The 288,358-nt window shown below is 41.3% G+C and overlaps 6 protein-coding genes and 1 non-coding gene across 10 annotated transcripts; all 7 read right to left on the bottom strand.

Annotated features, from left to right (window-relative positions):
• Nucleotides 1-93,083: 93,083 nt before the first annotated feature.
• snx29 (sorting nexin 29) lies at nucleotides 93,084-234,424 on the bottom strand. 2 transcript variants are annotated; one of them, XM_026179079.1, is made up of 22 exons: nucleotides 233,982-234,424; nucleotides 232,897-232,961; nucleotides 230,183-230,235; nucleotides 228,561-228,685; nucleotides 227,712-227,892; nucleotides 227,535-227,605; nucleotides 225,628-225,885; nucleotides 223,725-224,121; nucleotides 222,027-222,139; nucleotides 221,557-221,656; nucleotides 221,332-221,414; nucleotides 216,447-216,510; nucleotides 214,860-214,988; nucleotides 201,984-202,069; nucleotides 159,234-159,340; nucleotides 138,466-138,582; nucleotides 137,126-137,152; nucleotides 136,711-136,766; nucleotides 136,350-136,431; nucleotides 117,498-117,638; nucleotides 103,466-103,605; nucleotides 93,084-96,913 (listed from the first exon to the last, which is right to left on the bottom strand). In XM_026179079.1, the coding sequence occupies exons 1-22, from the start codon at nucleotides 233,986-233,988 to the stop codon at nucleotides 96,787-96,789; spliced, it is 2,529 nt and encodes an 842-aa protein (XP_026034864.1). In that variant the 5' UTR covers nucleotides 233,989-234,424; the 3' UTR covers nucleotides 93,084-96,786. The 2 variants fall into 2 exon arrangements, with proteins under 2 accessions (XP_026034864.1, XP_026034865.1); XM_026179080.1 differs by lacking the exon at nucleotides 137,126-137,152.
• Nucleotides 234,425-238,665: 4,241 nt separating this feature from the next.
• On the bottom strand, nucleotides 238,666-239,938 carry LOC113027884 (transmembrane protein 238-like). The gene has a single exon (XM_026177704.1). It carries the CDS (start codon nucleotides 239,830-239,832, stop codon nucleotides 239,338-239,340), a length of 495 nt encoding a protein of 164 aa, XP_026033489.1. The 5' UTR covers nucleotides 239,833-239,938; the 3' UTR covers nucleotides 238,666-239,337.
• A 2,681-nt stretch (nucleotides 239,939-242,619) lies between these two features.
• rsl1d1 (ribosomal L1 domain containing 1) lies at nucleotides 242,620-248,752 on the bottom strand. 2 transcript variants are annotated; one of them, XM_026177131.1, is made up of 10 exons: nucleotides 248,661-248,752; nucleotides 248,066-248,150; nucleotides 247,693-247,832; nucleotides 247,422-247,560; nucleotides 246,884-247,032; nucleotides 245,549-245,650; nucleotides 245,119-245,212; nucleotides 243,398-243,523; nucleotides 243,125-243,298; nucleotides 242,620-243,020 (listed from the first exon to the last, which is right to left on the bottom strand). In XM_026177131.1, the coding sequence occupies exons 2-10, from the start codon at nucleotides 248,096-248,098 to the stop codon at nucleotides 242,892-242,894; spliced, it is 1,086 nt and encodes a 361-aa protein (XP_026032916.1). In that variant the 5' UTR covers nucleotides 248,099-248,150; nucleotides 248,661-248,752; the 3' UTR covers nucleotides 242,620-242,891. The 2 variants fall into 2 exon arrangements, with proteins under 2 accessions (XP_026032916.1, XP_026032915.1); XM_026177130.1 differs by having other exon boundaries at nucleotides 242,620-243,023; nucleotides 248,661-248,743.
• On the bottom strand, nucleotides 245,332-245,459 carry LOC113028634 (small nucleolar RNA SNORA55). The gene has a single exon (XR_003273257.1). It is a non-coding gene; the product is annotated as a small nucleolar RNA SNORA55 (small nucleolar RNA).
• A 637-nt stretch (nucleotides 248,753-249,389) lies between the features above and the next one.
• Nucleotides 249,390-260,238, bottom strand: gspt1 (G1 to S phase transition 1). Of its 2 annotated transcripts, XM_026177128.1 has the most exons (14): nucleotides 259,815-260,238; nucleotides 259,511-259,555; nucleotides 257,920-258,192; nucleotides 257,806-257,839; nucleotides 257,522-257,599; nucleotides 257,246-257,426; nucleotides 256,973-257,127; nucleotides 256,591-256,731; nucleotides 253,708-253,801; nucleotides 252,204-252,284; nucleotides 251,885-252,058; nucleotides 250,496-250,585; nucleotides 250,232-250,400; nucleotides 249,390-250,138 (listed from the first exon to the last, which is right to left on the bottom strand). In XM_026177128.1, exons 1-14 carry the CDS (start codon nucleotides 260,008-260,010, stop codon nucleotides 250,086-250,088), a joined length of 1,764 nt encoding a protein of 587 aa, XP_026032913.1. In that variant the 5' UTR covers nucleotides 260,011-260,238; the 3' UTR covers nucleotides 249,390-250,085. The 2 variants fall into 2 exon arrangements, with proteins under 2 accessions (XP_026032913.1, XP_026032914.1); XM_026177129.1 differs by lacking the exon at nucleotides 259,511-259,555.
• Nucleotides 260,239-260,325: 87 nt separating this feature from the next.
• Nucleotides 260,326-265,810, bottom strand: dmc1 (DNA meiotic recombinase 1). Its single transcript, XM_026177132.1, has 13 exons — nucleotides 265,334-265,810; nucleotides 265,006-265,050; nucleotides 264,766-264,912; nucleotides 264,565-264,647; nucleotides 263,107-263,159; nucleotides 262,959-263,000; nucleotides 262,422-262,494; nucleotides 262,220-262,311; nucleotides 262,073-262,146; nucleotides 261,818-261,932; nucleotides 261,022-261,082; nucleotides 260,801-260,917; nucleotides 260,326-260,627 (listed from the first exon to the last, which is right to left on the bottom strand). Exons 1-13 carry the CDS (start codon nucleotides 265,388-265,390, stop codon nucleotides 260,558-260,560), a joined length of 1,029 nt encoding a protein of 342 aa, XP_026032917.1. The 5' UTR covers nucleotides 265,391-265,810; the 3' UTR covers nucleotides 260,326-260,557.
• A 371-nt stretch (nucleotides 265,811-266,181) lies between these two features.
• tomm22 (translocase of outer mitochondrial membrane 22 homolog (yeast)) lies at nucleotides 266,182-268,516 on the bottom strand. Its single transcript, XM_026177625.1, has 4 exons — nucleotides 268,233-268,516; nucleotides 267,791-267,909; nucleotides 267,287-267,404; nucleotides 266,182-267,179 (listed from the first exon to the last, which is right to left on the bottom strand). Exons 1-4 carry the CDS (start codon nucleotides 268,320-268,322, stop codon nucleotides 267,105-267,107), a joined length of 402 nt encoding a protein of 133 aa, XP_026033410.1. The 5' UTR covers nucleotides 268,323-268,516; the 3' UTR covers nucleotides 266,182-267,104.
• Between the last annotated feature and the right edge of the window lie 19,842 nt (nucleotides 268,517-288,358).

Raw genomic sequence — 288,358 nt, forward strand, 5'->3', positions numbered from 1 at the left:
ACCTTCTCGAATTCTGCTCAGCAGAGCGGAGCTGTACAATGAGAGCGCTCTGTGTGTTTAAAGCCATCTGGCACTGATCTCTGCTTCAGCCTTTAGGGGCATCGTCACTGTCGTCATCGTTGTTTTTTGGTAGTTGTTCTTGTTTGTTGTTAGCTGCTGCTACTGTGCTTAATTAAGATTGTGCTTATCAATAATGTCAGTAATAGTAGAGTAAAACTTTTCCCCGAGTGCGATCTGCTTTGAGGGCAATAGTCCAGCACACACACACACACAAACACACACATACATACATATATATATATACCACACCAGGCAAGACCCCAGGTGCAGGCTGTGTAAAGATGCCCCAGAGACAATCCAGCACATAACAGCAGGGTGCAAGATGCTAGCAGGCAAGGCATACATGGAACGCCATAACCAAGTGGCCGGCATAGTGTACAGGAACATCTGTGCCGAGTATAACCTGGAAGTCCCGAGGTCAAAATGGGAGATGCCCCCAAGGGTGGTAGAGAATGACCGAGCTAAGATCCTGTGGGACTTCCAGATACAGACGGACAAAATGGTGGTGGCTAACCAACCGGACATAGTGGTGGTAGACAAACAGAAGAAGACGGCCGTAGTGATCGATGTAGCGGTTCCGAATGACAGCAATATCAGGAAGAAGGAACACGAGAAGCTGGAGAAATACCAAGGGCTCAGAGAAGAGCTCGAGGGGATGTGGAGGGTGAAGGTAACGGTGGTCCCCGTGGTAATCGGAGCACTAGGTGCGGTGACTCCCAAGCTAGGCGAGTGGCTCCAGCAGATCCCGGGAACAACATCGGAGATCTCTGTCCAGAAGAGCGCAGTCCTGGGAACAGCTAAGATACTGCGCAGGACCCTCAAGCTCCCAGGCCTCTGGTAGAGGACCCGAGCTTGAAGGATAAACTGCCCGCAGGGGCGTGCTGGGTGTTTTTTTTTTTTTTATAATAATAATAATAATAATAATAATGGATACTTTATTGATCCCCATGGGGAAATTACTTGTTTTTCTCTGCATTTGACCCATTCACCCATTTTATATAGGCTTCCACTGAGAGGCCAGTTAAGGACAGACAAAAATGGACCCTAAGTGCATTTCAATAAATTGCTGCACCTATTTTTTATTTTCATAGCAAAATATCAAGAACTGAGTGATGAAATGGTGGGAGACCTTTGCATGGTGCTACATGACCCACTGGTAATATCAGTTTGTGTGTCATTTGCATTACAATATGGTTTTTATTCCAAACATGACAGAAATTTGTCAAAATAATGAATGTCTGCTGGCATCAGAAAAAGCACATTAAAAGATTTGGGTAATAGCAATAGTGTTCCCTTTATCAAGAAGAAATATCTATATGATTGTTTTCCTTTTGGAACTTTCCTGCTCAATCTTCCACAGCGCTGTACATCAATTATATAGTAAAAAGAGCACTCGGCTTTTTAGAAATCGTATATGTTATTCTCATGGCCCAAGGGGGCAAAAATCAGCATCTGTGAAAATGAGCCATTCCCTTCCAATGCTTCAGACCAGGAGGAGTCACACTCTAATCTGTGAAGAGAAAGCGATGTACAGCCTGGAGGGATACGTCTGACAGTGATGCTGGGACTCACTTTGTCGTCTTTTACGCTGTTTGTTTGAACTTTCAGATCCGACGGAGCTTCATTTCGTAACATGGTAATGGTGTCAGTTAGAAATTGGAAATCCTGCCTCATAGTCAAAATCATTCTTCCTTCTTTTTGGACTTTTTTTCCACCATCAGTTACTCCTCCATTCTGCCAGTTCAGGTTTTATCTCACATTTCAAATTAAAAGCCATTAAAAACAAAATAAAGAAAATATAATAACATAAAGAAAATAACATTCTTCCGTAAATTACTGTACATATTTATACATGTAAATAAACAAAAAGTACTTTTTGTTAAACTTGTCTTGAGTAATAGTTCCCCAGGTTTTTTGAAGAAATTTCAAAGTTCTTCTTTGCTTTTTCACGCATTTTCAGTCCAGTCTTTGTACCGGACCATTTTCAGAGGAATGTTTTTGTTTGTTAAGCCACAAAACACTGACCTATAAATCATTCAAGCATAAAAAGCACCTAATTCAAAGAGTGAAACAGTGCTGTGTCTACACACAACAGCAATTGGACCTTTAGGCACTTTGTAAGAAGCAGCACGTCACAAAAACATACAGTTCATTCTCATTTTTTTTAGTTGAAACAAGAAAATATACTAAACATTGCACATTTTACAGTATAAAATATCATTTTTTGCGTTCACCAAGGAGATTATCAACAAGCTCAGGAGAAGAGTGGATGCCAAGAAGCTCTTCTTAAGGAAGGGAAAAGGTGAGAAGACACTGAGGTGTAGAAAATTACATAAGAATTGTGTAATTTAGCCCAATTCATTGGGGCTAAAGGAAAGAAGCACCATTACGCTTGATGTTAGTGAACATGGTGAGGGTAATGTGTACATCTGCGAAGGCACCATCAGTGCTAAACAGCAATTCTATAGGTTTGGGAGCACCATGTTCTCCCATTCAGACAATCTTTGTTCAGCAAAGTTTATACTCACTTGAAGATAGTGCCAAAAACAACATTCTGAAAACAGCAGCATGACTTTGTACCAAAAGAGTTGAGTTGCTAAATTGGTCTGCCTGCAGTCCAGACCTGTCACCCACTGAAAGCACTGGGCCCATTTGGAAACTTGAAATTTTCACAAAGGAAGCCTCTGTTGTTGAACTGCAGAGGAGCTGAAATCCTATATCAAGCAAGAATAGAAAAACATGTCACTCTCAAAATTGTAGCAATTGGTCCCCTCTGTTTCCAAACACACACACACACACACACACACACACACACACACACACACACACACACACACACACACACACACACACACACACACACAGTGTCGTTAAAAGAAGAGCTGATGCAACCGAGTGAAAAAACACAACCCCGTCCCAAACTTTGCGAAACATGTCGCCGGCGTCTCATTTAGAATAAACTTCCTTGCAGTTTCCACACTGGATGCGTTGTACACTGTTTTATATTAACATTTTACCCATCATCCTAACTTTTTGGAAACAGTGGTGACCCTATAGAAAGAAAGAAAAGAAGATCAGCATCTTAGAGTGCATTTATTATAGAGTGCTCTTGTATTACAGATGAGGGGGCATCTTGGCAAATAGAGGGGAAAAAAGAGGCGAGGAAAATGTTGAAGAGGAAGATGTTATGAAAGAAAATATTATGACAGAAATGGGGGATTAAAGAATCCACAGAGAGAAAGCGTTGCATGAGGAGGGGTGAAGAAAAAGGAGACAATGAAGAAATGTCTAATTGAATGCGCATAAATTAACACAAAAAAATCACACACTCACGCCCTACATCACTGAAACAGCTGACGCATGCCCTCTGGCACACTTTCGCCAAATCGCATTTTGTGGCACTCGTGAATCATGACTTCACATGTCACAAAAATCCTTCCCAACCTTTTACCCTCAGCTCTGATTTCTATTTTTTGTGCTCTATCCCAAAGATTCACACGACCAGAAGAAACATCTGCAGTCTGAAACACTCCTGCTCCATTTTTTCAGAGTGAATTTAAAGCTGAACCAGAGCAGCTTAACTAACTTTTTAACTACCTTCAGCTCATTTTTGTATGCAAAAGGCAGTAATATGGGACTATCCTCTACACAAAAGTTCAGTGACTCATCTGGACTGACCTGCCAGGATCCTATCGAGACTCATTCTCTGTCTGTCTCTGTGTTATGATCGCACAGTAGTCAAAGACACAGACAGAGGCAAAGTGGGCTCTGGGCTCTCAGGGATAAACGCACTATACGCTAAGCTGGGCTCTTCTCTATGCTCTTTAGAAGAGGTATAACGTGGAGAAGTAGAATAGATAAGTTCTCTTTTTTATACCTTTCTTTGTCAGACTCTCCCTCTCATTTACAACAGCAGGACGCTTGACTGAAGTGCAGTTACATTATGAGAGAATGTATTGCTCTCCACTGCACATCTAGCTTTGTGAGAACCAGATGATTAGTCATTTTTCTTCATGCGTGGTGTAATATGACATGCTATGTCACTGTTCTCATATCGCCCAAAATGTTCAGGCTGAATATAGAGCACTGCTAGCTATAGCAGTTTAATTACATGATTTACATAATCCACAAAGATAATAATAATCCACATAAAGGCCGTTTCTCAAATTAGAAGACCATGTTTAAGGTATTTATGAATATCTACATATAAATGGCAGAGATAGTAATCCAAGGCTGGACTGGGACAAAAAATCGGCCCGGGCATTTTGACTAGAGACCGGCCCACCAGGATAAAGATTGAAAATGTGACGTCATTCAGGGATAAAACCGCAAAGGATTCTGGGAACTTGTGGCAAGAGGTACTAGCGCACGCAGGCTTTCAATTGAACTCAGTTACACAGCGATAAAAAGAAACCCAAAAAATGGCAAGAAGCTGTTGTATTATTAACTGCAATAGCCGGTCGCATGACAGCCACGGGAAGCCGACGGGTAAAGAGATCGTTTTTTTTTTTATCAGATTACGTCGTTGAAGTGAAATTTTTTAAGCCATGTTTCCGAAGTAAGAGCCGACGGATGGTCTGGATATACCAAATATAACGTCTCAGAACCCTCCAGCTCACAGGTTAGTCTGCTCCAAGCATTCCCACAAAGGTCAGAGTTTTGTAGTAGTTAATATGTCATTTTTCTTAACATAATTGGTGATATAGGTTACAAGTCTGGCGCTGAACAGAAATTGTCGCGCTATGCTCCTTTGTTTATTGTGCATAAATAGTGAATTGTCCTGACACAATATTGCGTTTCGCTTCTGTTATTATGGTACACTGACAAAACCATATACTTTTATTCACAGGATAAAACAGTTGTTTTGTATCACTAATTGTCCATTGCGATTACCAGTGTTGGGGAGTAACGGAATACATGTACCGCCGTTACGTATTTAGAATACAAAATATGAGTAACTGTATTCCGTTACAGTTACCGTTTAAAAAGGTGGTATTCAGAATACAGTTACTTTGTTGAAATAAATGGATTACACTGCGGTACTTTCCTGTTTCATATTGTCGCGGGTCAGGACTGTTTGGATTTTGTTTGACAGCTACGTTCTGTAGTTCCAGGCGGCAGCGTTACGGTTGCCATGGTTACAGCTCGCTCTCTCTCTCTTTCTGCGACTGTGTGTTTCCTGGGTGAGAGAGCGCCTTTTCGTTGTTGTTGTTGTGCTAAGCTAACAGGCAGAATGCTACAAGCATAGCTCTAAAGAATGTAGCATCATGGGCAGTATAGTCCGTGTTGCAGGGAGAATGGACTGCCATACACGTTATGGGTCTGTGAGCGCCAGGAGGGAGAAAAAGGCGAGTGGAAAGGTACGAGCTGTCGTCGAGGAAAAACGGGAGCTGGAAGCATGTAAATATAATAATAACCACTGCAGCCAAGAAGAGTGCCTGACGAGCCCAGTTGTAAGTAAGCTATTAAGACTCGACTGTACACCGTGTTCGTGTTTTCCTCCGAAAACAATAAGTTCCGTTGGAGCAGCCTTTCAACGCCTCTCTCTGTCTCTCGCAAGAAAAATTGACCCACACAACAAAGTAAAGCTATTTTTCGGCTATGAGCCGACAGGGACCCCGCCGTATTAGTCAGAGGTCCCTTTACTACAGTTCGGAGTCGCGGACCTTCAGTAATAGTAATAAATCACACAGCAATAGTACATTCACGTTGTTGTAAAAAGCATGATAATATATTAAGTAATCCAAAGTATTCAGAATACGTTACTGTCATTGAGTAACGTAACGGAATACGTTACAGAATACATTTTGGGGCATGTATTCTGTATTCTGTAACGGAATACATTTTAAAAGTAACCTTCCCAACACTGGCGATTACAATATACAATTTTATTGTCACTGCTACATTTCTGTAATGCTACTGTAACCGGTTTCTGCTTCATCCCGCTGCAACAGTTCGGCCCAAACAGACTCCTCGACTCTGCGTTGTGTAGTGTTTTTAAAAAGACAAGGAGTCTCTGATCGATCGTTGCCACTTTATTTCCTGAATGGAAACAACGGTGTATTATCAGTGCACAGGCTCGCCATACACCACTCCGCACAGCACACTCTCGTATGGCTACGGCAGACTGGCAGCGATTACTGCAGCAATATTACAATTTCTAATATACAATAAAATAACAGCAACAACAAATGATGTACCTGAATGGAAACAACGGTGTATTATCAGTGCACAGGCTCGCCACACACCACTCCGCACAGCACACTACGGCAGAACATCTCATTAGCATTCCGCTTTAGCATACAGTTTCACACATTAATAAACAAATGAAAAGTACATAAAACTGGTGTTGGACATGTGTCCACTAAGCACTTATTACACTCGGTGCTCGTCAGCTAATCAAACATGTTTTATGTGTCTGTACTACTTAGCTATATTGTGTGCGGAACAATACAACTCACCTCTCGTATGGCTACGGCAGACTGGCAGCGATTACTGCAGCCAGCCACACCGAGAGGGGGGGGGGGGCTGTTTCCCCATTACACTGATATTTGTGGCAAGTGGAATAATACCACATAAACACTGTTACACTACCAGAAATTATTTCCACTACTAATTAATTACCGTTGAGCTCAAAGGTTATATTAATAAACTGTTAATGAATGTGTATTTATGAAGACAATTTGTGAGACTGGTAAACTTATGATATGTACAATAGTCTTTCGTTCTACACGGTGCATTTCAAGGTCCTGTACCCATCCGTCGGTAAACTGTACCTGGGCTTGTTGCAGTGACCTGAAGTTACTAAACTTCATGAGTGTATGCACTCACTCCAAGAAGCGTATAATTATAAATCTGAGCGTGGTGAAAGTTGGGCAGCACGCTGACGTCTTTTGTCCACTCTTTCACTCCTTTGATTTTTTCCTCGTATCTTTTCTTTGTCTTTTCGTCGAGTCTGTCTTTGTACGGACCGGCATTGTTCTCCTTTTGTTTTGTACATTCCTTTTTTGTGCGGCAAAGAAAAAAAAAGAAGGTATTGGAACCGGAGAATGAACGTTTTGCGGTGCTGCAAATGTTTGCATTTGATGCGGTACTTGGATTGTTTTGCCACGAGTTCCCGGCATGCAATGCGCGAAAATCACGTGATTGTTGGGAGGGTGCATCCAGCCTCCTCGGCTGTAATTGGTCCAGCCCAGAGTCGATCATGACCAATTGGCCAATCCAACACCTTTCATTATATATACCCTTCCTAAAAAAAACAAAACAAAACAATAAAAACAAAAAATCGCCAGCGGCCCACCGGGCAAATGCCCGGTATGCCCGATGGCCAGTCCAGCTATGTAGTAATCTGATTACTTTGTTTTAAAGTAACGAGTAAAGATAGGGATTACTATTGCAAAAAAGTAATTCGATTACTGTTACTATCCCGTAAGCACGCTGCGTTACTGCGTTACTAAACTGTGATTTTGTTTGTGAAAGTGTCTCATGACACATGCGACATCCGTGGAAGCAACAGACGTGTGCAGATCAACAGTGGATAATATGGAGTGCGGGAAATTGCTTTGAGTTTGATTCCGTATAAAGTAACAAAAAATTAGCGTCCGCTGTTCACTCTGCGTGGGAAGAAAACTTCTTTCTACAGCGAAAAATTTAACTTCAAATCTGAGCAAGCACCTAGCAAGCCGCCACGGGAATGTGAGATTCACAGAGAAACCCCACCACTGCACCCCCGCCTGACATGACCGCTGCAGCACCGGGTAAACCTCCACCGGCCCCACTCCTGCTAAACAGGTGAAAATAGATTTAAGAGCGAGTAATCTGTAATTAGTAACTAATTACTTTTTTCAAGTAACTTGACCAACACTGGTAACACAAGCAAGAAAAACACAAGCATGCTGGTACGGGGCTCTAGACTGACTCAGTACCTGATGATCACACTGTGTGCTCCAACAAAAGCTAACTACCTTAGTAGGTCAACTGATGAGTTTACAGTGGGTGAAGATACATACACACACACACACAGTAGGGAGCAATGTATTACGCATCCCTATATCATCCTTCCAGAGTTTTTATCAATTGCGCTTTGGAAAGCAGAAAAAGAGCTCCATGGGAAGTCTTTGCACTTTCTGCCATGTTCACTTGTTGTGTGGGACCTAAATGAATTTGTTGGTTTTGGGAAAAGTAATATACGCCCGTCTTACAGCCCGTCTTAGGGACCCAGACATGACATGAAAAAAAGGCATCCACTTCTCCAAGTCCCAAGCAGCCATGGAAACAGTGTGTCTGTTATAGACCAATGCCACATTTATTATTCAGCAAAACGACAAACACAGGAGTATGAAATTCTCAGGGTGAGGATTAAGAGTAATGAGCCTGCAGGTTGAAAACTTCGAACTTAAACTTTATTTATCATTTTAATTTGTCACAGCATAAAAAGAGAAATAAGACCGGAGCAAAGGCAAGAACCATGAACGACCCAGCAGAAGTTATTTAGGGACAGAAACATTAATAAATGGAAAGGATAGAACAAAAATTAGTAAAATTTAGACTCATCAAAATAAACTGCATGTAAAGGATGGACATGGCTACCAATTCAATTCAATTCAATTCAATTTTATTTATATAGCGCCAAATCACAACATAAGTCGCCTCAAGGTGCTTCATAGATACAGAGAAAAACCCAACAATCATATGACCCCCTATGAGCAAGCACTTTGGCAACAGTGGGAAGGAAAAACTCCCTTTTAACAGGAAGAAACCTGTTAAAAGTCACACACTGACATCATTATGTTGGTTCTTTGGAGCCAGGAATGATCATATTTTTCACTTCTTAACCAGTGTTAACTTTAACTGCATCTAAAGAGTGTAGAAGTGCTTTGCACAGACAAATATAACAGCAAATGAGTACAAATGTGTAAAGTGGTTGGGTTCAGTGGTTCATATTAGCAGAAGGGAAGTCAATTAAAGCAACCGTTATCTTAATAAGGTTTAAAGTGTGACACAAACCCGAAATGGAGACAGTTGAGCTTCAAAGTAAAAGCTGCACCTTTTGAAACATGCTCACTACAGTTTCACTACAGGTCACGGACGGTTGGCAACTCAATATTTTACACCCAAGCACTGCAACCTGCTAGCAACTATAGTGAGATTTCTTTTGGTTTAGCATCCGCTTTGGTCAGGGAATGCATTTTTCCTCTACTGGTGGTTGCCGTGAGTTACTAAGGGGTTTGTAAGCCTGTGTGCCTGAGGCCGGAGAGATGCCAGCTATTCCAAAGATGGCAGTAATTGTCATTTTAATACTTACTTGTTTATTAATTGTTATATTTCAATAAAAATAGGCTAAAAGGGCTTGATTTGGCGAAAAAAAAAAGTTTAAACTGCTTGCTGGAGAGTGACTTTTTGAACACATTAGCTATATATTTCCCCTTGTAATGCCTATATCATGGACTAACCAGGCAAAAACTCACTTGGTGTGTATAACATGCAGCCACTTTTGCCCTGCTGTAGCATTTATAAGTCTATAAGTAAACATATGTCCTTTTTCATGATATTGCTGTTTTCCTATTTTTTTATTTTTAAGTTTATTTAATTAACTGTCATACAGATTTCTATAAACAGGACTGTTATGAACAGAATTGCCAGACGACCACCATTACCCCAGCCCTCCCAGCTCTTTTAAAATTAGCTTTAGAGCTATCACATTATGTGTTTTTGGTAGGTTCTCTGTTTGTGTGTCCAAATTGGAATAAAAAAACAAAATAGATGGCAACAACAGCCACGGCGGAATCATTCCCGACGATGAGATTACCGAAGGAGACGAGAACAAGCTGCCTCCGGAGGTCAAGTAGATTCCCAGGGGTAGAAGTGACTGGAACAGACAGATGTCCTTACGAGGATAGAGCTAACAGGAAAGAGACAGAGGGAGAAAGAGATAGTAATGCACCTGGACAACAGATGGTTCATCAGCAGGTCTCGCTTTGTCCTCACTGACAGGAAATGGATTGCTGAAGGCCAGACTGTTACCTAATTACTACAGGGCTACACGCACACAAACAGAAAACAAGCACTGAGAGACTTACAGTCACATAAACTCACACACATCTGCACACACACATCTGCACACACACATCTGCACACACACATCTGCACACACACACACACACACACACACAACTATATATGAGTCATACTATACACAAAGCAGCAAAAATACACACATGGCCACTCTCATGCTTTTATATGTCAGGGCACAGTGGAAAAGTACAGAAGGTTCAATGGACAGAATTGTCCAATTAGGACAACAAGTAACTTTAGCAAAACTTAGACTGAGTGTCTTAAAACAGTGTCTTCATAGGTCTTCAGCAGAGGCCAAACACAGGTTCTATTCTGTCCCCTGCATGCGTGGTTCTGGTACACGAAGTGACAGATAGCTAAACATATGCCGTAAGCACTGAAAGCGTTGAATGATGAGTCAGGTGTGAAAGTAAAGTTGAGGGCTGTTTACTTGTTTGTCTTCATCAACGTACAACTTACAGTGATTTCCCAGAACTTGTGAAACTACAAAAAATACAAAAAGAAATATGCTCAATAAAGAATTATGCATTGGCGAACAGATCTAGGCATTTATATAGGGGCAGGGATAGCTCAGTAGGTAAAGTGGTCACCCCATGATCGGAAGGTCGGCGGTTCGAATCCACTTAACGGCTACCCTGAGGTACCCCTGAGCAAGGTACCATCCCTACACACTGCTCCCCGGGCGCCTGCTTAGTGGGCTGCCCACTGCTTCACTGAGTGAATGGGTCAAATGCAGAGAAAAACAAGTAATTTCCCCATGGGGATCAATAAATTATTATTATTATTATTATATATACATCTCTCCAAATATGCATAAAATCAATAAAATATACAACACTCACTACTTATAAAGATGAAACACAATTCAAACTTACAAACAAAGCTTCTCCATGGCATAACACAGGTGGATGCTTAAAGGTCAGTGGATGGATGAGGAAGAGATAAGACCAGAGGCGGGCAAGAGCCCAGCAAATATTGTTTTTATATTGCATGCTGAATATGGTGATTTGAATTATCATGGTATCCTCTCAGCAGATGCACATTCTGCCTATAAACTGTGACTGTTTATCTCCAAAGTTATCATTTATTAAAGTGAGATTATCTGATCTTTAGATCAATTAAGATTATCTCTAGAACTCATTGATTAAAAGTTGAGTCCTAGAAAAGCAGCTGTTTGAATAATTTTACAGCGTGGAGAGTCAGAAATGTTATGCTCCTTCACAACCACATCGTGGTTTGGTCATGTCATGAATAACCACAATAACTGAGGTTAACTGAACAGAGACACACATCGAAATATATATATGTGTTGTATATATTTGTTGTAATGGTTAATGTAGAATTTGATATGCAAGATTTAATTGTGCTAAAAAGTGAAAACACAGGAGAACAGATGGGAAAGAGACACACACAAAAAGAGGAAAGTGAAATTAAAGAGTAAGACTGTGCTTAAGATCAAGGGAAGAGAATAGAAGAGAAGATGCTCAACAAGCTGCCACACTGTTTTATCACTTATTAAAAAACACAAATAAACAGTAAACAGAAAACAAAAAACCCGACATGGAATCCATTATCCTTCATTTAGCGTTCAAATGAAACGTTCTCTGTTTGACCTTTCAAAGAACAAAAGAAAACACACTAAAGTGGAGTTTAATGACACGCAACAGGTATCCTTGGTTGAAAAGCTGTAGTAGTGACTTGACTCATTTTGCCCTTTCGGCAGTGAGTCTTTAAACCAAATCAGCCTTCATTTAGAGCGGAGGAAGGAGGTTCGATGACACACTGCTGCCTCCAGCTGAGTGTTTCCACTGTGTCGCTGCTTCCTTGGCCAGCAGTCTCTGTAATGTGGCAGCAGCTTTTCTCAGCTTACACTCCTGGATTGCATGGTGACGCAGCCCGTTATAGCGTGTCAGCAACATCTCTCACTGAGAAAGTCTAACACAGTTTTCCATCAAATACCAGAATGCACATGCAAAAACCACCAGTAAAAAGCTGCAGGCCTTTCAGCTTGCCCAGCTCCAGTCATTGTTAACTAGAGATGGAGACGCCCTCAAAATAGAGAGAGCTGCCGTCTCTTGTGAAATTAAAACAAGCGCTGCTTTAGGTGGCAATAACCGACTGCGGCCACAAGATGAAAGTAATATAAAGGCTGGATGTGCACATCAAGTGACAGCAAGGAGCTTTATGACACTGAGGTGAAAGGAGAGATAGCTTTACTTATGTATGTTTTAATTTCTGTCTATTTTTAGATTTAATAAGGCAAGTACTGCTTGCGTATTACTTATCTTCTTTTAGGTTTTAAGATTTTGGTAAATGGACTTATTCTTATAATCACTTCTAAACCCTATTTGTGCTCTTATGGCACTTTACACAGCATGTCTCATACTACTTTTTATACAAGCACAGCTAAGTGCTTTCTATCTAACATTCACGAAATGTTGCATAAAGTGCAAAATATTCCTAAGCCTAACCTGCATGTCACAAGTATTGTGAGAATGGAGAATTTGTTTTTCCCGACGGGAGCAGGCAACATTCAAATGTACAAAAGCCTTAGCTATTTGGATAATGACAAATTTTGTACTTTTCCCTCTGTAGAGAATCACAGTATAATTAATTCAAGCTATTGAGCTCTGAATGAACTGCAGGTTGTCAACTTTAATTCAAGGGCTTAATGAAAGTTGTGCATTAAACATTTTTATACATATCCTTCCATTTTCACACGATGAAAAGTAATTGGAAAAATTACTGGCTAGCATTTTCATGATAAAGTGAGGACTTCAGTTCAATTCAATTTTATTTATACAGCACAAAGCTTTGAAGACCTAATTCAATTCAACTTGCATTTGATAGCTTTTTACTAAAATTGTCAATATGAGCAGTAAAGATATGCTGATGCAAGTGAAGGGGGCCATTATTAGACTGATAAACTAAAATAAGCCCATTATTGAATCACTAATTTTGCACAGTCATAAAAAGAAGTAAAGTCTAGCTAAAGTAGACAATTCTTTTTTGGTTAGGAAAAAGTGCGTCCAGACCACGCTCAGGGAGGCAGACATCTCACTGTCAAAGTCAACAATGAGGACAAATGAAACTAACATGAGATTGTACCTGAATCGCGCGAAGATCGGAAGAAAAACAGAAATAGCTCATAATCTATAACAGTATGCCACATTATGGGTCAAACATGGCAGAGGTAGTGTTATGGTTTGGGCATGTATATGGCTGATAGCTGAATCAGGCCACTCGTGTTTACTGATTATGTAACAAGTGACAGAAGCAGCAAGATGAAATAGAAGCGACACTATACTACTATATATTATACGATGCTCAAATTCTGTCAAATGCTGCAAAACCGATCAGACAGTCCTTCACAGTGCAAATGAATAAGGACCCAAAGCAAGTCAAGAGTTTCTCAAATGAATAGAAATGGCACATTCTTCAATAGCCAAGGCAATCACGTGATCTTGATCAATAGAGCATGTTTTCCTATTACAAAATACAATGCAGAAAGACTGAAAAACAAGCTGCAACTGAAGATTCTGCAGTAAAGGCCTGGCAGATCATCAGGCAGATCATCAGTATTTAGTGATGTCCATGAGTTCTAGACTTCAGGCAGTTATTGACTGCAAAAGGATTTGTCCAATTAATTTGGAGCCTCTAAAATGTGGGGGGTTGTGTATAAAAATGTCTGTAATTCTTGAACAGTTAATGCAAAATGTTAGTGCCATTGTCTTTTATACCAAGAGATAGTGTTATAGAATTTAACTGTCAAATAAATCAAAAAGTGTTTATTTGGTTTGCTGCTGATATACATACGAGAAGATGCAGTTAAACACAGAGTGCATACATATGATGAATAAATATAAAAGCCTGAAGCTTAAATATAAAAGATCACAGGAAGAGCACACCTGTCTGATAGTCATAGCTGTGACTGTGTGCATGTATTATATATATCATTTTTTTTAAACAGACACAAACACACACACACAGGCTACTTTTTATGCAATATTATTCATAGTTTTTAGTCATGGGGCTGGCACAGAGAACTGGAGAGTAAATACATCATTGGAACATACTGGGGACTTCACAGAACTGCAGCACAGGCCTGTCAATTTCCCATCTGTTTGCAAACTATGAATATTTAGACAAACACACACAAAAAGACTGAACTTCCTGCCATGGTTCAACCTCAGCAATGCTTTACATGCATTTTGTGAACAACCCCTCCCCTGAAAGTGCCACCAGGATGAAAGGTACAGCTAGGTTTATGTATTATGAGCTTAATTAATTCTGGTGTAGGAGAGGTGAGGTGTTAGCTAAATAGCTAATCCATTGATTGCTAGTTTTAGGGGGATCAGTTTAAATGATCAGGCACCAATAACATGAATTGCCCCTGAGAACAGAGAGGTGTATGGATTTGGGCATGATGGAATGTTATTACTACCCAGGAATGCATCTTCATTTTAAAGTAAGTGTAAAACGTTCCTTTTTGATAAAGCTAGTCGGAGGTTACCATGAACCATCGCTTAGTTATGCTCCTACATGCACAGACTGCTGTTGGACTTCCTGTGATACACTGTGCACTCCATCTCACCTCTTCACTCCTAACATGTAAAAACCACTGCAGCACGTCATTATATTTTCATGTTCTCTCTTACTTACACTGTTTCGTGTCTCCCTATGCTCTCATTTGCTGCCCCCCCCCTCCCCCCCCCCCCCCCCCGCCCCCCAACTCTGCTTCTGCTGGAGGTTACTTCCTGTTAAACAGGTGTTTTTCCTTCCTACTGTTGTTTTCTCCAGAATACTGTAGGATCACCTACAGTTCACTCTATACTTTAAAGCACCTTGAGGCGACTGCACTGAACATACCTGGTAAACAAAAAACAAAAAACAACCTGGTAGCAGAAGAAAGCTGTGTTTCATCCTCTATGGCAGGTTTTACTGTAATAAGATGACACTTCATAAAAGCTTTGAATGAAACAGTCTAGTCACTGATCAATCAGTTAGGAATTTAAAACACTACTCTGCAGCACTAATGGAAGCCAAGAACTTGATAGGATGCATTACATTTGCTGAGATTAGTTCTAATGGCTGTTTTTAAAAAAAGAAAGAAATAAAAAGCTGAAGATAAAAAATTATTAGCACACAGCAGAAGTGATTATGGGATATTTGCACAATGTAGAGGAGAAAAAAATTAAAGGGTAATTTTTAAAATATGCAGTGTTTTTGCACTTTTTCCCCTTAATGCATTTATCAGTGTTATGCTTTTTTTGCCGGATTAGTATAGTCAGACTAATAACCATAATACATTATTTTTAGCTAAAAAAAATAACAAAAAAATTATAATTGTAAATGAGTGCTTTTTCATAATGCCAGTTTCAAATGTGTGAGTGCCACTCAGCAGGTGTATTTTGCCTCCTTGGCATCCCTTTTACAGACGTACAACGGTCACATTAGGAGGCTGTGACATAGAAAGGTGAGGTCACTTGGACCTTTCCGTTTTACGCTTTTTCTCAGAGGTTGCTGGAGACATCTCGTTTTTCATTCTGACGGACAGAGTTGTTAGAAATTGTGTTGTGATGTCATTTTACTAGTCATTTTTTTATTTTAATGATAATGGTATGCGTGTAATGCCTTCCATCTTCAAAAACATCTTGATCACAATAACTAACAGAAAAGAGAATACATTTATAAGGAAAAGAGGAGAAAACAATGGTCGGTTTATAGTTGTGCGAAAACACTTCAAGCTGAGAAGTCATTCAAAGTCACTAAAAGTCTCCTACAGGGCAACTTTACAATCCTGCAAGCAAAGAGGAAATCCAGAAGTAGGAGCTCCTTCTGCATGAGGGAACAGCTACACCTATGGCCCTGTGTAATGTGTAATTAAAAGAGACCCTAACCCTTATCTGGCCGACACTGCTGGCACTATTCTTAAAGGTATGGCATGCGATTTTTTTTTTTCTTTTAATGGTACAGCAGCTAAACCGTCATGTTATCTGTCATAATGCCACAGAAGTTTACATCCATTCTTCATGGGCATTAATGTCACTGTAATTTGGGACTTTAAATCGTTTCTTTGAACTGTTCTTTTTCCAAGTTGGAATGATTGCACAACAAAAGTCTTTAAGTGGAAATATTATCTGAATTTCAGGAGTGGGACCACACTTCATTCACGCCCCTTCTGGCCTCAGGATATATATGGTCCCTTCACCAATACCTGCTGTTCTCATTTTCACGCCCCACCCTTCTCCCTCCCCTTTTCCTTCTTTCTTCTCTTCTTCCTTTCCTTCACTTCTCGTTAGTACATGGGGATATACCCGGCCCGGGAGCCACTGCCAGTCCCCTTCGAGGCCTTCTCCAAACCGCAGCACCGGTACACAGTCCCTCATCCATCATTGCTCATCGTAACTGAGCCTGTGGTCCCAGCTGGTGAAAGACTTTAAAAAACACAAGTTTGAATTTATTTTGAGTTTTCTCTAATCCACACAGTCAACAAATATATATATGTTGGTCTCTTCCACAGTTTGCCTTTTTCCCCATCTCCATCCCCTCACCCCCAATCGGTCATTGCAGAGGGCTGCCACTCCCTGAGCCTGGTCGGGCAGGAGGTTTCTTCCTGTTAAAAGGGAGTTTTTCCTTTCCACTGTCACTATGTGCTTGCTCACATGGGTTTGCTGCATTTTGGCATTTTCTCTGTATTATTATAGCATCTTTACCTTACAGTATACAGCACCTTGAGGTGACTGTTGTTGTGGTGCTATATAAATATTATTGAATTGAACTGAATGTCAATAAATTCTGTATGATGAGGCATGCAGACCTTGAGCTGTGAAATCAGAGGCTTAAAAGTTGCAGAGAGAAGAGTAGTCAAATATCCAGCCAGAATTATGTCAGAAACTTGCCGATGGCTAACAAAAGAGTCTGGTTGCGCTGCAACAAGCTGAGGGCCATTTAAGCAAATATTAATGGGTGTGTGTGTGTGTATACTTTTGAAAGAAAATCCAAAGTAAATGCAAAGTTCTGCACCCAGTTCTTCGTTTTTAAAGTCATTAAAAATGTATGTTATATGATAATCCACTCTGGAAAAAGAACAACTCACAGAAATCTTTAAAAGCCCAAAATTACAAAGACATTTATCTCCATCATGAGTGTATGTACATTTTTGATCACAGCTGTATTTATGGACACAGGATTTTTCTATCAATATTGAAATAACTGTCAAAATACTCAGGTAAAGTGGTGAACAAGCTGGTGAATTGTCTTTAGGTGTTAGGTAATGGAGTAAATGTTTGGGGAAAATATGTTCCTTAATCAAATTTAACCCGGCACATTCAAAACTTATGAATTGTGAGTGAAAGACCCATCTCGCTATTGCTGTACCCAGCACTAAGACGCGTCTTAGACAAAACAAAGTTTAGAAAAATTGTGAAACTTTAAGTAGGCTGACATTTGAGCCCTTATACATCAGGTATTTAAATCATTTCTATAATTTGAGCTTATTTAAAGAGGATGTTGTTTTCTAACTTAGGAACAAAGCACATTACATATGCGAGTATACTTGTGATAAGTGAACTGGGCTGTGTAAAATCTTTCACATTTTTCATCATTGTACCCAGCCTGTCACAATAACAGCGAGGATAAGAACTAATCTGTCAAGATGATACCGAGAGACATCCTTTCAATAGTCCTGATATGAAGCAAAGACAACGGGGGAAAAAAGTCCATTGACACTCAGACAAAAGACTTGAAACAATTGTACACTGACACTCATAAACGTGATCAGCTGCCATTGCACTGATGCCAGATTTTGTCCTGGTAAATGTATAAAGTCCCATTGCCTGCCAGGCTGCCAAAACACAATCCCATTAGCATGACATCTCTAAAGTGCATTTTACTCATTGGCACAATACATCCTAAATGTCAAGTCTCCTGTTAGTGTTGTAATAAGCCCCTCAGTTGCCAACTGGCTGCTGCGCCTCGCAAGCGGCGCTCAGTTTCAGCACCAGCTGTGCAGCATTAGCATTTGCAGCAATATCTGTGTTCCACCAGCAGGAGTTTAGCAAGCAATTATGGGCCCATGAGGAGGAAGGTGACATGGAGCCACTTGTGTCATGGTCCTGGGCCATGTTGGCCCAGTGTTCTTAGTTTTCTTGTATGTTTGTATTTTGTTCCTTATTTAGGCCATGTTTTCTGAGTTGCCCTGTTGTGTTGTTCCCTAAGTGTTTTCCCTTCATGGCTTTTACCCCCTGTGTGCCCCTTTGTGTATCTGTGAGCCCTTGTCTCTCCTTATGTTTTATTCCATGTTTCCCCTGCCCATTATGTCCAAGTTCTCCCCGTGCTCTCTCTCCCCCCCCCTGTGTGCCCTGTGTATTTATGAGCCCTCGTCTCCCTTTGTGGTTGTTTCATGTTTCCCCAGCCCGTTATGTCTGTGTTTTCCCCGTGCTCTCTCTCCTCCTGTCTGAACCTCTGTGCACTTCCTGTTTACTTTGTGACTCTCACGCCCGTACATGTCATGTTCAGTTTACCCCGCCCTGTCTCGTTATGATTATCAGTGTCACCTGTGTTCCCCGTGTGTTCCCACTTTCCTCGTTAACCCTCTGTGTATTTCTGTCTGCGTCTCCCTCTGTTCGGCGTGACGTCGTCCCTCATGCTGTGTGTGGATCTCCCTGTGAGTTCTTAGTTTATGGTTTCCCAGTTTAGTCTAGTTTGTATGTTTGTTCTACCAGCAAATAAAGCTGTGTTTTGAGTTCACCTCCCCGAGTCTGTGAGTCCTGCATTTTGGGTCCAACTCCTGCCTGCCGCACAGCGATTTGTGACAGTACGACGTCACCACAACATGGACCCAGCAGACTTACCCGGGGAGAGCGATCTGATACGTGTCCAACGCCTAGTCGAGTGGATAACCCACACTTCCAATACAAGGGCAAAGATTGTGGGGATAAATGCTATCGAAGCAATCCTCAAAGGAAATTCTCATCTCCGCCAGGTCAGAGGATGTTTGGACTTATTGGCCAATTTGAATGAAGCCCGGGAGGCGGCGCGAACTCGGGAAATATCAGACTTGGCCCAGCAGCAACAGACAACAGCCACCCTGGAGCAGCCGCGTCAGTTTCACCGGCCGGATGTGGTTTTTCCCGGCCCTTTGGAGCCATCTGCGGGGAAGAAACGTCGATCACGCCGCGGGCGCGCCACCCCACAGCCGGACGTTCGGACTTTTACATCGCCGGCTGTGGTGAATAAGGACTCTTTTTCTGTGTCGAACCGTGGGACTATTCGTTCAGGGGTTGTGTTTTGTGCTACGGATGGTAATGTGAACAGTTTATTAGCTGCCCAGCCTCCTGAAGCTCTCTTAGCTGCCCAGCCTCCTGAAGCTCTCTTAGCTGCCCAGCTACAAGCTGCGTCTCCTGTGTCCCCGCTAGCACAGTCATTAACTCCACCACAAGCTCCATTTTCACCTCTACCATCGCTTCAGTCATCAGTTCGGTCTGCCACTCAGTCGCCCTTAGCTCCATCATCCACACTACCACCTGTTTATCTTCCACCACAACCGTCACTACACCCAGCCATTCAGGCTGCTACTCAGTCAGTCATTCAACCCATAGCCCTGCCATTAAGGCACTCTGTAGCCGAGCCATTAGCCGCCCGACCCGCAGCCACTTCAGCCACTCCTCCACCCGTCACACCTCCACTACAACCATCACTGCAGTCTCTAGCGCAGTCTCCTGCAGCTCTGCTTTCCCCAGTGCAGTCTCCAGTGTCCCCAGTGCAGTCTCCAGTGTCCCCAGTGCAGTCTCCAGTGTCCCCAGTGCAGCCTCCTTTAGCACAGTCACCCACTCAACCACCAGCACCACAACCGTCACCACCTCTAGTTCATTCCCCTGTGAAGTCATTAACTCCACCACCTACTCCACTCTCACCACCACCGTTACTACAGACATCAGTTCAGTCCCCTGTGCAGTCGTTTACTTCTCCACCGTTAGCAGCTCAGGTCCCCGTGTGTCCAGCAGCTCAGGTCCCCGTGTGTCCAGCAGCTCAGGTCCCCGTGTGTCCAGCAGCTCAGGTCCCCGTGTGTCCAGCAGCTCAGGTCCCCGTGTGTCCAGCAGCTCAGGTCCCCGTGTGTCCAGCAGCTCAGCTCGCACCTGAACCTTTGGCCCAGTTCCCCGTAGCAGTGCAGTTTTCTAGCCAGCTTAACATTGAGCCCGGGGTCCCAATTCTCTCTGGCTCTACATCGGCTCCTGCTGGAAGCTCGGATGAGCTCATCCAGCACTCCGCGGCTCCCGTGTCGCCATCTACCTCGTCCGCTGGGGGTTCCAGTGAGCCCAGCCAGCACCTCCTCGTCTCCGCTGGAGGGTCCGAGGGGCCCGTTCAGCCACCTGTCTCCGCTGGAGGGTCCGAGGGGTCCGTTCAGCCTGCTGTCTCCGCTGGAGGGTCCGAGGGGCCCGTTCAGCCTCCTGTCTCCGCTGGAGGGTCCGAGGGGCCCGTCCAGCCTCACGCCTCGTCAGCTGGAGGGTCCGAGGGGCCCGTCCAGCCTCCTGTCTCCGCTGGAGGGTCCGAGGGGCCCGTTCAGCCTCCTGTCTCCGCTGGAGGGTCCGAGGGGCCCGTTCAGCCTCACGCCGCATCAGCTGGAGGGCCCGAGGAGCCTGTCCAGCTGCCACCTGCGACCGCCTCGTCGTCGCCTGGTCCGGCTGCATCCGCCTGTGCTTCTGCTACGCCTGGTCCAGCCTCTGCCTGTGCTTCTGTTACGCCTGGTCCAGCCTCTGCCTGTGCTTCTGTTACGCCTGGTCCAGCCTCTGCCTGTGCTTCTGTTACGCCTGGTCCAGCCTCTGCCTGTGCTTCTGCTACGCCTGGGCCAGCCTCTGCCTGTGCTTCTGCTACGCCTGGGCCAGCCTCTGCCTGTGCTTCTGCTACGCCTGGGCCAGCCTCTGCCTGTGCTTCTGCTACGCCTGGTCCGGTCTCAGCCTCTGCTTCTGGTCCAGCTTTGGCTTCTGCTTCTGCTCCGCCTGGCCCAGCTTCGGCTTCAGCCTGTGCTCCCCCTGGTCCAGCCTCAGCCTCTGCAGCTCCGCCTGGTCCAGCCTCGGCCTCTGCAGCTCCGCCTGGTCCAGCCTCGGCCTCTGCAGCTCCGCCTGGTCCAGCCTCAGCCTCTGCAACCTCGTCTGGTCCGGCCTCCGAGTCTTCGTCCTCGTCTGGTCCGGCCTCCGAGTCTTCGTCCTCGTCTGGTCCGGCCTCAGCCTGTGCTTCGCCTGGTCCGGCCCCCGCATCGCCACCGTCTGGTCCTGCCTCGTCTGGTCCTGCCTCGTCTGGTCCTGCCTCGTCTGGTCCTGCCTCGTCTGGTCCTGTGCCCACCAGGCCATGGCCAGCACGCCTGAGACTGGAGGGCCGCCGCTGCCTTCCGCGCGGTCGGCCCCCTGAACTGCTCCGTCGTCTCCTTCGCCGCCGCGCTGCCTTCCGCGCGGTCGGCCCCCTGAACTGCTCCGTCGTCGTCCCCCCCTTCGCCATCGCCGCTGCCTTCCGCACGGCCGGCCTCCGGACCAGCTCTGTCACCTGTGCCACCCACCTGGTCGGCCCCCCGACCGTGTGACCCGTGAACTCTTGTGCCTGTGGGCTCTGGGTCGGCCCCCTGAACCTTATTTGGACTATAGTCATGTGCTCCTGTGTTTTCTGTTGTTTGTTTTTGTTTCCCGTTCTGGTCCCTCCGTCCTGGTCCCCCGCCTCCCGCCCTGGGTGGGTTGTTTTCTGTTTTTGTTTTTTCGGTTTTGGGCTGTCGGGAGCCAGCCCTTGAGGGGGGGGTACTGTCATGGTCCTGGGCCATGTTGGCCCAGTGTTCTTAGTTTTCTTGTATGTTTGTATTTTGTTCCTTATTTAGGCCATGTTTTCTGAGTTGCCCTGTTGTGTTGTTCCCTAAGTGTTTTCCCTTCATGGCTTTTACCCCCTGTGTGCCCCTCTGTGTATCTGTGAGCCCTTGTCTCTCCTTATGTTTTATTCCATGTTTCCCCTGCCCATTATGTCCAAGTTCTCCCCGTGCTCTCTCTCCCCCCCCCCCCCCCCCCCCCCCCGTGTGCCCTGTGTATTTATGAGCCCTCGTCTCCCTTTGTGGTTGTTTCATGTTTCCCCAGCCCGTTATGTCTGTGTTTTCCCCGTGCTCTCTCTCCTCCTGTCTGAACCTCTGTGCACTTCCTGTTTACTTTGTGACTCTCACGCCCGTACATGTCATGTTCAGTTCACCCCGCCCTGTCTCGTTATGATTATCAGTGTCACCTGTGTTCCCCGTGTGTTCCCACTTTCCTCGTTAACCCTCTGTGTATTTCTGTCTGCGTCTCCCTCTGTTCGGCGTGACGTCGTCCCTCATGCTGTGTGTGGATCTCCCTGTGTCTCCCTGTGAGTTCTTAGTTTATGGTTTCCCAGTTTAGTCTAGTTTGTATGTTTGTTCTACCAGCAAATAAAGCTGTGTTTTGAGTTCACCTCCCCGAGTCTGAGTCCTGCATTTTGGGTCCAACTCCTGCCTGCCGCACAGCGATTCATGACAACTTGTCTCTCCACCATCGTGGTGGATTTTTATCCAAAAGTCAAACAAGTTCTTTGAGAGTCAGCCATCAGACCAAACAATTTCAGCCTCACTATTAATGTTAAACACTATCACAAGTAGTGTCCTACTTGTTTTAGTAAAAAAGTCTTTTAGTTTGTGTAACTTTTTTTAAACTATTACCAGGTTACCATGTTGCTAAAACTGCTTTAACATACCAAGGCATGAGCTCTGTAAGAACATCCCTTGTATTATCTGGCATCGACACACTAGCAACTGTAAGTTCTGTAAGCATCCCAGATCAGACTAGTTCCAGCACATGGCCCAAATAACTACTGACCCTGTCACTGATCAGTAATTTGTCTGTTCTTGGAGTACGGTAGGTGCTCACCAATTCTGACTGGGGGACTCTATAACCATTACTAAAATGGTGCAAAGTAGTCACGGCCAGGTCAGTGGGTCACTCAGATTGTTGCACATGCCTGTTTTTTTTCCACACTCAACATACTAACTTATATCTCTTACCATGTAATATACACTCACTTTTGTTAGGTGTATATCTGTCCATTAATCCAAGTATGTAATCTGACAGTCACGTAGGAGAAAGCTTTTAGGTGTGAACACATGGTCAAGACAATTTGGCCTGTCTGAGTACATCTGTAACTGCTGATCTACTTGGATTTTCCCATGCAACCATCTCTAGGGTTTACAGAGAATGGGCTGAAAAAGAGAAAATGCCCAGTGCCTCATCAATACTAGGGCCTAGACTGCTTTAAACTGTTAGGAAGGAAACAGTAATAAAACAACTACTTGTTATTTACAAGGTATGCAGAAGACCATCACTGAGCGTTGAACACTGAAGCTGATGGGCTACAACAGCAGAAGAGCACACTGTGTGCTTCTTCTGTCAGCCCAGAACAGAAAACTGAGGATACAGTTTTCACAGATTAACCAGAAATGGACAACAGAGGATTGAAAAACCATTGTCCAGTGTAATGAGTCTTAATTTCAGCTGCAGCATTTGTAAGATAGAATCAGAATTTGACACAATGCAAATGCACGGCTCTGTCTTGTATCAGCGCTGTGTAATGGTGTGGGGATATTATCTTGTCACACTTTGGTCCCTTGTTACCAGTTAAGGATCATTTAAACACCATAGCTTATATGAGTATAGTTTCCGACCATGTCCATCCCTTTATCTTCTGTTGGCTGCTTTCAGCACAAACTGGTTTCTTGAACATTACAGTGAGTTCACTGTACTCACATGGCCTTCACAGTCAGCAGATCTCAATCCAACAAAGCACCTTTGGGATTTGGTGGAATGTGAAAGTCGCAACCAAGCAATTCTGCAGCAACTGTGTGATACTATCATGTCAATATGGACCAAAATCTCTTAGTGGAAGCTGCAATCTGATGAATTTAAAAAGCTGTGAAGGTTAAATTTCATTTTGGAGAAGACGACAGACTTAACGAAGCAAAATCTGTGGAGCAGAGAGTCTGGTGAGCAAAGATTACGTTTTTACTCCGCATGGAGTCTCATGACACACCACAGTTTAGGTTGCATGTGCCGAATGTTTTCTCTCAATTTGTTACAACCTGAGCCTGAATTCATTATTTACAATCCAAGACTGTTAAAAAGAAAGAAGAGTAGCATCTTTCTAGTCATGCTCATCACCCCATTTGCTATTTTCAGTCCTCTACCAAAAACTGCTCTTACTGAAGGTCTTAGCTGGAGAGCCAGCATTTATTACAGGAGATGAAATGATATTAAAGCTAGGTCAGTTAGGTCAAACATCAGTTTCTGAAATGAAGAAGGCAATGAAGCTGGTGTTTGAGGTTCATGGTTAGATCACAGAGAGACAGGCCACCTGTCAAAACAGGACTTCCAAGAAGCCTTTAAATAAATACAAATAATTAAAATGCAACACAAAGTGTGGATTGGCTGTGCTTAAAGAAAGTATGGTTTTGATTTTTGTCAGCCATGATACCTCATATGTATCAAAAATGTAAAACAAAACTTTAAAGTTAACCCTTAACCCTTTAGTCTATTGAAACTTTTTAACATTTTTATTAAATTTGAATTTTTTTATAATTACTTAATAATTCAATTTTAGCTTTGAGTTTTAATTTGTATCATATTTGCTACATTTGTTTCCACATTTATTGCCTAAAAATGTATTTTGCCATTTTTTTTAAGGTCTTCAGGGCAGACTTTAAGATTTCTACATCAGCACAATAATGCAGAAGTCTCAAAAACTCACATAAACTGGTGTATCAAATATGATGCACTAGATATTAAGGGATTAATAACTTGTCACGGTGCTTTTGTTATTCCTTTAAGTTCCTGCAGTTTCTAAGAACATTTGTCTTCTACCGTTTTAGTTTGATGGAACAAACCTCGATGTTATCAAAGATGATAAAGGTCTTCTCTAATCATTACAGCCCAGTTAATGTTACATTTAAGGCTTTAAGTGCTGTAGCGAAGCAAAACACTGCAGCTTAACAACCACAAAAGCTCCGAGTTGGCCCTGATAAGCTGCATCAACATTTAAGCGATTTCCAACCGATGGATAGCCTCTTTCTGACCGTGGTCAGTACAAGCCGCCTGGAGTGGACCGGAAAGAGGTGCACTTCCAACAACAGCCTGGAGGAAAGCCAAGCGTTGCCACGGTGACAGAGCTGTGAAGAAAATCTCTTTGTATTGTTACCAAGGCAACAACTGTGGATAGGTGGGGAGGAAGAGAAGGATAGATGGTTGGCAAAAAAAAAAATCGTGGGGGGGAGTCAGGGAGGGAAGAGAGAGAAAGAAGGGAGGAAAGGGAGTCACTGGGCAGAAGAGGGAATGTAAAAATAACAGGAAGGAGGTGAAAGAAAAGGTGAAGCATGATGAGCTGTTGTCTGAGGGAAGAAGGCATGAGCTCACCCTTTATTGTTCCTCCATCTCTCCCTTGTTTGGGCAGGATGATTCTCGACTGCGTGGGAGAATTTACAGTTTGCTGTAACCTCATCCCAAACAAAGTTACTCAGCAGATTCTTTTGAGTCAGATGGATGCAGCAACGCTGCTTTGAGACGGAAGCTCAGATAGGACACAATGAGTCAATGGTTCCTTTACCTGGAGGCACGTTTAGCACCTCTCCGCTATGGCTGCCTTTTCTCACTATTGCACGCCGCTTCTTCCTCCTTTCCATCTCCTCTTGCTCTCTTTGTCTCTCCGTTTTCCACACAGCAGAGAATTGAGTCCAAGATTTTTTACATTTCTTTTTGCTGCGACTTCAAAACATTTTATTGGAGTCATTTTGATAACTTTTGAACTGTGTTGCTCCAGGGTTTCACTAATTCCCACTGTGTTTGAATAGATTGCATAAATCTAGCAGGGGGAAAAATAACAGTGCTTCTTCTCAGCATTTCTCAATTCAGCATGCATGTGTGAATGGGTGTGAGGCACAAAATAAATTAATAAATGGAAAAAAAAACAGTCTTTTAAGGGGCTCCATTGCAGCTTTAGCTGCACCATAATAAATATGATGAAGAATGTAATAATTTTACATTGTTGCGAGGCCAGAACAGTCCTCAGTCGACAGAAAGACTTGATAGGGAGAGGATGAATGACTTTATTCCGCTATGCTTCCAGATACATTTGAGTTATGTATGCAGATTTATGCAACCCTCCCTCTTTGAGGCTGCTCGTCACTCAAAGGTAACTGGAAATCGCCCCAATTCTGCACTTCGTATGCAGAGCCTCGCATTATAATGTGCATGAGGGAGCGATTAGAGGCAAATTGAATCAAATCAAACCCCCTGAAATTGCACAGATATTGAAAAGATCCGAAAGGAAAGGTGTGCGTTATCCAAACAGCAACTTCTGCATCTCATCTTTACTGATGGACTGAAGACAATCAGTGATTTGGCAGAATAGAGGACCTCTGCTTGTCGGCCCCTTTTATAAATCTGCTGGTACAAATTCAAACATCCATCGCTTTGTCCACACGAAACGTGTCCTTTTTCCCCCCCACAAAACAATCAGGCCACTGGAGTGACAGAAGCACAGCGGGAAAGCAGAGGAAAAGCTGCCTCGGCTCTATAATTGACATTCAAGGTAAGAAGTCGGAATATTCAAATGTGAGTAAGCTCTGTTATCTCACTTGGGAGTCGGCAGAGATTAGGGGATAGGTGAACGAGCGGCGCCCGGGAGGTATCACACTGCTTAAACTCCTCGTATGCAAACACACAAATTTGCACGAGTGCACTCATGCGTGCTCTATCACAAACATGCACACGCGCAACACCAGACTGGCAGTCCACCACACTCCTACAGAGACGTTTCTCTAACACACACACCTGCACTCAATCACAATAGAAACTTAAATGAACACACACTTTATCTCTGTATTCTTATTACACATAGGCTGGTGAGTGAAGGCTATTAGCTCAGCAGAGTCTTTCCTGCTGTCTGTTTGGGCTCAACTACAAAAGAAGGATTGCTGTTTCAAATCGATACCGCTGTGGCTGGATGCTGGCTTTTATAAAGAGAAAAGTTTGTATTACCTCTCAGCTAATATCCCATTCTAACAGACTCTTCCTGCTCTCGCTCTTGTGTGTTGACTTACTTAAGTAAATACATAGTTATTATCCGCACAAATCAGACTCAAAGCTACTTTCAGCCGCTCCCTTCTTCCCAAGGGGTCGACACAGCGGGTAACCCCATGTGTTTGATTTGGTTACCGTATGTTTTTCCATCTTCATTTCCTCAAAAACAAGCATTCTTTTGCCAAAATGACCCTGCTGTGGAGAGCACAAACTGAAAGCGCCTCTCATCGCCCCTCTCAAACGCTCACGCACGTGCAGAGGCTGCTTGAGGCCCATCTTCTCTGCAGGCCATGAAACTGATCCGCAGGCCATCCCAGCTTTTGAGATGCTCACACAGTTCCACCGAGGCTTACTGGGAAGACAATGAAAGCACAAATAATCATGCAATCGTGCAACACACACACTCACACACACACACACACACACACACACACAGTGTAAACACCTCAGACCTCCTACTACCAATGCACTACAGGAATATATGGTTTATTCCTTCACATTGTTTTTGCTTTTCAGCTGTTTGAATACAGGAAAAAATTTGCACAAATGAAAACACATATTATATATTAATGCAAAGGTGAGACAAGGAATGTAGCGCTACATGATGAAAGCATGCTAATTTGCATTCTGCTGGTTGTGTAGTTCTTCAGCGTATGCCAGGAGCCTTAATCGTGTGGTGCAGTATGTGTGCATAGCTGGTTTCTGCTTCAGCTTCTCCCCATAATATGCAAAAATAAGGCGTAAGGGAAAAGCTGTGTGAAGAAAATAAAGGTGTTATATAGTAAGTAATTTCAGCTTCTCAGTTAGGTTTACAAACACACACTGAAGGACTGATGAAAAGATTGGGTTCTCAAATTTTTATTAACTAAGTCCCAATTTGGGCCAGCAAATATAAAGTAAATGTGGTTTATCATTGTTTATAAAGTGTCTGTGCAGAGAATCATTATTTATTCTTTCATGAGTTCTGTGATGCTTGTCAGGGCCGGGGTAAGTTGGGTTACTCTTCGGTTTTGGTTTCTTTCAGTGAATCTAAGTTGCAGGTGGACGTGGATTCCTTATGGTCCTGTTCTTTTTGCACCTCCTGTGAATCAAAACGGGTAGCCGTCAGATCATCTTGACTTCTGTAGCAGTAACAGGGCTCATTGAGCTAGCAACCAATATTCCTGCTTCTTTGCTCCTTACCTTCTTTGTCCATCTGCCTTCCAGTTTTTACCTCTGTGTGCTTGGATTCCGTTCCGTCACCTGTTCGCTGCTCCCAGGTGATCTGCACTGCCTCAAAGGTTAATGGCTAAAGAGAAGAAATCACCTGGAAGACTTACCTGCACGACCACTCATTTAAAACCCGCTCTCCACCAGACATACCCCCTACTTTGCCTTTGCCTTCCTCGCTACCAAATAAACCGATCTGCTCCTTTCCATAAACACCATGTGATTCCACCTGGACTGCAGCAAATCCTCTCTCTCTCCTCCCTCTGCAGAGAACCTATTGTTGGTCCCATTACAGTGAACTCAAGCTCCTCTTTACAGTCGCCTTTGCACTATTATCTCCAACCATACCAAACATGACCCTCCTCTATTATAATATGACATTAACTGTGCACGATACTGGAGTGTTTTTGCAGGCAGTTTTTTTAAAACATGATGCCAATGTGTAAAACTTAAATGTTCTGTGTTGAAGTCTTGACAGTTTTCTTGTAGTCTGATTTCCTGCCCAAAAAAAGAACTTACACTGACACTAGGGGAAACAGCAGTTTGAGATGGTGGTGTGACCAAAATTATTGAAACAAATTTGCAATCTTGTTGTCTTTGAAATGGTTACATAGATGACAGAGACCAGATTTGCGATCACTCGCAGTGGTTGGTGTCTTCAAAGAGACTTTGGTGCATCAAGACAGCAATTACAGCAATCAGGTGGAGCTGGTTTGTGATATCACAGTGATTAACTGTGATAAACTGGTATAAAAGCAACTCTTTTGCCACCTAGATACAAGGAAATTCACACTGAACACAAACCCACATTACCTACTTACATTCAGGAACAACCAAAACCTGCAGGATGGCAATCAAACTGCAAAATTACAGAGGTGCTCGGCATGATTAAGCTTAATCATGTGTGTTGAGTGCCAAACCATAATCATAAAAACATAATATTCACATTTAATTTTAGTTTAGATGTGAATATTATGTATGAGCGAGTGGTGAGTTGTTGGGTTTTTTTTTAATGTTTTAATATACCCACCAAAATTGGATATGGTTAAATTATTTCTTATTCCAAGTTAAGCAACAGTTTAAGGAAGAAGTATTAACTTGGAGAGAGGTGCTACTGTAGTCTCTAAGTATCTGTCTTCAAGTACTTCTACTGAATTCAGTTGGGAGGCAAAATGAAGCAAACAAACCAAGCAACGAGGTATGAAGTGTCCGGAGTTTTGATTCTTGTTAAAAAGGTGAGAGGACTGAAGCACCCACGAGTTACCAATTAGAGTTTAAAAAAATTACTTCCTGCCACGACAGCAGTGACAACAACTTGTGCACCACAATAACAGGGAAAAAAGTAAAAACAGCAATAATAACATGAAACACACCGATGACATTCCACATCGAGTCTGACAGAAATATTTCTCAGGTCTGGCTCGCTATGAAGAAGTCCGACTGTGACTTCATTGTTGGCCTGTTTTAATGAGGTTTGCTGGTATCGGGGTAGAAAGTGCAGGTAGATCCAAAGATAATGAAGGCCCTGTAGTTAGCTTTAATTCAAATGAAACCTTAAATGAAAGGTCTGTGCTCGCGGTGCGGCGGGGAGGAGAGAAATTACAAATGACAAGAGTCACAACAAACAGGGTTAGATGACATTTTTGTGGAGCGGCTCATTTTGAAAACTGTGCTTCGAGCTATTTAACACAGTCTGCCTGCTTTTCATCACTGCCATCACAGCAAATTTTAATCTTGGAGCAAAGAATTCAAACAAATCCTCCTGAGTGTCTGGAGTTTAAAAGCACACCTTTCATCATTCTCACTCAGATATTACTCATGAAGTAGTCAGTTGCTCTCTGTGTCCTCACTTTCTCACTAAGTTGGTAATTTACTGTCAGTTTTTGCTGGATTGTGAGTCTACACAGACATACGATGTGCGACTATATTAAGGCCGTGCTGTGGACACCGCTGGTTTCCGTTTTGTCTATCAGGACACTCTACAGATTCATAGTCGAAAACAGTAGGGCTGTGCGTGAAGCCTGTGCTCTGCCCATGTTGCTATTGTGCGTTTGATTTGAGAGTGAAGGCCATTACACATTTTCCAGTTTTTCATATGCAAATACATTTGCCACAGTGTCTATCAGCTCTCTGAAATAGTGGTCAAAGTGAGCTTTGTGCAGACTGTAATCAGCTGACCTGTGCCGTTCCTGCTGCTGCTCTGAAGTTTACTGCTCTCTGTAGATTTAGAGTAGAGTAGAGCAGAGTTAGCATATCTCAGTTTGTTTTGCAGCACATTTCACAATATGAAAAAACATAACTCCACATCTTATGCAGAGCCAGTATCAGATATCAAATGTCACTGAGGAGTACCTACCGTCTCTTCTTTCTCTCCTTTCTTGTCTTTTTGTACATCTCTTTTTCCATCTCTGCGAAGAAGTTATCTCTCATTCCTTTCTCTCCCAGCTGGGCCTCCAGCTTGCAACAAACTGCACACAAATACTTTGTGCGTTTGCTGATATTTGTTGAGCTGATAGAAATGTTCCATTTGAAATAAGCTGCCGCTTAAAAAACGTTTTATGCTGAAGTACCAACACAGACACGTGTAACACAGATCGTTCTGGCTCACTTTTACCCCGGAGCGCACTGCTATAAATGATTTGTGTATTTTTGGGCCAAAGACCCAAAATACTGGGTCAACTCAAAATCTTCAGTTTAATTTGTATTCATGATTCTTTCCGTTGCATTATGAAGACATTTTAAGTTCAAATTTATACAGATTAGTTGGTTTAGTTCTTTTTATGTGTCTGAATTTATTTGGATTTCTGCTTCATGTCTTCTTGTCTTTGTCACATCTCTGCGTCTCCTCAGTCTGTCTCATTGCCATGTCTGTTTCTCCCCCGGACCCGGTGTCAAGCCCGTATGTCTTAGTCTGCATCTCAGTGTGTTTCCTGTTTTATTTTGACAGCCTCTCGTCCCTGTTCATTTTCACTTCCCCCACCTCATTATGTTTATTCATTCCAGCTGTGTTCCCAGGTGTTTCTACTTTCCCCAATCACCCTTGTGTATATTTATTCCCTCAGTTCCCCTTTATCAGGTTGTCTGTTCTTCTTGTCTCACGTCACAGGTGTTCATGTTCTATATCCATAGTGTTTGGTAGTGATGGCCAAATGAAGCTTTCCGAAGCACTGAAGCTTGTATTGAAAAACGGTTCATTACTCGAAGCTTTTCAACACAGTCCTCTCCGGTGACATCTGGTGGTGAAAATTTTGAAGAGCAGCTTGAATCTGCAAAATAAAACGGACTGCTCAATTATCACTGCTCACTCAAGAGTGGAGTTCTCTCTGATATTGGGCCACCGTTCCGTTGCTTTGAACATGTAATTGGTTTTGTTTTCTCGATTGGGGGGCTGAAAAAAATGTAATGCGTATTTGCGTAATACATTTTGATCAATAAACTTTCCCTATTTAAACATGCACTATGGTGTGGCCTTTCTTTGCTCATAACTCCTTGATGTTGGTAAATACAATAAGTGAGCAATATATATAATATACATATGAGAATGCACAGCACATTATGGAGTATGCCCCTGCTGTGAAGTCCTGCCTCCATCTACTTGTCGTTTAATCACTGGACAGCTGGACAGGTTCATACAAAATATTAGATGAGGCCAATTGTCCTATACATATTTTTGACCTAGGGGTGGGATTGATTGTGAACTGGAAAGGGAAAATGCTTAGGGAGCTGAGTACGGCTGCATCGTCACTGATTTGTAGAATCATTTTTGATTCGATACAGGATCCGATTCAATTTGATTGGAATCTGGAAAGTTTTGCCTCAGTCAGAAATATTACAATTCTGATCATTTAACAGTATATATCCATAATTTCGTATCTATTAAAAGAAAGCTGACACATGTGAGACTTAATTAGAGATGTAAACAGAGAGTTATGAAACCTGCAGCTGCAGAAGCCAGCGGGGAAAAAAAGAGGCAAACACAGCGCGGACCCGACGACGCACCAAAATCTGACTCTGACGCGTCGGGTCCGCGCTCTGTGTTCACGTTTGTATGCAGAATCCGTAAACCTGCTCCCAGTTACTGTTTTAGCTGCATGGTGTTTGACGACATGTTGTGAGGTTTAACCTGAGATGCTGGCGTTTCAGGCATAATAACGTTAATTTACAAATCGACACGGGATTGTAATGAATCAATATCACTTTATTCAATTTAGCATGGATTGTAATCAGAAAGGCGATAATCAAAACCCACCCCTAATCAAGAACTTGCAAAGTAAAAACATGCTCTATGTCAGGTAGCCCTTTTGTTATTTACAGTTAACAAGAGGATTAGTGTTACTGTGCGCTGGCTGAGTCTGTTTCTTTTCTTAGAAATAGTTTCTCCTGCCCTGGAGAAAATCCACTTGCATGGAACAGAAGAGGCTGTGGAGTGCAGGAACTACACTGCAAGCTGGTAGATATGCAGGTATTCCTGGGTCCTGCAGACTATCACCTAAAAACAATAAACAAAATGATTTTCTAAACTGTAGCAATGTCATGTACGTATAGTGCCAAATACATTTTTGTAGTCTTCATTAGCTTTAATTCACATGGAAGTGTTCCTAAAGTCATATGCTGTAATGATATTTACATTATGAAAACATGATTTTGGACATTTCAAGTTTTTCACTTCGGCAGATAAAATGAATTGAGCAAAATCAACTCAAAATATTCCCACACGCCAGAACGTCCTCTCTTCCTCGCTGGCTCCATATCTGTCAGTGGAATGATCACCTCTTCGCTCTCTGTCACCATCAACACACTCCACGAATCCCGTGGATGATTCACTTCCTTATATCCGTTTGAATCAGGTACCGAAGCAGTTACGTGCGTAATGAAGCTTCGGACGTCACTGGTCACGTGACTTTTGCCAAACGAAGCAAGCCTCGACACAGTGCTTCTGAACCAGTGTGTTGTTTTTTTCGACACACGCTCCGGAGCGTCAGCTTCAAGCGGGCCATCACTACTTCTGCCTTTTATTTTTGTGCTCACTTCTGGGTCCTCACCACAAAATTAGATTAGATAGAACTTTATTAATCCCTCGGGTGGGTTCCTCTGGGAAATTCGATTTCCAAAAAAGCACAGCACCGACAGAAGTTACAGAGTTATACACACACACATATATATAAATACAGAGACAATATAAATAAAATATACGAAGGGGATAAATAGAATAAATAGGAATAAAAATAAAAATACAAGTGAAAAAATACACCACTACTATTCTGCAATGCACTTTGGTGTTATTACAGCATCTCGTGCACCTCCCAGTTTTTTGTAACTTGGATCATTTGCATGAGGATTCCGTTATTGTACAGAGAGTACTACATCACCTGGAAAAAACGAGGCGAAACATGATCACTTTGTTTCTGTTTGGACTTCGTCTATTCCCTTTCTAGTGCTGAAGAATTTATGAGTAGCCTGCAGCCAGTCAAGCACTCCGCACGCAGGATCACAAAAAGCCCAAAACAAAATGCCTCTGAATGAAACTGGATATCCTTACAGCAAACCAGATCAAGAAAACCTCTACTGTAGTTGTGAGTGATGACAAAATATCAGTATTGGTGTGTTCAATCTGCCCCACATTACATAAACAATTAAGATTTGTCTGAAACAGGCAAGCCTCATTAAATCCTTTTCAACATGGAGGGTGGCATCAGTGCATATGAAACACGAGCTCTCAGATTCATCTGATTCCAAGGCCGGAGGACGACTACAACATCCGAATATCTGCCTTCTGAAGCTTTAACAGCACATGTTTTAGGGAACAGTTTATTTAAACATTCAAGAGATACAGCACATCACAGGAGCTTTACTCCCCTTGCTCCCAGACTACACCAAGTTTCATGAAATTCTCTTCTTGGCAGAGGAACAATCAAAAATCCATGAAAATATACACGCCTCGGAAGAAGAACTAAGCTCAGCCAAAAGCTGATTTTTTATTTATTTTATTTTTTATCTTTTTTTGGATTTAATGAATTCCCATACAGCCAGGTTAAATATTTCAATGGAGCTAAGCATGACTGACCTCACTCTTTGCACTTAATGAGCGGTGTTCTTAACAAGCACCTTAACTCCAACCCGCTTAAATCTGCTTGTTATAAAAAAGCAGAACAATAATAATGGATTAAAATCATTAACATCTTGGTGCAAAGGCAGGATTAAAGTCAGCAAAGAGAGAACTAAGGAGATAGCTGGGAAGCGTGACTTGACAGACAGTGAGTGTCAACAGTTCATTACATAAACTGACACTAATTAGCAATGGGGAGCAGCTGTGTGGGCACAGCACAAAGTCAGGTGACAGGTGAGAGCAGCAAACCAATCAGTGGGGACTTGTGGACAGGTGGAGAAATTCCAGCGACAGGAGACAGGTAGAAAAAAATGACACACAGGAGTTGAGGGGGTGAGTATTAAACCATGACCACTGGGTCTGCATTTTATTCCACTCTGTTCTCGATAATCCAAAAAATGGAGATCCAATTTTTCCATAGAGCCTAAAAACTCGTCTTTTTTGCACTTATTTACTGCATATGTCTAGAATGCATTCCTATCTCTTCCCAACAAGCTTAAATTTGCAGGGAAGAGGCTGCTGTTTGGTGCAGGCTGAGCTCAAATAAGCGAATCCCAAACATGCTCTCGTTGACTCAACTCACTTATCTGCTTATGGATTTTATCAGCTATTAACTCGTTTTTATTCACTATGTCACAAAAACACACAGAGATAAACACAGACACACACACACACACACACTCGGGGTCCCTAACTGCTCGTCCGTCCTGTTCCGGGCACGGTGCCAGAGCTCGCAGATGGCATTAGTGGAAGATGAAGTGCCCGTCTCTGCAGCCAGTGAAATGTGAATGCCAGTTAGTACCCTAACTGCAATGTGATCAGCCTCACTGAGTGTCAAAGACTTGTTGACAGAAAACAAAAGGAGCTACAGGTATTCTGCAAATATTTCAACAGTGAATGTCAGACTTTGTATGGATTGTGCAGAGGATGTGAGGTGTGTCTCCTAGGTTTGTTGTTGTGACGATACTTTTTCAGCGGCGCTTTTTTTTTTTTTTATTTTTTTTTTTACCCCTTTTCAGTTCACATGTAAATTTCTGGCAGGAGAGCCAGATACTTGCACAGGGTTTCAATGAATATTATTACACATACAGTTGAAATTAATTTGCCATATTTGCAAACATGTCTCGTTAAATCACTTCAGTGCTTCAAAAGGTTAAATTGCTGCATTTATTATCCATTTAATCCATTGCCTTACAGATACAGGACCAAAAGCATTTATATGGTACTCTCACTCCATACAACAGGTCACATATCACAACAGACCCTTTGACACCGGTCTAATCAATAACACTACTGTATTACTGCACACAGTTTAAGTCAGTCACAAGCAATGTTGGTCAAGTTACTTGAAAAAAGTAATTAGTTACTAATTATTGTTTACTTCTCCAAAAAGTCACTCCAAGTCCCGTTACTTTACTGATTGCTTATTTTCAAAAGTAATTAGTTACTTAATTACTTTTCAAAAACATGACACAACCTGAAAAAAGCAACAGACCTTTCAGCCCAGTTCTATCCGGTCGTTCAGTCTGACGTCACTAGCCGTGTCTGGGCCTAATCCCCGCTGCAGGTCCATATATCAAACGATCACTATGGCATTACTGAGAGTTGAAAAACTGTCTAAAGTCTTTCATCTTTAATAAAATGATCAGCGTTCTGCTCTACCAGGTGTAACAATTGAGTTTAACATCCAGGCATCCATGAAAACGGAATTTATGACATTTAACGGAGTTAGAAGTTAGCAGGAAGTTAGCTCACTAGCTTCTATCTAAATACAATATAGCATGTCCTGACTGCGGGGTTTTGGAAACAAATTAAAATGTACAGCTCTGCTATCACTTCCAGCATAAATGAAGACAGAAAACTAAACAGCAGTGACGTTTGTAGAGTTACTGAAGTTTGGCTAGCTGGTATATAATGATGTGTTACGTGACCGCTAGCGACACAGCTATATTAGCATAATATAAACAAGCTAACTTTTTTTCCACTCGATAAAAGTTAACGTGAGTGTTCTCGGTGGTCAGGTACAAATGTAATCGCATGGCAGGATGCTGTAAAAGAACCAAACTTCAGCCAGGAGGACAACTGAGATAATCCATCCACAATACGAGGTTAGTCATTCATATACTGCTGCATGGGCTGGGCTGTAGCTACATCCTAAGGTTTTAAAAACTGATCTTAAATAAATGATTAGCGGTAATAAAAGCCGAGGGAGGCCAACAGTGTTTTCGTGTTTACGCTCACTCTTTCAAATAGATGCAAGTAAAACACAGCAAAAAATAGATAAAATCAAAGATTAAGCGACACATAGTCCTGTCGCTCTTAAATCTATTGTCACCTGTTTAGCAGAAGTGGGGCAGGTGGAGGTTTGCCCGGTGCTGCAGTGGTCATGTCAGTGGAGGGATCCACTATGTTGGGGGTTCAGTGGCGGGGTTTCTCTGTGAATTGTGGCTTGTAAGTGGTTGCTCAGATTTGGAAAGTAACAGTAATCCAATTACTTTTTTGCAATAGTAATCCCTAACATTACTTGTTACTTAAAAAAAGTAATCAGATTCTCTGGTCATGAGAGAACATTAACTTTTAGGAATGGCTTTTAACCACCTTCATCGTGAGATGCAGTCAGCAGAAATCCTCCTCACTGTAATGAGTATTTATAATTTACTGAATTTCATGTCATTGACTGCACTGCAGTCATTTATCATCATGCATTACTTCACATCACTCGTGTGTGTGTGCGCGTGTGTGTATGAGTGCCATTACCTAGCCATCCATACGTCCGGTGTACTTTAAACTTGGGAGGTGCATCACAGGGGACCCAATTAAAAGGCACTGCTGAATTTGAGGTATTTCATATAAGGGCCTCATTATATGTCTGTGTGGGTTCTCAGTCATCCAGGTCACTGTAGATGAAAGCCACTGGACTTATTTTAGATTAGGTTAGTTTTAAAGATCTAAAAACAGATGGAGAGTTCCCGATATTTGATGTAGGTGTGAATGTTTTGTGTCTTACACGTGACCCTTTACTACTCACACTGAGTCAAAGACTATTAAGACACACTGGCATTTTAGTGCTATGTTCCAAATATCTTGGATAACTTGGATATCACATCTGAGTTGGCATGATCCAGAGAAAGTGAGGAAAAACAGGATTTGTCTCTTGAACATTTGAGTTTTAAGCGCGGTAGAGCCATTCCGGTATCTGAGTCAAAATGGAGCAATCCCTGTTTTGGGTTTTTCTCATTGCTCTGTCCATGACGTCTTTAATGAGTCACAAATACACAACAGTACAGAGGCAGTACAGATTAAAGGTTTACACCGTGTCAGTAGTGTTTACGTTCAGTGCCGCCATTGTGGTTTGGTAACTCGGGCTCTTATAGTCCCTATAAACAGGTCTGACTCACAACAATAGTGTCTGCCTGCATCAGTAACACTGCACTAGCACATGACACGGAGCCAGAAAGTCCACAGAGGCAACAATTATTCAGTAATATCTGCACAGTAAGCAATCAATATGGCCATTATCTTTTCCTTCAATACAAATCCATTTGACCATTAAAACATGTTATCAGGCAGATGTGAGGCACCTATGTTTATCTTGCAGAAGTAACTATATCTTATCTTATTTACTGTTTCTAATGCCACAGGCTTATGCAGTGTCAGTGGTAAATTACTGAAGGGGGCTCGCAGAGATAAGAGTGCACCCAACAAGAATAATGATGCTGCTCCAGCTAGCAAAGATGGCCTTCTCCAATTATTTTGAAGCTAATAATAACAACAGTGATAATAAGGCTGTGCATTAAAAAAAAAAAAAATCCAGACATAATAGTACACAGAAAATGCTTCCAATGAACTCTGGCACTGGGTGCACTGACAAAAATCATTAGTAGGATGTGTCTCTTATTTCATTTTTTTTTTCAATGATATGCAATGGTCAAAACATTGGGTTGTCTGATACAGCACTTCATTTTTTTTAAAATTTCATTTCACTTTATGTGCTTGACGAATGCGAGGCCAGCATTAGGAACATGCACACTTGTGATTGTTGTACATTTTCACAGTCGTGTGAAAAGTGAGTCAAGGCAATTGGGAAATGACTGTGACTGCCAGGCACAACCACTAATCAGTGCAAGGCGGTCCTACTTGCAGATGAGAAGTGGGCTGTTTGTGGTTCCAGAGCAATGCGATTGGCTACTTCTCTTTTATTCCTTCTATCTCTGCTGGTTAATGCCTGATTATGAGTGACTGCGTGGGCGAATTTACAGTTTGCTGAAACCACGTCTCTCTCCCCCCCCCCCCAAAAAAAAAGTTGCTCAGCAGAATAACGAATCGAAAACATAGACCAGCAGTGCATCTTTGAGGCAGAAGCTCAAAAAAATAAAAATACAGTCTGAGTGTGTGCTTTTCTCTCTCTCGCTCTGATTCAGCATATGTCTCCAGGTTGGCTGACAGATTATGTGAGATATTTATGATGAAGTGTACTTTTTTTTTTTTCCCCCTCTGAGATGACTGTGTCTTCACACTGTCAGAGATCTTCTAATAAATCCACTCATTCTAGAAGGTCACTGATTGCTAATTACAATGGCCTCATACAAGAACTGATCCCTTCACATTACAGCAGAGCATGAGTCTCTTCCACTTCTGCTCCAAAACACACACACACACACATGTTGCTATGGCAACACACACTCACACCTGGATAGTTTCAGTTGTTCAGCAGCTTGGCAAAAACCTTCCAGATGGGAATGGAATAATACACTAATAAGGCAGGAAGGCCATGGAGCCATGTGGCCAACACACACAAATACACAGATTCCACTGGTCCAAACACCAGAAAAGTGAACTTCTGATTAGATTGGTGGTACCTATTTTTAACCTATTTCCCGATTCCTTCGTCTCAAAGTTGTAGGTGTTCAAGAGAAAAACCTGAACCTTGCGGATTTATTTAAAAAGAAATGTATAGTCTCTCTTTCTGTTCTCCTATATTTCTCTCCTATGTTGGAATTTTTATTGATCTCTCACAGCACTCTTAGGCTTTGAAGGTGATGGGTCACAAGAACGCTGGCAGATAAGACGGCTTTCACTTTTCGAGGAAATTGAGCTAAAATTACTTGTTTGAACTTTGTACCGAGTGCACTTCTTCTACTGCTCAGCTCTCCTGCCGACTCCACACAGTAATGGCTGAATACAGAGGTCACCCACCCAACATCAAATCTATCTGCCATAATGGTCTCTCAGGTAACCTCCTCACCACCTTCACATAAAGGACTTTGGTTAAACCAAAGAGCGGCAATCTATTTTCTAGAGCCTACTGGTTTAAAAGTACAGCAAGTAAATTTTTTAAGGTTATTTAACAGAAAAAAGGAATGTTATACTCATAAATATGCATTGATTAGTTTATATAACTTAGAATTAATCTATCAAGAATATACAAGAGCTAGCGCTGGTTTGCAGAAGCTAACATGTTGCCCTTAATCCAGAGGCATCGATGTTCCATCTAATCTCTAACACACAAAAGCATACATAAACATACTTCCCTATATTATCATAATCATCCACAGATTACAAGGTAGCAAAACAACAAGTTAATTGTTATAAGCTAACATTAAACCAGCTAATGTCAGACTGGAGTGTCCTAAAAATCACACTTTTGATAAACTGTTTGATTACATTGTCACAATGAATGACAGTTTATTCCCCAAGTGTTCAACAATGTAAGATCTATTTGAGAGAAAGTTTTACTAACATTGACAAACATCAGCTAACACGTTAACAGCAGCTAGCAAATTAACATTAGCTAATAGTGGCAAAAACAGCAGTGCTGCTTTCAAACAGAAAAACTCAAGATATCCTCAACAACTCCCATCAGCATTACTGTCATTGGACAGAAGTGAGCTTCACTGACTCATCAATGACTATCGGACTCCTTTTACAAAGTTATACATACTCCTCGACAGTAAATAGCTGTGCACACATATTGGCAGCTAGGTAAACAGTCGACTGACAGGCTAAACCTAGCCAACGATGTCTGTCCTACACCAGTGACCGTATCTAGTAGTGCTTTTGATATCGATCTGATACCAAGTAAATACAGTCATCAAATCAAGCCTGTCTTAAACCAGAGACAATGGAAGTCCAGTGTGAAGTTCCCACAGTCTGTGATTCTAGGTGCCACAGCCTCTGCTGGTGTTGGTGGTGGTGGTTGGGCCACTGTGTTTTATTACATCCAAAGTTGAAAAGGTTTTCAAGCACTTCGTGCTTTCTTCTGCTGGCAACCTTTTATGGAGATGCAAATTTCCTTTACCAGCAGGATTTAGCACCACGGTGCTAATCCAAGTGAGAATCCATGGCTTATTGTCAAGAGGAAAATGTGAAACAACAAATACAGACAAGCTAAAAATCCAAGACCATTAAAGCAATCTGTGCTTCAATAACACATCAACAGTGCCAGAAGCTTATTATCTACATGCTACCCCACAGTGATGCTGTAATTTGTTGTAAACTTTTTAGAAGTCAGATATTGTAAATCATTTTTTCATTAGGAATTCTAGTAATTTGAAATGTGCACATGGCTGATTTTCATGAGCTGTAAGTCATAATCATCAGAATTAAAACAAAAACAGACTTGAAATATTTCACTTCAAACAGGATGAATACAAAATACATAAAAGATAAATGACCAGAATACAAAAGTTAACCTTCGTTATATTAAATTCCAAAACGGAAACTTTTTCACAATATTACAATCGTTTGAGATCCTCTGGTATAGTCCTTTTATAAACCTAACAAAAGCAAGCAGATATCAATGTATGAATTAATAATTTAACCCTAAAATGAACTTATTATCCACTCTGAAGCGTTAAGCGTAAATTCAGCTGTCCTGCACTGAAGAAGGGCACTGAAGTTTGGTGCATACTGCATTGCTTGGCAGATGGGAGCAGAGGGAACAGGATGGATGGCTGGATGACTCAACTCCCTGACGTCATCACTGCTTGGTAGATGTTCGATCGCTCGGCGGGTTCTCGGCGCATATATTCACATGCTGGAAGAATATCCCAAACTCTTACTAGACTAACTGGACTCACAATCGAAGCAGTTTTATGACTTTTCTTTAAGAACCAGTGGCAACATCTGGTTTAGAGGCTGGTTTTAAAATCTTTAACATGTACAAGCATCCAAGGTTTACATTCTGATTGGAAGCAATATTAAGACGTGTCCATGTGTAATCTAGTCCACTCGGAATGATGAATTTTTAATGGGATCTTGCTGTCAAAATAAAGGTAAAGCCAAAATATGCCTTTCTTTGTACAGGCAAAATTGTCAAGTCAGGTTAGTCGATTCTATTTTTGAAAAACTGGGTCTTCATAAGGGTTTCTATATTTTACACATATCTATCTGTTTTTAATTAAAGTTTTTCTGGATTTCTCCTAGAGTGCATTCTGAAAAAAAGCAGGTAAACACCCTTGATGAGTCATTAGTCTGGCGCAAGGCCCACAGACAAACCAACACACTCATTCTTAGTGGTGATTAAATTTTTGACATTCACCTGAGTGCAGGGTTTGGGATATGCAGAGACTGATTAATGCAAGTACAGTGGAAGTTTCCAATAAAGCTTTGCTGTGTTTTTTGTTTCTTTTCATTCTTCAAATGCAGTTTAGTTTCACACGTATAGGCTAACCAAATCTGTCTACATGTGTTTGGATTCTCATGACTTCCCTCGTCAGCACAACTGCAACACAATCAACACTTAACACAGAATGCTATCAATATAACGGAGTCAGGCGCAGAATATTACTACACAAGCTTTCACACTTTTCATTCAAATGCCATAAGGACTGGATTTAGTGGAAGTAATTAGTGGCAATATTCCAGCGACGCGCACACACACACAAAAACATACAAACACGCACATGCACTGTCCTAGAAAAGTAAGTCTTTAAAAGCATTGTGTCTGTTCTTCAGTGACATATTAACTCTTTATTTTTCCAGAGGACGGATTTGTGAATTACAACCAATAATGCTTTGATCGATGGGAGAAAAAATAACGGCCCCATTTTCCATCCGACAGAAAAGCAGCAGCATATGTCAGTGTCATGGCATGTTTCGTAATTCCACGGCTCTGAAAATAGGGAGGAGAAAACATTTGTTTTGTGTTGTCTTAGAGGTGTGTGGAGTCACCGGTAGAAAATAAGTCTGGTGCAAGAAGTATCAATTTATTAAACAGGAATATGGAGCAAACCTTTGCTAGATATGCACACACACACACAATTTATTCGCACATTTCTGTAATATTGTATCTCCTCCAAGAGGTATTCTTTAATTATAATGTAACAGGATGCGTAAATATGAAAAAATAAAACCTTTTCATGTCTTATAAATCCTCTTGGCAAACGTATTCACTCACCCATCAGTTGTTTAATTTCATTGCTATTAAATATTCCACCATCAAATGTTAAACCAAAGCATTATAACAAAGTGGAAGTGATTGGGAATGACAGCAATTCAACCATGAAGTGATTGGCCGTGTAAAATTACAGAGCGGGGTCATACTCCCAACTTTGTAGGAACAGTTTGGGGATGGCCCCTTCCTGTTCCAGCATGACTGCACCAGTGCACAAAGCAAAGTCCATAAAGACATGGATGAGCAAGTTTGGTGTGGAAGTACCTGACTGGCCTGCACAGTGTCCTGACCTCAACTCAATAGTACACCTCTGGGATGAATTAGAGTGGAGACTGTGAGCCAGGCCTTTGGTCCAACAGCGGTGTCTGACCTCAAAAATGTGCAGTTTTCTAAACCGTGTGGAAAGCCTTCCCAAACAAGTTGAAGCTGTTATAGCTGCAAAGGATGTGCTGATGTGAAACTTTTTTCTTTTTTAACCTCTTAAGCCCCAACGCCCCCTGATACGGGGGGCAAAAGGCAGGAGATCAGGTAGGCTTGGGGCTTAAGAGGTTAATATATAATGTATGTATGCACCTATGACCTCAGCATCAACTGAAACTTTTGTTCCAGTAAATACAATACATAGATGGACAGTCAAAACATTTGCCTACTAGCTTTGTGGAGCGTTTCATCACATCTTCAACATGAGCTTGAATCTGCAAAGGGTCCATTCGTTGCCTGTGTCAAAGACATCTTGCCCCACTGTGGCCCTAAGGGCTGCAGACTCATGACACTGACATCACACATCATGAAGACCCTGGAGAAATACAACCAGCTCCATCTCATGGTCAAGCCACAGATGGACACCCTTGGAGCTGAGGACAACATTCGCTTCAGCACCATCAGACCAGCTGTCCTGGTTAATAAACTGAAAGCAATTAAGGTGGCTGTGTCACTAGTGACTTGGATAGTTAACTATCTGCCTAGCAGACGATACTGCGTGCGCCTGTAGCACTGCACATCGGATCAATATCACCACAGTCCTGCAAGGTGCCATCCTGTGTCCCCCTCTCCTTGCCCTGCACAGAGATCAGGCACCTTAAGGAGTTTTCTGATGACCCAGCTACACTGTTCGAGGAAGACCAGAACACCAGTGATCCCCCCCCCCCCCCCCCCCCCCTTCGTTCCATCGATGCGGTCTGTATTAAAGTAGTGAATGACTACAAATACACTGACAACAATCTGCAATTCACTAAAAACAAAATGCCTTCAACAAGAGGTTAAAGCCATCTCTGTTATAGCTGCTGAGGTCTTTGAAAATATGCTCAGACATCAGCAGACTCAGGAAAAACAAAAACTACAAGGCCAATTGCATTGTGGGTGTGGAGCTTGACTCTCTTGAGTCTCTATCATGTGCTTGAGTTACAGCAGCACATTGAGTAATTCATTCCACCAACATGCACCATAGAAAACCACAGGAAATCACTCCTACTTGTGACACCTGGATTATTTTCACTGCCATTATCTTGTAGCTGTACATAATATTTGGGGTATTTATTTGAACATACTGCGATTTATGTTTTTCTATATTTCAGAATAAATACTCTGTAAAGAATGTAATTAGGATACTCTGTTTATGACTCTGATTCAAAGCAAAAACAATATTTATTTTATGACTTATTGCGATCAAAGGGCCAACTGTCTAATTTTGCTTCACCAGCAGCTGCTTCTCTTGCACTGGTTTTTAGAAAACAAGACCACCGTGGCCCCAAGTAAGGAACAGACAGTTAGCCTATTAGCTTGACTGCTCAGTAAGCCACAGTATGCTGGAGCACAGCTTCTGATATTGTAGCAAGGGCAGAGATGCCAGTGGAATATGAGGTGGCAGAAGATGAATATGGATGATACTCGAACAGCTGCACACAGTGGAAATGTTATTGGCATGTGCTGCTTAGTGTGCCAAAAAATGCTGTGAATAGAAACCACGATGTGGCTCATTGTGCCAGTTGGAACACTGACTGTGCGCAGGATGGAGATTTTTGTTGTTGTTGTTGTTCTTAACCCTCCTTTTTAGTTAATATGTCTAATAAGACAGCTTCTCCTGACTGAGCCGACTGCGCTTGACTGACGTCTCCCTGAACCATATTCTAGTTTGCATATTACCAATCAAAATAGAACAAGTTGTACTTTTCAATATACTGAGCACCGTGACATCAAGTAATTTCGAGGGTACGATCGTGCACCTTCAACCGATGCAGAAGCTTAATTAGCCGGAATAACTGAAAACACTTGAGCGGGTGTGAAGGATCCACACAAGTGTTATTAAAGTTGGGAGCTCAACGGCGTGCGTACGAGAAGCTGTTTATGGAAACAAATGTTTTGGGGTCACAACTGAAGCTTCATGTATCCTCCCTCTGAAGTTCCTGACTTCTATCTGCAGGATTTTATTGGTCCGACATCATGATTGGCTGATTAAGTATTTTCATTAACATAGGCATGTGCACACATTTCTACATGCTAGTTTAAAAAGGACGATTGTTTAATCTTCTCTTAAATCAATTTGGAGATGTGTTGCATCTGGAAACATTATTCTTTTTACAGCTTAATTTATTTGCTGTCTAATATATATATATATATATATATATATATATATATATTATATATTTGGGGTGCAACGATACACAAAATTCACGGTTCGGTTCGATACTTTGGTGTCACGGTTCGATATTTTTTCGATACAAAAAAATGTTCATGCCTTTTTAATTTGTCATTTATTAAAATTATAAATATATATTTTGACTCAAAAGTACAGTTTTTAAATTTAACCCTAACCCTTGTGCGTGTTTTTTATTTTGACAGCGAATGCGCACCTGCGGACCACTTATGTGCAGCCCTGGTTATTTAGCTCGTCATATTGCAGCCACAGAAATTCTTTTGTCCATGAAACCATAAAGCTGCACTTTCTTTTTGCCTTATAGTCTGATTTGTCATAACTTCTCCGTTTTGTGGTAAGCTTTTCTTTGGCTGTCACTTCTTCACCCCGACCTGTCTTATTTGGCTCAGCAGAACTGAAATGCTTTTACACACTCACTCACATAAGCTCAGCGATTCTCTGCGCGATCAACCTCTCACATGTTTAAGCTGCGGGAGATTTCACTTGTCATGTTTGCATAGTAAGCTAATGATTAATAAGACGATGTCAGAGGAATTGGTGCACAAATTATCATCACTCACAGATCAGTGCTGTCGCTCTCTATACACAGTTCGCACGATTGCAAAGTGAAAGCAAAAAACAAGCGCAAATTCAAACGCGACTTCAATATGTCACATATTGACAGTGGCTCACCGATGCCAATGACATAATTACCCAGCTACATTTCTGAAAGAATGCAAAAGCATTGACATATATTTTTCCTACAACAGCCCGACGGGCAGGGAAGAGATAGATTTTGGTAGCCCGACTGAAAAAATCGCTAGCCCCGGGATGTCGGGCTAGCGATATTACAAGCCCTGTATCTGATTGAGGAATCACTCATCTTTGGAAAAGAGAGTTTATTACAGAGAAATGGCTCTTTCCAAAATAAAAGCTATACTATCCGCTTCTTCTGGGCTATATTCTCAGCAGCATAAGGAGAATCATGTGCTAACAGCTGTCTAAATGACTCGGCTAAAGTTAGTAGCATGCTTGTTGTTTTTGTCTTTGCACTAGGATGATGTCGGCGTAAACGTGCAGTCATATTCGTTGTGTTCCCACTAGTGCTTTCAGGTTAATCTCGTTGAAATGACCTTAACGCCACAACACGGCAAATCTCCGTTAACGAGCTACCGCCGATCGCTCAGTGCATGGGGCTAGACAGCCAACACGTTAACGAGCTAACTGCGCTAACACACTAGTTCACACCAATGTAATTGAGCATTGCATGGCACATCCAACATACTGTTTTACTTTAGTCCATGACTCGCTTACCTTCAGGGTCATACGTCACATGAAAACCAAAATAATTCCAAACGCCAGATCTGAATGAGGTTCAATTTGCCTGTTGCAAGGAGAGCTTAACTTCTGTCTCGCTAGCTTGCCCTGCGCTCTTCCTTCTGACTATGCTGTCTGTGTTGAGCGCTCAGTGGATCTGCGCTGGACAGTGCAGCCTAGGCGGAGTAGTCGAACGCAGATTCACTGAGCGCTCAACACAGACAGCATCTTCAGAAGGAAAATTGATAAAATAAATTACAAATGTTGTATTGTTCGATACATATGCGTACCGAACCGAAAGCACTGTATCGAACGGTTCAATATCGATACGAATATCGTTGCACCCCTAATATATATATATATATATATATATATATATATATATATATATATATATATATATATATATATATATATATATATATATATATATATATATATATATATATATATATATGTATATATATATATATATATATATATATATATAATTAATTACAGTCTACTTATTAAAGTTTACTTTTTTGTTAATTCTTTTATCAGGACCTTGGCCCCTTGCGTATCCATGGTAGATCCGGTTACAGCGTTTGATGAAGTTTTCAAATAAATTTGAGCTCACATCAAAGAGATTCTGTAAATGTTGGAAATTATTCCTTGACACCGAGCGCATGATTACTCCAACAAGTGGCTCTCATTCACTGTCACACACTATCAGAGGTGCTCCTGATCAGTTTTTCCACGTTGTAGCTCTTTGATAGTACAGATGTGAAGTGAGAAAGGTGGTTTTCATAAACCAGTGCAGGGCGAACACACGGCTGAATGATGATGAGTCGCAATGTGACGAGGCTGACACGAGTGACTTCAAAGCCACCGGAGGGGAATCTACATTAACTTCCTTACAGCATTTCTGCATACGGCTGGCTGTGCACTGTGCAGGCGGGGCCGCGCAAGAATTGGCACGCGCACGGGCGACACATGCTCATACCCACGGAAAGCAAGAAACGGGCAAACAAACAGATACACAAGCGCACAAACACCCATCAATCTCCTTCCTTTCACCGCCGTGTCCCGTCTCTCCAGCTTGGCTTTTCCCCGCTCCATTCTTGCTTTCACATACAAACACACAGCCACTCAGGTGAGGTAATTGAATGTGACAGCAAATCCTGAGAGGGTTGTTGGCGGGTTATCAGGTTAACCTGTGAAATATAACCCACCTGACACCAGCGGGATGGCTCTGACACCTACAGCAGAAATGGTTGAACCATTCCAGCAGAGACTCCAGGGTAAACACGGTGGGTTCCTTTTCTTCAGCAGATGTATTTTCACTTGGCCCGAGTTCACCGTAACCTCCGAGTAATAAAATTAACATAACCAAGTCCATCTTTGCCATAAAATGCTTAAAAATGGAATCCACACTAAGGCCAGCACACAGACCGGAGTACAGCACCAGGAAAATTACATTCAAGCTTTAAACAGAAAAACAGATATTTAGTTAAGACTTCAATAGCCAATAGTTCTGACACTGCATTCTGGCAAAAGCAGGCCCTTCTTCCTCTGCACCAACTGTTTACCTGCATGCAGCCAAAGCCTGCTCAAACATGACTGGTCAACAGAAGTCAGATTAGAAGCAAGATCCCAACAGATGCTAGAAAGCTTTGAGTACCATTAGTCTTGTGGCTTGCCTGGAGATACCTTTTGACACTCAGGCTCTCCATCAAAGGTCCACACTGTGTCACAACAGTTTCATAATCATCATCTCGTCAGGAGTAGGAGTGAATTAGGTTACTGGTATGCTCTGCGCCTGTTGCTCTATAGCTCTAATTAACAGGTCTTTAGTTGAGTACTCCCATGTCAAATGCTGCAGTCTATTAGAGGGCTTTGCCATGTAAGATAGGCTTACGTGGCAAAGTTGTATTCTCTCCACTCAAATCTTACACCAGATTAAAGGAAGCACATGCGTAGCCTGCTGGAGGTCATTTTGGAAGGCTCTGGCAGTCTTTTCCTGTTGCTCTTCACAAAAAGGAGCAGATACCGGTCCTGCTGCTGGGTTAATGCCCTTTCACGGCTCTGTCAGCTCTCCTTGTGCAATGGCCTGTCTCCCATGATCTCCTCCATGTTCTTGAGCCTGTGCTGGAAGACACAGTAAAACAAAGAGCATGTATTGGATGTGCCATCCTGGAAGAGCTGGACTACCCGTGCAACCAGAATGTTCTGCAAGTGCTGCTTCATGCTAATAACAGCAACTAGAATAGAAAAAATCTGAACTAGAGAAACATCAGTCACCTGGGATCAGGAGAGAACAATGGTGCGTGGCGACCACCTGCTAAACCGTTCCCTTTTTTAGGGGTTGTCTTGTTGTTGCCTCTCCAGTACATGTGCACATAAAAGATTTTCATACTAACCTCATTCAACAGGTGGATGCTTCTTTATGTTTTCCAGAGAAGTAAAAATTCAGCAAATTTATTTCTCCTTTTTTTTCCTGTGGTAAAATCTCTTGAGGAAGGCTTACGTCATTTATGCATCTTTCCAAGTTTGTTCCCGACATAATCAGAGACCCGTGAGTGGGAGCGATTCCAATCAATGATCAAGGCCGCATAATCAACTAGTTGCAGCAGAGCACATGTGTCTGGTGGCCACAAAATCAACCAAGATGTGGGAAAACATTAATCAAAATTCAGGAAGGAAGTGTAGGTCATGTGCGTGGAATAGCATGAGAAGTGTGAGAAGCGGCCTTGATTTTATTTGCATACACATATTAAGGCCTTAGAGACTGAGGGTTCTGCACAGCATTCATGCTGTTCTATTACTGCATTCTTCTCAACAGATATTGCGTTGGGAATCTGCCGGAGCTCCTCTCCCACTTTGCTCCTTTAATCTCTTGCATGCTTTTAACTTCACCTTTCACATCTAAATGTGATTTTGAGTATGGTTCAATCACAAGTTATTAATAATCTCTGGCTCTCTTCCACAGCATGTTTTTTTTGTCCCGTCTTCCTCCCCTCACTCCAAATAAGATGCGGCAGATGGCTGCTCCTCCCTGAGCCTGGTTCTGCCAGAGGTTTCTTCCTGTTAAAAAGGAGTTTTTCCTTCTCACTGTCGCCAAATCATCTGATTGTTGGGGTTTTCTCTGTTTTTTTTTTCTGTAATATTCTTGAGTCTTTTCTTGAAAATAATAAATCTCATTGAGACTACTGTACATGTGATTTGATGCTACATAAATAAAACTGAATAGAATTGTTGTTTTTTTACTCTGAATTTTATCGGAATTTAGAATTTTGTCTAAATTTGTAATGTAAAGATTTGAAAATTTGATGGGATTTGATCTCACTGTAAAAAAATTTTTTTTACATTTTATGTGTACTAGGTAATAAACTTGGTGTGTTTATTTATTTCTTTTCTTTTATTCTGAAACAGAAGAAATGCCGTTTCCTCCTCTAAGCACAATACTCCGGTCTCATGCATATTAAATCCTTTTTGTGATGTTCAGTGCACTTCGATAGTAAGCACATACAGATGTTGCAGACAATATTGCTCAACGTCAGCATTTAAATCCCTCTTGTATCTGCTGTATGTCTCCTCCATTGGGGAGAGGATGTAGGTAGAAAGGGATTAGGGGCTTTATGCCTGAATTTACAGTGTCAGAAACATAAAGAAATGCTTTGTGAGAAGGGATGTGGTGAAATCTCAATTGTGATTCTTGCTTGGCAGCAGAACAATGTAACAGTTTACATAGAGTTGCAGTTGTCCTTAACTGATGCAGGAGTGTGGTGATGTCTCCTGCCATAGACAGCCATCGCGAGTCAGAGACCTGCCACAGTGTTATTGACAGCTCGAGATTCAAAAAACACCCATAACCAGTCAGTCAGCAATTGTCATTTCAACTTTTAAAATCTATGCGCAAGTCTGCTGCTGTTTAACTGATACCAACAAAGCTCACGCATGATGAAATGCAGCGCAATCGCCAGGAAGGTGGTGCGTTCTTGCTATCAGTCACTTCTTCGACACAATGAAAGCGTTTTAACTCTTAGGGCCACAAACATCAGTCAGTGGTCTTCAGTTGCTCACTGCGACTTTGATCTGCAACGATAAAGGTGACTTTGAGGCTATCTGCACGCAATCGTCGCTTGATAACACAACGATGACTGACAGTGTAATGACAGATGACGATCAGGAGAAGGAAAAGATGGAGGGTTGAAAGAGATAACTTTGCTGCTGATCAAAGCGCTACTCATGTGAGGGATAGAAAAGTAAGAAAACGGCCAACCCCCATAGCCCTACTTTTCTACCATTCAACCCACGTGCTGTTTTGTATTCACTGTTGGAGCCAAGTTTCCGTTCTGCCCCACATTCCCTTTGCCCGTATATCATGCAGGAGGATAAGTGAGTGTTTGATCGGGATTATATGATCATGCTGATGGTGCTCATTACAAAGACAGTGAATCCTGGACTCTGAGTTCGAGAGAGAAGTCTAAACATGTTCATTAAACCACACTAGGGATAGGGATATTGATCAGTCGCTTAGTCTGTACATTATTTCGGCCCTGACTGAAATATTTAAACAGAAACTGTATTCAGATTTTATTCATGTTCTCTACAAAGAGTCAATGTTAATCACATCTTAGTAAATGGCCTGCATTTGTATAGCGCTTTTCTAGTCCATAGGACCCCAAAGCACTTTACACTACATTCAGTCATTCACCCATTCACACACTCATTCACACACTGGCAATGGCAAGCTACATTGTAGCCACAGCTGCCCTGGGGCGCACTGACAGAGGCGAGGCTGCCGGACACTGGCGCCACCAGGCCCTCTGACCACCACCAGTAGGCAAACATGGGGTTAGTATCTTGCCCAAGGATATTTGACATGCAGCCAGGATGCAGCCTGGGATCGAACCACCGACCTTCTGATTAGTGGCTGACCTGCTCTGCCACCTGAGCTACAGTCACACTAGAGTAAAGCTAGGACAGCAATCTCCCTACTACTAGGAAAAAGTAGTGGTTGACTGATAAATGTATAGAGCCATCCATCCATTTTCTTCGCCTTATCCGGGGCCAGGTCGCAGCGACAGCAGCCCAAGCAGAGAAGCCCAGACCTCCCTCTCCCCAGCTTATCCGGGGGAACACCAAGGCGTTCCCAGGCCAGCCAAGAGATATAATCTCTCCAGCGTGTCCTGGGTCTGCCCCGGGGCCTCCTCCCAGTGGGACATGCCTCACCCAGGAGGCACCCAGGGGACATCTTTGTCAGATGCCCGAACCACCTCAACTGGCTCCTTTCGATGTGGAGGAGCAGCGGCTCTACTCTGAGCCCCTCCCGAATGGCTGAACTTCTCACCCTATCTCTATGGGAGAGGCCAGCCACCCTTCGGAGGAAGCCAATTTCTGCCTCTTGTATTCGCGATCTCGTCTTTTGGTCACTACCCACAGCTCGTGACCATAGGTGAGGGTAGGGGCGTAGGTCGACTGGTAAATTGAGAGCTTCACTTTTACACTCAGCTCTCTCTTCACCACAACAGACCGGCACAGCGTCTGCATCACTGCTGCCACTGCACCAATCCGTCTGTCAATCTCCCGCTCCCTTCTCCCATCACTTGTGAACAAGACCCCGAGATACTTAAGCTCCTCCACTTGGGGCAGGGTCTCGTCCCTGACATGGAGTGGGCACTCCACCCTTTTCCAGCTGAGGACCATGGCCTCAGATTTGGAGGTGCTGACTCTCATTCCCACAGCTTCACACTAGGCTGCGAACCGTTCCAAGGCGAGTTGGAGGTCATCACCTGATGAAGCCAACAGAACCACATCATCTGCAAAAAGCAGAGATGAGATCCTGAGACCACCAAAGTGAAAGCCTTCTGCCACTTGGGTACGCCTAGAAATTCTGTCCATAAAATTTATGAACAGAATCGGCGACAAAGGGCAGCCCTGGCGAAGCCCATCACCCACCAGGAGCAAGCCAGACTTATTGCCGGCTATGCGGACCAAGCTCTTGCAACCGTTTAAGTTTAAGACTGAATGGCCCGTAGCAATGGGCCAGACACCCCATACTCCCAGAGCACTCCCTACAGGACCCCCCGAGGTACACGGTCGAATGCCTTCTCCAAGTCCACAAAACACATGTAGACTGGTTGGGCAAACTCCCATGCATATCCTCCTTGAGTATCCTCGAGAGGATAAAGAGCTGGTCCAGTGTTCCACGATCAGGACGAAAACTGTATAACCATATAAATGTATAGAATTTCTTTGAATTTGACAACTAATTGCAGTTAGTTGCAGACTAACTACCTGGTAGGTAGCAACCAATCACTCAGATTGATGAAGGTTTACAAACTGCTATCTAACTCATTAACGCAGACAGGTTGCCAACATATTGCAATCAGTACGAGTCAGTTGGTTGCCATATGGTTGTAGTGTTTATATTGCAGTTAAATCTCTGTCATGCAGCAACTACGTCACTATTTATGAGGAATTTATGGTTCATATCTATAAAGTTCTGGCAGGATTCAGAATACAAGAAGTTAATGTGAATTTCTGTGTACCGACATGGCAATAGATTAGCAGTTATGAAGATTTTCAACAGTTAATTGTCACTGTAGGAGCCTTAGATGCAGTTTGTGGAGTTTATATGATTAACATAATTTGGATTAATAATTCAAACTAAGTTATGGCTCACTTGCTTAGATATTGGAAGTAATACAGATTGACATATTAAGAATAATGGAATATGTTTGTAGCTTGATTTCTTATGCTTAAAACCTTTATTTTGATAGTCTGGTAGAGACAGGAAGTTAGGTGAGAGGAGAGTGGAGCCACGGTTCTTTAAGCTCTCAATCTCTCTGCATCCATTTGAACTGAACTTTGTAAGCCTTTGATAATTCTGGATTCAGTTACAAATGTGCAAAACAGGCATACTGTGAGTTAATATTTAAAAACTATATCAAGGACTCCTGTCAATTTTTGGATAAAGAAAAAAGGGGCTGGTGGAGCGACATTCACTGGAGAGCTACAGTCACAATGTCAAAACCAAATTTGGTTATTGTTCTTTAATCCTGCCCTGTCAGAGTTGTTGTGAGCTATGAGGTCATCATGGTGGTCCTGAACTTGGTACTGCAATATGAGCAAAGAAAGATACAATAGTACACAAAACACAACGGTTGTTGAATAAAACACAAGAGAATTAGGGGGGGGGAAAGTCTCACGAAGCACATCTGAAGTGTTTTTTGAGAGATGTTAATATGACGGAAAAGCTGTGGAAGTGACATGTTAAGGATCACAATGCGATATACTTAAAAAAGCGGAGGATTTTTCCATGTTGTGAGGGAGGAAACAATGCAACGTATTGTATGTTTTAATCGCATTACTCAAATAATACTGTAGATACATGTTTTCTATTAGCCTATCACTGTTGGCTCGTTGCTAACTTTACTGTGTGTGTGTGTGTGTGTGTGTGTGTGTGTGTGTGTGTGTGTGTGTGTGTGTGTGTGTGTGTGTGTGTGTGTGTGTGTGTGTGTGTATTAGAAACTGTGGAATCACCAAGGGAACGCACCATGAACACTAAGCAGTTTAAATCCACGAATATAGAGAAAATGATTGCACAATATGAGTCAGCTGAACCGGTTTATAGAACATGGCCAGATCAGCAGCTCAGTTTAAAGTTAAAGTAATTAATTTGTTTCTCTTCTGTTTTTTAGCATTGAATAAAGTATCTGGTGATCTATATGTTTTTTATGCTTTGTTGATGCAAGCAGGTTATTTTTTATGTTATATATTCTAAGGCAAATACGCTCAAACGCCACCAAATTTGCACTTTGCCAACTTAACCCCATTCAATCGCAAACTAATTAACAGACAGACTCGGCCTTATTGCCATTATATTGACATATTGATGCACCAGGGTCACTTTGAAGATGGCAACTGACTGCGAGTGGTTGCACACCTGATCCCCCGTCTTCAAAGCAACCATTTCAAAGGCAAAAAGATAACAAGTTCATTGCACACAGTCGCATTATTTTGCTCGTGTTGTAATCTGTTACCAAGTGTGACTGCAACATAGGTGATAGCGTACAGGCTGCCAGTCCTGCTTTTAACTTTGCACTAGTATTAGCATGATGTCAACCTTAGTAGACAGATTCAGCATTTGGTCACCACGTCAATACTCTCACCTAACAGTGGTTACACATAATATATTCTACATGTACCCCCCGTCATGGCCGCGATAGCCATGAGTTAGAGGAGTGGACCCAAAACAGATACGGGAGAGAAAACGAAGTATAACAAAAAGCGAGCCGTTTATTAAGGCTGATATCAACAAAAGAAAACAAGGCAAGGCAAACTGGGGAAAAACTGAACTAAAACCTAAACATGAAAACTATGATATGGACCGTTGGACTTGAAGTAGCACGACACAAGACAACACAAGCGACACGACACTGAACAGAGGGAGACAGAGTGGAAACACCTGGGGAAACACAGCAGACGCAAATGAACATGACAGGGGAAGCAAAAGTAAACACAGTGAACATGGAACACAAGACCTTCAAAATAAAACAGGAAACATGGAGAGACATACCCCGGGACGCACAAGCTTGACACAAGAAGGAGCAAGAGAGGGAGAGGGAAACTGAACGACAGGGGACATGAGAAAGAAGGAACGAGACATGACGGGCAGAGGAAACATACATGGATACACGCAGACATGAAATGCATGACAGATTGGGGAGACACGGAACACAAGGAGAGACACATGGGAACAGATAAGGGAAACTTACACAGAGAACAGACAAACACTCATGAGTAAAGAGACATGGATGATAGCATTGACTAGACTAAGCCCTAACTGAAAATAACACAAGAACTTAACTTTATTCCAATCTATCATAAGAAATCAAAAGTACAAAATAAACTCAAAATGCTGGGTCACAGACCCGGCCCCCTGACACCCCCTTCCTAATGTAGTACCTTTGGGCATAAATTTAAGGCGCTGTATTGTGCCTTAAATTTATGTTTTTTAAATCAACTCAGGTGTACATTACTGCCTTGTATGTGTAGAATTTTGCTGTAATTTTTTCCCCCGCAAAAGAAGTCAGTTCAAGCATTGACAGTTTACTTAGTCTAATCTCTCAGCAAAATCAGTGGTGGGCAGGTATGCTTGAATAGGCAGCAATTTAAGTGTGTGTGTGCATGTGCGTGTGTGTGTTTGTTTGTTTGTTCCTTTGCAATTAATATTCTGGTTTCCAAATGTTGCTGTGAATCCTTTCATAATTGTGCATTTTTGTTAAATAAAAAGTGGTTATGACCTCTGAATTATAACCAAAAGCTCAGCTGGATCTGGTCTTGCTGATCAGGCTATACTTAAATCCCTCTTCACAAATGAATGTGAGCGTTGTGACACTATGATATTTCCTCCAGTTCCTCACAGGAGCTCGTGTCTGATAGTCATTGATGTGAGCTCCAAAGAACAGACTGCAAACTTTGTACTGGAATGAATTCTCTGAATTTATTTCGGGCTCCTTTTTCTGTGCATAAAGGAATTGGGTATTTGAGAGTGGATCACAGGTGTTTGAGAGATAGATATGGCTCTTTAACACAATTCCGTACTTCCGTACTTTGCGTACACATACATTAATGTGTAGCCAAGGGCAGCTGGCTCCATTCCTATTCAACAAGCTATTGGTGGCTTTGAAGAGCCATGTGGATTTTGCATATGCATATGTAAACATGCACTCACAATGCAATGCTGATTAAATTTTATCTGCATTAACAGTGGCTTACAGATACTGCGTGGAGCTCCAGAGTTTGTAGTTCTGTGTAAATATACTCACATCGCCTTCATTTATTTGAAACTGCAGGTCTATTGTTTGTCGTAGATACTGCAATTTGCCTAAAATCTGACAGACTTTGTTAGCTTTTGTGTTGTGTTTTTCTGCGCCCACATGGGATTTTGCATATCTGTGTCCTTTTTCTTTAGCACATTTGTGATTTTGGGATGTTTTGCTGTGAAGCTCCTTGCCTGCTAAGATGCACTGATTACATCTATATAATATAAGGCTACAATATACTATAAAATGGATCATTTTTATTATACTAAGTGTTATTTTATTCCTCTTTCAAGCAAGTAGTTTCATACAAAGCGTTCAGCTCCATAACTAATTATAAAGACATTATGTCGTCCTTCTACCCCTGGGGCTAGTGTACTGAATATGATCCTGATCAAAGTCCACCAAGTATCTTGTAGCTTGATTTTCCAGAAAAAAACAAGATTTCTGATAACATAGTATTCATGTGATTGTTGCAGAATTAGGTTTATACCCTGTGGGATGCTCACATGAGAGCAACTGCTTCCACATTACTGTACATAACAGACAACTATAGAGGAGCACAGCAGCCTGCGTGGATGCCAGCTTCTTTGTTTTGGCTTTGATGTCCATGTGAGGCAGTACTCCCGCAGGACATGCTGCGCTCACTCCAGTGTGGATTGGCATTTCTGGCAGTAATATACACAGAATTATTATTTTGATTTCCACAGAGGCAAAGGGAAAATGGAAATATCCATGTGTCTATATAAGGTGGACAGACTTTATGTTTGTTTGTACTTGCATAAAAGAACGTGTGAGTATAGGTTCAAAGTAGAAGCAATAGACTCAGCAGAGAGCCTTTATGAGCCATAGAGTGCAGAGACACACTCCAGGGAATGTACAGATGGAGTATTTCTCTGTCCTCTGGGATTGACACACATGTAACATGTGCACTACACTGTCTAATACGGAATTTGTTGTGGAAAGATTCAAAAGGCTGTTCTGAGGTGCTTCATAAAAAGTAAGTTGACGAGTAAGACTTGGAAAATCATCAGTAAATTATTCATCCACCAAGAAAGTCTAAAGAAGTCAGACAATAATCAATAATCAATCCTACTCTGGGTTTAAACCAGCGTCTTGCTTTTTTTTTCATTCACACTTAACCTCTTTCTCTTGGTTAGTTAGTAAGTTGAAAATTTCAACTTACTAACTCAAAATTTTGAGAAAATAAGTTAAAATTTTGAGTTAACACTGCCAATCGCAAAGCTAAATGACACCATGTCTTTGTTATCCAGAAACAAATCGCACAGACACACTGAAAATCAGGTAGCAAAAGCAGCAGTGAGCTACCAATGTATAGTAAACATGAACAAACTGCATACAGTCGTTGTAAAATGAAAGTACATCCTCTTACATATCAGGACAGAATAAAACATTAGCTAGTCCATCCCATGTCTTAAAATTAAGTCAATACATTACAACCACAGATAAACAAATACATATTTATTAAATAAAAAATGAGCCCCACTGCAGAAGCATTGCTTCGGTTCATTGAGGTTTGCAAGTATTTATTCATGAACAGCTCTCCTAAAGTCTCTCTGGACTTTGACTCGGACATCTCAGCATCTGGATTCTTTTGTTTTTCAGCCACTCTGCTGTAGATCTCGTACTATGTTGAGATCACGGCCCTATTTTAATGACCCAGGTTTTAGCTGCCAGGCAGATACCCTCACAATTGACTCGAGAATAGTTTGGTACGCAGAGGAGTTCACAGTTGACTTGGTGACTGCAGGGTGCCTAAGTCTTGTGGCTGCAAAATAAGCCCAAATAATCACCCTTCCACCAACCAAATTGTTTTTCTTCTTGCGGTTTGCTCAGATGCAATGCTGCAAACCTAAGCTGTGCTGTTCTTATAAGAGTGAAGAAGCTTTCTCCTGGCAACGCTTCCAGACAAGCCATACAGGTCTGTTTCTAATTGTACGTTTAACATCCTAACTGAGGCCTGAGCTGGAGATCTGAATTCCAGGCATTTGTTTGCCTAAGTTAAAATTATTATTTAATTATGATTTATCATTTCCATATTGTTTCCCCCAACATTTTTTAAAATGTTTTTAAAATTTTGCTGAAGTTACATTACCATCGTTGTTCAACCAATTTTCCTAAAAGTTCAAGGTGGCAGTGTAATCGCTGCCTGAATTACTTTAATAAAACATTAAGCAACAGCTGGGATGTGCTGTGATAATAAAAAAGCACAGCTCTGCTTTGTATCCTATGCTAAAAATAGCTTAATGTACGGTATGTCAAATGTTGAATCTGCACACAAAGAAAAATGGCAGTCTATGTCAAAGTCTGAATTTCCACTTCCTAGCATACAACAAGATCAGAAAGAGTATAAAGCATAATACCAGAGTTCTGGCTGCATTTCAAAAAACTTCTATGAAGTGTTGGAACATGAAGCCTAAAGGCAGGGAGTTATCTCGTTGGGTGGAAATAAAGGAAGCACTTGTTCTGCTTTGCTCAGTGATGAGACCTGTCACAGTGATGTATTGCTCTATAAGGAGTGAATTGGTGATGCTGGAAAGGATTACTTTTGTGATGATGCATTGGATAAGGTTCAGGATAGAAAGCCAGAGCGTCTTAAATGATTCAAAGCGGCACTAAGCATAGCACTAGTCCAAGTCAGCTTTATCACAGTTATCATTAAAGTTAGGTGGGTGCTGTGTTGGTCTTCTAGGCGAGGCTGGACTAGGCCATTGGCTTTGAGGACCAAACTAGTTAATTTAAAGTGTGTTATAGACTTCTGCTGTTTCAGTAACACTGCCCCAAAAACCCGACTGTGCACAATAATATGCTACTTTAATAATAGAGTACCACTGTGCCTTTATATCGCATATAAAACGGTTGTTAAAGAAAGAAAGTTATTAAAGAAATACCAAACATTAAAAGAAAATTCAGTTTACAGCATTCAGGTTCCTTTTTGGCATTTTTCATCAAGAGTTTTGCGAGATGTGTAAGGCATGCTGAGAATTAATCCATATTATTTTGTTGAAAAGAGTTGGGAAATTCATCAGCAACCAAAGTCAAATTAATTATACAGACTAAGACTTTTGCAAAACAAAAAAGACGTATAACCTCTGAAAATATTCACTGGTAAATGAAACGGCAGCTGCTGTAATATGTAATCACACAGCGAAAACACACAAGGAGCTTCAAGTATAATCTAATTAGTATGGGCAGAAGATCTCAACACTTAATTAATCTGCGGTCAATTGCATATTGTATTACAAGTATTTGTTTTGATCAGCGTATAAATAATGAAAGGGACCAGATCATAAAGCCCCCAAACGTGTTGAAAATAATGTTCATTTTGTAGAGCCGCCAACGCTGATCTTTAAGGTATTGAAAAGCAATCACTTCACTGAAAGAGTGTGGAGATCTGTCATGCTTTATAAAGAAAAAAGGTATTATAACAGAAAAGTCATTATTCCAGTTTTTTTAATAGAAATTCAATTCAGTTCACTCATTTATATAGTGCCAAATCACAACAACAGCAGTCGCCTCAAGGCGCTTTACACTACAGACCCAACAATAATGCAGAGAGAGCCCCAACAATGGCATGTTCCCTGTGTGCAAGCACTGTAGGAAGAAAGAAACCTGCAAAACCAGGCTTGGGTTTGGATACAGAACAAGAAAGCTGTTAGAAAGTAGGATCAGATGACTGATAAGTTACCGAATGCTCAGGGAGATCGGGCATTTGCCTCTGCTACATTAAATGTATACCTATAAAAACTATATAAATAAATAAAAAAAATCAGAGATTCTTTTGTGTTTGGCTCATTAAGCAAAGAGAAAGTGAAAAATTAGCATTATGAATAAGTTTATACATAATTCAATTTGCATTAGGACCTTCTGTGCACAGTGGATTGGAGCAGAGTCAATTTATTGCAGTCCTGCACCATCACTGATTATGCCATCATGGACCGAAACCTCTAACCAGCTATCATCTCCCAACAAGATACAGACACCCTCTGGATCCAAATTCTTATTCTGTTTGGGTGTTCCCTTGAGCAGTAGTCTAAAAAGGCCAGGAGTTATTTCCATTTTTATTGTGCTGCTTCAGTCCCCCGATGAATAAATCAAAGGCGTAGCTAATAGCCTTCTACAGATTCCTTAATAAATCTCTGCTTTAATGCGGATCATTAAGTACTCGCTTGCGTGCGAGGTGGCTCAAAATGCCACAAGTACTTTGTTTTCATTTGCTAAACAGTCATTTCAAACACCTTTCAAAGTCCTTCCTTTCTCTCTTTGACGTTTTTTGCCATGCCTTTACTTCATGGAGGCAGTCTTGGGGCCTTAATCGTGGTACTCTCCCTGATTAAAATCAGTGTACTAAGCCAATTAGCATGCCCACAGGTGGGCAATTAGGAAAGTGAATGTGCAGCACAGAGCTGAAGTGGGTCAGCCAAGGCTACAGGTTGGGGACACGTGCTCCTTTGATTGTGAACACTGCACCAACACCAGCCACAACGTCTGTGCAGCACTCATTAACAGCGGTGCTAAAAATGGCAATTGTTTTCTCTGCTACATGCTATCAAAGAAGCCTTACTTTTACGATTGTCCAGCCACTTTATCAGTCCCATCAGATTTGGCCGTTACCTTGACTACACGATGGCAACATCTGTATCACTGAAATGGATCCTAGCATTAAGTCCTTCACACACCACTGGGAGCACACAGACCTGGCTTGGAAACACTTCAGTTTAGTCCAGGAACAAAGGCCTGGATGGTTGGTCCGTTTGGCTGGCTGTAGAAGGCTGCTCTGATGTAGTACATCTCAAATGAGATGCTGGACTGTTGCATTGCGCAAACAGGAGAGAATAGGTCTGTGATTGGTGACAGAGATGGCAGTTGGAGGTCCTAAATTCTCTGTTTGAGTGTAATATGCTATCCTCTGCTTTGCTCCTCTTTACCCATTTGCTCTCCTTTCGTTCCACCCTGTCCTATCAGAATCATTTTCATTTTCAATCACACTAACACACACACAAACACACACCCTCTGTGCGTATGGGATGATTGTTATGGCACATCTGTTTGAGCAGTAGGGAGAGGACAGCAGTCAGGCTAATGCTTAATGCTATTCTATTGGTCCAGATACCCAGCTTGTGGCTTGGCTGAGAGAAAATAAACCCATCGCACAAACCCTTAACAGCCTCTTCCTCTTCTGCTGCTGCCGCCTTCTCCTCCAATACTGGAGGAGAAAAAAAAAGTTTGAATCCACAGCCTTAACTTCCCTTTTAAATAATTCAAACACTGGACCACAAAAGTTTTTGGAGACAGAAGCTCCTGCCAAGATTTTCTCTCCAAAGTCTCCTGCCGGGAGTCGTTGCGCAGCCTCAGGTATGCACAAAGATGATTCTCAGGAGAAACAGGTTGGAGAAGGGAAGTAAAACTACAGCCACAAACAAGCATCTGCGCTATTCAAAGAAGTGCTCTCCAGAGAACATTAATGTAAACTTAAACTCACGTCCACGTGGTTCAGTATATTAACTTCAACCCGAATCGTCGCTTCTCAGGCGACCGCCAATTTGCTGCGTTTTGACGAGTGCTTCCTCTGATGTGTTCGGTATGATTTAATCAAGCAGAATCCAATTTCCATTCAGCTTCAAAGTGATTACTTTCTCTGCCAGTAAAGTTGGGAAAGAAAAGAAAAAGGTGATTTAAAAAAAATTTAGCTGTCGCATTAAGGGTGATTGTATCAGCATACCAAAGGAAACCGACGTTATCCTTTCACCAGCAACGCTTGGCACAGCAGACCTGACAGTGTTCATTTGTCTCTATAAAAATCACAGTAGCATGTTTAGATTAAGTCCTCACACATCACAGTTAATTTGAACAGCTGCCTCAGAGCCATATCAGCTCCATGAGTGGACAAACAGCCCTCACTGCTGCAAATAACCGTCACCAGGATGACACTGGAAAATTGGCTGCGCTGTGGAACGGACCTCACACAGGCAGCCCACGGATGTTTGCACACAGTGGTGGTTCAAACCTCAGTGGGTTTTTGAATGCTCTCATAGAAAAAAAAAGAAATGACCCAAACTACAACAGATAACTGGCATATGTTCACCTTTTTTAAAGATGCAACAACATGCTCAAGCAGTGCTGCAATGCTTTAGTATCCCAATTTTTAATTTACACTGTTTGCTGTCCCATAAAGGCACAAATGGTAACCACCACAACCTACAATCTGTTCCCATAGAGAGACAGATGTAGGGAGTGGGTCAGATCTACCTCAGATCCATATTTTGCTCAGAAACTTACACATGACTGTGGCGACCATATTTTATATACAGTCATGTTAAAAAGACTGTTTTGCTGCAAAAAAACTCATGAATCCTTGGGTGTACTGTGCATAGAATCCTTTGCTTTGGTTTTCACCAGGCTGTAGAGTGGAGAAGCGGTCCCCAACCCCCGGGCCACGGACCAGTACACCAGTACCGTGAGTTGAGACTCGGGTGTGAAATTTATGGTTTTCGGGCCTTTAATCGTTAACTCTGTCTTTTCCTGTGTTGTAGTTGTGTGTCTTATTTTGAAAGAAATATTTTACGTGTTACCATAGCGACCAGAGAGCATTAACGGGCAGAGAGGAGGATGTCACTCTCAATGTTGTTGACGCATTTCAGGAGGACGCTGCTAATAAAGTTACACAATTACAGAGTGAATTCGGGTTTATTATTATATTTACAAAATACCAGTTTTTGTCTTGGTCGTATCATTTATTTTGTTGTATTTATCCGCGACGCCTTAAAGGCCAGTCTGAGAAAATATTGTCGGACATTAAACTGGTCCGTGGGGCAGAAAAGGTTGGGGACCGCTGGGTTATGGGCTTGTTATTGCTTTATGAATTTAGTGTCTCGTGTCTGTTTGGTCTCTATGTTCATCTGTGATCTGTTTGGGTGTCTTTGTCTCAGTCTCAGTATTAGTTATGTTTCCTGTTTTATTGTTATAGCCTCTTGTCTCATGTGCATTATGTTGAGTTTGACTTCCCTTGTCTCATTAGTCATGATTTACTTCCTGTGTTTCCCATGTGTCTCATCTTCCCCCAATCACCCTCCTGTGTATATGTTGTCCCAGTCTTCCCTGTTGTTTTGGTCAGAGTGTACTCTTTAGTTCCCTGTCTTTGGTCTCTAGTGGTTCCTTCCCCAGGGTTAGTTTAGTGCCTATAGTGCAAATGTTTTCATCAGCTGTAGAGTCTATATCTCTTCCAGTTTCTCCCAGATATTCAAACTGGATCAAAACCTTGAGTAAATCTATTGAAGGAGTGTGTCTCAAACTTAAAACACAGTGTTGTAAGTCACCCACCAGCATCCCACCTTTTTATTACTCCGCTTACTTCTCAGCAGTTTCCCTTTCAGACAAATATTTCATAGTTACAACTGGCTTTGGGAACTACTGACCAAGTTTTGACATTCATAAGAGGTGACCAGGGAGCAGGCATTTGGAGGAGCCTTAAATGAGATGACACCATTTTCAATCTAATCACAAATGCCCAACAGAGTATCTGCTTTCCGTGTCCACTAAGTACATCGCGGCTAATTCAATTCTGTCGATCATCACGGTTGACAGCCCCGTGCTTCTGCCTCGCACCACCACGGGTTGCACACAATCAATGAGGGGAAGGATGAAGGAGAAGCGGTCTTCACAGCCACCTGCTCAGAAGAGGATCCTCTATCATCATCTGTCTCCTAGAAAATGTGTTTATACCACTAATTTGCTTTGGCAAATACATTAATGAGTAAACATTAGAGCTCCCTGCCTGAGGCACTGCTTTTCTCAAATTCTGGTAATATTCTTACACTCTGACACCAGAATAAGGCCACAGCAGGCAACTTTGATTACTCGTTGCTCGTAAACTCAGCGCAACATTAACATTCAATCAGAGTCCAAACTGGTTTACACTCCACCAAGACTTGATGGAAATACTTCATTAGATCTATTAAAGCCTTAGATATGTTTTTAGTTTGACAAAAAGAAAAAAACAGGTCATCTTTTGCTCCTTTATATTCTATATATAGCATATTTGTTACTGCCTTTCGGCATAGTAAACACTTTGTGTGAAATAATGCTAAAATTTCATCATAAACATACAAAGTACAGTTTAGCCTGGATGGTCCATTTAGTGACCGAATGCTTTCACAAGCAAGCAGCAGATAAAGTTAAATGTAAACTGTAAAGCAGAAACACTTAAAAAACACTTAAAAAAATTCAAGTGGACCTGATTCAACATGAGCTTTTATCAACTTGTGCTGACTTCAGTCAGATTTCACTAAGATGGAGACACAAGTTCTGACAACTTGGATTTTTTGTTTAACCTTGTGAGGTCACAGGCGCTGTTGTGTTACAGAGTAGTGAAAGCATGCTAGTTGTTCACACAGCAAGTAAACTGGAAGTGCGTCTGGGGCGGTGTGTGGCTTGTGGCTCGGCTGCAGGGGAGGCTGAGACACACCGGAGCTCCATCGGCCAATTACGCCTCCCCGCTTGCCACGCGGACGGCCCCCTGATCCAACTCATTCCTGCCACTGGTCCATGGGCTGGGGACGCAGGTGGTCGTGGCCAATTTCCCCCTCCCCCCATGGGGGTGGGGGTGGAGGGGGGTTGGCTAGGTCGGACAGCTCCCCGACCTAGGTTGGGCGATGGGGTACGTGGTGGGGTGTGGCTCCATCAGCCAATTACGTCTCAAATAAAAACCAAATAAAAACATCAAGCGAACTGTGTGGTTGGTGCCATCATTCGTGTGTCACAACATAATAATATGGAGTTTTATTTTGTTTATTTTTGCTGTGATGCAGGTATGATCAAGGGATCAGGCCTGTCATAAAAAGGGTGCTCCCCTGGGATTTTGTTGTGTTTGTTATTTCTTTCTTCTAAAGAAATACGGCCCAATAATTGAGGTGTTAACATGTGTACTGAAAGCTAAAGTGTGTGTGTGTGTGCATATGCAAGTTAAAACTTGTGGACTGGTTCTTATATAGCGCTTTTCTACTCTTCTGAGCACTCAAAGCGCTTTACACAACTTGTGCATTCACCCATTCACACCCATTCGCACCCATTCGCACAAGCACATTTTTCCTAGGTGCTTTCTAACTGACATTCACACACATTCATACTCCGATGAATGCATCGGAGAACAATTTCGGGTTAGTATCTTGCCCAAGGATATTTGGCATGCAGACTAGGGGAAGCCAGGAATCGAACCACCAACCTTCCGATCAGTAGATGACCTGCTCTACCACCTGAGCTACAGCCACCCATTGGGGGCTCGTCCGGGATGACAAGGATTTCTGAGGTACACAGACGACTACGGAAGTTTCCCTTGTATATGCACTCAAGTTTTACCAGCAATCAGTTTGATGCTCAGGCAAATGCAAAAGCTCATGCACATCGCACCCCCGCCACAAGGTGGCGCACACGCATGATGCCGTTAACTGCAAGGCTTCCTCAAGGGAAACTTCCGTAGTCGTCTGTGTAACTCAGAAATCCTTGTCATGCAGCTTTGTGCAACTTCAAATTTGTTGGACTGACAAGCTTTTACTTGCTGCCAGTGACAAATATTTATTTATTGAACGTTTTACTGAGACTAACAAATACTAGTTGTCATTTTTACAGTGCAGACCTGATGACACAATAGTTTGAAAAGCAACAGATTGCCACAGTGCAATTCATCCTAAGAGAAACATTAAACTTTGAATTTCATTCATCTGGTAATTTTTCATTTTCCTCCTACTACATGCTCGTTCTGCTATGGCTGTTTATTACCCACTTGCTTCTTGGATCCATTAGTCTTTTTCTCTTCCACCATCTTTCCCAAATTCTGATCACCACTTACCCTGCTGCTTCTAATTCCTCCCACTTCTGTCTTCTCTCGGTTTCTTATCCCTCAGTCGTTTGCTCCCAGCCCTCCCAAAACAACCTCCAATCCCTCTGTGCTGCCTTCCATCTTCTCTCTCCCCTGCGTTTTCCCACACTGGCTGTTAGAAATGGCAGCAGGTTACATCAGACCTGAGCCAAGTTGTGCTGTTCCAGAATCTGCTATGCCTGGCCAACTGTTCTGCTCTGTTTGGCACACCTGACTGGGCTGGGATCTTTACAACAACCCCACCTTGAAATCCCCATCACGGTCATTCTGCTTCTCCTCCTCCATCTCACAACAATTAAACTGCGAGCCAGTCACTGAGCCCATTCTCAACTGCCATTAGCCTAATTGTCGCACTGCCTGCCTTGTTTTTTACTTACCTGAATGCCAAATAGTAGGGTTCAGTCCAACACCCCCATTGCACTTGGCTAAGGGAAAACTCACTGCTGGGCCAATACATCTTACTTATTCTCAACTCTGATTTTCCATCAGGGCTTTAGCACAAAAAGTCCCATATCTCTCCGTCCATTAACTGATGATTCTCAGCTAAACTGGACAGAACAGCTTTAATGTGAGCACCTCAAAATGTGTAGCAATTACAGCACTCTGATTCTGCTAATTGTAATTTTTTCAAGAACATCCAGTTTTTGCTTGATGCATCTTTGACTTTACATTATTTGTCCACTGCTTTTATCATAAGGCCAGCATGAACGTCTGGACCAAGTTATGCAACAATCTGTCAAATAGTTGATAAGGCATATTTAAAATACATATATAAATAAACAGCTTCATTCCCACTAACATGAATTTCCTAGTCCTGAATTATTTGAGATGTTTTTGTTCCAAACAAAACATTGAAAATAGCTTAAAATATATAATTATTGCAATAATACTTGTCGACAGTAATATGGTAATAAGGTACCTGCAAACATTTTAGCACTTAAAGTAAGTGCAAATGATTTTTTGCTTTTTTTAGTAACCTTATGAATACTTTGTCTTCATGAAGTTAAAAACATTGGTATAGCCTACCTGTTCCGAGCATCTTGGAGAACTTGACACAGTTCCTCTGAGGATTTTACATTTTACGGTTAAATATTCCTTTTTGCTTTCTGTCATATCTCCCTTAGCATATGATGCTCTGGAATATTCTTTAAGAAAGTGAAATAATGCCATCTCAGCACCATCCATCCACATGTCAAGATAACATAAATCTAACTATTATGTTCATAGAGGCCAAGATGGTAAATGAGCCGGTTCTAATATAGCGCTATTCTACTCTATTCCAACACTCAAAGCACTTTATACAACACTCCTCATCCACCCAGTTACACACATTCGTACTGTTTTTTACAGTTAAGTGCTGTCTATCTAACATTCACACCCATTTACTGAAGTGTGTCTGATGGATGCATCTCAGACCAACTTCGGGTTCATTATCTTGCCCAAGGATACTTCGGCATGCAGAACCACTAACCCTCTCATTAGTAGATGACCTGCTCTACCTCCTGAGCCCCAGCCTCCCCATCAAGGGTCAATCCCCATAAAACTTTGAAACAGAGATAAACGTATGTGTATAAAAAAACATCTTCAACCCGTCAGTTCAAAGAGAACTAATGGCAAAACTTTTAATAAACAAAAAATGATATTTTCACTTCTATCTCTACATTTTGTGTTTACTTAGTCACTCTAACAAGTTGGCTATTCAGTTTTGTTTTGTTTGTTTTTTTAACTAGACTTCTACATTAAGCTGTAACCTGTAACCAAAACTTTAGCCTCCCAATTTAGTCAACTGTGAACTATAGATGCACCACGCTAAGCTAGCTTATGCTAGCATTAGCTGAAAACTTCCCTCCACTTTGTACTAGCAGCACAGCATTCTTTGCTTTAGCCATTTCAACCATTTTCTCAATGATTTGGAGACAGAGAGAAGACATGTAAGCACAGGAGGAACATGCTAACACCACACAGTAAAGCCCTAGCCTGCTAGTGGATGTAAACAAAATTTTCCTTAGGATTTCTTTTTTCATTGATCCCTTTTATTATTTTTCACTGATGTCAGGAAAAAGTTAATGATATACCATGAACCATAAACAGAGCATCTCCTGTCATTTCTTTATTCTGTCTGGTAAAATACTGTTTAAACTTTTTTAATTCTTTTTTAAATCTTGGTCTGCAGATTGAATTTGACACCACTGAGATCTTTACCAGGTGTTGTGTGATCGATAAGAACCTAAACATATAAAGTGCATATAACTTTTCCATAGTATTCTATCATATAGTGGCTGCAACAAAAATATTTGCCTAACACATTACTCTGTATGCTAAGATAATGCATTGTTATTCAGTATTGCGTTAGTCAATGGTATAATTACATAATCTATTTTAAAAAAAATCATGTAAATTACACCATTATATTTGACATTAAGCAGCAGTGTTGGTCAAGTTACTTGGAAAAAGTAATCAGTAACTAATTACTGATTACTTCCCCAAAAAAGTAATCCCATTACTTTACTGATTACTTATTTTCGAAAGTAATTAATTTCTTAGTTACTTTTTAAAAACACGATTTACAACCTGAATAGGTGATAAAGTGATAGATCTTTCAGCCCAATTCTACATTATCTGCATAATCCATCATACAAAATGTAATCAAATGGAAAAGTGTCTTTTTAAAACTTGTTTTTATTAGTTTTAATCCTTTAACTTTATGCATCAAGCAAACATTAAATTATATGCAACATTCACTGACTGGAAGAAATTAGTTTAACATTTAAATCTATTTTCTGCACATTCCAGCACATAAAATAAAATATTTTTTTGTGTTTACACTCAGTCTTTCAAATAGATGCAAGTGAAACACAGCAGAAAATAAATAAAATAAAAGACTCAGTGGTCCTGTTGCTCTATTTTCACCTGTAAAGCAGGAGTGGCGTAGGCGGAGGTTTGCCCTGGGTCAGGTGTGCCGCAGCGGTCACTGGAAGAATCCGCGAGTTTGTCTGTGAATTTCCCATTACGTGGTAGCGCACTGTCGGTACTTGCTCGGAAGTTTAGGGGTTTTTTCGCTGTAAAAAGAAGTTTTCTTCCCACGCAATGAACAGCGGACGCTAATGTCTGTGAAGGTTCTCAGTCATCCAGGTCATCGTAGTCAAAGGAGCTTGCAAAGAAAAGCGTCTGGACTTCTTTAAGTTGCTTGAAGACGTTTCACCTCTCATCCGAGAAGCTTCTTCAGTTCTAAGGTCAAATGGTGGAGAGTCCCAGATATAAACCTAGTGGGAGAAACCCCCCACAGAGGGACAAAAGGACCCCCTGATGATCCTCTAATCGCCTGAGCCAAGGTGGGAAACTGGGCGTGGGTCCCAATCAGCCAGAGTTTCGGGTGTGTTCCCAGTTTCCCACCTTGGCTCAGGCAATTAGAGGATCATCAGGGGGTCCTTTTGTCCCTCTGTGGGGGGTCACTCCCACTAGGCTTATATCTGGGACTCTCCACCATTTGACCTTAGAACTGAAGAAGCTTCTCGGATGAGAGGTGAAACGTCTTCAAGCAACTTAAAGAAGTCCAGACGCTTTTCTTTGCAAGCTCCTTTGACAGCGGACGCTAATGTTTTTGTCACTTTTTATGGAATCAAACTCAAAGTAAGGTCAGTACTTCCACGCTTTAAACACTGCACGCTCATACTCTCTCCGCACTCGATATATTATCCATTGTTGATCTGCACACAGCTGTTGCCACGAACGTCGCACTCGCTTATGTCATGAGACATTCTTAGCAACGCAGTAACGCAGCGTGCTTACGGGAAGTAACGGTAATCTAATTACTGTTTTTGCAATAATAATAATGGATTGGATTTATACAGCGCTTTTCTAGGCACCCAAAGCGCTTTACAATACCACTATTCATTCACTCTCACATTCATACACTGGTGGAGGCAAGCTACGGTTGTAGCCACAGCTGCCCTGGGGCAGACTGACAGAAGCGAGGCTGCCATATCGCGCCATCGGCCCCTCTGGCCAACACCAGTAGGCAAGTAGGGTAAAGTGTCTTGCCCAAGGACACAACGACCAGGACAGAGAGCCCAATGATCGAACCGGCGACCTTCCGGTTGCAGATGCGATTCCCAATCCCCTGAGCCACGGTCGCCCCAATAGTAATCCCTTACTTTAATCATTACTTGAAAAAAGTAATCGGATTACATCTCTGTTAAGCAGTGTGGTTTTACTTAGCACTCTATTACACATTTAACATTTGCAGCACATAATGAGAAACATTGTTAGCTGCAATTACAACATGATCATTAGCTACATTAGCTGTTACATTCTATCTGCTGCCGTAATGCACAAGGGATTAGTGTTTTTGCATTTTGTTTTTATGTGTGTGGCGATTCGACTTTAATGTCAGGACTCAAGGGCATCACAGGAAAGGAGAAGCATGGGAGGAGACAGTGGGAGGGCTGGCTTTGACAGGTGGAAGGATGACAACGCTATCTACCTGTATATGAGCCTCTCTACGCTTTGATACACGGCAGACGACTGATTTTCCAACAGACAGATGTTATCATCAACAGGAGATACAGGTGACAAATGACTGTCTGGGAGACGGGACGCGGGTGTGGGTGGAGGGGTAAGATGAAGTGGCACGTCTAGGATGTATAGGCAAGTGAAGCTGAGGTGAAGTGGGAGAAGTTTCAAGGAGAAGGGAGAAGGGTTATGCACATTAGCAGACAGTCCAATAAGTGGCTCAACACCTGGAGGAATACATGTGCACATTTGGTGACAGGTAACTTGAAATAGAGTCAAAAATGACAGAAGCCACAGAGGGAGGATGGGGAAGAGAGTCAGCGGGATATGCCATGCTCGGTAAACTGTGATAACTGGCTGGATGAGAGAGATGTTGTTAGGCAGAGCAGAGCTGCTGCTGTATTGATCAATGCAAATTAAAAAAAACAAAACAAAAAAGAAAATGACATGGGGAAGACAAGAAAATAACAGTACATTCACGAGGCAGAGCAGCCATTTGCAGCAGTTTCAGATGTCATTGATAGTCAGCCAGCGTCTCTCGTCTGCACATGCTGACTGGAGACGTGTGGTAATATTCCAGTTATCCTGAAAAGAAACCACAAACCTGCTGCACTCTTTTACCCTGCGCTGCTGTCCTCTGAAGCATGAGACGCAGCTCAGTGCTTGTGAGCATCACAAAATGCAACAAGTCGAGCTGGACACACACACACGCACACACGCAAAAGCCCTTGTTGCTATGGAAACAAGGCCCTCAAAAGGGGCAAAGAGTTTTGGAGGATGCAAAAAAAAATACCCACCGAGGTTCTGACTTGCAGAAAAACAGCAATGTTAGAAACGGGGAAAAAATGTTAGCACTTACGGCATCAGCCGGTTATGATAACGTGTGTTTGATTTATCTGTAAGGTTAGGACGGCTGCTCTGTGGCATTTTTTCCTCAGTGATTATTAGCTTTTCGGCTCTTTCAGCGCACTGAATATGGTTTGGAACGCAGCACGGCAGCAGCCCACTTTGTGTTTCGTTTTTCTCTTCTGGCATTTGACTCGACAAAAGACATTAAAATAGATGTCTTATCCTCCTATGTTCACGTCCTGTCACATAAGCACAGAGGGAGATGTGTTCGCACGAACGCGCACACCGAGGAGAGACATGTAACTTATTCCAGGATTTCAGACAGACCATTGTTATTTAGAGAGCTCCCACCATCAGCCACACCACCCACACGCACACACACACACACACACACACACACACACACACACACTCCAGTCATACCCCTCCCACACTGCCGCCCATCATCCTACCTACATCACCACGCACAGAGACACACACAAAATCAATGCATCCTCCAAATATTTCACTCTTGGCAGCGTGGCCAATCCTTCAAAGCAGCATTTAGACATGAAATTCAGAAATTGGGACAAATTTTCAGTTAGTAGCTCTTTAAGAAATATCAACAAAAAACCCGACAACTTTACAATAACCAGGGGAAAATCCTCACACACAGACACACACCAGCCAGACTACCCCTGTTCACCCATCCGGCAGCCAAACAAATTAGCGAAGGAGGCTTAACCCCTGTTAAAAGAAAGGGCATCGCCAGGAAATTGGAATGCAAAACTTGATTAGAGACCCCGCGAGTGCCACGCACAGATGCATGTCACCGATATGCTACATCGCCCCACACGTGTTTAGGGCCCGTAATTAACACACACCACCGATGCTCGTCTGTGACAATGGACATGGGCCAGGGTGAGCAGATTAATTTTTACCCATCAGTGCATGAATATGCAATTGTAATCAAAGCTCTCTAATTACTCTCTTTTGGTCCCGAAGCCTCCGGAAAGGACGGAAAGGCTGCGAAACTCAAGAGTTCAGTCCATGTCTGAAGAGCTGAAATGTTATTAATGTTCTGTTCAGCTGTGTAGGAAGCCAAACAAAAATCTGTTGCTGTTCCGCCCACAAAAATTATTCTCAATTCTACCTCCCCCCCAAAAAAACAACAAAATAAAAGTTCACAATCCTCGTTTACCAGAAAGTGCACAATCAAGCTCTCCATTTTTTTATGTAATGGTTTTGTCAAAATTTTTGTTAACTGCATCTTAACATATACCCTGTTTCCACATTTAGCCCTTTTTCAGGTCATTATGCCCTATTTTGTCAATCTGCAGTCTATTGTATCCATCCCCGCGTCTCTCCAGCCACGTCAGAGTACATAAATGCCAGCAAGCAATGAGGAAGCAGGAGTGTTTCTAAACCCGAACAGACAGATAGATTTGGGCTGTTTATTCAATCCATTCGTCTTTGGATTGGCATTAATGAAAGAGCTATTAGACTGAGAACACATTAGGCTCTGTGTGTGTGTGTGTGTGTGTGTGTGTGTGTGTGTGTGTGTGTGTGTGTGTGTGTGTGTGTGTGTGTGTGTGTGTGTGTGTGTGTGTGTGTGTGTGTGTGTGTGTGTGCGCGCGCAAGCACGCAAGTCCACAAAGAGAGAGAACATGAGATGGTATCGGCCACTAAAGGCCAATAGTCTTTAAAAAAGGAGTATTAGTCCTTATTACTGTTGAGCTTTTCTTTCAGCAGTTCTCCAGGTGCTATTAGTGTAACATATCACATTAATGCTTCCTTACACACTCGGTGTGACTCATCTTCGCAGATGGGCAAAGGATGTGAAGATGGGTCAGGTCTGTTTGCAGACCTGCGCTAATTACAGTCTTTAAATGTTGTAGTATGAGCTGTTTACTCCAGTAAAATGAGCCGGGCGAGGCCAGCTGTTTTCCTGTCACTTTAGATGAACCACGCTGCACTGCTGCTTCATTCCCCGTTGACATTTAAGAACAGATGAACCGAGCTTCCCTCTTAAGAAATAGGCTCCTCTATTACCTCCACCTGACACAGCGAGTCTGCCCGTCCCTGTCTCTGTCTGCTCCTCACACCACTGCAGTAGCAAACTCAATAAACAAACCACTTGTTCCTGTTCTAATCACTATCCATCTTCCTGAAAAAATAGAGTGTGACTTCAGTGATTGTCTCCAGCTGTTTTGGTGTCTTCTTTCCCCCCCAAAACCTAATTCACTTTAGACTTGATGATATGCTTGGTAAATTGGAGTCTGAATTAGGAATGGAAAGAGTGCCGGGTCAGGTAAAACGTATCAGTGATTGCAAAGAAACAAGCACTGTGTTATCTAAAACGGCTCCCATTAGGGCTCGAATGCAACATTCTCAACAACTTTTGTTCAGAATGTGATTGCGCAACAGGCAACCTGTCTCCAAACAATTGCAGTCCAACTTGGACTGATTGCATTCACCCTCAGACAGCCTGGTGAAGGTTTGAGTCTCTTTGCAATTGGGGACACGACTCAACTGGTTGCCAACTTGTTGCCATTTTGTTTCTATTCCTATGTCAAAGCAAGGTTGCTGAGCACTTGTGCCAGCTTAATTGCTATTCTTTAGCAACTATGTCACTCTTTGTGGAGGAATTTCTGAAGTTCTTATTTTTTATGCTTTTTGCTGATTTATCACAGTAAATCAGTCTCACAAAAAGAGTGGATGTATTTGCCAACTTGACCCCATTCAATCATAAACCGATAGCAGACTGTCTCACTACTATTTCTCACTGTTCTCATGCACTAAAGTCACTTTGACGACTTGGACTGACTGTGAGTGATTGCAGGCATGACCCCATCTTCAAAGTAACACTTTCAAAGGCAAGAAGACTGCAAGTTCATTGCACACTGTTGGCACAATTTTCGCCCTGCTGGAGTCTCTAACAACTGTTAGCCCTAGTTTGACTGTAGTATTAGAGATAGGGTGAAGACCTTAGTCATTCACGAGAGGCTTAGAGTAGAACCTCTACTCCTCCACGTTGAAAGGAACCTGTTATGGTCCTTTAGGGATTGAAGTTGGATGACTCTAAGGTGAGGTGCTCTGGGCATGTCCTTCTGGATAGAGGCTCTTTGGCAGACCCAGGACTCACCGGACACCCAAAGAAGAACTGGAGGAGGTGGTGAGGGTAGAGGGAGATTTGTGTATTTGTGTTTAAACCAGGGGTGGGCAACTCAAGGCCTCGAGGGCCGGTGTCCTGCAGGTTTTAGATGTGTCCTTGATCCAACACAGCATATTTAAATGGCTAAATGACCTCCTCAACATGTCTTGAAGTTCTTCAGAGACCTGGTATGAACTAATCATTTGATTCAGGTGTGTTGACCCAGGATGAGATCTAAAACCTGCAGGACGCCGGCCCTTGAGGCCTGGAGTTTTCCACCCCTGGTTTAAACTGCTGCCCCATGACCTGGACCTGGATAAAAAATAAAATAAAATGGATGGACAGTAGGAAGAATTCACTGTCACACTGGTTTTGTAATGAAGGTTACTCCAACATTAAGTCTTTCTTTTTGTGCTGGGCAGCTTTGGTTTCGAAGAAAACTGCTTACTACACCAACTGGACTTGGAAGTTAATGTCCTGGCTGCAAACAGATAACAGCAGGGACTGCTGACATCCTGTCTGTGAGGTGAGACCTTTACCAAACCAAAAGTATGGCTGAATAGAAAGTTTCAACCAGGCAAAAGCACACTGAGAATTGAAATGCCTGAATGCCTTTATAGGCAAATGCGTGTCCTCATAAAACTTCAACAACTCACCAGGCTGTCTGCTAACTGACTTTCTGTGGTATGTCATTGTCAGACTTAATGTGCAAAGCAGTGTCTCATGTCTTACAAAATTAGGCCTTAATGAGTATCTCCAGCCCCCGAAAAAGGTTGCAAAATCCTCCGAAAACTTTCTCCCCTCTAAAACTGCAGACACGCGGACGCCCTCGCTGACAGTACATGAGCATTTGATGAGCTCTATTGTCAAGGCGCTACATGATTTTACAGTGTCTCGCGCTTCCCTTTTGGCAAGCTCTCTTCACCCATCTATTACTGCATGTAACATCATGGACAAGCTGCTTTTCCTCCCCCTCCCTCCCTCCACTCCCCTTTTCTCCAAAAATGCCTCATCAAGGTCTGAGTCAATGTGAGCCTGTGAGAAATTAAATTCCCCTAATTAGGCCAGCAGATTTGCCTACTTTATCCTTCTGCCTCCCAAACCTCCCCTCATCGAGACAAATCTTTAATTAATCGCCGCATGCTGCTGTTGACTATACTTCAGAGGCCGGGCCTCAGTGAATAGTGAAGCTTCACTCTAGAAATAGGATTCTAAAAAAGGCTATTATAATCAGAGCTCTTCTAGTATATATGTGCATATTCTCTCAAGGGTTGTTCAGTGTTTACATCAAAGGAAAACTGATAGATGGCGTAACTGGTGATATATATATACATATATGTGTGTATGTGAATTTAGCAAAGGCTTGTGCATGTTATATAAACCGTGCCTCCCTGTTCGCGTCCCATCGGCCGTGATGGACTTTTGAGTATCTCTGGAAACACTGCATGTGGACAAGATGGCTTAATTGCAACAAGAGGGCATAAGATGGGGGGATTTCTGCAGATTTCTTCAGCTAATTAAGGATCAAAGTTGCTGGTCCAGACGACTTCAGAAGTTCAGATTGCTAACAACTATGTCATCAGTGCTTCATACTGCTGCTTCAGATCTGCAAATAGGAAAATAAAATCATTTTCTTAGAGGAAATCTGAGTAAGTGAGTGAGAATTTCTGCTAGTTCAGTTCATGAATACTTCTGCTGGTTTCTGTAGGGTTTTGCCTAAATGTGAGTCATGCAACATACAACAAGTAACCAGTGGTGAGAAGAAAATAGTCCAAAATAAGACACACACTGAAATCTCCTGGCTCAGAAACCTCCAAGTGCAGAAGTTGCCACTCTAACCATTATGACCAATATGGCCAATAAATTTGCCAAATAAGATCTTTGTGAGACCAGAACAGCAGTGTTTGATGCCAGGAGATGAAAATGCATTGTCAGCATCCAGAGTCGTGTTCACTTCATTAAAGACAACATTAGATTTCTAAAAATGTTTATATGTTTAACACACACAAGCAAGAGTGTAAATAGTTTTAATAGTTTTTGCGGGTTGGTTCACGGGTTGGTGGTTGCTCTTTTAATTGTATTGTAACGATGGTTAAATGTTATTTTACAGTGACAGGTTGGTTATCTCTGCACGCTGTTGTTATTTCTTTAAGATACATGTTTGTTTGTGCTGCAGGAAAAAGGGAGTTAATGTGTGCAGGAAGGGGAGGGGGGTCCTTGTTGTTGTGTGACTGTATGGGGCTGAAGTGAGGTGTTGTACGAGATCAAAACGTCTGGTTCTTGAGAACGTTACGGTATTAATAGCACTCTCTAATCCTGCCACGGTGTCTTGGGCACCAAAATAATTTCTTAGCGGTATCAGTTCTTGACTTCTTTTGTAGATTTTCTTTCAATGTTATTTCTAAACTTCTAAAACATGACCGATCAATCAAGCATAAAGAAAGTTAAACACAGGAACTGCTAAAACAAAACAATGCTAATGTGCAAACTTGCTGAACAAGAGTCTCGACTGAAATCCAGTCCAAGACGTGTCATTTTATTACTGCTTTCTGTAATCTGTACCTGGGAAATGTCAGAGCAGGTGTCAGAGTGCTCTAAATGTGCTGCTTTAAAAATAATTTTTTAAAAACCTTTAACTCCTGTAGAGAATTTAAGAAGATACTAGTCCCACTGATCAGCCAAAGAACCATGAAAAAACCTGTGTGACTTTGATTTACAAGCAAATACAACAAACCAATTCCTATCTTGTCTCTGTCCTGCGTAGCATTTGTTTATAGATGGTGACTATGTAGATATAGTAGGTGTAATGCATAAGAAAAACCAATATCCCATACCCCACCCCATACATCCTCACACACACAACCACATAGAGTCACCTGCTGTTTACCCGGGCACTGCTCCCGTCCCACTAAACCTCAGTTAGAGAGCAATAGAAAATTCATCTCAAACTCTCAGCTAGTCCAAAGCAATCAGTGAGATGGGATTCAGCTAGCTGCTGGCTTTACATATTCAATCTGTCTCTATCCTCTTTAGATAAACATGGCTTGCCAGGGTCTCCAGCTGCAGTCGCAATGTGGCTTCACTGTAATGAGTCGAGGACAGCTGACAGCGATGAGGAAACGGAGACCGTTTCGACTCGTGCACTGATAGAACCGTGTGTAGCTGTAGGTGACTGCTGGACTACACGGGGGGAAATATGTAGGTATACATGCCTGAGCAACTGAAAAATCTGTGTACAGTCAAAGTATGTGAGTGTAATCCATCTTGGAGAGGGCCCATGCATACCCATTTATGTGGAAAAGAGGCACATTTCACCTTTAACCTCCAAACACAAACAGACAAACACAGAGAAGCCTGAAGTTTCGCTTGCAGCTGCCGCATCTCTCAGAGGTTAATGCATTTCCTATGAGTGCAGGGGAAAGACTAAGAAAACACATTGTGTAGATGCATCCTTGTAACAGAAACACACACACATGCGCGCTTCAGATGCATGGAAATAGATTTTCCCAGGGGCCGTCTGGGCGTTTCGTGCTGCTCGACCGTAGTGTTTCTGCAGCTAACTGTTCATTCACGTGTGTCGTGCAGGGATCACAGCAGCACTCTGAAGCCGGAGTCTTTGTGAAGTTCTCAAACAAAATGCGAAACAGTGCCACTTCCCTCTCCCTGCTCATGTGAAAGTCAGTAGCTGTCCATAGTTATTACTGCAGCAACCAATCAGCATCCTTGGAGGTTTGCTGGACATCACAAATCTGATCTAGCATACCGTTAATAAACACAAACAGCACATCTGTTTGATCCAAGTGTTTTTGAGGTCAAAGTCAGTCATTTGCTTGGATATAAACTGGGTTTTCTCATTTTGTCTTAATATCTTCAAACAGAGGGCGAAATTTAATGAACATCAGCGTTTCCATGGTGATGCGCAAAGGAATAAAAAAGCCCTGGTTGCCATGGGGTTTGAGGCGTATATTGAGTTAAAAGCTCCCTAAATACACTGTCAACACACTCAGCAGTCTCCCGGGACATAACAGGGAGGATCCCTCCCTCTCTTTCTCTCTCTCTCTCTCTCACACACACACACACACGCACACACACACACACACGCACACGCACACACACACACACACACACACACACACACGCTGGCTGACTGACAGAGACACAGAGTGAAGACACTTAAATGCATGGGCACGTCAATCACCAGGGGGACAGACAACAGAACAAATATAATTATTGATTTCCATATAATTATCGGTTTGTTTTAAAGTTGCTCCTTACTTCTTCAGTTCACAGTTGCATGTTATGGTGAAGAGAAAAGTGGGGAAAAGTGTGCCTGTTCTGTAACCTTTATTTAATTGGACAGGAGAATAAATTGCTCCTAACAAATGGCGAACGAAGAGTTTAATTTGCTAAAACAAATGTGAAAAAATTCAAATAAAAATGTGGTTCTCTTTATCTTCTTTCTAAATGAAAGTATCTCTGTTTTTTTTCTATTCTGCGGCTGTTGTGTACTCTTTAACATGCAGGACAGGGAATGAGATATGAAAAAACAATTAAATCCTTCAGTTTATTTCATTTGTATAAATCTAATTCATTTTCATATATATATTTAATTGAACTTTTTATTTTATTTTCTGAGTCGCAGTAGAAACATTTCAATTTTAATTTTGACTATATCCTCTCAGCAGAACTCACTCTTCATGCTGCCAAATGCTTGCAGACATCACTTCTTGCCCTTTTTTTAACTGTAAACTGTAGCTATACTGTCCTAACTTACACATTATAACATATGTATTTGTGGTGTTTCTGATTTCTTGCTCAGGAACATTCATACCAATGTCCAGCTGGAGGTCATTTTGTAGCTCATCCCTCTTTGTCAAAGGAGCTTGCAAAGAAAAGCATCTGGACTTCTTTAAGTTACTTGAAGACGTTTCACCTCTCATCCGAGAAGCTTCTTCAGTTCTAAGGTCAAATGGTGGAGAGTCCCAGATATAAACCTAGTGGGAGTATCCCCCCACAGAGGGACAAAAGGACCCCCTGATGATCCTCTAATCGCCTGAGCCAAGGTATGAAACTCATTGTGCTCATTGTGAAACCTGGCCCCACCTTATCATGCGAATTCCTGAGGTCAGATGGCCCAGGATGTGAGTGGGCGTTAAGGCGTCTGGGGAGGGAACTCAAAACTGGATTATAGATGATCAAAGATGGTCGCTCACAGTGGACATAGACGGCTTCTTTCACTCCTCTTTCAAACCATCTGTCCTCTCTGTCCAAAATGTGAACATTGGCATCCTCGAAAGAGTGTCCTTTATCCTTAAGATGCAGATGGACAGCTGAGTCTTGTCCTGTGGAGGTGGCTCTTCTGTGTTTATCACAGAGGACCATCAGGGGGTCCTTTTGTCCCTCTGTGGGGGGTTACTCCCACTAGGTTTATATCTGGGACTCTCCACCATTTGACCTTAGAACTGAAGAAGCTTCTCGGATGAGAGGTGAAACGTCTTCAAGTAACTTAAAGAAGTCCAGACGCTTTTCTTTGCAAGCTCCTTTGACTACGATGACCTGGATGACTGAGAACCTTCACAAACTCATCCCTCTTTGCACAAAGGAGCAGATACTGGTCCTGCTGATGGGTCAAGGACCTTTTACGGCCCTGTCCAGCTGTCTTAGAGTAACTGCCTGGCTCCTGACATCTCCTCCATGTTCTTGAGGCAGTGCTGGGAGACACAGCAAACCTTCTGGCAATGATACGCGTTGATGTGCCCCCCTGGAGGAGCTGAACTACCTGTGCAACCTCTGTAGGGTCCAAGTATCACCTAATGCTTCCAGCAGTGACACTGACCTTAGCCAAGAGCAAAAACCTACTGAAAAAGCAGTTAGAAGAGACAAGAAGGTGCATGTGGAACCACCAAAAATGGGGAAAAAACATTATTATTTGTCTATTCACAAGAGAAGAAAAAACATGAGTATTTGACTTGTATTTGATAGCTTGATTTATTTCATCCCATTTTTCCAGTATTGTTAGTATTCCAGACTTTATCTGAGGATTTAACATTTTCGACCTACTTCTTAGGTAGATAGATGTAAGTTTGCTTAAGACGCTCCACCTGTGACTTTCTGAGCAAACACCTCACAGATATTTCATAAAGACCAGGTCAACGGTCCTCCATAATCCTCTTGATTTCTTATTCATTTGTCTTATATCGTTAACATGCTGGTCTGTGGCTCAGGTGGTAGAGCAGGCTGTCTAGTTAGTTGCAGGGTTTGCTGCCGGTGTCTGACCCTTCCTTTCTATAATCTGAGGTATCCTTGTGCAAGTATTAGTGGAAAGTTTAAATCCCTTGGGCAACTGTTCGGGTAAAATGAAAGTATTTATTGCCAGTAAGTGCCTGATATCTTTGTTTTCGTGATGTTTTCTGATGGGCGAAAAGAAAAAGGAGATATTCTTGTTTTTGCCTTGACCTTGTCTTTGAGAGGTACATTTGGGAACTGAAGCAAACCCGAAATAATTTCAGTAATGCACATTATTCCTGCAGTAAATATACTGCACAACACAGGGGACTATCCAGCCTATCCACTTTACCACGTTGCTCTTGTTGACACATCCGCCCACGGCCACTAAGCAACCCAAATATGAATTGTCTCCGACCAGCTGCTTCTTTATCTGCTCTCAAATCCCATGCACCATGTTGGAGCAGAGACGTCCTCTTCCCGCTGTAGGTGGAGCGGTGGCTGTCTTCCAGATCAGACAGAGAGATGACACCCTCTGCCCTGGGCCACATGTAATTACTCCCACAACAGAAATCACAAGTGGGCAGAACAGAGGCTGCCAGAGATTTGTCTTCTCGCTCCTGACTGGCCCACAGTTTTGTCTTTTTCCTGATATCGTCTCTCTAACTTTCTCTCCTATTTTTGTGTCACCCACGCACAAACGTTAATAATAAACAGTAACAACTTCACCTAAATGTCCACCGAGTCCAAAGCGTACACACAACCCGGACACAGTCAAGCGGATTGCCAGATACTAACAACAGCAGCACCGCTGGGAGTGCTGAAGGTTATGGTTCATGGAGAGATTTATGTCTAGGCAAACAGTCCCAGAACAGAAGTGTGCTCTCTGGTGTCACCGCTGGAGCTACTGTACTTCCAGAAAAGCATCACTGTTTGTTTCTGGGAGTCAATACAGATCGCTTAAAAGTTGCTGAGATTTCTAACTTTCTCTATAATCTAGATTTGAATAAACCTTGTTTGAGACGCTCCCAATCCCCCCTCTGGATTTCCACTTGCATTTCAGCTGCTTAACAAAGGAGGATGAGAAATCACTGCCAGCGTGGGATTTTTAAAAAAAAAGTTTCTTGCAAACAGAAAGAAAAGAAAGTGCTCTGGGATATCTACTTTCACTGCTATAATGTGGATGTATTCATGGGTGCTAGATGTATAGTTGCCAGTCTGCATGGAGATGCCACCTGTTCTGCAAAAGCAGCCACAAACTCGCTAAAAATGGAAGCGAACAGCTAATCACCGGCCGTGAAAGACCTGTGAAAATGAGGCGAGCGGGCTGACCGACCCGTGATGGTGTAATTGTTGCACTTCTCCGAAATAGCAGCAGTCGCCACTGTTGCTGAGAAATGAAGATAATTAGCGCACAAACAACAGAAGGGAGGCGAACGGAGTTAGGTGTGCACATGAGCAAACAGTGGCATCTTCCTTTGCAGTAACACTCGCGCGCACATAGACGCACTTACTTCCAGCAAAGCACCGACACTTAGAGGCATGTGAGGGAAGCCTTACGTAGGCGAGGAGGGAATCTACAGTACCGACAGTGTGATATTTCACAGTTTATCGTGTCGTCCTTCATGGCACTAAATCACAAGGATTCCACCTGTGACTCAGCAGTAAATAAAATTCTGCCATCAGAGGATAAATTGTCACTTTCTTGAGCTGAAGAAATTCTCAGTACATAACTCTAATATTAATAACACACTTAGCATTCATTGTGAGTTGATGGGGGGCTACATGGAGCAGATGCTGGCTGCTTTCAAGATGTTTCTAACCTTGAAGTGTATTGGCTACAACTGCTCCATACTTTTTTCATCTGACGGACTCCCACAACCCTGTTCGACAGACTCAAAAATCCCTTTCTACTCAAAACCTTTTATGTATGAAGCTGTTCAAATAAATTCTGATTTCTTCTCTGGACAAAAGCAGATTTGCTCTTGTACATTTGACATGTTTTCTGTGGTCTATTGTGAGTAAAATGTGGGTTTATGAGATTTCCAAATCATTGCATTTATTTTTATTTGGATTTTACACAACAACCCAACTTCTGGAATTGGGTTTGTACACACATGTTACGTTAGCTGGTCTGAATCTGTTTCTGTTGTATTAGAGGAGGTCATCTTTCCATGAAGCCCCCGTGATGCTTGTAGCTGAATGAACGTCAAACCGACATCAATGATGTTTGTTCAAGGTATGTCTTTAGTGTTGCTTAGCCGTTGTTGTTAGAGCTTCAAGTAACAGAGGAGAGTTGGGTTTTTTACTACTTTTTCTACCAAAATGAAACAAAATAAAAATGTTTCTTGATGATAAGTTCACGAAAACTCCAACTACTTCAAGGGAAATAGAATTTGAAATAAATTACTTAAGTGTGTTTTGTTTTGTTTAGAGAGGCTGAGGTGTACAAAGAAAAAATGTTCTAAGGATGTCTGTTCATATCTGTGCAAAAAACTGGACAAATGTATTCCCTCATTCTTTCTTTGCAGTAATCTGATCTATTATCTGTTCCTCATTTTGTAAGAGACTACATGGAAACATCAACATCCGTCTGTGGTTCTGTTTTTGCTATTGTACCGCAGCGACGAGGGAGATGATGTAGGTGTTTCAACCGTATGTATGCATACACAGAGAACAGAATGATTTAAGATTTGATTGTACTTTGGGAACATTATGCTGGCCGTGTGTTTCACCTATGCGTCTCAGCACTGGACTTTTATAGGATCTGCCAGTCTGTGACTGAGTTGCTGTGGCTTTTGAATGCTTCCACTTTGCAGTAATACCATTTACAGTTGATCCTGGAAAATCAAAAAGCAAAGAAATTCCACAAATGGACTTGTTGCAGTTCAATGCCCAAATTCAGCGAGCTCCTTAGAGCGACTCATTCGTTCACAAATGTTTGTAAAGGCACAGCGAATGGCTAGGTACTTGAGTTTTAAATACCTGTGTCAGTGGAGTAAAAACATGACTTTACACTATAGGATTCAAAGATTAGGAGGTATCAGCTTTCGTCAGTGTAGTGTTTCTAGAGTGCCTCTTGATCAGTTCAGTTGTGTAGAAACCTATAAGTCCTTTAAAAACCTTCTAGAGTTAGAAGCAGTTGGTGAGAAACTGGGAAACCTTTTGATTTTCTAAAAAATCTACATTATTATCTTATTCCCTCCCCTAAAAACATTTGACTTTGAATTAATTGTATTTTGAAAGTAATCTTTGGGTTAACTTTGGGTTCCAAGCATGCAAAACTTGCCTTTTTACATCAGCCTTGAAAAGGCTAAAAAGGCGAGGACTTTCCTGAATGCTGTCAAACCATGTTATTTTTCACCACTGAAGGCCATCCTGTCACTTTCTATTCATATGCAGCGCTGTAACGGCAACACCATTATGAATTCATAAGAAGCACCTGCTTGGCAGTCAAATATATTCCTTTCTGTCACCTGTGTGTCTGTTTACTGGTTACAAGACCTCACAAGATGGGATCAACCTTCATGTTTCCCACTGTGGACAGCCTCATCGCTCTTGCTTTTCTCGCTCTCGCGCTCTCTCATCACATGAGGGACCCTCTTGTCTCTGTGAAGAACAAATGAGGCTGACCTTGTCTGAAGCACATGAGATGGATCCAGTGTGGTGCATTTGCCAACTGCGACTTTGAATTCCATCTCCTCCATGTGCTCCATTTCTGTTTCTGAAGAGGATGGTAGGTGGCTAGCTTCACTCTGTCCACTCCTTTTAATCTTTGCCTCATTCATGGGATCTCTACTTTCTTCGGATCGTTCCACCTACTGTCCTCTTCTCAGTTCATTTCTTGTTACCTCCTGGTCCTGATTGGTCCTTAACCTCTTCTCACTCTCTTCCACTGCTCGCATCTTTCCCCCCCCCCTTCATCCTGTGAGCAACACATTTTCTCCTCTCTCTGTGTCCTTCCAACTTTGGCTCTTTTTTTTTGTCTGTGTGCAAAGAAAAGACATCTCAGAAGCAATGACAGGGGTCATAGTCCAGGGTCAGCAATTTCTACATGGAGCTAACGACTGAAACTGTCAAGCAGCCAGAATCTTGGCTAAAGTAAGACAAAGAAGAAAGTAAGTGAAAGGAGGAATTTAAAGGTAAGAGAGAAAAAGTAAATGTAACTTATGTATACCTGTATGTGCAGTCATGCTGCAAAAAGGTGATTAAAGCCAGTCTTCTTCATCTTTTTCCTCCTCCACTAGTACATCCACCCCTTTCTTCCATTAAGGGCCATCAGTTCTAACTGTGAACACCACTTCCTGTGATTAAGTGTCCAATTAAAGCCCCATTTTAGTCCTACGCCTTTTTTTGGCTCATTGTATGAAAGCAGATTTGAAATCATGTCTGAATGATACTCCAATATGAAGAAAAGCCCAAGTAATCACTGACTGACTTCACCTGACTCAGATGTATTTAGGACATTCACGTGTTCTAATGTAATTTTACCTGCTGGGCAGAGCTGATTGTTCCTGTGTGCGCCAGTATGTTTATTTGGAAATTAGTACCACGTAAGTGCTTCTAATTTTGCAACACTCTGCCCAAATCAAAGACTGTGCAAAAGGTGGTTTGGCCTCTGGATCTGAGAGGTTGTAAAAGTGCTTCAAACCTCCTTTCTGCCTGATAACCAGCAGCAGGCAACTCTTCTGAATGAAAATGGAAGTCTGATTGTGTCTATGACAGGATGAGGTGAATTCTTAATAAGAAAGGACACATTGTACTAGCTCAGAAGGACCAAAAGGCCCCAAAGACCACAGATAACAACTCAAGTGCATGACCACAGAATTATTTTTATGGTTAAGACATAATTTCACAACATCTAACCACGTCACAGTATTCAGGAGGCTGGTGCATCACTGTCAAGGTCAACAATTAAGAGACACATTCAAAGGTGCAATATGACACGGTGGACTGATATTGCCTGTATATTAACTCTACTCTATATTTGCTATAGGAAATGGGCACTAGTGTGGGAGTGGTTTTATGTGTCTCACAACTGCTGTAAGCCAGGTTGGGTTAACTGAAGACAGGTTTGCTTACATTCACAGTCTCGTCTACTTGTAGCCCTCACTGCAAACGCTGTATGTGGGACTGTTTCTGTCTCTCTCTGCAGGTATGTCATGTGGTTTTCATTAAAAATATTTATAATGAACAACTTGTTGCTCTGACGTATACAATGAAGATACATTTGAAGGTGAGCATCATCTCTTTGTGCAGGCCAGGGCGTATTATATGCTGCAGCCTAAAGGCAGATTTGGCTTACTGAGGCTGGGATGATTGCCAGCCTACTACTTACATGGTGGTGGCTGTTTGGTCTTGGGTCTTGGAGGACAACTGCTGTTTCCTGTCGAAGTTGTCAGCATGTGAAGTGTAACTAATTTGTGGAATAGCTGGCCGTGACCCTGGACTATGTGTTTTTTCCCCCTTTACATGTGGGACACCGGGCTGTTATAGATTATATTTTAGAATCTTATCGGTTGTGGTCTTTTGCCCACAGCTGAGGCTGTCGGTCAGACCTAGACTCTGTGTGTGTTACAGCAAACCACCAGCTACACTCAAGCACAACAAGGCCAGATCAGGCTTTTCTGTAAAACATGTCGAAGAGCCAGCGCTGCTCTGTAATTAAAAAAAGATTGAAACAGAGGAAAGCAAGATTAACTTGTACCAGAATGAAGAGAGAAGTATAGAGCAGGAGAGAAATGGCTCACAGTCAAATGCATATCATTGGTCAGAAGTGTTTATTAATGATATGATTGCAAGGGGTTTTCATTGGAGTATTAAAAACAAACCTTTATATTGTCTAAGGAGCTTAGAAAAAAAAGCATCTGGACTTCTTTAAGTTGCTTGAAGACGTTTCACCTCTCATCCAAGAAGCTTCTTCAGTTCAATGCAAAAGGGGTTTAACAAAAACCCCTTTAATTAATGCTGAAAGTCGGCACTTAAAAAAAAACAAACTGATTGCTAAAACTTAAAATTCACTGTGATGGCGTACAGAGGCAAAACTACAGAAACTTTGTCCAGTAGATTAGAGCCCTACTGTAGCTAAGTGAACATTTTCCTGACAAGTCTGGTGTTTTGCCAAGTTTCCAGTCATCTCCAATAAAACATGAAGTTTATTTTGTAATTTAAGATCCCACTGAGATTAAATTAGACAACAAAGGGTATGCTTGAGGGCCCGGATCCTGTGTGATTGGCAAGTCCAGTATTTTTTTCACTTTAGGCGAGCATGAGCTCCGAGTCTGACCTGGATAGTTTATCTTACTTTTGATGAAATGTTTGGTAGATTTTTCTAGGGTCAAGCTGTTAACCTTTGTGGGTTCAATCATGCCTTTCCATGTTCACATGAGTTTTCTTTTGCAGTGACACTGACAGAACGTGTTTCTATCAGTGACCAAAGCACTGATAGAAAGCACATTTTTCTGCCTCACCAGGACCATGAGTGTGGCAGCCCACTGTAATCTTTGATGTAGTTTCAAACACACAGTTTATGTTGGCATAATTTAAAAAAAAAATACCTTTCATTACCGGCTTGAGTATACCACTTGACCTTAGCTATCCATAGCATGAAGTAGAAGACTAGAGAGGAGCTCAGATTTTATTTTTTGTACTTTACACCCAGCTGTGATCTGTGCACACACACTTTTTGCAGTAGCGGTATGAGGTTGTCTCCTTTAAAGCTTTCAAGAGCTGACCTTGAAGTCCACAAGTGTGAATATAACCTGTGTGGTGGCCAGTTATGAAATGACTGTGTCTGCCTCTCCAGTGGAGTCGCCACCTGCCAGGTGTTTCTGTGCCCTCCACACAATAAATGCCAAGAATGACTCCAGCGTACGAATCCCTGCGAGAGTAAGGAATGAGGGGTCGTCTCTTTTTATTCTGAAAAATCAAACAGTGATGTTAGTAATATTTGTAAATGTATTTTAGGGTAAAAGTATACACATACAAATAATTAAATTAATTTGCATTTGTTTACTGAAGTGAGCTGTTATTTCTATGCAGCAGAGGTCAGTTATGCTGTTGAATGCAGCACATCATCAAATGCGGTTTGCTAGCTGTTATATGCTCTTAAAAGCTGTGGGAAGTTGGGCAAAAAAAGACAGGCAGGGGACAAAGACATGGATGTTAGGTTAATTAGTGACTGTAAATTGTAGGTGTAAATGTGAGTGTGAATGAAGTGTTGTCTGTTCGCCCTAAGATAAATTGGCAACCTGTGCAAGGTGTACCCCGCCTCTCACCCCGTTGATACCTGGGATTGCCTCCGACACAACCATAGCTCTGAATGGGATAAGTGAAAGGAAGTGGATTCATCGGTGCTTTTGGAAATCTGTTTTTTCCTATTTCCGTTGTGTTTTGTGTGCTTTTGCAGCGTTTTCCTTATTGCTGGTGTTTCCTTATGGTAAGTTGCAGTCCGTTTGGCCTCTCAGGGCCACCGTACATTCTCTTTCAAAGCGTCTGCAGAGACTAAATGCTAGCACCAAGCTAGTACTGTAGCAAAGAACCTAGGACCCTGAATGATGTTAAAGCTGAGTGCGTGCTGACCTGAGATAATTAGTCAGGCTTGTATTATTGCAGCTTCCATTTCCCACCATACTCGCCATGTACTCTATGATACAATGCAGTGTGTGTTTGGTGGTGGGTACAGCAGTGTAACAGCATTTTTGCCCTCCAGGGCTTCACACCAGTCGCATAACAAAACTATGAAGTAGTGCGAGACATTAAAATGTCCTCCATTGCTTAACATTGCAGTCTATTTAGAGAAATCAGCATTATTTCCACCTCTGAGTTGGAACAAGTTCTCAGACACCTTCAGAAGTCCTTGCCAGCGCTAGCAGCTGCATCGTTAGCGCAACGCAGGTCCCTCTCACCTCCCACTTCCTCCCCTGCTGCAGTTTAAGCACTTCGAGGTGTTCTGATCAAGCTTCTGGGCTGATTAAAAGAGTGCCATGGACTATTGTGGAAAGCCTGCGATAGCTTTGAGAGGCAGGTAAAGCACAGTTCAGGACCTGATTGCATTGTGAGGAGGAGGCAGGTTGCAGTTAAAGGAAAACTCAAATGAAGACAAAAACAAAGGAGGGCCTCGTGAGAGCTGTTGGTTTTCTGCAGTAGGAGCTGAATCCCAACCTGAAGCTGTGAAAATAAATGAGAAATTGTAAGACAATCCATGCTGCTTGTGTACTTTAAGCATTACCATGAAATTAACATACCATGCCGCATGCATATTTGATTCTTTTTTCTTATCTGGCCCCCAACATGATGAGAATCTGCACATCAGTTATGTAATTAACGCTGCTGCATGTTCCCTTCATACCGGAGACGTTTATAAACAGCTTAGGGATAAAGCACACAGTTTATTTCCCATGTTCCCAGAACTGATAGCATATTAATTAACATAATCCATTACAGCTTAACTTGGGATTTCATTTAGATAAGATACAACAGAAATGTATCCTCTGATCAGAGCCTTAAGTGATCGAACCCCCTGCTCCCTCCTTATAACTACAGGTTATGTGAACTTTGATGTAACAGGCAGGAGTCTGCACTCAATGCAGAATAAATTGAAAAAGATGAAAGGAGGGGGTGAAGAAAAGCCTGAAACAATCAATTTTCCAAGACACTATTTGAAGATTCAGCGACAGACGGCAGCAGGAAGAGTTGAGAGGAAAATCCTCCGAAGGGCTGGTTCACTCTGTCTCTCCTGCCTCATCGCCGAGTAGGTAATAAATAGAGGCGGCGAGTGACTGGCTGAGTAAATACAATGTGCCAAGCAGGCTCAGTCTCTGAAGGAACAAGGTATGGCAATGGAGAGAGAAAGGATGAGATTGGAAGTGGTGGAGGGCTTGAAGAGACAGGAAGGGATGGGAAGCAGTGTGAGAAGGATAAAGGTAGTCTTAGGGTTTGAGAGGCTAGAGAAGAGCAGGATAAAATCAGCTGCCTATAGGTGGAAAATGGAAGAATGGAAGAAGACATGGAGAGTGAAGATGAGGTGGGGATTGGAGAGCACTGTTAGAAATGAACATCCTCTGAGAGAGGGTGAGGGGCTGAAGGAGGGCAGGATGAACCTGAAGAAAATCAACAATGAAGGAAAAAAGGAGGCAGAAAAAGGTATTAAGGTAAAAGGTAAGAAAATAAAAAGACAAAGGTGAGAGAGGGAGCAGAGAGGAGAAGAAAAGACTCAGAGAGAAAGAAGAGAATGAGAGAGCAAAATTTGAGAAGGTGCTGTTCATTGGCAGTGCAGAGGAGGGGCATGGCCCACCTGCAGGGATACAGTGAACATTTAATTTAGCTTCTGCCAGCTGAAGAACAGCAAGACTGTGAACACACACACAAAAAAATGCTCACGCTCAGATGCAGGTCGTGCTTTCTGACAAATAATCAAAACCTCCAAACACTGAGAAACAGAAACAGCCAAGCTGAATCACAGGCTGCAGGGAACTGAAAACAGTAATAATTGCCACTTATTAACTCGTGCTAATTGAAAGGGCTTATTCTGGTTTTGGCATAATAGAAAATTCTCTGCAATCCTAACAAGCACAGGTAGGGATAAATAAATACAGTGGAGAGGGATGCTAAGTAAAATGCAAAATAACTATGGTGAAGGGTAGAGGTGAGGCTGTTCCATGTCGTTATAAGTAACATGCAATCCGATGCCACGTGTGTCTTGTAAAGAGAGCAGTTCTGCTTATACAGGGATCTTGTTCAAAGCAGGGTCTCTGTCTCCTTGATTCTTCTCACAAATGTAATAGCTGTGTAATTACACGCTGTCCCGTAAAATGATCCCACGAGGATCTCTGTGTCTTCAAGGAAAGGCTGGAGAGGCAAAGAAAAAGTGGACGGGGGATGAAAAGGTGAAACATGGTACATTTCTTTATGAAATTTAAAAAAAAAAACCCAGGAAAAATGCTAAATTTGCAAATAAACATACTAAATATCTCCCAAAAAGACTTTTGGGAGAACAATGTCGTGCCATTCTCTCATTTCATGATGTAACAGATGTTTTCAACCAGTAAAAGGTCTGCACTGCAGGCAAGTTTGGAGTCTTTGACTATGAAGCCGCACTGATACACTGAAAAAGATGTCATCTGGATAGGAACATGTGTCATCCTAAAACATGTACATACCTTCCAGCACTGATTGTACCTTTCAAGATGTGCAGACTGCCAATTCCATAGATAATGATGCATCTCATCAGAGATGCAGGCTTTTGTTTTACGCGCTTATAACAAGCCGAATGACACGTCTCCTGTTTTTTTTGTCCGATCACGTCACAGATTTTTACTTTGAACCAAATCTAATTTAAAAAGAAGGAGATGGAGAAGTTGGCAGTGTTTGTACATATGTGGCATTTTCATTGCATGACAGAGCTTTAACCTACGTTTGTGGCGAGCTGTGTTCACAGACTGATTTCTGAAACCGTTTCTGAGCCCATGCAGTGAATCATGCCTGATTTTAAGGCAGTGCTGCCTGAGGCCCCAAAGATCACAGGCGTCCAATACTGATTTTCGTGTACTATAGATGATGAGATATTCAAAGTCTGAGACAATCTGCGTATCTAAGATGCTCTTTTTATACCCAACCATATAACTGACTAATATGACAGTTGAACTAATTCGTTGCACAATTTTTCTCCAGCTGTTTCCTTTTAGTACCACATACTTTCTAGCTTCTTTTTTCTGCCTGATCCTAACATCCCAAAGGGGTTCAGTCTGGTTAAGGTGAAGACTGTGCAGGCCAGTCAAGTTCTCCCGCACAGGACTTGCTCATCCGTGTCTTTATGGACCTTGCTTCGTGCACGGTGCACAGTCATGTTTGAACAGAAAGGGGCCATCCCCAAACTGTTCCCACAAAGTTTGGAGCATTAAATTGTCTTGGTATGGCATGACTCGAATGGCATCCTGGTACCATGCTGGAATTCATTGAGCTTCTAAGAGCGATCCATTCTTTCACAAGTGTTTGTTAAAGGTGTTTGCAAGCCTAGGTGCTTGATTTTCACATGTAGCTGTGAAAGTGAATACATTTGGTAATATAGTGTATATGTAAAACACAGGAACATCCCAATCGTTCAGGTTTGCACCACTTAGGTTTTTTTAATCTCATAAAAGCCAAAGCCAAGCCCGGCAATTTTATTCCATTAAAACAATAGAAATGTTAGAGAACATGTCTCGTGCTCAACGCTCGGTGTTCTTGACTTACATGCAGCCAAATAATGTTTAAGCAGCCATCCACATCCTAAACGGGCTTGTAACCAATTTTCCGGTCAATGGACGACAAGCATTTTGTACACCCTTGCTGTTCTTTTTTTAAATTTTCCCTCTATTCCAATTGAGCACAGCAAACCCAGAAACAGGGAACTGTGTTTCCCAAAAGCTCAGAGAATGCTTAGTGAGGCAGTGAAGGTTAAGTATTCATTAAACCAAGAGGAAAACAGATGCAGCGAAAATCAAATCCACAGCATCCATCCATGTATGCATACGGTTCACAGAGAGAATGTGATGGGAGGACTGATGAGTTCATCTCGCAATATAAACACATCTACGCTTTACTACACACCTAATCTGTATTTAAATTGCACGCACACACCATCTGCATGCGTGCATAAATGCACTCTGACATGACTTCGCATTCTGAGCTTATTATGCAACAAATGTAGTGGCCGATTTGCTTTCATCCGTGAACGCGAGCGACAATGTTAACAATGACAGTAAGTGACACAGAAGTGTTGGTAGCGTAGATGCGATACTCTTTATTGTTCAGTCCCTCTTTGCTGTGACAGTGATGGATAAGGCCAGGCCGCCGACAAAAGGCAAGGACAGAAAAGTACATAAGAACAAACGAGGCATACTACAAAGAGAACAGTTTGGCTGCAACTCAATAAGCCAATTTCACTTTCTTTGCTTGTCATCACTCTTGTTACCAGCCTCAAGGTGCAGCAAGCAATTACGGGGGAAGGAGATGGACTCATTTGAAAGAATACTGATGTACTGAAAACTCTACCCAAAAAGAAGGGAAGCTCCACCACTGAGCATTTTAAGACTACCTGAAATACGTAAAGAAGTGTGTGATGTGCAGCAGTGGTCACAGAGTTTCAGTTTTAAAATAAGCCCTGTGGAGTATTGAGTGCTTTTTCTCCAAAATAAAAGAATTGCAAAGCTTTTTTTTTATGTTTTAAATATACTGCATTGTTTACATCAACAGGAGATCGGGAGCCTTGGTCAAAATAGAAACAGCGTGTATATGGATGCTTCATAGTGCTATAAAAACCCCAAAGCGTATCAATCAGCTGCTTTAAGGGTTTCTTAAGTCTTAAATCACAAAAGCTTTTTGTTATTAGCGGGAGCTGCACAAATCTGATAAATTAGCTCCTTGTTTCTGTCTTTTAGGTTATATTAGCCACTAACAGCTAAATGCACCCTAAACTTCAACTGCAGCTGTGTGAGCTGTTTGATTAATGTGGACACCATCCAGTCTAAAGCTCAGTGATGGCGGCTTTCTGATTGATGCTGCATACAGTTGCTGTACAGGACACTACCACATATATCGTATGAATATTTGTGCTGAAAAGTTAAATGATTCCCACCTTCACTGTAAAACTGATGAATGAACAGCTGCTTTTTTATTACTACAATGAACACACGACATGTTTGCTAGCAGTACAGATTACACACAATCATGATCTGTGGGCTTATTTTCTATAAGGCAGTTCTGCACCTGCAGTGTTTTATTGTATCACAGTCATATAAAAGGAATGATAATAACTATCTCAGGGATTAAAAACCTGTATGTATTGATGAAAGTCGTGTGACAGTTTCCTGCCACGACTGGAGTGTTTAGCAGCGGCTCGATACTAGTGAGGGTCGTTTTTTGTGTGTTTTAGAATATCAACTTAATTAAAAACACACGAGGCTTATTCTGTTAACCTCCCATCAACAATAGTCAGGAGTGTTTACCACTTTTGCGAGCCGCCCCCTTTGATACAAGTTTCCCAAAGCCCTTCTAACACAATCACTCATTTGAACGTAGTCCGACTACTCTTGCGTAATCTATGCATATGCATGAGCTCCTGCTTTACACCACACTTGATGCTTGGCAGCACTTTGCTTGCACTCTAACAAGCAGCTTTTCTTCAAGTGTTTAGTCATTTTTAAAACATTCATTTGCAACATAACACCGCATGAAAATCTTGCTAAGACACATTAGCAAAACAATCATTAAATATTGAATTGCAGTTCAGTCAGTCGACCTTTGATAATCACCCATATTTATGTAATGAATAGGAGGGTAAACCTCCAAAACACAGCTATTTCACAATCGTGTTTCCCCCCTCCCAAAAACAAACCAGTTTAAAATATAATTAAAAAGAGTGCAATGATATGCAAATAATTTAAAGACCCATATTTATTTGAAAATGGATGCAAGGACAACATATCCAATGTTATAACTGGTCATTTTTCTAGATATTTTTGAAAACGTGTCTGTTTTAAATATGATGTCTCTTGTCCCAAAGACACAATGTTTTCCACTAACTTGCATAATTTTAGAACTGAGGACACCAGCTGCTGTAGTTCTAAAAGTGAAATATTTTATTAATCTTACTTTTTAAAAAAATAAGATTTCTAATGTTTCACAGTTTAGAGCCTCCTTTGTCATATCTTTTGTTTTCGTTTAGTAATAGGTCTGCACTGCAGGTTGGTCAGATTAACAGCCGTGCTGTTGTGACAAAATGCATTGTCTTGGAGAAATAATGGGTCAGCATTAATGGTGCTTTATAAATGTGCAAGATGTGCCTCAGTGCTTCCTGTGTACCATTTTCAATATCATGAAATCATTTGCAGATGATCGCGTTCTGTTTATTAGCATTTTACAGAAAAGTCAACTTTTTCGGTAAAAGAGTTATTTGGTAAATTTTAGTGGTATTTTGTTATTTTACCATTTTCTAATCTTAAAATATGTACGACACGAATTGATATTACACAAGGACAAATGTACTGGCCCATCTCATTACATCTATAGGAGCTGCTCTATCATGGGAACCGATGCCATGAAGCTCCTGGTGCACAGTTTCTAAGCTGATGTTAACACCTGCAGATATTGAGTCACTTTTATGCACTGTGTGCCTCAGCACTCGGCAACACTGCTTTGTTACTACACATAGTCTGCAACTTTGTGGCTCGAGTTGCCGTTCTCCTAATGCTTCCTCTTCTAAGTGATACCTCTCACAGTTGGTTGCGTTTGTAAAATTTGCAAAGGTGGAGCACACTGCTAGGTTCTTGATTTTATAGACCTGTGGCAATGGGACTGAAAACCCCTGAATTCGAAAATAAAGAGGTGTGGGCCAATATTTATGTCAATATTATGTTTGCATTTACTCATAAAATGTGGCTGCTTTTATTCTAAGTCACAATCGTGGTTATCCCAAACCTTATAACCGTGCATCAAACTAAGATCACTGGTTATGTGATCATGTATTTTTGAGAGGACATACGAATTTACACTCATTTACAGCAATTCATTCATTTAGCAAGGGGCTATTCAAAAACTATGAAGGAAAGGAAAAAGGAAAGACTTTTTTTTTTTCATTTTTAAGAAAAACTGACTCCCCAGACTTTTTCACAGTCTCTTAGATATTTTAGTTTACCAGTGGTGTTTAAACCAAATCCTTTACCGTGATTATTAAATTGGATTTCTAACTTCTTTTGATAATTACTGCACCCATGGTAACATTAAGTTATGTTACACATATCACAGATTTTCTATAAAAGTCATATAATATATCAGAAGCAGGAAGAAGGAATGCCCGTTGCCTGGTGGTCCACGCCACTGATGGTGAATCAGTGTTGTCCATAAATGTAATGGCACTAAAATGCTGAGACATAAGCAGAGAAAAAAAATCATTTCCAACCAAAGACTTTAATCCCCCCCTTTGACCTCCTTCACATGCAAACCCGTTCCCTACCAACCCAGAGCAGGAATGCAGCTACAAATACTGTAGGCACTGTGACCATGAAATACTTTCACTACAAAACTTAAGAAAAACAACATGTCCCCATCATCCCAGTGTGTTTGAGAAAATAGAGAGGATTCCAAGCTAGTCCATGTGCAGCTTATAGAGTCTTACAAAGAGTCTTGGCAGAGAGTCTTTCAGTCTCTCAGTGAGGTAAAAGACACTATTTGATTGGGTCCATCAATAGGCAGTTTCAGGGGAGCAATTCATCCCTTACTTAGCCAGGCAACACAAAGAAATCTTTTGATATTCTCCTGGAATTGCCTGCAGTGAAGGTTTAGGTGACCCAGGCGTTTTATCTGTAACGCCTTTAGTGTCCTTCAGATGCTCCAAATGTCCTTTCACACATTTGAGCCTGTGGTTCACAGTCCAGAGGCACTGCAACATCGTCCCCAGATCTGAGTTCGAAGGCCCTCGGGTTAAAGGTCACCACTCTGAGGTTCAGGTCTGGCTTCCTGGGTGTTCCTGCGGCCCAGTCTGGGAAAACGTGACGAAGTTTTCGACCGTGGCGTCTTGGCTCCGCCATCGTTGGCTTGGGGTGTGTCTCTAGATAAGAGAGAACAGCAGGAAGGAGAAGAAAGACACGTGGAGTTTAAACGAACATCTGCTGAAGTTTATTACCAAGTTTATTATTCAAACACACCACTGATGCTGCGTCTGGTGGAATAAATGCATCATTTCCCTTCTGCCACAGAACCTCTCCCCTTTGAAAACCAGCTAATAGATACATTTCCATTTTGCTTCTCTAATTGACTGTTTGTTTCCCTTTAGTTACTATTACTACATCTGCCAAGATTCTCTCTTGGATGGCTCATTTGCAGTTTACAAAGGATTCATTATTCAAAATTTGGAGCAATTTTTGAAACATGAGGTCATTGCTTTTAGACAGAGGGTGACAAGAACAGACTTCTCATTTCTAATTAGTGTGGTTTTTTTCTGTGACTAACTGATTAATTCAGGAATACCTGTAAGTACCACTACATGGACTATACACATGATAGTCACATGGGAATAAAATTAAAGAATTGTTTTTCCAATTCAATGCAATTTTATTTATATTGCGCCAAATCACATCAGTCGCCTCAAGGCATTTTGTATTGTAAGGTAAAGACAGTGAAATAATAGCAAGAAAACCCCAACAACTAGCCCCGCCCCCCATAAGCAAACACTTGGCGACAGTGGGAAGAACAAACTCCCTTTTAACAGGAAGCCAGCTTTTGTGTTGTAAAGCCACAGAGTCCTGTCATTAGTTGTGTAATTATAAGAAACGTGAGATCGAGTTCTAAAAGCCTCTTTTTCTTGGCTTACATATTTGCTTGGATTCCTAATCAAATCCTAAAACAAGACAAAATCCTTTAAACTGGATTACATAAACTTTTATAATATAAATTTATATAAACTTCTGCTACAGTGTGAAAAATGTTGCAGTATGTAAAGAAATCCATGGCTTGAGCTTTTGCAATGATTGTATAATCACTGTTAGTTTCACCCTTTTTTAATTTCAACCTGATGACATTGAACGAGAGCCACTTGTCTAACAAAGGAAATCAAAGGCAGGAGACCGAACACATCGAGTCGAATGCTTTCTCTGTGCACCTGTGTTCTCCTGCTCAGATTTGATTCCTTTCAGAAACAACCAGCAGCGACTGCAGCAAATTAATCATTATTTCTCAAATACAGCATATAAGCCAGTCACCTCTCACTGCTGCTGGTGACAAAACTGTGACCATTAAGTGTAAATAAAAAATGGACAGTCAAAAAAAGTCAGCCATATTTTTTTGACACCTTTAGAAGCTAAAATTCAGCATCTCGGCTGCTTCACAACAAGCAAAAGGTGGATCAGACTGAGAAATCAGGGACACTGTATGCTCATATATACTTGGTCAATTGCAAAGTGGCCTCAACCTAAAGTAGACCCTTGTTTATTGTCAGTTTTGGCCTAAATGGGACCACTATTTATACAATATTTTTGATTAAATACCACATGACACTAACTTTAGGGCTTGAACTCATATCAGAAGAGTGTTTACTGATGTCTTTTTTGCAGTATCCTGCTGCACTTGGTTTCACCTTTGTTACCTGAATGCGCCATCTTTCTCATACACTCTGTGGCAGTGACTCTGTAATAGAAGCAGTGGGTTCAACTGTTCAAGTAGCAATAAGGAAGAGAGCATCTCCTTCTTGATGTCCAATTGGCCCAAATTAATGATGCGCCACAGCTGCTGGAGGTATGATTAAGATTAGCGGGGACATCTGAGCTATTCAATGTCAGGGACTTTCATTTCCACTCGAACAATACGGGCTAAAAATAAACACACTTGTGGCATGGTGAATGGGTGGAAGGCAGCAGGGGCAAAAAAGCTTCATGGTGGCGGATCCCAAAAACTCTGTCATGTTAAAACAGATGTATACATAGAAGGAACAGTCACAGCACAGCCCTGCAAGCATACGTTTGCATTCAAAAATGCAGTATATAAATGCATGACTCACAAGTGTCTGTGTCATAATCATCAAGATCAGAGAGCTTTGGGCTACAGCGAACTGCCTCAGATCAATTAATATATGGTGAATATTTTTTCCCCCCTCTGGCATAACGTACATTTAGCAGTGGCTCAAGTACCACTTATTCCCAGACCTCCACTGCACCAGGCAGACTCAATCAAACACAGTCACACTATTTGAATTTGACAACGATTGGGAAAAAAACTGATATGATGGGGAGTTTTATCAGCAAAAATCATACTAAATTGAGTGCAGCATGCAGAGTTGAAACTGCAAGCCACCTCATTTATTCATAGCAAACTGTGTAAAATAGCAAAATGTGTCAAATTAATTAGGCCTATAGATTTTTTTTCCTGCCTCTCAGCATGTGTTTGTCCTCCATTTGGACACGATATTGATTTGTGCAGGATAATAACTTTCCCAGGCACTGTTGGAATATTAAAAACTTGAATGAAGAGAAATCTAATTAGAGTAAACAGGAGCACAAATACAAGCACGCAACTAAATGACTGCCTAACCCAAAGGTAGGTTATAATAAACAGTACAGTTTGAATAATTATCAATTCTCGGCCATACACACGCAAACAATGCACCACCGCAGTAAAAGGTTGTATACTTATTCTGAGGTCAAACTGCCTGAAACTCCTCAGCAGTGAGATAAAGGTCTACAAAACTCTTTTTTCCCCCTGATGCAGCAGGTCAGTAAGGCGAGAGCCCAGATTGAGTACCGTGTTCTGAGTAAACTGCAAAAGTGGTGAGGTTGAGCTGCATACTAAGTGGTGGCGAATCTAGGAAGAGGTGTTACCTCGTCACTGTTCCAGACAAGTGAGGAAAATTGCAGCATGCAAGACCGGAGAGAGTGTGGAGAGAGACGAAGATCTGCGGCCAGATAAGTGTTGGCCACCAAACAAAGTGTGTGCCTTATTTCTTAAAAAAACACAACAACAAAAAACACACTGCTGTAACTGAAATGGTAAATGAACTGCTTTTCTATGGTGCTTTTCAAGTCACAAAGCATTTTACACTACAATCAATGATTCACACACACACACACAAGAAAAAAAAAAAAATCACAGCTAGGTCTGCCCATGTTCGCCTCATCATCAACAATGAAGGACAGAATCACCGACCTTCTGACTGCTGAACTAGGTGTCTATCACAGTGAAGCTGGTCATTGTTAATAAAACAAGGGTACATCCACGCTAGCAACTTTATAATCCTGCTATCAATTAAGCAAACGTACAGGACATTTATTGGCTCTTCTGAAGTAAGTTTTCATTTGAAAAATGATCTTAAAAACCAAATCAATCAGTAAAAACTCCCATAAAATTGTGCACTTGAAAAATAGACTAAACTGTTTATAAAGCATCTTCTGTTTGCTTTTCTAAACCTTAACTTTAGCATTTTTGCTACCACCATGTTGGTTCATTGGAGCCAGAAGTCTCCAAACTTGAATAAGGTGCCTAAATGCCAAGTTATCAACTGATGCTAGAAAATTCTGTTAAAATGCTCCAAAAAAGCTAAAGAAGTCACTTGAATTAGCTTAGCTTAGAGCAGTGCTTCCCAACCACTGTGCAGCGACATATAGGTGTGCCATGAGAAATGATCAGGTGTGCCGTGGAAGATTATCTGGTTCCACCTGATTGGTACTCTCAGCGATTGGCTGAGTAATGGGCAGAACAATTACATTCTCTTCCACTAGAAGGCAGTACAGCTACCTGCTCTAATTAAGTGAGTTGCCAACTGCCAGTAAAACAAAAGAAGAGGCAGGGCATAATAGCGATAGCTAAATATTTAAAAAGAAAAAATCTGACCTGTGTCCTGGAGACAAACCGAGCTAATTCTGCTATACCTGGTGCACAGGGAAAAATGATCAATGTGCTTTTTGTGATATTTTTGTTTGGTGGTGTGCCGTGTGATTTTTCTAATGTGAAAAATGTACCGCGGCTCCCTTAGGTTGGGAAACGCTGGTTTAGACCTATCAGCTACAGCTAGTCAATCAAAGTGGCCACTGGACTCCCTTTAAGCATCAACTAAATCCTAAATGGGTGAGTTAGAAACTAAACCCATTTTCTGGTTTTATTTAGTGAAGACAATCTTTTTAATGTGTTAGATTTATGCATTTTAACATGGGAATCTCTGGAAACGGACTCACTTTTCCTTTTTTTCCCAATTTCTTCCTACACTTCAACTCCTCATAAACAAAGTTTCAAGTAATATCAAAAAGCACAAAGCGTTTACTTTTAGAGCCTGCCTCATGTAACCACTCGAGGAACACTGCATGTTAATTTAAGTGTGTTGTGCAGTGAAAAAAACAAACAAAAAAACACTGAAGATCACAGAAGATACAGCATACTGACATCAGATAGGATTTAGTTACACAAACTCTTTGTACTCTTTGTTTCGCATTAGAGACGTTTGAGCCTCTGGAAATAAAGACACCGTCCACTGTCACTTTAAAATCTCATCCTGTAACAGACTGCTGTGATCAAATAGATAAGCGTCAGTGCTTATGTCAAAATAATGCTAAGTAACGGGAACACTTCCAGCTCTCCGACACTTCGGACAAACCACAGGAGGAATAGTAGTGTTATAGCTGTTTAATGACTCAGCGATGGTAAACTTATTTTTGAAGTTTGTGACAAACAACCACGAATTTTCAGGTGTTGACGTCACTGCTTCAGCAGCAAAAAGCTGTCATATCAATTCTGGCTTTGATTGATGCATCTCTCTCATAGCGATCTTTGAGCCACTGAATTTTGTGTCTTTTTTCAATGCACTGCAAGATTTGTCATCTTGCATTTGTGGATCTTCAGTCTTAGTGTTTGCCATTGTATCTGCCAAATCAGCAACCATACCTGCTGGCATCTTGTAACCCCAGACAAATATTGGCTGTGCACAGTTAACAGAGGGGGCGGGGAAACAGCTATTAACAAAGTGAGCTGAAAAACTCATGTGCACAAATGCACTGAGTATCTGAAACTGTGAAGTAAACAATCGAGAGCTACTTTTGAGGTGAAGGTCACAGTTTATGTTAATGTTTCTCTCTGACACTGTGGTCAGATAATAGAGTGATGCATGGTTTCTTTAAAGGCCGAGCGCTACTCAACCTTGCGCCTCCTCCACCTCCAACCCCTCCCTCTTCCTCCATCAACAGGTTCATGACCACATTATTCAGGTGCTCATTCCTCACCACAGAGGTTAGACATCATGAAAACACCAAAGGCAACATTATCAAGGGCTGTTGAGATGCACGGCCCCTTACAAACCCACAGGAGTCGGTATTATTGTGGTACAGTATGCTGATCTGAGTTGATGAAGTGTCATCTACGATTTCACTGAGTCGTGTGTAAAGACTTCAGCGTCACTACAAATTACAACAAGAAGACAACAGCTATTCAGCAACTGACATATTTAGAGGCTCTCTGCTACATGCTACACGTCTGCTTGCACACCGACTACAAAGCTTAGTTGTGCGATGGTGTCACTACGGTTACACTACAAACCAGAGTTTTTTTACTTGTAGTTTTAATTGAAAACCAGCACAAATGAGCTTGTCAGCACATTTGTTTTCCCTTTCTGCTCTAATACTTTGTTGTCTAAAAACCACACACAGAAAATATAAAATCTCAAGGACATGCTTTAAATGGGTACACACTGAGATGTACATCAGACACCAAATGACAAGGAAGGACTGCAGAAAGACTGCAGAGTTATACCACACACACAGACACACACAGACTCACTCCTGAGGTGAAAACAATATCATCCACGCTGGAAAAAATGTAGTCGTTTCATTTTGAAAGATGACGCCGATGTCTCGGGAGAAGAAACAGCATTCCACTCGGATGGCGCGACAGGTCAGACATGCTGGCTGATCGCAGTAAGTGGAAACTGATGTGAATATTGACAGGAAACGACTGGAACATCTCATTTTGAAATGTAGCCTGGGCGGTAGGTGGGCATCTGAGGCATGAGTGTGTGTGAGAGTGTGTGTGTGAGTGTGAGAGAGAGAGAAAGAGGGAGAACATACTGTGTATTTTCCATGTGTGAATATGAGTGTTAAAGTCAGGGAAAGTTTGTTTTCCAGAGACTTCCAGGATTCTGTCTGCTCGCTTGTATCCTGTGCAAACTCTTCACACAACACTAGTGACAGTTAACGCTTCCTACAAAATGTTGTATATTACAATGATATAATAAACAGAGACAAATGCCAGGAAGCTGTTATTTTTTTCTTTTTAGATGTTGTGTATGCAAACAGTGGTTAAACAAAACCTTTAAATAGGTAACCATGGGGACTATATTTGAGCTTCCTGTAGACAAAAAGCTAACACCTGCATTTGATGATAGATGTTATATAAAGGAAACTAGAAAATTATTTACATTACTCCCACTCAAATTAGTTGAGAGTTTCTTAGAAATTTCTGGCAAGATTTCTCTCGGAAGTTTCTATAAGACGACGCCAACCTTTAACAGACACGATCTGAACATGTGCTAGAAGCTGTTACCTGAATCTGTTGCACCTACGCACACAACTGCATGTCATATATTTAAGCTAATATTCTGTTTTTCAGGAGCTTATGTGTGACCACTTACTGACAGAAAGGCAGCAGCGACAGCAGCGTCTCTTTGGTGGGGCTGGCTGTGAACTCTGGCAGCGTCTGGATCAGTTTGTTCATCACCGTGCGAAGGTAGCCCTGCAGCTGCTTCCTTCTTTCCTCCACAAACTTGGCATCCTGAGACAGGTGAAGAAGAGTTAGTCTGAAATAGACACTGAGGTTAAAGCTGCACCTGAATACATACATCATGGACTGCGTGTGACAGGATAATATTTCCTCATAGCACCGAAACCACACATGACTCTGCCTTAGAATTCATTTTCTTTTGGACTTCTGACCTGCTGATTTGGGTTCACTTTAACTGCTATTATCAGTATAGCACAATCCCACTGCAAATACAGCAAATTTTATTGGAGGATTTAGCCAAGTGCCAATGAAGGTGGACGTTTTCAATGTTAGGTTTACTGCTGTTCAGCTAATAGTTAGCAAGTGCTTGAAGACTAGCTGGCATCTGACATGAAAACTACATGTGACTGTGGAAACCTGCTAACAACCACAGAAACTCCTCTTCGTGACCAATTTCATCTAGTGACTCGCAGCAATCACTTGCTATCCAGTGGTTGCTCGTGGCCAGTGATTGGTCTTTAGGCTCGTGAAAACTGAGGCGTAAAGTAATTTAAAAAATAAATAAAGGAAAAAAAGCGCGTGTACGCCATTAGAAGAAATCAACGTCAACATTTGGAAAGGTCAAAGAGGACCTTTTTGTAGAAACAATTGCAAATACTGTATACATTTACACATTTACATTTTTCTTTCTTAACTGTATTGGTGACAGGAAGTATGTACATTTTTGCACATGTGTAAAATGACATAGATCATGTTGTGACAAGCTGACCGGGACCGTGGAAAGGTAAGGAGTTGCAAATTGTGACTTAAAGACATGTAACTGACGTGCCAGATTCAGATCCTTTGCAGGTATCCTCTGTGATGAATGGCTTTCAGTTTTTCTAGCATCCATACAAACCAAAAGCACCCTGCTGACTCTCTGCCAGCGGCCAGGCTGTCCAATCCTTTCCAATCTGCTCTGACAAGAGATATTGCATAATCCAAAAAATAAAAAGCATTTTTTAGGATTACCACATTTATTATTTGTGTTGATTTTGTCGTTTCATTTCTGATGTTGATAAAGCGCAGTGTTCTGAGCATTCAGACCCGCTTCTACTGTGCGACTCTGAAGGCAGAGGCACAGAGCCACATGGCCAATGTGAGCATGGCTAATCGGCATCCAGCAAGGCTCAGAACAAAGCCTGGGCAATGCTCCGTGTTACTCTCTGGTGTTTTGGGACTGGAACAAACAGCCATTGAAGGAGGCCAATATTTCCCTTTTTTTTTCCCCAACTACTGCTTCTCTTTTGATCTCAAATCCCAAAACGCATGTGATTTAATTGTTATGGCTTGAAATGCACATGTGGTTCTTTTGAACAAGAAGAATGAATACCAAGGCTGAATATGCAACCATGGGAAAACAACGCTTTATTTTAAGAAGATACAGCATGTGATAACACATCCAAAGAACAACTCACAATTAAAGTGAGAGCACAGGAGTGATACGGTCTTTCTTTTTTAAAAACATCTGGAATGCTTGGTGAGTTTTCTCAAAACTCATTTTCCAAGGAGCAGCCACATTCACACTTCATTCCTATCAATGCTTAAGAAATAACTATGGCAAATGCTTATAAATAAAGACAAAGCAAACACCAGGAGTCTTCCAGCAGTTTTTTTAAGATAGGAAACCGTCTGTATACCTGCGACACGATGCCTTACAGACAAATTGTGACTCAAGATTTGTTCCTTTCATGGGAACAAATCCACACCTCACTGACAACTATATCACTTCTAGTTTGTTAAACAGTGGCACTGATGCTGATAGGACAGCGCAGAGCAGACAGAAAAGTGGGAGACGGTGAGAGAAAGACTCGTAGGTAAGTATTCATGTGCTGTTCCCAACTAAAAATGAACCCGCCTAAAATCTCACATTTGAGTTGCAAGTCCTACATTTCAAAATTGATTAATTTAGATGGATAGCAAAAGGAAAAGAATTCATTTATTTTCCCATCCCAAAGTCAAATTAAATCAGTTTAACCCACAATACACACTTTCAGTCGGATCTTACACGCGACGCACGGCAGTGCTCCGATTACATCAAGTAGCACAGGACGTGGAAGCTAAAACACTGAATCCTCACCGGTTTTGCCAAAATGTTATCATACATTAATTTGAATTCTTCCTATTAAATATGAGAATATATTATATGATTTAATACTGAAAAACTGAACAAACTCAGTTTGGATTTTGTGTTTGAACATGAGAGGCACTCTCAAACCTTTAAAATGTACTTTAATTATTTTTAGATTATTCTTTTATCCTATCCTTCATGTACTTTATTTGAAATTGTTCAATAATGCAATGACTGGATTTTTCAATTATTGCTATTGTGAACTACAGAAAAATGAACTGAGCTGAGCCCAGTTATCTCTTGTTTGCGTGTGCAACCTCGGAAAAGCTCATTTTAATAATAATAATAATAATAATAATAATAATAATAATTGCATTTATATAGCGCTTTTCAGGACCCCTCAAAGCGCTTACAATTCTACTATTCATTCACACACACATTCACACACTGGTGGAGGCAGCTACGGTTGTAGCCACAGCTGCCCTGGGGCAGACTGACAGAAGCGAGGCTGCCATATCGCGCCATCGGCCCCTCTGGACATCACCAGTAGGCGTTAGGTGAAGTGTCTCGCCCAAAGACACAACGACCGAGACTGTCCGAGCCGGGGCTCGAACCGGCAACCTTCCGGTTACAAGACGAACTGCCAACTCTTTGAGCCACGATCGCCCTTAAATGGGGCCCACAGAAACTCACCTCTCTGTCAGCATAAAGAAGTTCACCTACATATTTAATCCCTCAGATTTTTCAAGATTTTTCTACTCACAAAGAAATCCTGTTGTAGCACAGAAAGAAATTGATCAGCAACTCCTTGGGCTTAATTTCTCAGAAATAATAAATGAGTAAAATTACAGGAAAAGTTCTGGCAGCGTTTTTGCTATGTCACAGAAAATGTCCTTTTTTTCCTGTAGTCCCATAGAAAAAACAAAAACAGGAACAGAAACTTTCCTGTCATTTGATTGTTTATCTATTTCGTTGTTGGCTTGGTGTTGTATGATTGACCATGAGGGATCAAAAGTTGCAAAAAATTACAATACAATAAAAAAATTTACAATTAAAAAATACAGTAGGAACTATAAAGTCCTTCAAAGCCATGAAGTGGACCAAATTACGGTGTTTGCCAGGATGATTCTGGCCCTTGGGCCTCGTGTTTGACAGTCCTGTGGTAAAATATGTTTAGAATGAAGATGTTAAAGGTTGGATAACAACAACTAGTTATTATTATTTCAATCATTAATCATTACTAAAATCTCTACATTTCTACCAGTAGTCTTTTTAGCCTTGAGTCACAGCAGAATGGCAACAGTAATAATAACCAAGCTAAGCTGAACTTTGAATAGTACACTATTATTGCATATTTCATACAGGCAGCAAATACTAAAGGACCTCTTTAGGTCTAGCACTGCTCGGCTTAAAACAATTTAAAGAAAATCATCAGCACTTTTCTCTGTGCTGAGTTAGTAACTGTATAAATCACTGCAATAAACACTGTAAATGTGGTGACAAGAAACATCCTCTGTGGGAGGATATGAGCTGCGTTCGGTGCAGCATTTTCAAATTTTTCCAGTCTGAACCTACAAAAGTTAGGTAGATGATATGCAGGGCAACAGCTAGAGAGAACTTTAAAAAAAAGTTCATTGTAGCCCCAAATAGAAGATAAGTATGTAAGTTCAGCAGAGTGGGAGTGGATAACTAAACTCAGCTGCATGCTGGGTAAAGCAGACGGGGGTAAGAGCGGGTAAATCTGATGTGTCAGATTAGGCTGTGCATGCCAGCACGGGTTTCATGCTATGTCGACACAACAAGGGACACCCTGCCTGCTTTCACGGATGTCAGAGCAGTAATAACACTAATGGACATCATGACAGACTCATCCTCTTGTGGAAAAACAGAAGTTTAAAGAGAGGCCAGGTGCTGTGTCTTGTTTGCAGAGATGAACAAGAGGGCAGAGCAGAAACTACTGTGGCATACTGATGCTGGTACAAGGCAGATGCTGTCCTCTTAAATCTGTCCTCTTACCTCCTGCTATCATAACACTGCTCTTTACTTGCTCCCCCACACTACTACACTCGTGTGATATCACAAGGACATATAAACATAAAGGTGATGTTTTATGAGCATCTCAGTGCTAAGCTTTATACTGTGTGTCACACAGACTGTTCAATCAAGATGGAAAAAAGAAGAAGCAGCAAGACCGACTGTTTAGTAAAGTCAAAACTAAGATTTTGCATTTTTGTATGTTATAGAACATCTGTTCACTAGATATTATGAAGCACGTTGGATTGGTACATCTAGAATAAAAGACTGATTAGAAGCAAGTCGTGCATCTTGGCATTGCCTTCATTTTAAATTCCTTATTTACATAAAAGGGGAGACAGCAACAATTTTCATTTCTATGGTCCGAAGGACTCGCATTCATGAAATCAAAAGACAGATCTGATTTTTAAAAATGATTTTACATTTTGATGTCGCCCAAAATGAGATTCTTCAAAGCCCACAAGTTATAGTACAACTGCTACAACACAAACACTGCAAAACATTACAGCTTCATTAACTGCTCAGTGCAGAGCGCCGACACATCGACATCTGTGGCTCGTTCCACCACAGCACTAAACTAATGCCATGCTAATTCACATGAATAAGTTAACCAAGTGAAACAATAACTACACCTTCATATATCATTTCTGTGATAAAGAGCAGAGATGCCTTGTAAACTTCAACTGTGTATAAGTCAGTGTGACACTACGGCTGGCCCATATATTTCCTGTTTGGGCTGTTAGCTGGTTCTTTGAGGGCAAAACCAGGACAACCCTCATCTTCTTACTCCTGTAGTTAGCCACATATTACAAAGCAAACTTTTCCCATCTGACTGCTCCCGCCACTGATGATGTAGCTGATATAAGAACTGACAAAGACTTAGAGTGAGTGATCTGCGATCTTAAAACATTTAGTTAGATTAGCTAAAGTGTAAGTGCAGTAACGACCCTGTTTCTGTCCTTTTCATGGTCAACATTAAACCCTTGTTTCTTCTCTGCTGTGGTAGTTAACTCAAGCAATGTCCATTAATAAGTCTCTAAAGTCATTTGTTGCAGGAGAAATTGGGGTTGTGTCAGAAAATGCAATGCAAATGCAAATTCCCACTACTGAGCCATAACGACTCAACAACATGGTCTTAAAGTGCAATCTAGATACATGACATTATAATAGCAGCACTAGCTAACATTTAACTGTCACTTTCCCTAGATGTAATCCTTGTTGTTTATTTGATTCTTAGTGTTATTTATGGTTTATTTTGATTTTCATTCATTGCTGAGCCTTTAGCTCTTCTCAACTCGTAGATCTAGTTCATGTTTTACATTTGTGGAGTCCCTTCTGTGGTTCCACCTTCTGTTACGTTCATGCATGTTCTATGGATCCTTGTTCCAGTGTGGTTGTTATTCGTCTGCTGCTTTGCTTTGCTTTGCTAGGCCTTCCACTCTTGTGTTTTGCATTTACTTCTACTGCCTCATTGACTTCACCTGCAGGATTATACACCCCTGATTAGCCTTCTGTGTATTGTCCGTCTCTGCTTTTCTTTGTCATCTGTAATCCTACCCTGTCTGTTTCCCTCTGTCTTATCAAGTGGATGTTGTTGCCCTGCAATTCAGTTTACTGGATCTTTTGTTATTGGAACTCTGCATTCTGCATCCTCTCGCTGGACATCTACGCCGATCTGCCCCGATCGGGGATTATGAAATGGTCGTGTAATGACAGACGGAAAAGCTGAATATATAGCACACATATGTACACACAGCACAGCTAAATGTCACCTCCCAGAGAGACAGATAAGCAGGAGACAGGAGCTGCCAATGGAACAGAAGTGTAAAGTAGTCACATATGCGTCAGGGTCTCCACAAGTACTCTGTAAATTTGCTGCCAGCTTTTCGGTATTCAAGTCTGGAGGAGGGAAGGAAAAAAACTCTAAATAGATAGTCGGAACGACGGAATGTTGCCTGGCAACAGAAAAACTCATTTAGAAGTGAAAAGTAACTACACCCTACGGTATCAAACATTCTTACCCCCCTGAGATAAAATCAATGCCTTTGACCAAGACTTCGATCCTGCTTGAGAATCTCGAATTACTGTGTTTACAATGAAATAAATTCCTGCTGTGGTTTTTTCCCCCCTTTTAAAGAGAGAAAGGGCAGATTTAAGGACTTTATATGATAGAAGCCTCAGGCAATGCCGTTTTTTTCTCCCAGCAATTCGCATAGTTATTAGAAGCAACATTTAAACACAGTGCTTTGAAAGCATCTGGCACTTGGTGTCTATCAGGTATTTCCTGGAAAAGAAGGTTTTTCAGCACTACCTACTCAGGTGAAACAAAAAAAATTATCATAATGAGCTACCCTTAGTCATCACATTAAAGAAGAACATCAACCTGGGCTCTGATTTAGCCTGCAGTCCACTTGAATTAAGAGAAAGGACAGCAGTGGTACATGCTGGCAACAAAACAAGGTCAAAATGTTCCACAAAGTCAGCCCACACTGGACCACAGTGGGGCTGAAGAGGCTTCTCTCTTGATGCCTTGTTTAAACACTCTCAAAACTACGGGTCCGGATCATGAATAAAACATCGCATGCAATTCAAGAATGCCCATGCAAGACCTTCACAACGTCTCCTTTGTCATAATTAAAAGCATATAACATGCATATTGCATAATATGCGAGCACAACATACTAAGACTTGTTAATAATTCACTGTGTAGTTTCTGATTAATTAATCAGGCCGGCCTCGGCACTCTACTCACTTTTTGTCACCGTATGCATAGATGGGCCAACCGCCACCAAGGGCCATGCTACTTTCAGGAAACCTAAACAAACGTTGAATGATTGTGATCACTGTTCACACCCTTGAATTCACATCAGACTGTTTTAGCATTTTGTGCATTTTAATGTATCACACTGCTATAAATGAGTAAAGCTCATGACCTGGCTAATATCTGCTGCAGATTTGAGGTATGATCACCAAACCCAGCATGACCCATAACTTCACAGCTGTATCTTAAAGATGTAGTTTTTATACATAAGCAAGGAGCTGAATACATTTGGCATCAACAGAGGTCATGGACAATATAAAGAGACCGCTTGCATGGTTTTAGTTGCAGGAGGAACACAGGATACTTAAAAATCACTTAAACCATTTGATGCCAGAGAAACACCACATCTCCCACCTACCCCATGCTGTAGGTGATTCAGTGCCATTAATCAGCAGCACACATGAAATCTGTGTACTCTGGTTCAAAGTTTCAGCTCTGTTGCACTTCTAATCATGCACAACAGTGGCTTCAGAGTACACTCCTTCACCTTTGAGTACACAGTGAATATAATCAAAAATTAAGCTTTTAAGGAGCTCTTAAGTTACACTTTAGAGATACTCTTAAAGCTTTTAATTGCCTTTCTAATAACCAGTGTAGTGCTGTGTGCATATCTTGACAGACTGTAGGATTAAAAGTGACTACCCACCTCTACTGCTCTCTTAGTACTTTGATAATGCTCAATGACCACAGGGGAACTATCCTACTATTAATGCCAGGGTACGCTTGAAACAAGCTACCCTGACAATTATCAGACCTGTTTTCTGACCTCATCTGCAGGAAAAGTTTTCATAGCTCTTCAAAGGGTGCAAACTTTAGGATAACTTTTCCTCAAAGGCATTCATGGGCTCGTGCTCATTTACGCTTCCAGAAATAACAGGCAAAGCATGTTGGTTTACTCGTTTCAGAAAATTCCCAAAACTGTGAAGGTGCTGAACCTCAGAAGTAAATCAGTTTACAGTTTATATCCTATAAAAGTACATATTTTGAACCTTCCTATGGAAAATATTTGTGAATTCCCTGCTGTAGAGAAACTATTTCCCCCCTGGACTGTTTGAGCCCTGAAAAACAAACCAAAAAGAAAAAAAGATTTGGGGGTCTGATAATAATGTCTCTTTGATGTCATCACTCTGCCTCCTCTGTGCCTCAACATTAGCAGAAGGGAGGAGGAAGCTGACAGACATGAACAGGGAACACTTAGGCTGTAAGCGTGGGCTGGTCCCTGACAAATCAGCTGTTTAAAGGCTGTCATAAGCAGAGAGCGTGCATGTGTGTTACATCTTCTGTTTTACTTAGTTAAACAGCTGGACAGTCTCACCTAAAGCATATGCAGATGCAAGAGTGGGCGGTGGGGGTGTCGCATTAGCTCAATAACAGGACTGAAGAGACACAGAATGAAAACAAAGACTGATCAGGTCCAAACTAGCACTGACTTTGGGTGTTGACACTAAAGGTGAAGATACCATGAACAATATTAAAATCTCTAATGTTTGCCATAATCAATGATCTCTTGAAGACACCAAAAAACCTACTGCATTAGGTTTGCCTACTTTAACAGACTTTGAGTCAGAGTTATGCAACTTAAATGTAACAAGACTCCAGGATGTAATTACAGTCTTTATTTTGTTTATTCCTGGCCTCATCAATCCTGCGTTTCCTTGGGACCTTGTTAGAACAAAGACGCAAAGGTAGGACTTACATGTAAAAGCTTTAGAGTAATTAATTTAGTGAAGTAAGAGACATTCATCAAGTAACCTTCTGTTATTCACTGTACAGTGAATCTTTAAAGTGATTATGTCAGAGAGTAATGACCCACCTGCAGCCTGACATTGGACAGGAAAAAGCCAGTGATCACATTTAAATGAGACAAAAAAAAACAACAAAAAACCACATGATTTATGTGAGGCAGATGAAAGTTACATAAGTGGTCCAATCAGGGTGCTAGTTTAACTGCCCAAAAACCCAGGCACATACTTGCACATGCAGGGTTAGCTGTTACATGATAGAAGTATGTATCAAAAACTCGTCCATAAGTTTCCCTGCAAACATAAATCCATAGCGTAGCTGATGTTCTTTGACAACTTCAGAAACGTGTCTCTCTGAAATGTCAGTCACGTGTGTGCATTTATGTGCGCTCTTGTTAACAGGCATGAAACAGAGAGTAGGAGCCATGTAATACAGTTAGTAAGGGGTGTGTATTCACCCAGTTCCTCTGTTACCTGATATTCACTGACAGCCGCTGTGTTTCATCCCTAACACAGCGAACCACAGCAGAGCGCATATTCACGGTGCAGATAAAGCGCTTTTGAAGGTCTTTCTCCTTCTCCCTCCCTTGCAACACACCAAGTACCCTATTCCTAACATTAACATTTCTCCATCATTAGCTGGATATAATGGTGTGAGGCTCTGTGTGTGTATGTATCAAAGTCCGCTTTGGATTTGCAAAGTGCGTCTGTGATGGTGGAACCCTTGAATGAGACTAAAAGCACAACAGACAATAGGAAAAACAGATGGACTGGCAGCGTTTGTGAATGCGCGTTTCAATCAAGTCCTGGCATTGTAAACAGACAGGAGACAAATTAAAGGACAAACTACAATACGCTGTCTTAGAGTAAGGTGCCTCCACGCGCATCCAAAACAGCTTTAATACACCTTGACATTGATTTTTCAGGCCTCTGGGGCTTGTCTGGAGGGCAAAGCATCTGTCTGCTAAATGCAAGGTGGTCTATTCAGTGCCCTATGGATAGGAGCACTGTTATGCTAGAATATATCATTCCCATCAGAATAGAAATGTTTCATTAGAGTATTAAAGTTCTAAACGTGAACTATAAAGGCCAAAATGCCCCCATCAGCATAAAGGACCAAGGATCTCCTCACTGTAGGAATGAAGTTCAGGTTTTTTTCTTCCATGCATGTGGCTTAGGACATTTAATCCCTCCATAGCCAATTGTTCTGGGAAAACAACTGTTTTTTAATAAAGTAAAACTACATATTCTGATAGCATTGAGTTAGGGTAATCACCAATAATGACACATGACTCAGAGGGGTAAATTATTATATGTCATCCCCAAGAAATGACACTGCAAAACATTTACATAATCTTTACATTTCAGCTAGATTTACAGCTTCCTTTAAGCCAGATGCTCTGACCACAGGACAGACAGCTACTTCACCTCACACCATATTAGGAGATTAAGCCCAATGTTTCTGCTAGCTAGCTGGATACTGATACATTTTATATGTACACATATTAAGCTCTTATCTATTAATTTGTTCTTTTTTTCATTAACCATAAATAAATACGGTTTAAATGCTGATTAATGCTACACATGTACCTATGAGGGGGTTAGACATAAGGCACATGACTTTTTATAGTAAGTCATGTGCCTTATGACAACTCCATGTAGAAAACTGTGCTACAGCTAAGCAAGCACATGATTGTACAGTCACACCAATCTCTGTTCAATATATGATTCATTTTATGATATATTTAACTTCAACTAGAACAAAATGTATCCAGAAGAAACATCTTTTTTCAGCTTACAGTATATTTTCTTATTTCAATTTGGAACTATTCAATCCAGGGTGTGAGTTTGAGTAAACGCGCTGATATACTCCATTCCTGTTTTCAAAAGCAGCCCTGCTCTGTACTTCACCTGAGGTCATCACTGATACAAAAACTACAAAGTACTCCCAGGGAGCCAGAAACAAACGCTCACTGGACTGAAATAACAGGGAAACTCAACACGGCAGGCCTGCTGCTTACTGATACAACCAGGTACACAGGAACAAATACACAATAAATACACAACTAAATGCCATATACAAACTACATGCACTTACTTTCGCACACATTTTGTTGTTTCTCTGCTTTGCTTGTACACAGAGACACAAACACTAACAACCACTTAAACAAGAAGAAAAGTCAGTCATTCACCACCATCTTTCTCTTCTTCCGCACTAAAACCACCAAAGTCCTCTTCTCCAGTGTCGGATACAAACAGGCTCATGATGGCTTCGTCATCCACTCTTCTTCTCTCCTTCGTTGTCACTTTCAAAACCAAAGAAATCCTCATTGTCAGAGTCGAACACCCTCAGAAGGGCCGTGGCGGTGTCCTCCTCTCCATCATGCAGCAGTCCAGCCCTTCAAAATCCGTTGGTGATCGTGGATGTTTTCACACTTTTCCACGCTGTCAGAATCCACCGGTGGAGTTGGGCATAACTTGCAAGTTTATCGCCGCTCATCATCCACGACTCCCGCTGAACGCGTAGCGCTACTTTGAAGTTTGTTTTTCGCGCTACTTCGTACGGCACTACGTTGCCTGGCGGACGGACATGTGACTAACATACCACTCTTGAACCCCGATCCTTCCGCCAGGCAACGTAGTGCCGTACAACAGCGGAACACACATATTTATCATATTTTGAAGCGGTTCATCCCTCCGCCTGCTGCTGCATTTGATTTTAGTCAAGACCAAAGACTTTGAACTCTGTTTCCTCTCCCAACCTTTGTGCCTGGAACACCGGATTTTAGCATAAATGGTCAAATCAAATGAAATTTACAGACATAACAGAGGTCAAACAAAATGTAACTAATATGAAACAACTACATTTAATGCAAGCAAAAGGTCAAAGACTTTCAGATTTTGAATAAAAACAGAATATTATATATGCAAATCATTTAAACTGCATATCTGATTCAAAATAATCCAACGGCAACATAGAAAATGCTGGATTTGTGACTAAATAAAGGCTCATTTTAAATCAACAATGCCAGAAAACACTTTTTTTTTTTTTAAAACTGGGCTGGGCACATGGTAATACGGGAATGAAGCCGTCTTGCATTCGTTGTTTTGCTTCATAATACACTTCTTTTAATGGGTAAGAAGTCTGGACTGCAGCCAGGCCAGTTTAGCACCTGCACTCTTTCACTGCTGTTGGAACACATTTAGAAACTAGGTTTGGCATTTCCTAAAAAATTCTGCCTAGATATGCAGTATATGTTGCTCCAAAAACTTCGGTGTTCATAAAATCTTCACACATATGAGAGTTACCGCACCGAGTCCAGTAACACCCTCCCTGGCGTTTGTGTGCCGATACCAACTGAGCCATTTCCTCTTTAGCCTAAAGGACTATGCTTTCACAATTTCTAGAAGTATTTTAACATTAGCGCGGTAACAGAGTGAGAAAGATCTGCTCTGACACAACTTTTTGGTTGCTGGTGTCAAATTCAAAATAATAAAATGGGGATAAAATCCAAGCATTGGAGTTCTGTAGTGTGTGAACCACTAATTCGTCTCTATGTCGATTCACAGTTGTTGAAAGAGAAACAAAAGCATTTCTACTCATGTGCTGCTTCCAATTAAATATAGGTAATAAACAATATGTAAGTCATTGCATTCTGTTTTTCTTGACATCTACCATCCGAACTTTTTTGGAAGCATGTGTTTCTCTTCGAGAAGAAAGTGGTGTCCCTGCTTTAAAACGTGCTCAGAGTGTAACAAAGCCTGGACTACTTTTTCTGTCATGATGGGCGACTTTCAGGAGATGGTAAAAACCAATAATTCACACAGACTGCACTGTAATGGGCTTTCAAAGAGCTTTCCAGAACACAATGACACCAACTGTCAAGGCCTTTGATAGACACGTGCACTTCCACATGATACCACATCACAATGTGAGACAGACACACACACACTGATGGCCTCCTGCTTTTTCTTACATATGCAGTGCCTGCAAACACAGCGTTCGGTCCGCTTTCTATCCATGAAAGTGCGCCGTCTTTGAAGGTGGGAAGTCACACCGCATCGTTTTGGCTGTGGCAGCACTAAATCCAACCAGCCACAGAATTGAGGTCAGAGCCAAATTATCCCCCAAAGGTTGTAGGCAGACAGTGGAGAACAGGATGAAGAAGAGTAAGGGAATAGTGCGATGAGGAGAAAGGTGGGGGCTCTCCAACCAGACAGAAGGGACACAAGCTTTGAGAACCCAGGCAAGCAGATGAAACCGGTAAAAGAGGAGGAGTGATAAACTGATGTGGTTGTTAAGGTTGCCTTTTTCCCCTCTACAGAGCTTACCATCTTAAAAGGCTCCAATCAGTTTTTACAGTCTGATATAAAATTTTATGAACATTATGCAAGGAAAGACCTCTTTTATGGGGTTTAATGCACAATATATTGAAATATATTTCAGTAGGAGTGCTTCCTATAATCAAATGAATTCGTTTGGGATTTTATTTGGATTCTCTGAAACAAAAAATACACATTTGTTTAAGAGGCCAAGAACACACTGCCTGTATTTCTTAACAGCAGCCGATCCACATCATACTGTATCATACTGCACTGACCACATCACACTTGTCTGTCACCTTTTCATATGACAGACAAACACAGTTTTCTGGATTTATAGTAAATATGCACTTTAATTGTTTATGATAAACAGCTGTTATTATTTGTACAGTTTTTATTGTCTTCTTCATTTTGGTTTAAGAATATTTTGGAGAGAGAAATGTCATGCTTCTGATATTTTTATATGCTTACACTTTAGCTCAGTTCAATTCACAAATTTTGAAGATTCATATTGACAGACATGTTTAGAGTTCAGTTTTTCTGGTTTGTTTTTTTTGCTTGCGATTCATTTGTTGCACGTTTCTCTGTGATTCTGCTGTGATGTGTTTCTGTAACAGGTTGTGTTGGGTTCTTCTGCGGCTCTGCTGTAATTGATTTTTTTGGTTGTTGCTTGGTATTATTTGTGTGTCTGTTTGCAGGATTATTGAAAAAGTTATGGACAGATGTGAACAACAGTTTTATCAGAGGCAACTTAGCAATGATTAACAATGTGAAACTGGACATTTCAGCTACCAAACAGCTTAGCAGGGACACACAATTCATCATTGCTGAAGTGGGTAAGTGAGAGACAGAGCGAGGGTTGAGGTGGCTGACAGTGAGACAAAGACACACATTAGATTTACTATCAGCTCACCTTGTTCCCTATGGCTTTCTTGGGTGGGAAGTTGAAGGTGTCCACCTGAGGAAACTGTGATCTCAGATGATTGTGGAGCTCCCTGAATTCGGTGTAACGCCTGTACACATTCCACTCATTGTCCAGGATGCGGATATACACCTGAAGACATGCAGACACATCACCATGGTTGTCATCAGTATCAACACAAAGATAAGTTAGATTAGCATGTCCTGATTTTCAAAAGTTCGATATACAGTTTAGGACCTCCATCTATAATTAAATCTAATTTCAGTTACAACACTATAATATGTAACCTAATTTCGATATTCTTGAAAATGTCAAACACACCAACGACCCGCTGTTATGCAACAGCCATTCTGCAGTTCACATATTGGTCATCAGGCTCTTGACGGTGCTTTACAATAACCCTTGTAAATGTGTATTTTCACTTACATATTGCAGCACATAACAGAAAGAGTCTATAGACGTAGCTGTGCAGTCACCATTTCTATGCGCCATTAGCTGCTTTATTCAGACTCACGAGAGATAGAGGGAGCAGAAAGAAAAGAAAAGATGAGCCTATTACAAGAAAGAGGGGGAGTCGGCTTCCATTTTCACAGCAGAAAACGACTGCACAGAGACAAAAGAGAGAGCAGAACAGCTTTTGAAAATTCAATTTTAAAGTGGCCTACCACAAAAAATACAGCTTTGATTCAAGTATATGAAAACAGAAACTGATTTAAAAATCCACCAAATGAACTTCAGCATAGCCCCCCCACTGCCAAGCAAATCAACAAACGCCCAAACTGTGGTTCAATAATGAACCGCGTCCCTTTCAAACCCACATAATACTGAATGTGTCCATAATGGAAATCACGCTTTTATGTATAAAAGCTGTGATAGAGTACGTTAAAATGATAATGAACACTGAGGCAACCTTAAAAATGGAGAAACCCCGAGTAGAAACATCCACGCTGCAATGCTGTGCAAAAGTCTTGAGCCACCTCACATTTTCAAGTATTCTTCATATTTTCCTAGGAAAACTGGAAATGGGTTCAGTTTGTCATTGAAACGTGGAAAAACATACACAGAAGTAACAGCTTATCATGCAAAAACAGAGTTTGAATAATTTGAACACATTTATTTCTTTAACTAGTCTTCAGGAAGAGTTCTCCAGACTTCTTGGAGGACATTCAAAGCTACTTTGGATGTTGGCTGCCTTGTGTTCTGTTCTGTTGCGATGACTGTAGAAATGGAAACAAATTGTATCGTTGCAAGATGCTGCTAGTAACAAAAGACTAAAGATATCATTTAAAACTGTTTGTCTGTCACGTCTAGACAACACTGAATTATCCTTTGAGTTAGGTGCTATTTTTATGCTTAAATGATTTATAGGTCAGTGTTAAGTGGCTTAACTCTGAAAGACCTTCAGAAAATCAGGAGAACTACTGTTCATGACCACCACAGACTCCTTCAGAGCAGATATAAAGAAACGAAAACATTTTACAGAGTACTATACATTGATGGTTATCTTTAATGTAAACTTTGTATTTACATAACTCAGCTTACTAACTCTAGGTCTGTGATTAGCAGACTGATTTACAGCTACAGGAAATCTTTCTACATTTTGTTCATGTCGGCTTCAAAGGTGGTTTGACAGACAAAGGAGGGAGCAGATAATGACAGAATTTTTTTACTTTGAGGCAACATTTGCTTTACACCACTGAACTTTTGTCAGCATGGATGCTACCGTGCAGTCTAGACTACATAACAAACATAAGAAAATGTGGCACTTTTGACAGCCATTAAGAGCAAACCAGCAGCTGAAGCTCTCCAGAATGTTTCATGGTGAATATCTCAGCAACAGTAATAGGCAGGTCTAGACAGGGTTAAAGTTATAAAGGTAAACTTTAACTAAAACCGCATGATTGTTTAAAAATAGCATTTAATTCATTACAAAAGATATAAATGATAAATATCACACTATGACTCCATCTCCTTCACTTTGTTAATTGATTTCATCTACAGCACAATCACTGACTAGTGTGATAATATGCTTACAAAAAATATGAATTTAATACATTGTATCCCCAATAAAAACTAGTTGGTCAAGGTTCTGTTTAAGCAGCTTGTTGTGTGGACAGCAGCCGTGCACAAGCAACGACCTAAATCTGGTAAGTGACAGTGGTTCATGACAAGATGGAAGAAGACAAGGCCACTAATGGACCGAAGACCTGTCATCTCAGCACTTCACATCTGACCTACAGAAGCACATTTAAGTTTCCACCAACTTCACTTTTGCAAGTTCAGAGAAGCACCGCCCCGATACAGTACGGTCTAATTGTGTGTGTGCGTTGATCAAAGTGGATGATGGAGACTCAGCTGACAAAACTGGGGCATGATGACGTCCTTATTCAAGACACATTAAAGCTGCTTTGACGTTGTACAGGTCTTCTTTTTGTTTACGGTAGATATTCTGACAGCTGATGGGAAAAACACAGGTGTAATTAATCGCACATCAACAACAACAGCTACTCTGCATTAGATGAGCTAGTTTCTAGTACCTGCTCACTGTCACTACTTTTGCTGACATAATGTGTTCAAGTATAGAAGTTCAAGTACGTATTGATTCTAACACATACATGTTGGAAAATGAGTGAAGAATACAAACGACTTAAACTGTGCTTTGAGCACACCCAACATATCGGGTGTCCTAGCCCAGCTTTCTCAGCATGACCGCTTTCCTTACACAATAACCTCATAAATATTAGAGGTGGGGAACTAATACAACTAACAGGGCTGAGCATGTAACCCATATCATGCGAGATGATTGCAGGCCCTACTTTCTCTCCCACTTTTCCTGTCCACTTTCAAACTGTGAAATATAAGAGAATCTTCTAGCCACATGCAATATTTTAATTTCACATGCTTAATTGGCTTGCAGTTTTCTCCTCCTAGAACTGGTGTGAAAGTCTAATGAGGTTTTAGGTCATATTTTTGCAGAAATAGAGACATTCTCAAACTTTTTCACCAACTGTGTTGTCACGTCTGAACCACAACAGCTGCATTAGCAACAATAAGACGACAGAATCTGTGCAGTTTCTCAGCCATCACATGCTCCTTACATATGGCTGTGTGAAGCTTAATCCACTTTACAGCGTCTCATTGGCATACTTATTTATGGCAACGCATTAGCCTTTGCACACAGCTACCAGCTCCTTTCCCTTGACAGGTCACAAATCTCTCTCATTATCTCCAACAAAGATCTTGGCACCATCTAAATTGTATCCCTAATGTTTGAGCACTGGTGGTTTGATATCTCCAATAAAACCAGTTTTCAAACAGTGACGTGGCCTTTAATGATGATTCAGATAGACCTTGTGGAAGAGAGTTGATGGGTTTGCGCTGTTCCTGAAAGCTTAACTGTGATGGACGCAGTCCTATTGTCAGTATTTGAATGGCTTAAAAGAATATCTGAGAAAACATAATAATACGCTTAATAAAAATACGCCCTCAGCGGGTCAACACAAAAAGGAAAGAAAAAGCATTTGGCTGCAAAAGCATAAGAAAGACTTTTTTGTTAGTACTAAAATCCATTCGGTGTGCTGAATATACCAACAAAATTAACTCAGTTACCTCAGTATTAAACTCCCAGCTTTGAGCTTCTGCCTTGAGAAACAGGCTAAAAAGTGCGAGCATTATTCATAATTCTTAACACAACCATAACTTCACATCTTTGCGTACTCTCACTGGTGCAGGTAGAGAAAGTTCCCTGTTTATGCCTGGAATTCCCACTTTTTGGGAACTATATGCACTTGAAACACATTTTTCTCTGGACAGATGCTAATTTTTTAGAAATTATTATTCGTACACAAATATATTAGCATTTTTTTTTCAAGTTTGCTGCCATTATCCTGTGTACTTTAAGGTTGTGTTTAATTCACATAAATAACTTGTGTTACTTATTTATCTAATTTTCAAATCAAGAGCAGTTCGTCTACAGAAAGTGTGAACACTGCTGATGGTTAACGGTGTTCTCACAGCTGTTTAGACTCTTTTTAACATTCACCACAAGCGTGGTCACTGCTAAACAACTTTCACTATGTTTATATAGTGAATCTCGCTGTGCACTGTATTTTTCCAGAACATTTGTATGTCAAAAGGCTGCCATGTGCTTCCATTTATTCATTAGCATCCCCTTTAACAGACACCTCAGTGACTGAAAGCTGGTCTGAGGTCCCCATAAGTCCACATATCCACAAAAACGTATTCAAAGTTTCTTACAACGTAAATTATCTAGAACATCCAAACAGCACACAGTGACAGAACCATTTCCGCAGTTTATCCAGAGTAGCTGACAGCCGAACATCTTCCTGTGAAAACGAGCCCTTGTATACTATGAAAACCCTTCGGAAACAAAGATCTGAAACAAAGTCTGTGAACAGATAATTGCAGCTATTTCTTTCCTTGACATTTAACTGGATCTTTAGCCTGAGGGTATTCCAACAAGCAGGTTGAAATGGGAGTAACTGTGAGCACAGCTAAGAAATGCAGAAAGTGCGGATGATAATTGATGTATTTCTCCATCTTATATCTTCCAGCACCACAGGAGACCCACAGAGAAAGCCCTGTTGCTCAATTTCCAGTTTTAACAATATGCAACTACAGGGCACAGAGAAAAGATGGCTAATTATGGCTTTCATTCAATGTCTGACATCATGAATATCACTGTTTTTTGGAGGCAGCTTAAGCGGCTCACACTTAAGCTCTGAAAGATGGACATAGCCACCCTGACATCACTCGTAGGATAAGTCTCAAAGTGAAGCCTTGAGCTGGTGGTTGTGGTCATCTTGGTGTACTAAGACCAGATGTGATGGGCTAAGGACAGGTGGATCTGACAGTAGAGGTGACATGTACAAAATGAACATGCTATCATTACTTACTCATTAACTCAACACTAGTACTTGAAGTCATACACCCAACTAAGACAGCGTTTGCTAAGGTTGTACATCAAAGGTGCCAAACTTTTAAAGTCTGTTTTTCCAATAAAACACTTTAAAAAGAGGTTTAAGGCATTTCTGCATCCTTTTCACATTTCAGACCCAGAACCTCCATCGATCTGTAATAACGTGGCCTCTGCAAACATACAATTTACAATAGCTTTGAGCAAAAACTGATGTAACAAAGACGTTGAAAAAAAACAAACAAACAAACAAAAGTGCTTTAATTAAAAAACAAGTACCTGCAAGCTACACGGTTACTGTATGAATTAATGATAAATTTACAAAATAAACAACTAAAGAGGAAACAAATCTTTTGAAGCCTCAGAAAGACACAACAGAAACCTGACTGTCATGAAATATTTGTGGATGTATGTTTGTTGAGAAGGGGAGAATAAGAGGTTTGCTCAAACCAAAGGAAAAGCAGCAGAGTTTCATATTATCACCAGTCTCTTGCAGGCCTAACCAGCTGCCCAATTAGGCAGAAAATAGAATCCATTTGGAGGCTTTAGAAGGGAGAAAAGCAGCGAAGGACCATGGAGAAAAGAGGAGTAATGTGCCCTTCCCCCATCTAGGTTAGCAATATAATCTGGTCTCTTCGGCCCAGACTGAAAGTCCAGACTATTGGGTGGACTGGCATTCATGGTCCCCAGAGGATGGCTTGTAATGTTTTTCTTGATTCCTTAACCCAGAGGTATCAAAGATAAGCCTCGGGGTCATACTCAGCCAGACAAAGACTCCAACCCCGTCCACACTGCTCTTCTTCATGTTTTCCAACATAAGGTCAAAGCAGGCTGTATCTGGCCCACGATGTAAAATGATTTTGACATCCTGCCCTAATCTTTCCAGCTGAAATAATTATGAGGTTCGCACATCTTTGGTTTTGTGCAAAATATCTCAATAATGTACTCTATTGACTACTAAACAAAAGGATGTTTGTATCACCTTCATAAGTTAAAATGACAAGATGAACTCAAAGCACCACCTCCCAAAGGTAGCTGGTAAAATTTGGTCTATCAACAGAGGCCAATGAAAGTTTCTACGAATGGAGACGGGTCTCTCCACTATATGAACGCATAAACTTGCAGAAAGTTCATATTTCTATTATGTTTGCCACATCCTTTTCCAGGACGGTTGGTCTCATTTAATCGCGCTCTGTCACTGTGATTAGTTTCTTTCAATTTTTTAAAAGACACGTAATTATAAAGTAAGCACAACTAACTGTTCTTGAGCCAGTTTTAATTCAGTTAAAATTTGAAAACAGGTTAATCGGAAATGAAAACTCATAAGTAATGACAATTTAAACAGCCATAATTCAAAAAACAAAGAGATCATATAATAAGACAGAACCATTTATGAATCTGTGTTACTTGTTTATCTAAAAAAGGATCAAAGAAGAAGCAAAAACAAACAGAAGGTAGTGAATGGCTGATTATTGTCTTTGAATGCAGCAAAGGCGTTTGTTTTGGAGCGCTGGCATCCTGCAGAATTAGACGCTGAAATAACAAATCAGACGAGGAAGAGATAAGGAGGAGGTGAAGGGGAGGTAGATGAATGTTGGTGAAAGATTAGAGAGGAGGAGGAGGAGGAGGAACTAAAGATGTTCAGGACAAGGGGCAACTACATTTAGACAACTACGAAAACAAAAATCAAGAAACAAGGAAACAGACGCAGGACCAGGGAAAAAAATGGTGACGATTAAGAGAGGACGGAGGTGTGTGGATGGAAAATAAACTATGCATCTCTTTGATGAGTGTGTTTGCTTTTAACCTGTTTAGACCAGATGTGACATGTTTGTATTAAACGATCCGATCACACAATCAAATGGGGAAATTAAGGTTTGACTGAATGATTGATGAATGACCCGGAAAGCAATGGGTGGTGAGAAAATTAATAAGAGATTTTATTTACCTGGTTTTTTAAAACTAGTTTTGTTGATTTGGGTTTCATTTAAACATGGCCATTTCATTGATGGAAAAAATGCATGAATTACTGCCAAACAAGCCAACGCTCTCCTCACCTTTAGCACCCAGTTGTTCTGGGTGCAAATCAATCCAGAATGCTTAACGTGAGTCAGGAAACACTGCAGAGGATGCTACAGTGTAGAAAGCTGCTATCTGAAAGACCAACAGCCTGCTGTGTACACTTTATATTCATTTGCATGGATTAACTGATGAAGCAAAGCACCTTTGCTGCCTCAGTGAGAAAAGTCAACAGGAGATAACTTGAAAAACTGGAAGGAGCTCGTATATATTTGCAACTGACATAAAGATTGAGGGGAAACAAGTTTTCATACAATATTGAAAATATTCCTAGAATTCTTATTTGCGGTGCACACATCAATAAGCCACTATTGTGTTGCTCCCATTAGCTGGTAATATGTGACAAAGCCAGTGTTTCATGTAGGATTCTTCTCATTAAAATATAATAACTGAAACTAAAGGCGCCTGCACAGGGAAGGCTTTTCCACCGATTTTACCAAGTACCCGAGCTTCCTCTTGCATCTCTGTTTGAAGCAACTCTGGAAAAGGAAAAAGGGGGTTTATATTAAACAGTTCTGTTTTCTATTTATCTGTCACATCACTCGACAAATCAAAGACACAAACACATTTCCATCTGCTACAGAGCATATTGATGCTTTAGGAAAACTAAATTACCTAAGCTAAAACTTGTTGGATTGCAGCATCTGCAACCTAATCAAACTGCATGTGGAGCCCACGCAAACACGAGGAGAACATACAAAGTCCATACAGAACTAGTCAGATGGTGGAGTTGAACTCAGGACTTTCTTGTAGTGAGGCAAGAGTGCCAACCACTATTCCACCGTGCTTTTGATGACTAAAATATAAAAGTTGCCGTCTTTTTTTCTACTGACAGTTGCTCCAAACACTTTACAAAGCATCTTAGTTTCCTTAACATCAAATGCAAAATTTCTGTTGCATTTTCATGAGAAACAGGGAGCACAGAAGCTAGTTGTACAGTTCCCTGATCAAATGTTTGCATTTAACCTTACTGCACAAGCAGATTAGTTGGGATTGAATCACTTCCAACTCATCCTGCCACGAGTCTCGTTTATATTCGCTGACCAAAGTCGCCGTACATTACATCAGTTTTTGTGCTCGTACATTCGTTTTTATTTAGTTATCGTCGTGTTTCTGTCAGGAAACAAAGGTTGTTGACAAAAAGTATGACGAAACTTACACTGATGGCACAAAGCAGCTTAAAAAGTTGTAGACTTTTAACTCAGAATAGCCATCTCAAGCAACACATGAAAGCAGGGAGAGTGAATCAAACGAGGTAAAGCTGTGGGTCCTAAAACAAAAAGAACGAGTTCAAAGGTTTATAAAGCCTTCATAAAGCACAGAGCTGACAAGGGCAATGACCGGCGACCATTTTCTCTATTTATCATCAGGAACAACCCCTTTCACAAGTGGTCCTGTGATCTATTATTCATATAGAAAATTGGATCGTAGCAGCTTGAAAACAGCATGAGCCAAGATTTAAGGAGGCCTAATCATCTGTGACAAAAGCAGTAACCTCAGAGCTGAAAAATAAAGGCACAACACAAGAACCAAAAACTGCAGTTTCCAGTATCCAAAAAAAGTCAACCCTGATTAAACTCTTCAAACGGATATCTGCATGAGGAAGGGCACACAGTCTGTGTTCTTTGGTACTTTCTTCTGATCTGGGTTAAAAAACAAACAGTAAATATGCTATAATGTGTAATTAGGTGCTAATGGAGCTTTGCTTCCATTCTGGTTTCCACCTGGAGACCACATGTAGTATTGAGTTTTATTAACTCATTCACTGCCAGCCATTTTCAAATCAGGTAACTCCCCACTGCCAGGGTTTTTGAGCATTTTTACTCATTTTTGAAGAGCCACAGAAAACGCTGAACCTACCAAAATGAAGAACAGACTCTCTTCTTTCATCCAAAAAAAAAAAAAAAAAAAAAAAAGCTTGTTTCTACCATTTTCCATTCTTTAGTAATCAGCTGTAGAAGAGAGGTGGGTTCCACCAAAAATGCCTGTTTTGACCAAAAAAAGGGAGAAAACGAGCTTTTTGTGAAAAATACATTTCAAGCAGAAAAGTGCCTTTGACACTAATATTTCTTGCTTTGTGACACCTCTAACATATAAAATAGTTTTTCACTTCTATAAAACAGAAATAACACTGAGAAAGGTTATGTTTTATCAAAACTATTTATTTACAAATATATGAAAAAATAAAATTCACTGACAAGCTGCCCGAGGTTGTATTCTGGCCCCTCCCATTGAAAAACGTAATTGACGTCTATAGATGTCAATGGCAGTGAATGAGTTAATAACTCAGGATTATCAGGACAAAAGCTGCGACCAAAAACTAGCAGAGAAAAAAGCATAAGTGTAACATATACAAAGACAACATAAGCAGGACTTATATGAATACAGTTTTTACATGTTGAGATGATATCAGTCCACTAATTAGAGCAGATTAAATCCATCGCTGAATATGAGCAAGGTCTAATTCTGTGCTCTCGCTGGTATTACCTTTCATCCTGGAAGTGGAAAATAAACCTCCTGGTTTTGTGTTACAGTGGGTGGACAGCTACATTAATTGACTTCAACAGTAAATTGCATCATAGCACAAACTTTTGCCTAGTAACATATGCAAGACAGGGTCGAATCATCTCATCCTTCATTTGTATGTATACTCTGTATTCTTCTTCTTAATCTATACAGTCTGACATGTCCTGTACTTATGGATGCGCCTTGCTAGCCAAGCTAAAACTGCACAAACAAAACTGAAACAAAACATTCAAAATGAAATCAAAACGGATGACACGAAAAGCAAGTAATAACACATGACAATGCCTCAGTGTGGTCTGTAATAAGGTGGTAAAACTCTTGCTATCATCATAAACGTAACCTAAGACTCGTAAGGCCTATAGGAATTATTCCACCGTGTTTTCCAGTCCGAATTGATCTATTCCTAACACAGAACAGCCATCGACACGTCAGACATGGAGCTTTTTAATCACCAGAGCAATCAGCTAAAGTTCTTTCTCGAAAACCGGCAGGTGGTAACCAGATATGAGCACTCAACATCGAAGTTGGAAACTACCCAGGAGAAACTGAGTGACGCCACAGCAGGAGGAAAATGGGACATGCCGCAGCTATTATCGCCATCTTTTTATCACAATTGCTTCCCTTACGCTGTTCTCTTCATCTCCCACTTCCTTCACCTGTCAGCGCTCTCCCTCCCACTCTTCGTATTTGTGTGTCCCACACCACCACCACCACTCCTCACTCACACACATACACTCGCATGAACAAATGAGTCACTGACAGTTTGTGAGAAAGGGTTTTCAGCATAGTAAGGAAGTCAGAGATCAAGTGATTGAAGGATAGGCCACGCAGTGGATGATGCAGTGCAAATTAGAGCTGAATGAGACAAAAAAAGAGGGGAGGGGAAAGAGGAGTATCAGGAAAATGGAGCCAAGAGGAAGCGGCAGACAACTGGAGACACAAATAAATGTGTAAATATAAATTGAGGTTATCAGGGGAGAAGAAAGCAGGGAGATGAGGCAGTCTGACAAATTATGTTCCAGCTCAGAGATCTAATCAGATATCTGGAGGCTAAAGCAGAGATTACCACATTCCCTTCTGACTCCTTCCACCAAACGACGTCACCATCCAAATCCTTCCATCAGTCCAACCTCCCCATCACCCTCAGGGAGAAAGTTCCCAGCCCCCCACATCCCATTTCCACCTGCAAAGACACACTTTGAAGTGTTTATTGGCGGGTAGGTCACTGATCAAGTGCCGCAGCAGGGCTTAGCCCATACTGCTGGGTGCCTTTCAAGAGCTCAGTGTTGCTTTGCTATGTTTATAAGGGTTAAATCCAGAAACAGGTGCTGTGCAAGCCAAACAGTAAGAGGTGTATGATAAGATAAAATAAAATAAAATAAAAATTCAGCCTATTCTGAACTGCCTTCATAAAGCAGTGTGTGGATTGATCTTTGCAAATAAAAGTGCAACAATATCTTTGTGAGATACAATATCTTTTGTTTGGACAGTTTTAGCAAGGAGGAAACTCCATCCTATAGTTTCTCCTGCAAATGACGCTACCCACAGGCACAGCTAGAGGTAAATCTCCTTCATGGGGGCTTGCAGTTATGATAAATAACGTTTAGTGCAGATAAAACTGAATCGAATAAAACTGCAAGTTGAGAAAATTAATCATCCTAATTCGTTACACCAGAAACCTTTTGCCTTTCCCATCTAAAGATATTTGTACAGGCTCTAGTTGAGGCGAACTGGTAATTCCAGTTTTACTCTTTTCCTATGCATTATGCAGGTGTTGCATTTTCTGTTCTCCCCCTCAAGTCAGAAGGTCACAGCCTCATCCCTACTCCTGCCAATGCCCGTGTCCTTCCACAGAAATGCATTTTATTTAAGTACTATTGAATGAGACACTGAAGCTCAACCTCCCCACTGTGAAATGCTCTGGATAAGAGCACTAACTTAAGTGCCTAAAATGGAAATGTAATGTAAATTACACTGATGCTGAAATTGATGAGGTGCCTGTGCTGCAGTGTACAGCAGCAAAAGCAGCCTCTGCGTCTTCCCGAGGGTGTTTAATCTATGACTGATGGATGTAAGACGAAGACAACGATTGTAATTATCATCATCATCTTTGTAAAACATTCATCATTACCATCATCAACATAACCGTTATCTCGCTCTTTCACCAACCAGCCATTATCATAACCATAATCACTCACGTGCACATCCATACAGAGTCCAATACGTGGGTGTGTGTGACAATACACACACACAAAAAAATCCTGCAAGCTCATGATCAGCGATATTCATGTCTTTAAATGCAACACCAACAAACATGCACAGCTATCTGCACATGCTGAAAGATCACATTAATACATATGGATGTACTATCTCATCTGCACAGGGAAAGCAGTCCAGCAATGCAGATTAAGCCTCCGGCTAATCAGAGCTGCTCACGTGGAGCAGGTCTGGATGTAGGGCATGCCGGCTCAGTAGCCATGAGTCTTCCTAGCTATATCCAGTGGATAACACAGAAATTAAAGGTGTTAACACAGTTCCCAGTTTGCATGTCTCTGGGGGATAGCAGTCCATTGAAGGCAGCTGTGCACACATCTGAAAGAGTTTCAAGGACGTATCAAAGATTCACAGATGCGCTGATTTATATAGTTTATATACATTAAAGTCTTTGAGAGAAGCAAGTTAAACAAGGTTTATGTAACTGCTATTTCTGTAATTGAGACTCTGCTTGAACAGGCTTGAAGATGAGCATACACAAAGTAGATAATAACAAATATAATTAATGAACTTTAATGAACTGCAGTAAAATTAATGGACTTAATGATAATTACATATTACTTTTAGAGATGCATCCCTTGTAATCAGATTAACAGTCGATGTGGTCAGTTAACTAACAACCGTAATCTGTAATTTATCACCATCAACAGTATTTTCTGGGATCATTTTTAAGCATTTTCTGGCCTTTGTTACAGTTTAAAGTGGACTTGAAAGCTGAGAGAGAGCAGGGGGAAGACACAGGGCTGGAGCAGATGGCAGCATGGAAACGGTATCATCACTTTAACTTAGCTTTGAGTGCACTACAAAGCAGGTAAGGTTATATTTACTTACCGATGTTTTGAGTGTCTAGCATTGTTGTGTCTGCATTATCGTTGCTGTTTATCTGCTGACATTTGAGATCTGTTTTATTAGTTCCAGTTGCCATAAATGGCAAAGCAAGCTTTGTAGCTCAAGCAGTTTTAACTAGCTATGGTCTGTTTAAAAACTTCTCAGGAAAAGAAGCCTGTAAATTTAACTGCAAAACAGCTTTTCAACCCAGGAGAGTGGAGCAGCAATGACCAGTGGACCCAATCCGAGCCTCCCTGTTACCCAACTAATAGGAAAAAAAAAGAAAAAGAAAAAAAGAGCAACACTATTTCTCATTTCTTATGGTGTGTACAGTCTACACCTCATCTCCATCACACCCTCTTCTTATTATCTTGAGCTCAAGAAATACACAAGACCTCTGAAGCAGGCAGAACCTTCTGCTGAATAAAATTACCTCTGATGGCTTAGAGTGCATACACGCGCACACACACACACACACACACACGCACACACACACGCGCGCACACACACACACACACACACACACACACACGCACAGCCTCGCTGCTTGCAAAAAATATATTTCATACATAATTTAATGCCGTTTTGTGGAAAAAGAGCAACAGTGTGAGGGACAGACGAAAGAAGAGAACAGTAGATGTTTCCAGTCAGATTAGCATAACTGAGTTTTCAGCACTGCAATTATAGGTGCAGCATTTGGCTGATCAAAGAGACGTGCTCCTCTTGTATGTGCAGATACTGTATATCTATTGAATCTATATGCAAAACGGCTAACGCGGACTGGAGACACCAGCTCTCAACTCCAGCATTTTCCATTGGACTCACTTCAAACTACAGGATGTTACATTTGTTCTTGATGCCTGGATTGTGTTTGAGTTTATGGATGGACGCACAGATGTAGGCATCTGTGCATCTACTTTGCAGTTTTGTCAGTTTGCTGTCCCCCCTGTTCATGTTATCTTTGTCTCATCTGGGAAGTTGTATGAGTTTAAAATTATGATGCATTAGTATTAAATTGCTGTGGAGGTGGAAAGATCCCAAGCATTTTGTCCTGGACTTTGTCAGCAGCACTAGAATCAATGAATAGAAAATTAATAGGTGAAAGAGGATTAAACCAGTAAAGGAGAAAAATAGTAATTGGAGGAAAAGTAAAACAGCAAGACTGATGAAAAGAAAAAGAACAACAGATAGATAATAAAGCAAAGGAGAGGAAAGCAGAAAGAGCAATTTTTAAAAAGAGATTTGGAAAGGAAGATGATGAGGGGCTATATTCAAAAACTTTGAAGTGAACGGTGCATTTGTTGGACTATTTCCAGCTAAAACCCCAAGAAAAAAAAACAACTTAAGAATCTTCTTGCCTTTGGAGTTACAAAAGTGGTGTTTAAAAAGCTCCTTTTATGCAACTTTTCTCCTTCTTTTGATGTAAACTGAGGTGTAACTTCCCATTTTCAGCATTTTGGTTGGAAAGGTCCCAGACTAGCTTTCGCAATTATATGTCACAGCCCATGCAAATTTACTGAAGTTATTGCTTTACTGAAAAAAAGTCAGCTCATGATGATAATACCCGTTTCTGCTTTGTTAGCAGATAAAACTTTATCATAGGTAAATGCTGCTGTGATACAAAGAGCATATCTTTCATCTACACCACAGGTATGACGCCTCATAATCAACAAACTGAAAGCTCCCATCAGACAGCAGCAAGCTTCTCAGCAGGACTACTTTAGAGTGTCTGACAAGAAATAACATAAAATACTTTTGAGCTAAATGGCACAAGGCTTTTATCTTTTATTGTATGTGAGCAAAAAATGAGCTATGGCGCCTAACCTAAGGCTAAAAGCTTCCCAGCTTCACTCTTGTCACACTTTGCCATGAAAATGATGTGTTAAAAACTTTATTGCAAAAAGAGGCATAGTATGGCACAGTCGTAGTGTGCAGCACGTTGCATCATCTGATACCTTACAGATTGCACAACAGACTGCAAGAGAACAAATATGATTGTCAGAATGTCCCAATGCAATGCATGCGATGAATTTGTTATTTCTCTATAGCCCCTGCTCTCATACCCTGACCCATCATGACACATCTTTATTACATCCTATTAGATTAATTTGTGGAACTGCATTGAAAACAACAACACTTATTTTATCTGGCCTAAGTAATATCTCCAAAAGGCACAGTAACTTTTTTTGAATTGAAAGATCAATAGGGTGTTATGTCCCTGAACATTTCTTGGTCAGGACCCGTAACTAGGCAACCAGTGAAGAATCCACAAAGTTAGTGCTTTCAGCAATGACAAAGGTGCGCCATTAGTTTTGCAGGTATTTGGTTGCCTGGGTCCACACGTTTTAATCCGTCTACTCTGATGTATCTGGCATTGTTAAATGTAACAGCAGTCTCTCCATTACAAAAAAAAAAGAAAAGAAAAAACAGTCCAATGAAAGCCGCAGACAAAAAGTGGCGGACCAATTTACCAAACCACTGACACCGCCATCTCCAGAGGCAAATACCTTACATTTAGTTCTAAGATGTCTTTCCCAGAGTGTTTGTTTCTTCTACTTTTCGCTGACAGCCTTGTTGCAAGCACAAGGATCCCATAACACACAAGCAGCCAGCACAGACACTTCTTTGGAGGAGAGTTCCTCATCAGCCTCTGACTGATGCTCTTTTCACAACACAATGCTGGTCCAGGATACACAGGTAATGAAAAGCACAGACGTTCACGCGCACACAGAAATCACCGCTTGTGCTCGCTGCCGGTGTGCAAACCATGCGTTCTCTCATTCTCTTTTAATAGCCTCTATTGTTGGGATTGTGTGGGAGCGAGTCAGTGATTTGCCACGGCCGGTATAATTCTCTCATTATGAGTTCAGAAGGGGAAAGTAAAGGGACGGAATGATGGAAGAATAAAGGCCCAGAGGCGCACAAAGAGCAGAACCCAACTTATAATGGAGCAAATCCATCAGTCTCTCTCTTCATCTCTGTCTGTCTGTCCAATGGCCGTACCACACTTCAGATGGAAGTCATTTTAGAAATCTTGGAGGGGGGAAAAAGGGGCTCTGAGGACATGCAAAGACGAAAATGGAGTACAAGTAGGCTTACCCCTGTCATAATGGTATGCAATCTGGCAGGGGGAGTGAGACAGATATGCAGGCTGAAAAGGAGGACAGTGAGAATGAAGCAAGGAGGCAGACGCGCTATGAGATGCGATGGTTAGATCAGCGCTTCCACCTCTCTGGATGGGTTTAGCAGCAGTATAGAGCTCCTAGCGAGCTTATTTTCACCACAAGGTTGCCGTGACCTAACTCGGGCTCAGGCTTCTGAAATCCCATTCACTCTCCAAGCCTTACAAAAGCCAGCTTTGGCTATGGCTCATTGCTCGCATCATTGGTTCAATTTTGCAAGCATATGAGTGTGTGCGCGAGTGCAACAATGAAGGAAAAAAAGACCCAAAAAAATCTTTGCACTCGCTTGAGGGTAATTTAAAGAGACCCCTGCCATTTCCTCATGATACCCTCAGGTCTTTAAGACTGTTGGCTCAGTGTTCAATCACCACAACAGCCTCACCTTAACAACAATGACTCCAGTAACCTTGGCCATCCATTAACCTGTCTAAGAACAAAAGCCGTTTCCACAGGGAGCCATTAGACGAATATAGCTCTGTGAATGGAAGTATCCAATACACCAGATGGGTTGTGCTTTATACCAGCTCCAGGGCTGGACAGTAGTCTCTCAGAGACCATTTTTCAGATGGAGAAATTAGGCTAAATTAGCACAACACATGGAAAATGCTCAGCTTCAATACTGGAGTCCATCCATAAATCCGCAACTGCAGGTGGATGCTAATAATTGCCTGCAGCGCTGTACATGCCTGTGTGCGGTTCACCTACTTTTAACCAACCATTACATCGCATTCAGTTGAAAGCGTGGGATTCCCACAGGCATAAAAAAAATATCTTTAGACTCTCGTAAAGACTACGACTTTTTTTATTGTTTGTTGAACAATATATCCAGAAACGAGAGGCTCAAACTGGGTGTAGTGCTTAACAGTCTGTAATTATTTCTTGCAAAAAATAACAACAACCTGTCTTTATGGGAGCACAATTACAAAGCAGTCACCCGAATATAAAAGTTACCAACTGCATTGAACGACTCACTTCACCCAACACTGCACAGCAGTTTGAATGTGGGCCACTTTCCACTGAGCATTTTACTAGCAGCAAATGATAATTCTAAATTATTGCCATCATGTGTTTGGTGGTACATTTATTACTGTGCATGCATAATGCAGAATAAAGGCACTGCCCCGTGCGGCGTGAAGCTGCGAGCGGGTAGGAGAGAAATTAAAACAATGCGTCTCATTTGCCTTTGTCGCGCATCAGTCCTGCTGAGAGGACGGAGACAGTCTGGCTCAAAAAGATGTCACACAGCTAAAAGTTTGAGTCCTGAATTGGGAATTTACATCTATTATGTATAAGTTGAGCCAAGCTGAGATGGTAGCCAGTCACTCCTGCCTATCCGTTACAGCTAAGGATGTGTCACCTGTCTCTTCCTGTCCCATATGGTTTTCACTGACTAACATTACAGCTGTACCTCCTGGCTACAGAGCAGATAATACCAGTGTGTACACACATGCACTTTTCTGTCTGACAGGTGTATTTGTGCAGCGTGAAGAAGGTGTCCACTGTAGCAGCACTTGTGTGTGTGTGTGTGCGCATCAGTTTTTGTCTCATCTCCAATAGTGCAGGTTTGTGTAAACACCTGAGCAGGCAGGTGTGTGTGTGTGTGTGAGTTTGTCTGTCTGATGAAGCTCAACCATGGGACTTAATGTCTGAGTATGTGTGTGTTTCTGTCTCACATGGGGGAAGCAGGGGACAGCCACGGCGAGAGAGCTGAGGTGTAACACCTTGTTAATGTGACAGACACAGTAAAACAGCCACAGAGGGAATGAGGTGCCGTTGTCTACTTTGCTCGATAACTTGACAGATACAAGAAGCAGCAGCAGTTCGGTTTGTTAAGCTGCTCTCGAGTCCAGTTCCCAACACACCTTACTTAGATAAGTACCTGGCACAGAGCTCTGGAAACACTATTTTAGTTAAGTGGAGTTGCTTTATTATTATCGGTGTAAACGCTTAAAGTTCTGACCAAACTTGATTGCAAACTCAGAAATGGCAGGCTCGAGTGGGAAGCGCAGTGAGCATTCTGGGACTTATTTAGGTCTGCAACAGTTCTGGCAGGGCACCAATCGATGACGAGGGACACACAGCCATCTTGGAGCACAGACTGCCCCCCAAAAAAAGCGACAGCTAGCCTTTTATTTCTTGGCGTTTCTAGACAAACCTTTTCTAAGCTTAAAGAGCAACTCACAGGTTGAATTTGTCACAGGATTTATACTCGTATGTATGATTGCAGAAGCTCAGTAACTTTATGTTCCTGAAGATGGAGTTCAGATGTGATGATGATGAAGCCAGGACCATGTTAGATTGATATACGGTACAGACGCCCACCATGTACCAACATTAGAAATGATCCCAGATTCATCGGATAATTAGTTTCAACAAAAATGTGAACTATGCGATTTTTTTCCTGATGTATGCCAGCTTCTACCTTAGTCATCTCCCCCTCTTTCTGATGAGGCACAGTATTGATTTATGTGGTCAACGAATCCCAGCTGAAGCATTCGTTTCTGTTATGGACTGTTAGAGTTGTTACAGTTTTGTATTTTCTGACTAGTTTTTATTTTTATTTCCTTTTTACTTTTTGTTTACACGGTGGATTTACTCGTTTCTGTTCAGTTTTTATTAATTTCAGTGTATTTTTTTCTAGTACTCTTGTATGGCAGGCACAAACCAATGAAAACAGATTTTTAGGTATTAAAAAAACTTTCAAACAAAACAATTTGAATAAAAACAGATGATGAGCTATTAATGCTCACGTGAGCGAATGTGTAATTATTTCAGAGCTTTCTCATTTTGTTCCTTCGCTCTGTGCCTCCATGAACTTTTAACTTCTTGTTCTGTCCATTACTTCCTTCCACCGTTTCTATTCCAATTAAAACGTTATTTTTGTCTTATAACTACAGCAGTCTGTACATCAGACATCAAAGTCAATGTTTAAATCGGTATATTTTGATGAAATGACTCGTTTTGCCTGGTAAACACAACGCGTGGCTCAGACAGAGATATTAATGTGGCTGTGTGTACCTGATAGACGTGGTAGGCGTTGGCAGCTCTGCCTTGCAGGAACACAGAGGGGATCCATACGTTGATGAGAGCGCGATGAGCCCTGAGTGACACAAACAACAAACAGTTCTCACCGCCGTCTTCATTATCATCATCATTATCCCGAGCAGCGGCAACATTAACAGTATGTCAGCACTGTGTTTGGACAGCTACCATTGTTTGCAGTTCACTCTGGTAAAACACCTGAAAATCTAATTTAGTTGTAAACTCAGAGGAAACAGTGCAAAGGGAGAAAAAGGGGTGAGAGACATCAAACTATGAGAGGATAGAAAGGGGTGAGAGAAAGATGCGTTGGACGGGGGATATAGAGAAATGTTCTTACGTCTCAAAATCTGACAGGCTAGGGTCATCTGACGTCTGGCTTAAATCACCTGGAACCTGGAAAAAAAATGAATGAGAGGAAGAACGCTAAAGAGCAGGGAACAAACAAAAGGAGGACTTTCATTTCAAATACAGGACAAACTCCTGCACAAATATGTTATCAGATACGCACAAAAAAACACTGAATCCATCTACCAGTGATCCCTACACCAGTGTGTTCCCTGTGTATGTATTCATCAAGCATGCATGCCTCCAGGTTGGTGAAGTAACCACATTAAACGTGCTACATGTTGGCCTTGTGGATGAGAAAGAGTATGTGTGTACATGGCCGTGGGAAAGAAAGGAGACAGCAACTGCCCCTGCCCAACAATATGTATCAACATGCGAAACGAATAACCAAGATATACACAGCATACCCATGCATCCATACACGCAGGATGTTCCTGCAATTCATACATACAGTGTGTAATTACTATGTAATCAATCTTAAACTTCTAATACTATTCAATTTACTGCTATTGTGCAATGTCCAAACACTCAGACAAATTACATTTTGATGCTTTGGCAATTTTGTCTCTTGACACTTTCATGCCAATAAAAGCCTCGAGAAATGAAGTCAATCGAATTGAGAAAGAGAGTGAGTGTACTTGTGTTACTCATGTTGTGTGTGTGTGTGTGTGTGTGTGTGTGTGTGTGTGGGGGGGGGGGGGGGGTGTCTAAATCTGTTTAGAAAATCATGTTGCCGGGATAAAGCAAGAGCCCGTAACAAAAATCATCAAATTTCACGGTGCGACAGCTTGGTTTTGATAAGGTTATGGTTGGGTGAGTAGTGCTTATATCTAAGGTTAGGGTAAGTCTCCAGGGAATCAATGCAAGTTAATGTAATGTCGCCTGAAGTGTTGGGAATATGATAGCTTGTGTGTCTTCCCCCAACCTGTCTCTCCCAGAGCTGGCATGTCAGCTATTCAGATTTCCCAGAGAGCCTATCTAAACCTAAGCAAAAACACTGTCACCACAGCCAGTGCAATTGGGCCGCCAGCCTCCAGGCTTTCATCAAACACACACACACACACACGCACGCACGCACGCACGCACGCACAGAGAGAGGGTAATAGATGAGCAAGACCAAGAAAGGGATCAGTGAGGCAGCGACCCTGGTTTGGCTGTCTGCAGCAGCTCTGAGTTGTAGCAAGCACGGAGCACTTAGGAAACAGAGATGGACATGCACAAAACACACACACGCCCACAGGAGTCCAGTACAGCAGGGCTGAAGCTCAGGGATAAGAGCTCCTATCTGCTACCTGGGGCTCCCTTCACTGAAGCTATACCAACTCAAACTGTGGGCAGGCTGTGTGTGTGCACGTCTAGACAGCTTTAGGCTCTCCAGAGCATGACCAGACGTTGGTAATCTGTGCGTTTTTCTTGTTAGTGTAGAAAGTAGTGAGAAAAAGTAGCTCTGTCTGTGTACTGTCTAACAAGAACAATGGATACTTAGTATTAACATCGATAGCCATCAAGATCAGGAGAAAGTCTCCCGGAGAAAATCAAATCTCACCAACAGAAAATAAGAAAGAAGATAACTATTATTGACGCCGCCGACTGTTGGGGAAAATGAACCGAGGGATGGACAAACAAACAGGACCAAGTAGAAATGAAAATCAAACAGAATCAGTGGGCAAGTCAAAGAAGAGAAAAGGAGAAAACCCGCAGAGAAATCAGACGAGACAGGATGCGTCTGTTGCTGTGTGCCACTCACCGGTCCTCTCAGGTCAATGAGCTCCTGTCTCATCTGGATTATGAGGTGGTCTTTGGCCATGAGCAAACGGTACAGGCGCTCATTAAACTCTATCAATTCACCATGCATCTCAGCCACCTAAAAAACACACACACACACACACACACACACACACACACACACACACACACACACACACACACACACACACACACACACACACGAAGAAAACTTGAATTAATCAAACCGTGGACCACTCTTCTGCAGGACACAATTATGTACAGTGTAAAATCATTTAAACATCATTGTAGGAGTCAGAAAACAAAAAATTAATTGTCAGTTTATATGAAAATCACACAAAAGGCAAACACACTCCAGTTAAGACATAATGGATAAGGACAGCAGGACAATTTCCAACAGAGATAGGAATGATGGAGGGAGAGGAGGTGAAATTAGTTCCCATCCTATGTGTTCTCCTTCCTCCCTGCTATTCAAATGTCATGAGCTCTAACTAACCTTGACACAATGTTATTCCGTCTGTGTGCGTGCGTGTGTTCATGCAAATACAGCCAAGCTATCCAGTGTGTCTGTGTGTGTGTTCCCCAGCCTGTCTGCCTAACCAGGCTGGACGCTGTGGACAGGTCTCTGTCAGGAGACTGACAGCTGTGACACACACTGTGCTGTATGGAGGACACCTGCTGTCACAGCCACTTGGAAAGAGCGCCGTTGCCGGCTGACAGGTGAGCTGAGCATCAGTGTTGCTCCAGTGCTGACCTTCATACATTAACTTTATCCCATCCATCGCATTTAGAAGCCACACACTGCCATAAAGAAGAGGGGAGATTTCTCGAGTAATAAAGACAAGAGTGTTGACGACGATATTAAATCTGTGGTTCCCTGAATATTTTACAAAATAGCTTTATGCCAAAGTCGGTTTGTGTTCTCGTACCAGGCAAGGTATATGAAAACTGCAATATTACCAAAGGAAAACAGTGAAAAGAGCAACAGGAAAGGCTCATTTCAAACAAAGGTGACAGTGAAAGTAGCCAGAAAATGGTTTTAACCAAGAAAAATGAAATATTGCAGCTTTATTTATAGAGTATGTGTGGCACTGAAAAACATTTACACAGTAGTTCTGATGCTGGTTGGCTGCGGTCTTTGCTGGCTGTGAGGACAACAACTCTGTTTCTCATTTAAGTTTTTCTTCAACTAGGTGAAATCGACTGAGGTTTAGGGGTGGGTTTTAATAATCGATTCATCGATTAAAAACGATTCTGGCTTGGAGAACGTGATATCGATTCATTAAAATCCTGAATAGATTTTTTTATATAAATTTATTTTGCCCAAAATTTCAGAATCTCAGGTGAAACGTCACAAAATTTTGACAACCACCAAACATTTAAAACAGTAAATGAGAGCAGGAACACGGCTTCTGCACAAAGACGTAAACACAAAGCGCGCATCAGACTTCGTGAGATGTCGCCTTTCTCACCCGACAGCACGGACACGCTCGGGGCTGAAAGCCGACAGCTCGCTGATTCCGATGTTTCGGCGGGTCCGCGCTTTGTGTTTACGCCCTTTTTGCGCTGATTCTAAAGCTGTTAGTTTTATCTCTCTCCAAACAATATTGACCGAACCAGCAGCAAAAGAAGATCCAAACTAAGCTTCACATAAACATCGTCATGAATTCACTCTGACTTTTGCTGTTTTGCTGCCACCACAATAAAATCACACTTCATGCACAGCTCTCTCTCTCTCTCTCTCTCTCTCTCTCTCTCTCTCAGTGTACTTCAAGAACAGTTTCCCGTCTATCCCCAAAATCTGTTTTTGCATTATTCGCTTGCTTGTTACGCACAAGACTACCGCTGTTTACAGCGCTGTCGGACGATGTTTTTTTTAACTTTTACTTACTTCCGAAAAGAAAACCTAATTTCTGCCGTTCAATAGGCTTTTGAGCAAATTTAAACTTTTTAAAATTAAACAAAATGCAAAATGCTGTGTCTCTAATAAAACCGCTGTAACTTCAGAGGTAATGTTCATAAGCTGATTAATGGTTTTCTTTCGTTTTTGATGTACTGCAGAATATTTTTATAAAATCCCAGGCCAGGAAAATCACCTTCATGTTTTTCTGTGTTTTATCTTCAGCTACTTTGACACAAAGGCATCTGCTGTGATGCTCACACCTTTGATAAAGTCTGGAACGTGTCAGCTTCCTTTTTATAGATACAAAAATATGTAAATGTACTGATCTGAGTTATAATATTTCTGACTGTCTGAGGCAAAATTTCCCAGATTCAAATCGAATCGTGGATCGAATCGATTCAGGACCTTGTGAATCGGAATCGAATCAATTCTAGAAATCAGTGACGATACCCAGCCCTACTGAGGTTGCAGCCCACTTTTACAAGCGTCTGCCATTTAAACTTGAGTTTGTCACTTTATCGGTTTGTAACAATGATTGAAATTAAAGGGGCAGTATTATGATTTCTCTTCCTCAATACAATACAGTAGATGTACTGTTACGGCACATCTTTCATGCTCTATAAGGTCATGAGAGTGGATATCACCAATTTGGTCTGAGAAACTGAGCATGAGCTCACAAGCCCAACCTACTTGCTGTTTAAACCTTGCATTTGTAAGAGAGAACCAATTAGGAGACAGCTGGCTTACAATCAGTGAAAAAAAAAAGCTTGTTTTACCAGTGACTACCACTGCCAGAGACAACAGTGCTGTCTGTCAGGGAACAACTGACGCGTTCTATAGGTAATTTGTCAACATTTATTGAATGTTTCAAAATTGTATCAAATTTACTTTTCAGTTGCCATGACAACCACAAGACAACAGCAAAGACAGCAAAGCTGCAGTGGAGCAGAGACGAGTTTTGCCACAAGAACAAATAACGAATCTCCTTGAAATCTGACTGCATTCAACTGGAAAAAAGAATGAAATACAAATAAATAAATGAAAAAGAAGAAGATCACGCAGAATAAGCTAGTCTTAAGTATTCAATAGTGATAATGGGTTTTTCCTTGATTGCAAAAGACTTTACAGGTTTTGTCTTAATTGTCATTTGCTGTATTCATCTCAGTAAGGCCGCGGAGCACAAATCACACTGAGTCATGATGCCTGCCGTGTATTTGGTATAAACCGTGAGCAGGAAAAGATCATTTTGCCAACGTAGGTGGAGATGTTAAAATGCTCTTTTAGGTGATACTGCTGTTCACTTCTGTCACAGCTTTGTTATTTTCAGGCAAACAAATAAAGTCATTGAGAAAGACAACTACACAAAGTAGACACGATTCATTTTGTGTTATATGCACAATCTCAGCACATTTGTAGACTTCAAATGTAAAAAGGGAAACATGAACAACAAATGCACACGTCCAGGAAAAAATGAAGCCACTCCATGGTTTATTTTGATAAGTTATCGTGTTGACGTCGCCAAAGTTTGTGTTTCAGTTTTGCTATTACTTAGCACTCATTAGCATCATGTGGTGTGTGTGTGCCAGTGTAGTCTATAGATGTAGCTTGCTAGCGTTAGCTCATAAATTTGTATTCTCACTTCTCATCCAAACATGGCCACTCGTGCCAGAAAAAAGGACTAAACTGGTGAAACTCTGATTTTCTCAAGCTTTGTGCCAGGGCTTGTTTTTGTTTTCAGGTATTCCACGTTGAATAATTTTGGTCTGGCATTACAAATGTATGTATAATTTCAGAGATATTATCAGTACTGCAGATTTCATCCAGGGTGATGCAACAAATAAGTACTGTATGCAACTCTACAGTCACAACGACTGTTATCTACATAGTCGTAAAAGTATATTATATATATCTTTTTTATTTACCTGTGAAAAACAGACTGTTAGGGGGGCTGGGTCGTCGACCCAGTGGTTTTGTGTTTTTGGTCCTTTGATTGGATTAATTATATCTAATGGTTTGTAGGGTTGTTCTGAGTTTAGGTTCTCTGTGTGGTTTATGTTAGAGTTTTAGTCTTTTGGCTTCTGTCTGTATTCCTTAGTTGCTGTATCCCCTTCTCAAGTCTGCATCTCTGTGTTATATTTCCTGTTTTACTTTGAAGTCCGTATCTCGGGTTAATGTATCAGGTTTTGCTTCCCTTGCCTCGTTAGCCCTGATTTGCCCCAGCTGTGTTTCCCGTCTGTCTCTCATTCACTGATTGCTCCCTCTGTTTTTAAGCCCTGTGTTTTCCTCTGTCCGTGTCGCGATCTACCCTCATTCTGTACTGTGTGTTCTGTTTGCCAGCCTGGTTAGTTTTTTGTATTTTTTCAGTTTAGTTTTTGGTCTGGTTCACCATTAAAGCTGTTTTCAAGTGCACCTTTTTCGTATCCAAGAGTCTGCACTTTGGGTCCACCATTCCAGTCCTGCCTGCATACAGCCACACATGACACAGACTCATTTTTCTTCAGAATTCTGTTTGAGCTCGGTTGATACTCTGCCTTGACGCTTTTTGTTTAAGCAGGTATACCAGTGCTCTCAGTCAATATAAAAATGTCTCTAAATACCCGAGGCAGTATAAATCACTGGATCAGACAGTGCTGCAAAGCAATAAAAACAGCTGATGCTAATCTTTAAACATAAAACATAACTGACAGTGGCTCAAAAATTAATCCCCCAACCCTTAAAGTTTCCATCTCTCTCCCGAGCCCAGACATTTGTAATGAGACGAGATGAAGATGCGACATGATTTGTACGAATGAGAAACACAAACGCACACTTTGAACTTCAATTTGATTTGGTAAGCCCAGGTCAGACAGGGAAGAGTAAGGGACCCCGCACATGTATGCTTAACACCTTTGACTGCCATGCAAGCCATTCATCACCTCTATTTATTTAGCTGCCATGACTCTTAAATAGGACATTATAAAGGAGGGAATTAATTTTAAGCGTGAGGAAACCCAATTAATTCTCAGTGAGAGTGTGCTAATAAGTTTTTCTCTGGCTGTAGATGTGTGCGTGTGTACAGTAGTGTATGTAGTATAGAGTATCCAAGTGTGCATGTGAAAATGTGAATTGCAATTTTACACGCCAAACACGGGTCTGCATTAAGCAGTAGCTACGTGCTAGCATTGCCAATTTGTTTCACCAGGCAAGGTCATCTCCTCTGTGTTATTAACGCTTCATTAAAATGCACAACTAAGTTTCAGCGTTCATTCACTCATATCTGGACCTCACATGCAATGGGCATTACTCAGTGGGCATTATCACATTCTTTAGCTGACCTTTCTCTAGACAAGGCCACCCAAAGCCTCACTTCAGTGTTGCATCAGCCAATAAATATCTACTGGGTAGCAGCTAATTAGTGGCTTTTGAAATTTCATCAGAAAAAAGACAAAAAAATCTGTACTTCATTATGGAGATTCCAGAAGTTAGCTTTAGAGTTCAATTTGATGCCGTAAATGGTTTAAAAGGAAAGTATATACATACGGTGTGGTAACATGCCAAACAGTAATAAGCAAACTAGGGATATGATGCAATTTAACCCTTGCAGAGAGTGTACTGCTAGACAATACACAAAGAACAGCAATAAAACCACTGTTGCATATGTCGCCCCTACTCTTCCTTGGCTGACCCGGGCTTAAAAAAAATCAGGTTAAAACAATGTCCTTCTGGCAAACCTCAGACATGGATTCATGTGGATGTTAGACAACCAACTAAACACTGCTGCAGACACAAGAGGACAGGACAATGTGCCTCACCACAGTACAACAACATGACATGACAAAGAGCCCTCCGGCATTTCCAGTGTTACCCAGTGTGAGTGAGAATCCATAGAATCCAACCCAAAATACCCCAGGACAGCATCAGAGGTCTCTTGCGTCAAAGCTATTGTGGGTGGCACCTCCAGAGTTAGGAAGGTGGCAGGGATCTGTGTGTATGACATGTATGTCCTCTTTCTCCACCTTTATTTTCCTCCTAGTACCTTCTTAGCCTCAAGGCTGATGGACTAGCTGACAATTTCCATCAAGCAGCTTCAAACTCTAAAACCTTCAGTGTGGAACCATAAAACACAAGGAAAAGCCCTGACAACTCAAAAAGTCAGAAAAATGGAAGCCTGACAGGCAGCTGTTGTAGAGCTTTGTACAACTTAAAGTCATGGCTCAGGTAGGGATATCCAGAGGATATCCTATAATCAAAACTGAGAACCAAAAGTGACCAGAATGAGCTGCAATGGCCTGCCTGAGGAGGTAGGACATGTGATAACTGCACTCCCTTGCTCCGAACTAGGATGACTTAAAGGTGCTTAGGTTTGATGAATAGGCCACAATTCTGAATATTGTGCATGATAACAATATCAGACATATACTTGCTGACAGTTTCAAGCTATTGCACTGTTGGTTATGGCAATACCTTGGGAGCCGAGGACACACACAAAGCATTTTAATGACAAGCTGTGAACGTGAAACATTACTTTACAAGGTGCTTTTAATAAGCCATGAAGCCGAAGTTTAATTGCTCATTTTGCAGAATTTCATTTGCAAGCAATTAGATTTACTAATGTAGGAATAAACACATTCATGGCTCGTTGCATTTCCTGGAAGCTGTGCTAATCAGATTAAAAATGATCTAGCAAAAACTCTGAAGGACAATATGCCTTCTCTAATTATAATCTTGCAGTATAACAGTATACAGTACCATACTTTTACGCATTTGTAAAAATAAGTGGAAATTAAACTGCAACTCACGCTGTGATTTTTCTGGGCTGAACGAGTCTATTATTTTAATTTTCTACAAAACTGATATAATTTGTACCGTTAGCAGCACTTAAGTGGGATTAACAGCTGGAACCTTTAAATAAAACAAACGAAAAATCTGATTCAACTGATTCTCTTCCTCTACCATTAATAATGACAAATATACTAAAGCTCCGTGATTAAAACAAATACCTTTGTTGGTTATTGTGTATGTAAGAAAGACAAATTGCTTTCTTTTATTCCAACTCTGCGACTCTGCGAAGTTGAAGTGTACGGCTTAAAAGCAAATACAAGGCAACATTTATTTTTAATCGCACTGCGTGAGCCTTCACCAACCTAACTAATCACATCAAATATTTGAATAAATTAATCAGTCATGTTTTATGTAAGGATGTCATAAAAATAGCCAACAGCTTCAAAAAACGAAAACAATCTCATCTTAGCTTCAAATGCCTCATCCGATGCAGATATATCCAAAATACCGTAATGACTGACTGTGACTGAAAACTGGACTACAGAAGAGCAGAAGTCTCTCTATCAGGCATGCAGGGCTGGTTTAGTAAGATGCACTGCCTCACTTCAGCAAAACTGCCACCCAAGTGATGTCGACCCCATACAGTAAAGACTCCCCGCTCGAGTGCTCAAAGGCCCGCTCGCACAAGGACAAAAATCTCATGGAGGAGGATAACGCCTTATTCTTCTCTGCTTCTCTCCACTCCCATCTCTACAGAATCTCTCCGTGCGCCTCTCCCTCTCCTCTCCTCCCGTTTATGATCTGATCTGTGCCAAGCTGAGCTGGCCTGAATAAAAAATGCCATCGTGAGCTGAAACCCCCAAAAGAAGAAAACAGACGGGGGGAGCAGTGGTACAGCTGACCCAAAACCTCATAACCTTAATTACACATACTATAAATGGGGTGGAGCAAAATTAGATGGAGAGGAGGAAAAGCTCATCAGGACAAGAGGAAACAAAAGGGAAAGCTGATATCAGGGTTTGGAGGTCACAGGCTGTGGTACGGTGGCAATATTTATGCGTAACACTGAGTAAAACAGGCATAGTGGGTGTAGGGTAATGTGTGGCTACATACTGACTAACAACTCACTACCACATGAGTGTGCGTTGTCCCTCAGTTTGAGTCATATCAAGCCCTCTATTAAGCTATGAGGTACCAGCTGTTCAGTTTTTACAGCAAGTACATTTTGTTTAACGTCGCCAAAATCGTCATCCGAATTAACATTATAGTGATTACAGGGATGTCAATGGGCAAAAAGTCAAACTCTAGCCTTCACCAGTGGGTGATGTTGAGGTTTTATTTGCATACCATTTATGGATTCAATAAGTAAAATTGTTTTAGGAGTTGCGGTCTGATACTGACCTAGAAACCATCATCAGAGGACTGTCTATGGACGCCAGCAGGGTGTGCTGTGATGGAGTACACCCAGACTTCTCCTTTCTTTTTAATACTTGATTTTAAGTGGGTTTCTGCTGAAGTGGAGGCCTGTTAATTGGAGTGACAACTTGACATGAATACTCTGATCACAGAAGACAGAGAAGCAGGTGCAGCAGCACAAACTGAACCTGTTGTCTATGAACACAACACCCTTTTTTCATGTTACACTTATCCACTTTTTGAAGTTCGCACATTAGTATGTGCTCAGTTCGAAGCCAAGCCCGAGTGTTTCCTCTTAAATAACAGAAAGCACTTTCATAAACGATAATGTTCATACTATTTTGCTTTTCCGGGAGATTGGAAGGTAGTGAGCAGCTGGAGACACAAAGAAAGGGGATGAGCATGAGTCAAAGTGGCACCGGTGTCCCTGTTATTTAGCAACTACACTGCATCAATACAAGCAAACAAACAATGCAAAAATCATACGTGGTTAAAGATATTATGAATCAGTAACAGACATTGTTTTTGTTCATTTGTGTCCTTCCCAGTGCGTCTGAATCATTTTAAAAATAGGACTTTGACTGTGAGATTACATAAACTGTTCATCAGATAGGAAACCTAATAAAAGGCATCAAAGGTTCATTTAAATGTTAAACCTGGGTGAGACCTTAACCATAACAGGGCCGGTACTGGGCTTCTTTGTACATCTAATAAATGCAGCTTGGGTCTCTATGTGCATCTCTGAGTCACTTCAGCACAGCTGCTCCTTAAGAGGAAGAGACACAGCTGAGAAATGAGGGAGGGGGGGCAAGAAAGAGTGTGAGAGAGGACAAATATAGACATCACAAGCTGTGCTGTCCACTCTGAACTGAGGTGGAAAAAAACAACAACATACAAATAGAGATGGAGAGATGCGTTAAGAAGTGTGAGCTCATGAGAGCGGAAGATGGGCCGATAGAAAAGCTAGAAATAGAAGTTTATGGGGGGAAAAAAAAGAAGCTAAATCTGTCCTGTGGTACAGACGTGGGTTTTTGTCACTGCGGCATCACACGGCGAGCTGCCTGTGCACTTGGATCACACATTTTTTTGATTATGCAGTATTATTACTTTGAGACGCTACAGTGATGACAATGTTAAAATACAGTCTGTCAGCTTTAATTTTAGGGGTGTTTTCATCACATGCGGATGAGCATTCAGGAAATGAAAGCCCTGTCTTGGTAAATGTTCTCGTGGCCTACACATGCCAGAAGTATTTGGGTGGATTAAGATTAGGTTTACATTGGAAAAGTTGTCACTTTCACCATCAAAACTTAACATTTTAATATACACTGACAGGAATTTGTCGGGATGAAGATTGTGGATTAAAAGAACACTCAGCTGGTAGTTATAGATTATTGCAACACATAATAAATGTTTTCTCTTATTTGTGGACTTCTGTTCTTCCATGAATCTGAAGGGCTGATCTGTGTTTGCTGTGTGGTGTAAAACCAGCAGAATGAGACATATATTATGTACGCTGTGGTGAAAAAGTATTTTCTCCATTTAATAGGTTGTTTTTTTTTGCATATTTGTCAAATTTCAATATAAAGATAATCCAGGTTAAAGCCAAGCGTTTCATATTTGATACAAGCTTTGTGAGTTTTTGAGACTTTTACATCATCATCCTCATCAGTATGATTAAATCATGGCATAATGTGCTGATTTTAGAGATGTTTTAGCCTATTTCACTGTTTAAGAACACACCTCTCACGTGTCAGGTGATAGTTGTAACTTTCAGGCAACAAAATAAATGTTGTGAACCACTGAAATAATCCAGTTGTTTTAAAAAACTGCAAAGAAGTTCAGTGATAAATCTGCCAGTGTCTTTAATATAAACAGCATCGTGTGAAGATCAGCAGGCAAAATGATGGAAACTTGGAGGAACCTGTCCTTGGTGAAAAGATAATAAGACTGGCTAAATAAATTCTGTTAATCCTTTTAGAGTCTGGCTCAACCGGCTTTTCAAATCTTACTCTGGTGCTGCAGAGCTTCTGTACAGTAGCAACGCTCAGGACTCCAGGATTCATCAGCCGAGTTCGATAGTAACAGAGACGAGCTGCGTAGCATTAATATACTTTGGCATATTGAAGCCCCGCATCAGGTACGCTGTGTTTTAATGCTGGTCTGGTGTTCGACTGCGTTACAGGTCTTGAATGATTCATCTGAAGATGAATAAAAATGCCCACAAATAGTAACTGAAATCATTAGTGCATTAAGGTTATGCAATCGAAGACATGAGAGAGCTTACCAGTCCAATCTGAACAAAGAAATCCATAATTCCTATAAAAGAGAGAATTTAATGCTCTGAAAGGCTTTTGTGCTCAGAGCCTGTCTGAACACTTCAAAGCAGATTCACCTGCATTATTTGAGAAAGAATAATATGCATTATGCAATATCTGGGCTACTCAAGGGTCACATTCACTTGCATTACACAGCAAAGACAAGGAGAATTATAGAAGCATGCTGGTTCATATTTTTCTGGTTATTAATATCGCTCTTGTGAGTCAGTAGCTTGTAATTGTTGCACTTGTTCTTGATGTTGTTTATGGTTAATTAATGAGCTTGTGGATCAAAGGGAGAATCCCTGATCCCACTGGAAGTTTCGACCTATATGTCTTTTCTACCCTGCAACAGCAATCTCATTCTACTTATCAATGCAGTACAGCAGATAGAAAATACTCAACACACTGCGTACTGAAACAAGATGAAAAATATCTGTAGTGTAAGACGTGACAGATCACTACTGAACAATCTGGCTAATGATGACAGAGGATTAGCCTAGTTAGATTACAGCACTACTGTATGATGTACCAAGCTCTCAAAATGAGGACAAAACTTGGCTGTTTAAATTAAAAATGAGCAATTTTCAAACTACTTTCAAACTCAAAAGAAATATTAAATGTTTCCAAAGACTAATTACTACATAATTATTAATCTCACCTTCCAGTTTGATTAATGGTTACCAAAATTAAAATGCCTGTTTTGGATTTTTATCAAATACATTTTGTTAACAAAACAAATAATTTTATGGTTTTTTAAAACATAAGTAGTTAAATCTCTGTCTATAACGTGCAATTATATGCCTAAATATGGGATATTTAAACGAAATGAAAAAAGAAATCTCTACATATCTGATCTGCTTCAGCAGCACTTGTTGGATTTAATTAAACTGACATTTGAAAAGTGCCCTTGTGTGCATTTTTTAAAATTTAATCTGGGTAAAGACTTCTTATCACTAGCGTACAAATTCAGTGGTTATGGCTAACAAGGTGTTTTATGAAGTCACAGTGACCTTGACCTTTGACCGAAAGATTCTCATCAGTTCTCCGATTTCAAGATTTTAAGAAATTACCAAAAGTTGTTCTTGAAACATTAAACGTATGGATGCAGTAATAATGCTTTTGCCTTATGAATGAAACTGCAGGACACTATGTACATATTGCAGAGTTAGATGTGGCTGTTCTCATGAAAAGGATCATCACTGGGCTGGGTTGTCAGGTGACAGGTGGGAACGTTATAAAAAGAGCATCTTCATACGATAAAAAGAGACGCAGCAGTCTGTTGTTGCCCACCGGTTCCACTTTTTTAAATGAGACTTCAGCCTATTCGTAGGCGACATTAAGAGGTTCTTAAAAAGATCCAAATTGGTTTTCAGAAACACAAAGAACTGATTTTACTCAAAGGAGTATTTGAACATCTCCTACTGGCTTAGAGGTTTCCAGGTATAAATCTGAATTGCCTAAAGAGAAGTAGCCTTTAAACTCTCCCTTTTTAAAATCATAACTAAGGAAGAGTTTTTCTTTAAAAATCTTTTCCTTTATTTATTTATTTTTTTAATAGGATGACATTTTGTGCAAAATGTTCAATATAAACATCCTGAATGGCTGAGTTAAGTTAACTTTAAGTGAACTAAAGTACTGCGCAAAAGCCCCAAGTCTCTCTTCATTTCTTTATAGTTTGCTTTAAGAAAATGGGAAATGGTTGCAGTGATTTATTGAAATGTGCAAAAATATTAAAACCTAGTATGAAAGGCAAAGATTCAGAGAGGTTTTTGGAATTCTAACAAACTTGAGTCAGTATGTGGTACGACCACATGTATTTTTCAACACAGCCTGAACTCTTAGGCATCTTTCTGGTCATTTCAGTAAGGATCGGCTGCAAGAATAGTTTTCCAGGCTTCTTCCCTGTCAAGATAATTCCCACACTGTTCCAGTAATGTTAAGGTTGGGCTCTGGAGGAAGCCAATCCATGACTGATAGCATGTTTTTCTACCCAGGTATGCTTGGACTGCATTGGGAGATAGTATTGCATAGGATCAAAAAATTTTTAAAAAGTGGCGATTTTCTCTGCAGTTTTGCAATTTTGACAGATTGGCCAACACCCCTGGCTGAAGTTGGAGTCCCAAACCATTTTATTCTAAATTTACAGCCACTGGTTCTTTGAGAATCACCCCATTGCTGCCTGCAAAAATACTATTTTATGCCTGTCAAACTGTTACCTCTGGTATTATTTGCTTATTCATCTAAAGGTATGATTGCACTGTTTGCTCAAGGCCATTTAAAGAGATTACATGAAACTCTGCTTCTTTGGAAGCAAAATACAAGGACATGAAAGCTGGCTCGAGACTTTTGCAAAGTGCTCTGTCGGATCAGCTTCACAATTGATAAAAAAATATAATTAAAAATGAACAGTCACATCCTGGTGAGTGTGCATGACTGGAAGCCTGATAAGTTCATAGAGGTGTTTCTGTACTGTACACCTTCAGCCTGCCACCAACAGCCTGCGTGCGCTGATAAGACGATGTGTTACATCATCGCCTGCCCACCTTTTCCTTATCGCCCAACACTCACAGATCGGTGTCATGCAGTTTGGGTGTTTCTCAGAAACCTCGGTGGAAATCTTTACTGCATTATGCAAAGCATTTTTGTTGTTGTTGTTTTTTTATTATTCACAGACAAAGAGAAGTACAATGCCATAAAGATGCAAATTAAAATGGTTATGTCTTTATTCCCTGGAGTTGTTGCACTTGCTCCCCCCTCGTTTTCATCTCTCTGCATCTGTCTGTCTTTCATGTCCTTTTTGTTTATTTCACTCAGAAACAGATCCACTGGGATACGGTGACGTGCTTGCACACTGATAGCTTTTTTTAAACCAGCTTTGATCAGACATTCATGAAGATTTATGATAGGGATTCACGCAGTTGGCGAATGCAAGCGCACACGAACACGCCAGCATCACCCTCTGATTGACACGGCAAAGAATGAAAGGAAATAAGAGAAGAATGAGAGAAAACAGATTGTGGCACCAAAAACAAAGGCTTCTTACTCACTGAGACCGTTTGGTTATAGGTTGAATGAGTAAAACCAAAAACATTTTAAACAGATGATTTAAAGAGATGATTTCAAAACTGAGATGGGAAAAGCACACGCACAGCTAGCTGTTAGTCAAAGAGCAGACAGGCAAACGCAACCATACCAAAGAATTTCCAGATTTTTGACCTACATTACATAATTATTTAAGACACTTTTCTTGTTTATATTCATATTCATCATGCAAGACCATATAAAATGTGAAAAATTAGTACATGGAAACTTACCATTTAACCATGGCAACCAAGAACATAGAGTGGCATCCCATTATTGATAACACAAACCGTGATCATCTTCTGTCCCTACACAACTGTCTCTAGTTTAACACCTGGCTCATGGACCAGCAACAGCACAAGTAAGAATGACCAACAGACCAGCTGTCCCACAAACTGTGTATATCGTGTATATTTGTGTTTGGGTGGTTAAAAAAAACAACTACAACTCCCTATTCAATGTGTGTGCTGACATATAATGGCACACACCACAGTTGAGGTCATTTCCTGACAGATGTTGCCCCTCAGGCACCTCAGGATGTTACAGCAGGACTCTGCGTTGAGTGTCCAACACAGTGCATTAACATTCCTGACGGTGGTCTGGGCCTGAACGCAACACCTTCAAATTACTGCAGAAACTTTTGCCTATTTCACAGATAAATCCTGTTCGGTCTATAAAAGCTGGAAACTCAGCTCTCATCGCTGGTGATGATCCTCAAAGCAAAAGCTGGTCACTGAGATACAGAAACTGATGTTTGCAAGGTGCATATTCTAAATCTAAGAATGCGTCTTGCAGGGATCAATCTCAAACTAGCAGCCACGCTGGGAGGAAGTTCAGAGGTGTTCAAGGAAACTACCTTAAGGAGAGATCTGCAAAGTTTACATCTGGTAAGATTTTTGTTTCCTGTGGGCATCATCGTGGATCTTTTTGATCATACTAATAGAATCAGTAACAACAGAGTATATCAGGCTGCTGTCGGTGTATTTCTCTTCACAGCCTTTTAGACTCTTGTAGCTCATTGTTTGATTTAATGGTCCACAAACTGTCAGTATGTTCATTTGTAGCCCCAGAAGGCAGGCGCTTTCAGAGGAAGTCTGATAAACCCACTGTATACTACCCTGCTTAGGCTTTACAAGCAGAGTTGGTAGAAACTAAAATTCAGAAACAAAAGTCCAAATGAATGCCAGTATGGCTCCATATCTGTGTAAATTACTTAATGATCCATTGAAACTGCCATAATAAGGCTCTAAGGTGATTATGTTCTTCTGTCTAATCTGCATCTGCATTATCAGAACACCAGCTAATGCAGCTTTAAAAACATTTAATAAAAGTGGTTTTATTGTAATGATAAACTGAACTAAAGTGAGCTCACTGAAACTATAACAAATGGATTTTTGTAGCAGCAGTAAGAAATACTTCTTCTTTGGAGTCATCAGCAACCAGCCAATCATATTTGCTGCCTTGAATGGTGCAATCAGTAGCTTCAGTGGAATGGCCATATGAGGCTTCATTGCCCTTCATGCCTTTACAAGACATCACAAGCTTGGTTCTGGTAAAAGATGCCAAGCCCAAAACCAAACTCACAGGCCATCATTACCTGCATGTCAGGAAAAAGCTACCCTGTTGAGCAACCACTAAATTACTTTCATTTGTTGAGGTTTGCCTTGTGCACAGCTTCAAAGGCAACATGAAAAGGAAACGAGCATCGAGTTCTGAGTGCAAAGTTAAAGTCAATACAAGGCATTTGCATCATTAAATTAAAACTCAAATAGGTCAGAAACACGGGCGTGTTTCACAGGTTAATGAAGGTTGAGCCCCCATCCAGTATTTATTTGTCTCAGTGAGGCCTTTATGTATCAAACAAGGCTTGATGTGACATTTTCAAAAATCAATAACTTGGCTGCTCAGATTTTGTCTCAGTCACCGAGCGGAGACAGTGGAATCAGGAGTGTTGACAGCTGCTCGTGTAAATCACAAAATGTCAAATTCTTATATCAGGAGAAGCTGCGCTGCAGTTTCAGCTCGTGTGAGCGGTGCATTTATCACACTGCTAAAAGATGGACTGAGCTGTCAGGACTGAAAAGTATGGTCAATATGGAAGTGCCTTTACTCTATTTTTTTATTAAAACAGATTATTTTAATAAAAATAAATTCAATTATTTTTATTGCTCACCAGCCATGAGCCCAGTTGTTGCTTTTTGTATCGTTTGAGTTTATTGGGAAAACGACCCTCATCTCCATTTGTCTGTGAATACAGCAAACAACTTCCTGATGAGTTTATGGGCTCAGTCTCCATTTTGAAGTTTATTGAATATAACATTAAGTGCGTTTTGTAATTTCTGGCCATGCTAGGAGGCAGAAAAGTGGATTATCCAGGAATTGCTGAAGTGTGTGTTTTTACAATCAGATCCACACCTCACTCATCACATTCGGCTTCAAAATGCAAAGACACAGCTTAACAAACCAGCGTTTTGTTAAGCTGTGTATACACTAAATCTAAGTTACGGTGAGATTAGGGTTGCAAAGGCCCAGGCACCTTTTGAGATTTCCTGCGGCCAGTCACTCTATTCATCTGTATTTGTTCTCCCAGAACAAACACTGTAGACTGCAAACTCCACCTTGAATTTATTAGAGGATTTCTTCTCAGCTATAGCATGCTAGCATGGTTAGCACTAAAAGTAAGCTGATACCATGTCACGTGCAATGCACACAGAGTTTGGATTTTTTATGTGTGTGTTTGCTTCAACTGTCGTTCCTGTGTGATTGATGCTGTGCCTGACAATCAATTAGTCGCAACTAGGGATGGGTACCGGTATTCTGACATAAACGGTAGTAACCAGACCGAAAAGCAGCGCACATTTCGGTGCTTTTTTTCCCTGAGATGTCATACACTTTGGATTCTAGCCAATCTGTCTGTGAAGGTTCCCAGTCATCCAGGTCATCGTAGTCAAAGGAGCTTGCAAAGAAAAGCGTCTGGACTTCTTTAAGTTACTTGAAGACGTTTCACCTCTCATCCGAGAAGCTTCTTCAGGATCATCAGGGGGTCCTTTTGTCCCTCTGTGGGGGGATACTCCCACTAGGTTTATATCTGGGACTCTTATAGCATTTTGTTAAAAGCCGAGAAATGCACCGTATTTGATAGCTTGCTGCGAGACCTCACATCGAGCACATCTACTGCGGGTGTGGTGCCTGTTATTGGACCCGGAGTTAGCAACATCCCCCCAAAAACCCGACCGGGAGAGTCCTGGCCCCTAGCCCTGCCAGTGTAGCAGAAATGATGACGGACGATGGCCGCAGCAGCCGTTCTTCTCTGCGTGAGTAGCTTAATGTTGTCCCTGTGTAATTTACATTGAGTAGGCTAACCACGTTATTACATTAATGCACGTAAGGTGAACTAGCAAACATCACCATAGCTACATGCGGCTGTCTTCTTGTTTGATGGCAGATGCTCCCTTCACCCTGGCCAAAAAGGCTAAAACGACCAAAGAAAAAGTGGAAAACAGCTAAACATGAGAGGTTTTTGGACAAAGTTTGTGTTGTTTCCATTGATTAAGCACTGCTTCCAGCCAAGAGTGATGCCATAAATCCCCTATAGCTGCAGAAAAGGCTAACATTGTTACCTTTTTACAAAAAAAACAGCTAAACATGAGAGGTTTTTGGACAAAGTGTGTGTTCTCCATTCTTTAAGCACCGGTTCGGGCACCGGTTCGAGCACCGTTTAAGCACCGGCACCGTTTCAAAAGTACCGGTTTGGTACTGGTATCGGATAAAACCTAAACGATACCCTTCCCTAGTCGCCACATGAAGCCCAGACAGGATGCTCGTGTCCTGTGACAATTCCAATAATCACTCTGCATGTTGCTGTCTTCATTGTGCACAGAAAAGGCAGAATGTTGGCGCAAGATTGGACCGGCTCTGCCATCTTACTCCACCTAGCTTAACCCAAACCAGCAATCACAGCACTCCAGTGATTGCTGGACTTTTCTTGTTGGCAATATGTTGAATAAGAATAACTTAACTATTATGTCATGGCTCAAGCTTCTTATTTAAATAAAAATTTATAAAAAAAATTGTGCCATTTTTCTTCTTTTCAAAGACACTGAACTGGGACCAGTTCAGCCCACACATCACAACTCTGCTATTTCCGTTCATGAAAACACACACACACACAGTTTTCCATTAAAAGCCATTTTTCTGCTTTGCCCGTCTCTATTTCACACTAATATCCCACTGCACTGAATATTATGGTAAGTCCTATTAAGGGAGACAGCTGACAGCACTGGTGATGAACAATAATAAGAACATTCTGTATCTCCTGTTAGCTGCAAGTCTTTCTTGTTCCATTTTCCTCTGTGGTTTGCTGTTATCTAAAGAGCAAGCACTAGCCTCACCAGAGCAGTCACACTCACATTTTACAAGATCCCTACTCTGCAACTTATTACCAAACAGGGACGAGGAAAATACCTGCATCCTGCACGACAGGATAATTTATACCAAGTTGGATGAAGGACAGAGTCTGCAGGGTGATTGTGCTCCACACTGTCCTCTGGGCTTGCTGTAAAGGCCCAAATGACACTGACAGCTCGGTAAACGAACAAATAAATAAGTAAACATCATTAAAAATGCACCATACATGCATGTGCATAAATAAGTGAGGACACAGTTTGGGGAAACACAGACTGAATTATTTCTTATTAAAAAAATATAAAACCTCAGATGAATTATTCATGCAGACACCCTCACACGTGTCACTACCCATTAGAATACACTCTTACTGGGAGTGTTGTCATATTGGTCAATCTAACAGTAAACTGGACACAGCTCTCATCATTACTCAGACAGCAGGCAGAGTTATGCCTTATGTCCTATTATTATAGAGCTTCCTGAGATCCTCAATTGATGTTTTTGTAAAGAACCTGCTCGGGGAAAAGCTCTGTTGGCACTGTTATGGGTTTTAAATCAATGCAAATGCAGAAAGTCCAATTTCTCTACTTTATTTAGTTGGAGTAGCCTGGGGACATTTTCCCCCAAAACTAAAAGCTCTGAATGCAGGTATTAACGCAAATCATGACCTCATTTACTTTGATAATATATACAGTAAGTGAACACTTTGTATTGTGAAGTAGAAGCTGTGACTTCCCCCGTTCGTTTAAAGCAAACAGAAGCTTTCTGAAACTCGGGCACCGGCAGATGATCCTGAGAGTGAAATGCAGACGGGAACGTCGTGTTTATCCTTCCGAGTAAAATAAACAAAATAAAACTCAGAGTGAAAAATCAACTTCTTTGAATTGAGGCGCAACAAGGTTTATGTGGTTGGAATTTCAAAAGCTTCATTTCAAAGACAGACACAGCCACAGTCACAGCACATTACAGTTTCTGTACTACAGCGTGGCAGTCACGGTCATTTTTTTGAAGATGGGTGGAACTGGTTACCTAATCCTACAAATACAAGACTGAACAAACAGCGTAGCCCAAGGCATGTGTGTGGGAAAACCCTAAAACCTTCCCCACTTTATCAACTACTTTAGTCTAAACAGGACCATCATCATTTACTAAATTCAATAATATACTGTAGGGAAGTCAGAAGTGATGTGAAGTTTATGTAGAAGCACATTTAAGTGCAAACTGTTCGACAAACAAAAGAATATGAAATAAGATAACAACAAAACTGATCAACCTCAGTCTGTATGTCTGGGTGGTGGCGGTTAGTAATACTGGGTTACCACCTGTAGAAGTTCTTTGATGACCCTGCAGTGGTTGGCTGCACTAAGGGTGGGCAGGAGTTCAAGTACAGAAAGCTGGTCACTGCAATGAATGGCAGAATGGACTGGAGGACCAACAGCAATGCTCCGCACAAGAAGGGGATGAGTAAACTCTACTTTCTAAGGAAGCTCAGATCCTTTAATGTGTGCAGCAAGATGCTGGAGATCTTCTACTAGTCTGTGGTTGTAACTCCCATCTACTTTGCTGCTTTCTGCTGGGGGGAGCAGCATCAGTGCCAGAGATGCCATCGTTTAAGTCACTGAGGGCCAGCACGTAACTGAAGATTTAATGTACATATTATTTATTACTACTCTTTTGAAAATTCTCAAAAGTCTTATTTTTATTTTACTTCTCTATATGTAAATTTTTGGACTCTCTCACAGTATAACGCCCTCATTATGTGCTTTAACAAGAAAGAAAGAACCCACCTTCTGACAAAAATGGGGTGAAACATAAATCCAACAGCAGTAAACAGAAATCAGTATTCAGTCTGCTTTAAAAGCCAAATAATGCTCATACGAGTTTCAGAAATGAGTAATTTTGGAAAGCTCCTGATGTGAAGGTGCAGTTTGGTCCACTGCAAAGGCCTGATCTCCTTTATGTTTTAATCAGGACCTTGGGACAGCTAGGAGCATCTGCTCAGCAGACCTCATTGATCTAGTTGGAGTGAGCAAAGTTAAAAGATCAGAGACGTAAACAAGTGCCAACCCATGTAATGGCTTAAAAACAAACAAGAAAATCTTCAAATCAATTCTAAAACTCAGCAGGAGGCAGATCTAAGGAAGCCAACACGAGTGATATCTGGTCTTGCTCGCATGAGCCAGTTTAACAGCTGAGCAGCTGCAGTCGGCCAAGCAGTGACAGACTGAATAAAGACGCAACAGTCGGGACAAACTGAGGCCATGGATGCCCTCTGAAGCAGAGCAAAGAAGCTCGTTTTAACAACAGCATGGATCCGTTTATCAAACGCAAAAAGTGCCGTGCAGACCACTCCCAGGTTCCTCACACAGAGTTTTATAGATCCTTAAAGGCCTGAAGCAGTAGAAAAAAATGAACATGTGAAACTAGTGGTCGAGCAAAAGCTTAGCAGAAAACGTTAACTGAGGTCACAAATCGAGTGATTATTTTCTCATAGACCTCAATAAATCTGACTACTTTTCACAACCACAGGAGTCGCCCCTTGCTAATGATGAGATAAACACAAATTGAAATGGCAGTTTAGCTACAATTAATCTTATCCGTATTTATTAATGTGGTAGAAAACACAGGGAACCGCTCTGGAACTAAACCCAGAGATACAATTTGTTATTTTATCTCTCCTGTTAGCACAATAATTGTCTTGAAGTGTGAAAATTGAGAGCAATGCAATGTCTCAAACATGAGGAACTAACATTTACAGTATGTCGCTCATGTGATGAACTGGAGGGAACCTGGAAACTTCCTGGATTTTATTATAAACAAGCTTTAAAAACATTTGACGCTGATCCTTCTCTCTGTAGCAGTATGAATGAGGACAACACTCACCTCGATGAGTTTGCGTTCATAGCTAGCAGCCAGCTCCTCAATGTCGCCCATGAACTTATTCTGTGGAATTGGAGTCTGCTCTTCGCTTGACCGCAACACGGACAGGGCTGCAGCAGACAGAGAAAGAGAGAGAAGGAGCATTGACAAAGATGAAAAGATACTGAGACATGTCCAAAGGACACGCTGTGGTGAAAAACTCTTATTACAGAGTCATCTTCTGTGGTGAGCTTTGACACTGGCAGCTGTTCCATGTCTTGTTTTGAACAACGCAACCATGCAAACACAATGAATCTCAATTTGGAATGCGATATGAGTATAACAATATAGTCTGCTTGAAAGACAACAACACGTCCACAGAGTATGCACTCTCTTAGAGTATGCATATATACTTCCTTTCATGTGCACTTAAAACCACATTTTTCTTTCTCAGAAATCTTCTTACTGTTCTGTCAAAATGATAAACTCCCCTTCTCTCACCATTGCCTGTTCTACTCCGACTTCCTCTTCAGATAGAGTTTATTGTTTCTTTGCACTACTGTAGCTTGCTAACTTGCTAAAGTCATCCCAGCAGAGCCTGAAGCGGCGCTTCTGAGCCTATTAACGTCAACTAATCCAGTTCCCTCAGCAAAGAACGGCAGAACACGCTAAAGTCAGAGCACTGAATCTTTTTCCTTCTTTTTTCCAGAAGGTGGGTGTAAGATGGATTGTTTTTTCACCTCAGCAAAAGCAAATGAACAGTGTTATTTCACTGCCACCACACATAACAAACACAGAGACTAATAGACTGAGGCTAGAAGGAGGGAGAGACAGGGAGAGAGACATGAGCCAAGACAAATAAAAGAGGTTGAAAATAAATTACACAGGAACATATTCAGCATGTCCAAAGGCCCGACAGAGCTCAAATAAACTCGTGGCAATGGCTCTTTAGGGGGAGGTTTTAGAAAATCTACAGCTAGACTGTAATTATAGAGAGAACCTCCAGCAAGTGTCTGAACGTCTAGACAGAGTGAGACAGGTATTGATGAAGGAGCTTCCTGTGGTTCCAAACAAAGGTACCGTAGGGAGAACAGCTGCTGAGAATCACAGGCAGGTACAAGTTCACAAATAAGAGGAGTAAAGTTATCCAAGTGGACTGCTGGTACGCACACATAGCTGTTCACATACTGTAAACATGTGCATGTTGTTCTCTGGAGCAATAGTTCTCCAGGTTTTTTAAAGGTATTTCTTTGTTTTCCTTTGGACATTGGCTGCTTTTTTCATTGATTTCCAGTCCAGTCCTTGTACCTGACCATTTTTACAGAAATGCCTTTCACAAAATAAGCTTGTAGCTAAAAAAGCTTAAACACTAGAGCCTATGAACACAAAAAAGTACCATCAGCTGAGTGACAATGATCCCAAACACACTTGCAATGCAATAAAAGCAAATAAAAACCTGGATAGAAAAACACACAATGGAACGCTATCCTTCATGGATCAGCAGGAATTATTTTCTCGCTGAAACTGAACTGACCTGTCTTCCCCATGTGATGTTTGTGTAATGTATGTATGGTATGTATGGCAGCCTTAACCCAATTTTGGGATGAATAAAGTATCATCAATCAATCAAAAACTGTTCACTTGTATACCATGTTTCTATGTATGTTGCCAAAAGTTTCAATAAATCACTGCAACTCTCTGCCAAGTGCAGTGATTACTTTGCCCAGCAATGTCTGGCAGAAATCACCATTTGTAATAATGTACCACTTTAACAAACAAGTCATCTGCAAAAAAGAAATCAAGGAATTGTGAGGTGGCCTTTAACGAGGAGAAACAGGAATAAGGATGGGAAAATATCTTCTCCATATTTTCATTAAACGTTTCCAACAGCAGTTTACACCCAAAATTAGTACATACAAGTGAACATATACAACAAACAAACAATTATGTGCAAGTAAATATCAGCAAAAAATAGAGTCAGGAAACCCTGAGCTGGGACCATTCTCATTGTAGAGTCACCGCATAAAAACCAGTGAACAACTTTTATAACAAAAAGCAACCTGTGACATTTTTAATGAGGTTTGTGAGTCCACTTAAAGAGTCACTCAGAGCTTCAAACCGGTGGTGTCTAGTCTCCTGCTGCTGTCTCGTAACAGCTCCAGTTTTAGATAAAACATTCATGGCTGCAGAGCTGCACATTTTAAATTATCAAGGTAAATTTTATAAAAGGCCAAAGTGTTTAATTAACTTATTTTCTGAGTAACATTTAAAAAGCCTAAAGGGATTCAAAGGAAAGCATAAGCACCCCACGGACTTGACAAAATCTTCATATTTCTCTTATATAAAGATGTATGTACGCATGCAACAACAGAAACACCTCAGGAGGCTGACAGAAGCACATCATCACAGCTCCAACAAAGCGGCAGCGGCAAAGCAATCCCCCAGCTTATCTCTGGCCCGCCAACAGCACTGTACTGTATACAACAGTCAGCAGCCTAATAGCCTAGAAAGCTACAGTACACCGATATACAGGGAGATCGAGAGAATGAAAATGTATAAATACTATAAAAAATACTGAAAGACATATTTCCCCAGAGAGGAATCCAAGATGCGCGCACACACACACACACACACACACACACACACACACAAAATCAAGCATAAAGAGGCAAACACACACACACAGAAAAATGCACATACATAGAGGACTGCTGACGGTGGAGCTTGCCATACCAATTTAACTCAGCTCTGAAGGGGTTTTTCCCCTTAAGTTGGATTTCTGTTACCTGTCACACTGATACGCTCTTAATAATGAAAATACAAGGAGTGTGTGGGCAGACGACAGAGGAGAGATAGTGAGAGGGGATTAGGAGGGAGGGCACACACAGATGTTCCTGACTCTAGGAAATTGAGCAGACAGCTGGTTTGGAATAACAAAACTAACTGAGCAACCGACCAAGCAGCTGTGTGTGTGTGTGTGTGTGTGTGTGTGTGTGTGTGTGTGTGTGTGTGTGTGTGTGTGTGTGCGTGCGTGCGTGCGTGCGTGCGTGCGTCCTGAAGAAAACCTCCAAAATATTGAGCTCTATGTGAGCAGATGCTTCAGCAGAACGAGCATTAGACATCGTCATAAGACTGTTTACTGGTGTTTGTGAGTGCCCTGTCCCACTCCCAGGAGTGTGAGTCTCCAGAGACATCTCTGAAATGATCACAGCGTGTGAGATAATTAGTCACTTAAGTGACGAGGTCCACTGAGACACACACATTGGGGAAAGACGGTGGAGTAAAGTTTTGGGTTTGGTTGTTAGGAGTGTTTTTGTGTTTTCAGTTACAAAGCAAGTTCATGTTTATAGGGAAGTCCATGTCATTTAGTCCATTGAGTTACTTTGCCTAAAATAAATGATTTAGTAATAAATGCATGAGAGGCTAAAATAATTCTGACCTTGCAGTACAAGGTAATGTGGAACATATATAATCTTTACTCTGACCCTGCACATATGATTGTTCTTACAGACAGACTTCCCGGTTAGTTGTGTCTTATGTTCACAGGACACAGATGGATGCGTGTATTTTCATAAAGCTTCCAATTAAGGTTCCAATTCAAGCAAAACAAAAGTACTCATTGCTGAATGACTCAATAACATCATGCCAAGTATTCTATTAGATGTGCAGTTTTGTATTTGTAAGTTCTTTTTGCTAATTCTTCAATCCTTGATAAGTAGGGCTAACACAAGTTAACCCCCTTTGTTAACTTTCCCTATCACGCACAAGGCCACAAGTCCAGACACGCCTGAGGCCACGTCCACACTAATACGTTTCGTTTGAAAACGCATCTTTTTCTCTCCGTTTTGGCTTTACGTCCACACTGAGACGACGTTTTCGGTCAAGGAAAACAGACTGTTTTGAAAATGCTCTCCAAAGCATATACATTTGAAAACGCCGTTTTCGCGTCGCAGTGTGGCCAGCGAACCAAGCCTTTTCGAAAACGATGACACATTTAAGTCATGTGATGCAGTCATGTGACCAATTAACCTAAGATAGAGGGCATTATACAGCAGTTGTTTTGCTTGCTCTCAATTTTGACAGCCCTATTAAAGATTAATATCAGTCTGTACATGCTCCACATAGCTTTTCTTCTAATTCTTTAATTCTCACTCGCTTTTGCAACTTTGTACTTTAGTGTTAGTCGCAGCAACAACTCCACCTCATTGTGAGTCCGTTTAAAAAACTCGGTGCTTTTCTTCAACATTTTGCCGCCACGTTTCAAAGAGTTAGTAAATAAACGGCAGACAGAAATGAGGCAGGTCGAATCGTCTTGCGCTTCATGCATGCGCAGTACAGGAACATAAGCATTTTTGGTCGTTTCAGCGTGTACGTACAACTCTGTGAAAACGACTGAAAACGATAGTGTGGACGAGGAGCGTTTTCAGAAGAAAACGCCGTTTTCAAAATATCCTGGCTAGTGTGGACGTAGCCTGAGAGCAAGAGCCACACAGCTGTATGAAGCAAATGAAACTATATACAATCTCCCAGTGAAACACAGACGAGCAGAAATATTTCCTCTCTCCTTCAGCCTGATGTCGCCACAAGCTCAAACTATGCATAAGAAGAGTTGCCAGATAAACTCCATCTGGCCTTGAAGCACTTCAAAAGCAGGTTCATATGTACAGAAAGCTCCCATAAAGAATGACCTAAACCTTCTGTGAAATCAAGGAAATCCTGAAATATCCTTTCTAAAGTGGGAGCTTTGACTGGTGATAATAACATCAGTGCCAGCAGTCGAGAAAGCGGGGCAGAGCCTGACACACTTGACTAATGCTGCTCCGTCCATTAGCAGTAAGGAGACGTGGCTCTGCATCCACGACCCTGAGCACGCAGCAGACTGAAGAACAAACAAATGTCCATCCTGCTACAGATGAGCTGCTGAATAAAACATGCGAAGTGCTCCCACTACAACAGGACTTATGTGCAATCAAGTGAAGCGCTCCTTGTAATGCCGTAACGGCACAAACCTGCGGCACTCACACCACTGTGAAATTGGGGCTCTTCTGAATCTTCCATTTCTTATCTCTGTATGAAATCGCTCCATCCCTCCCAGCTCCCGTTTCCCATCCTTTGTTCTTACTGTTTTTGTGCCATTAACTTTCTTTCATCTCTTTGCACTTAAAAAAAATATGCGCGTCCTTGTTTTGCTTGAGTCTTCTCCTCTATTAAGAATTGATTTGGTTTCTCTTTTTCTCGTCTTTGCCGCGTCCTTCTTCCCAACTTTCTGCTCTTTCGTGCTGCCTTCATTCATCTCCTCTCACCTGCTTCTTCTTTTAAATCTTACTCATCATTCTTCCTTCACCTTAATGTCTGACATCCTCTTTTGTGCAGGTAACTTTTAATCATGCATATGCACGAAAACTATAATTTAAAATGCACACACACACTTGGACATCAACAGAAACATAAGAAAGAAAGATCAAAAGATGAGCTGATAAAAAGGGGGGGAACATGCCTTTCTCCAACTCACACAAACACACACAGCTGAGTTAATCACACAGCCAGGCCATGTATTGTGGATGGGCTGGCTGGGGAGCAGGCAGGCGGCTGACTGCGTTAATTAATGAGTGCTAATCAAAAGCAATCTTCTTTCATTTTCTAATCGTTCATACTTCATTTCTCCCGTTCTCCTCCTTCCTTTGTGTATCAGCACTAAGAAAGAAAAGACAGGGGAAAGATCAGAGCCGCCTTGCTCCCGTTACACGGGACAAATAGCACAAGATTTTCATTCACCCAAACGAGAGGCAGAAGGTGTGGAAATCACTATTCTCCTCGCTCTGATGGGTCCAATCAGGGGAGCTCTGTGCCAGCCTGGCTCAGTCAGGGGTTCGCTGATCATGAGTGGAGAACCGACGACATCCTGATCACACATGCGCCCCACAAGAGCACACGCTAGCTTTCTCTCTCTTACTTGTCTTTAGCCTTCCTGAGTTGTCTGAAGTGGCATAAAAGGAGCCGCTCCAATTATAATGAGCAGAAAGAAAGCGAAGGAGGAAAGGGTTTTTGTTTTCTTTAGTATGAGCTTTGTAAAGGACTTCACTTCAACAAAGACAAATGAGAAACGTGAACAAACGACTAAATGTTGTGCGCTTAAACTGACAATCAGATTATCCTCTGAGTAAGCTATCAAACACAAAGGTTCAGGATTTTAATTTAAACGTTAAACAGCAACAACGTGCGCCATTCTCCTGGTTTAACCCAGAAAAAGTTGTTCATAAAAACACTGAAATCTGCAGCACAACTTTGAAAATATCTGTCTGCTTGCATTTATTCCTTTGCTTTCAATGGTAGTATTTGAGTTTGTTTTTTTTCCCTCCAGGAAGAGTCCAGAATTGCTCCAATCATAGCAAACCACCATCTATCACACCAAACTGCACTTTCCAGCCTTGCACGACACAAAAGGAGAGAAACAGTTCAAAGTCCTTTTCTTTTACCCTTGCGATATCTTTTGATTCGCAAACAACACGTCAACTTCTCTCACAGCCGTTTTAACAGAAATCTAAAATCATTCTTCTTCCTAAAATGGAACAGAGAAAGTTACTTGTTGTCCGCAAGCCGACCTGACCTCCAAACAATGCCTTTTTTTCTTGATCTAGTTTCAAACAATCAGCTGGACGCTGTCAGATAGAACTTTAAAGAGTAAAATCAGATGCGGTGAAACGGACAAAAACATTTACAGCGAGGAGAAGAAATGTCACATGCCTGGTGGTGTAATGGCAACAACAGTATGGTCGTGACTCATGCAGAACATTTGCAACGGTGACGGCATGCAGGGGAGTTTTTGGTCACGATATTGTGGGACAATCACACATTGAAACACCGGTTTGATACACCTTTGCATTTGGATATTTATTAAAGTTTTAAAAGGTAAAGGTTTCAATATTCTTATATTTAATAATATAATATCACCCTGATCACTTGCATTTACAGCTTTAGTGAGAAGCTGTTTTAAGTAAAAAGCTCACCAGTTGTGTTTTGTTTGTTTTTTTTAAAAAAAGAAGAGAAAAGGAGCCGTTTGTTGGACAAAAGTGGCCAGAGGCATTAAGATGTGAGGCATCAACAACAAGAAATAAAGTGAAAAGTAAGTGAAAAGTAAGACGCAAACAGTAGACGTGACATTCGCCTTTTATTATCGTGTGGAGAATTCAGAAAGCTATATGTAACATTATTATTTTGAAAGTGACTTAGCTGGCTGAAATAGCTTGTAACACCTGTTAAAATAAGGTTTTAAAGGCTAACTAGATGCCGGGTGCTAAAATCGTCCTCTGACATGTGCATTTTTTAAGCGAATCAACATCAGCTTGTTAATGTTTTTAGTCCTGAACAGCAGCTAATGGAGCTGACTATTTTTTCCCAGTGGGCGTAGTTTTCAGAGAATGATACATGTGCTCTGTCATGGCGGCACATTTAGCAGCAAGAGCCTCGGGCAAAGGGTTGGTCGACACAAAATAATGACGGGGCTGGTAAATTGTAATGTCCCTCTGTGGCTGCGGGAAATGTAATGTGAGAACGAACATGTTTCAACATAAACATGGAGATGATATGAAATCGTGGATATCAACAGAATTGGTAGACAAGGAACTAACTTTTTGTTAGTCTTTCTGGTTTCCACTTGTACTCAGTGTTCTGACTACTATTAACCAATCACGGAGCAGGATTTAGTCTACTTATCTGCAACTAGCTAAAAATGCCAGTATGTTTTACTATCAATCTGATTTGGTATTTATGTTGAGTATTGAGGTTTAGCAGTCATGTGATCATTAAAAGCATTAAATCATTTTGTCCGTCATTTTGGAGTAAAGTGAATGAGGTTCCATAGACCTGGAGACCTGTCAGTGGGTGTTGTCCTTGATTTGTTAGGAAAAGCCTCCTTGCGACTGGTTTGGTCTTTATCAGATTTCTGCAGCTGCATGAAATTTGCATGGACAACAGCTATTTGTTTGCAAACAACTAAAAACTCTCAGCGATAGTGAAACTGTGAGAAATGCAATACAAATCCTACAAGACAGCTGCAACTTTCACTTGATCAGTTTCTGGATTGCGTCACATTTTTAGAAGTTTTACTACTTGGCTAATAGTTAGCGAGTGTTTGAAAGTCAGAGTCTTGTGTGCAAATCGCAGGTGAGTGCAGGAATCTAGGGACCAAAGCAATCACAGGCAGGTTTTTGGTGCAGCTTCCTGTTTGCAGCCAATTTCACCCAGCAACAACCAGGATTCTCCAGGAACCACTCAAAAACCAGTTGGGGAACACACATTTGTCACTAACGAACAGTGATTGTGTTGCACCCAACATGGCGGACAACTTTCAAGAGACTTCAAGTATGTGCACCTGAAATCGCACGAAAAACCTGTCTCCCCCCCTCAAGAAGATGAGGGGAGAAAAAAAAAAACACTCAAATGCAGGCAAACATTTTTTTAATAGTAGTATTACTACAGTTTTGTGACAATAGCAAGAAATGTTAAATATTAAGAATCGTATGCAGTGAATATTGTGCAGGATTGTGTAGAATGAGAATAAGAACAAAGGTTTTTCAGTATGAGACTCCTCACAGTGCAGAAGATACAGAAGCCTGTGAATTTCTCCTCAGGAATCAGAAAACATGTTTTGTTTTATGTACTCTACAAATTGCCTTTTCTGAAATGACCCAATTTAGCTGCCAGGATCAATAAAGTTCATCTGACACTCTTAAAAGGACTCAGGCGATTAAATCTGATTATGTTAGCGCAGGTAATAATGAGAGTTTCAATCTGCAATCAAACTGTGCCATGTCTGCTACAACACTGATCAAATCAGCACTGATTGTTTGGACAAGCGCATAATCCGAGTAAGCCTGTCAGAGTGACCCGAACACGTTGCCACGCCGTATTCTCGAGATTATTGCTTTTTCCAAGCGAGGCATTACATCTCTGAACGTGTGTTTTGAGCACGTATTTTCAGCACTGTCCTGATAAACAGCACATTTGTAAACAACCTGCTGCCTCAAACGTTCCCTTTATTCTGTGTTTTATTGTCAGCGCGGCATGTTCTTTGGTTGTAATTACTTGTATTACCGTCAAGTCTCCATTTGCTCTTCTCTTGTCTTTGGTTCTCTGCTTCTGAATGACCCAGTTTCACCGCTTAGATTATTAAAGTTTCATTTTATCATCTGCTCTAATCTGAGGTACTCCGCCTTTGTTTCAGCTCGACACCTCTCCGCATTACGTGAGCATCCACTGAGGTTTGCGAGCACGACGCTGTGCGAGCAGTGTGAGGTACAAATAATAAGATGGGACACCACTCGTGTAGGAGAGAGGAGAGGGATGATCAATATTTGGATAATGTGCAGCGGAAGGATTGAATAAATATTCATAAGAAGTGTGAAAGCATATAAATGGCTTAATCATAGAATCTCGTAGTCTGAATCAAAACAAAAATGGCATTGCAGTGTGCACATGTCACGGTGATGAAGTTATGAATGCATAAACCATCACAAGAAAATGTTTCACACACAAACACACAGAGAAGAGGCTTACAGGCAAAACACACACACAGAACCCACTGCTCCCTTCTCCATGAAAAATCTCATTTTACAAAATTAAACCTGAGTTAGAGACTTCCTCACCCGGTGCATATTTTGTACCTGAAAATCACCACAGGGAAAACTCGAGTTGAGTCAACATCCTGTCCACAGAACAAACAAATAAGCCAATTTCTTACGGTGGTCAAACTTTTACAACCCAGAAATGTGTTTTCCTCACTACTGATGGTTCGCTTGCCGTAAACTCAGACATGCAGAGGAGGGGGATCATCTTAATAACTATTTACTGCCCCAAAACAAACCAAGCTCCACAGCAACTAACTGAAACTTCCCTCCACATTCAAGTTCAACTTTAGTTATTCATAGGATCACTTGAGATAAAAAGACTCGGAAGGAAAGAATCACTGCTGTGGGGGGCGGGTAATTGAATTTGGGCTTCTTAAGTCTGCACCTTCAGCACAGCATGCCAAGGTCTATTCTACAAATGGGTAGCTGTTAGTACAGCAGTTTCAAAAGAGTGACTATCCCTTCTTATCCTGGAACAGTTAAGCACAGGTTGCGTTTGAAATTCACATTATCTCGACGGAGCACAATCTGAGTGAATCTTTGATCTGACAGCGCGTCACTTGTTTTGTAGCCCATTCCTCCATCTCCTGTCAGTGTATGTTAACTGTATGTTACTGTACACTGAAGGCTGGAAGAAAAATCTGTGTGAACAGGTGACTGAGCCTGCTAATGCGTGTTTTCAGATGAGACAAGAAGAAAACCTAATTATTCCTATGATCAAAGCAATTATTAGGAGAAAGAAGGGGGGAAAAAACTCTGACCCAAAAACGTCTCAGCTGGAAAGCATCACAGCTCAATCTGCCGCGGCCTATTAAAAGAGTTATTAAGCATTCGCGGAGCGCTTACAGACACTCATGCATGACAAAATTTGCACATTTACAGAACCAATTCCGTGCAAAAATGTGAGCCAGCTCGCGTAAAATAATACTGACACACACAGTTATCACCCTTTTACTTACAGACTGACAAACAAAGGGACCTGCCAAAGACCTGGAGAAGAAGGCTGAAACAAAATATTTTTATTGAAATGTTTAACACCAGTTTAATTGCCATTTAGCATCCTGAACATTTGGCTAAAAGCTCTGCTATAGTTGGGTTGTTTTCTGTGTAAATAGAGGAGCCAATTTCTTAACTGATGGCTTCCCAACCTCCATGAAACTGAGCAAAATAAAAAATGACAAGCTGCTGTAGAATAAGCAGTTTGAACACATGCACTGCAGCCCTGAAACTCTTCGGTTACCTGAATTTAAAAAACACAGACAGATTAAAAGAGAATTCAATCTGCCGGCTCCGTGGTGGAAGCTCTGCGTGATGCCTGAATTTGGAGATTTGCACAGGTGAGAATGTGAGAACAGCAAAGATGATGTTTATTTGGATTAGAGGTCGGTGTTCTAAGCTATCAGCCAACTTGGTTAGAAAGCTGCATGCATGAACTGTATGCGCGCATAATAGTGTCGCAAACTTGCTAAATAAGATGCAAATACAAAAAAAGTCTGTGCAGCACAGCTGAAGCACAGACTTTACAAATGTCCATTTGGTAGAAGTAGGAATATCATTTATTAGATCATTTCAGAAATGCTCCAAATAAACAATGTCACAGTTTAGTTGAACATAACATCAAATACGGAGACTGAATTATTTTGTTGTCATTGTAACATGTGTCTGTGGGGACCGAATGGCTTTTGGAACCAGCCATAAGTGACCACTAGAGGAGCTGCAGTTCTTTGATGCTGGATTCATAGATATTTCTCACTATATATGAATGTATGATTACTACCAAGATATCAGAGCATCTACTATTTATCTGTATATAAACATATCCATTTACTGTACGAGTAGATTAATGCCTAGTGACCGCTGTGACAACTACAAATAGCCAGCCAACCTTCAAAATGTGTATCAACATTTGAGGTCTGCACAGACAAAAACCACCTACTATCTTGTCTATTCCCATGACAACATGGCTTTCTTGTTTCCAGTCAAGTCTGCTTTCTTATAGCAGCAGAGTGCACGGTGTGAGACATACTTATATACTGTATATACAAATAGCATAAAATCAGCCTCAAGATGTCCTGATATAATGGTTCTTCATTCTCTCTTCAAGTCAGAGAGCTCTCTTACATCCTAACAACATACAACCAAAACATCTCATGAGTAAGTACCTTTAATCTGTTTGGCAGGAAGACTGGCTTTTCACCGTTTTCCATGGAAATGTGTACTTTTACTGAATAACAAACAGACTGGGCTTTAGAGAGAGACCGGCACTCTTCAGGTTAAATATTTTCACACGGCGAACTTAACAGATACCTCATTTGAAATTTCAAGGATTAGAATCAGCACAGCCCATGTCTGTCAATCTGGTCTTCCCTTTGTTTCAACAGGAGACATAAGGCAAACCCAGATGTCTCACAAACAAAGAAAGTTTGTCGGAGAAAGCCCGGTGAAGCTTACTTTTATGATTAAACAGCGTGCTTTGTTCTTCAGCGTAACTCTAAGCCTGCTTATGATGTGTGACCGGACACAGATGGATAAAAAAAAATGAAAACCAGAACTTAATACGACTTTTAAGAGTGAAAGAGGGATCAAAGTATAACTATACTAAATGGTGAAAGAATCTAAAAGATGAGATCAGACTTGAGAGCAAGGGGTCAGAAGGCCAGTTCCCATAACAACCAACTGATGTCATACATACCGATTGCATATAATAGACGGATGTAGCTACCCTCATGTCACCCTGTGATTTGTAGTTATAAAGTATCAAATTTGGAATTCACACATGAAGAAGAAGCTTTAGCCACACCCCTAGCAGCGATACCTCGTTAGCTTGGTAAGAAAGGTGCATCTGTTATTTACCTCAATATTAAGTGAAAATATCACCTGAGGAGAATAAAAGCTTTTAAATCACAGGGTAGCCCTACTTTATTAACTGTTTTACTTTGAACGAGGCAATAATTTAGAAAAAAGACCCGCGAGAAGTGGTGAAAGTAACAATTAAGACTATAAATCTTTAGTGAGGTCATAAATCAAATGAGCAGTAGGGCCATGTTCTTAACACACAACACTTCCTCCAGAATTACTGAATGACTGACTCACAGCTGAATTCTATTAAAGCTACTTTACACTCAATCATGAAAAAGGGGAGGGGGGGGGGATTCACTGGTGAATGAAAACTTGACATTTACTGGATGCTGTTGGTCCGAAGGAATTTATATTGTTAAAAAATAAACATGACACTAAATGTATCAAGCGCACAAAGTGCTGAGGTTGCATTTTCTGTGAAGCAGAGGAAAACCTGGATTAAAGGCACGTTTCTGATATAAGATTCTTCATAAGTAGCAGAAATTGGATTTGCTTTTTTAAAATAACATCTTTGTCTCCACTGCACGAGATGAAAAGGTGTAATTAGAGGTTTGCCTCTGTGTGACATCACAGCTACTTTCCTGAAAACGTCAGCAGCCGCACAGCAGGCCATTTCCTTCTCATCACTTAAAGTAGAGGCAGCCAGCAGCACTTTCTCCGTCTCCAAGTATCTCTCTCACCTCTCCCACCATGCAGCTCAGCAGCTTTGCTAATTGACTGCCATTTTAGAAAGTCAATCTAATTGCTTTTTGGTTATCGTGCTAATAGTCTCTGTGCTGCTAAAGAGCACCTGAGCTTTCTAACATTCGACTTAATCACACAGACCATTCCTTTGCTCTTGGAGCCGCCCACTGACCAACTATCGTTTAACACCAGTGATTAATGAACTGTTAAAGGGGTCAAATTATGATATTATGTAACCTCACAGCAGCTAAACCTCAAAACCACAATTGGACGGTAGGTACTGGAAGCATATGAGATACTAGCAAGATACTTGGTGTATAAACGCTCACTTGGAAAACTTAGGGCTAATTGCTTTGAACTGGCTCAGCATGGTGGTGTGCTAACCACCACACCACCATAAATTGACCATAGATGTGGATGTGAATGGTTGTCTGTCTCTCTGTGTTATCCTTGCCACAGACTGACAACATGGCCTATGCCCATGCATGGATGGATGCATGGATGCATGCATGCATGCATGCATGGATGGATGCATGCATGGATGGATGCATGGATGGATGCATGCATGGATGGATGGATGGATGGATGGATGGATGGATGGATGGATGGATGGATGGATGGGAAATGGGCTACCATGTATTCAAGGTGGCCTTGGTCTGATGAATAAATAAATAAAGCATTACTGAGTAACACAAAAGCATAAAGAGTTTTCTCTCAATCAGCCTTCGGTGGTGAAATAAAGACTGTAATAGTTGTCGGACTGAAAGGAAGAAAGAGTCAGAGAAGTCTGCTCGGTGCGATCTGTTTGCTTTGACAACAGTGAGAATGATTCTCTACTTGTCTCAGATTAATTACAGAGAAAGCAAACAGTGTCGACGATGAAAAGAAAACATCCATTTAAAGTGCAATGGCAAAATAAATGCACTAAACATAGCTAAAGTAGCACTGTCACTAAAGTAGCATTGCCAAACATTTAGCCCTGACATCCTGGTGTGTAAAGGACCAGCGTCCCATATACTTAAAATAATAATTAAAAAATGACAGAAAACCAGAGAAACAAAGAAGCCCATGTTGCCATCCTGTCTGCCATGGATCACTGCCCAAACATACACTGAGGTTTCAGAGACCTGAAGAAAGCCAGAAATAATGAATGATTTAGCACAGTATGATTTTCAGACTCTGCCCATACACTAAGCTGTGATAGATATACTAGTTTTGCTAGCAGCTGTACTCAATGTAATGCTCTCAAAAGGATGCTAATATGTTTATAATCACCATGTTTAACAGGTGTTGGCTGTTGGTGTCACTATTTACAGAATACAGGACTCTTTTACCATTTCAGTTTGGCTTGTTAACATGCTAATCTCTGTAAACTTGCACTAAATTCAAAGTGTAGCTGAGGCTTATGGGTGTTAGTCATAATCGAAGTTTCACATAATCAAGTATGTGAAACAACGAAAGGTTGACTTAATTATCGTGCTTGATGAAAAGGGTAACATCATCCTGAAGAAAAAATTTATGTATATTTGATGTATAAATGTATAACTTTTCCAACAGTCACCATCAAAAAAACATTTTTGAACCCATCAGAGGAAAAGCCTGTGGTTCATGAAGGAGATTAAAAGTTATCCTTTGGGATGCCTGGGGAAAAAATTCTGCTGCACTTCCTCCAGTTATTGCTGAGATATTTCAATCTCAACTCGCTGACCATCAAACTGTCATTTCAATCCTCATAAAATAAAAAAGTAATAATATCATGAGGATGTTTGAGGTCCTCTTTTCTCAGTCTTCCAGCATACAGACACAGTTAAGTATTGCACTGCTTGTTCTGCAGGGCTAAACATTAATGTTTTTGTTTGAACATGCAGCCGCTTTAACAATAACAACATACTGTGATAATATCTGAGCAATCTGTGATTCCCACTCCTACAACAGTGCACGGCACAACACAGCACAGAGAAACCTTAAATCCGTGGAGGTCAGCAACAACAACACTGCATTACGTATTTCTATACAGAAAAAACTGTGCTCCTCAAAGCTGTTTTAGCATCACTTCAAAACTACTTTATTTATTAATCATTTCACTTCAAAACTATGTCTTTTATTTCAAGCAACAAAAAAGTGGAAATAAAATCCTCCTCCGTGACGAAATAAAGTCAAGTTCCCCAAAAGTGAAAGCAATGAGCATGTAATACAGAATCCACCGTAGAAGCCAAAGGAGGCTGCCAGTTATCTCAGTGATTGCCTCGTTTGTTGAAAGTAGTTATTTTAATGTCTCAAAATTAATATGTTAATGATCTGTTGATGTGCATGCGCTGCATGAAGTACTCTTAATGAGGATTTGGCTCAGGTGTCTTGGGAGGGTTTATTAAAAAAATGAGAAGCCTCGATATTCTTCTAGGTGTTTCAGATGAGCCAAGTGAGAGGAGACCCTGTGCTCTGGTTTTGCATGCTGGAAGGGGGGGGGAAACCAATATGGCAGAATGAGCATTAAAAATTGATGTTTCCATCTGGAAGCAGAGGAGAGGGAGGAATTTTGTCCTTCTTTCAACAGTTGATAGGAACAATCCTTACATTTAGCATTAAATGAAATGTGTTCTGTCTCTAACACTGAATTATAAAGACGGAGATAAAGGACAGAGAAAGAAAGAGTGGAAAAGTAAGGGCTGCTAACGTATTAGCAAGTGTAATTTAGACATTTCCTATTTTAGAGCTGAAGGGAAGCCGAGGGGACGGTGACAGAGCGAGGCTACTCAGACATACGTGACACACAGAGAGACAGAGACGAGAAAAAGACAGAAAAGAGAGCCGTGAATGAAAGACAACGAGGAAAGGAGGCAGAGAAGACAATATTACACACAGAGGTCATCTTGATCGAGAGAGGTCTTTGATTCGGAAGCTACCTGTGGGCTGTTACGACCTGCTTGAAACTAGCACATACAGACGCACACACTGAGGTACAAACTAATCTGCCCCAACAAAATGAGTCTAGCCTACAACTTAAGCCATCTTATCTAAACGCATACAGATTCATTTAAGTCCCCAAAAACGTGATAAAATGGGGCAAAATACTCAGACTCATTACAAAACGCATAAAAAAGGCTCACCTGTGCGAGCAAAAGAGACAAGTCCTGAAGTCTAGAGCAGGCAACAACTGATTTGATTACACTGTCAAATATTCATTTACGCTCCAGACAGAACTGGTGACAAACAGCAACACCAGTAGCATTCAAGCACACGTTCTCCAGTTACACAGCAGTCAGAAAAACAAATGCCAGCTGTTACTCAACAGAGCTCAGAAAAACCCACCAACACTCAGTCCAAGATGACTGTACCTCAGGTGACCGAGAGAACTCGCAGTGATATTCTCGCATGGCTTCTGTGGATTAGTCTAGCAATCTTTAGCAGGTTAGACAGTTTTATAACTGAGACTGGACACCATGTTGGCCAGTACCACCAAATAACAAAAAAAAAAAACCCAAAAAACTGGAACACCTGGCTCAAACTTTGTGGTTACCTACATGTAATCATGTTCTGGTGCTGTGGGATTGGCACAATTTCCCATAATTGCTTTTCCAAATAATTTCTTCTCAGCAAAATCTTTAACAGCTTCTGCAAGTTAAGTGGATCGATACAGTCTCCTATTATTTTGAGCAACAAACACAAATCTTAATCTGAAACTTTTTGTAATGTGTGTTTAAATTTAATACACTGAGTGGTTCATGATAAAAATAAAACGAATCAATCCTCATATTTTTTTTCTGAATATCAGCTGTAGTCACAGCAGTCGCAGACACAGCCTGCTAGCAGAGATAAGACATTGACGTATCTGTGTTAAAACATCGAAAATGCACATCTTACTCCTCCTGGTGCTCATCCATTATGAATGAGGAGTGTGACATAGGCGGCAGCTCCATATGAGCTTCAGGAAAAAAGAGCCATGAAGAGGAAAGAAAGAGGTTGTGGAGCAAAGAGGTGGTACATTCACACCAGACAGGCAGGGGAGCGTGCGAGCATGTGTCGATAGTGCTCGGTAATGCAAATCCGCTCTCCTAGTGCGAAATCAACAGGTTCTGATCACTTTGCGTTTTAACAAAAGCAGCATTAAAAAAAAAAGGCAAAGACCAAGTTTCGCAGAGTTTTTCTTTGTCCTTACTTCCATAGCTCTTAACTAGTATCATTAGTCAAAGCTGTCTGCAAATCAGTGATGTAGTCTGGTGTTACACTCGCTCTTGGAGCGAGGTCAGGCTGCCGCGGAGTGGAGCAAGATGTCTTTCCAAACTATTTAACAGTGTACATCTCATTTCCTTGCAGGCCATTACAGTAAATCTACATTACAGAGTGCTGTCAGTGGTCGTCTGCCTCTTCTCATGCTATTACAGAAAGGCAGCCACACTAAGAGCGTGCTACAGACTCATGGACACACTGCCATCTATGGGTAAAGGTTTTAGCCCTGCAGAGATCTAATGCATAAACAGCACAAAACTGTACTCACATAAAGTGGAGTCTTGTGTTTTACCCTCATAAGAACCACCAATACGCACAGCTTAGTCTCGCTACTGGCGACAGTACCTGTGGCTGTCTGTGTCAACACAGACGCACGGCAGACATAACTGTGTTGGTTTTTTTGTTTTTGTTTTGTTTTGTTTGTTTGTTTGTTTGTTTGTTTTGAGGGGGGGGGGGGGGGGGGGCTTAAAAGACAAAATGATGAAATTTAGCCAAATTGGATATTATTTCAATAAAAAAGTGATAAACACTGCCACTACTACCACTCTCATATCTGCTGCTGTAAGTAAACAAATTTGCTGTGAGCCAAATCACTCACAGCACATCCAAAATGACCCCAAAGTTCATTTAGTTTTTTTAGTAGTGCTGAATTTTTAGGCCTACCAAAATAACTCCAGTAAGGCTGTAGTGAGGCAGTTTGTGATCACTGTCCATGGTGCTGAATCCAGAGCTGACCAGGGTGCTGCTTAAGATTAATGCTGTTAAACTTCCCACAGTAAATATTGAAGCTTTTACTGATACCTTAGTGCTGCTCTGTTGGTTTCCTTCACTTAGCTTTTTAGTTATTTTTCTGCCAAGGCCTGAGCAAAGGTGGAGGTACTTATTGTCTGTTTTATTATTTTTCTGCAGGATTACACACAAAAAAAACTCCTAAGTAAATTTCATAAAAACCTGATGGAGAGGAATAAAAAAGGAAAGATTTCATTATATATTTGGTGTGGATCCAGATCATTTTTGATTTTTTTTAAAAGTGCATAATAGGCCAAAGGCTTTAACGGCAGATCTGCCGAGTGCCCTAGTTTTATAAGTTAATTTCCTCTTGATTACATTTGGGCCGTAGAACGTGTCTTCTGGCCAACGTGATACATAAAATTAGAACTTGTTACAGAGAGTCTCTCTCTGTGCAGGATGAAGTCACAGTGTGAAGCCCTGTGAATGCCGGAAAAAATGTCAAGCACGCTCCTGGTCGCACTCCTAACCAGATGCATCCTCCTTCAAGCTTACAAAGTGACTCAAAAAACTATAGTTTGGTCTCTGGGTCATACCTGCAGACTTCACAGTAGTGAGGATCGCTGACATGAAAGTCAGATTAGCTTGACACAGATGCTGGTGTATGCTCTCTGCTTAAAACCTAGATCCAGGAGGAAATCATCGCATGTCAAACATTTGAATCCAATCTTGTATACCCCCCCCCCAAAAAATTAGAAAACAATCACACCAGCCTGCTTTAGAGGAAACTGTAGCCTTAGCTATAGTCTTTACAGTAATCACTGCATCGACTATAAATAGATGAAGCATTTATAGTTGATCGAGTAAGCCACAGATATAAAATTACCATCGTTTGCATTGAACACATTTAAAAGAAGTTCAAGAACTTCAACTTCCCAAGTTCCTAAACAAACATGAACAAATGCATACCTTATTTAATCAATACGAGAGCCAATTACACAGGAGATGAGGGTGCCATTACACACTGTAGTTCAGACACAGCTAATCACTTGAGGTGACAGCAGGTTTCAATCAGCGCCACCTGCTTCTCACTTATTGCTCTTGAAAACAACAGTGCCATGGTGGATTTTGTTTTTGTAAACTCTTCAACTTCCCCGTGTGTGTGTGTGTGTGTGTGTGTGTGTGTGTGTGTCTCTATGTGCCAAGCTCCTGACTCATTTATAACCACAGATCAGATCAGTGTGCTGTAACTAATAAGTTCTGACACCTAAACTTGTCAAAGTTTATTAGATGGCCTTTAATCACCAACTTATCTGCAGACATCTGAGCTTTTTTTGTTTGTCGAGCCTAATAAGCAGCGGTAGCCCTGCAGGAAACAGGAGGGGGAAAAACAAAGCCTGAGAGCTGCTGAAACAGTGAAGTGACCCCCGCCGCTGCGACGATGCGAGTCATCCACGTTACGCTGAAGATTCCGACAACACAAACGCAAACCGCATCACCTGTCTTGTCCCCGCCGTATGCAAAACACACACAGACGACTCCACACGCAGTCATTAAGAAGTGAACTTCCAGGAAGTAGTCTTCAACTTGTGTGATGTAAACCGCTTCCTCCAAAACATCCTGACACTCCTTTCCATATTCATATTTACACAATGAGGAAAAGCTTAAAGGGGGGGAAAAAACCTTTAGAAGCCTTTTCCACATGCAGGGGATGAAAGGGACGCAGAGAGCAGCAAAAACTCTCTGAAGTGTACTTTTGTGTTTGCTCTTTTTTTTCCTCTCTCCATTATTCTCTCTGGGATGACTGCTCAGCCACGGCAGCAGCTCCAAACACAGGTGATATTAGCTCTCTATAGCCGCTTTCAATGGGCGGTCGAAGGTTTGGAAGCCGATCAAAAACATACAGTGGTGTGAAAAAGTGTTTGCCCACTTCCTAATTTCCTATTTTTCGCATGTTTGTCAGACTTAAATGTGTCAGATCATCAAACAAATTTAAATATTAGACAAAGATACATGAAGCTGTTTATTATTAATGGGGGGAAAAAAGCAATTGCCGAACTGTGGTGTATCACATCTTTGTAAAGCTGAGTTCATTTTGTCTCTAGCCACACCGAGGCCTGATTACTGCCACACCTGCTCCCGATCAAGAAATCACTTAAATAGCACCTGCCTTACAAAGTGGAGTGACCCAAAAGATCCTCAAAAACCAGACATCATGCTGCAATCCAAGGAAATTCAGGAACAAATGAAAAGGTTACAAAAGGTTACAAAGCCATTTCTAAAGCTGTGGGACTCCAGCAAAACACAGTGAGTGCTATTTTCCACAAATGGTGAAAACATGGAACAGTGGTGAACCTTCCCAGGAGTGGTCAGTTAACCAAAATTACCCCAAGACCACAGTGACGACACAAAAGACCCAGATTTCCGAGACGAAAACCACTGCTGAGCGAAAGGAACATAGAGGCTTGTCTCAGTTTTGCAAGAAAACATCTTGATGATCCCCAAGACGTTTGGGAACTTTTTGGAAGGTGTGAGTTTTATTACATGTGGTGTAAAAGTAAAACAGCATTTAAGAAAAGGAACATCATACCAACAGTAAAATATGATGGTGGTAGTGTGTGGTATGGGGCTGATTTTCAGCGCTTGGAAGACTTACAGTGGGGCAAAAAAGTATTTAGTCAGCCACCGATTGTGCAAGTTCCCCCACCTAAAATGATGACAGAGGTCAGTAATTTGCACCAGAGGTACACTTCAACTGTGAGAGACAGAATGTGAAAAAAAAAATCCATGAATCCACATGGTAGGATTTGTAAAGAATTTATTCGTAAATCAGGGTGGAAAATAAGTATTTGGTCAACAACAAAAATACAACTCAATACTTTGTAACATAACCTTTGTTGGCAATAACAGAGGTCAAACGTTTACTATAGGTCTTTACCAGGTTTGCACACACAGTAGCTGGTATTTTGGCCCATTCCTCCATGCAGATCTTCTCGAGAGCAGTGATGTTTTGGGGCTGTCGCCGAGCAACACGGACTTTCAACTCCCGCCACAGATTTTCTATGGGGTTGAGGTCTGGAGACTGGCTCGGCCACTCCAGGACTTTCAAATGCTTCTTACGGAGCCACTCCTTTGTTGCCCGGGCGGTGTGTTTTGGATCATTGTCATGTTGGAAGACCCAGCCTCGTTTCATCTTCAAAGTTCTCACTGATGGAAGGAGGTTTTGGCTCAAAATCTCACGATACATGGCCCCATTCATTCTGTCCTTAACACGGATCAGTCGTCCTGTCCCCTTGGCAGAAAAACAGCCCCACAGCATGATGTTTCCACCCCCATGCTTCACAGTAGGTATGGTGTTCTTGGGATGCAACTCAGTATTCTTCTTCCTCCAAACACGACGAGTTGAGTTTATACCAAAAAGTTCTACTTTGGTTTCATCTGACCACATGACATTCTCCCAATCCTCTGCTGTATCATCCATGTGCTCTCTGGCAAACTTCAGAAGGGCCTGGACATGCACTGGCTTCAGCAGCGGAACACGTCTGGCACTGCGGGATTTGATTCCCTGCCGTTGTAGTGTGTTACTGATGGTGACCTTTGTTACTTTGGTCCCAGCTCTCTGCAGGTCATTCACCAGGTCCCCCCGTGTGGTTCTGGGATCTTTGCTCACCGTTCTCATGATCATTTTGACCCCACGGGATGAGATGTTGCGTGGAGCCCCAGATCGAGGGAGATTATCAGTGGTCTTGTATGTCTTCCATTTTCTGATGATTGCTCCCACAGTTGATTTTTTCACACCAAGCTGCTTGCCTATTGTAGATTCACTCTTCCCAGTCTGGTGCAGGTCTACAATACTTTTCCTGGTGTCCTTCGAAAGCTCTTTGGTCTTGGCCATGGCGGAGTTTGGAGTCTGACTGTTTGAGGCTGTGGACAGGTGTCTTTTATACAGATGAGTTCAAACAGGTGCCATTCATACAGGTAACGAGTGGGGGACAGAAAAGCTTCTTACAGAAGACGTTACAGGTCTGTGAGAGCCAGAGATTTTCCTCGTGTGAGGTGACCAAATACTTATTTTCCACCCTGATTTACGAATAAATTCTTTACAAATCCTACCATGTGGATTCATGGATTTTTTTTTCACATTCTGTCTCTCACAGTTGAAGTGTACCTCTGGTGCAAATTACTGACCTCTGTCATCATTTTAGGTGGGGGAACTTGCACAATCGGTGGCTGACTAAATACTTTTTTGCCCCACTGTAGTGTCATAAATGGAACCATGAGTTCTGCTGTCTACCAAAACATCCTGAAGGAGAATGTCCGGCCATCAGTTCATGACCTCAAACTAAAGCGCTCTTTGGTTCTGGAGCAGGACAATGATCCAAAACACATCAGCAAGTCCACCTCTGAATGCGTTAAGAAAAATAAAACGAAGACTTTGGAGTGGCCTAGTCAAAGTCCTGGCCTGATTCCAATAGATGTGCTTTGGAATGACTTTAAAAAGATGGTTCATGCTCGAAAACCATCCAATAGGGATGAATTACAGCAATTGCAAAAAGATGAGTGGGCCAAATTTCTCCACAGCGCTGTAAAAGACTCACTGGCAGTTATGGCAAACACTTGATTTCAGTTGTTGCTGCCAAGGATGGCCCAACCAGTTATTAGGTTTAGGGGCCAATCACTTTTTCACACAGGCCCAAGTACGTTTGTATTGTTTTCCCCTTAATAATAAACACCTTCATTTAAAAACTGCATTTATGTGTTTACTTGTGTCACCTTTGTCTAATATTAAAATTTGTTTAATGCTTTGAAACATTTAAGTGTGACAAAAGTTGAAAAAAAAAAAAAAAGGAAATCAAGAAAGGGGCAAACACTTTCACACCACTATATACACTCAGCCTCTTATTTCTATCTCTACATCTGCTCTGCATTTGTGTGAATTGCTAATGCAACAAGACGAGCAGCTAGATGAGAATAAAAGTGAGAGTAAAGATAAAAGACGGTGAAATGGCAAAGGAAAGAAAATAGGAGGTACCAAATGTAAAAGAGAGGAAACAAGAGTGAGTGAAGAAAGCTGCCACGCACGAGGCTCCGTGCCAGTATTAAATATTTCAATCACAGATTGAGCTGCTATGAAAATGCTTTTGATCCAGACTCCAAAGGACTTTTACAAAACAAGCATTTCTTTGAGTTGGCTGCAGCACAGTGGGATTCACCAAGGGAGCAAGTCCAAAAAAATCTGTGTTCGAGCAAGAAAAAAAACCTTTCACATTACGTGGATCCTCTCTAAGCGAGTTATCTTGATTATGATGTTGAAACCATTTCCCCCCTTTAGCATTACACTGTGCAAGCCCGCAGATATTAAAGCACAAAAGGTTAAAGCATGGAATGTCTGACTTTTTCTTTGTGAGGGGAAACTTAAGGGTTGTTTAACAAAAATAAAAATATATTTAAAAAAAACCTTTTCCAGCCTAAACTACGCTAAACTAACTGGAGGCTGGCTGCAGCTTCATATCGAGAATATATAAATAATGCCGATCTTATAGTTTGACTCAAGGCAGGAAAACAAACTTTTTTCTCAGTGTCTCCCCTCTGAATCTGGCAGCTTGACTTTGCAGTGTTTTTGGGGATGTGATTACCTTTTCGTTCATTTGTGAAGATTTACAGTCTGGAAGTCAGATTTTTTTTTTTTTTTTTTTTGAGTTGGTTAATTTGTTCGCTTTCAGGGCAGACTCATAAAGATGTTGGTGAAGTGATCTCTACAAAAAAAATGAGGAAAGTAACTCCAGTTAATTTTTTTTTCAGAGGTGACAGGGACGAAGGTCCTGATCCCCTGAGGTCCAGTCCACAGCTGATGAATCTGGCTACAGCAGAGCGTCAAGTCTCTGATGGAAAAGGAGGTTGGGCTAGAGCTTAATGTAGAGAAGTACTGGCTACTGGTATGCAGCCTGGACTTGTCCCACTAAGGCGGGCAGGGATGGGTATACTTGAATCCCGCGGTTCAGTCCCTGTTTGTTAGGGTTTTCCCTGAAAAAAAGAGAGGGTTATTTCTCTGCACTTTTGGGTGGGGCAGCAGATCCTTTTTATATGATAAATGGCAGTTCAGTGAATCAGTCTTTCTTGAAGTTGCCCTACTGGGGACTCCATTCTCCTGCTGGGCCACTTCAATGCCCGTCCCAATCTTTTGTGTGGAAAAACACCAGTCACACGAATACAAGGGCGAACAAGGCAGAGATGGACTGTCAATGCAAGAACGGTACTTTGATGCTAAAAGAGGCTAAACCATTAACAAAGGTCCAACAAGAGCCAACAAGAAAAAACAACAACCCAAAAGTCAGAAAAGTGAAAAAGAAAACACACACCAAGCACAAACAACAGAGAGAGAGATAATAAAGGCACAGGCAAACGCAATCAAGACAATAACGAGTGTGAGAAAAGTAACACAGAAGGCAAGAGAAAGCACAAAAAGTCACAAGAAGAACCTGCAAAAAAAAGCAGTAAACTGTAAAAAAGGACCAAGAATAAACTCAAAGAGACCGAGAGATCAGACAGGATGAACATGGAAAAGGAAGATACCTGAGAAAGATGAGAGCAAAAACGCAGCTATAAACCGGATCAACACAAAGACAATGACAACAGGCACACATGGATTGAGCAGTCATCTATTTTTTAACAGTTGGAGGGTGTTTACTGCAATTCTGAGGGCAGGATTAGTGAAGAGCTATGTGCAGAGGCTGAAGCATCCTGCCTATTACACTGCAGTGTCTTGTTGTCTTTCTCTACACGTTTTAAATACAAAAGAGGCAGAGTGTGGGTGCAGAGAATTTAGAGTCATTAAAAGGCTCTTTTTATGAGTAAAGTAACATATACTTGTTTTTTACCTAGCAAAGAGTGACTGAGCGCTCCAGAGACCATTTCAATATCTATGCTCATTGCTTCCATTTCATTATTTATATCCTTCTGGGATATCGTTTGATCATTGCAATCTCCAAGCATATCTGAGATGCAATTATGACACTGAAAAAAGGGCCTGTTTGCATTTGTATGCATGTGAAAGCTGCCACAGATGATGTAAGATGTGACTGCTGAGCATGATGCGAAAGCAAAAATTGCAATTTAATTTTGAATACTTAAACCCAAAGATATATGGACCTCATTGTCATGCTAAAAACAAACTGAGGATTAAGTTAATCTTAACTCCCCCCATCTCTAAAGCCGTTGATCTAAACTAATATCACAATCAGGCACACGCCAAGACAGAAATTATATTTATCTCCATCTCATTCACAAGCCTCGACAAACAACAGTGTAGTCTATTCAGATCCATGAACTGATGAATCACATACTGCGTGCTGGCTGCCCAGAATCAAAGCAAGGCTGTTCACTTTATAAAATAAAAAAAAAGACTTTTGATGAACTTCATTTTCTTCCTCCATCCCAGTTTTTGTGATGCATCTTTATGGATTTGGTTTTTTTTTTTAAAAAACAAGAAAATTTTAACATTTGATTTATTAGGTTTGTGCTGTTTTCAGATTGCACTTGGGATTTTTCCATTCATCCATTCGCTTATGCAAAGTGGGGTCAGGAGAGGGGTCGGCCTATCCTAGCTGTTATAGGGAAAGGGGGGGGGGGGGGGGATAGTCTAACACAGGGCTAACACGGAGACAGCTATCCAAAGCTCACATTCACAACTGCTTTTTTTTTTTTTTTTTTAAAGAACGGCCAGCTAGCCTAACCCATGCAAACTCCTAACCAGGTCAAGGTTCCGGTGCATTTGGACCCCAGACCTTACCCCTGTGAGGTATCCACTAACCACTGTATCCCCGTGCCTAAGATGTAGGGATTTAATAATGGGGGGGGGGGGTATTCATTCCTCAGCTGATAAATTAAAATGCAGAAGCTAAGTTGCCCTGATTTTCTGCTCTGAGTTGCTGCAGAATATGCTGCTCAGCCCACAAACCATTTCACCTTCAACAGTATTCTGCCTCTGATGTGGTACAGCTTGCTTGAAAGACAGGTAAAGCCCGTGTTTTCCCCCAGAGGAAGAAAGAGAGGCACAGCTAAGGACTTTAGAGACCTCTCCTTATGCTCTGCAAAGGTATTTGGCCAACACAAAAGAGACTAGTGGAGTGAAGATGAGAAGGCTGTTAGTATGTGGTTAGTATGAAAAACCCTCTGCAGCATCCCTCATCTCCTGAGTTGTTCCACTCTCTGCCTCTGCTCATCCTTCTGTCTTCTGTCTACTATCATCAGGAAACGCGTCATGTCAATACTGCTTTCATGCTGCTGCAAAAGACTGAATTCAATATTATTTCTAAGCACATTTGATTCGTTTACGAACTGTGCTCTGCAAGCTTAAATTCTTTTTCAGCTGCAAACTTCTACAAACTTGTAAGTTCAGGTGTAAGATGTATTGGAATAGTTTTAAATCGACTGCAGACTGAAATGACTTTTCATAGTAGAGCACTCAGGATTTTACAACTAGAAATCACTGCAATGCTTGGCAAAACACAAATTAATTGCATTTATTTCAATTGGATCTGCATCCAGAGTGGGAATGTCAGGAAAGTCCTAGGTTTGCAGAAGGAAATAATGAATGTTAGCTAAAAACTATAGGTGTTCTGCAATACTGTGTTTGTTCAGCAATACATTTTTGTTACTTCTTAGCAGAACAGGAAATATGTGACAGCATAAGTGAAGTAGGTTGCTGGATTCATGGACTCATCAGACAAGTCCCCCCAAAAGGCAGAAGACGGACAGGACGAGGCAAGATAGTATTACTTGAGCGGGTGAAAAACAGGCTGCTTAAAGTACCAAAAGAAAAACTTCTCAACAAATATGAGTTGATCTAAAACCAAAGCTGGACAGATGCCAGCCAAGAGCAATCTGGAACGCTGCTACAGAAGCTCTGCTATAATACCCAACAAACAGAACAGGCTTTCAAATGTACTTCATTTCAAGATGTGAATGGAACAATGCTCAACTGCCCAGTTTTCTTTTATACAAACTAAGACAATGAAGACAAAATATCACCAAAAACTGAAAAACAAATGCTGACTGCAGGTCTATCAGAGGAGATGTAGACACTGCCGACCACCAGCTCTCCAACAAAGCACAGAAACCACAGTGCTTCAACACCTCTGTGTAAATGATAACATAAGGGTCTATAGAAGGTTTAAAAATTGAAATCTAGACTTAAGTTCATAAACTGAAAAGCTTTCAGTAAAATTAAGGCAATCGGTTGCCTTAATTTTACTGCATTTGCAGCATACTGGCAGATTTGTCTTTTTGAGGGATTCAGCAAAGAGACTCTCTTAACCACAGAACACTGCACACAAAGTAATATCACACATGCAGACTAAATTAAATACAGAGTAGCTAATAAGTTACCATCAACAAGAGAAGCACGGCATGACGCAAACATGAGTTGGAAAGCGTCTCCAAACTTTATGGCCATTAAATTTATTATTATTTGGGGTTTTCTGGAGAAGAAATGGAAGAAAATCAGTGAAATGTACACTTTTGAAATGACAAGTTTGCTCCTCAGCAATACTGAATCAAATTTAAAAAAACAAACTTCTTTACTGATGTGCTCATTCCAGTCTATGCTCCTCTGACAATTTCCTGATACTGCTCACTCTCACCTCCTCTTCCATGCAACCAAACTCATATCCATGCGTATGCAGACCCACCCCCGCTCACCTTCACCTCTCCTCTTAAGCCTGCGGGTCTTTGAAAGAGCGGAGAGCATTGCTCTCCGGCACATAAGAAGCAGGATTAAGTTGTTTATAGAGCCGGGCTGTTATCACATTGCACATTAACAAGCCGAACGCACAGACACCAGACAAACATGAACTCTCACACACAGAGGCACACGTACAGAGGGGAGTTCAGAGGAACAGCCACACGACTGGTGATTCGCTGCGAAGGGAGGGGGTGAAGTGCTCTGAGGCGGCGATAAAGAGATAGAGATTTGCTGGTTTGCTGGTGGCACTTATTCAGCAGAGAGTTGCTGCGGCTTCTCAAAGGCTCCATGGGGTTTCGAATGAAAAGGCTCCAAACAAGCGTGGATAGTTATCTGTGTAAGACTCTAAATATTCATATCCAAATCCCAGCAGTGCTCCAAAAAAGAAAAATAAAACTCATAATCAAGCCGAGACATATCACTCAAAACAGATTACTCCCACATGTTTGGAGACTCGATTTGAAACTAGACAAGAAGAATGCTTCTTTTGTTCTGTGCAGCATACTTGGGTTCCTTGAAAGGCACTCCAAGCTAAATTATTATTACTATTATTTTCACAGAGATGCTGGTGAGCAGCACTGCAACTTGTTTTCCTCTGTAGCTGTTATTTTGGTGCACTTTCGCAGCATTTACTCCACGACTCCACACTTACCGACTACACCTGCTCTGTTGTCTGAAATTTGTGGTGGCACTGTAGCGCTGACCTTTGCAGCATCTTGTAATATCACTTATCAAAGAATAACTGCTCATCCCTCTGTACTCACTGGGAAGATGTAAGGCAGTGGATAAAGCCAGGAGGATTATAAAGACATTAGTTTTCAATCTTGACATTCTTTTCCTTGTGCCCACCAATTAATTCTAATTATGTTCTATGTCACTGTGCAATTATCCCACAGCGACTCTGCAGTGAACGCTGTTCTCCAATAAAATCTACCACGGAAAACTGGAGCTGTCATATAAACAAAAGTACTGAAATCTTCTGTTTGTAGCACAGAAGAATTACAGAGAACTCAATAAGAGATTACAGGATTCTGACCCATTTATCTGACTAAGCTTTGATAGAGAAAAAGGAAAACTCTTGTAAAAGTATTCCAAGCATCTTCCATGGATGTTCCACAGGCTTCCATAAATTCTCCGCCTAGCGAGCAAGGACATTAGCCTGCTGAATCATACCCATATACACCGTGCATGCCGTAATTCCCACTAACTGGACTGGTTGATTTCATGCACACATGAATGAGTTTTAATTAAAAGCAAAAATCATATTTTTAAATGTTCCTCATTAGTAGTATTTAGTTCACATAATGGGTTGGATTCATAACTCATTTGATGAATCAGTGTTTATAACTTTGCTTTCTGTAGAGATAACATGGTCTCTGATTTTTAGGGTCAGTCTGTTTTAAGTAATTTGCAAGTAAAGCACTGATCTGAGTCTATGCTTTTCATTTTAATTATCATATAGATTTAGAGAGGATATAAACTAAAAATAGGTTGTAAATTAAAAGAGTTTAAATGATCCAAACATTTGGACCACTGTGGGTTAATAAAAACAAAACAAAACTTAAAACCTGCTGAACTTTACCCTCGACTATCATGATTTGTGTCTCATTAAATACATCTGGCAGTAGTTCAAACACAAATGCGATCGACTCTAAATTATAAACCTAAATATAGAATTTTTGCAGCTTTACTCCATCCATGTGAGGCTGGAAGCATTTATTAAACACAATATTAAATATTGTACGACTTAGACATCTGATTAATTGCTGAAACTGTCCGTGTGTGCGCGCACTGCCGAGAAAAGCCACACACTAACTTTTTCGTTATGAATGATCTTGTGGACAAAATGCAAACTTATCACTCATGCTAACAATTTACTTGGTTGGCATATAAATTTAATAGTCTGTGAAGACTGCAACTCTAATTTAAAACCAAAGCACATCTGTTTTATCTAAACGTGAGCATCATTTTCATAAACAAATCATCAGAAAACTGATGAATATGTCTTGTTGATTAAATATGAAGAAACAACATGACCTGCGTTTCTTATTTATTATTGTGACTAAACATTTTATTCTCATAACTATGAATGATCTTACTGTGTTCTGGGCAGACTCATCTGTAATAAAGACGTCTGTGACCTTAAAAAACAAAAACAAAAAAAACAATCCTTACTTAAAAATTGGCCTTGAAGGAAAGAAGCTGATGTACAACGTCACAGAGCAAAAGCCATATATTTAATATGTAAGGCAATTGTTCTGACAGCTCTGTAATTAAACTGATCATAAGATAAGATGTACTGTAATCGATCAAACTGACTGCTTTTTAATCTGATTAATAAACTCCAGTTATTAATCAGAGCACGAGAACCTGTAGTTAAAGCAGAGGCAAATGTGTATCTGAGGTTGTTTAGCTGCTCTTGAAATTCTCCACCCAGTGCCATTAACTGTGGAAATACAACAAAAAGACAGAAGAAAAAATAACTTAATAAGGAGCACAGGGAGTGCACGTTCTCTATCAAGGTTACCTACTGCAAACTTCAAACAAATTTATCTAAATACTACAATGTCTGGTACAGTTCATTTATGGTTCACAACAGTTCTACATTTTTCTGATGCTGCATAGGGCTGTTCAATATAACGATATATATTGGATGACGATATAAAAACACCTATCGTTTCATTTTACGCTATAGTTTGTTTCGTGGTGTCGCAAAATAAACTGTTTACGGCAATATTTTTTTCATCGTTTTGATGGTCACTGTAGCGGCTATATTGATTTCTTAAAGTTCTCTCTTTGTCTTATATTTAATATAACCACACTACGGTCGGACAAGCGCCTGTTTTTATGCGTTGTGGTTAGCAACAACGACGGTAACAGCATCGCATGTCCGCTTGTTTATGTTCCACACAAACCTTTCACAATAAAGCTCAAGATCCTGTTGAGACTTTTCAAAATAAACTGAATCACGTGAAAGAGCAGATTATTTACGGATGAGAAGTAAAAAAGAGCCGCCAGGTGCTAAAAAATAAATAAATCTTAGACTCAAACGTTAGAACAGGCTTTTCCCCGCAGCACGGCGTGTAATAAATACTCACAAAGAAACAGCGGCCTTTACAACTTATGTCTAAAAATGTATAGTTTCATGCATCTGTTAAAACACTCGATCTGCATACTATTACTATGCTACTAGCAGCAGGTGCCTTTTAAACTTAACCTGCAGAGTGTTTAATTCAATTATTTGCCACAGACGGAGCAGTTTTAATAACAGGAAATGTAAAAACTGAAATGTTCAAAATGCTCATGGACATGATGGACAAAAATAAAAAGAGAAAGGACACAAGTGACAGATGCTCCAACAATTTCATTATCAGCTCCATGTGTGGGAAACCACGTAGGCTGGCTGTCGCAGGGCACTGATGAACTGAGCCAATGTTGTTATTGCTACTAAAGTATGCTTGTAAGCCTCCACCTCCTACCCAGAGTGCACTGCAGCAACTGTGGGAGGTGTGAAATCGGCGGAACCGCCGCTGGTATCCGACATACAGCTGTAGTAATTAAAAACCACCCCCTTTAAACAAGTCCATAGTCACTCAACCTCAAACTCTCCGTCTGTCATTCAAAACACAAACACGCGCTTAACTTCAAAACTTTCCTCCTGTGCTTTGTGATGCACAAACCTGATTGTCACGCTACATCACAGCACCGTCAGACACTGGCGAGGCAAAAACATGCGAGTAAAACAGCAGCCGACATAACAAATGGGATACATGTCTGTACCCAACATCTGCTCGCAGCTGCCCAGACTGTTTCGCTCCTGACACCAGGCAGCATGTTAAAGTAAGTCGGCACTGGGTTATTGTCAGCACGGGCAGTCACACGGTAAATGAGTGGCTAATAGAGCACCAGGTCATGCACGGGCTGAAAGGCACGCAGGCGGACGAGCTCGTAACAGATGTAATCTGTTATGAGCAGATGAGTTTGCCAGTGCATCGTTGCAGGAAAGGAGAATCCTTGCAGCTTCACATACAAGTAAGCCGATGTGGTTGAAAGATAGCAAGATACATGATGAGAGACCATGAGGTAAGAGAGGCGATGAATCTCCAGATGTATCGCTTAAAGCCTTCCAACTCCCTCTGACTCGTCTCTATTCACACCCCATACCCACTCTCTCTCTCTCTCTCAACTTAATCCAGTCTCAGAGACGGCGCCTCACTCCATTACAAAGCTTCGAGAGGATTGAACCAAATATCAGAACTGTCCTCCTTAAATTGAGTTGCTCTCAAATTTTCCACACAATGCCTCAGTTGCCTGAAAGACTGAAAATCCCTCAGTAAGCTCATTCCCGATCCTTTCTGAAGGTGATTTGATAGTTGAAACAAGTACAAAATCTCAGCTTCCATGTAGATTTACAGAATAGAGCTATTTTGGGGAACATTTAAAGACTCTCTGAGAGCAGCAAATGTGCAATATTTATGAAACAATCTCAGTGCGCAGTGTTATTGGGATTTTAAATAAAGCTCATAAGAACTTAAAGTTCTTTATTTTACATGTATGTGGGGTGCTTTATGTGATGCAGGAAAACAGTGATCTCTGAAAGTTGAAATGTATGTTTTTCTTTTTAAATTTTCAAACTCCGGTACCGCTGAGAAATGTTCTTACTCTTCCTCTGGGCCTGGGAATTTTCTTTTTTAATTCAATTAAAAATATGGCTTTCAGTGACTGTTAAAACAATATAAGATAATCAAGACAAACGTATTCTTGTTCTTCAGTCATTTTTGTAACGACGCTCTCATTTTGTTTTGTGCTTCAAGGTCTGGGGATCGCTTGGCTCTGCAGCAGTGTCTGCAGCCTCTCCTTAGCTGCTCAGTTTTTCTCCACCAGAGATGATGGTGGTCAACAAAATCAACAAAATTTATGAAAAGAAACAAAAGCTCTAACAGATTTTTTAGCGGAAAAAATGGACGATCAGTCGAATAAAATAACTGTCATCTCCTCGGTCGTATGATTTTTGCCATAACCGAGCAGCTGTCAATCAAAAACACTGACAAGCAGTGAGCAGGTCATCTTCTTTAAGGCGCTGCTCTTTTCTTGGGTTGTTGAACCTTGGTGGTTATCACTGACCATTTTGTTTACCCACTTATTCTTAATGTTCCTGTATTTATATTTAGTTCTGTGACTCCTCAAACATGCCGCGTGCTCTTGCTGTCCATGTGCAGCATCTTGGTGTGAATGCATGTGTGTAGAAACTGTACTGAACACTGAGCAGCACTTAGCTGTTGTAGGTCAGCTACTAATCGGAAGGCTGGTGGTTTAATCTCTGGCTGCTGCAGTCAAATATAACCCCAAGTTGCTCTCCAATGTATCCATCAGTATAAGTGTGTTTAAATGCTAGAAAGCACTTAAAAGCATGATTCTTGTATGAATCGGTGTGAATGAGGCAAGCTGTATAAGGCACTTTGAGTGCTTAGAATGAGTAGAAAAGCACTATATGAGAACCCAACAATTTAGTAATGTAACACAACAGTACAACAATCAAAAAATGACTATTAGAGCTAGCAATGAAAGTACCTGAGTACATATTTTCATTCCTCACCTGAGTCTGAGTTAAGTGTAAAAACATTTTTTTCCCCACTAAAAGCTAGAAGGCTGTGGTTTCATGTATTTTTTAAAAAGAATTTGGGAACTGCTCAGAACAGCCGAATAACATTTAACTGGTGTGTGAAAATCATGTTTATCTATTTGTTTTGTGACATTTTAACAGCTTGCAGCGAACACAACCAAACACAGAAATGTTTGGGTTATCAAATCTTGCAACAAAATGGCAAACGCTCCAACAAACGCTTCGATTTGGTTGCCTGAAAGCCAAAAAACGTCTCCGATGGGAATCCACACCCCGCTGGAGTGCTTTCCCACTTCAGCAGCGCCCTTCCATATTTATCTTTGGGAAAGGCGGATGATGACACCCAGCAGGCTCTGGCACTCCGCGAGATGATTAAAATGTTCATTAACACCGATCCGTCCAGGTGATGAAATCTGTCACACACCCCTGCTGCGCCCACATGGAATCGCCTGCGAGATATGACGCTGCCGACGCATAAATCTATACGCGCGCGCACAAAGGTGCCGCACTCACTCCGACGTTGACCACCTGGCCCCACCTGTGACAAACAATACGCAATGTCACCTCTCTCGTGCCAGGTAAATAAGCAGTGTGTTAAATCCATTGTCATATACACACATACAAACAGACCACCCTCTGCTGAAAGTCCCTCACACCTCTGAGACAGTAAACATGCCCAAGCTGTTGGATGAAGACCTAAAAGGCTAAACAATGCGAGCTGCCGCCTGGCTTCTCTTCTGATGATCTGAAGCTCCGGCTGTACATGTGGGCACAATTAAGTTCAATTCACATAGAGAATGACTCATCATTTGCGCTTTTTACGGTGGGCCTACAGGGACGCAAATAACTTTATAACATAAACCACACCAGTTACAACAGTTTCATATCCACCTACAGCCGCTAATGCACAGTTTAATTTAGTCTCCTCACACTAACGTCCGTATACACCACGTCTCACCTACACTCACACGGGGGGATATGATACTCGAAAAGACAATTAGCACAAATACGAGAGTATATTATGTAAATGTGCACACATATGCACAAAAAACACATAGCTAAACACAAATTTTCAAATTATGACTCCCCTCTTGTCACTGTGACCTGCTTTCCACACATTAACCCCCCCAAACACACTCAGCAGCTTATTTGTTAACAACTAATCAAAGTCCACCTCCATATTAACACACACACACAAATCAAAAAGTTTGTACTGGCACGGCTTCACACTTTTATGCATACAGAAGGCAGGTTTATGCAGACAAACAAAAGCACAGGGCACACACACACACACACACACACACACACGGCTGACAGCTCTCAGCAAGATGACCGACCTCCCCGGGGCCCTACAAGGGCAAAGTGTAGCACACACAGGGCCAGCGAATGCAGATCTATGTGTGTAATGAATAAGTTACACACTCCTATTAGGCCAGGCAGCAGTGACAAATGCCTCTCATTCACTCATTAGGCTGCTGACTGTCAGAGGAAGGAGAAGGGAGCAAGGCACAGCAAGGGAAGCTTATTGGGTTTTAAATGGCCATGTAATCCATTTCCTTATTGGAGATGAATAAGCTGCTGTCCACGGTGGGTTTATTTATGGGCGAATTAAACACGTACGCAGAGACAGGCAAAACGTAGAATGAATCAAAGTGCCGGGATGCCATCCGTGTAAAATTCGTGGACGGAAAACACAGCTGACATGCAAAAGTGAGAAAAAAAAAGAAGTCAAAAATGAGGAGGTGTAGGGGATTGGACAGAACGGGCTGTAGAAAAGTAGGAATCATTATATTGCAGTTGCAGAGGTGGGCTGGAGGATTGTAGGAGTCACGCTGTAAATATTTTTGAATCATGAAGGGACTCATTGTGCTTTACTTTTGTTTCTGTCATGTGTATACGATTATATGTATTTTATTGTATTCTATATATTCTTATGTCAAACTTTGTCATGAATAAAAAGCGTGTTCTCCCATCTGGTCTCTACTTTTTAAATTTTCATTTATTGTCTGCTATACCTGCAAATAGATCGGCAAGTCGGTGCTCTGGGAATCCATCCTACCCGACAAACCATCCTACCCGTTGTTTCTATGCATGCGCACAACACAAAATTAACTGGCGAACCCTCCTACCTTTGAGAATATGGGCTACAAACATACTCTGACGGGTAAAATTAAGTGCCAAACCGTCCTACCTTTGAGAATATGAGCTAGAAACATACTCTGATGGGCAAAGTTAAGCGGCAAACCGTCATACCTACTTAAATTTGTGCTGGAATTTCTCTGTGACAGCAGAAATGTGCATAAACTACTTACGGTGGGACGTTTTGCCAAAGTAGGATGGTTTGTCAGGGTTCAATAATCTTGAAGACACACCTCTTGCACCAAGCTTCACCTACCAACTGTTAAGACTAGCCAGCCAATCAGAAAAGAGCTGGCTTAAAGAGAGCTAAAGAAGGTAACCCCTTCACGTTTATAAGTCCCAATACGTCCGGCATAAACCTAACATAGCAGTTCCATGATTTCTACCAGGAAATCCTGAAGAAGAATATCTGGATATCGGTTCATGTCCTAAAGCTTAAGCACACTTGAGTTATGCAGAAAGACAATGAGATAAGCAGACAAGTATGATGCTTCAGCACGACCTTAGAATGGCTCAAAAACCCTCCAGTGTGGCTGAATTTTAAAAAAAATCTTCAAAGAAGAGTGGGTCAAAATTCCAGTTCTTGCTGCCAAAGGTGGTACAGCCAGTTATTAGGTTTAACTGGCAATTATTTTTCCCACATAGAGCCAGGTAGGCTTGAATAGCTTTTTTTCCTTAATAAATGAAATCAGCCAGTTTCACCGGCCCACAGGGGACCATCAGTTATCTTAGTGGTGCTGAAACTCCCAGAATCCCCACATCTGCCCAGATTCATTTACTGCCCCCCTCGGAGAGGCCGTTCCCTCAGGTAAAGGAGTCAGTCAAACATCAGCGAGTCGACCAGGCATAAAACCTCCACCTGGGACAATGAAACAATATCGCACGTCAAGTGAGAAAGCATCCATGTTCCGGGAAATGTAAAGTTTTAGTAATTCAGTCAAGCCCCTGATTTCATCATGTGACTTCACACCACAGCAATCCATCACAGTGCCAGCATTAACTCACTATTTTTCACCCGCTCACTACAGTTAAGAACAGACTGCCACCACCAGAGCTTTCTTTTTGAAGTCACCTGTATAGTTGGAGAGAAGAGCCACATGCTTTAATAAAGACTAGCTTGACAATAGTTTATGAGATATGTCAGTGTGCATTACAGTATTTTTGGCATTTTGTTGTGCGTTTGCCACAATGACAATAAAATGATTCTGATCCTGATATGTTCCACGACGCAGGTCACTGCACTGCTTGGTGCCTGTAGCACAGAAATTCAGAACAAATGTACTCAAAACCAAACTAGATATGCTCGAGTCAAATCAGTTCTGAGTAACCTAGATGCATCACATTCCCCAAGTAAGGCCACAAACAAATAGATTGTAATTGGGTCAGTTTAATGGGGTTGTGTAGCGCCCCACTGTATTGGTCTGGGTATTAGATTACCCGCAGAGGATCCGAATATACTTGCCCTTAGCTTAAAGTGTGTATGGCATCATAACCGTCGTCAGCGGCATCTCTCCGTTTGGTTGGCTTCACTTTCAAGCAGGTCCTTTTATCCCTGACTCTATTCAGATCCAATCTGACTAATCCCTTTCCCTTTCATTTTGGATCTCTATATTCACGCAGGTCAGATTCAGATACGTTACAGTGATTCAAGAGGGTGACGCTAAAACTGAAAGAATGAATTTGGGGTTTTTGCATATCTTACAAATGTCTTAAAGCCAAAGCAAAAACTAGCTTTCAATCTCACTACTGTAAATATATTATTTGAAAATCACAGAGATTTAGATTCTCCGCTGAGAATCTAAATCTCTCATTGATGCTCGTCAGGGAAAGGGTTTTTTCCCCCCTCTTTTCCCTCACCTGCGTAACGCCCGCGAGAAATAGATTTAGACCTCAAATGTTCGTTCACTGGGAGAACTTCCAGGAATGAATGGTAGTGATTGGTCATTAGACTGTATTTTTATACATTTATAGAGCTGTTACGGAAACACAACCTCTTTGACACATGTTAGAGAGGTTCAGCATCACTACAAATGGTGATGAACCCGATAATGTTAGTAGTAAACCATGTTCTTGACACTAAAAAAATCCAGGGATAAACCAGAAGTGAACCTCATCAAGCCCCAAATCCTGCAAGTAACGTCCACAGAATGACAAAAACTAACCAAAGGAAAACTTCCACCTAGAGCTGGGCGATATGAGATTTTTTCATATCACGATATGTTTTCTTCATTTCAGGCGATAACGATATCTATCACGATATAAGCCAAATAACTATATTTGTAAGATTTAAATGTGCCGTTGCTCACAAGTAAAATGTGAAATAATCAGCAGCTTGTTTTTATTTAAATATTTATTTCCCATAATAAGTTCAACAGGGTAGATGTACTTAAGGAACATGAGACTTTTTCAGATAAATAAAGGCAAATATTGCAAACTACACAAAAGGCAGCCGCTAAAGCGTTTAAGTTTCAAAATAGAACAAACGAAACAGACTAAATTGTCAATTCCACTTAGAAACAAAATATTAATTCTAAAAATAAATCTTAGTTTGTTTTACAGAAGAACAGACAAAACTGACTAACTTTTGTCAATATCAAATAAACTGAGAACTACAAGGAAATTCTCAATCTCTCCTTGTTGTATAGCTGAGCTTTTCAAACAGTTTTAACAGTTACTTTAGTCTGACAAAAGCCGAATGACGAATTAGCGCTTCCAGTCAGAGACTGAGGCTACGTCCACACGTACACGGGTATTTTTGAAAACGGAGATTTTCCGTTTTAAAAAATAATCCCGTCCAAACATAAAGGGAGAAATGAAGGAAAACGCTGCTATGAACATGCCAAAGCAGCAGGTGGCGCTAGATTCCTAACCGTGCAGAAATGTTGGCCAATCAGAAGTCTAGAAGCCTCGGTGGGAAAAGTAAACAAAGCTGGGGCATAGAAGCAGAACCGAGTCGTATGTGTGGACGGACAGTAACTGTGTGTATATGTAAGCATTTAAACACTGCAGAGAGTAGAATTAACAGTAACAGTATTGTAGAAATTCATTTCACCGAAACAATAACGTGGCGCACAGTGTGACGCATGCACCAGTTTATTGTATTTCCAGACTTGCTTTCGGCACAATTTACAGTGCACGCTACTCTGTTTTTTGTCAGACTTGAAATAGCCGAAATACCTTCAAACTACGGAACTTCTATGGCTCTTCCGTTCGACAATCTCTCCGGCATTGGAACCATCATCTGTTTTCTCTTCGGTCACGCTCGGTTGATTTTTCTAGTCGGCACACTCATTTCCTCCATTACGCGCTGGGTCCATTACCCGCTGGCTGCTTCCCAAACAAACACACGTGCGGCTTGGCACTTGTGCTGTACGTAACAAGTCACGCAACGTGACGCTGCGAGGTCTATCGCGATAGCTTAATTTCTCTATCGAGTAAAAGTTATATCGCGATACATATCGTTATATCGCCCAGCTCTACTTCCACCACAAAACACTGAAGCAAAGGGAAAAACAAGGAGAAAGGTCAGACTATCCTTACAAAAAAGTGGGAATGAAATGAAAGCAGGAAGTAAACCCAACATAACATAAGTCAGTGACGAATTAAAACAGGAGCTTTTTCTCTTGTGCACAAGTATGTCTAGTATATCTACCACTTATGCAACATATGCATATATTCAAACAGCATTCATGCATGTGAAATGATTTGCAATCAACACTCTGTAATAAAATCGCACTGCTCCTTCATATCCAAGTATAAGTGGTGTGGGGATATCCCCCCAAACAAACAGGGACACACAGCATCACACATGGAAACAACAATTATCGCTTCTCTGAAACAGAAGGAAAGGAAAACCATCTTTTGTGGGATGTCAGTGGGTCTGACAGCGCCTGAGGAGCATTTGAGAGATCAAGTCTGCTTCGCTATCATTAGACAGGAGGGGTTTCAAAAACGCAGCACACTGATCAGGGGGAAACATGCTGACAGCTCATAAAAAAGGGGGTGCTTGTGTATCAATTGAAACCCCCCCCCAGCAGCCGTGATTTTCTGCTCCCCTTAAACTCCTCGCACGTTATTTTGCCTCCTTCATTCCCAACACACAACGGCAGGCTCTGGTAGTCGACATCAAAGCACGATGGAACGAGGCGCATCATTAGCAGGAGAAGACAGAGGCAAGGGAGGATGAAATCATTTAGACGCCGCTGCGGAGGGGGAATTACTATGCTTGTCGGGACGACGGTGGTGTGAATGGAGCGAGCGGGAGTGTGGATGGGTGGAGAGGAGAGAGAAATGGTACAAACGACAAGAAACTGAAAAGTCAACACGAGCAGGTAAGGTAATGAGTGGCGGCAAAACAAGAAGAGTGCAAAAGAAACAAGAGGAAGCCACAAAGTGAGGAGGAAATTTTTGATTGAGAAACTGCAGCGGGTGAGGGCTATTTCCTGATAACGCACACGCGTGAGAAAATCACCATTGCTCTTTCCAATCATCTCTCATCGTACGGTTCCTCCCCGCCATGGTCTCCAGTGTCAGCCGCTCAGGCGGCCGTGTTTCACAGGCTGAACACAGTAATTGCAGGAACCAGAAAGATGAAATGTGAACTGTTGTGATGTTTTAAACATGACTCTGTTGTAGGCCGAACTCGCACAGGTCTGTGCCTGCTTAACAACCGCAGACTCTCAGTGATCATCAGTTCAATTCTTCTGAATAGAAGCATCTTTTTGGTAATTAATATAAAACGAGTTTTTAAAAACCATCAGATTTTTTTTTTTTTATTGCAATTGAGATTAAAACTGCATGACAAGAAAAACTAAATGCAGTTTCATGCAGGGGTCATTCCATCCAAAACCAGCCAATATTTAGAACATTAGATGAAAAACTTATGGTGCAAAGCCTGAACACGAGTGCTGTGAAATTTTAGCTTCATATTTCAAATAGTTTTCAAGATCCATTTCTTTTAAGTGATTTATCGACCGACTTTCAGGCATTTTATTCACACACTGAAATCTGAGGCAATGTTTGAACATGAATATCTCAAAGACTATCAGAGCTAAAAGCCTGAAAATTTTCGCTGCTGTTTCGTACCTTAAAAATGAAACGGGCTCTGTAATTTGGAACAGACAAATCAAAAATGTATCTGCCTGAGTACTCATAACTTAAAATAAAACTAAAAGGCCAGCATGCCCACAAAGTCCCATATTTGAGTACAAGCTAACTAAAAACAGGCAACTAGTGACAATTTCTACATGATAAATAGCAGAATTATACACTACAGTAAACAAAAGCATGTAGAACACTATCGTGGGATTAGTCACAAAAACGAAAAGATGCCATTTTTATTTAAATTTCATGCTGGATTGAACAAATATGACAAGTTGAAACACACAAAAAATATCAGTGTATCCCATTCGCTTCCACTTCCTTTATCAGGGTCGCGGGGGGCTGGAGCCTATTCCAGATGTCATATGGCGAGAGGCGGTGCACACCCTGAGCAAGTCACCAGTCCATCACAGGGCTAACACATAGACTCAGACAACCATTCGTACTCACATTCACTCCTGCATTCACACCTATGGGCAATTTTCCAATTAACCTACCCCCACTAAGTGCATGTCTTTGGACTGTGAGCGGACCGGAGAGAATATAACTTAGAAAATAATGTTGTTAAACATGTTCATATATTTTATTTTAGAGACCCGAGTCAAATATTTTAGAATATTTACTGCTCCAATTTGCACAAAAATTGTATAGTCCAAAGTTTAAATATGCAATATACAATGATTGCCTCAGTCTGTGTTTATTTTGTGACTGGATGGCGAGCGGGTGCTGGTGGTTCCTTGCTAATGCGAAGTCAAATTGGTTTCAAAGAGGTATACGGTGCAGCGCCAAAAACCTCTTTGCAATTTCTTTGGCTGCTAGCAGGTTTCCATGGTCGCCCATAGTTTGCATGGAGGAGTTTGCAAACCTGCAATGAAACTCTGACACAAACAAAAGGGCAAAGTTCACCTTCAAAGTAAAAGCTGCCCCTTTGAAATGTGTTGCTTTCGGTGGAAGGCCACACGTTTTAGTCTGAAGGCCACCCTTTTTTTTTTCCAGTTTCAAGTGTCTACAGTTCACAGAATAAAAGGCAGATTCAACATATTCATGAATCAAACAGTTTATCATTGCTAAGGACAGACGACCTTTAACTAGTTAATAACCTCCAGTTTTAAAAGTCATATGATAGCCTCAATGTTAATTAAATATAATGCAAAGTTAAGCCTTTTTATGTTTTATTCAAGGTGCTGAGGCACACTATGGCTGATTTATCACCCATGATTACATCATTGCTCACACACAAACTTTGACCTTTCCGTGTATCGTTGGGCCTAACTGTCCATCTGGTCATTGGACTTTATAGTGCGGATGCTGACATGTTTTATCACTGATATAAATAATTAAAAAGACCCACATTTTAATACAAATTGAATTTTCCTCAAAATAAAGATAATATTCATCTAGGCTCAGGTTTCGTGTTGGTGATAGTGTAGCGTAGACGCTGTAGTGCATTATTAGAAGGGTTACTGTTAAGAAAAACATCATAAAACATGAATTTAATAGGGAAAAGATGCACCGAACAAAAGCACAAAAACCTCAATGAACCCTCTGGGTTTTAAAGATAACCACTCCCCATTTTGTCCCATAGATTGCAATTGACCTAATATATGGCCCTCTGTTATCTGCAGTGTTCATTTTATTTGCATTTGACACAACAGAGGCTTATCTTGCTAGTTTTCACACAAAGCCTCGCTAACATCCCTCTGCAACACAAAAACAAAGTCAGAGATATCGAATCTTTTCAAAAACTAAAACTCTGGATAAATGAAAGTGAGCAGGACTGAGAGGGAAACCAGCTCTCTCTGTCTGACAGGGTCTCGTACTGTAAAAATAGAGGGTAGTCATCAGAGCCCCTGAGAAAAGCACCAGAACTGATCTGGCATATGAAAGAAAACCGATGACCTTATTTTTCGCTGTTTGCATCCATGTGCGCTGCTGTTTGAGAGCAAAATAGATGGACTGGGACGCTGATACGAAATCTAATTTCAGCTCATAATGATGCACGGAGAGAGCGCGCACACGTGTGTGTGTGTGTGTTTGCATTTTACCGTCATTGCCTTGGCTTCCTTCTCTCTTCAGCATCTGTACCGCCCCCACATATTTCTTCAGCTGGACCTTCAGGACCTCATTCTCCCTGCACAAACAGACACACAAAGCTTAAACAGAAGAAAACAGAGGGCTAAAACAAGAAGGTTATAGCTACAACGCATTGTATGCAGGTCGTTTTCAATGCCAAATATCCTTAGTGTCATTAAGTAAGGACACTTAAAGATAATGTACTGATTAATGGAGAGCTAGGATGGCAATATAAGTGCAAAAATATACTGCGTATGACCGGAAGGTTCTCTGACAAAGTTTCTAGAAATTGTTTTTTCCTCTGTTTCGAGCTGGGCCCTTTAGTTCCCATTAAGGGAAACATTAATGATACAGCGTATAGTGATATTTTAGATAATGTGCGCTTCCAATAGTGTGACAATAATTTGGTGGGAAATGTCCCTTAGCGTTTCAATATGAGCTCTTCCTCACAATGCAAATGTAGATGAATTTAATAAACTTCTAATGTTCTCATTCAAATATCTGATGGATCGTCTTGGCTTTAGCTCCAGTCTGACTCTGCATGGCGTGATTTGAATGCAATCATATGGAAATCTTTTCACTCATGCAGAAATGATCATTCTGGAGCAAATTAAAAAATTATCAGACTAATTACTGCAAAGGTACTTGATGTAAAAGAGAAAAGAGATCGTGTGTCTCGAGCTCATGAATCTCAGTTCTGAATTTTTTGTTTCTTCTTCTAGGTTTACTCTCTATCCAGACAAAGCAATACAGTTAGGTGCTTTACTATCTCCCAAATGAGGAAGAAGTCAGGCTGGCCTTAAGGCCTCTCTACAGACTGAAATAGAAGATGCCTGAGAAGAAAACACGAGGCCAAATACAGGGTCAGATCAGTGCACTGTAGTAAAGCTAGTAAAGCTAGGCATGGCCTTTTCAAACCTCCCCAAAACAGTGAGACCCCAACAAATAAAGAGACCTACTTTTCCCACCCTTCACAATTGTTATAACTTACAATTCCCTCAAACAACTGCACTGCAAGCTTTGTGCCATCTTTTAGAAACGCAGTTACTTGTAAATTTGGCGAGAATCCACTGTTACCTGGAGAAAAGAAACCACTTCAGCTGTTTCTAAATTACAGGCACATGTAATCATACTGCTTGACTATCCCACACAGATTCAGCACCAGTTGGATAAACCGGAACACTACTTATAGGTATATCAGGGCCTCTGATAGTTCGGAGATGCATCTTAAGAGCCCTTGAAAATGTAAACGCACATGTTGTACTGTGACCGAGGACACAGGCACAAAGATGCGGTGACAAAGAAAGGGACTGAGAGACAGACGCAGTCTCCTTACAAGCCGTAGCCGGCTGAGCATCGTCGACTTTGGGGAAGAAATCAATCAGAACTGGAAGTGCGGCTTTATGCCCTTGGCAGTTATATCTAACAGTCTTTGTCTTGCACCGCCGTCGCGCCCCCACACCGCCACCCAAACCCTCATTCTCCACGGGTGATGTTTGGTGCCCTGCTTATCAGCCCTCATTCACAACCAACAAAAGAGGGACCTCCGGGGAAACTTCCTGAAATCCACATGACGAGCTCTCAGTGGAGCCGTCCACACGGTTATCAGAACAACCCGCAGCCCAGATGCTTTTTCAGCCTGATTTAATTATAGCTAATACACACCGCCTGCTTTACAGAGTGTGTGTGTGTGTGTGTAGCGGGTCGGACAGATACGCAGATATTCAGAACAGAGGAATCATTTTACTGATAAAAGGCCTTGTGTCTGCAGGATTTGACATAATGTGAGACACGTGAAGCTCAGGTTAAAGTGTTCTTCTATTACGAACTCGATGAATTTGGCTCTTTTACTTGCCGTCTGTCACGATGGCGTGTTAGAAATTGTTTTTTCACCCTTGTACGCGCACACAGCCTCTGCTCACTTGGTGGTTTCATCCTCCTAATCAATAGTCTCATTTTAAGACCACACAAAATGTGTAAGGAGGTGGGGCTCTAAAAGCCTTAGCAGCTCTATTATCTTCATCTCTACCAAGCATCTTTGTCCTCAGATTCTGTTAACATTCACAACAGTGCACTGCATTCCCAGAAGCCAACGTTGCCAGATTAAACTGTCATCAAGACCTTCAGTGGGTGCCTTTAAAGTCACCTACTCATCGTAAAAGTAGTTTAGTGTTCTGTTTTATTAAGAAACCCGGCTCCATGTAAGAGATAATGTTATCTCTATAATAAGATATCTGCACATCCGCAGGCCAGGGGTGGAAGCTTTCCGGCTTGTCATCTATTGATCAATCATGCTGCAGGCTTTGATTGCATGTAGGTGAACAGTCTGAGTTTACAGGAAAAGAGAAATTAAATTTGCTCAAACTTTTTTGTTTGTTTTTTTATAAATAATAACCCACGAATGGAGCAGGAAGTCATGGTCCTTAAAAATTAGCTGTGGCCTTCAGAAGCAGTTAAGTATACAAGCTAATGGACTGCAGATGAGATTGCAGTATTGACTTACAAAAAGACATGGCCACTTTATAAAACCCCTAATCACAGAGCTTGCCAAACAACGAGAAATTCATAATAGAGTTTAACCAGTGTCACTATCTGGAAGCGACAAGAAAACGGTTCTTTTCTTTGTTCTTTTTTAAATGTTTACTCAGGAAACCCTAAGTTAAGTTTATCGACATAGAAGTGGTGAATAAGTGAAGAAAAGCCCCACATCACTGGGGCCCATTTACTACTTATGTCACTGTAATTTTATTCAATTACATTTGAAAAACTATAAATCATATACGGTGGCTCTGAGAGGTCAAATGCACTGCAAGTTAAAGAAATCACCAGAACAGATAATGAGAAGTGACAGAAACCAAAACGTGAAGGACTCCACTGGGACACTTTAAAGAAGCAGACGATTCGTCGGTGCTGTGCAGGTAATGTTGATTTTAACCGCATGATTCATATTATACTACAGATACAAGTTTGCTATTAGCATGTGTTCCACAGCTGATCCGTCATGTTGTTGTCTCCCCCAAAACACTTCTTATTTAAAAAACACACTTTTTGTGAGTTTTTGCAACATTTTTTGTACCATTTCCATTTTGTTTAGTTTTGTATTTTGCGCTTTTAAAGCTTTTTGTTTTTGTTTTGTTTTTTTTAAGTTGCAGTGCGTTTGACCTCTCAGGGCCACCGTAATAACACCCATCTAATAGACTACAGAAAACTAAACAACTGTATAAATATTAATATTTTTTTTCCAATAGGTGTTTTATTATTAGATGCCAGTTTGCATGTTTTCTAACAAAGAATTTATCCAGGTTTTTCTTTTTTGTTGTTGTTGCCAAAAATACCACAAGAGAAAAAAAAAGTTTTAGCTTCTCGGTCATGTAAAATGTAATCAGACAGGCACCAAACAGCAGACAGACAAAGCCCATCGGACTCAGCAGTGAAGAATTTAGCAGGTAAAAAATTAGCTCTTACCCAGAGGAGTCGATGACGACAACAGAGCACAAAGCGTGAGTGTTTAGCAGGAGCCTCGTTACTGTTATTAAATACACCTGTGCTTTTCTGCCAGGTATGTAATACAGGTGTAGTAACAAAGGTTAATCAGGCTGCTTGCTCTCTTGCTTTCTTATGACTACATTAAATGTTGCTCTTATGGGCGATCGTGGCTCAAGAGTTGGGAGTTCGCCTTGTAATCGGAAGGTTGCCGGTTCGAGCCCCGGCTTGGACAGTCTCGGTCGTTGTGTCCTTGGGCGAGACACTTCACCCGTTGCCTACTGGTGGTGGTCAGAGGGCCCGGTGGCGCCAGTGTTCGGCAGCCTCGCCTCTGTCAGTGTGCCCCAGGGTGGCTGTGGCTACAATGTAGCTGCCATCACCAGTGTGTGAACATGTGGATGACTGGATGTGTAAAGTGCTTTGGGGTCCTTAGAGACTAGTAAAGCGCTATACAAATACAGACCATTTACCATTTATTACTCGTTGCATTATTATTATTGGTGTTATATAAAACATAATACTGGGGAATTATTTACCCAAAGAAAAAAATCCAAACTGACTAAGTATTGATTTCAAGCCTTGACTATCTTCAGCAGGTGCCGTCGCTGCCTGTCATCTACTGTGAGCCTTTTCAAATCTCCACCGTCATTCTGCTTTTTTTATACCATTTAAATTATTATGCACTCACAATCGTTTCAACAGTTGTTATTGCAAGCTGTCAATAGAAAATAATAACCAGATGCCTGTCAGCTATTCAAGAATAAAATAAATTAAAAGAAACACACACACACACACACACACACACAGTTTTGTTTGTTCTCGAACAGCCGTTCCGAAAAATCATTCGGCAAGATTTGTCTTCTCTGAATAAACGATTCTTTGAACAAACAATACTTAGCGCGCTTGAAATTGAATTCCTTTCTCAGGTTACAACAGCACGATAATGAACACATTTTGCTGAATTATTGATCACTCTGATACAAGTAAAACACTTTGTGCCCGTGTAATGTGCTTGCTTTTGGAAAACAATGCCTGGGCCGGGAAAAACAAACAATCTTTCAACGGGATAAAATGTCACCTTGGTAAATACACTGCATCTGTCAACCTCAGCTGTGCTCTCCGCTGACAAGGAATTGTTGGTAATCAAGTGCATCAAGCTTGGAATTATTTGGCTCAGGTTTTGGGGACTGATTCGAATTGCTGATTAATTAAACTTGAGCGAACTTTGCAAAGTACACTGAACAATGTGTACAACTCCCTCCATTAAGAGTTGAGCATGTCTTTAGCACGGTAACATATAAGATAATATAAGTGGCCTGGTGGGGAATTTAGGGGAACGTACCCAAGCACTCGATAACACAGCAGCTGTCAGCGTGAGGATGATTCTGACCAAAGCCCCAATAACTGAACTGTTTTCAACTGAGTATTTTCAAATCCAATTTCAGGGCAGAGGGATAAAACACAGCCTGGAGGTGTGATAAACACCCTAGGTGTCCAGTATTGTGTCTGCAGTGGAGCAGCTTCCCTCAGGTCGTACCACAGCTCAGCCTCCCACATGCAATAAAAAATAATCCACCTGCTTAACACACAGCTCCTCTGTTTTTGCAAATACTTTTACATTTTTACTGGTTTATTTCAGGTTGTTTCTAAGTGTTGCGCCCCCTCAGCTTGATCCTTCCATGCAGGGCAGCAACCACACACTGTATTTTAAATACCCACTAAGACTGAACTCGTTGACTTTTGGTTTGCAGGAACTTCCTCAATGCCTTCAGTGAGTCTATCAAAACAAACTCAGTTCAGATATGTTCAGAACCACAGGACGAGAATTAAATAATGGATACGGAACAAAATTAAACCACAAAGCCAGAAGGGAGGAACGCCGCACAATTTCTCAATTCCGAAACTGAGAGCGATCCATTAAATTATCTGGTGCTTCTACTGGTGAGCAGGACGTGTAAACGTGACACATTCAAACTCATCTAAAACTCGAAGTGGGTTGTCTGCCTTGAGGGATGCTAAAGTTTTAAATTAGCGTGTTGAAAGTTAAGGACTCGGCATCTCTGTTAAATAAACTGCATCCTTCATCCAGCAGATATGGGACCAGCCACACACTGCTTTCTCATTAGGGGCAAACGTCTGCTCTAGAAACATTTAGTGTAAACGTCTGCTTAGAGGATAAGCCTATTAACTACACTGGGCAGTAAAACTGTTGAAGTCATCTCATCTTCCTCAGTGCGAGATAAGTGAGAAGGATAAACCGTGTGCGTGCAAAAGATTTAGAAAAAAGCAGGATTGTTTTGTGCGTGAAGGAAACAGCGGGGGAAAAGAAAAGCTACGTGGCTTAGAAACATTTAGAAAAGTATTTTATGTGCAAGTGAATGGGAGTGGGGAAAGAGCAAAAAACAGTGTGTGCTTAAGAGATAAAGAAATTATGAATATTTTGTTTAAAAGAAAGCAAAGAATGTGAAGTCTGAGAATGGGTTTTATATAATGGAAACACTGTAAGACACTGTTAGAAAGCCAGTAAAAAAAGGAGGGGGGGGGCTCTTATCTTCTCTTAGAGTACAAGCAAAAAAACTATCTGAAAAGGAAAGCTTAAACTCAAACTACATACAGTAATTACTTAAACTGAATAGATGCCCTGAAGTGATTTTTTTCGCATTACATTTCCACATCCCTCCGTTTATTATCCCATGGTCTAAAGCCATCTTAATGTGCAATAAACACAGCATAAATTGGCTCTTCTTCAGGTACAGTCTGGCTCTGTTTGGAAGTAGTGAATGAGAGGTTCAAAGACGCCTTCAGAGATCAGCAGCTCAGTCGCTAGGTAATGCTCCCGAGTGCAATTTACTGCACTGCCATCTTTAAAAAAACATAAATAAAAAGCCCTTAAAGCATACATTCTCTCTCCTGACACACTTCTAGAGGCACATATATGCATTAAACATATAGATAAATCCACGCAGAGGCACAGCATGGCTGTGGGGTGGAGGACTGGGTTGTTAAAACTTCCGTTTGGGCAGAATGACATAACTGACTAAACACCTCCAACAAATAAACCGGGCAAACATCACAGCCGCTTGCTCTGCCACTTTATTTTATTTTATTTATTTATTTTTTTAGAAAAGCCGTACCAGACTGCTTGGAGAAAGGCGGCTCTGCCAGCTAAGAAAAAGGCATCTGCTCTCGTTTCTTTTGCATGCGAGTGTGTGCGCGCACGTATGTGTCCGCCTGTCCAACCACCCCCTCTCCCTGTGACGAGGAACTGCTAGCTGGCCCGAGCCCACTCGACTGGCCACCTTCCCGTCTTCCTGCTGCGAGAGGCCTGCTTTCCGCTCTGCCAACTGTCGCATGAAGAGGGGGGCAAGAAATAGTTGAGGGGAAAGATTTTCTGTGTGTCTGTCTCACTATTCTCTGAGGAATGAGCTTGAGGGTTAGACATTTAGAGCAAGGTCAATTGGTGTGGGACATTGCTATTTAGCAACAGCTTTCTGGTGACTTAATGCCTTGTGTCATTAGAAATGAAGAAATTAATATTAATCACAGTATTAATTAATAATATTCCAATATGCATTGCCATTAGGGAGTCATCATATTGATAACAAATTCATTTTACGGTGTAATAATGACGAGGATCATCTTAAGTGACAACAAAAACAAGGAGGCATCCAGATGGTAAGAGGAAAGGGCAACCAGTTTCAAAGTGCAGATCCTCCAGACTTTTTTGTTTGTTTGTTTTTGCCACAGTAGCTACTGAAGATAAAAGTCTGAAGCTTTTACTTTCGTTCTTATCAAGAAGATAATTCAGGACCTGTAATTTGGGACAGATACATTAAAAAAAATGCTTGAGTATTGGCTAGTAAAAGTAAAAGTAAAATGTCAAGTAAAAACTCGAGCACTATTGCAAAATCCCACATTTGAGTAGAAATTAGCAAAAAACCTTTTACACTCTTTTGAAATATAACTATATGATATTTAGCACTCGTCACTAGTTGTCTTTTGCTATGTGAAGTTTCTTTTTTATTAAGGTGTACTCAAATATAACTAGTCAATGCACAGAGATTTTTTTAATGTATCCATCCCAAATTACAGGTCCTGATTCGTTTTGATCATAAGAAAGAGCAGTGAAAATTTCAGGCTTTTACCTTTAATGGTTTTTGAGACACTGATGTTCAAATATTGCCTCAGATTTTAATGTGCTGACAGTAGGTCGATGGACCATATTTCTAAAAAGAATGTGTCCTGAAAAATATTTGATATATGAAGCTGAAATTTCACAGCACTCGTTATATAAATTCAACTTTTGGACCATAAAATTGTCACAAATAAGAGAAGGTTGAGCATAAGGCCCATGTTGATTTCATATGGAAGGACCCAATTATAAGAATCAGTCTAAACTCACTGGACGGTCACACCAAAAACTACGACTTTTATCTATTAGCTCCAATTTATATGAAGCAAAACATTTAAGATTTGACTTGCTACATGTGCAATATTCCTTCATAGGAAATCCAACAGGTGATGGAAATACAAAGAATGCAAATTCTTGGTGTGCGTACAGGACCACAAGAGAGGACTATTACATATGCGCTTGGGTTGTGGGTAGGGCTGCTCAATTAATCGAATTTTAATCACGATTACGATCTGGGCTTTCAACGATCATTAAAAATGACTGAGCCGATTATTAGCCCCTCCCTCATTTATCCGCGACACCTTAAAGGCCGGTCCGTGAAAATATTGTCGGGCATAAACCGTCCATGGCGCAAAAAAGGTTGGAGACCGCTGATTAAAAGGACCCGAGGGAAGCTCGGAAAGCTAAGCAGAAGTTATTTGGAGAGGAGAGTGACTGCTGTTGGTTGAAAAGAGAGGTAAAAAAAAGCTTCAGTGGTGTTGCACACTATTTTATATTATTTTTTAAAGTCATTGTTAACCCTTTAAATCCGGTCAGAGCAGCACGCTCCGTTTTGTGTAACTATTTTTAAATCCCTGTAGAACCTGAACCGCGTAAGCTAGCGCAATAATTTGTTTTGCATATGAAACCAGAGGAGTTGTACTTACATCTTATGCCATCAGCTTGTCCTCGGTCACGGTTTCCTTCCACATAAAGCTTTGCAAAAATTGCATAAAAAGCGCTTGCAGGAACAAAAACGTATTATTCCAGAAACACGATCCGATCAGCTGTTCGTAACACTTCCCACATTGAAAAAGTCGTCAGCCCGAACTGTTGCATGTCCGCCATTTCCTGGCCGAAACCGGACGTGACGTCATTTTCGCGGAAATGTAGTTTTTTACTTGTAGGCCTTAAAAGCCTACACTGGTCATGTTTGACTTTTCTGAATAGTTGCTGGGATGCTTAGAGCTCGAATTGCACTGCTGGAAATAGTTTATTTTGATGCACCTGCTGTTTTCTTTGCAAATTTGCATCATAGGATTGTTTTTTTTGTTTTTCCTGCAGTATATAAAAATTGGTGTATCTCCAAGATAAAACTATGAAGACACTCAAAATAAATTTCCTGTTGTTGTAAACTATTTTTTGCAACTTTTTTGTATTTAAAGTTTTGAGGGATAAACCTCTTAAATTTCTCCAAGTAGAAATATATGTAAAAAAAAAACCAAAAACGATTTTCAATTTTTTTTTGTAATTTATTGCACTTTTTTGCAATTAATGTAGTTACTATGGACTTAATGCATACATATTATTAAAATATGGGCTATAACAGTTATTTAGCAACTTGAAATGCTCCCACAAATGGCACTACAACATGTAAAAAAAATAATATAAGCTCTGGCGGACTTGGTTCTATAGTAGGTCTTAAAGGGTTAAATAAATATCGTCAAATAATCGAGATCTCAATTTCAGTGAAAATAATCGTGATTACCATTTTTGCCATAATCGAGCAGCCCTAGTTGTGGGTTGCAATGTCACAATGTGTGAGTATGGGTCTTACACTCTCGTGTTATATGTGGATGGATCTGTGAGTAAGTCGGTAAAGTGGGCAGCTGCTCGTTTTAGCCCACTCCCCTCTGCCTGAGTCTACGTCAGCCGGAATCTATGTATGGAGGCTTGCTCATCCTCCGCCACCCCCATGTACGACCAGGCTCACACACACGCAGGCATCCATACACGCTTTGTGTATATAAGACACTTCCTTTAGTATGGGTATCACTCTACTATGTAAGAAGGATCGTTCAGAAGATTTCTAAAATAAGATGACTTCCTCAAACAGCAGGACCATCTGGTGGTAAAGATAAAAAGTTAACCTGCACAGTGCCAGAGGCAGCAAAGTGATTCCTCTCAAATTAATCTCAGATTAAACAATGTCTCGATTAATTAAACGGGAGTAAAGCACTTCCATCGGGTCAACAAGAAAAGCAGTCGTTCTTATGAGTGTTAAGATGTTACCATTTCAGTGTCAAAACTGACTCAATTCACCATTAACGCAGTAATGATGAAGAATTGTGGGGCACATAGCAACAGTTGCCAGTAGCCGCTTTCACAGAATGATGCCGACAGCTCCAAGCCCTCATTCAGCGGCTAGCTGCTCCTTCAACGGTATTTATAGCCGCTATTGATCGAGACAGATTTGGCTGAGAAGGAAAAGCAGCACTTGAGATTTAGCAGCAGACTACAGAAACGGATTTATGTGTCTGAGTGCGATTGATTGTGTGAAAATGCAAACTGTATGTCACAGTCCTCTCTTGTTCTCACTGCCTCTCTACCTCGTGTCATTTCCACCCCATTAAAGTGCTCCATATGAACATCATCACATATTAAACGGCTCAGTCAGCTGCTGCCCTGTCCGCTCCCAACAACAAACCCATCAGATTCAGTCTCCACACACTTAACTTGAGTCACCCAATCAATCCCAGCTAGTGGATTGATTTACTGTGGGAGGCTACAATCTTGCTTGCTGGGGCTTTCTGTTTCGACTGCTGCAGGATGACTAGTCATCTATTTAAAGGGCTCAGGGCTTGACTGAGGACTCTGGGCACATGCCAAGGTGATAGAGGCCACTTTCAGTGAACCGTAGATGGCCAATTATTGGGATAACACTGACTGTATCTGCGATTTAGGAAAAGGAAATCTCACACACCGAGTATGAATGGGGTAAAGTTTCCTACTCTGCTCTGACGTGTATCCTCTAGTTCTTTTAATCATGAGTAGACTGAACTCGATGGGGAAACTTAACAGTGCACAAATATAGTTTCCTTTTCCTGACTGCGTAAAGCTCTTGCCATTAGTGGTAATTACTGTTATTATGTGTAAAACAGTGACGCAGGTACAGCAGGTCTAAGGAAAGGCCTTGCACAATCCTCAGCAACAAGGCAGCTTTAATCACAGACATGAAAGTCCTTGAGGCTATTACAGCTTTAACACAGTGTTTCTTCTGCTCTGCTGACTGAAAACTTTTTGGTTTAAATATGTGGATCCATACAGCTAATGAATGGAGCAGTCAATAACACGCCTGTATCTTTGACTCCAGTCCTACTGAAGTGTAAAACACAGGTGTAACTGCTTAGGACTATATTCAGTTGCAGTCAGTGTTTTTGCTGCACTGCCCCATCTGGAGACACTCTGTTTACATGACTTGGATGATCATGCAGTTCCACCTGCATTCTACTGACAGTGTCAGTGCAAACAAAAAGCCAAAATGCATTGTTTTTAACGCATTAAGCGGTTAATGCTCAATGTGCCAGAATATAAAATATTTAAATGTCATGCAGCTCCATTTCTGGAATTTTAAAAGTGTTTTCAAACACTGGTGTGACAAATCCTCCCACCACAACATCATCCATACACCATTTGTCCTTAAACTACAATCAGCAGCCATTTGGGTTTTTATGTTTGTTTGGGTGCACTTTGCTGGCGCTGGGCTGGGTGCCCTTTTGCTTTTAGAACAGACGTAATTCTTCATGACATAGATTTAGCAAGGTGCTGATAACATAATAGCATCACACAGTTGCTGCACATTTGTCAGCTGCACATCCATGATGTGAATCTCTCGTTTCAGTCCAGACGACTGGATTGAGATCTGGTGACTGTGGAGGCCATTTGAACATGACACAGGACCTGAGGGATACACATGGCCCTGAAGCCTCATCAGAAATGATCTCAGTGGAAGGGTGGCTGTCAAGAAGCCATTCTTAAGGAGGGGAAACCAGGAGAAAAAGGCTGAGGTATGAAAAATTACACAAGAACTGGACTCAAAATATTCTTTTATGGACTCAAAATGTATGAAGGAGAGGTACAACAGTGTCTACAGCCATCTGTAAAGCATAGTGGAGGCTCTGTCATGGTTTGGGGACGCGTTTCAGCCAGTGGTGTTGGGGATTTTGTTAAAAGTGACAGAATTATGAATGCAGAAAAATGCAGTCAGATTTTGAGCCACCATGCAATGCCATCTGTCATCTGTGACGCGTGCCATTAGAAATTGTTTTATTTTTCAGCGTGACACTGATTCCAAACACACTGCCAACGGAGTGAAAGCATACCTGGATAGAAAAACAAACACTGGAACATTATCAGTCAACATTACTGAAGCAGTGTGGGATCGTCCTGACAGAGAACAGAACAAAAGCCAACATCAAAGAGCTTTGAATGTCCTTCAAGAAACCTGGAGAACAATTCCACAAGACTACCTAAAGAAATGACAAGAAAGCTGCCTGACAGAGTTCAGACTGTGTTAAAGCACAAAAGGTGGTCCTAACAAGTATTGACTTTCAAACTCATTAGAATTGTGCAAACTGTTTTTCCCCTCTTCCATTCATGTGCGCACACTTTTCAATCCATGACTGCACCTATTTCTCATTTTCCCCGCAAAATATATTGACTCAAGAATATATAAATTTAAAACTACTGTATGGGTAAATATGTGCCAGAAAATCATAAATGTTACAATTTCTTGCTAGAGGTGAAACCAGAAGATCATTTGACATCATATTCTGCCACTATTTTGTGTGCCCAAAGGGTTATAGTGTGGAAGCTTCGAATGGGACTTCATTTGTTATATCAGAGGTGCCATTAACAATTTTCTGACTGAAAGTCAACAAATTGAATAACCTGTGGTCCAAAGTGTCAATAAGAGTAAAAAATGAGTTTTCTGACCAGTAGACAAAAACAAATAAATCGTCTGTTTACGTCAGCGTGCAAATGCTTTGGCGCACACAATAATCTAAATTTACTGTCACCTGAAATCAAAAGCAGTATTTTTAAATCTGCACTCTTTGCTCTCATTCATTTGTTAAGAGTGCATTAACTTGTTAAACGTTAATAGAATAAGTCCCCTGCTACGTGCAGTTTCAATCATCCACTGTGCAGGCAGATGTTACGTATTAACGTATGGTCCGCAGTCATCACGTGTTACCTGGCCAGCGCCTGGACCTTCGCTGAGTGCCTCTCTTCCAGTTCTGCCAGCTTCTTCTTCAGCAGATCGGTTTCCTGCCTCAGGCCTGCTGAGTGCTCCATCTCCCCATCCAGCAGACTACGAAGAGACCTAAAGAAAAAAACAATTTAAAAAGCAGCTGCGATGCATGTTTATGCATAAATAACACAGGCTTCTATCACTATCACATTCAGGTAGCATCCCATACACAGGCTTAATCCTCTAAATGTTAAAATACTGGGGATGTTATTTTCATAAACAGATTAGATAACCTGACGATACTTGCTTTAATTGCAGCACTAACTGACAGACTGATTTACATTTAGCTCTGATATAAAATATTTAATCAGCACTTAATCTGTGCCTGTGTCGTTAATTTAATACCCTAAATTTAAATCATTTAGTATGAAATTCTAACCTCTGCTTGGCAGGAGATTCACTTTAATTATATAGAGAGATCCTCGCCTCTCATCTTCTTAAGGAAACCCTTCATAATATTCAGGCTAGTAAATCCTTCTTTGTCATCGGGTTGTGTATCACCTGCTTTCATATGCGCTGTTGTGCAGCTTTTTTTTCAAAAAGAAAACTTCTTAAAATCGACTTTAATCATCAGACCTTTTTAGACACTTGTGGTATTTGTATTTTAATGGTCTTTTCTTAACTGCTGACTCGGGTTTTTCTGCTCTTTTAGTTATTTTAGATTTGTTGTGGCGTACCTCAGGGGTCCATGTTGGGTCCTACTCAGTTTTCATTATATATGCTGCCTTTGGGATCGATCTTCAGGAAGTACAAAATTCACTTCCATTGTTACGCTGACACCATCCAGATTTATTTTCCTGTCTACGAGATGTTAGAGACGGGTTAACACAGCTTTTATCACCTGCGTCAGATTCCCAAAGCAAAATCCCATCTTCCTCCAAAAGGCCTTAAAAATCCATATTTATGCTTTCATCAGCTCTAGATTGGACTACTGCAATAGCTTGTATCTGTTTGTTGCTCGCAGGCAGTCAAAATGCTGCTCGTTTAACAGATTTTGCATCACTCCAGTTTCATCAGGTCTATAAAGGCTCCCTGTCCATTTTTTATATTAGAAAATGTGAGATCCTTTTACTTACTTTTTATTTTTAAATGGCAACCAACTATTTAACCAGGCAGTGCAACTTAAACAACTCCAAATTCTCATAGTACAGCCATGGTTCCCATTAAAGCAGTTTAGTCTATTTTATTGTATTTTTGGTTTTTATGTTTTATTTCACTGTATCGTTTTTAATTTATTGATCAGTTGTTTCATCTTGTTTTCTTTAACTAACTTGTAAAGTACTTCAGTCAACCTTTTTGCTTTCAAATCTATAAGAGAAATAAATATGTATTGTATTTTTGAGCTTATCAATAGGACTATTGACCTTTGACTTTCAGCATGCTTAACTTCTTTTTTAGCATCTATTAAATCGCTGCAAGTCACAGTCTCTGGAGGCTAATAAGAGAAGTTCTTCCAGCCTAAGTACGTGTGTGTGATGGAGCATTTGAAAGTTTGCAAGCAGCAGGTAAGAGGAGTGAATCCCAACGTACGTGTTTTGTTCTTCCAGTTCGTCCTTCCTGTTCATCATGGCTACAATGGCCTGACGCAGCTCCACTGCAGAAGAGACACTGCGGTGAGATTTCTGCATAGAAACTGCTTCCAATGCATCACAGACACACAAAGACTACACACAGTAATATGCATAAACTCATATCATACAGCTTTCAAATGTAGAAATAACAGCATCCCACACGCCGCACTTGCTGTATTAATGTGAGATTTTTGTTCTGTCACAAAGATGAACTGCTTTGATAAAATCAGGTTTAACTTTTTTTTTTTTATTCAGCTGACAGGAGTTATACAGAATGAGATCCATCGGACTCACAGAGAGCAGCACTTTTATTGCCACAATAAAACATACTTTTGTGGTAGCTACTAAAAACTTTGACGAAAGAAACAAAGCCAAGAAAATCTAAGAGTGAATCCAGGTTTAGATTTGGGTTCATGTAAACTCTGCTCTACCGTGCTAGTAAACAAAAACACAATTACCTCACAAATATCTAATAATTACAATCATCTGAACATAATTTGCTTTTATTTTACTGAGCAGGCATTCCCTCTTTTGTACTCGATTCTCACGAGGGAATAAGGGATTACAGTACCAAGGTTATACTAGGTTTTCTACCTTCTGAACTTCTCTCCGACTGTGTTGATCAGTAATACAGACCTTTATTAGCCAACAGTAGCCTGACTGCTGTTACCGAGAAATCCTCAGACCTGAAAATGCAGCAGGCCTCGGGTTCCCTGGTGTAGGAAAGTGCTCGGCCATCGATGCCACTGACTGGACCTAACATACCCCACAATGCATCCAACTAGGAACCTCTGGGATATTATGTGTCATGCATCCAAAGCCACAACATAGCACCACAGTCTGTCCAAGAGCTCACTGATGCTCGGATCCATGTCTGGGAGGGCATCCCCCGGGACAACATCCACAGGAGTGTGCCCAGATGTTATGATGAGTGCGTACAGGCATACGGTCTACTTAGCCACAGGATCACCTGATGACTTCATCCAGCCCTCACACTGTTGGTGGTTTCGCTTTGACTGACTGTTAAAATCAGTAAAGATTTTAAGCTTCAATATTTAGTTCATCAAGATGTGTGATTTAAGTGTTCCATTATTTATGTATTTGTTTTCGAGCAGTGTATTAACACAAATCCATGGGATCAAATTTAGATTGTTTATATCTTCGTAGTGGCAGGAAGGCAATAATAACAGAATGGTGGCTGTCAAGTGCCAGGAGCAAAACTGTGCGACTAAAACTCGGGAACAACTCAAGAAAAGATTGAAACGAATCACTGAAAATCAGAGTTTGAGTGCACAGCAAAATATCTGAAACTGGGCAGGACCACTCGAAATTTTGGATACTGTCGCTCTAAAGTTTGGCTAAAACAAAAAAAGAGAGCAAGCTGAAGCAGTAAAAAATTCTTGACCTTATGAATTATATATGTCTATGGAGTTACATCAAAAAAGACAAATCAAATAGCTCTGAGGAAAACAGTTTTTTTTCTTCCAATTTCTGACATTTCATAGACCGGAAAATCAATTCACAGAAAAAATAACCGACAGATTAATCCCTAATAAATATAACGGTGACATTTGTGTCATATGTGTGGCAGCAACTTCAGTTTAAAGGTCTCCGGGTCTTTTTCTTCCAGCTTAAAGCGTCAGTCAGTGGAACTGTATCAGTCGCAGCCAAAGTCTGCCAGCAGTCTGCTGCCGGGTGATGTTAATCTCCATCCTGATGTTGAGGACAGATTTGGGCCAAGCTGCGCAGTTGCACGGTGACTCATCTCCATAGTTACGCTCGGAGGTGAGCGTTGAGGTTTCAAAGTGCCTAACTAGGCTGTTACCAGGACTTCCATAAATATTAACCGTGAGACACAGAGCTAATCCATCCTGCATTTTGCATGTCCTGAATTACACACATGCAAAGACCTTAGCTTTGTTTTCATGGCTAATGTAGGGTGTCGATATAGCCACAGACATGAGCAGGTCTCTCATCTAACCCCGGGATAAGTGCCTGTTTGGAGGAGGACGAGGAAAAAGGAAAGGCGAAGAAGAAAAGCGATGACAAGCACAACAGTGAGGAGAAAGGGGAAAAACTCGATTATCTCCACAGCTCCATTCTCCACATCAGCAGGCCAGAAATAAACGTGACCTTTAGTCCAACCACGCGTTCACAGCGGCTGCCACGGACGAGCCATTAGGGACTTCAGTAGAGCCAGACGCCCCTCTGTCCGCACAAGAGGACGTGAACAAATTACAGCACAAGTCTGTGTGCAGCAAGACAGACGCACGCACCTCTGTGCTCAGGCTCTGCGTGGAAGAGCCATCTTTCCAGGAAAACAAGACAGCGTGCACTTCCGCCAGCACGTGCACGCCCCGGCTCAATCGTTCCAATAACAGATGCATTAGGCGAGAGCTACGCCTTGTAATAAGGGAGTCTTGTGAATTACAAACTCCATACTCTCCAATCAGTGGACCGCTTGGCCTCATGAGCTGTCAGACCCAGAAGGAAATCACTGAGGCCGAGCTCACACTGCACCCCTCATCCTTCTTTTTTCTCCTAACACAGTTTTTCCTTCAGGTTCTCCAGCACGCCTTTAAATAAATCCAGCACCTTCTGAATTTATCAAAAATGTACTCACTAAACAGGCAAACAACATCATGGGCTGTTTTTACTGCCCTTCAGTGTGCTCTAATAACATAGTACAAATGTATAACACAATCTAAACCTAATCAGTTCGAGTAATTTAGTATTTTGCATGCATCACTCTGGTGTTTTCACAGGCTCACCGTTACTCTTGTTGACAAGTCCACTCAATTCCACGTATGAAATGGTGGCACGTCTCTATGGAAAGTTTAACCTGCAGTTTAGATCAATACAAAGTGGATTTTACCTAAAGGCAAAACCCAGAGTGAAACGCTATAAAATCAAGGTTTAATCAGACATGTTCTGCGTATTTTTCCTTCTCCTTTCAGACGATTCTGCACAAATCTCAGGGGGAACTGTTGTTTTGGCTTAGGTGCAAAAGCAACAGAGCCAGGGAGAGCAAAGTGAATAGGAGTTTTTCAGCTGAGAAGAAGCTCTGATCTTTTACTGAAAATATAAAAACTGAATCAAGTCAAAAACGGTATCTCTGCCTCTGGTTTCCTCCTTGTGTGATGTGACTCAGTCTGGAGAGAAGCTCTTTTGCTCTTTAAGGTCTGATACCTAAATGTGACGTTAGAGTTTCAGGCAGGATTTGTCTTTGAAGGAAGAAGAAGCTATTGAAATCTGCTATTCTACATCTTTTAAAGGCCTTGTGTAACCATGAAAACCATCCTCTCTGCTCTTTGCCTCTATGAGAGAAATTTCAGATCAGCAGCTCTCTCCCCTTCTCTCTCTTTGACCCTCTGGCCTCCTCTTACTGAGGACTAATAGACTAGACGACAACTCAGTCCCGGTGCTTAAGAGCAGTTCCCCCTCACCTTCCCTCCTCTGGCTTTCTCCGTCTTTCTCTCTCTCTCACACACACACTAAATCCCAAAATCTCAAACAGCATCCGTCTGGGCGTCTAAGGGTCTAAGCTCTGATTAGCTCCGGGGCACTGAGCAGAACACCAAGCAGACTCCAGGCAAGAGGAAAAAAAGTCTGTGTGTTCAGTGAGCTGGTCGCACACACCAAAATGTCCATCATGTGATTTCATTTTAGTTTTCTGTGTTTTTGTTTTTTGTTTTCTTACAGATCAGAAATTTGATGTGAACTACAGGCATTCTCACAATCTGATTTTTGCCATGCTCCCAAGCAAACAGCGAGTCCATAGAGTACATACAGTAACATGTCAGAACACTGGAACAACAGCGCCACCTGGTGGATGATTTGACATAATCAAAACACAATGAACAGTCTCTGGACGAAGGGCTTAACTCACTGCAATTAGATCAGTTTATCCGCCAAGAAAAATGACAACAAGGTTTGAAAACACTAATCAGGAAGTTCAATTTCATTTGCTCCGGGTTCCACAGCTGTGGAGAAATTTCCCAAGAAAGACATGTCAGGACTTTCAAAGGATTCATTACGGTCACAAACTTCTGGGCCTACAGCTTGAAATCTGATCATCTTCTGGGTGAAGCCTCTTGAGGAACAGATAATTTGACAAGTGAGTTTCCTGCAGTCAAATCTAATGTAAGGCGTTTGTATGTTTCATTCAATTTAGGAGAGGTTTGTGGCGTTTTGGGCCACTCGTTATTCAGCTGCGCAAACTCAAATTTCTCACACACACATTTTGCTGATAAAAGCAAGTTTAAATGTATGTTTTGAGGTTAGACAAAGTGTGTGTGTGTGTGTGTAATGCACATATCACCTTTTGGGCTGAAGAGAGTCTCATGCATGTTGTTTTTCTTGCATGCATCAGTGCACAATTTTACAAATTCTACAATCATGCATGCAAGAAAATAAAAATATTAATTGAAAACATTTTTCTTTATCTGAAGTTTTGCTAGCTAAATGAGTATTTTGTTGTGTATCCAGCAGGTGCTTCTTAGCAATTTGTAATTAACTCTTCTGTTCCTCTTAAGGCGTTTTTTACTCGTACTCCCAAGAAACTAATTGAGGGTCACGAATAAATGCGCGAGTAACAACATGTTTTTGTTTGGCAACCAACCCACAGCTCCGCACCAAAAGAGATCAAATCCATCTTGTTCGTGGGCATGTTTGAACCTTTCTTGTCAGAGTGACTGAATAAAATATGCTGCTCAGCTGTCGTGAATACCATGCGTCAAACGCCGCAATGATTCATATCACTGAACAGGTTTGGGAACATTAAGAAGAGAGGGGAGGCGAGAAATAGTAAGAGACAGACAGACGGATAAAGAAAGCACACTCACCCACTGTCATGGACTCGGGCAAAGCAGATGTTGACAGCGCGCTGGAGAGCGGAGCAGGCTGCGTTGTTGGACTGGACTCCATACTGAAAGAATTCGAAAGAGGAATCACATCTTGGAATTGCTTCTTATTTTATTTTGCACATTAAGCTGCAGCACAACGTCACATTGAGGAGGCCTGGAAGTGAAGAATGTTTCACAGCACTTCTGCCTGAAACGACAGCTTACTTGAACGTGAGCTGAGATCTGCTGCTGCTCTCGCAGTTTCCCACTGATCCTGCCGACTCACACTGAACAGGAAATGCGGCCGTGTCTTCCACGGAGCTCACTGAAACAAAGTGAAAGTAAAGCTGGAAGCCAAAAGAGAAAGTCCCTGCGTTTCATTCGATGAAATAAATCCTTCACGGAAAGCCGCTCTGATCAACAGTAAAAACACAGCATGCCTACTGCAAGAGAAATAAGGACCATTTCCCTTTATGGCCTTTCAGGTCCCCCATCAAAGACTGCCAGAGGCACTGATGTGTGAATGTTATGTTTGCCTAGATTGCATGAAATTGTGTACTCCTGATTGATCCTCGTGATATCATTTTGGGACAAGAAATTTCATGAGTTCCCACAGAACTACAATCAATCTTTGGCTATTTGTGTGAATTGTGCATTTCCACTGTGACGTGAGCCACTAACCGCTGCTGCAGTACCTGACTGAGGATCGGCAGGGTTCACAGGAATGAGGATGTCTGCGCTGCTGTGTCCAGCCATGACTTGTAGAGGGCTCCACGTGGACACGCTGGACAGGCTGCCCACCACCACCCTAAAAACAGCACAATTTCACTCTTGGTCAGTTTGCTGCTTGAGGAATCAGTGAATAAATTGACCTACAGGTCAGTTTATTGTGGTGTGTTCAAAGTCTGACACACCTGTAACAGACACAACTGTTAACACAGCATAATAATGATAATCAGCCAATCACACAGCATAAACCAAGTGCATGTAAGCATACAGACATGGCCAAAATGAGAGGTTGAAATTAAACCAAGCTTTTTCTGGGGCAGAAGATAATTTAAGTGACTTTGAATGTGGCAGGGTTGTTGGTGCCAAATGATGGTTTGACTAACTCAGAGACTGCTGATCTGCTGGGACTTTCCCACACAACCACCTCTAGAATCTAAAGAGAACGGTCAAAAAAAGAGGAAATAATCATCCAGTGGCATTTCTCTACAACAGTAACCACTCTGTCCAGCCTACAGATGGACTACAAAAGCAGCAATAACTGCACCAGCTGCCACTACTGTCAGTTAAAAACAGGAAACTGAGGCTACAATTAACACAGGCTTGCCAAAACTGGACAATATGAGACTGGAAAAGTTGCCTGGTCTGTTGAGTCTCGATTAACTGCTCAATGTTTGCATGTGCGAGTCAGAATTTGACATAAAACCATGGGGTATCAAGGGTTCAGAGTGATGATGGTGGTGGTATAATTTAATTTAATAACTCTCTACCCGAGTATTGTTTCTGACCATGTCCATCTCTGTTCGACCACAGTGCACCATCTTCTGATGCTCAACTCAAGCAGGATAACGCACCACCTCAAATCATCTCAAACCCATTAGCTGAACATGACAGTGAGCTCAGTGTACTCCACATGTGCAGCCGACAGTGTGATGTTGTCAAGTCAATATGGACCAAAATCTCTGAGGAATGTTTCCAGCACCTTGCTGAATCTCTGCCATGAAGATTGAAGACAGTTCAAGTTGAAAAAGGGATCCAGCTCAGGACCAGCAAGGTGTGCCTAATAAAGTGGCTGGGGAATGTGTATCTATTTGAAAACTACAAATTAGAACTTTCTGCTGTTCATGTACGTCTCCGCCACCCTGGGAAGGCGCGGCTCACAGTTTGAAAACCTTTGGTATAAATAAATTCTATATCTTTTTGTGGTATTATACATGCATACATTTTATACATACATTTAAAATTGAGTGCTAAAAGTATAAAAATGCAATCTAACTGAAGTAATTTTCTTCTGGTCTGTAGATGGCAAGTTTTGTAGAAAACAATTACAGAAAAAGGGCACCGATCTCTCTTTCCAGAAGTCATGATCATGACCCGAACTATTTTTATTTTCTACCAAAACTAAACAACCCGCAGCCGGATCACCGTGCAGGAGCAGCGATGCATCTAGCTGTGACGAAAGGCTTATGCTCATGACAGTGTGACAGTCAACAGTCCTTCAGCTCAAATGTAATGTTAGCGAGCTGCACGCAGAAAGAAGAAATCTCCTGCATTCAAACTGCTCACATGCTGCTTTTTGCTGAATTTCTCAAATATATTTTTTCTGCTGTGAGCACCAGAGTCTAAAGTACAACTACTACTAGTCTACTTCGGTTCTTTTCACTTACTGATCACTCGGTATCCTCTCTTCCTCTTGGGTTTGTGCTCTAGGCTTATATATCTCCTCCTCTTCCTCCTCGTTGTCTACACTCTTGGTGTCAGGCAGCGGAGGCGCCGTTATGGGAGGTGTGCGGCAGGGATGCGGGGACCCCACCCAATTGACTATGCCCGGCTCAGACATGCCATTCTGGGCAAGCGACTCAGAGAAGACCGGCTCCAAAGGGTCAATCCCTTCTTCCACACTGCTCTGAGCAGGAGCGGTGTGACTTTTCCTCATCCCGCCAATCTTCTGGGAGTCGTCTTCCCCGTCCTCCTCATCCTCAGCTCCTCCATCCAGATCATCATCAAAGGAAATGATGTTGGTGATCTTCTTTTTCTTCCGCCGCTCCTTCCTCAGCCCTGAGTCTGGGTGGAAAAATATATTTCTTTTTACAAAGGAGTGAACAAAAACTTATATATTTTTAAGGTTTATACTTTCATCTTACAAACAGCTGTAATGCTTAAAAGATTAAAACGCTAACTTAGACTTAGATAACCTGCATACTGACATTTTTATCATGTGTAATAACTGAGACACAGGACACATAACAGTCATTTTATTCATCTTCTATAGAGAAAGCAGTAAAAGCTAAAAAATCAGCACTAAAATATCTATGGATTACAAGCTGTAGCTACTGTGATGCCGCTCACTGATCAGTGAAGTCCCATTTGATGCCTCAAACTGAGTATTTTGGCCAGAGGTCGAAGACTGCATGAAAAATTTAAGGTCATCACCTATTCAATAATGGTTGAAACACTTGACCGAGACGAAAAATGTTTACCGATGTCATAGACTGAACGAGAAGTCGGCTTGTTTTCTCATAGACCTCTATATAATCTCTTTGCAACCAGAGCGCATCTATCTTTTATATACAGTCTATGTTATCAACGTAGCACACTGCGATTACCAGCTGCTTTTGCAGATTTTGCATTCATGATTTAAGTGTAAGGTGAAAGAACTGTTTACAGTTTAGTTTAAGTGCTTTTAACTGGTATTTGTGCAATGCAAAACTCAAAAATTGGACTGAGAGGAGAGAGGGAGAGGACTGGCAACAGAATTGGGAGCAGTCCTGTTCGCAAATTACAGAACATGTGCACTTCTATCCATCCTCAACTGTGCATAATGAGGAAAAAAAAAACAATTATGTGTATTATCTGCCGATTCTGCCTCTGCTGACAAAAGTGATGAATTTCCTGGCGCCGTGTCTTCATACTAGAGACCAACACTGGCTTTGGTTTTTCCTCCTCGTTTGGAAAGTAGCTGATATGCTAGACTCATGATGACTGTTAAGCAATTATCGTCATTTCGAAGGCTTTTGTGAGGAACAGATGAATGACGATAAAAGAAAGTCTGTCTCCTTCCTCTCAGAGCCAAAGAGGCTGGCTGTGCATTAGCAAGTCTTCTAGCGGTGAATAATCTGAATAGGCTTTCCCACTCAGAGGAGCCGGCGCAGCAGCTTAGAATTTCATTTACATTCATTTCAGCAGAAAGTTTCAGCAGCGCACAGTTAAAAGTCTAAAGGCGCTTTAGTCCCGTTGAGGAGAACATATGGAGAGAAAATGGTGTGAGTTTCCCCCCGACGGGACAGACTGGGGCAGACTTCTAAATGAGGTCAGACTTCACGGTGGGATTCTTCTCTGCTGCAGATGCCTCGAGCTGCATCCTTGTTTAAGCATCCATTATGGAAGCACAAACTGAGCCATATGTTGCTTTTTGCTGGTTTTGTGACACTTACAAAAACACATATACTGCAATACTAAAACAAAGCAAATAAACAGAAAGTGTTTGGATCAATCAAGTGCAAAACTAAAAAAAAAAAAATCACCAGTTTCTTGCATATAAGAGCAAGTCAAACACTGCTGTTGCCCTACCAGCAGAGGTGCTGCGTGGCACCACAGGGAGTGGGTCGGAGGCCCCATCCACTTTAGGGGTGAAGCCAGGCACCACAGCTGTGGCTGTGCCGATCTCTCGCAGCAGGCTGCTAACCCCCTGAGTGGACTCTTTCCACAGGCTGCCGATGCCCTGCGTGGACTCCTTGAGGAGGTGCGACACTGAGGACCCTCCGCGTGTTACGGCGCCGTTCAGGTCGCTGTTGTCAATGTTGATGGCAAACAGAATGGAGTTCAAACCTGAGCACAGCAGATGGAGAGAGAAGGAAGTGAAATGTACTTTAGTTCCACTAGAACACATGAAGCTTTTGAACTTTCTTTGTGCTTGCTAAGTATTTCTGGGTGCACACACCAAATCTGCCCGAGATGTAAAAAAGAAGAAGAAGAAGAAGAAGAGAGGAGAAATGCTCTGGCACAAGATCAGTGGTTTACATTCTAAATAATTTTATGGTTTGTTTTCATCCGAGTTGTGCTCATCAATAGTTCAACAGCACCAGTGCGCCCATTAACATAAATGGGGTCGGAGCTTAAACTGTCAGCAAAAACCCACTCATGCTTAACAAGTAAAGTGCAAAGTCAGTCAGTTTCCTGTGTTTTACAGCGGCTCCGTTTGTGTGAAGTCATTTCAGAGAGACTGAGTGTGGTTAGTAACACACGAGAACACAACATTTAAAGACTAAAAATGCAGCCATAAGTTGGCTGAATTTAAATCTTCCAGTGTGTAAATTCTAATAATGGGGCAACAAATATAGCCCAGCAAAAGGACCATATTTTAAAAGGGAATTTTAAACCTCGGGCTTAGTTGTATGAGAGGGGCCACAGAAGAAGCTGAAAAACGAAACCAGTGTGGAAATGCAGCAAACTGCACGTCCTAGAGTGGAGTTTTATTTTATGAGTCTCCAACAATCTGAATGCCGGATGGGAGCTGACATGGACATCCGTAGCTCCCTGGCTGCCTGTTAGGCATTATCTGAGTCGCTGAGCTGACCTTTTTAACCTTGTTTATCAGACATAATATGCCCTGCTGTGTGGCTAATTACACCAACAGGCCATCCAACAAGTTGGTGCTTTGTTTTAAGCTGTGGTGAAATGTATGCAGATGTGTTTGGGCTATGCAGGCATACAGTCTGTGGATGCATTCAAGCTACCTAGAGCCTTCTGTCTGCAACTAAATAGCTTTAGCCAAAATGCTAATATTCAGGTGGCAGTAAAGAGGCTACTGTCTGATGTCAGAGTGGCTACATCCAGCTTTAACAGTTTGAGTTGCTTCCACTTATGTTACTTAAGCTTAACTTATAACCAACTCATAAAGCACTGTGCAAAAGTCTTGCACCACTCCTCATTTCTTTATATTTTGCTTGAAAAAATAATTTTTACAATTATCATGAGCATGAAAATGAAAACTTGGTATGATCACCTTTATTGTTAAATGGAGCAAACTAATACTGAGCAGAACAGTACAGCTTATTGGTCTTCTGGAATAGTTCTCCAGGCTTCTTAAAGGACATTCAAAGCTCTTCTTTGGATGTTGGCTGCCTTTTGTTCTGTTCTCTGTCAAGAGATGTTTAGGCCCGGGCTCTGGGGAGGCCAATCCATGGCTGATAGTGTCCTGTTATGCGTTTTTCTATCCGGGTATGCTTTATATGTACTGGAGGTGTGTTTGAAATCATGGTCATGCTGAAAAATGAAGCTGTTACCAATCAAATGCTTGTGAAATGATGACGTATGGCTGATCAAAAATCCGATTACAAGAACTTCCTGGGTGACTCGAGACTTTTGCACAGTGCTGAAAGTCTGTATTAAAGTTTGAACCCTATACTCTCCTGCTGTGTCAGCAAGCTGTTTAGTGTGTTTACCACCAATAATTTAATGCCAAAACACAAGCTCACCTGCAGCCATGGTGGGAAGCATACTAGCTCTCTCTTCATCAAGCACAAAAGCCCAGTCTTCATAGTAAGATCTAGAAAACACAAAAGATCTATAAACAAGCGAAAAAGAAAGAAAAAATCCCACCTAGCTGAGAAAATGTGTGCGGAGCATAACTGACGAGGGGGCTTGTCACTAACCCGAGACGGGGGCGGTCAGCCAGCAACGTGTGCAGGTAGCGCTCCAGCGAGTGCTCATTGAGGGCGCAGCGCAGCCAGGCACGACCTCGGCCGAGCTCTGAGGAGATCTGGCGCAGGGAGTAAAACCGCTGGAGCTCGTGGCGGTTCAGGTGCTCCTTCACGTAGAACCAGAAAGTCAACTCTAGCGAGCGGGACAAAAGGAAAGAGGAAGAATAAGCTCCACCTCCATTGTGAAAAACAACTGCTCTGGAGTTAAGTAAGAGTTCAAAAGGGCAGAAAAGAAGCTGCAAAAGACTCTCTCAGCACATCCCCCCTCTCATTAACAGAAGAGGGGACCCTTCACGCACCACTCACACAGCTCCATCCCGACCGTCTCCATCCTTTGTTCTCTCCTCAGAACTCAAACTAGGTCTGTTTTAATGTTGTGTTTTCTGAGGTGTGGTAATTAATAGGGATGAGCGTTATGCTGCTGGTTTGCATACAATCACCATGTGACCTCAGAGAAAATTGAAACTCTGGCTATTATTGTATTTCTAGCATTGTCAGAGGCCCTAGCTTCATTAGTAAGCTCTAAATCCTCAGGTTCAGGCACAATCCTGTCTTCTAACTGCCTGTGAAATACAGAAAAGCATTGCATATGGTAATAGATATACATGACAGAAGTCACGCATTTGTCCTCAATAGCAACACTGTCTTAATATTCCACAGAATAAGCTGTGTGGTTGTAGTTTTTAAGGATACCTTCCGCAAGTCTGCTTATCCAAGGTCACAGAGGGCTAAAGTGAAGTTTCTGCTCCACTTTTCAACTCTAAACCCACAATTTCACAGCCGTACGGGAACCTGGCGTACCTGTTTCAGTCTTGCTGCTGAAGCCTGCGGCCTGTTTGAGAGCGGCAGCTGTGAGGGCCAGACCTCTGCTCTTCCTCAGACCGTGCTGCAGCACCGCTTCAAACTGTGCGCACAGACAGATCACCCTGCAGAGACAAAGACAGGTTAGGATAACATGAAGACAAGCGGGTGGGGGTGTCGCCTAATAGTCAGAACAGCCCAGTTCACCCTGCTGTGCTTTTTATGCTGCACTGGAAATGTTGCTTTGGCTGTACATTCAGATGAAACTACAACTAATCCATGTTAATGTTAATGTTCAATTAACTGAGTGCATCACATATCAAATGATTCTCCTAATGCAGATAGTCTGAAAGGCCTGAGGTTAAACCCAGCTTCACTTTATGGGATTTGGCCTCACATTTGAATCTCATAAATCTACTATAGATATAAGATTTCTCTCATACAAGACTGCAGTAGCTCTCACACGCCTTCTCTGGATGACCTCCAGGCTCTGTTTGTGTATCCCTTTTCTACTGAGCTCTCCAAGACCCTAATGTGGCAGCTTTACCTGAGGTTATCTCTGCAGCTTCAACTCTCCGCCCTTTTAGCTCCTGAACTTTCTGAGCTTTAGTGTCCGAGAATGAGAGAAAGCGACATTCCCTTGTGTCCCATGTTTGCGCTACGCACCTATACTGAATGTACTCCGACTATGTGTTTTTCTGTTTTGTTAGTTCTGCCAGAGGCAAAGTTCTCTGTAAGCAGAGGCCCTCTCGCTGGATTGTGGAGGCCATCTGCCGAGCAGGGGCACGGTAACATCACAGTTTTACATTTAAAGCGCCGTTTGTGCTGCAACCAGCTGGTCACTGCCACACACTTTTTCCAGCTCTACTATTATGATGTGATGACGGGGAGGGGGGTCCTTTTCTGCTGGGTATACCATGCATCACGGTACTGGTCGCCAACTTTAAGATGAACTGAGGAGAGGTGGAAAACTATACTGTGGACCATACAGTAAAAACAAATTCCTTTTGGAAGTCGTGGCTACAGCATCCTCTGACCTAGAGAGGAGACAGGTCATTCATCCTACTACTAGCACGCAGTTTTAAAAACAGGTGCATTAGTGCCACTAACCAGTCTTTTATAAATGCTCTTCATCTACAAGGCGGACATAATATTGAATCTTAAAAACCAGTACTCAGAGCTGAAAATGAGATCTGAGCAGCACAGAACATGAATCAATAGTATTCTCTCTCAGCGTGAAGCTCTAATGGAACAAAGTTGGTACATCATTTTTCTTACATAGCCACCATTAACATCACAAAGGAGAACATTCTCACTGCTCGGATATGATGGAAAGTCTGCTAAAGCTCTCAGACCGAAAACAACAACAACAACAAAAAACAACAATTATTTTCCATCTAAAAAAATGATTTTGCTGTTTAGAAAGTAACCCTCAAAGCTGGGCGTACAGCCAGATCGCTGCACTGAAAAAGCTGGAGGTAGCGCGAGCACATACTGGAGCCTAAAGCACTACATCATCTATGACCTGGAGCTCCACACGTAAAACAAAGCACCTTTTAGAATGATAAATAACCATCGTGATAAAGCAAAAGAATTTCTGGGTAACAGGCAGCTCCTCTTACCTGCTGTCTGAGTCTGTGGCGATCTCCTTTCTTCCTCCAAAGCGGATTTGGCACTGGGAAGATATGAGGAAATTGCTTTTTTTTTCTTCATGTATGTCTGCTAAGTTAAAAAAGTCTAACAGCACTTTTCAAAGCCTTAAATTGCAGATCGGGTCCTCCTTTAGTCCTCTACGGACACTACAGAGGGTATCTGTGCTACATCTCCTGGCCTGTGGTTACAAGGTTACAGACAAAATAAAGGAATTACAGAAAATGATTTAAAGGTCAAACTGTGTTTCTGATCTGACCTTCAAGAATTAACTGTAGGGGCTTGGCTGGTGCTGCAAACCTGAGAAGGAAGCTTGTCTGACTGGCAGCACTGGTCTCAGTTTTGATATTTACATTTGACACAGTGTCAGAGTCCAGCCCAGCTCCGATACCGTACATGCAGTTTCATCTTCCCTCAAAGCATCAAGCCAAACCCGATCCAGTAGAATAAGAGTTAAGGGTTTTTTTTCTCCTCGGACGTTAAAAAGTATCCCGTGTCAAAATGAGTTGAAACACTCTGTAAGGTATAGATAAAAATCGAAAAACACTCCGCACCCATTTCGGAATTGAGAGCAGCAGCTGCTGTGTAGACAGTGAAACAGTATATTTCATTTCCATATATTTGCTTAATGTGGGACTTCAGCTGCTAAACGGACATGTTTTAAATGCAACCACACTGTGCAGCCCTGCTGTTATGAGACAGGGAGGACGTGATCTGGCACTGTCAGTCAAACAGGTACGGCCTTCTCTGGCAAAGACCTCGCCCGGACGGCACCATATGTGGCACCAAATAAAATAAGGAATAACTATGAACCGGGTGGAGAAGCTTCCTACATCTTCACTTATGAAAGACACCGATCATTTTAGTCACACTAGAGTAAAAACAGAACAAAAATAGAGCACATTTGTGAGAGTTTTTCAGTCTTTTATTGGTCCTGTGCCAGCTTTTTGAAACTGATTCCTGGCATTTAATACAAAACGTGTACTAGGGCTGTTCGATATAACGATATATATCGGATGATGATATAAAAACATCTATCGTTTCATTTTGCGCTATCGTTTGTTTCCTGGTGTTGCAAAATAAACTGTTTACGGCAATATTTTTTCATCGTTTTGATGGTCACTGTAGTGGCTATATTAACTTCTTAAAGTTCTCTCTTTCTCTTATATTTAATATAACCACACTATGGACAGACAAGCGCCTGTTTTTATGCGTTGTCGTTAGCAACAAGGATGGTAACATCGGTGTCCGCTTGTTTATGTTCCACATAAACCTTTCACAATAAAGCTCAAGATCCTGTTGAGACTTTTCAAAATAAACAGAATCACGTGAAAGAGCAGCTTATTTACGGATGAGAATTAAAAAAGAGCCGCCAGGTGCTAAAAAATAAACCTTAGACTCAAACGTTAGAACAGGCTTTTCCCTGCAGCACGCCGTGTAATAAATACTCACAAAGAAAACAGTGGCCTTTACAACTTATGTCTAAAAATGTATCGTTTCATGCATCTGTTAAAACACTCGACTCCAGGTACATGACGCGCAGCTGGAAACACTTCCCGCAAGACGAGCTGCAGAATTTACAGAAAATGTTACATTTTTGTGATTTATATCGTTATCAGGACGATAAAATTCCTATATCGGGATATGAGATTTTGGTCATATCGCACAGCCCTAACGTGTACCGTAGTTTTCGGGTCATAAGCCACTACTTTTTCCCCACACTGTGAACACTGCGGCTTATACTGACGTGCAGCTAATGCATTTTTTTTTTTCATGCAGCCAAAAACATTTTGCCTGGTAACAGTAGACCAATAAAATTGATAAGTAGTATATATTCGGTATATATTTTTACCGGTTGTTAAGAGATGTTGTAATGTTGTTTGTGCACTGTTCCGTAAAAAAACCATAAGCAACGTAATTTGTGTGTTACTGATACGTATGTATACTTAAAGGTAGCGCTGTTCGAGGAAAAAAAGCATTTGCAGTATGTATTTTTGTATGTTAGCATAACGTTTATGTTACCTTACGGATTAAATTAAACATTAAAAAGCCTCACGTGTAATATTTCTGTGTAAATATCTCATATTACAAGTGAAACGCATACAGCTTAAAATCGGGTGCGGCCTGTACAAGTACAAAATTGATTTTCTTTCTAAAATTAGAGCATGCAGCTTTTTATCAGGTGCGCTCTGTAGTCCGGGAATTACGGTATATATTTTTTCATGTTTTTCAACTACTTTCAATTAAGCATCCTAGGTTTGACTCTGTCTTTATTCATATTTTACAAACAACCGCAGCTTTTTTGGAATGGGGTTTGTATTCATGGTCATTGTGTTCTTTTAGGTAGGACTCTACCCATGTTTTTAACTTTGTTCTACAGAATATTGGGTTACAGAGGCCGTCAACAGAACTCGGTTTTACTTCCTCCATTGTGTTTATAGAAAGGGAGATAGAAGGAACTGTAACAAATTCAGTCACCACAAAAATGTTGACCGGGAATTTAAAAAAAGCCTGTTCCAAAGAAAAGATCACTCACAACTAGTCACACATTTAATGTGAGCTGATTTCCTGACCATAAAAGCAGAGGCTTAAAATTATTAAACCTCGCTCAGTCTATGTGGACTGCAGCACTGATGATAATTTCTCGTCTCCAGCATAAAGAACGTCCAGATAACCGGTAGCTCACCTGCTTCACAGCATCCAGCAGCCTCTCCAGGAGGTTCTGCCTCTTTGTATCAGTCTGCTGGGTGCCTGCGGAGGGTAACACAAACAAAAACAAGAGGAATGAGGAAAATGACGTTGCCACAGATTAAATTTCCCATCATTTATCGTTACTCCATTCATTATTCATGACAATGAAGAAGGAAATGAAGTTGTGTGGCAAGTAATGGCTGCTCGGAATCAACATAAATAATCAAAACTGACTGCGAAGTTCTGTGTTTAAGGACTGCTGAGCTCCAACTGCGACAGGAAGCGCCTATGGACGTTAATATTACAGGGTACTGTGAGGATTCTTTAACCTCTAGAAGCACTGTGGAACAATGTTTTATATTAACATTTTATGGGCTGAGTGAATTATCCAGAAAAAAATAGCAGACGAATCAACATTAGTAATCATTAACCCTGCAGCCCAGACAGCATATTCACAATGGCAATGATGATGCTCCTTGTCTCAAAGGTTTTAAGTCATCGAAGAGCTGCCAACCCACTGGAGCAGCTCCCCGGTCATGTGTTTCCTCTGGAGCACCTGTGAGTTTGCAAAGGGACTTAAGTTACTTTCATCCACCAGCTTGTTTACCTGTGAATTTAGGCCAGGAGCTTGTTAAACACACACCTCTTACCGTAAGCTTCAAGGCTTTCCAGAGACTTCAAGCATACTTCCCTCATATAAAAACTATTAGGTGCTTTCCAGCTTTCAGTCACAGTTGGCCTAAGCATTATGGGGTTTCCAGTTGTTTACACACTGGAAACATTTGCAAAAATAAGACCGTTTTAACACTTTCATTCCTGAGAAACCCCACTTACATTGTGCGGAACTGCTTCGTTTTCCTGGAGCATTCTTGACCTCGACCTATCGTTTCAACAAAGCTAGCAAAAAGGGGGGAAAGCCATGTGTCGAACAATATCAGACATTATGGAAACCAACTAAAAGGCCCCCAAATGAAACTTAGAAAGTCTCGCCAAGTTTCTGAGCAATCTCCTGCAGGCGTGATTTGACATGTTGTGATTTTATGGGTAAGAAACAGAAAGCAGTGAAACAGCAAATCTTACCGTTCATCCTTATAAACAGACTCCAGTAGCATCCAAGCTAAACACTTCCCCACTGATACCATTCATCCCTTGCTGTCGCCTTTAATCACAAGAGGCTAGCGATGCACCGGGACCATGCTGTCTCTTTGGCCGAGCCGGACCCACCCAAGGGCGGCGTGAGGACTGATGCTTAGTCGGTGAACAGCGAGGCCTGCCGGTAAGCTGCAGAGCTGTGAGTCTACCACTCTGACATGTAGGAGTTGCACACAGCCAAATACACGGGTAAAGTGCGACAAGCACGAACCGGAGTGTGTTTTCTAACCAGCTACAGGACGGGTCTAAGGTGTGTTGGGCCGTTTCGGACAGAAACTGACTGTTTTCGGTTTGCTGCCTGCGACACTGCGAAAAAGGGAAACGGAGGACTGACATAGCAGCGCCAGGGTCACATGACAAAACACACAGTCGTCATATGACGGCTAAGCGGAAGTGGGAGTTGTAGTCTTTTGTAATATAACTCTAGCGTTTGAAACAGAAGTAAAAAGCATTAAATATTTTATCTGAAATCAAAAGTGTAGAAAACGTTTTACACCAGCCCTGCCACAAGGGTGCACAAGCTGGTTTTCCCCCAGAGATGTCCCTAATTCAATTCAGTTTTAATTATATAGCCCCAAATCACAACAATGGTTGTAGGGTAAAGACCCCATAATAATACAGAGAAAATCCCAACAGTCATATGTATCCCCTATGAGCAAGCACCTGGCGACAGTGGGAAGGAAAAACTCCCTTTTAACAGGATGTTAACATGCAGCAGAAGCAAGTTCAGGTTTGGGTGGGGTCCGTGTTAACAATGGCTGCTTCAGGTGCTGTTGGCCAACAAGGTGCCTGCAGAAACTAGTCCACCGCAGGATCATGAGGTCACATGAAAAAAGAAAAGTTTTCAGAGGGTAGTTTTCAAGCTAAAGCTCAGCCAAAATCAGTTCGTGCAAGAAAGCAATGATCTCAAACACAGCAGCAAATCTACAACAGAACGGCTGGAAAACTAAATAATGAATGTGCTCCAATGACCCAGTTATTTCAGTCCAGACCTCAGCACCCCTGAAATGCTGTGGTGCCACCTTAAGAGTGCCGTGCATTAATGAAAACTCCTCCAGTGTGACAGCCTCATAAAGCAATACAGAAAACAGTTGCTTCATGTAATCGCTGATAAAACTGGTTCTACAAGTTATCGAATCATTGGGCGCACATAAAACTTTCTTTTTCACATGACTGTAAAATAGATCTCTTACGACAAGAATAACCAACTAAAGCTTTAAAATAAGTGGTATGGAGTCCAAAGAACAATATCTATACCCGTAATGCAGTGGGGTATAAGCAAAAGAAAATGGTTTATTGTACTTGGTTAAATTGTGTGCAAAAAGGGTGCCATGATTAAATTGTGTTCATCCAACAACAGATTTTTTTGAGTGTACTAACAGCAGTAGGAGAAAACACGAAAACATAGAAATACTTGAATAAAGTAAGAGTACATTAATAATGCACTTTAATAAAGTACATTCGATCACCACATCCTGTGGTGCTCTACTTTGCAAGGTTAACAGTAACCTTGTTTCTAGTTTAAACTGCTGCATTTGTATCAGCTGACATCAACTAAGCACATACTGTAAATACCCAGGTGTTTGTAGAATGAATAAACAGTTAAACTGCTATGTAAACTGGCATCTAAAAAGTATCAAGCAAAACTGATGATTGAATATGAGACTTACCTGAGGACAGCACTGGGGAGAGATGAAAATTCCACATAGCCACTTATTGCAGGCCATGCAGTGTCAGGTGGAGCAAATGCTGTATGCAGTCTTGTGAACACGAGTCATGTGAAAGAATTTACAGATTTTATGTATGCACGGCTAAAAAGTCTGAAGGACCTGATGTAATGATCAACTTCAGCTGTCATAAAAAAACTACTCTTACATGTTTGACATTCAGCCTGCAACAAAGGTTCACAATGATAGACTTTCATGGTTCTATGACTCAGAAGACTCCATAACTGCATTTATCTTTGACTGTGCCTATTATATGTTTTATAGCAAATCAGGGTATGTGTTTAGGCAGGTGGACAGAGAGTCTGGGACAATAACGTGGCAAAACGAGCACCAACATACTAATTTATGGTATTACTACTTGTGTATGATTAACATGATATCAGTATTATTATTATTATTTGATTTAACATGGGTGGTTCAGAGTTTAGCACCCTGAAATTCATACTTTGAACAGAGTTTATGAGCTCACAGCTGGTCCTGGACCAAGAGATAACTGGGAGTCGAAACACTGGGAGGTGATTGCTGTAGGTTTTTTGGATAAAGGAGGAGGTGTTGGTGGCATTTAACAGCTCTCCAGCCCAGTCATTTACTCTGGGCTTTGTTTTTTATCCAAGAAGAGGTAAATCTTCAGTCATGTCAGAAGTAGATCTTCGAGCTAACAAAACTCAAGTAGAATCGCTTACAAAATAAGATATTGGCAATGTAAAAAGTTACTGGAAACCTACGCTCATGTCCAACTCAGTATTTTTTTTTCACAGTTAAAAGAAAAAAACATCTTCTTTGTCTTATACTGAGCCTTAGTGCAGCTTTTCACACCATCCTCTGAAAGAAGCTGTTTTAGCTCCCTCCCTTTAAGTCTTCTTTCTTCTGATTGGCTCGTCCAAATAAAAAAAAGTTCTAAACAGCAGGTTTGTCCTCACAGCCATTACTCAAATGACCATATTAAAGATGTTTTTAGCCAGTAGTAGAAAGAAAAGAAAGAAACACACCTGATATCGAGCATTCAGAGCACCTTTTCTTTTGCTCATAGTGATAACTTGTCCGTATGCTCAGCAACCTTTTTCAAACTTTGGGTATGTTTAATGTAAGCATCTGCAGACGTTTACAAAATTGTTGGTACCCTTCGGTAAATGAAAGAAAAACTCACAATGGTCACAGAAATAACTTTAATCTGACTAAAGTAATAATAAATAAAAATTCTATAAATCTTAACCAGTAAAAGTCAGACATTGCTTTTCAACCATGCTTCAACTGAATTATTTAAAAAAATAAATGCATGAAACAGGCCTGGACACAAATGATGGTACCCCTAGAAAAGAATGAAAATAATGTGTCCAGTAATCAGCATCACAGGTGTCTAAAATCTTGTAATCAGTCAGTGGGCCTATATATAGGACTCCAGATAGTCACTGTGTTGTTTGGTGACATGGTGTGTACCACACTTAACATGGACCAGAGGAAGCAAAGGAAAGAGTTGTCTCAGGTGATTAGAAAGAAAATCATAAAATCAAAATCATAAATCATCCAAGCAGCTAGATGTTCCTGTGACTACAGTTGCACATGTCATTCAGAAATTTAAGATCTGCAGGAGGAAAATTGATGACAGATCAAAGAGACGGATAATCCGAATGGTAACAAAAGAGCCCAGAAAGACTTCTAAAGAGATCAAAGCTGAACTTCATGCTCAACGAACATCAGTGTTAGTTCACACCATCTGTTGTTGTTTGAGCCAAAGTAGGCTACATGGGAGACGACCGAGGAGGACACCATTGTTGAAAACAAATCATAAAAAAGCCAGACTGGAATATGCCAAACTACAGTTGACAAGCCACAGAGCTTCTGGGAGAATGTCCTGTGGACAGATGAGACAAAAATTGAACTTTTTGCCAAGGCACATCAGCTCTATGTTCACCGACGGAAAAATGAAGCATATCAAGAAAAGAACACTGTCCCAAATGTGAAACATGGAGGAGGCTCGGTTATGTTCTGGGGCTGCTTTGCAGCACAGGGTGTCTTGAATCTGTGCGGGGTACAATGAAATCTCAAGATTATCAAAGGATTCTAGAGAGAAATTTGCTGGCCAGTGTCAGAAAGCTTGGTCTCAGTTGCAGGTCATGGGTCTTACAACAGGACAATGACCCAAAACAAGCAGCTAAAAACACCCAAGAATGGCTAAGAGGAAAACATTGGACTATTTTAAAGTGGCCTTCTATGATCCCTGACCTCAATCCTGTTGCGCATCTTTGGAAGGAGCTGAAACATGCAGTCTGGAAAAGGTGCCCTTCAAACCTAAACAACTGGAGCAGTTTGCTCATGAGGAGTGGGCCAAAATACCTGCTGAGAGTTGCAGAAGTCTCACTGACAGTTACAGGATTCGTTTGGTTGCAGTGATTGGCTCAAAAGGTTGTGCAACAAAATATATAAAAGTTGTGGGTAACATCATTTTTGTCCAGGCCTGTTTCATGCATTTATTTTTTTAAATAATTCAGTTGAAGCATGGTTGAAAAAGCAATGTCTGACTTTCACTGGTTAAGATTTATAGAATTTTTATTTATTATTACTTTAGTCAGATTAAAGTTATTTCTGTGACCATTGTGAGTTTTTCTTTCATTGACCGAAGGGTACCAACAATTTTGTCCACGTCTGTACTACTGTAACTGTAACATACGAAAAAAAATGTGGAAAGTCATAATAAGTCGTCTTATATTTGTAACAAAACCTTCTTTGACAGAAGGTCAGACCTGCACAATGTTAAAGAATTTGTGTACCTTCATAACTGCAAGGCTTCAGTTGAACCACACTCTGGGCTGAATCGCTTTCTTGGGGTCATCCCGTCACATGGTTTATTGATTTATTGTCTGTGCCTCTATAAAAGGTCTAAGTTCTTAGTTTGAAGCCAATCTGTGATAGATTTTATTTACCATGTAGGGCCATTGATTGTTGCAACACATATAAGCACACAGGGGGACCTGAAACCAGACAGCTGGTAGCAAATAGCTGAATGATCTAAACTTAGCTTGACTTATCACTTTCATGACACATAAACAAGCATGGAACTTTCCTGTGTCATCAAAACTACAATGTGTTTATTTTGGGTGACGACATTGAAGCTTTTTTAACATAAAATATTAATTTGAGTAAATGTTATAAATTTAACTTGTTACAAAAACCATAAAAACCACACATCATTCCTCTGATCGTGTTTAGCACACTTCTACTGCCGTTCTTTTACAATAAAAGGCTGTCCGTAACACATTTATCAATATACCTTTTCATTTTCTATTTACAGTCAAAATCTGTGACGCGAATAATATCAGAAATAGTGATAAGTGAGGAGGCTGTTGTCTCTTAATCGGTGTCATGTAAAAACACTGTTATAGTGTGCAAAGTTTGCATCTTATCAGCAAGGTACAATCATGTGGCTCTTGTCAGGGAAGCACTTCATTGTTACCTAATCATTAGTTGTGCATGTTGGTAGAGCAAACACAAAATCCTTTTCAACAAAAGGCAAATATAATGATCGCAGTCCGTGTCTCTGTGTTCTGCCGTGGAGCAGCTCACACTGACAGTGTCTCTCTCACAAATTCGTTTGAAGTAGAAGCCAGGGTGCCGTCGTAGATTGTAGAGAGCGACACATCTGCACCGGCGTTTACAACTCCGTTGTCGGCCGGGGGGCCCTGTCTAACCAGCCTGCCGCTCTTTCTGAAGGAGTTCCTGATCCCGCTGGCGAGGCGATCAGACAAGCGCCTCACCGCCCGGCTCAGTCCACGGTTCTTCTGCTTCGTCAAGCCCACGTCGTCCTCCAGCTCCTCCGGCGGCACGTCGATGTTCCCCGTGTACCAGAACACCCACCAGATCAGGCTGAGGAAGAGGATAATGGCCCCGCCATAGACAAACAGATCGTGGATAACCAGTCCTCCAAACACCCCAATCATTATAATCAAGACACCGAGTATGTCGTGGGCCACTGCGAACCAAAATGAGCACTTGCAGCGGCCAACTCCTCCGTACCTCTTCTCCATGATGGGCTCCACCTGTACAGGTGTTGACATGATAACTTATCCAAAGAGTTTATCCAGACGTGGAAGAAAATCCAAAGCGACAAACTTTAGCAGCCGGTGTAAAAGCAAAGACAATCAAGTCTGATCCTCGCTGAGAGAAACATAAAACAACCTGCTGTGACACGGTCAAAGTACAGTGTACTCAGGCCATTATCAGCAAGAGCCACACCAGCTTGACTGTACTGGATGTGTCAGAGCACTATAAAGAGCATTTAATAGCATTTTATCTTTGACATCATCAAGTCTTTTCCATCTTCTGCTCAAGCCCCCTGGCTGATCCGTTTCCGCCTTTCCTTCTCTTTCAGAATGGGGACCCACACCAGCCCCATCGCCACAAACATCAGCCCTAAAGACAGGCAGGCCGAGGCTACAGAGCGGGACGCTTCAGTCACCCCTGAGTACTGGAGCAGTAAAAGTACTGCGCCTGCTACAGACATCAGAGATCCCATCACAATCACGATGATAGGTTTGTGGAGGTAAGCACGGCCCGGGCCTTCAGCAGCTGCTGGCTGTGTGTCTGGGTACAACCGCTGGCTCCCAAAGTCACCCGAAAAAGAAGTTTCCATAGTTGAAACAAAGCCTTGTACCTTTGATGTACAGAGAAGGGAGATGATAGCAAGTGGACCTCAACAGGACACCGATTGTCTTCTTTAAATCAGTCCCGAGCCGTTCTGTTCATTCTCTCAGTCCATGCAGACATCTGTCAAGAATGCAGCACCTCCCAAAAGTCACATGAAAGAGTTGTATCATCTGCACGATGACCAAGTGTGTGACTGCCTGATGCATCTCTTAATCTGCTGCTCAGTAACCCGTGAACACGCTGTAATTCCAGATGGGCCACCACACCCACACAGCTGAGTGAGGACAGACAGTCGCAGCCCACCTGATGACAACAATGTCATCACCTCTCATTAGCTTGCTGTCAGGACGATCTTGTTACAGTACACTTCCAAAACAAAGGCTGTCTATTCGAAAGCAGGGAAAAAACAACCCAAAACTGCTTATTGTCACAAGAATCAGATGGTGTGTAGAATGTTGTGCATGCTTGCAGTTTCTGACATTATTATGTTGCAAAGAAATGCAGAGTTTCATATATTGGATATACTCCACCCTCTCTCTCTCACACACACACACACACAACGCACTATTACTTGCTGACAGCTGCTGCACAGGCTAGGTATTATAGGTATTATTCCCATTAACAATGGGGATGTCATCTGATACAGCTGGATGGCTTTGCAAGCACAGAGCCATATCCAGCACAAGCAAACAAGGCTAATACATGTTAGAGCAAACAACTGTTCATACATATAGATAGATAGATAGATAGTCTGTATAAATCCTCAACCATGTAAGCCACATGATTATTCCTTGCTGATGTACGAGCTAATCCTCCTTGATGTAAGGTGGATGGTGTTCTGGTCTCCTCTGAGACCTGAGTGAGCTCCTTGGACAGTCTGTGTAATTTGTGGCATAGATGCACTGATAAATCATGTCCCAGAGGTTCCCAAACAGAGTGCAGTTTAGCAGTGTAGTTGCCTATTCACAATTATTTTGCTGCCATTTGACCAACAAGTGCAGCTGTAAATAACAGGAGTAGCTGAAAATACTCATCTTTCCAGGCCTAAAAAAGCAGCATCTCATTATCTTCTCTAAATTGTTCACAGGATTACACATCAGGCTTCATCCACTGCTCGATTACTTTATGCATCTTTGCAAGTTTCCAAATATTAGAGAAATTGAAAAAAAAAATCCACCTTTCAGAACTAATGAATGTCATAATAAAGAACTGTGATTCATTTACAATAAGCAAGGCTGTGCCTGCACGTGATAGCAAAAACATTCTGAATATGAGGTTGGCAAACAGTTAAATTCAAGTGTTTTATTCACATTGCTGCCTTATTATAGCTTTTAAATGGAGACTCGGGTTTGATAGGTTGAGCAACAATGTTTTTTTATAGTGGAGGAATTAATCCATTTTTGTGTGCACACTCCTCTACTTTCAGGAAGTCATTGTAATTGGGCAAATTAGCATCACTGTACATAAAATCTTCATTTTAACTTGTCATGAATCCTTTGAGGGCATTGAATCTGCTGACATCACGGAGCAGCGGGGTTTCTCGTTTGTGAGGTTACTGCCATTAGCGTCACGTTCAACAAGTAAAATGCACCAATAGATTGACTCACCTGCTGCACAATATTCCCCCCACAATTTTCAAAAACTCACCGAGTGCCTTTTTCAGCACATTTTGGATCGTTGTCAAAATTATACACTCATCAACATTTCCCACCAGCCAAACTACTCAAACACTGTTACTAGTGAAGTGTCTGTAATTGAACACTTGAATCTTAGCAGAAAATGGCTGCAAGCCTTCAACAACAAACTTTTAACATCTCCAATTGAAGCTGAATTTTATAATCCCATATTAATCATATAAATATAATTTGAATGCATTTCCATTTGTCAGTGGCAACAAGTAATCATATTAACCAACTACAGCCCTTAACCCTGTAATACCATGTGTATTGTATTTGAGCTTGTGTAATGTTTTCACCCACAAAACGTAAAAGAATTGCACATTTTTTTTGCAATAAATTGCATAAAAACCATTAGGTGCATTGACAACAGTACACATGAAAACTAATGCACCACACTTTAGCCCTGCATCAGGCGGTGACTGGTCCAGGACGTACCCCGCCTCCGCCCTATTGTAGCTGGGATAGGCTCCAGCCTCCGCTGCAACTCCTCCAGTTTCAAACACATTTAATGACAAAATATTTCAGCGTTCAGGTTTTATTACAACAGCACGTAACCCCAACACTGTATATGAAAACTGGGAGAGAATCTTTCACACGTTAGCTGCTTGATTAGGTCGAGTCCAAGGCACTGACACTGTATGATGACTCAGCACAAGATGGGCTTGAATCAAACACATGAGTAGTTTTGTCTCTGTCATCAAACAGTGACATTACATTCACAGAATACAACAAAACTAGAGGGAAAAAGAAGAACAGAGAAAAAAAAAATAATTCAATGTCCACGTTAACGATCATTTCACTTTAGGTACTTTTCTTTTTACTTTGGAGTCGGTCTTCTTGATCAGTTTGCTCTGAGCTTTTGTTCCTTTCTTCAGCGCTGCGGGTTTGGGGGCTTTCTCCAGCTTCTTCTTTTTGGACGCCTTCTACAAAAAACAGAGGAAACGTTAACGATGCCAAAGAAAAACAAAACCTGAATCATCTGCTGAGGTTCCCTTCAACTCAAACAGCTGTGAAAAGTACTGACCTCCAGTTTAGGCTTTTTGACAGGGGTTTCTATGGGAACCAGCTGTGGGATTTCTTCCTCGTCTTCAGCTGCTGCTTTATTTTTCTTCACCTTCTTCACCTTCCTCTTGCCCTCTGCAGTAGCATCTGCTTGCTCTTTGTCCTCCGTCTTATTTTTCTTTGCGGATGCAGATTCCTGAAATGCACACAAACTTGTTACTTTTCCGAATGTTTCAACAAATGCAGCTTATACAAAAAAAATAATAATACATTTTGAGTGCTAACTTGTACTCACCTTGTCTTTAGGCGTCTGAGCTTGTTTAGACTCCAGGACAGAGAGATGGCCCAAGTCTGAGGTGTAGACAGGCAGAGCCACCGACGTTTGACTCTTAATGTGGATGAGTTTAATCACTGGTCCTTTCTGTAAAACAGCGATCAAATCAGACACGGCAAGAAAAACTTGCATCGATACATAAAAGAACGCTGTGCAACTTTTTGAATTCCAAACTGAAATTGCAAACTCTAAATAGTGTTGGACGATATACTCGATGTATCGTAAGTTTGTCCACGTACCATGGTTAAAATAGCTTTATCGTAACCATCGAGTATAGGTTGCCATGGAAATATTAAGCTGTCTGCACATAATTCACTGAGTTTTTTTTCTCCCACAAGCTGCAAATGCATCATTAATCCCCCCTCCCAACCGGAAAGTTTTCTACCCGGCACACTGCACTGAGCATGCGCGTTTATACACCATCAGAAAGGAGAAATATGGCGACGGCAGGCGATTCAGACTTGGATTTCACGAGGAGGACGTTAAACAAAATGCGGTAATTTGCAAATCATGCCGTTAAACTATTGCCGGAAAAGGTCGAAGAACCACAAAGTTATTCCACCAGCTGAAAAGTGATCCACTGCAAAATGAAAAATGTTTTAAACTCCACGTGTGAACGTCTCCCCGCACACCAAAGAAAACTTCAAATAAACCAGCTGTGACCCGACCTACGACTACGATCGGCGAGAGAAAAACAGCACGGTAAGTTTAATTCCATGTTATTTTTTATCAAACATAAAGTTATTTTGGTCTGAATCTGTGAGATCTCTACACGTGCCGTTTGCTTGGTTACGTAAAGTCAAGTGAGTTTGTAGCTTCCTTGTTTGTGTTTAGGCACATTTCACGACATTGCGTAACTGCGTTTTTAATAGTTTGCCGTTTTCGCTGTTCGATGGTTGTTGAAATGGTTTATTTGAGCTTTTAGCTGAGATTCGGATGTTTCTGTGGATCCACACACGCTGACTTCACTTAGGCTTAAACTGCAGCTCACTCCCTTTGTCCCCGGTGCTGGGGACACTGAGGCTCAGGACATATTGTGATATTTTATCGCGTATTGCAACATAGCCACAAAATAATCGGAATATTAGATTTTCCTCACATTGCCCAACCCTAACGCTGATCAGTGCCCATTTTGCTGCACAAAAATTGTGCCGTTTGATACCGAGAGGTGCGTTTTCTTCCATACACGAAACAATCAATTAACAACTGACTGCACGAAAGACCCGATCCCACTGAACGCATCATCCATCACGTTTAATCACAGGCAAAATAAAAACTGCTGAAGCCAATGAAACAAATCAGCTGTTATCTACATGCTATTATGACACGTACGACTCAAAACTCTTCATTTCTGCACCGAGACGCTGGATTTTTGTTTTTCTCACCAGTAGACTGGTGCTGGAACCAGTTGTGGGGACTTCCCTCCCACGCTAAAGAGGCAGAGCCTTACTGGGGATTTATGTTGCCATCACTTTGATGCAACTACAAAGCCTTCTAAAACTACTGCGGCTTCAAACTACTGTGATTTGCACATTTCTACACAGCTACTTTTCCTATCAGTGAGAGAATAACAATTACCATCTCAATATCAGGAATATTATTGAGAGCTGGCATAGATCAGCTCAGTCAGGGTGTGATAAGTCTAAAATCTAACAACCAAATGTAAAACAAAAAGTTCTCACCATGCGCAGTTTGGTGACCACTGTTTGCACGGCAGCCTCGATGTTTTCCGTCACCTCGTCTGCAGTCATGCCCGAGTGGGCAACACGTGCCATACTGCAACACAGGCAGAGTGCACGAAAACACAGTGTTACCAAACACACAGATCACAGCAGCAGTATATGAAGCACCAATGTGACTGTTTCTTATTTTTTAACCGAGTAAGATGCTAAACATTGTGTATCAAAGTTGTAGAGACAGGCTCCACAGAAAGAGGAGGTCCATCTGGATTTACTTTGAGTTTCTATAGCACCAGTCTGACCCGTATCGATTACAGAGAATCGACAAGGTTGTACTGAGGTGCAGTTAAGATCATCTGCTACCGAAGAGTTTTTAATAAAGGGGAATTTCTGCACAAAAAGCTGAAACCAGGGACACGTGAATAAATCTCACCAGCAGCAGCCCTTGTTGGTAACCTTCAGGCTGGTCCCCTGGATGACTCTCTCGATGTCTCTGGCCAGATGCTTGCTCTGCAGGTTCACGCACAGCGGCTCTCTGGAAAAGAAAGCAAAAGGGTAAGAATAGAACCGTCGCAGCTACACGACACCTTAAAGTCATTTGCAGCAAAGTATCCAAAACAGAGAAACGTTCAGAGAACACAAGTGGGGGTGAAAAATTGTGGGAATAAGGGGCTTTGCTTTCAATAATGTTTCAAATGACATTAAGCTCTTATCTTCTTTGGATACCTGGATTTGCTCTTTTCTCCTCTGCTGCTGAATTTTTTTTAATGTGATAGTTTGTATTGCTTTGGCATGTTCTCCCTCCACGCTTCTTAGTGGCTTCTGTGGCTCAATGCTATATTTTCAAATCCAATTTCTTGCATTCATCCTCATACAGAAGCACGAGCAGCTGCATTGCCAAGGGCTCGGAGAATCACCTGCAGTGAGTTTCTGAGGAAGCCGACGCGAAAAGAGAGGCAAGTAACATGATTGGTCAATCTGTTTGTATTGGGGCACTTTTACACTGGTCTATCATCTCGAAATGAGAAAAGACATATGGAGGGCGTTTCTGTCTGTTGGCTGATTTGGAATTAGAGTTTAATGTTACAGTGTTCGCACAGACGCAAGTTTATCTCCCATCTTCCACTGTCTTTTTCCTCCCCAATAGGTGTTTGTTGCTCCAAGACTCGACTGCATGCCAGGATGGCACAGCAAAGAGTGGAGGTGAGCCCACGACTTGCCACGGCCGGCCGTGGCGTTTGGGTACGATGCCACGACTGGCCAGTCTGCCAGAATGTTTGGGTGCGATGCCGCGACTTGCTACGACCTGCCGCGGCGTTTGGGAGTGATGCTGCAGCTTACCACGACTTGCTGCGGTGTTTGGGTGCAATGGTGCGACTGGCTACGACCTGCCGCGGCGTTTGGGAGTGATGTCGCGTTCAGGGGTGAGACTGGGACTTGCCACTGCATTTGAGAGGGATGCTGCAATCTGCCACAGTGTTTGGGAGTGATGCCGTAACTTGCCACGACCTGCCACTGCGTTTGACAGTGATGCCGCAAATTGCCAAGGTCTGCCGTGGCGTTTGGGGGTTATACTGCAATCTGCCACAGTGTTTGGGGGTGAGGCCGCGGTTTGCCAGTCTGCTGCTGCGTTTGGGGGTGATGTCAGGACCTGGCATAAACCCATGAAGTAAAAAACCTTGTATATATAGTATAGTTTACAGTCAAACCGTAGTTCTTATTTTTCTAACACACACACTAAACAGGACAAACTGAAAAGCGCTCTCACTTTTTACTTTTGTAGAAATGTTTCCCGAGGTGCGATGGCAGCAGTCGGCGGATGCGGTCATCAGAAATGAACAGGTCAAAGTTTCCCAGCAGGCGGCGCTTGGCTTCGTATGGTTTGTACTCCGTCTTCAGGACCTTATACGGTATGATCTGCCACAGGCAAACACATCCCTGAATGTTTCTTACCACTGACAAGACGGTTTAAAGCAGAAAAATGTACACTCAGGATAGCAAAAAAAACAAAAAACCTTGCCCATGTCTACTTAGGAAAAATTCCCAAAAAGGTGGCAGTTAAGCCCTTCTTCCTTTATACCTACTCTGAGCAGCTTAAGTGGACTTGACTCCTCTTTGCCAGATTTCAATGAGGGTGGGAACATGATCATGGTTAGGATTAGGGTTGTGGGACTATAGTTATGGTTATTGTGTTAGGTGAGTGGTGTGATGTGATGGCTTTTCCATATGCTACTATGACCTCACACCAATATGATTGGTTGCTTGCAATGCTGAACCTGGACCAACATCAGTTTAGAACAGCGTACCTCTGATATGCCTTTGACACCTCTCTCCTGCAGAAGCTTCTTATAAAACCTCTGGGTCTGCTCTGAGGTCATGTTGGGCTCATCTCTGGTGAAGAGGCAAATCTCTTCTGTGTCTGACCGCTGGCCATGGGGCAAGGGACTGCGGATAACAAAAAGAAAACAAAAGAAACACAATGACTCTGGGGGAATGCCATTATCAACGAATTACTTTAAATTTGGAAAACATTTGCTGCGACGGAGGAACTAAAATTCAGTCGCCTGGGCTGCTCACATGCGTATGGTCTGCGCTTCTTTGGGTATCTTCCACAGGGTGAAGAGCAGGCTGATATGCTGAGTCTCATCCAGAAACGGGGCTTCACCACTAGCTTTGTTTTTTAGGAAGGCCTGCAGGGCCTGGACGGCCTTCTTTACCTGTCAGACACATTAAGTTAAGACACCACAATACAAATGAGGCAGCTTAATACCTGAGCTAAAAGTTAGCATTTGCTAACGCCAAACGTGTTAGCATGTTGAAGAAGCTAGTTGGAACCAGCTGGCTCATTAGATACGTGGTAACAAACTTTATTAACAAGCAGCGTAACCCAAACATTCTAAAAACGACTAATTCAAACAAATCTGAAATCACAAATCAATCAAACTTTTACCTGCGATCGGTCCAGTAAAGCTTTCTCTGCCATTCTTCACACGTGGACCCCAAAAAACACCAGGGCGCATGCGTTGAGCGTCATGCTATGACGTAAAATATATGTGTACATAAAATCAATATCGGATTCCACCAACAAAAAGGCTCTCAAAACAATACATATATGTGGATTTTGGGGTGTATTTATATAATCATTATTATTTTTACCCCTGGTTATTTGTATTCATGTTCTATTCTTTTGTATATTTCATCTGTTTATATGTTTTATACTCATTGTTTGTTCAATAAAGTTCCTGTAAAAAACAAAACAAAAAACAAACATCTCACCTATGGAGACAGCTCAGGATGGACTAATCCTGTCTATCCTAATGAAAATCCTAGTCTGTGAAATGCTTCTAAAATATCTGCTGCCCTATTGGCCTTATCTATCTTGAAAAATAAAGTTTTAATGTCAGTGTGAATTTTACATCCAAAAATAAAGGATATATAAAAGTAGCTTTGCCAAAAAAATTTTTTCTCTCTGGCTTAAAATGGAACTGATATCATTCACGGGAAATATGTTCAACAAGTATTTCACAGCTCAGGCCAGCAAATACCGGAAATCCCTTTTTTGCACATCGGTCTTTCTGCTTCCGGATCTGTGACTCGTCACATGACTCTTCTTCCGGCTGAAACGAAGTGCCACCAACTCCAATCAGAGACATAACAGATGATGACGCTAACGATAAAATGGTGATTCAAAAACTGTAAGGAAAATTATAATATAAATAAAAGCATAAAATATAACAGTAAAATGCAGCACTGTGGCAAATAAGAGATTAGTGCAGAGCAAATCGTTAATCACGTGATTTAGCCAGGTTTTTTTTAAAAAGTCACTTTCCTCACTTGCAAAACTCTGACGTTAAGCTCAACATAGCTCGTTAAGACATTAATCTGGCTTCGTAATATACCTCAGATCTCACTACCACCTGATAAACTTTCCCTTTCTGTTGCTGCTACCATTACTTCACTCTTCTCCACCCTGATATCTTTTTCTCACCTTGAACCCGTCCACCTCCCTGCCCTCACACCTGTCCTGCATCTCTGCCACTTCAGACTTCCTTAATCTACCCTCAAACACTCTGCATAGAACATTTACATATTAAAAACCTAAATTAAAAGTGCATCAAACAGATTTGTAAGGTCATGGGTCTTTTACTGTTAGACATTTGTTATTTGGTTAAATAAGGAACAAATCTAAAAGAAATGTGGTGTATGAGTGCAGTCGTTTAACCTGACAATACATCCCTGCTGTAAACCTGTGGTACAAATCAGACAAATACACCTTTCAGTTACAGCTTGATCTTTTATTTTCCATTTCGATTATGTAACAGCTGTGTGGGTCTGTCCGTGTGAGTGTGTTTACCCTTGGTTCATCAGAGTAGTATGTGAGCTCAGTCCAATTAAACCATCTCATGTGGAGAGAGACCAAACTAAAGACTCTGGCACAGCAATCCTTAAAATCAAATAAAAATGTCCTCTCTGGACTCTAAATCCTGCTCTTGAGATGGGAGAAGCACTTAGCAAATGATAATTATAGACTAACTCTGCTCTTTTTGCAGGATATGAAATCATTCTGGACTTTATTTGTTTTTGTTGTTTTTTTTCCTTCCCCAAACTCAACAACACTGCATCCATCTCCATTCAAAAAACAAATGGCGCGGCCAGCAGACCGTACGGTCAGGCCTGGGAGTACAGAAAGGGGCGGGGCATGTAGCTACATTAGTGGCATAGCTGAGCTCTCAATATGAGAAAGCTGACACACTGGACTTGGTCTCTCATTTCATATGGTTCATCATAAAAACTGATTCAGTCATGTTTTCTTCATTTGACATGATTTTATTCTTCCCTCCTTTTTTGTCGTTGTTCGTCTCTTCAGCATAGTTGTGTGTAAAGAGAGAGTAGCTGTTTGGGTCGGCTCTAGCAGCATTTCTCCTCTGGGAACGAGTGGAAGAACTCCATGCATGCTGCCATTGTTGCATTTAGTCCTTTTCTGGCACCAGCTTCAGCACTTTGCCAATGGCGATTGTTTTGCCTAATAGTATCAAGAGAATTGAGGGACAAAAGGGCGATTCAAAGATGCCTGAAAACAAATCCAGCTAACTTCAAGCCTGCACGGTGTCCTTACCTTCGTCTCTCAGTGTGAATCGCCCCATCTGAGGGAAGTCTTTGAAGGTCTCTAAGCAGATGACTCCTGCTGCCCGGAGCCTGGCGATACAAACCTGGTCCTGCTTCACAAAGCGTGGTCGTGTTTTGCTTTTCTCTCCCGTCTTCTTGTCCACCAGACAGATTAAGGCCTGTGGTGAGAATTGCACAAGTTTAGCACGAGTAATCAAATAATTAAAGAATGAAATAACCAAATAACTAATATGTAAGCCCAACAGTAACTTACTGTAATTTGCACTTCTTCGATGCAGGTGTGGATGTGAAGGACTGCATTGTAACCAGGACAAATGATGGATTTGTGCTCGATGATGACGATCTAAAAAAAACCCAAAAGAACATTTCAGAGGACTTGAAAACCAGATTGTGTCTTTAGATACTTTGCTGTTAGTAGCCTGTTACAAAAGCACATCATTTGTTTTAATTTCTTGAATATAAGAAAAATAAAGAGTAAAAAACTGAAAAAAAGGCAGTCAACATCCAAAGAGCAGCGTTGATGTCCTTCAAGAAGCCTAGAGAACTATTCCTGAAGATTACTTTAAGAAATTATAAGAAAATTTGCCTTCTTCTGACTCTTTTTTTTTGCCTTATATGCTGTATTTTCCATGTGTGTTTGGAGATGTTTCAATACATACAGTACAGGAAAAGCTGACAAAAGATTCTGCCCGAGAATCCCAGCTGTGCATGAAAACAGCCAAGGAATGACACAATCAACAACAAGCAGGCTTCGCAGTATTCCCAGTGTTTGTTATCTTAACTTCAACCGAGCCACGGGGGGGTCCCAAGCCCGGATCAAATGCATCTTTGATCTTTTCCAGATCAAAAATGCAGATAATCAACAACTAAAAGTGAGACCCGAGTCTCACTAGAGACTACTAAATGGGAAAATCATTTTTTGCATGTTAACAATCTCTTGAAGCTTTGAAATTTTAGGAAACATTTGGTAAAAAAATGAACGTTTTGGACTACAGGTGGGTTTTTGCATGCTGCGTCACATATTCTCTTATAATACCAGAAAAGATCCTTTGAACCTTGTGACCCCTTAATATAAAGCGGTGTGTATACTACGATGTTTAAATGGATGTCTTGCCTAAGCTTATTTTCAGACCTGAAGGTAAGCATTTCACAAAGAAAAGTACAGATTATCAACACATAAGTAACTATTTGTCTGGCAAAAGTCTTACTTTATAAGCCTGTGTCTGCTCAACTTGTCCAAAGCAAGCTCCATCAGACAACTCTGCAATTAACACAGGCTTGAAAAATGTGTCTCCAAAGCTCTTATGGAGAAATGCCTCATCTTTGATAATTACTTCTGCTGGTCTGTGTAGACCTGCTGTGAACACATGATCATCAACCAGAGTGGCGACTGCTTTCTAACATAGCCAACCTGCAAAAGGATGCATTTAGTTTTGTTTTTAATATGAGACACAGCAGAGACACGGGAGCGGATTCATTACAGGAGCCTGTGGTGAGGAGTTTATTTGCTGGCATTAAATTAAATAAATGGCATCACCTGTGGTTACCTCACCCCCCTTCATCCCCCCAACTTCTCCCCACAGTTAACGACTGTCAAAGTCAGGAGTTAGAAGCCAGCATGCAGTAATTATCCAGTCTTTACCTGCGCATCAAAGGTGCGCCCAGAGTGGCAGAGGTTGTCGGGGCTGCAGAGGATAAAACCAGGAAGGATCTCTTCCTCCTCTATGCCCTTCAGCCGCAACTTCAGGTTCTCCCCAGGACTTGCGTCGTCCGTCTCCACATCGTCACTCAGCAGGCTCAAAACCTCCACCGTGTGCTGCAACACACACATGCATACAGCTACACGTGAAGTGAGGAAAGACTATTTCTGCATTGATGCAGAAATATATATGACTGGCAATGAAAATGAAACTGAGTATTTGTGGTTACAGGATCCTCTTTCAATCAAGAAGAGGACTCACCCTGTTTGGCATCATGACCAGCTGCTGGGCTTTACTAATGGATCCAGATTCCAGCTTTCCAAGGATAACAGTACCCATATCCTACAAACAAGGAAACCCACAGTTAGAGGCAATATTCAAGTAAATGCACTATACTTTGCTAACCGCTAATACACCCATGTGTCCAAATAACATCTGCCATATAGATAATTTTACACTGGTGGAATGTCATATCAAATATGGTCAAAGTTTCTTTGCTGTTTGCAAATAATCCCTGTGAGCACAGAAGCTCCGCCCCCCTTCTGTCCAAATCTCCTGTTTACGAGGAGCAGCCAATCACAGGAAAGTTGGCTTAAAGGGAAGGTGGGTGAACTGAAGGAATGCACCATAGCTCAGAACAAGATTATAATAAGGATTATCTTGAACTTTGAATCATGCAAAGCTACTCTAGTAGAGTCCAAAAATAAAAATATACAGTTCAAATATATAAGTTCACTTTAAACAGTCAGTAAATCCATTCTGACTGTGGTGGGTGTGGCTCAGGAGGTAGAGTGGAAGGTCAGAGGACTGTTTCTCCAGCGACTCAAGTCTGCATGTCAGACTATGGTTGGGGAAAGATACTGGGTCAGAGTTACCCCCGACACATGTGTGAGTGCAGGAATGTTAAACAAACCCTTAGGTACAAACAAAAGTGCTATATAAATGTGTAAGTGCCAGTCCATATCCCATTTACTTTAGTCTTAAATACTGCATTTCCTCATACTTTCAATAAGCACATAGTTCTAATGCAAGCCTTAGAAAAACATGGACTCTTGGAAGAAGCAGCTTGCTGTATAAGATATGATACTTTTCTTTTGGCAGTAAAAAAATGAAATAATGATCATGACTGTGAGCTTTCAGACACCACCAAAATAATGCACAGTGTTTTCTCCACAGCTGAAAGGTTGCTGTATCAAAGTCCTGGCAGTCTCGGTGACCATTAGTATGCAGCATCCAGTTGACTGAACCATAATCCCATTACTTCAGGAGAACATCAATTGAGGCTACTTAGTCATATAACTGCTACATAAGGCTCTTATGCAATCGCTGGGAGAGAAAGACAACAGGATAAAGACAGATGATGACATATGAAGAAAGGAAGAAGAGCCGATGGTCAATTTTTGTTTCAAAATAATTCAATTCCAACAACGCTTACAGTGTGTGATGAACTGCTTCCAACATCTAAACCAAGCTGAGCGCCAAGGAGCTCAATTATCTCAAAGAGGAATGGCTGTGCGGAGGCCACAGTGTGTGTGTGTGTGGCTCATTGTGTGACTGTCTGTGTGTTCTGGGAAAAAAACTCAAGAGGAAGCAAAATGACAAACTGACAAGAGAGCGAAAAAGGATTTTGGCAAAGTGAGCACGAACCAAAAGAAATTTTACACCCACTCATCCTCTGAGAGCGGAGCTGTGCAGAACACAAGCTGCCAATGGTTTTGGTTTTCTTCTTACAGGAAATGAGGATCAAAAGCTTCCAGTTGCTCACCTTGTATTTGTCTACGATAGGTAGTCTGACAGGCCCGTCGCTTGATCTGGTGAAGTTTGGCAAACTGTCCAGGTGGGCAATAAATGGCAAACCCCTGTTAGAAAAAGAAATAAGCAAAACAAAAGTAAACAGTAAAGGTTTTTATTGTAGTCAGCATTTGCTTCACACAAATCAATGCACAAAAAAAACAAACAACACTACAGAAAACAGAACAAATCTGTGCAGTCTTATTTCTCTATGACTTATGAGTTCTGTAAAGCAAAAAGTCAAAGAAACACCGCACACACCGGCTTCCTTCATTATAAATGCTGGAAATATTTAAATCAGCATGTGTAAACAAGCCTTACCTCCATCTTTTCATTATTACCCATCATTTATGCATACTGTTACAATTACAGATAGTCAAACACAGCCAAAGCTAGCATATAAATGTGACTTTAATGCTCCGGCTTCAGACCTTTTTTTCCACTTTTTTCCGATTTGCATATTATGAAGTGTGCATGTAGAAAGCAACACATTTGAAATGTTCCCCAATTTATCGCAGTTAACTGCCACGTTATCAAAAACACATTGCATCCAATTGCCAACTTGACCGCCCATTCAATGGCAAACTGATAGCAGACGTTTTATCGCCGTCTTGAAGCGCCAGTCTCTTTAAAGATGGCAGCTGAACACAGGTGGTTGCAAACCTGGTCCCTGTCTTTGAAGCAACCATTTCAAAGGCAACAACATCCCAGATTCACTGCACACTTTTGTAATAATGTTGTTTATGCTGCAGTGCCCAACCTCTGTAGAGGGCCAAATGGAGAAGAAATTTAAATGGAGAGGTTATGAAGCGCTAACGCAGCGTGCTTCAAAGAGTTCATTAACTAAGTGGCTGCCTCAAGGCCTAGGGTAAAATACATACGTCTGATTTTAAACTACTTTGACAGATTACAACAGAGAACTGTGGAGTTTGAACTCAGCATAATAGATCACCTCCTTTAATTCAAACAAATTGTCTTTTTGGCCTCAGAATTTTGATCCTCTGATTCTCCCAAAGTCACCAGAGGCTGAAGGAGTGTGAGCTGAACACTACATATTGATTCTTTCTTCACACATAATTATCAACTTATGCAGCAAAGCAACTATCCTATCACCCCAGCTAAGCTTTAACATGGCCATTATGATCACTGTGTACTTCAGAATCACTGTTATTATTGTTATTTATAGATTATTATACTGTAAGAGATGATTAAGGCAGTGACCAGTTGGATGACGGGGACTAATTAGTATATTTATGTGCTTAAAGTCAGTAAGGTTGACACAGTGTTGTGGTTTTTTTGGTACTGACCCTTCTCTCTGGTGAGGTCTCACTTTATCTTATAAAGGTTCAAGCCTGGTGATGCCGTTCAGAGCACAATGACCTAACTGTGTTCTGTTTGTCTTGTGTTCTCGCGCTGTGAAGGCTTTCAAGGGCAGCCTGTCTGCTTGTTGACAGTGCAGGACGTCACCATGTGTCTTTACATCCAGAGGGGTATAATGAAAACTCTCTACTCTACACAGTAATATAATAATATAACCTGAAGTGTTGACAGAACACCTAGTGCCCCTCTAGTTGTTGCTCATCATAATCATTCATATGGTCAGCACCATAATTACAAAGAATCAAAGAATCCTCCTCACTCGACGGCTCATTTATTCATTTTTTTAATTCACTCACATATTTAAATTACCGTATTTCCCGGACTACAAAGCGCACCTGAATATTAGCCGCACAAGCTAAAATCAGGGGAAAATCCTGTTTTGCACATACATTAGCCGCACCTGACTAAAAGCCGCAGGTGTTTCAATGTTGACTTATCATATGTAAGAGAATATGCACAAAGCGAATTGTCAGGAAAGAGATGGCTGTTTGGAGACACATCTCTTTTATTAATATTTTGAAAAACAAGTTATGGGTACATATTTGCACAACTTTTTAGGTATATGTACAAGTAGCGGTAATTACAAGTACATGTGCTGTGCTTCAAAAACGAGTAACAAATGTAGTACATAACAATAACCTACACACCAGAAAAATAGATTCAGACTACCTTTTAGGCTCAGGTGGATGGATGGATGTTTTCACACTTTTCCACGCTGTCAGATTCCACCGGTGGAGTTGAGCATAACTTGCTTTTCGCAAGTTTATTGCCGCACATCATCCACGACTCCCGCTGAACGTGTAGCGCTACTTTGAAGTTTGTTTTTCGAGCTACTTGTACGGCACTATGTTGCCTGGCGGATGGACATGTGACCAACATACCACTCTTGAACCCCGATACTGTGTGTCTGATCACATGCCCTTCCGCCAGGCAACGTAGTGCCGTACAACAGCGGAACAAACAAAACAAATCGTCTTACGATATGACAAAAATCAGGGACAATCCATAGAAAAGCCGCACCTGACTAAAAGCCGCAGGGTTCAAAGCTTGTGCAAAAAGTAGCGGCTTATAGCCCGACAATTACGGTAGTACCCTTAACTTTATTTTTTCTTAAAAAGCCACGTGTTTAAATATTCATTCTTTCTTTCTTCCCCTTTTATCACTCCAAACATAACATTTATTCACAGGCTTTGTGTCAGCTACTAATCTGCATAGCTGTGTAATCTATCCCTTTGTTGTCTTTCTCTTTGATTTGTCTTCCTGCAAAGCACTTAGCGTGCATTTTAAATAAACTCTCGCACGCAAATAATAGGCCGAGCCGGGCACTCATCATTTTGTACTCGTCATAGAGCAGGAAATACAGACTGCAAGAACTATATTTGAATTCGCTGAAATATAAATAAGCGTGACATACTCAGAAAGAGCTCACGCGTTCAACGCCTGATGACTTCAGGGGCCGTTCAGAGAGCTGACTTACGTGTACCAGGGGCATTCGGATACAGGGTCCTTGAGGTTGGCACCTGTGAGTCCAGAGCAAGGCATAAAGTGGATGTCCTTCTTAGGGTTGAAGCCCACCTTCTTTAGAAATGGCACCAGCTTCTCCTTACACTCCTCATACCTGCGAGAAGAAAACAAAAAAATTATTAAAATATTTCTTAACATTGTGTTTGACATAAATATCACACTGGAATCATTAATGAACAAATAAAACAAATAAAATCAGTCACTTAACCACAACTGGTGATGCTTTAAATGCCAAAATTAATACTAACACTTTCCTGGAGATACTGCATGTTTTTCTTTTTTAAATAAAGTCCGAAATAAACATTAAAATTCCCAAATTATCCATTTTAAATCACCTTTCTAGGCTCCAGTTGACAGTGGGGTCATCCATCTTGTTGATGAGGACAATGAGATGTTTAACTCCTGCCGTTTTAGCCAGCATGGCATGCTCCCGCGTCTGCCCACCCTTTTCGAATCCCGTCTCAAACTCGCCCTTTCTTGCCGAAATCACCTGGCAAAAACCAATAAGGCAAGAGAGAAATATTTAGAGAGCGCCTTTTATATTAAATCAACCCGTGAAAGAACCGGGTGATATGTTTCTGAGGTTCAGGGATAAAGATCTGTCTCACCAGGACTGCTAGGTCAGCTTGTGACGCCCCACCGATCATGTTGGGGACAAAGCTCTTGTGTCCGGGGGCATCGAGGATGGTGAAGTGTTTTTTCTCCGTCTCGAAGTAAGCTCTTCCAACCTCGACCGTCTTCCCTTTGTCTCTCTCCTCCTGATTTGTATCCAGAGCCCACGACAGGTACCTGCAACAACCGCGCTCGTGCATTCATTTATGTTTTACAAAAAGGTGCGTACGGCACAAAGAAGGTAAATGCCATCAAAACACGACGCCCCTCACCATGTCTCCCTGTTTTTTTCTTTCGCTTCTCTTTCATATTTCTCCAGGGTTCGTTTGTCCACCATTCCAGTTAAGTACCTTTCAATGAGGGCACAAAGGGAGGAAACGTTAACAAAACGTGCAGCCCAGCGCACGTCCGAGACGGCCACAGGTTTCGGCTGTTGTAACAGATGATTCAACTCTGTGTTTTTATTCTCCTGTATCGCTAGTTGAGCTAAAAACAACTCCATAAAGAAACGAATCAAAAACAACACAAAACATTTAAAAATAAATGGATCACTCACATGATCTGTCCTCCGATCGTCGATTTCCCGGCATCTGGCAAGTACAACCAATTTTTTAGTGAACATAACTTTGCATAAACAGCCTTAGATGAAACACAACCGAATGCAACGCACCAACATGACCAATGAAGACCACGTTAACGTGTTCTTTCTTAGGAGCGTCTGGTGGCGCCGGAGCCACTTTGGGCAGGGGCATCTCCTCCTCTTCCTCCTCCATCATCTCCTCGTCCTCTTTCCCTGCTGCGCCTCCCTCCTCCGCGCAGGTCTCCCCAGACCCCAGATCCTCCTGTCCGCCACCTCCTTCGTCTCCCCCGGGCTCCTCCTTCTGCTCCCACGTCTCTTCCTCTGTGGGCATGTCTGCCTCTGTGCTTCCATTCTCCACTGGAGCTGGAAGCACACATTTTGCACATTTCTAGTTATCTAACTCCGCTGTAATAACCGGCATCGCACCGACAACTTGGGGGCTGCTTTTCATTTGCTGGGAGGAACTTTAAAGACGCTGTATGATAGGAATAAAATCAAAAGTGACAACTGACTTATTGCAGATCCTGGGCTTCAGTCAAGCTGATGTACATCTTGCCAGATCTTTTAGCAAACTTAAATCTTTTCAAGCACATTTGCACAAAGATTTCAATCAAACAACTTAAAAGACAGGCCTCACCTCCATTTATCTACATCTCCTGCATAGTCTATTGCTTTAATTCAGCATGCTTTGTAATATGTGCTGCAGGACTTTCTAAATAACCTAAAAAGCACCCTATTGCTACATATCCGTGGTCTGCCCACTTTATAAAGACAAAATCAATGCAATGTTCTGCAACGCAAGTGCGTCAAAAATAAATAAATCAGGAGCAAGAGGACGCTGAAAATGTGCTGTGCCTTGCAGAAGAAGAAGCATCTTCCCTTGGCAACACACAAATAAGCCTCCAGTTTCCGTCACTATGAAATTATGCGGCCCAGCAGTTGAGTACAATGTCTATTTTCTTCTCCACGCCCTTCATTTATAATCAGCTGACTTTGTAGGCAGTCTCGTCAAGCTGTACTTATATTTTGAGACATGTTCGGGGACATCTGAAGGAACAAATGTTGCAGCAACCATCTCCATGAATGTGTCTGCAGGCAATGGGACTAAGGGAGGTGACTGCAGAGCTCGCTCACTTATCTGTCCTTATGTACACTACACGGTCATCTGGTTTTGTGTCCCTGCCTCAGCCACTCTTTGAAAAGCAAAAATGAGTTCCCCATAACTCAAGCAGAGGTGTATGACATCCGGGCAAAAGGCCAAATATGAGGGAAATAAAGCCTCACCAGAACAAAGTTAATATGTTCCTGGTGTAACCAAACACAGTGCACTGACACAGAGCAGGCCGGGGCCTTGGACGGGCAGCTCTTGACACATACAAATCACGGCATGTGCCAGTAGGAGATCTATTTTGGGCAGGAGCGAGTGAGGTTGCACCACATTCTACCTAGGCCCATGCACGTGGGTTTCTACCAATGACAGAAAACCAAATATGGCTCAGTAACTACTTACAAGTAGTGAGCATCCAAGCTTTAAAAACTGCATGAGGTCTGGTGTGATACTTATAACGTGGATGTTAAATCTTGCACACCTGAGCCTGTATCTACCCCCTGAAGCCTGAGCTAGAGCTGTAACTTAACCAAGTGAACATGCAGTGCACTGGAGTACACTGTGGATGCGTACCGACTGTTTCTGACACCTCCATACTGGCAGCTGGATCAGGGGTACCTTAAAGATAAGAAAACAAAAAATACTTTCGTAACTACTCATTAGAAAAGATTGCCCGCGGCTCACATATTCGTTACTACTACGTCATGAATCAGCTATTGCACCACAGCCGCACTTGTGCCGACTTGTTGATGAGTTAGAGGGTATGCTGTGCTGTTCAGCACAGCGAGTTACACACAGGAAGGCTAACTTAGCTGGACTAGCAAGCAAGCTAGCAAGTTAAGCTAACTTCCAGCCAGCTGTCTGGAATTTAACCTACCATCTGAAGCCGGCATTTCCACAGCGCTGGCTTGAAGGAAGCTTGGTACAAACACCGGGGCGTTAACGTTGGGGACAAACGGCTTGGCGTTGACGTTAAGGGCGGCGAAGGCGGTTGGGAGTCCCGCCGCGGCAGCAGGGGCCTCGGCATCCTCTTCCAGCTCCCACGAATCCGGGGCTGTGTCTCTCGTGTCCATCGCTGCTTTTTCCAGAGTTGACAGGCTTCCCACCACCGGGCAAGGCGAATGATTTTTGTGGTTCCGTTTATACGGGTTTAGTTGCTGGTGTGTTTTAGACTCTTAGCAGCACGCTCGGTGAAGTTCCCATTGCTTTGTTAAGCCTTGCCTTGACAAGCATATGGATCCCGTAGCTGACGAGAAGTGGTGCACGGCAGCTGCACGTCCCTCGCACACCGCCAGAGGGCAGCACCGGACACCTGCAAACCCGCTAAGTATACAGTCAGTCTTGCAGCCCCCCCCCCCAATGAAACCCAAGTATGAAACATCAGAAAAGGGATTTTTATTCTTTATTAATTTCATAACAATCTCTCAAACAGAAACAACACCACCACCAAATAGTACAATACTATATGTCAGACTTTAATCTTTAACAAATTACACAAGGTTAATGAAGCTATTAATAAATAAATAAATAAATAATATAACTAACAAGTTGACGGGTTAGCAAGGAACAGTGTTAACATGCAAGTCTCATCTTTTCCTTTTATTATACTTCAATTATACTTCAATCTTTGGCATCAGTAACTCCTCCAGCAGAGATGGCAAAGGTTGCCTCATTCTCAGGCATATCAGGACTGGAAGCAAACACGAAGAGACAGATGAGTGTAGAACATTTATCTAAGACTTTTCACGCTTTGCTCACGTTCACATCTTTGTCACTACAGTGTCATATCATGTCTTATACTTGATCCAAGTCATTAATAATTAAACTGATCACTATGAAAATTGCCCTTGAACTGCTAAATACCTGTCAAATATCTTGGCGATTCTCATCTCCCCACGCCCCTTCCTCAAGCTGATGCGTGTGGTGGAAGCGTGGGCCAGGATGTGCCCACCAATTGGCTTCTTGGGATCAGCTTGAAACCTGAAATGGGTGAGAAACTTAAGAACATCTCAGCAGTGTTTCACACGGCGTTTTTATCAGAAAACCTCCTATTTGTAAGCATGAGGGAATCTGCGCTATCTTACGTCATTCCGGCTCCAGGATCAGCTGTCATTTGGTTGGTAATAAACACAGCTACGTTGTACTCTGACGAAAACATAGATCAGAGTCAGTGAAGTTTGAACGCAAGCATCGGTTTAAGAATCGCAATCACCCACAGAGATAGTTGAAGGTTTGTAAATAGCTGCTGTCTCATGAATGCAAACAGACTGCAATCAGTCTGAATGAGGCATTGTCAATGAACACAGACTCAGCTGGTTGTATTCTAGTTACATTCTTATAGACCAAGAAAGCTGCTGAGCTCAAAAGTGAAAGATCAATGTAATATTCTCTTAAGCAGCTCATGAGTTGTTAAGCGTGCATCATGGGGTGCCTGGTGACTCCCACCTCTAGGACCTAGCTTCCAGGTTGGAAAAACGAAGCCAAAGTGGAAGTGCTTTAAACCTACAGTCTATATAAGGTCACCAGATGGTGAGAGTTGTAGGTGCAAAAAAACTTCTGGTCCTCATCTGTCAAAATGGAAGATTTTTTGTGGCTAAGGAGTTACAAATCACAAGTCATTGGCCCAATTAGCGCACTGTTTCACAGTCAGTTCACAGTCAGTGGAAACACTCATCTCAAAGCTTTAAAAACATTCTGTCTCCATGTTGATGATTGTTTATCCGACATTCCTTATACATAAAGGTTACTATATGAGGAAAATGATCAGGGTGCTATTTCCAGTCAACCACCAGCAACTTCTGTTTCCAACAGTTCGTGTAAAAGATAAGGTGTTAATGGCATAAATATTTACACACAAAAACCGAGAATCCTGATTCAGACCTTCAGAGATTTTCTGCAGCCTTGAAAGCATCTGGGCCAGTTTCTGCTGCCGCTCAGCGAGCTCCCCTCTGCCAGAGAAGTCCACTCTGAACAGAGCCATGATGGAGTCGATAATCTACCAACGACGAGCACACAAGCAGAGTGAAAGGCCAGAGAAACAGGGAAACCCGGTTTCTAGGTGTTGTTCTCCACCTTGATTAGATTTACAGAGTTGATGACTAAAACCAATATCAGAAGAAAAGTTCTCTTGCTTACCAACAGCTTGAACACGCCTCCTTCTTCATGAAATTTGGCTGCTACAAAGTCCAACAGCTCCATCTGGTGTTCACCTGCAGAGTTTTCAGTTCTTTATAAAATGCTCTAAAAAAGTCAGTCTAAATCAACTGTAATGCATGTTCGTACTAGTGTAGGCTCGGGCGTAAAGCACGTTGTCCAGCACGGCATCATGGTCCACGTTAAACCTGTCAGCGATGTCTCTCAGTCTGTCCGGGCGACTCAAATCAGACAAGTACAAGTCAAGGAAAATAGGAGGCAGATTACCATCAGCGTTACATGGCAGCGTTTCAGCTGGTATATATTTGTGCCGTGCTCATTCCAAGGATACAAGGTGTTCTCCGTGTCAATGAAGATTACTTTTCCGCCCGAGTATCCATCCTCGCCCGGCAACTGAGCAGTGACTGAATGACAAAGAACGCGTTTTAAACTACTGTTAACCATTCCTCGCCGTCAGTCCCCTGACCGTGGTCGGGAGACACGAGGGGAGATGCTTCCTCCAGGGCCGAAGTTTGTCCTCCTTCGGGGTTAACTCCCTTCACTTTTGTGGAGTAGTGAGGCAGACAGAAATCAGCCGAGGCACCGGAGAGTACTGAAGAGACGAGGCTTTAATAACAGTACTGCACACTTTGGAAACACACTGCATAGCCTGTAGCCCGTTAGAACGCTGCTCCCGGTCGCCCTCTACCCATGACACACTCTCTCACTCTCTTTTTCCTCTTTCGCTCCCCGCGTTTCCTTCACGCGCATGCTCACACACACATTACATACACTCCTTACTGCACCCAGTCACACACAAGACAGCAATTCCTGCAACACTACTCTGTATCAGGAAGCTAAAAACCAACAAAAAAGATTCTTTACTCACCACAGAGCGTGTGAGACAGCTGGGTTTTTCCTGTGCGAAACTCTAGAAGAAGACATACTAAGAGTAAATTCATGAATTTGAAATGTATTCATGAATTTAGATGAGAAAACATCAGAGAGGAACGCATTACAGGGGGGCGTCTGCTAACCTCCAAAGGCCTCTGTGATCGCCATACTCTCTACACCTCCACCCAGCAATTTACTGCAGAGACACAGTTCACATACATGTAAAATCATCGGTTTAATCAATACTAACGCTGCTGTTGATAAATCTCAAAAACCTCCTATATCCTCCATGTTACTGCCAATTTATCTATTAATATGCTAAAGCTATGAAGCAAAGAAGAAAGTCTAGTGTGATTACTGCGTGCACAAAGTTCAGTGAAAAATAACCCTGAGATTCACAACTGTGTGTATTTTATTGAACTACAAGCATTCTGAGCCAGTAGACGACCGCTCGCTACCTGTTATCTGCGTGAACTGCGGGGAAGTTGAAAAAAACAAACAAACAAAACTGGATAATTTATGACTGAAGGAACTGAAACAGTGCCTGAGGAGGAAGCCAGAAAGTGCACAGCTTTTAAAAAGAGTCAGCTGAGAAGGGACAATGGTTAATAACAAAAGGGAGGTGCTCTGAACACAGACCACACAAAAGGAAGAAGAGTGAGGATCTGAGGAGTGTCTGATCTGTCAGCTCAACAATGTCAATGACTTTTTTGTTTAAATAGCACAACTGATTATACTTAAACTCAGTCTGATGAACACGGGAGACAAAAACATAAAAACCTATGTAGGTTTTAAGGCAGTGAAAACAAAATAAAAGCTCAATTACAACAAAAGCTCAATTAAACTTTACAAAGAACACACATGCACCGCTAATTAATGTAACAAAAACATTTTGAGGGGTTTTTTTTAATGTCGGCACAGATGCATATGACCTCTGGTCAGCAGGCAGCTTGTTCCAAAGAACAGGACCACAGTAACCAAAGCAACCTCAGCACAGTGAGAGGTTTGACCGGGTTATAAACAATTAGTAAGTCAAAGACACATTGGAGGGGTCAAGCAACAGAGAGGCTTATGAACTAGCACTGAAAGCCAATGAAGTGACTTCAATAGTGGGGTCACATTTTCACATCTATAAGAACTGATTCGTCCTACTGATGACCTGGAGACTCCTGCAAATTGAGCGTTACAATAATTCAACCTGCTTGTTTGCTAACCTAAAAGCATGGATCAATTTCTCACCAATCTTAAGTTTTAATATTTTCTGAATATGATTATCAAATCTAAGATCATTCTCCAAAATAATTTCAAGGTTCCTGACTTGAGAAAGGGATGATAAATATGAGCAAATTTTCTGTCTCTGACTTTTTGGACTAATACCAAAAACAAAGACGTTTGTTTACATTTTTTGTGACCTTCTAGCCTTCATCCAAGTGGCGAGAATTTATGCATAAAGATAGTTTGAGGGAGTTCTTAATTAAGGTATGGACGAATTCAGGTGAGAAACTACTGATGAATGCTGGACTTGCGTGTAAAATGAAAATAGGGTACACAAGGTTTTGTCCACTGTTTGTGAATGAGGCCCAATATGAGGAAAACTTAACTCAAACTCTTGGCTCCCAGTTGTGACGTGGAACACCTGCTTCCTCCTTGCGCTGTATTCAAAAGCCGTCTGGAAACCGACATTCTACAACATAAAGAGAATCAACTATAACACAAATCGTCTTTTCAGTCACGTTTTGATCCCACTACAGACATAAACAGGACAGAGCAGATATTTAAGGATTCAAAACGCAGTGTCTTACCAGCAATTTTCCAGCAGCTTCCTTGATTTTTTCCACTTTTGCTTCTGACAGGCCCTTGATGTTACACAGAGCTTTGCGGGTAGTCATCTGGATCCCCTTAACAGTGCAGATGCCCACTGACTTCAGCTTTTTGATGTCTGCCATGTTCTGTGATCACACGGCAGGAGGGTCAGATTGATGCTCACACACTCAAATTGCTTTTTGTTAGATGAGTGATTTTGAGCTCAGCTGTTTACTCACTATCCCATGTTTCTGCAGGAGATCAATGTCTTGGAAGAAAGACTCCTGTGAGGTTCAGAGGAAAAATCTATATGAGCTAACTGATCAAGAGTAAATATAACATTAAAAAGCCTGCAGATTATAGCTTTTCATAATGTTTTAATCTACTCTTCTGTATTATCTTTATACAATATTTGTAACCAAAATATAATATAGCTTAAACTTTAAGTTATTTAAACATTGTTTTTTTTATCTTAAGGCAAATCTTCATTTAACATATTTTTTTCCTCTTTAAAGAGGGACACTATAGTATTAACACGCACTGAATAAAATAATACTCAAATCTTACCTCATCATCCTGGAAACTAGAATCATCTTCAACAACTTGATCCTCTGCAACTTTCATTTTAATGCAGAATGAGGTCAGAATTAAAGATGAAAGGTATTTTGATTACTCAGCTAAGATATTTAGCCAGTCTAAAATCAAGCTAACTCTTTGCTAACCATACACCGCTCTTTCAAGGCAAACAAACAAACAAAGAAAAACAGGTTAAACTACAAAACAAGACTGTCAGATTATCGTATGATTATTAGCTATCGGACGCCAACTACAGTACGCTCATGGATGAAAAACAAATATAGTGTCTAAAGTTTAAAAGATAGCTTTTTTGTGTTCATGACAAAACTGGCCTTTTGTCACCGGCGGGAATTTCTGACTCTTCAGGTGCAAGCGGAAATTTCTATTTTGACCAGTTAAATGAACGTGACCAAACAATAGTTAGTATTAATGTTGCGTTTAAGTGTTCCCAATTACATCATCGGACGTTAAGGCTTTAAACAAATATCCCCATAAAATATCTGAAGGAGTTATGTCTCTCGAAATCTTTGGAACACATTCCTATCTTAATCCTTTGGAAACAACACGTGAATGCAGCATTGTCCTAAATACTACTTTCTAAACTTCTGAATTTCTAATCATTTGTATACAATAAAAACATTTTTCTATGACAATGGAACTTTTTACCTGAAGACAAGTTACTGATTGTCAGAATCAGTATTGTTAGATGGTTCTTACAAGCTAAAATATCTCATGTAAATAATAACCAATATCAAGACTTTATGATCAAAATGTGGTGAAATAAATACAGACTCTATGATGATTACAAAAATAAATGAATGACGATAATTTCAACGATACCTCTTGTTGATTATTTAATACATTTGACAAACACCTCAAAATATTTGATCTTACACACAAAAACAAGGTGAAAGTAGACACAAGGCTTTCTATTTGATTTGGTGTTTTAATTGTGGCAGTAATGTTGAACACAAAACAAAATCATGGGGTTGCTCAGTGGAGATTATAAAATACTGTCATATGAATGACAACAGAGGAAAACTAAATTACATTCAATTAAGACTGGACACATCAGCGTCATTTAACCAGGAGGACACGATAAAACCAATAACTGTGGAAAGTTCAAAGCGAGAGGCATTACACTCTGACATACTATACACATATAGTACACTGGTGATCTGAGACAAAGACGGAACCACAGCACGTGGTCAATGTAGACACCAATCTTATAATTTAATAAAACTTGTCACATATGATCAGATATTCTAACTTCATTCTTCACATGCAAGGGGAACCAATAAGCATATGAAGATGAACTGAACTACCAATGAGAGTACCATTCTTCTGACTACAAACACCGAGCTATACCACCGCTAACCTCCACACTTCTCTTTTCACTGTATCCAACTTCAACTGATATCCCCTATGAAGAAATTATTTATGCTGATATAAGTATTTAAAAAAAAAAAAAAAAAGGAAAAAAAAGAACCCAAAAAAGAAAAATAACAGAAGCTGCGCTTCTGGAAATCAGTCTCAGCATGATCCTGGGAGTAAGGAGAGACAGCGAGAGGGAAGTGTTGGACACACATCACATCCTCCTCCACAATATTGCTGGAGTGAGCTGAACGCTGCTGACATACAGCCTCTGCCTTTTTTTCTTTAAACTTCAGGTCTTTGCTCTTCTCTCTTGTCTCTCCTTCCGAGTGACTCTGCTGCCTCTCCAACAGCAGATCTCAGGCTCCTGTCGGCCCTTCCTGCCCCCTCACATCTTGCCGGGTGCAGGAGGCATCATGCCCGGCATCCCACCGGACATTCCAGTGTTAGGTCCCAACAGGATCTAAAGGGGGAAGAATCGATTATTCAGGCTGCACACTGAAATTTCCCAGTAAATGCTTTTCCCCTGAACAACTACCAATTAACGCTCAAGTGCCCCATAACACTCACCTGTCTCTGCTGTTGTAGCTGCTGCTGCTCCAGCTGTAGTCTTTCTGTCTCAAACACAACAGGCAGCACCAGGATCATGAAGGAGGTAGTGCCGACCCAGAGCGCAGAGCGGGAAAAACTGTAACAGAACACCAACCTGATTAGTACCTGCAGTTTAAAATGTGTTATACGGTACCCTTTAGTTACTCTAATACTCCTTTTAGTTAGACTCTAATATGCAAAGACTGGAATAATATTAGTTCACCCCCAGACCCTGTAAGCTGTAGAAAATCCATGGATGGATATTGCATTTTGCTATATGTAAATCTGTGATTTGGTGTTTTTCCATTCTTTATAATGTTGTAGCATTTACCCAATGCATACTTGAACCAACAGATTTAAGTTAAGAGTTGACTTAATTGGCACGAGCAAAGAATTTGTACCTGTTATATCCTTTACTGTGACCTCTTAACAAACACATTCGTGCAATTACTAATGAAAAGCAACAGACGGGGAGAGACATACCTGTAGAACTTTTTAATCAATGAGACTGAGCAGTGTGCAGACACCTCTGCAGCTGTGCGCATCGTTTCAGGAAACATCTCAGTCAGGCCCCACAATCTCTCCATCAGCGTCTCATCCAGCTTATGGACGACCACAAAAAGCAAACATTTGAGCCGTGCATTAGAAAATAAAGAAGCATCTCTAATGAGTAAGAACATACAGGAAAATTAGCTAACATCTAAGTGGGAACATGAAATACATTCGTGTACAGTGAAACTGGTTTTTAGCTTGCAGCATTGTTAGACAGACCGTATACCTCAGGTAGGTAGCTAGCTAGTTAGCTTTGGTGTTGCCCTATTTAGGCAGGGGAACTAACACAGCAAACAAAACAGTGCAACACACTGCTAAAGTCCCATTTTCATTCAATCTTTTTTCAAGAGCCCATGAATAATAAGGGAATTACATCTTCATCTTCGTCGTCGTCAATCTCGTCCTCTGGGGGCCGTACAGACACCGAACTCGTAGCGGGGGACAGTTCCTCGACTCCGGCCATTTTTTCCTTCCTGTTAAATCCGCGACTAAATCAGAACAATGAGAGTCACTGCGGCCAGAACAATGTGTTTCTGAGGTTTTACCTGCTGCTAAAGGTAAAGCTCGGAAGTGTGCTGACTGTCTGAGGTCACAGTAGGAAAACGTGAGACTCAGGGTCGGATGACGACAGGAGGTCAGGGGTCAATTTGTACGTGAAGAGAAACGTAGTGCGCCCCTTGCTGTATGGACTGTCTAATGGCAAGCTCGGGAGTATTACTGCCACTTGCAGGATCAGCCGCTTAGGTTAACTCTGTGAGGTCTAAGTCAAGTCTTTGGTAATCAGGGGACAATAAAAATAATTATTCTATGTGACTCGCATCAAAAATTAAAAATTTCCAACAATAAATATTTCTTTCATTTCTCCAAAGCACAGGGTTAAGGTGTTGGCTATGGGTGGGGTTATCGATCAATGATGGCAAAGACCTCATTAGGTTATCCTTGTGTTCAGGGGTTAAAGTGAGATTTGGTAACCCTAAGGTCCAATGGAGCGACTCATTTGTGAATACAGTGTGACAAATGCAGCGCATATGCACATCAGACTGTGTGATCAACCTCATCCTCAGTGCGCCAGAGAGGAGGAGATGCTGCTAATGGGGATAATCCCACTTTCCACATCAAAATATTCACAATCATATTTTGAGAGTTTAAAAAACACTGCATTGTTGTCTTAGTGAGCAATGCTGTGATAAGCAATTCTTCTGTGTGTTCTAAACATTTGTGTCATGGTGCTGGGTCTGTGACTCAGTGTTTTGTGTTTTTTAGATGAAGTTATATTCTTTGATTTGTTGTTTTTCATGGTTTATGTTTTCTTTATTGTTTTCTGCTTGTGTTATATTTATAATTCCTAGTGTTTAATTTTCTGTCACTGTGCTTTCCCTGTGTTCCATGGTTAGCTACTCATGTCTCCATGTTTCAGGTTCCCTAGTCAGTCATGTCACTGTGTCAAGTCTGCGTCTTTGTGTATGTCTCTTGTTTCCTGTTTTACTTTGACAGTCTTGTGTCCCATGCTCAGTGTTTTCAGTTTTGTTTCCTCCCTGTCTTGTTTTATCAGATTAGTCCCAACTGTGTTTCCTTCCTGTTTCCCATTCCCTTTTTACTCTCTTGTGTATTTAATAGAATAGAATAGAATAGAATTCAACTTTATTGTCATTGCACATGCACAGGTACAGGGCAACGAAATGCAGTTTGCATCCATCCAGAAGTGCTTTAGTGATATAGATATATTACAATATATATTAGCAATAATATAGATATGTGAGTATATTACAGAAATGGGTCTATTATGGTATGTTATAATGTACACGGTATGAAGTATGTTGTGAATATTCTATAACTATAAGTATGTACAGGCTGTAGTGAGTACAAGCTATGTACAGGATATGAACAGGATATAAATATGAAAAACTATACAGAATATGAAATAAATAACTTTACAGAATCTGGGATATACAGCTATACAGAAATGGGAACTATGCAAGTTGTAAACAGTTGTAGGATTAAAGATTATCGAATGTACAGAATGATTATTTACACAGAGCTATACATTAGTGGAGTTAAGATAAGTGAGGGTGTAGATAGTTTCTACAGAGGCTATATAAAGTGCTAGTGGTTGTGAGTGGTGGTTCAGTCCATGTTATTATTTGAGGGTACAGTTGTCCATTGTGGGTGTGTGTATGTTCAGTCCATGAGTTAACGTGGGTCAGATGTCAGGAGGCAGAGTTCAGGAGTCTGACAGCTGTGGGGAAGAAGCTGTTCCGGTACCTGGTGGTCTTAGTCCGGAGGCTCCTGTGGCGCCTCCCAGAGGGCAGGAGGGTGAAGAGTCCATGTGATGGGTGACTGGGGTCTCTGATGATTTTCCCAGCCCTTTTCAGACACCGCTTCCTGTAGATGTCTTTTATGGCAGGAAGTGGTGCTCCGGCGATGCGCTGGGCAGTTTTCACGACCCTCTGCAACGCCTTCCGGTCCGAGGCAGAGCAGTTCCCGTACCAGACTGTTATACAGTTGGTCAGGATGCTCTCGATGGTGCAGCGATAGAAGTTCACCAGGATGTCTGAGGACAGGTGGTTCTTCCTCAGAGTCCTCAAGAAGAAGAGGCGCTGGTGAGCCTTCTTGACCAGCTTGGAGCAGTTGGTCGTCCAGGTGAGATCCTCGGAGATGTGGACTCCCAGGAACTTGAAGCTGCTCACACGCTCCACAGCCGTCCCCTTAATGTGGATGGGTGGATGTGGGTCAGCATTCCTCCTGTAGTCCACGATGAGCTCCTTGGTCTTCTCGGTGTTAAGCAGCAGGTTGTTTCTGTCGCACCACTCAGCCAGACGATCCACCTCCTCCCTGTAGGCGGCCTCATCGTTGTCACTGATAAGCCCTGTGTTTTCCTCTGTCCGTTGTTGCGTTGTTACCTTATAAAATGTTTTTATAGCTCAGTAAAGCTGCCTTTTTGTGGTTATTCCTCCGTGTTTGTGAGTCCTGCATTTGGTCCTTCATCCTGTAGCTGCCGCAGCCACACGATAGAACGACGCAGCCATCACACGAACCTAGCAAACAGCCTGAGATGGGGACCTCCTCCGCACCGCGCAACCACCTGCAGGAATGAGCTGCGGGAACCACCAGTGGAACCGCCTGCTCCTGCCATGCTGCCACCTACTCAACTACACCAACGTCTGTGGAACCGCCTGCTCAATCGCCTGCTCAACCGCATGCAGCTGCCGCGGCGCCACCTGCTCTACCATCTGTGGCTGCCGCGCCACTGCTTGCCCAACCGCGCCGCTGCCTGCTGGAACTGCATCTGAATGGCCTGCTCAACCACCTGCAGATGCCGCGCCACCACCTGCTCAACAGCCTGCGGCTGCCACACCACTGCTTGCCCAACCGTGCTGCCGCCGGCAGAAACTGTCTGTGGAACCGTCTGTGCAACCGCCTGCTGAGCTCCCTGTGGCTGCTGCACCGCCACCTGCTCAACCACCTGTGGCTGCCGCGAAAACCTCCTGCTCAACCACTCGCAGTTGACATGCCGCACCACTGCTTGCCCAACCGTGCCGCCTCCAGCAGGAACTGCCTGTGGAACCATCTTTGCGACTGCCTGCAGGCGGCCTGCGGCTGCAGCACCGCCACCTGCTTGATTGCCAGCGGCTGCCACATCACTTCCTGCTCAACCGTTCACAGTTGCCGTGCCGCCACCTGCTCAGCCCCTGCTCCTGCCACACCGCCACCTGCTCAACCACACCACCGCCTTTGGAACCGCCTGCTCCTGCCGTGCTGCCACCTACTTAACCGCACCACCTTCTGTGGAACCGCTTGCTCAACCGCTTGTAGCTGCCATGGTGCCACCTACTCAACCGCCTGCGGCTGCCGTGCCACTGCTTGCTCAACCACGCCACCTGCTTCACCGCCGCCTCCCACGCAGTCAGTCTCCTGAACTGTTTTGGCACTGGAGCCAGGCGGGTGACCACCAGACACATTTTATTTAATTTTTCAGACATTTTAGAGTCATAGCAAAAAGAAAGGACACCCTATTTTAGTGCTAAGGTTTGTATCAGGTATCATAGCAGATCTTCAAATTAGGTAACTACAACCTCAAAAAACAATAATCATCAGATTACACTGTCATTATTTATTTAACAACAACTGAGCCAAAATGGAGAAGCATTGTATGAAAAACTAAGTACAGTGGTCCTTCATTTATTGCGGGAGTTACGTTCCAAAAATAACCTGCGATAGGTGAAATCTGCAAAGTAGCCAACTTTAGTTTTTATAATTATTATAGAGATTTTAAGGCTGCAAAACCCTTCACTACACACATTTTTCTCAGACAGGCATGGATATTTTAACACTTTTCTCTCTTGTTTAAACATTCTCAAAGTTCAAACCTTCGTAGAAAAATAAGTCCAGTATTACAGAATGAAACCAAAGGCAACCACGGGTGCCTTTGGTTTCATTCATTCTCGGTGCAAAACATTTTGTCGACATTGTTGTGTTACAAACATACAGTACCGCACTTCAGAGTCACGCTGTTAGCGATCGAAGATTTATCTAAATTCCGCTCTCTCAGATCTTTATCTGCCACTCATCTTGTTGTTCCTTCTGCTTGCCTTACCACTTTAGGGCAGAGAGCTTTCAGTCGCTCCGCTACTCGGCTTTGGAACTCACTCCCTTAAGAAATATAAGCTGTGTCCCAAAACGTCGGCTGCATCCTTCGGAGGACCCGGCCTTCGCGGTCTACGTGGGCCGGGTTTAATCTGAGTAGCGAAAGACAGCGGGAGTCTGAAAACGATGAAGCCGGGAGTCCGCTGCTCTCGCCGGCTCGAGTGACCATTGAACCCCCCGGCTAGCTATCAAGCGGGCGGGTAACAGACGTCTCCGAAAACATCGGCGCACCTTTGCAAATATGTGATGTCTTGATAAACCAAGCAGATATTTGAAGTTTACACACCTTCTCGCCTGAAAATATGTTAAAAGTTTATTTTGTGACCCAGAAAGATTAATAAGAGTAATTTTAAAACTTAGTAGCGGCCGCCATTGTTGGAAACTGAAATTGGCTGGGCCACGCTATGAATTCTGGGATATGGTGGGCCACGAAGGACACACCCGACCCATCCTTCAAATTCGAGGAAGGTCAAAAAACAATATGGGCTTTGTAGATAATTGAGAAACTTTCTAGAGGAAACCTGGTCTTGTTAGGAGAGACGGCATCCATCCCACTTTGGATGGAGCAGCTCTTATTTCTAGAAATCTGGCTAAATTTATTAAACTCCCCAAAATATGACTATCCAAATTTGGGACCAGGAGGCAGAGTTGCAGTCTTACACACCTCGCTGCAGCTTCTCTCCTCCTGTTATCCCCCCAAAACCCCATCCCCTTAGAGACTGTTTCAGCTCCCAAACAGACGAAAAACAAACTAAAAACCAGCAAAAAAAATGACTTAAACACTTTAAAAACTTTTTAAAAAAATCACAAAGAACGAACAATACAGTATCCTCAACAGCACCAAAGAGTAAAACAGTGAAATGTGATTATTAAATATTAGGTCTCTCTCTTCCAAGTCACTGTTAGTACATGACTTAATAATTGATCAACAAATCAATTTACTCTGCCTTACAGAAACCTGGTTACAGCAGGGCGATTATGTTAGTTTAAATGAATCAGCACACCCAAGTCATTCTAACTATCAGAAACCTTGAAGCACAGGCCGGGGGGGCAGGGGCAGCAATTTTCCACACCAGCCTATTAATCAACCAAAGACCCAGACAGACTTTTAATCCCTTTGAAAGCCTGATGCTTGGCCTTGTCCACCCCAGCTGTAAAACTCAGAAACCAGTCTTACTTGTTATCATCTATCGTCCACCTGGGCCTTACACAGAGTTTCTCTCTGATTTCTCAGACTTTTTATCGGATGTAGTGCTCATCTCAGATAAAAAAAATTTTGTGGGTGATTTTACCATCCATGTAGATGCTAAAAATGACAGCCTCAACATGGCATTTAGTCTGTTATTAGACTCAATTGGCTTCTCTCAAAATGTAAAAGAACCAACCCACCACTTTAATCACACTCTAGATCTTGTTTTAACATATGGCATAGAAACTGAACATTTAACAGTGTTTCCCTCTCCTGTCTGATCATTTCTTGATAACATTTAAATTTAAAATAATTGATTACACAGCAGTGGGGAGTAGACTTCATCACAGTACATGTCTTTCTGAAAGCGCTGTAACTATGTTTAAGAATGTAATCCACTCACTGTTATCAAACACGTAGCCTAAACCAGATAACTTGTAAGCTGGAGAGGAAATGACGTGTCATAAATTTAGAAGATCATTTAGCCTGGAGAAATAGTTTGTTGCCTTTTAAGAAAGCCCTCCAGAAAGCTAGAACATCTTACTATTCATCACTGATAGAATAAAATAAGAACAACCCCAGGTTTCTCTTCAGCACTGTAGCCAGGCTGACAAAAAGTCAGAGCTCTGTTGAGCCAAACATTCCTTTAACGTTGTCTAGTAATGACTTCATGAACTTCTTCACAAATAAAATTCTCATCATTAGAGTAAAAAAAAAATACTCATAATCATCTCACAGTGTGACATTGTCTACAGCTTCTTTCAGTACCGTTGATATTCTTTTTCTCAAACGGATCTTTCTGAGTTAACTTCAATAATTACTTCCTCCAAACCATCAACGTGTCTTTTAGACCCCATTCCTACAAAACTGCTCAAAGAACTCCTACCATTAATTAATGCTTCATTCTTAAAAATGATCAACCTATGTCTAATAATCGGCTATGTACCAAAGGCCTTCAAGCTCGCACTATTTAAACTGTTACTTAAAAAGCCATCTCTAGACCTAGCTATCTTAGCTATTTAAAGGCCAATCTCTAACCTTCCTTTCATATCAAAAATACAACTTCACCTACTTCCAAGGTGCAAAAATTCTTGTCAAACAGCTAACAGATCATCTGCAGAGGAATGGTTTATTTGAAGAGTTTCAGTCAGGTTTCAGAGCTCATCACAGCACAGAAACAGCTTTAGTGAAGGTTACAAATGATCTTCTTATGGCCTCTGACAGTGGACTCATCTCTGTGCTTGTCCTGCTAGACCTCAGTGCAGCGTTCGATACTGTTGACCATAATATTCTGTTAGAGCGATGAGAGCATGCTGTAGGTATTACAGGTACTGCGCTGCAGTGGTTTGTATCACATCTATCCAACAGACTCATGTTTGTTCATGTAAATGGAGAGTCTTCACACACTGAGGTTAATTATGGAGTTCCACAGGGTTCAGTGCTAAGACCAATTCTGTTTACATTATAAATGCTTCTGTTAGGCAGTATCAAGTCAAATCAAGTGGCTTTTAATGTAATTTCAACCATGTACAGCCGGATTTCCAAACCTCCCCCTCTTGTTAGTCCTCCACCTGCAAAGATTGTCTTGTTTGTCCCTTTCTGGATCACTGGGATTTTATCATTGAAACACTTCTCCTTTACTTGCAGTGCGCCGAGACTCCCGATTGCATTTTCTGGTGCCCGTGCCCGCCTTCCCTGCCTCAAGCCAAAATCCCCTAGAGAATTAACGTTTCTCTTGTTAGAAGTGTTTTTGTGGTAAGTCCTAGTTGTAGGTTCTCATTTAAATCATAGACCCAAGGTAGCTAAATTCATAGTTCACAGTTCGAATTTCTCGTTTCCTTTTGGATTCTCAGTTGATAGTTCAGGGTCTTGACCTTTTGCAATTTGCTTAAAGCCTATGTCTGTACTGGACCACAGAGGCAGAGCATCATTCAATCCTGCCAGCTGCCTATCGTGGTAGCATTTCAAGGATGACAGACTCCACTTTCTCTGCAGCAAGACAGCTCATAACGTTTTAACAGTCTCTCCCTGTCCTCATACTCCTATATCATCTGCTATAATCAAGAGCCATACACTATCATTGCATCTACACTACAGCTCAAAAGTTTGAAATTAAATAGAAATGTCTGATTTTCTAAAAACACTGAAATTCATGTTCCAATTTTTTATTAATTCATTAATCAGAAATGTCAAGAAATATGAATGTTTAAAAGTGACATTGATCACAGTTGATGAATGAGGTTCAGTGGAATATCTACATAGGTATACAGAGGCCCAGTTTCAGCAATAATACTGTAAATGTTGGCTGAAGGAGGACCCAAACGCAAGACTTTCTGGTTGGAGAAAGTGCATTTATTTACAATGAAAACGTATCAAACAGTGCCAAAAATCCACAGCATGTCCCAATCCAGGTGCCATGATTCGTGAAGTGTTTTGTCTTAGTCGTTGCTTCTGTACTATAGTGCGCTGCTCCCTTCACACCTTTCTACAAACAACCGGGAAACAATGCCACAATGAGTACAGTCCCCGCCACCGGCCGGCAAAAACACCTTCACCATTTCAGCAAGAGAATGATTGAAAACATGATAATACGAGCCAGAGAACTAACTGAAGTTCTGGTGTAAAGAACCAGCGCCGACTGCCGCTCCACTGCTCTCTTAAGTAGGACTCCGTGACTATGCAGATCAGCAACAGGTGAGTGACGATCCTCAGGTATGTCTGGCTCAAAGGAGGGAGACTCTCCAGGCTTGATGTGGCATGAAAATCTTATTCTTTGTCTGTCTGTCTGTCTGTCTCTCTCTCTCTCTCACACACACACTTTTCAGTGTTACATTGTGTTAACTACTGTCAGTTTCTCATGTGAAATCCTGAACTTGTCAGTCAAGACATAAGCATAGACCAAAATCATTGTGCAGATTCAAAACACAGCAGAATCTGCAACATTCATGTCAGATCATCCCATTTTCACTTTGTAACCTGATTAAACCAAGATTGAGCTTTTCTATAACAACAGTGGCACACCCAGATGTTCAACACCTTCAACTGTTTTTTCACTTTTATGTATAGAATAAATTTCATTTCCTATAATCATATTTCATCAAACCAGTTCTTAGAAAAAAAAAGGTTTTTCTTTCGTTCACTTTCAGACTGATTGAACCCATAAAGTTGAATTTCCAGACCCCAACTAACCAAATTTAGTGTTTTTTAAGCTGCAGAGTAGTTTTCAGCTCTGCTTGTCAGTAAGATGATTCGAATCATATATTAACCATCTGACCTGATACATTTGCATTAAGTACCACTATGTGACCTGTAAATACAGGAGTCATTGTTACTGAAAAGTGGGCCCCTGTATTACTGTGTAGAGATTTTCTAAAACAACATAACTGATTTATGTAAAAAACAACATCTGTGCAAACATTACTGTTAAACCTCATGTAATATTACATGTAAACCAACGGAAATTTGTCTTTTAAACAAGGACTTTTCAAACTGTTGAGCAGTAGTGTGTATTGTATGCATGTATCTGTCTGTATCTGATCAGGATTTTCTCCTCACTTCCAATCCAAGGTTACATTTTTAAACTGTGTCCTTCTTTAAAAAGTGACTTCAAGTGTTTCAAGGCTGATGGGAAACTCTCCCTAACAAGTCCACTTTATTGCGTGCTCATTTATTCTCTCCTATAAGTGGCTCATAGGTACTAGTTCACTTTCTGCATGCTTCCTAATCTGTCACGCTTATCAGTGGCTCATGGTTGCTTAAAGCCTATGTCTGTACTGGACCACAGAGGCAGAACATCATTCAATCCTGCCAGCTGCCTATCTTGGTAGCATTTCAAGGATGACAGACTCCACTTTCTCTGCAGCAAGACAGCTCATAACGTTTTCACAGTCTCTCCCTGTCCTCATGCTCCTATATCATCTGCTATAATCAAGAGCCATACACTATCATTGCATCTACACTGCAGCTCAAAAGCTTGAAGTGCACCAGAAACATCAGATTTTCTAAAAACACTGAAATTCATGTTCATATTTTTGTTAAATTAATCAGAAATGTCAAGAAATATGAATGTTTAAAAGTGACATTGATCACAGTTGATGAATGAGGTTCAGTGGAATATCTACATAGGTATACAGAGGCCCAGTTTCAGCAATAATACCTGCTGTGTTTCAGTGGTACATTGTGTTAACTACTGTCAGTTTCTCATGTGAAATCCTGAACTTGTCAGTCAAGACATAAGCATAGACCAAAATCATTGTGCAGATTCAAAACACAGCACAATCTGCAACATTCATGTCAGATCATCCCATTTTCACTTTGTAACCTGATTAAACCAAGATTGAGCTTTTCTATAACAACAGTGGCACACCCAGATGTTCAACACCTTCAACTGTTTTTTCACTTTTATGTATAGAATAAATTTCATTTCCTATAATCATATTTCATCAAACCAGTTCTTAGGAAAAAAAAGTTTTTTCTTTCGTTCACTTTCAGACTGATTGAACCCATAAAGTTGAATTTCCAGACCCCAACTAACCAAATTTAGTGTTTTTTAAGCTGCAGAGTAGTTTTCAGCTCTACTTGTCAGTAAGATGATTCGAATCATATATTAACCATCTGACCTGATACATTTGCATTAAGTACCACCATGTGACCTGTAAATACAGGAGTCATTGTTACTGAAAAGTGGGCCCCTGTATTACTGTGTAGAGATTTTCTAAAACAACATAACTGATTTATGTAAAAAACAACATCTGTGCAAACATTACTGTTAAACCTCATGTAATATTACATGTAAACCAACGGAAATTTGTCTTTTAAACAAGGACTTTTCAAACTGTTGAGCAGTAGTGTGTATTGTATGCATGTATCTGTCTGTATCTGATCAGGATTTTCTCCTCACTTCCAATCCAAGGTTACATTTGTAAACTGTGTCCTTCTTTAAAAAGTGACTTCAAGTGTTTCAAGGCTGATGGGAAACTCTCCCTAACAAGTCCACTTTATTGCGTGCTCATTTATTCTCTCCTATAAGTGGCTCATAGGTACTAGTCCACTTTCTGCATGCTTCCTAATCTGTCACGCTTATCAGTGGCTCATGGTTGCTTAAAGCCTATGTCTGTACTGGACCACAGAGGCAGAGCATCATTCAATCCTGCCAGCTGCCTATCTTGGTAGCATTTCAAGGATGACAGACTCCACTTTCTCTGCAGCAAGACAGCTCATAACGTTTTCACAGTCTCTCCCTATCCTCATACTCCTATATCATCTGCTATAATCAAGAGCCATACACTATCATTGCATCTACACTGCAGCTCAAAAGCTTGAAGTGCACCAGAAACATCTGATTTTCTAAAAACACTGAAATTCATGTTCATATTTTTGTTAAATTAATCAGAAATGTCAAGAAATATGAATGTTTAAAAGTGACATTGATCACAGTTGATGAATGAGGTTCAGTGGAATATCTACATAGGTATACAGAGGCCCAGTTTCAGCAATAATATCTGCTGTGTTTCAGTGGTACATTGTGTTAACTACTGTCAGTTTCTCATGTGAAATCCTGAACTTGTCAGTCAAGACATAAGCATAGACCAAAATCATTGTGCAGATTCAAAACACAGCACAATCTGCAACATTCATGTCAGATCATCCCATTTTCACTTTGTAACCTGATTAAACCAAGTTTGAGCTTTTCTATAACAACAGTGGCACACCCAGATGTTCAACACCTTCAACTGTTTTTTTCACTTTTATGTATAGAATAAATTTCATTTCCTATAATCATATTTCATCAAACCAGTTCTTAGAAAAAAAAGTTTTTTCTTTCGTTCACTTTCAGACTGATTGAACCCATAAAGTTGAATTTCCAGACCCCAACTAACCAAATTTAGTGTTTTTTAAGCTGCAGAGTAGTTTTCAGCTCTGCTTGTCAGTAAGATGATTCGAATCATATATTAACCATCTGACCTGATACATTTGCATTAAGTACCACCATGTGACCTGTAAATACAGGAGTCATTGTTACTGAAAAGTGGGCCCCTGTATTACTGTGTAGAGCTCTTCTAAAACCACATAACTGATTTATGTAAAAAACAACATCTGTGCAAACATTACTGTTAAACCTCATGTAATATTACATGTAAACCAACGGAAATTTGTCTTTTAAACAAGGACTTTTCAAACTGTTGAGCAGTAGTGTGTATTGTATGCATGTATCTGTCTGTATCTGATCAGGATTTTCTCCTAACTTCCAATCCAAGGTTACATTTGTAAACTGTGTCCTTCTTTAAAAAGTGACTTCAAGTGTTTCAAGGCTGATGGGAAACTCTCCCTAACAAGTCCACTTTATTGCGTGCTCATTTATTCTCTCCTATAAGTGGCTCATAGGTACTAGTTCACTTTCTGCATGCTTCCTAATCTGTCACGCTTATCAGTGGCTCATGGTTGCTTAAAGCCTATGTCTGTACTGGACCACAGAGGCAGAGCATCATTCAATCCTGCCAGCTGCCTATCTTGGTAGCATTTCAAGGATGACAGACTCCACTTTCTCTGCAGCAAGACAGCTCATAACGTTTTCACAGTCTCTCCCTGTCCTCATACTCCTATATCATCTGCTATAATCAAGAGCCATACACTATCATTGCATCTACACTGCAGCTCAAAAGCTTGAAGTGCATTAGAAACATCTGATTTTCTAAAAAACACTGAAATTCATGTTCATATTTTTGTTAAATTAATCAGAAATGTCAAGAAATATGAATGTTTAAAAGTGACATTGATCACAGTTGATGAGTGAGGTTCAGTGGAATATCTACATAGGTATACAGAGGCCCAGTTTCAGCAATAATATCTGCTGTGTTTCAGTGGTACATTGTGTTAACTACTGTCAGTTTCTCATGTGAAATCCTGAACTTGTCAGTCAAGACATAAGCATAGACCAAAACCATTGTGCAGATTCAAAACACAGCACAATCTGCAACATTCATGTCAGATCATCCCATTTTCACTTTGTAACCTGATTAAACCAAGTTTGAGCTTTTCTATAACAACAGTGGCACACCCAGATGTTCAACACCTTCAACTGTTTTTTTCACTTTTATGTATAGAATAATTTTCATTTCCTATAATCATATTTCATCAAACCAGTTCTTAGGGAAAAAAAGTTTTTTCTTTCGTTCACTTTCAGACTGATTGAACCCATAAAGTTGAATTTCCAGACCCCAACTAACCAAATTTAGTGTTTTTTAAGCTGCAGAGTAGTTTTCAGCTCTACTTGTCAGTAAGATGATTCGAATCATATATTAACCATCTGACCTGATACATTTGCATTAAGTACCACCATGTGACCTGTAAATACAGGAGTCATTGTTACTGAAAAGTGGGCCCCTGTATTACTGTGTAGAGATTTTCTAAAACAACATAACTGATTTATGTAAAAAACAACATCTGTGCAAACATTACTGTTAAACCTCATGTAATATTACATGTAAACCAACGGAAATTTGTCTTTTAAACAAGGACTTTTCAAACTGTTGAGCAGTAGTGTGTATTGTATGCATGTATCTGTCTGTATCTGATCAGGATTTTCTCCTCACTTCCAATCCAAGGTTACATTTTTAAACTGTGTCCTTCTTTAAAAAGTGACTTCAAGTGTTTCAAGGCTGATAGGAAACTCTCCCTAACAAGTCCACTTTATTGCGTGCTCATTTATTCTCTCCTATAAGTGGCTCATAGGTACTAGTTCACTTTCTGCATGCTTCCTAATCTGTCACGCTTATCAGTGGCTCATGGTTGCTTAAAGCCTATGTCTGTACTGGACCACAGAGGCAGAGCATCATTCAATCCTGCCAGCTGCCTATCTTGGTAGCATTTCAAGGATGACAGACTCCACTTTCTCTGCAGCAAGACAGCTCATAACGTTTCACAGTCTCTCCCTGTCCTCATACTCCTATATCATCTGCTATAATCAAGAGCCATACACTATCATTGGATCTACACTGCAGCTCAAAAGTTTGAAGTGCACCAGAAACATCAGATTTTCTAAAAACACTGAAATTCATGTTCATACTTTTGTCAAATTAATCAGAAATGTCAAGAAATATGAATGTTTAAGAGTGACATTGATCACAGTTGATGAGTGAGGTTCAGTGGAATATTTACATAGGTATACAGAGGCCCAGTTTCAGCAATAATATCTGCTGTGTTTCAGTGGTACATTGTGTTAACTACTGTCAGTTTCTCATGTGAAATCCTGAACTTGTCAGTCAAGACATAAGCATAGACCAAAATCATTGTGCAGATTCAAAACACAGCACAATCTGCAACATTCATGTCAGATCATCCCATTTTCACTTTGTAACCTGATTAAACCAAGATTGAGCTTTTCTATAACAACAGTGGCACACCCAGATGTTCAACACCTTCAACTGTTTTTTTCACTTTTATGTATAGAATAAATTTCATTTCCTATAATCATATTTCATCAAACCAGTTCTTAGGGAAAAAAAGTTTTTTCTTTCGTTCACTTTCAGACTGATTGAACCCATAAAGTTGAATTTCCAGACCCCAACTAACCAAATTTAGTGTTTTTTAAGCTGCAGAGTAGTTTTCAGCTCTACTTGTCAGTAAGATGATTCGAATCATATATTAACCATCTGACCTGATACATTTGCATTAAGTACCACCATGTGACCTGTAAATACAGGAGTCATTGTTACTGAAAAGTGGGCCCCTGTATTACTGTGTAGAGATTTTCTAAAACAACATAACTGATTTATGTAAAAAACAACATCTGTGCAAACATTACTGTTAAACCTCATGTAATATTACATGTAAACCAACGGAAATTTGTCTTTTAAACAAGGACTTTTCAAACTGTTGAGCAGTAGTGTGTATTGTATGCATGTATCTGTCTGTATCTGATCAGGATTTTCTCCTAACTTCCAATCCAAGGTTACATTTTTAAACTGTGTCCTTCTTTAAAAAGTGACTTCAAGTGTTTCAAGGCTGATGGGAAACTCTCCCTAACAAGTCCACTTTATTGCGTGCTCATTTATTCTCTCCTATAAGTGGCTCATAGGTACTAGTTCACTTTCTGCATGCTTCCTAATCTGTCACGCTTATCAGTGGCTCATGGTTGCTTAAAGCCTATGTCTGTACTGGACCACAGAGGCAGAGCATCATTCAATCCTGCCAGCTGCCTATCTTGGTAGCATTTCAAGGATGACAGACTCCACTTTCTCTGCAGCAAGACAGCTCATAACGTTTCACAGTCTCTCCCTGTCCTCATGCTCCTATATCATCTGCTATAATCAAGAGCCATACACTATCATTGCATCTACACTGCAGCTCAAAAGTTTGAAGTGCACCAGAAACATCAGATTTTCTAAAAACACTGAAATTCATGTTCATATTTTTGTCAAATTAATCAGAAATGTCAAGAAATATGAATGTTTAAAAGTGACATTGATCACAGTTGATGAGTGAGGTTCAGTGGAATATTTACATAGGTATACAGAGGCCCAGTTTCAGCAATAATACCTGCTGTGTTTCAGTGGTACATTGTGTTAACTACTGTCAGTTTCTCATGTGAAATCCTGAACTTGTCAGTCAAGACATAAGCATAGACCAAAATCATTGTGCAGATTCAAAACACAGCACAATCTGCAACATTCATGTCAGATCATCCCATTTTCACTTTGTAACCTGATTAAACCAAGTTTGAGCTTTTCTATAACAACAGTGGCACACCCAGATGTTCAACACCTTCAACTGTTTTTTTCACTTTTATGTATAGAATAATTTTCATTTCCTATAATCATATTTCATCAAACCAAATCTTAGAAAAAAAAAGTTTTTTCTTTCGTTCACTTTCAGACTGATTGAACCCATAAAGTTGAATTTCCAGACCCCAACTAACCAAATTTAGTGTTTTTTAAGCTGCAGAGTAGTTTTCAGCTCTACTTGTCAGTAAGATGATTCGAATCATATATTAACCATCTGACCTGATACATTTGCATTAAGTACCACCATGTGACCTGTAAATACAGGAGTCATTGTTACTGAAAAGTGGGCCCCTGTATTACTGTGTAGAGATTTTCTAAAACAACATAACTGATTTATGTAAAAAACAACATCTGTGCAAACATTACTGTTAAACCTCATGTAATATTACATGTAAACCAACGGAAATTTGTCTTTTAAACAAGGACTTTTCAAACTGTTGAGCAGTAGTGTGTATTGTATGCATGTATCTGTCTGTATCTGATCAGGATTTTCTCCTAACTTCCAATCCAAGGTTACATTTTTAAACTGTGTCCTTCTTTAAAAAGTGACTTCAAGTGTTTCAAGGCTGATGGGAAACTCTCCCTAACAAGTCCACTTTATTGCGTGCTCATTTATTCTCTCCTATAAGTGGCTCATAGGTACTAGTCCACTTTCTGCATGCTTCCTAATCTGTCACGCTTATCAGTGGCTCATGGTTGCTTAAAGCCTATGTCTGTACTGGACCACAGAGGCAGAGCATCATTCAATCCTGCCAGCTGCCTATCTTGGTAGCATTTCAAGGATGACAGACTCCACTTTCTCTGCAGCAAGACAGCTCATAACGTTTCACAGTCTCTCCCTGTCCTCATGCTCCTATATCATCTGCTATAATCAAGAGCCATACACTATCATTGCATCTACACTGCAGCTCAAAAGTTTGAAGTGCACCAGAAACATCAGATTTTCTAAAAACACTGAAATTCATGTTCATATTTTTGTTAAATTAATCAGAAATGTCAAGAAATATGAATGTTTAAAAGTGACATTGATCACAGTTGATGAATGAGGTTCAGTGGAATATCTACATAGGTATACAGAGGCCCAGTTTCAGCAATAATATCTGCTGTGTTTCAGTGGTACATTGTGTTAACTACTGTCAGTTTCTCATGTGAAATCCTGAACTTGTCAGTCAAGACATAAGCATAGACCAAAATCATTGTGCAGATTCAAAACACAGCAGAATCTGCAACATTCATGTCAGATCATCCCATTTTCACTTTGTAACCTGATTAAACCAAGTTTGAGCTTTTCTATAACAACAGTGGCACACCCAGATGTTCAACACCTTCAACTGTTTTTTTCACTTTTATGTATGGAATAAATTTCATTTCCTATAATCATATTTCATCAAACCAGTTCTTAGAAAAAAAAAGTTTTTTCTTTCGTTCACTTTCAGACTGATTGAACCCATAAAGTTGAATTTCCAGACCCCAACTAACCAAATTTAGTGTTTTTTAAGCTGCAGAGTAGTTTTCAGCTCTGCTTGTCAGTAAGATGATTCGAATCATATATTAACCATCTGACCTGATACATTTGCATTAAGTACCACCATGTGACCTGTAAATACAGGAGTCATTGTTACTGAAAAGTGGGCCCCTGTATTACTGTGTAGAGATTTTCTAAAACAACATAACTGATTTATGTAAAAAACAACATCTGTGCAAACATTACTGTTAAACCTCATGTAATATTACATGTAAACCAACGGAAATTTGTCTTTTAAACAAGGACTTTTCAAACTGTTGAGCAGTAGTGTGTATTGTATGCATGTATCTGTCTGTATCTGATCAGGATTTTCTCCTAACTTCCAATCCAAGGTTACATTTTTAAACTGTGTCCTTCTTTAAAAAGTGACTTCAAGTGTTTCAAGGCTGATGGGAAACTCTCCCTAACAAGTCCACTTTATTGCGTGCTCATTTATTCTCTCCTATAAGTGGCTCATAGGTACTAGTCCACTTTCTGCATGCTTCCTAATCTGTCACGCTTATCAGTGGCTCATGGTTGCTTAAAGCCTATGTCTGTACTGGACCACAGAGGCAGAGCATCATTCAATCCTGCCAGCTGCCTATCTTGGTAGCATTTCAAGGATGACAGACTCCACTTTCTCTGCAGCAAGACAGCTCATAACGTTTTCACAGTCTCTCCCTGTCCTCATGCTCCTATATCATCTGCTATAATCAAGAGCCATACACTATCATTGCATCTACACTGCAGCTCAAAAGTTTGAAGTGCACCAGAAACATCAGATTTTCTAAAAACACTGAAATTCATGTTCATATTTTTGTTAAATTAATCAGAAATGTCAAGAAATATGAATGTTTAAAAGTGACATTGATCACAGTTGATGAATGAGGTTCAGTGGAATATCTACATAGGTATACAGAGACCCAGTTTCAGCAATAATATCTGCTGTGTTTCAGTGGTACATTGTGTTAACTACTGTCAGTTTGTCGTGTTAAATCCCATCTAGTCATACAAGAAACATATTCACAAAGACATCAACACTCTCCAAAAGTGTTTGGTTTCTCTTCCCAAGAAACCAAACACTTTCCCACAATATTGTACCGATCATCCCATGTTTTTTCTTTCCAAGGTTGCACTTTTCGATCAATAATCAAAGTCAGGTATTCAAAAATTTTTAGATTTTTCTTGTTTCCCACATTGAATACTTTTCATATGCCACAATAAGTTTTCCACAACAAGCTTTTCATTTTCCTGTTTTTGTGTCTTTTCAGACCACTTGAACACATAAATCTGAAGCTTTTGACCCTGACCTTATCAAATTTAATATTTAATTTAATCAGTCCAAAATATTTCTCTACTCTTAATGTAACTGCAGCTAACCAGGATTAAGATACTTTGAACTTGAACTATCTATTAATTTTCAGCGCTCTTAGTGTGTTATGTTACTCACAGTTTTGCCGTCCGTCTCTTTGACTTCATGATTTGCTCTGGTCTCTCTTTTTTGCTGTTTTTCTCTCTCCTTATCCTGTACCTTAATGTGTCCTGTCTTCAGATGTAATCCTGACTCCTTCCTCCCTGTTTCCACCTTGACTTGTATTGGTAAAATTTCCAAAGTTAAGAGTAATCCAGAAAGGTTTTTCCTCTTCAAAAGCTCCTGTCTTCCACTTATCAGTCTTGTTGTTGTCCTTTAAATTTGCTTAGTTCAGTTTCTGTTCTTGATTTTTTTAAACTTAATGTTACCGTGACAACATAACACAAAGCATTATGGCAGATTAAATCAGGGGGTTCTGTCCTTCTGATGTCAGATAAATCCAAAACTGTGTTAATGATGTTCATCTTTAAGACACTTAATGCCTCAATTTACATAAATTATAAGATTTTACAAAACAGGGGTGTTTTCTCCTTATTATTATTTTCTTGTTTTTTTTTATTTTAATTAGATTTCTTTACAGAAAGAGAAAATCCAGGTCAAGTCAAATCGACGTCATTTTTCTTTGACCTTTTTAAGCACAGCTGTCTGCACTGATTTCTACTGTGTATTTTTACTTGTGATTTCAACTGTTTGATTCTAAATAAATGTGTGTGATGGCCCTCAGGCCTCTATATCCACTTCCAGGATTTTTGGATTAGGAGAGTGGCTCATTTGGAACAATTTTTGTTACTTTGGTTTTGTTTGAATTTTGTTAGCTTTGCACAGCACAGAAACACCCATACACAGACTGCACACATTAACAATCAACTGATGACACAAGACACTTTTTAATAAATGTACTTTTTATAGTACACATAGTCATGTGTCATGTCCATAATATGCCCTTCCTGTTGAGCCGGGGGTGTGACATGGTTGATTGTCCTAGGATGATACATTTAATGACACTCACACATAACTGAAGGCACAGACTCGACTTAGTCATCTCTCAGTCTTCATATTTTTAAGGTGGAGGTGCCTGATACAATTCTTGATAATCTTTTTTAGATAACTATCCATGCACCGGTCAGTGAATTACATTTTTAGGTATGAAAGAAATTTTCTAACATACCAAAAATATGTCTTAATATAAAAAAACCTTCATGTGTCAGCAGCAAATGAGCATCTGTCCTCTGAGGCGTGCAGTGAGTGTAGCCATCAGACTCTCTGCTAATAGTCAGCAGTCGTCCTCCATTAGGTTTTCCCAGCCTGACGTAACAAATATTTTCATGCTTCTTCCATCAGGATGTCAACCACAGCACAGCACTGAGACGTTGCTAGGTAAAGTTACAGACATGTACATAAATACGGAGCGCATTCATACAAATACTGGCAGATGAAGTCTCTGTCTCTGGTCGTATTTTTACGGCAGAGCACGAGAGTGGACCCAAAAGCAGATTCATACGGCGGCACTTTACTTGATCAAAATAACAAAGCTTTATTTACAAAACACGAGGATTGCACTTGAAGCTCCAAACATAAAGCGTGAGCTACGGGTGATTCGAAGATGGGGTCATGGTCCGAGGGACGATAGTCAGAGTCACTGCAGCAGAGGAAGAGATATCAGAGGTGCACTGGTGAGATCATGGGGAATTTCGACAGGTAATTCTACTGGTGAGTATCCAGCTGGTGGGAGTGGTAGCAGAGAGTCCAGGTGGAGCGATCCAGAGATTCTGAATAGTGAAGACAGAAGGGCAGGCAGGCGGAGCCTGGAAGAGTATGAGTCGCGGCAGAGATTAAACAGAGAAGACCAGCGTCCGATGACGTGAGTATTGCAGAGTGGGTGAGTAAAGGATCCGAGGAATGACCAGTGTTGGGACTAACGCGTTATTAAGTAACGCGTTACAGTAACTACGTTATTATTGTGGTAACGAGCACAGTAACTAGTTATTATGCCAAAACCGGGAACGTG

The sequence above is a fragment of the Astatotilapia calliptera genome, chromosome 8, assembly GCF_900246225.1.
Source record: "Astatotilapia calliptera chromosome 8, fAstCal1.2, whole genome shotgun sequence".
Classification (NCBI taxonomy): Eukaryota; Metazoa; Chordata; class Actinopteri; order Cichliformes; family Cichlidae; genus Astatotilapia; species Astatotilapia calliptera.

Coding starts and splice junctions, on each gene's coding strand:
- snx29 (XM_026179079.1), bottom strand. Junction 225,886..227,534: donor GCTTCCCACCATGGCTGCAG/GTGAGCTTGTGT, acceptor TGCTGTGCTCAG/GTTTGAACTCCATTCTGTTT. Junction 136,432..136,710: donor AGCCTGTCAGATTTTGAGAC/GTAAGAACATTT, acceptor TGTGTCACTCAG/GGCTCATCGCGCTCTCATCA.
- LOC113027884 (XM_026177704.1), bottom strand. CDS start 239,832: ATGTCAACACCTGTACAGGTGGAGCCCATCATGGAGAAGAGGTACGGA.
- rsl1d1 (XM_026177130.1), bottom strand. CDS start 248,098: ATGGCAGAGAAAGCTTTACTGGACCGATCGCAG. Junction 247,833..248,065: donor CTTTACTGGACCGATCGCAG/GTAAAAGTTTGA, acceptor TGTGTCTGACAG/GTAAAGAAGGCCGTCCAGGC. Junction 245,651..246,883: donor CATTTCTACAAAAGTAAAAA/GTGAGAGCGCTT, acceptor TTTCTTTTCCAG/AGAGCCGCTGTGCGTGAACC.
- gspt1 (XM_026177128.1), bottom strand. CDS start 260,010: ATGGACACGAGAGACACAGCCCCGGATTCGTGGGAGCTGGAAGAGGAT. Junction 257,840..257,919: donor GGTCTTCATTGGTCATGTTG/GTGCGTTGCATT, acceptor TGTACTTGCCAG/ATGCCGGGAAATCGACGATC. Junction 250,401..250,495: donor TCGAAGAAGTGCAAATTACA/GTAAGTTACTGT, acceptor TTCTCACCACAG/GCCTTAATCTGTCTGGTGGA.
- dmc1 (XM_026177132.1), bottom strand. CDS start 265,390: ATGAAAGTTGCAGAGGATCAAGTTGTTGAAGATGATTCTAGTTTCCAG. Junction 264,913..265,005: donor TCCTGCAGAAACATGGGATA/GTGAGTAAACAG, acceptor GTGTGATCACAG/AACATGGCAGACATCAAAAA. Junction 264,648..264,765: donor AAGCTGCTGGAAAATTGCTG/GTAAGACACTGC, acceptor TTTATGTTGTAG/AATGTCGGTTTCCAGACGGC.
- tomm22 (XM_026177625.1), bottom strand. CDS start 268,322: ATGGCCGGAGTCGAGGAACTGTCCCCCGCTACGAGTTCGGTGTCTGTA. Junction 267,910..268,232: donor ACGACGACGAAGATGAAGAT/GTAATTCCCTTA, acceptor GTCGTCCATAAG/CTGGATGAGACGCTGATGGA. Junction 267,405..267,790: donor TTGATTAAAAAGTTCTACAG/GTATGTCTCTCC, acceptor GTTCTGTTACAG/TTTTTCCCGCTCTGCGCTCT.